Consider the following 243,793-nt stretch of genomic DNA (forward strand, 5'->3'; position numbering starts at 1 on the left):
TGGAGTAGAACCATCACCAAGAACTCGAGTCTCTTCTCTCTCCTGAAACGCTGCTAAATGGCCTCTACTCCAGGCTCTGTCGAGGTCCTCTGCACTTCAGTTTGCCTCCTCCAAGTCAGCAGCTCTAGAACTGGCTAGCACTGGTGGCGATTTTGTTTTCTTTGCCTCTGCCAAAATTCCATGGTGGTGTACTGGGGTTGTCACTCTTAAAAACTTTTTCTTGACTTTTTAAAAGATTGTCTACCTTTTCAAATCATAATCTTCTCTTCAAATTGCAGGCAGTGCCTGCAATCCTCTTCATGGATTGAAAATGACAGTACTCTCTGGAGGTTGGGTTGGTTCCCTCTTTGGAAGGAGTCACCCACGGGTTGATGGATGGAGTTTGATGGATAGTGAAGAGAGCTGCTGGCCCAGGAGCTGAGACTCAGCACAAGCTTGGGCACCTGGGATGCTCCTGGGTTTCCCAACCATTAAAGCTTTGAGTGGAGGTGGGAATGCCTGAGCCAATAATCTCCGCACTCCAGGAAACAGAATTCACTTCTACTCGGCTTCTAAATATTTTCTTCCTAGCTTTTGAGGGCATCTATGAGTTGACCCAATACTACAAACCTAAATTTACTCCCCACTATTTTCCAAAACAAGCCTTCCTTCCATGCCACAAATAAGCCAAACATATGCATCCCTTCTTGACTTTGCTTCCGTTCTACTTAGAAAGTTATTTCTTCAACTATCTGCCTTTGTAAATTATCCCTATTCCTATCTCCTCCGTGAAACCCTTTCCCAACTATTCTTGGTCTTATAATTCTCCCTGCTTTCTCAATTTCTGTAGCACTTGTCCTCGAACCATATAATTTAGCTGTTAATTACATACTGTGCCACACTATTTGCTCTTCCGCTAATGTCTTTACTTTTTTATTCTCCAACTAAATTATAAGTGTCATGAGACGTTTCCTATCTCTTACTTTACAAATGTAGAAGCCTGTTTAAAGTATACAGAAGAAGTTAGAGTCACAGATTTAGACCTGATTTTATCACTTAAACCTAGGCCTCTCTCACAATCACTCTCCTGTTTGGTTCCATCCCTTTGAGTGCTCTGATTCTAGAATATTTTCTCCAAGTCTTTCATTTTACTTTTTCTGTGAACCTTCTCTCTCTCTCTCTGTCTGTCTCTCTGTCTCTCTCGGATGTTGATAAATGTTCATTTCACTGGATGAATACTTTAGCTATATGTACAGAGCCCCAAATGTTTTCATTAAAAAGATATGGATGAGGACAGGATTATCTTGACCTTGTGGCATTTCACAAATGAGTTATTATAACATTGTGGCAAAATCTGATGAATTGAAGCTGTTAATGAACAGAGACTCCCACATTCATGAGGATTTTTATGATAAATCTTAGAAACTCAGCTCTGCTTTTATTATTTAAAATGTCATCCTCTTCTCCTACTTCTACTCCTAAATGCCATTCCTTTATTTATGGAAAAGTCTACTAACTCGTTACTTTAAATGTTGCATAATATCTGCCTTAGTATTTTTAGACGTACGTCTGAAAAAAAATGTAGTTCTGCACTGCATTTTAGGCACCTTTTCTCAATTAAAAAAGAAGCTAGTATATTAATTGTCTTTATCTTTAAACACACATTTAACTCATCTATGCATCCCAGGGACTATCTATCCATCTCACTTGGGGGTTGGGCTCTACTTCACCTAGCACAAGTCTAAGTATGGTGCTTTAACTCAATAAGGAAATATTTTTCTCGCATAATGGGAAGTGAGAAGTCCTTGAAAGTCCTTGAAAGGACTGCTTACTTTCAAGTAAGTAAGCAGTACACCTAGAGTTGGGTAGCCCAGGGACCCTGGGGCACCTTACCTGGGCCATCATCGCCCCAGGCTCCTTTTTCTACTCTGCAGTGCTTCACATGTGCGTTTACTTTCCTGGTGGTCCCATGGTTACAGCATGGCTGTCTCACCTTTTGTTTTCCACCCAGGTTTTAGGTAGGAAGCAGCCAAAACAACAAACAAAACACAACAAAAACAGCAAGGAAGAACCGGAGGAGCCCGTATCAGGAAAGCAAAACTTTTGATCTCAAGCAGACTTGAGCTTCTATCTCCAGGACAGAACTGTGTCGTACGCTCATCTTGGCTGCAAGAGAGGTAAGGAAATGGTTTTTTTTTAGCTGGGTACACTGTGACCTAATCACAATTGGGGTTTTTATTTGTAGGCAAAAAAGTGAAAAGGATATCCGAGAGACAACTAGCAGGGTCTATCCCATGGAACAGCCAGAGGCAGTTCCTCTGAATGATGAAGACCTACTTTCAGAGCTTGAAGATATGGCAAGATTATGCATGTGTGGTTGGCTGAGACATTTCAGGCAAGACTGAAAGCTGTGAGCAGAATTTCAAGCACTCAGATACTGATTCACCATTCTTTTATATTTCACAATTAAAGTACTCCTTATTAGTTAAACCCGCACAAATGCTTCCAGCGTTTCTTACGTTGAACATAGGTGACCTGGGGAAAAATGTGAATTCCATTCTAAAGAGGCAAAATTTAACTCAGTAAAAAACTGCTATGGTTTTGCCAAACATTGAGTCTAGTTCATGAATATTTGCTGCCACCTGCAGTTTAAACTTGATATTCACTCTGGTCACCACCTCTGACTGAAGCGTGGCCCAGCAAATGAAAAGGAAGGTTGCGATGAGTATCCTCGTTATTGCTGCAGCCTTATGCTTACTGAAAATTGAAGTTTCTATTTGTACATCCCTGTTCACAGCAACATTATTTATAATAGTCAAAGTGTGGAAGCAACCCAAGTGTCCCTCGATGGTAAATGGATAAACAAAATATGTTATATACAAACAATATAATATTATTCAGCCTCAGAAAGGAAGTTTTGACACATGTTATCACATAGATGAGCCTTGAAGACTTGACTGCAATAAGCTGATTACAAAAAGATAACTAATATATTATTTCACTATATGAGATTCTCAGAGCACTTAAATTCTCAGAAGCAGCAAGTAGAATGGTGGTTGACAGGGGGTAGGGAGGAGGAGGGAATGGAGAGTCAGAGTTTAATGGGTACAGAGTTTCAGTTGGAGAAGATGAAAAAGGACTGGAGGTGGATGGAGGTGATGGTTGCACAATAATATGAATGTTCTCAGTGCCTAGAATCGTACACTCGAAAATGGCTAAAATGGCAAAAGAGAATTTTTTAAAATGTTGTATTTCCAGGGAAATGAGGAAGCTGATTCCAGAGACTACGGAAACTGGGCGTATTCCAGCTTATGTTACCATGTAATAATAAGTTGGCACTAAGTCTGTTGGGTTTTCCCATTCCCGAAAGAGAAGGTGCCTTGTCTGTTGATGAACAGATTGTCATGTTCTAGTCACAGTGCAAATTATTTTGGCGGTGTCGGGAATGCAGCAGTTTAATGTACTACAAAAAAAGCATGTAGTCGATTTAGCTGCAGGGAAGGAGGCAAGTTAGGGTAATTTGGGCACCTCATATTTCTCTATAAAATCCATTTCTTGGCATATAGACTGAATGTTTTCATTAAAGAAATAGTTTTTGGACTGTTTAGTAGCCCTAGAGAAATTTAAAAAATTTTTTTATGGTCTTTCGGTAGTTTCAGAACATAGCAAAATAACAAGGCCATGTACTGCATATTATTCTAACTATTAAAACTATGTAATCCCTGATTGTATTTATTCTGGAAAGAAAGCAGGTGAGGACCTCCTATGTCCATGAAATGTGTTATTATTATACATAAGGTGTCTGAATGATCATATTTCTTTTTTCTTTCTTTCTTTCTTTATTTTTTCAGATGTAGTTTCACTCTTGTTGCCCAGGCTAGAGTGCAATGGCACAATCTCGGCTCATCGCAACCTGTGCCTCCCAGGTTCAAGCAAATCTCCTGCCTCAGCCTCCCAAGTAGCTGGGATTACAGGCACGTGACACCATGCCTGGCTAATTTTGTATTTTTAGTAGAGATGGGGTTTCTCCATGTTGGTCAGGCTGGTCTCGAACTCCCGACCTCAGGTGATCCTCCCACCTCTCAAAGTGCTGGGATTACAGGTGAGACCCACCGTACCCAGCCTTGAATGATCATATTTCAAATTGAATGTGTCATAACTTCCATCCGTGTTAGGTTTAAACCATTTAGAAAACTCTTGAGATAACATTTTTAGTTTTCCGGCCATTGAAAGTTGAATGGGTTTTAGAGTACAGCAGTCTCCTTTATCCTTTCCACTTTCAGCTTAATTGATTTCCACCCTGACACTTGCAATTCAGATCGTCAGGAGCTATTACCTGTAATACCCTGAAGAGTGGCCCACAGGACAGACATCACTCTACAGAGAAACTGAATTTTATTCTTTTGGAAAATGGATTGCAATCCTGTCTCATAACTTGAGATAGTCATACTAGTTTTTAAAGGAAATGTGTGGAAAAGATAAAAATGAAACTGAGAAAGGTAGTTAAAATATGAGGAGAGTTGAAAAAGGATAGAGGTGGAATCCAAGGCATCTATGGAAAACTTGTTTGTGTGGGATAAAGGATGCCTTCTGCGAAGAAACGCAGCAAAATGACCAACTGCCATAAAAGGGCATTTGCAGTACAGTTTTCCTTACACCAAATGCTAAGTGGAGCTGGAGAAGGGAGGGGAAGGTTTTACTTCCTGTTTCTGGTGGCAGAGGGGAGCGTAGTTGGCTACCAGCCCCCTTGCTGTTCTCTGGGTCCACACTGCCCCAGGATGGCTGCAGCCACTGACTGAGCATGATGGGGTACTACTGCCAGCTCAGTTCTGTGGCATGGGCACTGTGCTCATGGGCAAGTTTCCTGATCACCATTATCAGATTATTTGACTCAACCCTTAAAAAAAATGCTCTCATTGTGTTCTCGAAACATTAGAACTGTGGCCAAGAAACTCTCTTGCATGCTCAACCCGCCCCCTAATTTTCCCAGATCCCCCTGGACTCTCAATGTCCTTCCGTTTCACTGTTTAAATGAGGCCTGGCTGTGTCCTGAGTTACGGGTTCTCCTGCAGCTTTCTAAAGTCCCCATTACGACTTGGTGCCTGGATGTGGAGACTTGCTTCCCAATGATGCTTCTGAAACCAGTTTTCTTCCCTTTTTTTCCACCCCACCAACCCTCATCATGCTTCTTTGAAGCTCATACGATACAACTATAGTTCTCAGTCCCCCCTTATCTGTGGTTTTGCTTTCCAAGGTTTCAGTTGCTTGAAGTCAACTGTGGTCTGAAAATAGGTGAGTACAGTACAATAATATATATATAGAGAGAGAGAGAGAGAGAAAGAAAGAGAGAGACAGAGAGAGACCACATTCACATAACATGTATTATATGACTGTAATCCCAGCACTTTTGGAGGCTGAGGTGAGTGGATCACTTGAGGTCAGGAGTTCGAGCCAGCCTGTCCAACATGGTGAGACCCCCTGTCTCTACTAAAAATACAAAAATTAGCGGAGCATGGTGGCGCATGACTGTAATCCTAGCTACTCGGAAGGCTGAGGCGTGAGAACTGCTTGAACCCAGGAGGTGGAGGTTGCAGTGAACTGAGATCATGCCACTGCACTTCAGCCTGAGCAACAGGGAAACTATGTCTCAAAATAAATGAACAAATAAATAAATAACATTTATTACAGTATATTCTTATAATTTTTCTATTTTATTGTTATTGTTGTTCATCTCTTATGGTGCCTAGTTTATAAATTAAACTTTATCATAGGTATGTATGTGTAGGAAAAAAGCATAGCATATATAAGGTTCGGTATGATCTGTGGTCTCCGGCAACCACTGGGGGTCTTGGAACTTATCTGCCATGAATAAGGGTGACTGCACTAGCCCATATTGCTATTATCTCTCATTCACAGAATAGCTTCCAGGGCAGTGTTTCTCTCCACCTGGGTTGTCAGATTTGGCAAATAAAAATACAAAACGCCCAGTTAAATTTGATTTTCAGACAAACAGCAAGTAGTGTTTTATTTGGCAACCCCCTATAGTCCCTGATTCCTCCCATGAATTTCAGTGTTTCAGTGTCCACAGGGATGATCCCACTAACACCATATCTGTGTCACTAGCTTCCTAACCTTCCATGACCGTATAAAGGAATGGACTTTCCCACCCTCTGAGGTCACCACTTCATAGATTCTTCTCTCTTGTCAATGCTCCTCCAGATATTGCCCCATTTATCTGTTATTTATTTTTTGTTTTATCTTATTCATTTATTTTGAGACAAGATCTTGCTTTGTCACCCAGGCTGCAGTGCAGTGGCATGATAACTACTCACTGCAACCGCCACCTCCTGGGCTCAAGTGATCCTCCTGCCTCAGCCTCTAGAGTAGCTGGGACTACAGGTGTACGCCACCGTGCCTGGCTAATTGTTGTATTTTATGTAGATATGGGGTTTCACCATGTTGGCCAGGCTGGTCTTGAATGCCTGGGATCAAGTGATTTGCCTGCCTTGGCCTCCTAAAATGCTAGGATGACATGAGTGAGCTACTGTGCCTAGCCTTCATTTTGTATTTTGAGACAAGGTCTCACTCTGTCTCCCAGGCTGGAGTGCAGTGCCACAATCATAGCTTACTGCAGCCTCAACCTCTTGGGCTCAAGCAATCCTCCCACCGCAGCCTTCTGCATAGCTGGGAGCATTTTTTCAGGTGCTTATTGACCATTTGTATATATTCTTTGGAGAAATATCTATTCAAATCCTTTGCCAATTTTTCAATTTTTAGATAAATATTTACTTAATGTTCCAAATGATTTATAAATTTGTCTTTTTCCAAAATATTTCTGATGGTCTTCATTTTTCCATCAACCATATTTAAACTGGTCACAAAGAAACTGTTTATTCCACAGCTCAGATAAAATTGAATTTTCATATTCCAACAATATTTAAATATAGTTCATTCAATAACCATTTATTAATTATTTTATTATAGGCACTGAGGAAAGGGAAATTAATAAGATATGGCTCATATGCCTAATAATTCTGTTCTGATCACCCTGCAGAAGTAGGATAGACCCCCATCTGAAATTTGATTCAGATGTCGAGAATGATGATGCGACTGGGCGAGGTAGCTCATGCCTGTAATCCTGGCACCTTGGGAGGCCAAGGCAGGAGGATCGCTTGAGACCAGGAGCTCGAGACCACCGTGGGCAAAATAGTGAGACCCTGTCAAAAGACTGATGATGCCACACATACATCGAGAAGTTATGAAAGGTTTGTTACTTACATAATGAGACTTTCTGAGTACAGCAGGTCAACTTTCCCAAGCTGGTTCGAATGGCTTAAGAGAGCAGGGTATATGGCAGGGTGTGGTGGCTCACGCCTGTAATCTCAGTAGTTTGGGAGGCTGAGGCAGGTGGATCACCTGAGGTCAGTTCGAGACCAGCCTGACCAACATGGTGAAACCCCATCTCTACTAAAAAAATTAGCCTGGCGTGGTGGCACACGCTTGTAGTCCCAGCTAGTCAGGAGCCTAAGGCAGGAGAATCGCTTGAATCCAGGAGGTGGAGGTTGCAGTGAGCCATGATGGCACCACTGCACTCCAGCCTGGGTGACAGAGTGAGACTTGGTCTCAAAAAAACAAAAAACAAACAAACAAAACACACACACACACACACACACACACACACACACACACACACACACAGAGAAAGAGAGAGAGCAGGGACTAGAGACTGTCTTGGGGCTTTATGGTGGTTAGGAGATGAGGCCACAGCGAGGGCTTCCCTGTTCAGGGTTTGAATTTCCTATCAGCTCCAAAGGAGAAAGAGCATGGCTTTTTGTAATGGCTTGCTCAGAGGTGGGGGCAGAACGGGAAAAGGGAGTGGTGGGCTTGAAAACTGCCAGTAGTCCATTATCCTAAGTGACTTAACGCAAAGGCAAAAAATCAGATACCACATGTCCTCACTTACAAGTGAAGTTAAACACTAAGTACACATGATCATAAAGACGGGAACAATAGCCACTGGGGATCACCAGATGAGGGAGGGAGGGGGCATGAGCTAAAGGACCCCATGTTGGATACTATGCCTATGGCCTGAACGACAGGATTGTTGGGACCTCAAGCCTCGGTGTCACACAGTTTACCTATATAACAAATCTGTATGTATACCCTTAATCTACAATAAGTTGAAATCTTTCTTTAAAAAAGAAAACTTTCAGTAGTCAGATATAAAAAATAGAGTCAGGCTCTTTATTACAAATCCCAGTCTAGTGAAGGAGAAAAGCAGGTGAATCAATAAAAACATTACAAGGCGATAAATGTCCACAGTGCTGTGCAAGTCCAGAGAAATGAGTGTCCAGCTGCCTGTGGAAGACTTCATAAAATTGGCATGACTGGATCTTGAAGGGAAGAAGACTGTCTCAAAGCAGAGGAGGATTAAGGAGGACAGGAGGAATTTTCAGGCTTAGGGAACAGTATTTGGAAAATCACAGATCTATGAAAGTGCATGGTATATGCTGAAAACAATCCACAGTCCCTTTGTAAAGAGTAAGGGGCATTTGGAGAGGGAGCAGAGGCCGGAAGAGGACGCTGGGGAGGAAGTGTGTGTGTGTGAGATGAGCTCTGTATGGCATTCTAACATTCTGACTTTATCCTTTGGAAAACAGGAAAGCCTCCCAGACAGGACTGTATCTGCGTTTTAGAAATATGATTCAGGTCTTAGGAGAATTGGTGAGTGACCAAGTAGAACTACCAGATGTGACCAGCAGGGGACACTATTGCAATCATCAAGGTGGGAGGCTAGGAGGATGTTAACCAGACCAGGGGGTTGGGAGTAGGCGGAGATTTGGGAGGCAAGTCTGTGGATCATTTTGTATGTAAGGGTGAGAGAGAGTGAGAAACAAACTCTTGGGATTTTAACTTGGTCTACCGGGAATCAGGAATGATCAACAGATTTCCGATTTTGGTGACCGTGTACATAGTGGTGCCCTTAACTAAGCTGGGAAACAGGGAAGAGGGAAGAAGAAATAATGAGATCCATGCAGAGAATGTTCAATTAGCAATGCCCTGGCAGGGCTTCCTGGCTAGTCCTTTGCGTACAGGAAGTTGTCAGTAGGCCATACTGCCATACAATATATTTGAGTACAGCAGTGTATAATCGGACCCTAACCCAGGTGGCCTCTATATCAGTTCTGTTGCTGCTGTCAGAGGCCCCAGTGCTTTGAAACATGCCTGCGACTCAAACATAAGACCTGCTTCTTACCTACCTTCACAGTTTATGAAGTACTTTATCTTAGGTGAACCTCAAAACAACCCTTTGAAGTATACAGTAGGATTATCATTTTCTACAGATAACGAAACAGACTCAATGAGGTTGCTTCTGTAGTTTCACCTGGTTAGAAATGGAGGACTTGAACCCTCCTTTTTAGTAATTAATTTAATTGGTTGAGGATTTCTAGGACCTGAAAGTTTAGCTAGCTGTGTGGAGTCTGCCTCTTAGTGCAAGTTTAACCAGCAAAGGGTTGAGAGAAACAGGCAGGGGTGGGGGTCTCCCAGAAGCAGGACCAGTCAGGGACTCGGTTACAGGAGAGAAGCAGTCAGGGACCAGAGAGCTGGAGGCAGGTTGTAAATTCTGGATCACCCAGAGGGTCAAGAAGAGATGAAGTGACACCAAAGATCACTCAGATCCTAAGGCAGAAACTTTGCTTTCTGGATTGTTGTATATGGCCGTTGGGGCATGGGAAGCTCTGACCTGCAGTTATTAATTAAGCCAGGACCTTTCCATAGATGCAGAGGTTTGGTCTTCCAAAATCAAGGATAATTCTTATTTTTTATACTAATGAAAAACTGGAGTGAATGTAAAACAGTACACTGACTCCACCATTCACTAGCTATAAAATTAATTTAATATTCATTTCTTCCTATGTAAAATGTGAGCATAAAAATCACCTATGTTTTTGTCAGTATTAAATAAAATAATACATATAAAGGGCTTAGAATAATACTTAGCTCACGTTAAGCACTCAATAATCGTTACCTTTATTATTGTGGGAAATGATCTCACAGCGTTTATACAGCCATTAAGATTCTGTTTCTGATGAGTCTGTAATAAGATGGCATACTTTAAAAATTGTTAGTATATGAACACAAAATAACCACAACAGTAAAATTAAGGAAAAAATAGACTGCAAAAAACTTCTCCAACATGTCATCGGTTTTTGCTTTTTTTAAAAAAAGTAATAGCTATATTGAGGCCAGATGTGGTGGCTCTTGCCTGTAAACCCAGCACTTTGGGAGACAGAGGCAGGAGGATTACTTGAGTCCAGGAGTTCAAGACTGGCCTGAGCAACGTAGTGAGATTCCGTCTCTACAAAATACAAAAAAAAAAAAAAAAAAAAAAAAAAAAAAAAAAAAAAAATGGGGCATGGTGGTGCATGCCTGTAGTCCCAGCAGGCTGAGTTGAGAGGACTGCTTGAGCCCAGGAGGTCGAGACTGCAGTGAGCCATGATTGTGCCACTGCAACACAGCATGGGTGACACAGCAAGACCCTGTCTGAAATGATAATAATAATAGTCTTATTGAGACATAATGCACATACCCTAAAATTCACTCTTCTAAAATATACAGTTCACACTCAGTTGTTTTTAGCATATTCACAGACTTGTGCAAGCATCACCAGCATCTAATTTTAGAAGGCTGCATCACTGCAAAAAGAAACCCTGTACCCATTTGCTGTTACTCATAGTCCGCTTGTTCTTCCCAGCCCCTGGCAACCACTAATCTACTTCTCTACGGATTTGCCTGTTGTGGACATTTGATAGAAGTGACATCATACGATATATGGTATTCTGTATCTTTCAGGAAACACAATGTTTTCAAGGTTTATCCATGTTTTAGTACGTATCAATATTCATTCCTCTTTATTGCCAAATAATACTCTATTGTATAAACACACTACATATTGTATAGACACTCTCCTTCAGTTGATGGACATTTGGGTTATTTCTACTTTGGGGCTATTATGCTGCTATCAATATCGGTGTTCAAATGTGTGGACAAATGTTTTCAGTTCTCTTGAGTATACACATAGAGGTGGAGTTGCTGCGTCATATGGTAACTCTGTGTTTCACATTTTAAGGAACTCCCAACTGTTTTCTAAAGTGACTGGACTAGTTTACAATCCCACTAACAATGTATGAGGGTTCAAATTTCTCCATATCCTCGTCAACACTTACTATTGTCTGTCTTATTAAATATAGCCATCCTAATGGGTGTGAAATAGGATCTAGTGGCAGAGCTCTTTCTATTTGAGTGGAGAAATGTATTACTTTTTATTTTTTTCACTCAATTTTGTGGACTAAAAGAAAGTGATGGTTTTTCTTTCTTTCTTTTTTTTGTTTAAAAGATAGGGTCTTGTTCTGTCACCCAGGCTGGAGTGCAGTGGCACGATCAGCCTGCCTCAAACTCCTGTGTAGCTAGGACTGTACGCCGGCACCACCACACCTGAAAAACTTTTTTTTTTTGTAGAGATGAGGTCTTGCTATGATGCCCAGACTACTTTTGAACTCCTGGCCTCCAGTAATCCTCCCACTTTGGCCTCCCAAAGTAGTGGGATTATAGGCGTGAGCCACCATACCTAGCCCTGTATTATATTTTTAATAGAAAAGTTTTTTGTTTGTTTGTTTTGAGACAAGGTCTCACTCTGTCACTCAGGCTGGAGTGCAGAGGGAAGATCACGGCTCACTTTAGCCTCAACCTCCTGGGCTCAAGAGATCCTCCCACCTCAGCCGTCCAAGTAGCTGGGCCTACAGGTGCATGTCATCATACCTGGCTAATTTTTGTATTTTTTTGTAGAATAAAGATAGGATTTTGCCATGTTGCCCAGGCTGGTCTCAAACTCTTGAGCTCAAGCAGTCAGTCCACCTGGGCCTCACGAAGTGTTGGGATTATAGGCATGAGACACCACGCCTGGCCTTTTTAAATTCTTTTTAAAGGAAAATAAGATCCACCAGCCGTATGAGAGTTTTAGTTTGAGTGCCATTTCCATTAGTTTTAAATAGTCCCTGAAATTGCACAATCCAGAAATTAACAAAACTTAATGATGTCAGCAAATTTGAAGTGGCAACTTTACTTATTTATAAATATTTTAGCAGCACTGACATTCTAATGAGGACATCTAAGATATTTGCTATCAGTTGAGTGATTATTTGGTATTTAAGTGTAAATTAACCCATCAGCTATATCACTTATATCCAGATTCATGCTAAATAGTTTAGAAGGCTAAGTGGTTTGAGAATAAGGCAAAGTGATTTCTCAAAAAGGCATGAAGATCTGAACTGTCAGTTAAACAGAACCGTATTGAATTCTGCTTTGCCAAGATAAGTGACGCAGTACTTAACATAATTTGGCCCTATTTATTATCCTTTCTATGTAAACTCTTAGTAACTTTTTGTTTTATGTATTTACTTGTTTGTTTCTTTACTTATTTATTTTTATAGAGATGCAGTTGTTGGCCAAGGTGGTCTTGAACTCCTGGCCTCAAGCAGTCCTCCCACCTCGGTCTCCCAAAGTGCTGGGATTACAGGCAGGAGCCACCATGACGAGCTTGGAACTTTTTAGTGCAACTCTTTTCTATCAGAGTGAATTAATTAATCCATCTCTTAGGAGTGCTACTGCTCTTTCTCTGTGGGGATGTAGATCTTTCTAGAAGCACTGGAGAGACAGCCCTCTCCATTCTGGACCTCCAGCCTTAGTGGTCAGGGAGAAGTGGGAAAAGGCCTCTGAAGGGAATGTCTTGGATTAGTAGGGCTTCTAGAGGAATTCAGATATTGTTGGTCTAACAAGAGCAAGCTCCTTTTTATGCCTCTGCTGTGTTAACTTAAAAAAATACAATTTATAAATTTAGAAGAGTAGAAGAGGAGACTTTATTTCTTACAAAGGTTTGTAGCCAGCAAGGTGCCCTTTCTGACCGTCTGGGAAGCATAGCCTGCGGCCAGAAGCCAGAAACAGATACTTCAGAGGAGGGCAAAGGGAACAGGAATGTATGCCAAGTAGAGTGGCCACAGATACATACCCAATAAGCTGTAAAAGGAGTCATGAATATTCATGAAAGGAGAAACGTATACATGCACAACTGAGCTTCCTGCTGCTTCTCCATGTTCAAAAAATGGCATTGGGCAGGGCGCGGTGGCTCCTGTCTGTAATCCCAGCACTTTGGAAGGCTGAAGGGGGCGGATTGCTTGAGTTCAGGAGTTCAACACCGACCTGGGCAACATGACAAAACCCTGGCTCTACAAAAAATACAAAAATTAGCTGGGCGTGGTGGTGTGCATCTATCGTCCCAGCTGCTTGGGAGGCTGAGGCGGGAGGACTGCTTGAACCTGGGAGGTGGAGGTTGCAGTGAGCCGAGATCATGCCACTGCACTCCAGCCTGGGCAATGGAGCAAGACCGTGTCTGAGAGAAAAAAAAAAAAAAAAAAAAAGGCAGTGATCTGAGGGTGGAGTTTTTAGTCCTCTGATGTCAAAAAGTGAAGCAGAGGACGTGAAAACCCTCACCGTGCATTCTCCATGGACTGGCCAGAACCACTCCATGGTCTGTGGTCTCAGGCAAAACAGTAAGGCAGGCTGGGCAGTGGCTCACACCGGTAATCCCAGCACTTTGGAAGGTGGAGGCGGGCAGATCACTTGAGGTCAGAAACTTAAGACCAGCCTGGCCAACATGGTGAAACCCCATCTCCACTAAAAATATAAAAATTAGCCGGGCCTGGTGGTGTAGGCCTGTAATCCCAGTTACTAGGGAGGCTGAGGCAGGAGAATCACTTGAAACTGGGAGACGGAGGTTGCAGTGAGCCGAGATCACGATACTGCACTCCAGCCTGGGCGACAGAGTGAGACTCCATCCCAAAAAACCCAAAAAAACAAACCAAAAACAAAAACAGTAGGGGCAGTGTCGGGTGGTTGGTTCATGTCAGTGGTAACATGATTTTAAACATGATTTAAATGTTTAAATCAAGTCAATAATGATTATAACTATTCCACTGGCTTTAACTTTTGAAAGGGCTGAGTTCTGTTAGGCCCTGAGGCAAGAAAGCCCAATCATGGTTGGCAAGAAAGGGAGTCTGACCCCGGCTCCCATCAGGGCCGAGAACTCTATTTTCAACGTTACTCAGGGTCCCCTTGGCAAAGAGATGATCCATTCAGTCCGTTGGAGGCTTGGAGTTTTATTTTTAGTTTACCGTTGTTTACGTGGACAAGTTGATTGCTGTTTATGTGCTGTTTACAGTATGTGCTGTTTACAGTATGTTTGGGTCACAGAATCTTAGGAAATAAATATGGAGAGTTATACACTGTAGAGAAATATATTCAGAAACATTTGTTTCTTCTCTACTCTATTTTAAATTAGAAGTTAGCCATTTGCTGATAGTGCCATTACATTACAGTTGTAAAATGCAAGTTTAGCTACATCCTCAGACACAAACGTTTACAAAGCACACTCCAAGATACAATTTTGCACACTCCCAAAACGTAGTGACTATTGCCATTTGTGGAACCCTATGTTCCTGGTAATAATATCCACTGTGAAAATTCTCATTTTATTCTTTTTTCAAATTTAAAATATTCTCAGTTACTCATAGTCTTAGCCAATCAGTGTTTATGCAGTTACAGACAACAGCTAAAGAAATAGTTTAGTTCAAAGGATGTTTATCTTTTGTTTCATTTGATTTAATTATCTGGCCTGGAACAACTTAAATTCTGGCAGAGTTGCTCTTACTCTAGTTCTTAGCCTTGAAAACTTCTTATATATGTCAACTATGTAAATAGCTTTACAGTATCAACATTCTTCTTGTAAGTTCAACAACTTTTATTGACTGGCAATGTTTTAGGTAAATTGTAGAGTTATCTTGAAACTTATAAGGTATCTCTTAAATGTTTAAATCAAGGCAATAATGATTATAACTATCTCATTGGCTTTAACTTTCTGTCAGTAATTATAATTATAATTTTAAAAACCTGCATTTATTTATAAAATTTTACCTGGGGGTGTAAAAGCCTTCTCATACTCTATTAAAAAGACCATTAGATGCTGTTAAAATGAATGCGGCTGAAATCATTGCTTACAAAGGGTTCATCTAAATGAGAATGGGTATAAAAAGGAAGTTACAACCTGGTAGTAGAGGTCTTTTTTTCCATCTGGCAAATCTAATAAAACGTGAAAAGACATTAAGTCATGAACAAACAGCCCAATTAGAAGATCAAATAAACCATGCCCCTAATGGTTTATTTTATTTTATATCTTTAAAGTACTTTTGGTAACAATTATTAATCTGTATATTCCAAGTAGATACAACCTTAGAAACTTTATAATACAACATTGGTTTTTAGCTTTCATGAGGTTATGTAGCTGAGGAGAGAGAGAAACATTTTGCCACAGGAAAATGCATATGTGCTTACTTGATTTTACATAAAAATCCCAGGGATCCGCAGTCCCCTAGAACTCCTGTTATATTGTATTATTTGTTGTAATTAAGCTAATTTTTACTAACGTTTTGAAAGTGCTTTGAAAGGTGTTATTTACAAATCATTCTTTATAAACATTGTTGTGGCTTGATATTCAGGCATTTTAATTCATATCCAGGCAGTTACATCTATTAATAGTTTTTTAGAATAAGCTTTCAGAAAATTTGTATATAAGTCTGGTCTATGACTTCAAACAGCTTTATCAATCAATCAACATATATATGGTTAATAATTACTGTCTGAATCTCCTTCAGCAAGTCCAATAACAAAATAATATTTCTTTTTTTTTTCTTTTTGAGATGGAGTCTCGTTCTGTTGCCCAGGCTAGAGTGCAATGGCGTGGTCTCAGCTCACTGCAACCTCTGCCTCCCAGGTTCAAGCGATGCTCCTGCCTCAGCCTCCCAAGTAGGTGGGACTACAGGTGCCTGCCACCACGCCTGGCTAGTTTTTGTATTTTTAGTAGACATGAGGTTTCACTGTGTTGGCCAGGCTGGTCTCGAACTCCTGACCTCGTGATCTGGCCACCTCAGCTTCCCAAAGTGCTGGGTATTATTTCTTTGTTTTAAAGCTCATTTCTTTACATTCATTGAAGAGTTGGTTATAAACCTAGATGGACACACCAATTTGCCTACCATTGTTGGATAGTATGAGTCTTCTGGCATATATATCTATCTAAACTTTGCAGCCACAACTGGCAGACTACTTTTACATTCCCAGAATAGTTTATCTAATTATACAGTGGATCAATAGGTCAACTTTCTGTGAGGACTTTCTAGAGTCTTGCTCATCATATGTGCCCAGGGAAGTTGTTGGAAGCAACTAGCAAGCCAGTAAGTGGAGGACTTCCTGGTAGCACTGTAGCCACTCAGAGTTGTAAAATTTCCCTTAATCTGATCTGTTGTAGTTTCAGTGTAGATGGTCTATTCATTTTCTATTACTGCATAACTAATTACCATAAATTTAATGGCTTTAAACAACAGCTTATTAGCACACAGTTCTACAGGTTAGAAGTCCAGACATGACACAGCTAGGTTCCTTGTTTAGGGTCTCACAAGAGTAAAATTAAGGTGTCAGCCAGGGCTGTGATTCTAATCTGAGGCTTCGGGTCATCCAAAGTTATTCAGGTTGTTGGCAGGATCTTGTTCCCTGTGGTTGTAGGACTGTGATTGCCACCTTCTTGCTCGCAGAGTTGCTCTCAGCTTCTATGGGCTGCCCACTGTTCCCTACCATGTGGCACCTCCATCATCAAAAGTCAGCAACGGAGAATCTCCTTTGCATCAAATCTCCCTCATGCTTCGAATTTCTCTTTCCAGGAAGAGCCCAGTCACTTTAAGGACTCATCTGATTAGGTCAGGCCCACCAAAGATGATCTCCCTGAAACAGGACATTTTGCCTTACCTTTTGTAGCGGGTAGGAACTGGACTATGGGCACTGGAGCTAGCCAGCTGCTTTGGCTGGCTTCACTTGCTTGGATCCACTGCATTCCAGCCCTGGTGGGATGGGGAGTGCAGCTGAGTGGGTGCAGGAGCCAGGGTGAGTGCTTCCGGGCACTGGCAAGAGCAAAACTCTGCGCAGGCCCTATGGCAGCATCTAGAGGGGGAGTACCTGTGACTCCCGAAGCCCTAGAAGGAGTGTTACAGTCAGTTCTCTTTTAGTTTTGTTGTCTGTGGACGGCTTATGTGTTTAACAGCTCAGTGAAGCCTCTGCCTTTTTGTGAGGGCAGAGGGTCAGTGTGATAGCTTTCTGTACCCTGAGCTCTTGTCTGGCATTCAGGAAAAATCAGGTCTCACAAATGAATTTAAGGGTAGTACATGTGGGGGATTTTATTGCCAATGGAAGTGGCTCTCAGCAGGAAGGGGAGCTGGAAAGGGGATGGAGTGGAAAAATACTCTTCCCCTGAAATCTGGCTGTCTCTGGCCAGACTCTTCTCTGAAGTCCGACCATCAAGCCATCTGAAGTCAAGCTGCTTCTTCCCAATGTGCAGCTGTTTCTTCTCCTCTCAATGTTCAGCTGTTTCCTTTTCTCTGCCGGCTGGGTCAGGGGTTTTTGTGAGTGCAGGATGTTGGTTGGGCAGGCCATGGGTGGTTTTGGAAAAGGCAGCATTCAAGTGGGAAAACGGGAATGCATGTTCTCACTTTGGGCTGTGGTTCCAGGCGTGAGGGTGGGACCCTTGCCGGGAACCCCACCCTTTTGTGCCTAGAATTTCTCTGCCCCCTGTCCCTATCATCCTTATCTTAAGGTCAACTAATTTGGGCCTCAAATTTCACCTGCAAATCCCTTCACAGTGGCACGTTAGTGTTCGACTGAAAAACTGAGAAAAGGTGTGTGCACACTAGTGGTGGTGAGGTATCTTGGAGGACACCTTAGAATTCTACCTACTACAGTGGAAGGGCAGGACCTAGGATCTGACAGGGGAAACAAGTAGCTAGGACTGTTTTCTACTCTTTAGAAAAAACATCTAAGCACACGCAGATTGTGAGAGGACATGTCCTGGGTATCTGTCAATGCTGGTAAACCTCATAGAAAGATACTTTGCCCAAGACTTGGGAAACAAGCCCCTGCCATTACGTAATTATGTGATCTCAGTCAAATGATTTAACTTCTCTGGGTTTGGAGCCGAGAGGATTGAATGGATCAGGAATTCCCTACCAGGCAGGAAAGCAGGAGGGAAGCAGCTACCCCGAAGTCAGCTGGGGAGCTTTTTCAAAGTGAGCATTTCTCCTTCCTTCCCAAGATGTCATAACAGTGTTGGGAGTAGGGAGAGAAAGGTTGAGAAGGGAGGCATGAGTATGTGCAGTGTGCAATTGTTCCTCAGGTCATTCCCTCATTCATTCATTCATTCATTCATTCGTTCAACACACATTCATTGACCATCTACTTTGTGTCAAACACTGTCTTAGGCACTGGGAATGTTAGAGTTGTAAATCAAAAATAAAATTCTAAGCCCCTCAACCAACTAAATGGACCCCCTGCTTGGCCCAGGAGATCCCAAAGAAACCTGAAACACTAGTTCAGGCCATGACTGGAAGGTGCAGGTAGAGTAACCAGTCATGCCTCCTTATAACCTCCTCCCTTTGGAGTTTAGGCACAACTGACTAGCATTAACATTAAAACAGAGATCTTAAGACTGATAAAAAGATCTTTGTAGCAGTAATGTAAGCAAACCCAGGTTCAGCTGCTCACTCCTGGAAAACCAGACACGAGAGACAAGAATTGGTGGGAAGAAAAGCAGGCTTCTTTGGAAAGCCGGCAAAACTGAGAAGATGGTGAACTAGTCACAAAGACCATCTCAAATTTTAAAATTTTATCATAGGGTTTTTAAAGGGAAACTTGATATGGGAGACATGCGGGACTAGTGCAGGGTGAAGGGTCTGTGTGTGTGTTCTGATGGCTATCTTGGGTAATTGCCTATCTGGAAGTATGGTTGGCATTATCTTGTCTTGGGCCAGATGGTAGTGGACTAATTGAGACTCCTCCTAAGCAGGAGGATTCAGCAGGGGCTCTATGCCTTGTTTGTTTCAAGATTAGCTTCTGAAATTTCTTAAGCAAGAACATAATTAGATAAACATGAATTACTTGGAGGGTAATGTCTAGAGAGGGAAGGAATAAAAGGGTGAGTGGAGAGGGAAGGAAGAAAAAGAAAATGTGTGAATAAAAATATTTTTGAAACTGAGGTCCCCAGTTACAATAAAATACCAATTTTTATTTACAATAAAAATACTGACTCTGGTATAGCATCACATGGCAGATAGCAGGCCCAGAACGAAATCAAGGTATTTTGCCCCCAAATATATTCTTTGACATATTTTGAAATGGTCCTGCAAAGCTGTCTCTTGTGGATGGGACAGGGGGCCTGGACTTTGCATTCTGTAGAGAATGCAAATCTCTATTGAAAGAGTTGGTGGAATGCCTGCCTTTGGCAAAAATCTACTTAATTATATAAACTTTAAGCCCACCAGGGGCAGGGACACACTGCAAGTTCCTAGCATCCACAGCAAGATGTAAAAACAGAGGCTCGCAAGGATTTAAAGGCTCCCCTTCCCTTACTAGTTTTTTTCTGGAGAGCCTGACACCTTTTAAGGTCCAATAAAAAACACTGTCTATTCTCTCTGAAGCCTGTTACCTGGAGGCTTCATCTACAAGAACCTTAGCTTCACAATCTCTCTTATCTTAACTCAACCATTTCTTTATGCTGACTTTAAACTCTTCAGGCAAAGCTCAACTCTTTCAACCAATTACCAGTCAGGAAGTCTTTGAATCTACCTATTACCTGGAAGTCCCTCTCCCCCAGATGTCACACCTTTCCAGGTTGAACCAATGTGTACCTTACCTGTATCGATTTATGTCTTCACCTGTAACTTCTGTCTCCCTAAAATGTAAGAAAACCAAGCTGTAACCCAACCACTTTGACCACATGTTCTCAGGACCTCCTGAGGATCTGTGGCTGGGCAGAGACACCTAAATGTGATCTGCAGAGGATTGCATAGAGAAAGCTCTGCCTGTGGTTGACATACTGAGAGCTAACCTGGGCGCCTCCCAGCAAAACCAGCCATGAAGCAGATATGGTGGGGCTTTGGTAATCTTTTAGGGCCCAGATGTATTTCACTGAGATGCATGTTGCCTTTTTCTGAAAGTGTCTCATAATTAGTCTTTACGTGTGTTTCAATCTGGTTTCACACTCACAATTGCTTGAATTGTAGAAAGCGCATTTTATTTTAGTCCAGTAGAGGGAACCAGAGGGATTAGGCATTGGCGCTAACAAGACTTTAACTGGTTTTTTTGTTTGTTTGTTTTTGTTTTTTGAGACGGAATCTCGGAATCTCGCTCTGTCGCCCAGGCTGGAGTGCAGTGGCGCGATCTCGGCTCACTGCAAGCTCCGCCTCGCGGGTTCACGCCATTCTCCTGCCTCAGCCTCCGGAGTAGCTGGGACTACAGGCGCCCGTCACCACGCCTGGCTATTTTTTTGTATTTTTAGTAGAGATGGGGTTTCACTGTGTTAGCCAGGATGGTCTCGATCTCCTGACCTCGTGATCCGCCCGGCTGGCCTCCCAAAGTGCTGGGATTACAGGCGTGAGTGTATTTTTTTAGTAGAGACAGGGTTTCACCATGTTAGCCAGGATGCTCTCGATCTTCTGACCTCGTGATCCGCCCACCTCCGCCTCTCAAAGTGCTGGGAATACAGGTGTGAGCCACCGCGCCCGGCCTTAACATTCCTAATGTTGTAATTAGAGAAATTCCTAGGGGTTCTCAAAGTGAACTGACTTTGAGAGAGCTGACAAGGGGAGTGTTTTTTGGTTTCATTTTTGTGTTTTGTGTGTGTGTGTGTGTGGGGGGGGGGGGGGTTTGTTGTTATTGTTGTTTTCTTTTTAACTTACTTGCATAAAAATACTATTTTTTAGAGCAATTTTAGGTTCACAGCAACATTGAACAGAAGGGGAGTTTTAAAATATGTAGATTTCCAGCCCCTGCCCCCCATCCACAAAATCAGAAGCTTTGGGAATGTTGCCCGGAAATCCCTATTGAAAGGGTTGGTGGAATGCCTGCCTTTTGCAAAAATCTACTTAATTATATAACCTTTAAGCCCACCAGGGGCAGGGACACACTGCAAGTTCCTAGCATCCACAGCAAGATGTAAAAACAGAGGCTCGCAAGGATTTAAACATATGTTTTTAAAAGATAGAGGTGAAATACTTGGAGATTGTCAATATTTGGAGTATGAGTCATATATTTTTCCATGTCAATATTTGGAATATGAGTCATATATTTTACCAATTAAATAACTTCAACTGTTAAACAGAATCCACATAATTTACTTAGAGCCAGAGGAAAATCTGAAAACCACCATTTGAGGAAGACTTCCGGCTCCAGAAATGAGATTTTAGGGAGCCCCCCAATCAGAAAACAGTATGTTGTTTCTGAAATAAGCATTTAGTGAAAGACTGACAGGTTCCTGTAGATCTTATCCAGACTCGGGGAATAGCAATAAATGCCCTAGATTCAATTGCCATGAGACACAGATGTTTCTATAGTATCAAATACATCTGGCACACTGGCCAACAGACACAAGTTGGAGTCAGAGGGAGAAGACAGGCCATAGAGATTGTCACGGGGGAGGATTTAATAAATTCTACTTCATAAAAAGCAGTTTAGTATAAAATGAAGATACTCATTGATTTATAGGGGAGTATGTTAGGTAGCCCAAGTGATATGAAAAAATTAGCAATCTAGTTTAAGAAACACAGAACTGCCTACCCTGATGGACCCTGCTGCACTGTGGAAATTTACAAAGGAATTTGTTTAAACAAACGTCAAGTCACCGGAAATCATATGATAAGATCCAGTCTTGGTAACAGGTCTCTGAAACTCTGGTTTGAATATCAAATAAAAATTCAGAGCAATGCTCTGCCTTTCCCAAGGTCCACCCGAATTGGGTATTTGACATAGTGTCCTGCTCAGAATTGTATTTCTCTCTCTCTCTCTCTCTTTTTTTTTTTTTTTTTCTGAGATGGAGTCTTGCTCTGCACCCAGGCTAGAGTGCAATGGTGTGATCTTGGCTTACTGCAACCTCCGCCTCCCGGGTTCAACAATTCTCCCCGCCTTACCCTCCTGAGTAGCTGGAATTACAGGTGCCTGACACCTCGCTCGGCTAATTTTTGTATTTTTAGTAGAGATGGGGTTTCGCCATATTGGGCAGGCTGTTCTTGGACTCCTGACCTCAGGTGATCCACCCTCCTCTGCCTCCCAAAGTGTTGGGATTACAGGGGTGAGCCACCATGCCCAGCCAGAACTGTATTTCTTGATGCCAGTGAATTTCCTGAGTCAAAGGGAAGGGAATGGCCCTTTACTTCCTCCATCTAAAGACATAAAGATTCTCAGCTAGTCAGACTTGAAACATTTCTCCTAAAATATTGTTATGGATTAATTAAATAAAACAATAATGTAAAAATACTACAAGGCTCAGTGATAAGTTTGGAATAAGTGTGGAAACAAGATTCCTCTCTTAAACTTCTGCCTGAGGCATCTGGGTAGACTGGTGGCAATCTTAGACTTCTTCATTATTCTTTTGTTTCAAAGGTTTGTTTGCCATGTATGGAGGGCACTCATACACTTTTATTTATTTATTTACTTTTTGGAGAGGGTCTCGCTCTGTTGCCCAGGCTGGATTGAAGTGGTGTGATCATGGCTCACTGCAGCTTCAACCTCCTGGGCTCAAATGATCCTCCTACCTCAGCCTCCTGACTAGCTGGGCACACAGGTATGTGCCACTATGCTAGGCTAATTTAAATTTTTTTTTGTGGATACTGGGTTATTGCCCAGGCTAATCTCAAATTTCTGGACTCAAGCCATCCCTCGGCCCACCCACCAAAGTAGTGGGATTACAGGCATGAGCCACTGTGCCCAGTCTTATGCACTTTTATAACCTAACCTACTATATCACAAAATAAAATCCTGTATTGTGTTTTATGCTATAGATACATTTTAATACAAGAAGACAGTGGAGTATTGGAAGATGTGGTAAGGAGAGCTATAGGGATAAAGCTATTTTTTTTTTTTTTTTTTTTTGAGACGGAGTCTCGCTCTGTCGCCCAGCCCAGGCTGGAGTGCAGTGGCGCGATCTCGGCTCACTGCAAGCTCCGCCTCCCGGGTTCACGCCATTCTCCTGCCTCAGCCTCCCGAGTAGCTGGGACTACAGGCGCCCACAACCGCGCCCGGCTAATTTTTTTTGTATTTTTAGTAGAGACGGGGTTTCACCGTGGTCTCAATCTCCTGACCTTGTGATCCGCCCGCCTCGGCCTCCCAAAGTGCTGGGATTACAGGCGTGAGCCACCGCGCCCGGCCATTAAAACTATTTTTTAATTTATTCTCAAACTAACTTTTGGAAGAAAGGTTATATGAGAGAGAACAGTACAGTTTTTAATACTCAGATCTTCCAAGTAAAGCTTGTAAATGAAAAAATTCCATTTCTAGCTAACTTGGTTATATTTCCTTTCTTGCATAATCATGCCTCATTTTAAGAGTAAAATTTAAAAACCTTTGCTCCCCCATAAAAAACTTTCCTTTGTTGATTTCTGTTATGAAATAACAAATGCCAAATTCTGTGTAAGTTTTAATGCTATTGAGTGTCAGAATATATATCATTTCTCTTATAATAAAGAATCAATGTACACTGCTAGCCATCCTCTAATCACTGCAGAATCAGTTTTAGTCTCTTACCTGCCCCTTTCTGCTGAGAGTTTTTCTTCTATCAGCCTATGGTTGCAAATGCAATGTAATTTGCAGTAAGCTGGTTGGCAGCAAACCCTGGTAAATCCTAGTAGCTGGCTTGGCTAGAGGACAAGAGCTCTTGTTTGAGGTTCTGATACAGCTCCAGCCACAGGAGATCATTAAAATTTTCATCTGGTGCTACAACAGCTGCCTGCATCCCAGTCTCTATAATTCATGCACTCCAAATCCACATTTTTGAAGAGAAAGGTAATTACAATTGTAAAGGCCACTTTTCATTCATTTGCAAATTTTTTTAAAAAACATACTCAATTTTCCCACACATTAGCCACCCCTTACTTCTGCCCTGCCTAGTCTACCTCTGAGAGACATTTCTAACGGACTACAGCTCTCTTTTCTTTTGAATGGGGATGTAGCTCTCTCATCTTCTGCAACACAGTGACCCAAGTTGTTGCTGCAAATTGTTGGAAGTTGGCACTTGAGGTGAAATCTACTTATTACATTGGCTTTAAGCTGCACCTTTCAGGAATATTAGATTTCAATTAACTTTTCCCTTGATAGTGAGGAACTTAGAAGATGGGTTGACTGGGATCCAGATGTTCATATGAGGCCCCATCACTTTAATCAACTCTGAGAGTTGAAATACCAGGGGACAAAGTGAAATCAGGCTAAGAGCAAAATCAGATAGGATTTGTTCATAAATACTACTGGTTTGAGACTTCTCAGTGAGTTGAAGAACTGGGCTGTAGTAAATCTTATTTGATTCTGCTTGTTTATACTCAATTGTGGATATTTTGTGGGGTCAATGAGATAAACTCATCAGAGGTCTGAGAATTAGCAAAGTCTTAGGAGGAAGCATGTGTTCAGAAGAGAAAGCTTGGCAAAGCGTTTGGCACATGAGTTCTACTAATTGGTTGTTGCCAACTGCATTTTACAGCTCAGTTTCTATGTAGGCTTTTTTTTTTGGCCTGAGTTTGATTTATTCCGAATTGTTTTACTAGTTTATTATAAATTATCTTAATTAAGGATTGCTTAAAGTAATTGTCACAGCTTAGGATCCCTAGGAAGACTCTGAGATGGAGATTAACATGCAGGAGGATTATTAGGGAGTGTTCTTGTTGTTAGCACCTATGGAAGGGAAAGGAAGGAAGTAGGACTGGGCAGAAGTAAGAGAAGTGGGGGGCTGCAGTAGAGCCTAGGGAAAGCCTCAGCCTGCCCTACAGAGAGCTCTGAAAATAGACCAGCTCTTTGGAGTTGGCCTGACTTGGGGTGAGTAAGCTGGGCCTTTGTACCTCACGTTAACCAGCTACCTGAGGTAGGCTGCCCCAAGAAATGGGCGTGATGTGGGCAGAGTGACTTTGTTCAGCTGAAGACGGTTGACAGTTGAGGGCTGTCCGCCAGCAGCGCTCTCAGCTGCTGGGAGAATTACTTCGCCTCAGAAGGGGGTCCTCCGAGTCACATCACAGTGTCTCTTACAAGCACACAGGTGCATACCACCACACCTGGCTAATTAAAAAATTTTTTTTCTTTTTTGGTAGAGACAAGGTCTCATTATGTTGTCCAGGCTTGTCTCAAACTCCTGGGCTCAAGTGATCTTCCTGGTTTGGCCTCCCAAAGTGTTGGGATTACCGGTGTGAGCCCTCGTGCACAGCCAGTAAGCGTTTCTTGAAGAAGACACAAAAGTGCAAAATATGCAGGAAAAGATTAATACACTCAGTTACATTAAGACTAAAAATCAGTTCATCAAAAGACATAATAATGAGAATAAAAAAGATAAACTAAAAATTGGGAGAAGGTATTTGCCACTCAAACTATTGACAAAAGATTAGTATCTAGAATATAAAACGTTGAAGAATCAATATAGAAAAGACAAACTAATAAAAAATGGGGAAAACACAGGAACTCTTAAAAAGGGGGAATACAAATAGTCTATAATCTTAGGAAAATGTCAACCTCATTGGTTATCAGGGAAATGCAAACTGAAACTAAACTGTGCGGTATCAGTTTTCAGTTATCTTTTGCCCCCAAAGATATTATTGCACATCTAATAGATTGACACAAGTCTATTGGGGGGGCCAAGATGGGAGGATTGCTTGAGTCCACAAGTTTGAGACCAGCCTGAGTAATGTAGGGAGACCCTGCCTCTCCAAAAAAATGAAAGTAAATTAGCTGGGCATGGTGGTGTACACATGTAGTCCCAGCTACTCAGGAGGCTGAAGCAGGAAGATCACTTGAGCCCAGGAGGTCGAGGCTGTAGTGAGCCATGATCGTGCTACTGCACTTTAGTCTAGGTGACAGATGAGACCCTGTCTCAAAAAAAAAAAAAAAAAAAAAAAAAAAAAAAAAGTGTATCACTCCTTATCATAAAAAGACACAGTTATACTCACTGAGATCACATGGGAAAAGCTCACAGGCAGAAGAGTTAACAGAATGTGAGTCCTCCATCCTCTTGACGTCTTTTCTTTCTGGGGAGAGAGAGAGGTTCCAGGGGCATTAAATCATGTTGGCGCTCCTCAATCCAAGGGTGTGGAGCAATGGAAACACTATCCCCTGCTTGTGGGAATATAAACTTGTATAACCATGTCCAGAAATTTTTGCAATATTGCATTTTGCATATTGGAGAGTTGAACCTGTGCCTAACTTTTGATCCAGCAATTCCCTCCTAGTATGTTCCTTAAAAATACTTTCGTACATATGCACTAGAAAACATGTTTGCGGAAGCCTTACTCTTAAGAACAAAAAGTAATAAATAATCCATAAATGGACAAACTAATTATGGTATACTTATAAAGTGAAATACTACTGAATAATGCAAAACGAATGAACTACAGGTACATGTATCAACCTTAGGTAATCTAGAAAACAATATTAAACAAAAGACTCAAGTTGCAAAGGAATATGCACAATATATTTTTTAGAGAGCCATATATATGACATAAAACTATACAGAAAAGAGGATGGTCGATACCCCATACAGAATGGTAGTTACAGCTGTGGGAGAGGGATCAGGAAGTAATTGGAGAGGAACATACAAAAGGCTCTAAAGTACTGGTAATGCTGTTTCTCAAAGACCATGAGAGCTTATTATTATTCTTTAAACTCTGCAGCTACATTTTAGACAATCTTTTTGTAAAAATGATATGCTTCACAATAAAAAAATTAAAGTATTCCTTAAAAAAGACATAATTTAAAATGGAAAGAGCTATTTCAGTGAGTGAATGAATGTTCTTAAATATTCATCACAACACATCAAGCATCTCCCTATCTTCCATTTCTCCCTATCAGAATAGAAAAGTATAGATGGACTGAGCCTGGAAAAGAGAGTTGAGTTTCCACAGTTCACAAATGTTACTAGAAAAGTCTTGGTAATTTGCTTTCAGAGTTCCCTCAGAGAATAGCTAACCTAGAATAATAAGCTGAAATCCATACTTCATGCAAAAGAAGATTAGAATTTGGTTGAAATTGATTCACCAGGTGAATTCTACTGTTTTTTAGGTCTGTAACATATTAGTATTAAAATATATATTACACTCTTTATTCTCCTAAATGTTCAAATGTTTCAGAATAGAAATCTTATCAACTCTGTTGTTACCCAGATGGCCCTAAATATTAGGGTTTTCCTGCTGAAAAAAAAAGCAGAAAGAACATTTCTGAAAATATAGCACATTTCTAATGTGTATACTAATCACTAAACTTTTTAAAAGTAAAATTCTTGCCCAATTATAGATAGCTTTCAATATGTATATGCGTTTTAGTTGCATAATGATATCAAGATAATTTATTGGCATTAGAAAAATTGGCAGCACAGATTTGATAGACCCATGTGTCACTGACAGTTCTTTGGGTGCAAGCAACCAAATCCAAATTCAAACTAGAAAAGGTTTTTTTGGAAGGATATGGACTGTTTCATCAAAGTGAAGAAGCAACTGACCAACCAGGCTTTGGAAAGGGGTAGGAATTAGGGTAGCTCCAGGAATCTAGATAATGGGACTTGTCGGGCACCATTTGTTCCTAGATACTATCATGAAAATAAACTAGCTTCAGTATTTTTTCAATTCTTGTGTCACTGCGCTCAACTTTCAAATTCCTGCTACAGTCTAGCCTGGTTTGGGCCATATGCCCATTTCTTGGCAAGAGAAAATATGGCATAATTGACAGTTCCACTAAGACTGCTACAGTGATAGGGTTGACACGGTGCTGGGAGAAGTCTGGGATTGTCCAAAGGAAAGCCAAGGTGCTGTTACTAAAAAAATGGGGGCATTGATGCTGGACTGGCAAAATCGCAGATAGCTACTATAACCCCTTTAGTAGAAATTAATTTTGCTGTAATCTTCTTATCCAGAACGATTGTACAATTTATATTAATGCTACAAACATCTGGGCACTGTCCCGGTCTGTTCAGCTGCCATCAGAAAACACTATAGACTAGGTGACAGACTGTTTAAAGTAGACATTTATTTTCTCACAGTTCTGGAGGCTGAAAGTCTGGGATCAGGGTGCCAGCATAGTCTGGTTCTGGTGAGGGCTCTCTTCTTGGCTTGCAGAGATCTGCCTTCTCACTGTGACCTCACATGGCCTTTCGTGTGTGTGTGTGTGTGTGTGTGTGTGTGTGCGCGCGTGCGCCAGAGAGAGACAAAGAGAGAGAGAAGGGAGATAAGAGAGAGGAAGAGCTCTTTCTCCCTTTTGTTGTAAAACCAGTCCTATCAGATTAGGACCCCATCCATATGACCTCTTTCAACCTTAATTATCTCCTAAAAGCCCGCTCTGCAAATATAGCCACAACTGGACCTCATTTAATCTTAATTACCTTCCTAAAGGTCTTATTTCCAAATACAGTCACATTGGGGGTTAGAACTTCAATATAAGAATTTTCAGAGGACACAATTCAGTCCACAGTAGGCACCTACTATGGGACTCAGAATTTGCTAACTCATTTTTGATAATCTTCTCATTCTTATGCACAAATGTGATAGCAAAGTCCAGTGAGTGAGCACCAGCCATTTCCTGAGTCATCTGTCAGGGGTTTGTCAGGCTCTATGGGGTTTATTGCTGTTGGCAGTCCTGTTTCTCCTCCTCCTAGACCAAGAAACCCTGTCCTCAGAGCCAAGGCCCTGTCTCCGATGTCCATGTGCCAGGCTGGCTTGGTTGAGTCTATGACTATTCTGTAGTTCGGCTCCACGCAGTCACTGCTCCAGCCTTTGTAGTGGTTCCTCTTCTGTTTTGCAGATACCCCAACCGAAATTCTTAGCAAGGCCAGGTGGAATAGCAGACAGATGTGGAAGTCAGAACAGCTGTGTTCTATCCTGAGCTCCAGCACTTAGACAAGCTATATGAATTTAGGGAAATCACTTAACTTTCAGTAAGGTCTTTTATGCCGTAAGTGTGCATTGCTTTCTTCCAAGTTTTGTGCTAGGTATTGAGAAGTCAGTGATACATACTATGAAGGAAACATATAGAATGTTATGAGAGCATGAGGGTTGGGGGGAGGTATCAGCGAATCTGGTGGTGTGGACTGCAGAAGGTTTTCCTGAGGAAGCGACTCCTGTTAAGAAAAGTGAAGGATGAGCAAGAACCTGTGAGAAATGGTGGGAGCAGGTGGGGAAGGAAATGCATCCAAGACAGAGGAATAGCATGTGCACAGGCCCTGAGGTAGGAGGGACTTGGCACATTGAGCTTCTGGTTGGATTCATAACAGGTATGGGAAGAGTGATGTGAGATGAAGTTGGGCAGAAAGGCATGGGCAAGAGCATGCAGCCATAGGGTCTTTGCAAAGATTTCGTTCTGTGTCCCAGGACCTGTGGTGGGAGTAATGGGGAGACATGATCCAATCTGTGTTTTTAAGAGGCTACTCAGACTAAAACATGGAGGAATTACTGGAGAAGACCAGAGGTGGCTGTGGCTAGACAGTGGTGTGGCTGGAAGGATGGTGGTTTGGAATAGGATGGGGAAAATAGAGATAAATAAACATGTTAGTCATTCCTAACAAAGGTTACTGTGCCTGCGGATTGTATTGTATCTACCTGACTGGGCCAGAGTGGTGTGTACTGACTAATGCACGCAACTGAACAGTTACGATGTGCCAGATATTTTTCTAGGTGCTGAGGATATAGCTGTGAACAAAACGAAGACTCTGCCCTCAAGAAGTTTACTTTCTGGTAAAATGGTTTACATTCGAGTGTAGTTGTTGTAGGATCAAATGAGATATGTGAGCTACCCAAATGCAAGTGGCTACTTTGGGATCTGGAGTTCATTGATTTCTATAATAGATAGTACTGTTTTTCAGTTTCCTTGCTCTTAGTTTCGTGTTGCTGCTGTAACAAATTACCGCAAACTTGGCTTAAAACAGCACCCATGTATTATCTTAAAGTTCTGGGGGTCAGAAGTCCAAAATGTGTCTCACTGGGCTAAAATGAAGACATCTGCAAGGCTGATCGTGCAAGCTCTTGGGGAGAATTCATTTCCTCACCTTTTCCAGCTTCTAGAAGCGACCTGCATTGTTGGTTCATGGCTGCCTTCCATCCTCAAAGCCAGCAATGGCCAGTCAAGTCTTTCTCACATTTCACCACTCTGACGCACTCTCTCCTTCCTCGCTCTTTCACTTATTATTATTGTTATTATTTTTTGAGATGGAGTTTGGCTCTTGTTGCCCAGGCTGGAGTGCAATGGGGCGATCTCGGCTCACTGCAACCTCCGCCTCCGGGGTTCAAGCAATTCTCCTGACTCAGCCTCCCGAGTAGCTGGGATTACAGGCATGCGCCACCACGCCTGGCTAATTTTGTATTTTTAGTAGAGACGGGGTTTCTCCATGTTGGTCAGGCTGGTCTCGAACTCCTGCCCTCAGGTGATCCGCTCTCCTCGGCCTCCCAAAGTGCTGGGATTACAGGCATGAGCCACCGTGCCCAGCCCCTTTCACTTATAGGGATTCTTGTGGTTCTATCAGGCCCACTGGAATAATCCAAAAAACCTCCCCATCTCAAGATCCTTCACTGAATCCCATCTGCAGAGGCCCCTTTGCCATGCGCGGTAGCACATTCACAGGTTCTGGGGGCCAGGACGTGGACCTCTCTGGGGGTGGGGCTTGGTCCTGCCCACTCCTCTCCCCATGCAGCTCCAATCATGAAACAGAAGCGAGCTTTCCTTTTAGTTTTGTTCTCAGTGGATAACTGAGCAGTAAAGTGACTGAAACACAGGGACAACCAAAGCGAAATCAGCCTCTTTCTCTGGTGCCTGAGGAGTTTCAGAAGAAGCTCGGAGAGCTTGCTCTTTATCAGCAAGTCAAGTGTCAAAACCACAGGCCTCTCTGGAGCAGCTGGGGAGAAGGGCCCAGCAGGTCGTTGCTGGTTATCACACTCAGAATATTCCAGCCAGTGTCTGGAAATCTTTAACCGTGAGTGCTCTGTCGAGCAAGATTTCCTACCTACAGGGATACTCGTGGGGAGAAAAAATAGGCACTTTAAAGAAAATCTCTGACACGTTTTACAGCAGAGACAGGAAAAACATTCAAGTGAATAAGAAAAGATATGGAATTTGTTTTCTTATGGGAGACAAGATTCTAAGCAATTTCTTAAAGTATTACACTTTCTCCTAATGTTGTATATTTAAAGTAAAAAACAAAACAAAACAAACAAACAAAAAAAACCACTGGGGATATTTGGTGAGCCGTTTAAAACTAATTAATTGGCATTTCATTGTCAGGGTCCAGGCTGTAGTTTTACGAATCTCTCTCTCTGGCCCTTTTAGAAAAGCGGCTTTGAAAAACAAACAGAGGGTTGTCTTCAAGTCCTCTTTTCTCCTTCCAGCAAATGACGAGGGTTTCTTGATTCCAGGTAAGAAACTGCCAATTCAATCACAGCAAGTGAAAGATTAACCCTTCCATATGCACAATTGTGTGAGACGCGAGTGAATTCTGCAGCTGCTGCAAACGTCTGCGCTCACTCCCCAGCTTTGAACAGTGGTGCCTTGCTGCGGCTGCCCAGGGTGGCTCGGACCTCAGGCCCCTGAGTGAGAGGGCTTAAGGACTGGCAGTGGGGAGTCGTTAAAAATGTGTGGGTCTTCACCTGTAAAATGGATTAGTAAAAAAATGTGTGGGTGAAAGTGAGCTTAAGAGGCAGCTTGGGTACTAGAATGTTCAAGAAGGCGAGGTCATCCAGGAGGAAAATGGTGCAGTCTGCCCTCATGAGTTGCCTTGGGTGTGATAGGGAGAGGACATTGAGGATGTAAGGGAGTACCAGCAAAGGGGAGCAGAAGAATGCATTTTCTGGCCACGTGTCTTTATTGTTTGCCATTTCCCATGCTAGTGGGTTGTCTGATCAGATTTGCTTCTTCAGTGAAAATGATTCTCCACTGTCCCTGGCCTCATGAGAGAGCCCCTGGGAGAAGCAGTGAAACTGACTCTAGACAGGATGGGCCTCATCTTTGAAGGACAAATGCACGGCAGGTACCTAATATGCAATATCCACTTTCCCGAACTCACAGGGCGTTTCTTTCTTCCTTTCTCAGCCATTTTCAGAACCATGCTCTCCGCTTTCCTTCAGTCCTTGTAATCAGCATCATCTCATCCGCACCTTTCAGCCACTGGCAACACAATGCCTGCAATCTGGTTCCCTCGCCTTCTTTCTCTGCTGTTGCAGTTTGAAGTCTCAAGGGCACCAGCAGAACAGAGGCTGCTTCTGCCAGAAATTGAGAGTCTCCTTTCCCACACTCCAGGCAGGAAAACCGGTGAAAGGGAGGCGAGGGAGGGTCTCTCTTTCCCTTTTGGAATCCTGGCATGAGAACCCTGCTAGGATTTACACGCAGCACTTTATTTTGCATCGTGGTCTACAGCCACTGTCTTTTCTATTAATGCTAGAATTGATTCACTTGGTAATAAATGGAGGAATCCTCCCCAGGCTTTCCAGCAAAATTACTTATGCTATTAGTAGCATTAAGCAGGCATTTACAACTGGAGATAAGCCACCTGATGTTCTGTCTGCTGGGATATGTGGAAGCCAAGGCTACTTTATATGACCAGGAGTAGGTGATAGGGACAAAGGAGAATGTAACCATTTGCATCTCAAGTCCTTTTCTAAGGTTTGGTTGTATTAGGAATTGCTCTTCAATTCTTTTACTAGAGAGCCACAGCTCATTAAAACTAACTAGACCCAGAGAGCATAAAATAACAACACTTTAAAACTCAGACTTTGCCTTAGGGTTTAGCAGCCTGCCTGGTCGAATTGCCCTGGTGTTGATCTTACAGCAAAGCTGCCTCTGTAAATAAATCACCAGGTGGCCCTGTTCAAGCCTCTGAGAAGTCTGTGTCACTGAGTTTGTCACTTCTTCTTTCCGGCTGGTTGCAGCTCAACAGTCAAGTGCAGCGTTGGCACCAACCGGAGGTTCCTGGATGCAGGGCTGCTGCCTGCTGCATGGCGGGTGGGGGTCCAGGGAATCCTTTGCCTGAACTCCTTTATTTTATTTTATGTTTTTGAGACAGAGTCTGGTTCTGTTGCCCAGGCAGTGGCGTGATCTTGGCTTACTGCAATCTCTGCCTCCCAGGTTCAAGCGATTCTCCTGCCTCAGCCTCCCGAGTAGCTGGGACTACAGGTGTGTGCCACCATGCCTGGTTAATTTTTGTATTTTTAGAAGAGATGGGGTTGCACCATGTTGACCAGGCTGGTCTCGAACTTCTGACCTCAAGTGATTCACCTACCTTGGCCTCCCAAAGTGCTGGGATTACAGGCATGAGCCACTGTGCCTGGCGCCTGCACTCCTTAAAAAAAAAAAGTCCATCTTGGGGCCCCAGAGCTGCATGTTGTGGAAAGAAGCTGTGTGATAAATATTCAGTAGCACCTATTCCAATAGAGGAGCTCAGAGAAATTTGAAGTAAAAATACATTATTGTTTTATTACATCATCTCCTTAAAGGAATCACACAACAAATCCTGTCTAAGCCCAAATAATCACCCCTTAATTTTATCTCTTCTGGAAATGCTGATTTTCATATGTTGGAGAATGGTTATTCCTCTAGAGTGCAGGGCATCTGGGTACGTCAGCCATTTAGTAGCAATATAGTTAAAGTGCTGCGAGTTAATCATTTCTATCCTTGCTCCCAGCAAATCTATTTTGTATGCCCCAGCTTGGAGAATGTTATGTAGGACACGGACGAACATCTGAAGACAATATATCAGCTAGGCAGCCCAAGCCTCTCTGGGGTGTGGTATTTATGGATGTGATGACTACTGAATGGGCCGGGAAAGGACGTAATGACCTCGAAGCCCTGATGGTGTCACTTCCCGAGATCATCCCAGGCACACTGTTTCTTCTAGGACAAGGAGGACAACGCAATGCAGCAGAGGGCATATTCTTCAGAGACCAAAGGCCACAAAAGTTAGAAAGTTTCTAAAGCCGGGCTTTATCTACTGAAGTCCACACTTAACATTCTTCATCCTCCCAGGGATGAAAACAACATTGAACATTTAACAACTCACAGTGAATGCAGACCCGGTTGGTACTAGAGTAGAACTCAAAAAAACAAGAATGGATTTAACATTGTGAGACAAGGCAGCATAGGGAGAAGGAAGTTCTTGCATTCAGAAGACAAACGAGCTCAATGTTAGTTTAGCCATGTCCATGACTCCTCTCCAGTATGAAGCCTCAGCATCTACAAAATGGACTGAAAATTCTCATAGACCTCCTGGAGGGGGAGTGTTGTGGTTGAATTGTGTCTCCCCGAAAGATATGTTGAAGTCCTAACCTCAGCAGCTGTGAATGTGAGCTTATTTCCAAATGGGTCTTCGTAGATATAATCAAGTTAAGATGACGTCATACTGGATTAGGATAGCCCCTAATCCAGTTATTGCTGACCCGATAAAAAGAGAGAAATTTAGAAACACACAGAAAAAGCATGCCAAGTGAGAACACAGACACTCAAAGGGAAGATGGCAAACAATGGCGCTGTATAGCTACCAGCTGAGGGCACCAGGGATTTCTGGCAATCACCAGAAACTAGGAGAGAGGTATGGGGCAGATTCTCCCTAAGGACTCCTAGGAAGGAACCAATCCTGCTGGTACCTTGATTTTCAGCTTTTAGTGTTCAGAACTGTGAAAGAATACATTTCTCTTGTTTTAAGGTACCCTGGTTTTGGTACTTTGTTAAGGCATCCCTAGGAAGCTAATACTGTGATTATTCCTTTAGTAGGAGAAAAACACAGGTTTCAGAGATGTTAAAGAAATTGCCTAAGATTGCATAGCTGGTAAATGATTAACATAGAGGATTAAAATCTAGGGTTGTGACTTCAAATCCTAGATCCTTCCCCCAACATGAACTTGCTTTATGGGATGCAGAGAAGCCCACATTGTCCTGTTCAGAAAATCAACTAATCTATATCTCTGAAAACAGTTGGCATGGAGGTGAGTGAAACAAAAGATGTGTAGCAATTCCACATCTGGGTATAGGCTCAAAAAGAATCAAAAGCAGGGTCTTGAAGAGATATTTGTACACTCATGTACATAGCATTATTCACAATAGCCAAGAGGTGGAAACAGCCGAAGTATCCCACAGCAGATAAATGGATAAACGAAATGTGACCTCTACATGAATAGAATATTATCCAGCCTTAAGAAAGAATGAAATTCTGACACATGCTACAATATGAATGAACCTTTAGGACATGATGCTAAGTGAAATAAGCCAGTCACAAAAGGACACGCGCTGTACGATCCCACTTGGATGAGAGGCATCTACAGTAGGCTAATCCAAGATGAGAATGAGGAATTGTCTAATGGGTTTAGAGTTTCAGTTTTGTAAGGAGAAATAGTACTGGAGATTGGTTTTACAACAGTGCCAGTGTAGTTAACAACACTGAACTGTATACTTAAACATGATTAAGATGGTAAATTTTATATGTGTGTTGTACATTTAAAAAGAGAGAGAGAGAGAGAGACGTGCATGGGGCTTTTTCTGATAACAGCATTATTAGCTTGGCCTAGATGTGAGAAGGCAGTCTGATAGAACAGGCTGGTTTCCTCATTCAAGAAAATATTGTTTCTGCCTGACTGGGACTTGCGTCCTATGGAAGGATTCACAGAAGGGGGGCTGCCTACCTTACTCCAGTGGGGCCTGGAAGCCCACAGCTCTGACCGGTGCTGGCTTTGCCCTTCAACCAGCACACACTCTGCCACTGTTAGTCCAAACTGCTGTTAGAGTCAGCGTGGCTCAGGTGTTTAGCATCTGCTCCTGAGACTGACAGTGCTGGGTTCCTTTCTCAAAAGACTTGGGGAACAAACTCTTTCTGTGCTAGTAGGTGCGTGATTTCGATTGCATTGCTTCTTTATTTTGCTAGCTTGTGGTGAGGGTAAAAGTCATGAGAGTCTTTTCTGTGGACTGTACCTGCCTCCAAAAGCATGCTGCTTAGTAGCAGAGCTCTGGCTAAGAAATGGGAGCCAGTGCTGAGCTTCCGCCAGCTCCCATGAAGTGTCTCCTGGCATAGGGGGTGGTAGATGGGTGGTATATGTGTCTATTTTATTTGCACTCCCACTTGTCTTTGTGTCACTGACATACACATTCACAGTCTGAATTACTTAACGTCTAAGTAAATTCTACTGAGAACTCTCATTCTACTGAGAGTTCACAGAGTGCAAAAGGGCATCATAGATCTAGCAACATCATCGTGTTATGTGATAAATGTGTTGGTCCTTCTCTGTCTGACCCTCCAGCTCCACTCTCCAACCTTCTCTGCTGACCTCTAAGCATGGCATGTCCAGTGCTTCCCTTGTGCTGTAGCTGCAGCTGGTTTGTTTCTGAGCGGCACTGGCCAGAGATTGGCAGGCAGGAGGAGAATCCATCCATGGCAGGTATTCTCTCTGCTCCCTCCCTGCTGGTCCCTACCAACGTGGAGACCCCTGAGGAGCGTTGGGTGGAGTGGTCTGTCATGGCTGCAGCTCTCCCCAGGTTGCAGCAATAGCTTCCTCCCATTGTCTGTTAGGCTGTAGGGGTATAAGAGCTTCCTGTTGTTGCTAGGCCCTGGGAGATAACCATCTTTTGTTGGCTTCTTTTTTTTTTTTTTTTTTTCTTTTTTTTTTGAGACGGAGTCTCAACTCTGTTGCCCAGGCTGGAGTGCAGGGTACAATCTTGGCTCACTGCAAGCTCCGCCTCCCGGATTCACACCATTCTCCTGCCTCAGCCTCCCCAGTAGCTGGGACTACAGGTGCCTGTCACCACGCCTGGCTAATTTTTTGTATTTTTAGTAGAGACGGGTTTCACCGTGTTAGCCAGGATGGTCTTGATCTCCTGACCTCATGATCCGCCCGCCTTGGCCTCCCAAAGTGCTAGGATTACAGCCACTGCGCCCAGTCAGCTTCTTTAGCTCCTACCCACACTTCTGCAAATACACCCTTCTGTCATTAAACCCTTCAATCACTCCTTTGGGTGTGATCTGATTCCTGCTGGGACTCTGACTGATTCAGTGAGTGCCAGGAAAAAAATACCACAGAGAACCAAGGGACTAGGAAACAAGTCATATCAAAAATAAAAGTGAAAAGTAGGTTGATACACTTAGGTTCACTGCCTCACTGGCTGGCGTTTTTAACATGAAAGGCCCTTTGGCTTGGTTTCTTATTTTCGGTAGTCTGCAAATCTTTTAAGACATCCATCCTCTGTGTATTTCAACCACATTCCTCTCCACAGATAAGGCGTGAGTGTTTTGAGGGCCAACTATTAGGAAGAGCTATGCACCAGTGACCCAATTCAAAAGGATAATAGTAATCATACTAATAATAGTGACCGCTAATATTAATATTTATTATTTATCATATGCCAGGCATCATGCTAAATCTTTTATGTATCATCTCACTGAATCTTCGCATCAGCTCCATTAAGCAAAAACATGATTTTACAGGGAAGGAAATCAGACTTAGAGAGGCTAAATATTTGCACATGATTTTACAGCTAGAAGTCGAACCTAGGCAATCTGACACCAGAGCTAGAGCTCTTAACTAGTATTGCACAAGTATTTCGCCAAATGTGGCCCTAGTACCAGTAGTGGCATAGGAGACCATTTGGGGACAGTCTATGGGTGAAGAGTTTGATTTGTTTAGTTATGTATTTATAGTTAGGATTACTTTCTATTTATGACAGGTAATATTGACTTTTTATTTTCAATAATGATATAATTTCCCTTTCAAAATAAATGTAATTAAAAACAAATAAATTAATTTAAAGAAAAACATTGAGGAACTCTGTAGGCTGAGTATAGATATGGCCAAAATTATGACTGAAATTTGGGAACTCTGTACACTCCACACTGGCCCGCAGTACGCTCCACATGTTCACACAGAACAAGACTGCTAGAAATGAGAACAATTATACACCGTCTGCTCTCCAGTGCCTTTCCCGATTCACTTACCTCTGTGTGTGTGTGTGTGTGTGTGTGTGTGTGTGTGTGTGTGTGTGTATTTGGAGACAGAGACTCCCTATGTTACCCAGGCTGGAGTGCAGTGATGTGATCATAGCTCACTGCAGCCTTGAACTGCTGGGCTCAAGCGATCCTCCTGCCTCAGCCTTCCAAGTAGCAGAGACTATGAGTATAAGCCACCATGCCTAGTTTAAATCACCCATGTTTTCCCATTTCCAGATACTGTTCATAATACAGTCAGTTTTGCTATAACTAGGGTTTCTGTGTCACCAATTGACTCTTATGAATTTGACAAATAAGGAATAATGTCAGTATATATGGGGGTGGTTGGTCGACTTTTCCCAGCTGAGAGATGCTGTAAAAATGGGAGTAGAGTTAAAATCACCAGCAGGAAAGGAAAAGTCGCCCTCTCTGCTGGTGCACAGACTGGAGCTCTTCCAACTCTCCTTGAATTAAAAAGGAGTGCCTGTACCCAGGTTTTCCTCCCAGAGATGTGCACCTCCAGGCTTGCATTTATAGCTCTTGCCCTTTCCACATGATAGTCACTACATTCCAGAAAAAATCAAATGTAGTTTACTAGCCGGATAGAGCCAGGGCCCCAAACCCTAGTTAGAGGCACTAAGACATCCAGCAGGGGCAGTGCCAGGCTCTGTGTTTTTTTTTTTTTTTTTTTTGTCTCCCAGATGCCTACAAAATGTGCCAGCCTAACATCAATACCACCAACACAAGCACCACTTCCTCCTCTTTCTCCTGAGGCTGAAGTCTCTTCCAAGTTCCTCATCCAGTCATGACTAAGGCAGCAAATAGTCAAGTTGCTTCAGCTACATACTAGTGGCTGGGAGAGGGTTTAGCATGGGTGCATCCGAGCTGTGGGTCTGAGCGATGATACAACCTGGTATGAATCACCGGGCTTCCAACCGGTCCTGTCCCCTTGAAGACCTGATTCTGACCGGGGATAGGGTGGGTGGGGCCTTTTGCTAATTCCAACTCCTCGCTGTTTGCTGACATAAGATGAGGGCTCCCAACACTGACTACCTCTTTCCAGGCTGATCCTTGCTTGAGTCATAGCCCCTCAATGTTGGTAGACTGAATATAGAAACAGACCAGACCACATGTAAAAATAGACCTTTGACCCACTCTCTGTACCAGAGAAGAAAACCAACCCCCTTATGTACAATAAACAACGCGGGAAGTCAGCCTGCTAGAACTCAGACTTGTAGGAAGCCAGGCTGCTATCTCCAGTGACAATCCAGGAAGCTGAACAATGACTTCTGTAACAATCAGCCAAAAATGGCCAGGACCTGATTAATAACTGACAGCTTCCCTAACTTTCGTCACCATTTTTAACTTAGGAACAACCAGAGAAAGCCAAATCTGCACCTACCCCTAACCAATCACACAGTGTGCCCTGCTTCCAGTTAGCCCACCTGCAGCTTCCCCAGGCGAACAACCTCCCATCAGGGCACACCTGAAGACTTTTTTCCACTCTAAAGCTTTCCCAGTGCTTTGCCTGTGATGGGGTCTCTGACAAAATGCAAGTAATGGTGGCCAACTTCCTTGCTATAGCAAGCTCAGAATAAACAGCCTTTGCTTTTCTCATTTGGTTGGCCTTTGTCTATTTCCACGGAACCTATAACCTGCTTACTGTCTACCCACCCACCCTAGTTCCCTGCCTAGCAATGAAGCTCCATACCTCAACTTCTCCTATGTGGACAACATTTCTTCCTTTGCTGGAAAGAAGAGCGTGACCAGGAGAGTGTCAGCAGAAGCACTTTCCTGGGAAAGAGCCCAGGCAGGGCTTGGCTGGACTTCTGGTGGTCTCCTGAGTGAGGTGCATGGAATGCCTGTCTTCTTCTAAGAGCCAGTGACCAGGGAAGACTGTAACTGGGTTTTAGCTCCAGTTGCTATTTTATTTCCCAGTCCCACCTACCCCACGAGGTTGGAGCCTAGCCTTATTCTTGCCAATTCCTCCTTCTCAGTGATGAAAGTGTTGCGTATGAACCCAAGCCCACTAGTATGGCCCTAATCCCAGGGGGTAAATGTCCTCTCTGCCAGCTGCCTGTCCCCATGGCCAAGTCCAACTGTCTGGATTCTCTTTGTCCCGCCCTGCTCTGCCTGCAGGGAGCCTCTCAGCTCTGTCTTTCTTAACTCCTTCCCCAGCACACTGTTGCTGCCTGTATCAGATGTGGGACTAGCCAGCACTGTTCTGCAAGCCTCCCAACACCATGAAACTGGAATCATTCAGTCACCCTGCCAGGCTTGGATCCAGCAGAATTTTTGAACAGATTGCGAAGTGGCCACATGATGGCACTATAAATCTAGCAATGCCCTCAGAAAGTTGGCAAACTGCAAAGCCCCAGGGAGTCAGGATCTGTTTTTTGTTTTGTTTTGTTTTGTGTTGTTTTTTAATGAATGTCAGAAAAGTGAAAACTGGTAATGGTCAACAGCCCCTGGAAAATCTTGATCTTATTTTGCTAAGGATTCTTCCTGATCAGTGGCCATTTGTTTTTGACACTTGCCAAACATTAGCTATCCCTCTTCAGCACGCATCCCACCACCCAACACTGCCTTCGCTTTGTACTCAATGCAGGCACATTTCTGTTCTAGTCTGCCGGTTGCTATGAACACAAAAATAGACACACAAAGATTTAAGAAAGATGGAAATGTCTTACCTAAGCATGAGTAAAATGATTTCTGCTTTTGTTTTGGTCCATTGTTATGCTACATAAACGGAAGCCTTTTCCCTCTTCATATACAGAACTGAGCCAATCACAGGCACAAATGAAAATTGCCTATCTCTAGAAACAAATCCCTTGGCCACCCTGGTTGATTAGTCATTACACATTTACATAGCACAGAAAAGGTTGCCCAGGTAATCATACAAACATTTGATATTTTCCCATGCCTTCTCTTGGCTGATCCAAATTCTTTGGAATTGAGATTTGTTTTGTGTACCCTTTTAAAAATGAGTACTGTGAGATTTACTCGGACCTCTTATTTTTTCATGTGAGTGAATCATAGCCTGGTGTGCTCTGAGCTTTGCATGAAAGGCAGCACAGCACAGTGGAGAAAATACATCTTCAGGCTCAAGTGGTGGTAGGTAGTGGCCGGGGCAACCTGAATCCTGGCTCAACTCTTTCTTGCTTTCTTGGCCAGCTGTTCTCTACTTCTTTGACTTTGAATTTGCTTATCAGTGAACTGGGATAAAGAGTACTGAACTTCTAAATTTGCTTGGGAGACTAAATGAGATAATGTAATATATATATAATAGGTGTTCAACCAAGCGTAGCTAGCATTCTTCTGAGTAGAGTGGATGACTACAGTATGTAACCTATGGCCAAGCAGCCAAAAGGTGGAGAAAGTTCTTCATGCTCTTTTGGAAATTTCATGTGGTGATTAAGAGCGTGGTTTTTTGCATCAAACTGTCTGCATCCGTACCCTAGTTCTACTATTTGTGTAGTAGATGCAAAAGAAAAGTGTAAGCAAAACTGTCTAGGTCTCATTGTCTCATTTTGTAATGTCAGTAATCATAGCCCCTGCCTCATGATGCTGGTGTGAGCATTGAAAGAGACAATGCATGTGTTAGGGGTTGGATTGTGTCCCACAAAACGTGTTGAAGTCCTAATACCCAGTACCTGTGCGGGTGACCTTATTTAGAAATAGAGTCTTTGCAGATGATCAAGTTAACATGAAGTCGTTAGAGTGAGCCCTAGTCCAGTGCAACTAATGTGCTTATAGAAACAGGAAATTTGGACACAGAGGTACCCACGCAGGGAGAACACTGTGAAGATGAAGGCAGAGATCAGGATGATGCATCTGTAAGCTAACAAATGCCCAAAATTGCCAAGAAACGATAAGATGCTAGGAGAGAGGTATGGAACAGATTCTCTCCGACAGCCCTCAAAAGGAACCAGCCCTACTGACACACTGATCTTGGACTTCTAGCCTCCAGAACCATGAGACAATACATTTCTGTTGTTTAAGCTCCCAGTTGGTGGTGCTTTGTTATGGCAGCCCTAGCAAACTAATACAGCATGGATGTATGTGACCCAGGGCATGCCTCCTAGTAAGCATCCAGTAAATGTTTGACACTATTGCTGTTGATGTGGCTAGTGAGATCTCCACTTTTTCTTATTTATTTATTTATTTATTTTGAGATGGAGTCTTGCTCTGTCGCCATGCTGAAGTATGGTGGCATGATCTTGGCTCACTGCAACTTCTGCCTCCCAGGTTCAAGCGATTCTTCTGCCTCAGCCTCCCGAGTAGCTGGGACTATAGGCGCACATCACCATGCCCAGCTAATTTTTGTATTTTTAGTAGAGACGGGGTTTCACCATGTTGGCCAGGATGGTCTCAATCTCTTGACCTTGTGATACGTCCACCTCAGCCTCCCAGAGTGCTGGGATTACAAGCGTGAGCTACTGTGCCCGGCCACTACTTTTTCTAATCAATAGCTTCACACAGCAATATCCCCAGCTGGTTTCTCCTACCTGTTACTAGAACCTGCTTTTCACTGTGATGCTTAAACATGTGCAGAAAAGAAAAGAATATCCAAAAGCAGATTTCAATCAAGCTGTTTAGATTTTTGGACGATTTAAACACCTTGAGCAGAGATTATTAGATAGAAAGTCCAGCGTATAAAGAATGGTTTTATACAAGGTGAGGGTAGAACCAGACAACACCCTTGATTACACTGCGAGGTGTTTTGGCAGATGTCAGGTCCGTGGCTAACACAAGACAAACCAGCAGTGCTGAGTGTGGGGGATGCGGATTCCTGAGTTGCTGTTCACTCATCTCTAGGGAGGGGAAGTTCACCTCATGAAAGGCACATGATTCATAGCAGGGCTCCTTGGCAGCTGCTGTTTTTAAACACTTGTTCTGCAGCAGCACAATGGAAGCAGTTTTATTCTGTAATTTCTTGATATGAACTGTCTCACTGATGACAACTGTGCAGAAGTCTTGTAGAACCTATCTGGCTTGTAACTTGAGTTTGGATCTTGGCATCCTAACTGTCTGTAAGCCAGCAGAATCTCTAAACCCACCTACACAGCAGAGAAGCCTGTACAGCTCCAGACTCATAGAAGGGTTCAATAATAAATATTTGGTGTTAGAATAAATGCACTGTGGGCCAGGCGTGGTGGCTCACGCCTGTAGTCCCAGCACTTTGGGAGGCTGAGGTGGGTGGATTGACTGAGCTCAGGAGTTCGAGACCAGCCTGGACCATATGGTGAAACCCCATCTCTACTAAAATTAAAAAAAAAAAAAAAAAAGATTAGATGGGTGTGGTGGTGCATGCCTGTAATCCCAGCTACTTGGGAGGCTGAGGCAGGAGAATTGCTGGAACCCAGGAGGCAAAGGTTGCAGTGAGCTGAGATAGTGCCACTGCACTCCAGCCTGGGCAACAAGAGCGAGACTTCGTCTCAAAAAAAAAAAAAAAAGCTGCAAAAATAAATATGTAGTTTACTAATACTTGATTCTGGGATAGAAAGCTCATTAGCACAGCCTTATAGGAAAATATGCTTTTAAAGTTTGAGGTAGGAAGCCTTGGTGGTCTTTTTTTTCCGGAGAAATTAAAATTTCAAGCATTTCCTTCCTCTCATACATGCTGTGTACAAACTATCCCTAGAAATGAACTGTCTGGGGTATTTTATTTCTTAATTAATCCAGTTTTGCTCTTTGGTATAAATAGGATGATGTTCAGGCTGAATGAAAGAACAGGAAAGTTTAGGGGATACAATTCAAGGAGGAATTTCAACTCCCTCCACATCTGCTGCTCTATTTTGCTTTAAATTAGATTTTAAAATTAATTTAATTTTTCATTTGAAACTGCTGTGCTCTCCCCCACCTCTCTTTCTTTTCTTCCAGTAACTGGTCCTCCTCTCTGTGGCCCTGGTCCTTCCCTAGGAGACCGAACACTGCATCATCTGACAGTTCTTTTTCCATCATTTTTTTTTCATTAGTTAGCCAGGCAGGTAATTTTTTAGTAAGGAGAAGGTGGTATCAGCTGACAGGACTAGGCTTATGGGCATATGAGAAAGACAAAGATCTCCCTCACCAATTATAGAAATTCCAAGTTGTGATCCACTTCTTTCTAGTAAGCACCACCCTCTTTTAACATGCAAAGACTCAAAACACAACAGTACATAATTTGACACTTCACCTTAACTTCTGCATCTGGAAAACTGAGACACAGCATGGGCTACCTATTTCACGGAGCTATTGTTGGAAATCATATTTTCATGTATTTATTAATTCTCAGCTTCCCACCAAACAAAGTTTTGATCTTCTGACCACAGACATCATACAAGAAAAGAATGTAAGATAAAATAAAGGAATCGGGAACAACCAAATTACTCATAATAGCCGAGGCGGGCGGGTCCTGGCTAACATGGTGAAACCCCATCTCTACTAAAAATATGAAAAATTAGCCAGGCGTGGTGGTGGGTGCCTAAAGTCCCAGCTACTCGGGAGGCTGAGGCAGGAGAATGGCGTGAACCTGGGAGGTGGAGCTTGCAGTGAGCCGAGATCGTGCCACTGCACTCCAGCCTGGGCGACAGACCGAGACTTCGCCTCAAAAAAAAAAAAAAAGTCAAAACTAAGGGAATATATGTTCAGATATTGGAGAGGGGTGGGCTACATAGTTTTGGTAAATAAGCTTTAAATATGACTCTGAGATTCTTGAAAGTTCAACGTTGTTACAGTGATGTCTGTGGTCAGCAGATCAAAACTTTGGTGGAAAGCTGAGAATTAATAAATACTTGAAAACATGATTTTCAGTTTTGTGGTTTTCATGATCAGAGAGAAATGTAAGTCTTTTTTTTTTTTTTTTTCTTTTTTGGAGTTGGAGTTTCACTCTTGTTGACCAGGCTGGAGTGCAGTGGTGCGATCTTGACTCACTGCAACTTCCACCTCCTGGGTTCAAGTGATTCTCCTGCCTCAGCCTCCCGAATAGCTGAGATTACAGGCATGCACCACCACGCCCAGCTAATTTTTGTATTTTTAGTAGATACGGAGTTTCAACATGTTGGTCAGGCTGGTCTCGAACTCCTGACCTCAGGTGATTCACCCACCTCAGTTTCCCAAAGTGCTGGGACTACAAGTGTGAGCCACTGCACCTGGCCAAGAAGTATAGGTCTTCTAAGAAATGGTGTGTGGCACTTTAATGTCCTTAGCCCCACCAGCACGTGGGTACAATGAGGTGACATGTTCATTAAAAACAGTTTCTCCTGACTTTTGTCCCCTGCTTGTTGATTGCAGACTCTTCTCATTCCTTTACTGCTCTTCTCCATCTCCCTGCATCTATTTCTTGCAGCCACAATACAAACAAACAGTGACAATAACAGCAACCACAAAACAAGAACAATTTCCCACAGACATCAGTTTGTGCGAGCAGACCTGAGCAGGGAATGGTCACCAATCTCTCGTGAATTACATGAAACCAGACTCGAGATTCTGTTTAGGCTCTCTGGGACCCTACCCCTATAAGACTCGCCCATGCAAAGTGATACACAAGTGTAGGATTTTATCAGCGTGTCACTGAAGACATTTAAAAGCCATTTAGGAGGTGGAAAGGAAAGGGGGAGACTAAAGACAAATGCTGGCTCTTTCCCCAAGTTTCTTTGCCTTGTCTCTAGGCTTTCTTGTCATTGTTGTTGTTAAACCCGGATTTCCTTAGTATCCTTAAGAAATGGTGGTGGCCGAATCTTCTGCTTAGTAGTGGGGTAGGTATGAACAGGGAGAACTCAGATCTTTTTGGTTTTTAATTTAAAGTGGTCTCTAAGTTACCTATTTTGGACACAGTTGAAACCCCTTGGGTGGAGGGGATAATGAATTAGGGAATTAATAGAAGCCAAAAGAAAGAAATCAGGAGAAGTCTTCCTGTATTCTAACTGAGGACTAGGCTGCTGACCAACAGCCCCTGTCGGGCTCTCTTCCTTTTTTGCTTTGGAGATCTCTTCAGGTTACACTGTAATATACCCTAGCAGAGTATTAGCTCTGAAGCTGGGCAGCATCACTTTTTATTAACTTGTCTGTCTCTCCTTCTGGACTGTGACATTACTTGAGGGGAGAGTTTTGTCTTTTATCTCAGTATCACCATTTCCTAGCGGATTCTTGGCTCCAAGAGGGAAGAGAATTTATTTTATTATTTCCTGTACCTCTTACTCAGTCTCCAGTAAATATTTATTGTACGGATAAATAAGTGACCTGGCAAATTGTAGGCACTTAATAAATACTTGTTCAATTATTGAATTGTACATGGAAATTAAGTCATATTTTCATTCAGTCAGGAAGTTACCTATTTTGAGAAACATCTAATGTATCCTATGTAAAGTGACTTTCTTCTCCACTTAAAATTCCTAGTTTTCTTTTTAGTTTTAAATAATCTGGAAAATAATCTATGTTACAGAAAATCTGGAAACCACAGAAGAAAATAATAATGATGCAGAATCCATTCACGTCAAATTAAAAACTTGTATTGTGTATATAATTTTAAATCCTGCTTTTTACATAATCATGACTATTTTGTTACATCATTAACCTTTTTGGCTTAACGTCCTTTTTAGTGGCTATACAACATTCTGACTTATCAATGTGTCTTAATTTTAGCTATTTCTTTTGTTATTTACACTGTAGGTTGGTTTTAATTTTTCACTATTATAAATGACATTTAGCAATGAAAAGATTGAATATAAATTCCTGCTTGCTTTTCTGATTATGTGCTTAGAATCGGTTTTAAAAACTCTTCTTTTTCTCCTAAGGTGTTCAGTCAGGGCAGCGTATTCAAGTAAAGACTGGCAGTTTCTGCCTTTCATTAGTGATGCTGGGTAAAGGTAAACATGGTTACTAGCTGTTAGTTTGCTGATTGTCCTTTCTTAAAAGATAGTGACCCAATATTTTTGAATACTGTAGCCTTGTGGCCAGCTCCTGAACTGTATCTTTAACATAGCCAGGCTTATGACCCAACCCTCTATCTCCCACACCCTCTGCCCCCAAACCTGGGTGCTCTGGACATTCCCATGACAGCCAAAGAACGATTTTGAAAAAGCTGAGATTGATGTGGCCCATTCAGGCGTGCAGTCTTTAGGTGGAAGGGATAAAAGGTAAGTGCATTTTTATGATAGCTTTCAGTCATCCTGAACACCTATTGCCCTAACTGAACTCACCCCCTGAGTTTATGCCCCTGGTAACTCTGAAGAGTACACTGGGCTGTAATACAAACTCAAGGATATGCTGATTCTTTTTTTTTTTCTTTTCTGGGACAAAGTCTCGCTCTGTCCCCCAGGCTGAAGCGCAGTGATGTGATCTCGGCTCACTGCAACCTCCGCCTCCCGGGTTCAAGCGATTCTCCTGCCTTAGCCTCTTCAGTAGCTGGGATTACAGGCATGCGCCACAACACCTGGCTAATTTTTGTATTTTTAGTGGAGATGGGGTTTCACCATGTTGGCTAGGCTGGTCTCAAACTCTTGACCTCAGGTGATCTGCTTGCCTCAGCCTCCCAAAGTGCTGGGATTACAGGTGTGAGCCACGGCGCCCAGCCAAGGACACGCTGATTCTATAAAGACAGTGTGGGGCAGCAGATTATCCTTTCTTCTTGCTGTCTAAAATAGCCCATTAGAAGAGGAGACCAGGTGACGTGGCTCACTAGCACTTTGGGAGGCTGAAATGGGAGGATCCCTTGAGCTACGAGTTTGAGGACTTTGTAAAAAAACAAAAAGAAGAGGAGATAGGTATATTTTAGTCCAATACATTGTATAAGCAATGCCACAGCATGAGGAACAGCATATCTTTATATTTATTTAGAGACAGTCCATGCTCAGCTAAAAACCCAAGTGGCTATTGATTTTAACTGAACCGAGCAGAAATTGCCACAGGGTGAAAAATCCAGAACTGGTTATAGACATCAGCTCTGTACAGGAAGGCATCTGTGTAAATCCTTCCTGCCACTGGCTATGGTCTCCAGCAGCAACTGGGATAGAGGCTGAGTGACCTGCATGGTAAGACACAGCTGATGGTACAGGATGGAGCACAAGAAGGTCACATGGCTCAGAAGAGTATCAAGAGAGTCAGAATACCAAGCACCCACTTCTCCTTTTAGAAGTTGTGTGGGTTCCAGGGCCTGACGTGGGGTGGGGGGAGCGGGGAGGGATAGCATTAGGAGATATACCTAATGTAAATGACGAGTTAACAGGTGCAGCACACCAGCATGGCACATGTATACATATGTAACAAACCTTCATGTTGTGCACAGGTACCCTAGGACTTAAAGAATAATAATAATAATAATAAAGAAGTTGTGTGGGTTACTGTTCCCTGAGAGGTTGGTAGGTCCAGCAGAAAGAAGTTCTTTGAGGGACAGGGGAGTTGGGGAGTTGAGGTCATGTATTGGGGAGCTGTGTGCCCCAGGCCTGAGATGAGCACAGAGGCCTCCTCAGGCCTGAGATGAGCACAGAGGCGAGGACGGTCAACAGAATGGTGGAAGGAAGGCAGGTAACTGTCACCATAACCACCTTCACAGCCAGCTAGTTCATTCTGTTGCTCTGGCATTTTTTGTTTTAGAATAAAATAAACTTTTTGCCTGGAAAGAGATGATAGGCAGGATTAAAGCAGACATTTATTAATTAATAGCATGAACTTTAAATAAGTGATACACACACTTAGCTATAGCCCAAACAGTGTGTTTCTTGTTTTTTTTTTTTATAAATCACATGGCCAACAAACCTCACCAATATATTTTTACAAGGCTGTTAAATGCTGCCAACACTCTGTGACGTTGAGCCAAATTATTCTGGAATATCGTGGTTAAAAACACCATGTTTTTGTGAAAGACTAGAAATACCAGGGGAGCAATCCACAAAGCTCATAAATGTCTCAGTGTAAACCGGAATGTCTCAGTGTGAGCCAGCCCCTTGGGCCTGAGGGTCTCACCTCCTTACCTTTGATGGCTTGTGGGGGTAGAGTTAGGCTCAGTGGGGCTTCTCATTTGGAGGCAGGGGAGCCAAAACCTGGGTCTTTTAAAATCCTGAGACTGTATCTCATAACTAGAGTTGGGACTTTCACCTCAGTAAGTGCCAGTGATCTTTTCCAAGAGCCGATCTCAGAGCTGGTAGGAGCTCAGCTTGCAGGAGCCTGGAGCATGTCTCCTCGACGTCATTGATCTCAAGCAGGCCCAGCATCCAGCTTTCACCAAATGCTCACTGCATCCAGGGCCAGGCTGGCCTGCCGCCTACCTTACTAGGTGCCATCCTAGCCAGTGCTGCTTCCCACCACTCCCACTGGGACTTCCTTCCTGCCTTACTGCGGCCCCTCTTAATCCAGCCAGATTGCATAATTAGCAAACTGTGCTTCAGTCTGTACTTCAGTGCAAGGAGATTCAAAGGACTGGGAGTTTGGCAAAGATTTGAGTAGTAGACAAACCAGAGTACAGCTGAGAGGCTCTGGAGTGTACAGATGATTCACATCTGGTTTTCTGCAGAGGTTCTCAAAGAGCTGGCGTGATGCATGGTCTCCCACAGTGCTAAGGGAGATAGCACATGAGTGCTGGCTGAAGACATTGAAATTTACTGGGGTACAGCAAACACACAGGTCATCAGCATCAGCGTATAACACACGTCCTGGAGCAAAAAGTAAGTGTACCATAAATATTTACTAAAAGAGAAGGGTAATTCCAACCACAGATAACATTGTGAAGGACAGAAAGAAGTATTTTCATACTGGGAAGTGTGGATCATTAGTTCTTTTCCCAGTAGCAACGCCCCTCCCTACCCCAATCTACCTTCTGAAGGGAGAGTCCTCTGGATATGTAATGGGGCTACATTTACCTCTTCAATGTATCCCCGGCAGTTTTTCTGCCATTCAGATGAAGCCATGACCACTGAGTAGGAAAGAAAGAGGACTTGACTTAAGGAAGGTCTTACTGGGTGGAACAAGGAGAGGAGAGTGCTCCTTCCTTTGTGGATGGGCATGAACTTGAGAGGAGATGTAAAGTGGAGGCAGAGGTCAGCTCGAGTGCCTGGTGCCACCTGCAGCGGTTAGGTGAGGTGTCGGCAGCAGGGTAGGCTCTGCCTACCAGCAGTGGGCCCTGGAGCACATCCTTCTGTCCCTCTCCTCCTCCACCCAGTCCAGCCCTCTGTCATGAAGTGTTTCCCAGGCTACCGTGACTGGAACCTGCAAATGCAAAATAAAAGAACAAAAAACGGATGGGGCCAAAATAATGTGGTCTGTGCTTGCCATCTGTAAGTTTTCAGAGTGATTTTGCTTCCAGCCTCCCCTCCAGAGGCGCTGACATTACTTTCATATGCAGAGCTTCCCCTATCCTGGCAGCCTTCTTTGGCTGCCAGAAATAGAGTATCCAGGTTGAGAAGCCTCCCCAGAGATCTGATCCACTCAGGAAGAATGTTCTCTGTGGCTGTGACTCCGTGGGATCTGGACAGCATTTACTTCTGCTGATGCACTGAGTGTGTGCTGTGTGTCTGGACAGCCTTGTGCATCATGGGAAGGTGAAAGGGCTGTGCAGCAGCTCTTTCATCATCAACATCAGCCCAGCACATGGAACCTTCAATGACCCCATATTTCTCCATGGGTCATTTCTTAATGAATAATTCTAAGCCTTTCCTCTTTGCTTTCGACACTCTGCTCGGTCTGCCCCCATCCTGCTTATGCAAGTTGTTTTGTACTTGTCCTTAATATCCCTTCCTCTGTCTGGTCGCCCTATTGGCCTCATTATTAAATTTCTCATCTTCCATAGAATCTTCCAGGTCTCCTGGCTCTCCTCCCTTCTGATCCAGTGACACTTACTATACAGTTGGCGTTCATTGTGCACCGTCTTCAAAGCTCACTCTTGTCTTTTGTGTCAGTCTTGTCTCCCACTCAGCTCATTTAAAACACATGGAGGTCAGAGTTATGATCTAATTTTTCTCCCCAGGCCCCATTTTGGTAAACACAGACAAGAGCGGTGCTTTCCTTGGAGTTCAGGAATTCCTAGGCAGGAGATCCAGTGATTTTCAGCTGTGACCTGCTGTGGAACAGAGAGGGACAAGTCAGTTAGTTCTTAGAAGGGGAAAAGGAATGGGGCAGTTGCTGCCCGACAACAAGGAAAATTCCTCATCAATCCTTGGTTATTCTCAACTAATCACAAAGATACTGGAACACTATACCTATTATTTGGTGCATGAGCAGGAATAGTAGGCACTGCCCTGAGCCTCCTAATTCGAGTAGAGCTGGGCCAACCAGGAACTCTACAATGGGATGACCAGATTTATAATGTTAATGTTGCAACTCCTTCCTTTATGTACAAGCAGAACAGGCTCCAGGATGGCCAAGAGGGAGCCTGCTCCTTCCTGCTGTGCTGTTCCTCAGCTTCACTTTTCTCTCAAGGCATTGTGACCTAAAGTCAGGCCTGGAGAAGAAACTCTAGCCTCGGTTCCTGCTTGGAGGAAATCCACACCACTTCACCACGCTGGGCCCATCCTTGGGTGGGGAGGGTTTGTGGGAAGGAGAGAGGCATTTGCCACAAGAAATTGCGCGTTTGGCAGTCTGGCTGCCGCAGGCTCCCATCCAAGCACTTCTTCTGCAGCACGAAGAGGACTCTTCTCCCTCTTGGTTTCCTCTCATTGGTTATAAGGGAGAAGTGGGAGAAACCACAGCCAGAAAGGCTGCAACTCTCTCCCCCTACCCTAAGGAGGGTGGAAATGGAAGCCCCCAGGTCCCCTGGAGTGAGCATTCTGCTTCAAGGAAGACCTGCTGCCTGCCTGCTGTCCCCTCTCTCATATGCCCTCTTTGTTTTTAAGAACCTGCGGTCTATACCCACTTCCCTCCTCCAAGAAGTACTTGAGATGCTTTTTGTTGTGCCCAGTGGCAACAACCAGGAGGGCCCATGGTGACAGTCACTCGGCGGCAGGATAAGGCCCCACCCCACAGTTTAAGGCCCAGGCAAGCATGGGGGTGTTGGGGGAGAAAAGAGACAAGGGAAGGAAGGAGGAGCCCCTTGGGAACAAATGTTCCTCTATCTTGGACTCTCCGCATTGATGTTGAGTCTCTGGATCGTACAACTCCTACCCACTGCCAGGGGACTGAGGGAGTCTCAAGCTTGGATGCTGGCTGGAGGTGGGAGTCTAGGGCAGGGAAAACCTTCATATTTGTTGACAAAAACTTTAAACATCTTATTTAAAAATGTGTGCACTCCACTACTCTGTTGTAGAGCACAGCTCCCACTTCCCAGCCCTAATTTTGGGCTAATTTGTATGAGTTATGTCATCTGGGGCAAAAGAGGGAGAAGAAAAACCACAGACTTTTACGGACACTCCACTGTGTGCTATGCCAAGCCCTTCACACCTGTTATCGCCTTCTCACAGCCCCTTGCAGAGGTATTTTTCTATACATCGTATCAATGAGGAAGTGAGGGCAAGAGGAGGTGAGTTACCGCTGACAATGATCTTCACGTCACCCTCCTGCAACTCTGTCCTATCATTTATGCCCTTGTCCATTCCACTGCTGCTCACGGTGTCCTCGCTGTTCCTTGACCTGCCATGCTTCCTTGTACTGAAAGTCCTTTGCTGTAGCCAGGGCACCCTTGCAGCACTCTTCCCCTGGGAATCCCAAATAACTGCTTGGCTAATTCTTCATAGCTTTCATGCTTTTGCTCAAATCTCCTGTTCTCTACTGGCCCATTCTGACCGCTGGCTCTTAATACTACAACGTGTGCTGCATCCACACTCTGCATCCCTGAGCCTCCAGGTCATCTTACTCTGTTCCACTTTTAAACTTTGCAATAGCTCCTATCATCTCCTAACTCTTATATGATTGACTTACTTATGAAGTGTATTGTCTTCTGCTAGAATGTAAGCTGCATAACAGCAGGGAACTTGGCCTTTCTTGTCTACTGATGTTTGCCAAGCACTTGGAATGGTGACATGCATATGGTAGGCACTCAGTCCATAGCTAATGAATCAATTTTTATGAAACGTCACCCTAGCCTTGTTCTAGTAAGAGGCAGAGCTGGACTCAACTCAAAAGCTGGTCGTCTTGCCTTCCCACCAAAGAACCCACGGCCTGTCCAGGTAGAGAGCATATTGTTGGTTGCTCAAAAGATGCCTGTTTGTTAGATTTCACCATTAGACTGCTCCTTCATAGCAGAGATGCCAGACTGATGTCTGTGAACATAGGACCTTGCCTTGTCTTTCCTGAGTTACAGGTTTTCCCATGGGCCCACCTGTTGCTGGCATCCTGCTGTTTCAATGAGGTGGCACACTCCTGGTCACAGGGCACCAACCTCTATGGTCCTTGGGAGTGTCCCCAAAACAGCACAAGTTGTTGGATCCATGCTGGATGCTTAAGATACATGCTTGAGATCTCTCCAAGTCAGACACCTGTCAAATCCAGGGTTGGCTCTCAGCCTCTGCTTGAAGGATTTGCTTTCTAGGAAATGATGGAGGGAAACAGCTGGGGCTTGCTTGTAAGATGTCAGCTGGAAGTGCCAGGCCAGGACAGAGCCTGAGAGGGTGTGAGGAGAAGCCAGTAGAGAAGGGAAATCACGTTACCAGGGTGGCTGCTTTCTGGGCAGGAAAGCAGTTGAGTCTTAGGGCTGGGCTGCTGCAGTGGTTTTGTTCTGTGTTTTTTTTTTTTTGAGACGGAGTCTCACTCTGTCGCCCAGGCTGGAGTGCAGTGGCATGATCTCGGCTCACTGCAAGCTCCGCCTCCTGGGTTCACGCCATTCTCCTGCCTCAGCCTCCCGAGTAGCTGGGACTACAGGTGCCCACCACCATGCCTGGCTAATTTTTTGTATTTTTAGTAGAGACAGGGTTTCACCTTGCTAGCCAGATGGTCTCGATCTCCTGACTTCATGATCTGCCCGCCTCGGCCTCCCAAAGTGCTGGGATTACAGGCATGAGCTACTGCGCCCGGCCTCTGTTTTGTTTTTAATTAGAATTTGGGATGGAGGTGTTTACTGTAAAGAAACTCCATACCATGAAGGCACAGTTGGGCCAACTGGTGGGGTCCACCAGCTTTAGATTACAAACATGTAGCTGTTCATCTTTACCTCAGTTTCCTCAGTATAGATCCTCCTGTGAACTCCCATTCATCTGATCTTTTTACCTATTACGTGTGTGGTTCTGGTTTCTGTTTTGTTTTTCACATTTTTGTTCCTGTTATTGGCTGACCTTGTTTATGCTGGCATTAAGGGCAATTTTCATTGTAATCTCAATAGCTTGGTAATAAAAAGTTACACATTGTATGGATGTTGGGCAGAAGGGAACATTCATATTTATTCTCATACTCACTGGCTCACTATTAATGTTTCTACAATAGCCCAGGAATTAATGTTTTAATGAAAACTCCAACTGCTCAGGAATACCATCCTGGCACATATTAACCCAGTTAATGAGCAGCCAGTTAGATTGGCATTTGGTCAACAACAAGCATTTCTTTCTCACGAAAGAGAGTAATGGGATTCATTTAGCATTTCCTAGCTTGTGGCATCTATTTCAACATAAATCTCTATATGGAGATTGATTGCATATATAACTATAAAGCAGAGTATTTGGGGGAATAGTATGATGAAGAAAATCAGAACACAAGCACAGATCAGGCCTTGGCTGATAGCATGCAGGAAGCCAATGCATATTCTTGGGAACAGCACTTGGAAAATGGACTTAGTGAAAATAAATCACTTATATATAATTTCCTACTGCAAGAAGTTGATATCTGCAAATATTGTCAGTACTTGGAATGAACATGTCATTCCTTTTGTTAATTCTGGATGTTTTTCTTAGTTTTGCTCCCAAAAGAGATACATTTTCTCTTTATGGGCTGCTTTGTAATGAAAGATCTCAAAGCATGTCTCGGGATGCGGATTGTCACTTTTTGATCACCTAACAAATAAATGAAACAAATCTTTTAGAGAGCACCCGAGTGGCTTTGAGACAACATTCTCAACTCCCCAGAGTGTACTGGTTAGCAGCATGCAGTTTGTTCATGGCCCCTTGACAAACCCACCTGCTCTAGCAGAAACATACTGGGTATTACCCAGAAGCAGCTTCCTTTTCCACATGTGCATCTCTTCTTTGGTTTCTTCTTCTTCTTCCTCCTCCTCCTCTTCTTCTTCCTCTTCCTCTTCCTCTCCTTCTTTCTTCTTCTTTCTTTTCTTCTTTCTTCTTTCTTCTTCTTTCTTTTCTTCTTCTTTCTTCTTCCTCTTCCTCTTCCTCTTCTTCTTCTTCCCCCTTTCTTCTTCCTCCCTTCTTCTTCCTCCCTTCCTCTTCCTCCTCCTCCTCCTTCTGCTTCTGCTTCTTCTTCTGAGATGGAGTTTTGCTCTTGTTGCCCAGGCTGAAGTGCAATGGTGTGATCTCAGCTCACTGCAACCTCTGCCTCCTGGGTTCAAGCAAATCTCCAGCCTCTGCCCCCCAAGTAGCTGGGATTACAGGTGCGTGCCACCACACCCAGCAAATTTTTGTATTTTTAGTAGAGATGCAGTTTCACGATGTTGGTCAGGCTGGTCTCAAACTCCTGATCTCAGGTAATCTACCCACCTCGGCCTCCCAAAGTACTGGGATTACAGGTATGAGACACCATGACTGGCCTCTTCTTTGGTATTTCTAATTGAAATTCCTAAATAAATAAAAAAAACCATGTTTACTGTCTGTTACTGGGAGCATGGAAGAAAAGACGAGCAATTTTAGCAGAATTCTACAGATCCAAATAGATCCGTGTAACAAACCTGCATTTGGGGGGCTCCTGGTTAATGGAACCATTTGTATTTAATTGTTTACTGTAGCATCTGTCTGAAACAGTAGTTTCCAATCTTTTTCAGGTCACAGGCTCTCCTCCTCCTCATCTTTTGAGAGTCTGATTAAAGTTTTGTATCTTCATTTCTGAAAAATACACATATATGCACACCCCCTGAGACCCCAATCCTGGACCCCTGGGTCAATAATCACTCATCTGACACCATGCCAAAACTTTGTTGTGTTTATATGTTCTTTGGTGTGCACTCTAGAAATGTACCAGAATTATGCTGTTTATGTTAAAACATGTGCATATACTACCTATGTATGTGAATGACATTTTCTCTACTGAATGATTACATGAATGAATCTTCATACACGTATGAAGATATATCATAAAAAGTCAAAGGTGATAATGTCAGTATTGTTCCTCTTATTTGCACTGGCCATTTAAACATTCAACACTAAAGCTGCTGGGTGACATTGCAGCTGGTAAGTTATCTTATGGAAACTGCTCTTAAATATGATCTTTCCATTCTCATAATCCCAAATGCCTTTTTATTCTTGTTTCATTTGAATGATTTATGTAAACAATCACAGCCTTCCTACTCTCCAGTCTTTAGAGAACAGATACTTTTTGGGTGCATACTATGTATAAGGCCCTTTGCATTCTGTGAAAAAACAGAACAAAACAACACTTCTCCATAATATTCTGTCAAGCCTGCACATAACTGTAATTCCAAAAAAGGTCTTGCCAAAAGCAATTAAATTCTGACCTGAATTAGCAATTTTATTAATTACATTTCAAGCAAGCCAATTACTTGTTTGTTTAATGGATTTCTTATTATGAACTGATTATAGACCATTAATGTTCATTAACATACCAAACTAGATTTCATGTCTCCTGCACCATATACTGGAAATAACACCAGTCAACACTTTGCTAGCATCAGTTATAAAGGATACGTGTTGCAGTCACACTCTCAGTCAGGCTTGTGAAGTAGATAACTACTCAAGAACAACTTATGAGCTTGCTAACCCCTGTGCGTTTAGCTGTAATAGAAAACTTTGATATGGAAGGCCCTCAAGAGTGTTGTCCAAATGAAATTCCTGGATTTGAGGAGAAGGTAATTATGAAAGAGATAACTTTGTCCTGGCATATGGTTTATGTATAGTGAAACTTTTGCTTAAAATTCCAGGAGGAGGAGTAGGGGAATGAGAGGAATAGGAAATGCAAGAATCAGACTCTCTCTGAGAGAAGAGTAGGAAGAGAGACAATGTTTATTTTCCATTTTGAAAAATAGCATCTTAGCTCAGTAGAATCAAGTTCGAACTCACGTATTCATGCAAAATCTAGGGGCTTCAATAAAAAAAGACCTCTGGCCAGCCAGTATACACACAATTGTTGAATACCTGAAAGAATGGGTACCATCTATTGATATGGATTGTACCCAGTAGGAAAAAGGACAAAAGTTATATTCATAGTCATTTATTAGATACTTATTATGAATTATGAGCAACGTCAAAGATGAATAGGCATAAGTACAACATTTTTCTATAAAAGGGAAACCATAGCTTACATATTGTTTTCTAGCCAATCAACTTTAGACTTTAAAGTTTTTCCAATTTGTCTTCTGAACATGTGTTTCAAACAATCTTCTACATTGGATATTTTGGTTGTTTCAACTCTTACCTATTACAAATAACACAGAGTAGCAATGACTAGCTGAAAATAAATAAGGAACAAATGAGAAAAATGCCCAATCCCATTTCTTTAAAAGTGACAAAAAGTGTTTAAATTCTGGACCCATAAAGTGTTGAAAAACAACCCCATTGTACAACAGAATTATAACACTTGGCAAAAGGGACTGGAATATTCATTTTTGACCAATTTCTGGTACTGACCAATTTATATTTGTTCAATTTCTAAAGTTAAATTGCTTTTGACAAGTTGTTTTTGTCTAAATCACTAGTAGAAAGAGAGACTGGCAACAAATAATTGCAATATAATGTAGTAAGTACACCCGTTAAGGCTTATAGAAGACACTAACAGAACAAAACGGAAGGAGACAGGGAAAGCTTCAGAGGTGACATTTGAACTGGACTTGAAAGAGTAGGTATTGCCATCTAAGCTCAGTGAGAAATTCAGAACAAGATGTTCCAAAACATCTTTTCTCTAAGTAATTCTTTTAAAAAAAATCACAGGGTTCCAGGCGGATGAGTACTGTGCTATTAAGCTAATAGAGTCAGTGTCTTAAAAATAATCTAAGTTCTCTCTCTTACATGATCATTTAGCTTTCATCATTTTTATGCTCCACTTGGTAGAATATAAAATGAGGCTGGTATATTTGGGTTGGCAGATGAAGGCTTAGGAAAGTGTTACTGTCAGTCATACGAAAATTTGGAGTTAGGATCAGTTGTGATCCAAAGCAGGGTGGGCAAAGTTTAATCACTGACATCTAAAATGATCATTTTGACGGCCATGCCTTCTACAGGTTTTATTTTAGGCTTATCTGTCTTTCTAGTCTCTGAGAGCAAGTCCTTCATGAACTCAGATTTTCTTCTCTGAAATTGTTTCTTCGATGGAAACCACTTATTAAATATCATTTTTGAACTTTCATGGGTGTGCCATTTGTAGCTTCTCGCTGGCAAGTTCAGTACTGAAATACGAAGGAGCTCTTAAAGGCTCAAAAAAATACATCCATTATTTTTGCTGTGTGGGGTCAGGGAGGACACAGAGATCACAATCAAGCCTCGAAACCTGTCAGTGTCTAGTCGCTGGTGGTCTTGAGGTTTCTTTATTTCAATGAAGACCTCTCAAGCTAAGCAGAGGCTCCAAATGGTGAATCGTGATTAGGCTACAGTCACTTTTGCCAGTCATTTAACTGTTTTCTCTCATCTCTATTTCCCAAACTTTCTCAGCTTGGCCCTGCATCTCAGGGAACTCGATTTTTCAGACTCCCTTGTCCTGTTTTCCTGGTAGTCTTGACAAGTGGGAGGCACTGGCAAAAGACTGGAAGGAAGGAGACCCCAGGATATGTCTCCTATTCACTATGCTTCTAGTGATGTCTCTGGCAATTGCTACATCTCCTTCATATTCTGCCTCCTATTGGACTACTGCTTCTCTCTGTCATCTCACTTTCTGCTGGGAAGTCCTCCATTGCATATCTATTAATAGTTCATGCTCTGCTTCCTATTTCTGGTCTGTGGTGCCATCACTTCCACATTGTGTCTTTCCATCTCCTACCCCAGATAGAAGCATCCTGCTCTTGTTAATTGCAGTATTGTCATCAGAATTCATCATCCTCTGTGTGGCTTCTCAGCTCTCTCATCACAGGTGTAACCAATTCCCTGTGTTAAATTTCTTCTTTTTGAGATAGAGTATTTTCTGTTTTTCTGGCTGATAACACTACTTGTAATGACAAATATAATGATTATGAAAGAATCTGAGAGGCAAGACTAAACCAGGAAGAAGTTGAATCCCTGAATAGATCAATAACAAGTTCTGAAATTGAGGCAGTAATTAATAGCCTACCACCAAAAAATGCCCAGGACCAGATGAATTCATAGCTGAATTCTACAAGAGGTACAAATAAGAGCTGGTACCATTCTTTCTGAAAGTATTCCAAACAATTGAAAAGGAGGGACTCCTCCCTAATTCATTGTATGAGGCCAGCATCATCTCAATACCAAAACCTGGCAGAGACACAACAAAAAAGAAAACTTCAGGTCAATATGCCTAATGAACATGGATGTGAAATTCCTCGATAAAATAGTGGCAAACAGAATCCAGCAGCACATCAAAAAGCTTATCCACCATGATCAAGTCAGCTTCATCCCTGGGATGCAAGGCTGGTTCAACATACACAAATCAATAAATGTAATCCATCACATAAACAGAACCAACGACAAAAACCACATGATTATTTCCATAGATGCAGAAAAGACCTTTGATAAAATTCAACAACCCTTCATGTTAAAAACTCTCAATAAACTAGGTATTGATAGAACATACCTCAAAATAATAAGAGCTATTTATTATAAACCCATAGCCAATATCATATGGAATAGGCAAAAACTAGAAGCATTCCCTTTGAAAACAGGCACAAGACAAGGATGCCCTCTCTCACCACTCGTATTCAACGTAGTATTAGAAGTTTTGGCCAGAGCAATCAGGCTAGAGAAAGAAATAAAGGGTAGTCAAATAGCAAGAGAGGAAGTCAAGTTGTCTCTGTTTGCAGATGACATGATTGTATATTTAGAAAACCCCATCATCTCAGCCCAAAAGCTCCTTAAGCTGATAAACAACTTCAGCAAAGTCTCAGGATACAAAATCAATGTGCAAAAATTACAAGCATTCCTATACACCGATAATAGACAAGCAGAGAGCCAAATCATGAGTGAACTCCCATTCACAATTGCTACAAAGAGAATTAAATACCTAGGAATACAACTTACAAGGGATATGAAGGACCTCTACAAGGAGAACTACAAACCACTGCTCAAGGAAATAAGAGAGGACACAAACAAATGGAAGAACATTCTATCTTCATGGATAGGAAGAATCAGTGTTGTGAAAATGGCCATACTGCCCAAAGTAATGTATAGATTCAATGCTATTCCCAAACTACCATTGACATTCTTCACAGAATTAGAAAAAACTACTTTAAATTTCATATGGAACCAAAAAGGAGACCATACAGCCAAGGCAATCCTAAGCAAAAAGAACAAAGCAGGAGGCATCATGCTACCTGACTTCAAACTATACTACAAGGGTACAGTAACCATAACAGCATGGTACTGGTACCAAAACAGACATATAGACCAATGGAACAGAACAGAAGCCTCAGAAATAACACCATACATCTACAACCATGTGATCTTTAACTAACCTGACAAAAACAAGTAATGAGGAAAGAGTTCCCTATTTAATAAATGGTGTTGGGAAAACTGGCTAGCCATATGCAGAAAACTGAAGCTGGACCCCTTTCTTACACTTTATACAAAAATTAACTCAAGATGGATTAAAGACTCAAATGTAAAAACCAAAACCATAAAGACCCTAGAAGAAAACCTAGGCAATACCATTCAGGAGATAGGCATGGGCAAGGACTTCATGTCTAAAACACCAAAAGCAATGTCAACGAAAGCCAAAACTGACAAATGGGATCTAATTAAACCAAGGAGCTTCTTCACAGCAAAAGAAACTATCATCAGAGTGAACAGGCAACCTACAGAATGGGAAAAAAATTTTTGCAATCTACCCATCTGACAAAGGGCTAATATCCAGAATCTACAAGGAACTTAAACAAATTTACAGGGAAAAGAAAAAAAAAAAAAACAACAAAAAAAAACCAACCCCATCAAAAAGTGGGCAAAGGATATGAACAGACACTTCTCAAAAGAAGACATTTATGTGGACAACAAACATATGAAAAAAAGCTCAACATCACTGATCGTTAGAGAAATGGCAATCTAAACCACAATGAGATACCATCTCACACCAGTCAGAATGGCGATTATTAAAAAGTCAAGAAATTGGCTGGGCACAGTGGCTCATGCCTGTAATCCCACCACTTTGGGAGGCCAAGGTGGGTGGATCATCTGAGGTCAGGTGTTCAAGACCCACCTGGCCAACATTAAAAGTCTCTACTAAAAGTGCAAAAATTAGCTGGGCGTAGTGGCGGGTGCCTGTAATCCCAGCTGCCCAGGAGGCTGAGGGAGGAGAATTGCTTGAACCTGAGAGATGGAGATTGCAGTGAGCCAAGATTGTGCCACTGCACTCCAGCCTGGGTGACAAGAGCGAGACTCTGTCTCAAAAAACAAACAAGCAATAACAACAACAAAAATAAAAAAAACCCATCAAGAAACAGTAGATGCTGGCAAGGCTGTGGAGAAATAGGAACGCTTTTACACTGTTGGTGGAAACGTAAATTAGTTCAACCATTGTCGAAGACAGTGTAGCAATTCCTCAAGGATCTAGAACCAGAAATACCATTTGACCCAGCAGTTGTATTACTGGGAATATACCCAAAGGAATATAAATCATTCTACTATAAAGACACATGCACACATATGTTTATTGCAGCACTATTTACAATAGCAAAGACATGGAACCAATCCAAATGCCCATCAATGATAGACTGGATAAAGAAAATGTGGTATGTATACACCATGGAATACTATGCAGCCATAAAAAAGAATGAGATCATGTCCTTTGCAGGGACATGGATGGAGCTAGAAACCATCATCCTCAGCAAACTAACAGGAACAGAAAACCAAACACCACATGTTCTCACTCATAAGTAGGAGTTGAACAATGAGAACATATGGACACAGGGAGGGGAACAACACACACCAGGGCCTGTCAAGGGGTAGTGGGGTAAGAGGTGATGGGAAGGAGAGCACTAGGATAAATACCTAATGCATGTGGGGCTTAAAATCTAGATGACGGGTTGATAGGTGCAGCAAACCACCATGGCACATGTATACCTATATAACAAACCTGTATGTTCTACACATGTATCCTGAAACTTAAAGTTTTTTTTTTTTTAAAGTACACAGGAGGGATTCTCACCTTGATCTCTTCATTATATGCTGCCTGCTTCTCAGGGTTCTATCTAGGTGTATTGGTATATTCTTAGCCACCAGAATCACAGAAAAAGGAAGGGATTTTTCTGACCCCATTTGAGATGTGGAGTGCATCAATAGTTTAGCCAGTGGTCTCCAAGGGAGTTTCTCCTGTGTACTGGGGAGTCACCAAGTGACCTCTGCTCAGTGGAGTATTAATTCTTAGATATCTACTTGGAATTAGTTGGAGTAGCAATTCTTGGAGTAGGAGTTCTTGAATATCCATCTCAGGAGGAAAAATACAATTTCATTGCCGAATAGGGTCTTTTCCTACTTCCAACTTTTTATAGAAAAATTGCAGGCAAAAATGTAACATATATTTGTAGGATGGGAGAGGAGTAGCAATGTCTCGTTTTTCCCTTTACACCTTTTACCCTAATGTAGAATAAAACATTTATTTTAGAGAGTATTTAAGATTCATTTTAAGCAGAATATCCTCTACAGTTAATCAATAGATAAAGACTCTTTAGAAGTCTTTGATCCTGCCTGGACATGCTGAAACTTCTATTTAAAGAATGAGCTGTGTACGTGAGCCAAAAATGCTTTTTGGTTTGGCAGTCTTTATCTAATCTTTGGGAGAGGTTAAAAGCCCAGACATACAATGTGGAAATTTTGAAACTTCCCTTAATGTAATCATCATTGTATGAAGAAGACAAGAGGAAAGCAATCTATCCTCTATTTTTTAAAGCAGCAAAATAAATTCAAGAGTTTGTTAAAATTAATTATATTTATCTACTTTTTAATTGTGGTTTTGACATACTATATTTTTGTTTATCTAGTGTTTAAAGAAATCCTGTATGTTGATTTATAATGGTGACAAAAGTCACTTTCAGATTTTCAGGGACTGATTAATCTCTCTGAGATCCTTTGTTTTTCTCCCTCTCTGTTCTTTGATCATTTGTGTCAGCACCTCTTCTGGAGGTAGAGAAAAGAAGATAAGGTGGATGATGGCGAAATCGTAATCAATCATTTCATTTCCGTTAGAATGGTTGAAGAAAAGCCAGCTTGGAAGAACAGAGTGAACTTATTTGAAAAAATTTAGCAATAGAATTATTAATAGTTTCGCTTTAGCCCTAGAATCCTTGGTCCTATTACTAGAGAGGATTACAGAAAGGTTGCAGTCACTACAGAGAAGTTCTTTATTATTTACATCACTCACAGTGCTCTTCAAGTGTTCCATTGAACAGAAGAAGCCAGCCCTGGACGTGGGGGCATGCCAATTCAGGCATCGATAAGGGTTCAAACAAGCAAACAAACAAAGACATCCCCTGACTCCCCTACCCTCAAACCAAACACAAACAAGACAAACTCTAGCGGAATTGAGAGTATCTGATATGTCTGTTGATCTCAAGGATAGTGAATAGTTCACAAGCAATGACAATGAGAGAATATAGCTTGGACTCTTGTGGGTTTTCCCTAAGACAGTTGGTGTATTTTGAACATACTACAATATGAGAAAACCATTCTACTTTTGGTTAAGTTTGTTTTGAAATTATAGTGATGCAATTTTTCTAATGGCAGCTTATAATTAGGTATCTCACAGTTAAGGTAAACACCAGATTTTTCACTGAAAATAGAATCTGTATTCAACTTTGCAGATGGAAGTACCACTTTGAGTTAGTAGCGCTTAGCAGGGCTGTGTTGTGTTGCAGGCAAACTTAAGATGAAAATTATGTGTATGTTTTTGAACAGAAGTTTGAGACTCACTTTTTCTTCATTTCTTAACAATTTGTTCACTCTTCACCAAGTGTTCACTGAGTGCCTCCTATGTGAAGAATGGAGGGGTAAAATTGGGTTGAAAACAAATGTGTGCCAGATGCTATATCAAATCCAGTATTTATATTAGCAAATAAGCCATGACGCCCTCCTTTTTAAATTTTAAAAATTCTATTTTTTGCATATTTGCCTTTTTTCCTAGTCAAGACTTGCAAGAAGCAAGTCTAACTTGCTTACTACTAAATTCCCCAGGACCTATGACAGTATCTGAAATATTCTGGTTACTTAAGAAATATTAGTGGAATGAATGAATGAATGAAAACCAATAATGACAATATAGTGTGATACATGAATAGGAGTTTGCACGAAGTCCTTTGGAGTCCCAGAAGAAGCAAGAACAAATTGGAATGAGAGGCAGACTGGTCACAGACATACAAATTGAGACTTAAAAGGAGGAATAGATATTCTCCAAGAAGTGGAAGGAGGTAGACCAGGAAGGCCTTTTCAGGGATAATACAGAAAAGTGAAGGCCAGCAGGAGGGAGGTGTATTGGGGGAAGGAAGTGAACTATGGGTACTTTGTTCAACAGTGTTAGCCTCTCTTCAGAAGCTAACAGCCTTATTCTTGTGTGGGGAGTGCCAGAAGAAAAGGTAAATATTAGTTGCATATAATTTACATCTCCACTGCTATAGAAACCAAGAGTTTTTTTTTGTTGTTGTCGTTGGGCGGCTCGGGGGTGGTGGGGACTAGGTAAGTAGACTCTCAATAAAAATCACCTTATACATTTTTCTTTGAAAGTGATCAGTTTTAAGTCACTATAAGTAATTTTCAAACATACAAGCTGATTTTGGAAGCAATGCTGGTTCTTTCAGAAGAGTTATTTCAGTAAACCTTCCTAGTTCATAAAATTGATTTGGTTGGTTTCCAAAGCTACTCCGGGTTGAAAATAAAACTGCCCTTCAATCGAAAAGGAGTTCTTAGCTGTCGTAGACACTGTCTCATTTTCATTGGATTGTTTGAATACACAAATAACACAATTGATAATAGTTCAACAATCATGCAGTTTGATCCCTATTTCTTGTCTTCTACAAATGCTAAAAAAACCCCCACAAGCCAAAAAACAAAACTACTGCTCGCTAACAACAAAAAAAAAAAAGTGGAAAAATGTCCAATTAGTTCATGATGCAGGTGTGAAGAAGAAGAGCTGGCTACTTCTGTCTTCTCATGTCAGAAAAGAGCTGAACTTTGACCTTAGAAGATGAGTAATAACATGTGTTTGAAGCAGTCTGATTGAAGGAAGGCATCCAAAAAAGCCTAGGGTTATTGGAAACAGCAAGTAAAATAATAACAAATGTGTTGTCATAACAAAACAAGCTGGAGGCTTCCCAAGGTGGAGGAAAGATGATTCTTTTATAGGATGCAGAAGCTGAAAGAAGGGGCTGGAACTCATGGATTGAAGGCATGAGCTAAAACCTTTTACATATATGATTTTAATTCTCTGGAAAGTAGATATGATCCTTCCCATTTTATGGATGAGGACACTAAGGTTTTGATGTCTTGTAATTTGGGTGTGGTGGTCTCTATTCTATGCATGGAAATATTCTAGGCATGTGGACTGCTGTTTCTTGCTCGGGTATCCACAACAGATGTCATGCAACGCACAGCCTAGCTGTTAGGCCTGGGCTAATCACTCCTCTCATTTTACATATTAAGGAAAAGGAGATGTGAAGAGTAAGTTCTTGTTCCAAATCACACAGGGAGTTAATGACACCAGCTAAGGTTGGGAACCCTTGTCTGGATTCCTAGTGAGGTCAGCTTCCCACTGGCCCATTGCACCTACTTTCTACCCCTTCTGTATGCTGCATCGTATACAGAAGAGAGACTTAGGCTTAATGTATTTTAATGGGGCATTAAAAAAATATATTTTTGCAACTCCCTGCCAAGATTATGTACGTCACAAAGTTATCAAGTTGACAAAAGCAAGATGGAGAAGGAATGTGGATAGCTGAGAGAGGCACTTAGGGTTTATTTAACCAGTGAGGTTTATTTAACCAGTGAGGTGCAGTATTGAAAGGCAGAATGGTAAAGAGGTTTTGCACAGGAAGGAAGAGATTTAGTTTGCTTCTCCTTCAGTCACTTGTTAAATAGACAGCCTTGGGTCATAACAAACCAAAGCTGCCACATACATGAAAGGGAACCAATAGCATCATGCCTGCCTCAAGAAGTTGTTATGGAACCTCCCATCCTGGTTCTGCGAGGTGATTGTGTTTCTGTTTTCCACAAAGAATGCCAAGAGTTGGAAAGTGAGGAATAAAGTTCCCAAAGATTTTGTGAATGGGAATCATTCACTTGTTTCTCCTAGGAGAGTTAAACAAAACAAAACAAAACAAAACAAACAAAAACCTCTCAGGTGCCAGTCATTTTGGAAAATACTATTTGAAAGCAGTACACTTTATGGCCCTGTTTGCAGAATTGTGAATTAGTAAGCGCTTGTAGCCTAAGGCCAAAAATATCCCAGCATGTGTAAAAATTTTAAAAAACCATACATCTATCACTGTTTTCTAACATTTCATGGTAATTTGCCTTCACTGAGGAATTAAATGGATCTGTGATACACATTTAATTTATTCTGTAAGTAATGGCATGTTTTAAGGGGACTCAAAGTAATCATAATAATGGCAAGTCAACAAATCTTTGACAATTAGCATAACAATGAATGTAAAAACACGGGCGGGGGAAATGAAGGTATTTTTCAGAGGTTATTTCCAAGAACATTTTATACATTTACATGACATATAGCCAAACTAGAAATTCCGTGTGGTCTGTGCAAGTGACACTCGTGTTACAATAAACAAGAACAGTAGAAACAATTTGAAAAATGACTTAAAAATACAGTTATTGGGAAAAGAAAGCCAATGAAACAGTTGCTGAATAAAAAGAAGAATGATTGTAGTTAATACTTTTGAGATTCCCCTAATAAGAATTATGTTTAAGAATCTAGTGTAAATCTGTTTCTAAAAGATTTAGGTGTATGGCTTATTGCAGACGAATGCTTTTGTTGAAAAGGAAGAATCTGTTTTCGAAGTGACCAAAGTTACGTCAAGTTGTACTTAAACCTTGAGGTAGAGACAAAAATGCAGGAAAAGGTACACATTCTTGTCATGATTTGCTAATTAACTCATTAATTGTTCTGATAGTCTTGGGATTTCCTTCTACCTATAACTTAAAATTGTTTTCAACTTTAGTGTGTGTAGGAGTAACACAAAGGGCTAAACATGGGTATTCCAGGACCTCATCACAATTTTGATTTGGTAAAATTTGGGGGAAGGCCTTGAAATCTGCATTTTAACAAACCTTAGCTGAGATTCAGATTAGGTAAACTGTAGCCCACAGCTGGAGAAAGAAACACAGCAGTAGACCAATTTCTAAGGGTGAACCCTGAATGTGAATGTATACCTTTATTTTGGAGTGGTTGGTTGGAAATAACATACGCTCTCATACATGGCTGTTTTTTTTTTTTTTTTTTTTTTTTTTGAGGCGGAGTCTGGCTCTGTCACTCAGGTTGGAGTGCAGTAGTGCATTCTTGGCTCACTGCAACCTCTGCCTCCCGAGTTCAAGTGATTCTTTTGTCTCATCCTCCCAAGTAACTGGGATTACAGGCATGCACCACCATGCCTGGCTGTTTTTTTTTTGTATTTTTAGGATTAGCACGAAATCTTACCATATTCCTGTGTCTGGCAGCACAGAGGAAGGATAGAAAAACAGTTCCTGTTGCTGGGAAAAATCCCCATTTCCTCATATTTAAAATGAGAGTTGGACTAAATGCTGTCTACATTCCTCCGTAGTTCCAATACTTTAAATATGTATCTGACGCCTAGCAAATATTTCTTGAAAACTGTGACTCATGTATTGGCTAGTGTGGTGGATGGAATGAGCCTGGAAAAAATAGAAAGGAGGCTTCAGGCCATAAAATCAGTTAAGAAGTTTCCTAAGACTCCCCTCCCTGCCCTCACTCTTCAGTCACAAGGTAGGGACCCTTGCATGGCAACTAGATATATGAACTCCATGTTCAAATGAAAAAGATTTTATCTTACCTTTGAAAAGCTTTTTAAGCAACCGTCTACATATCATTATCAGTCATTAGACGTATTTGTTGCCAAGCTGCCATCTCTGTGTTGATGGCTGATTAGTATACATAAAAACCATGCTTAGAATAAATTTTAATAATTCTGTCACCAACAACATAAACACAACCAACATCATTTGTGTTACCAATAATTTAATTCAGAAGGTTCCCATTTGACTCTGTTAGGTAATCAGCTAATTTCTTTGCTTGGTGCTGTTATAATCATTTTTTGTTTTTTGTTTAACATATGAGGCAGGGACTGTGACATTAAGTCACATAAAACAATAATGGGCTGTTGAATACTGAAAACTCTATTGGAGGAGTCATGCCTTACTTTATTTTACATGATGTAAGTGGATTAAAAATAATGTTGATTGAGAGTTGATTCTAGTCACAAACATGTACTTTATTTTTAAAAAGTGTACTGCTTAGTAAAAGACATTTGCAAATAGTTGTAGCAAAGACTATGAATATAAGGCAGAGTTTCCTAATTCATGTACTTTCTCGATTGTGGAGCACATCAACTGCTAGATGTTGCTCTCAGCACTAGACAGAGAAATGGGGGGGGGGAAATGCCAGTTGAAGTTTCTATTCTCATGGGGTTTCATACCAAGGGGTTAGAAAGACATGAACAAATAAGGAAATAAATATATAATATAACAAATGCTAAGTAGAAAATAAAATAGGGTAGGGGACAAAAGATGGAGATAATTTTATACTGATTTGCCAAAGGAGTCATTCTAATAAGGTGACAATTGTGCAGAGACCTGATAAAGAATGAGCTATAAAAATATTAAGAAAAGTGAGTTCCAGGTAGTGGCAATGGCAACCAAAATATCTGAAACATTCTAAAAAGTACAGTATGAATTTGAAGAGCTGAGAACCCGGGCTTTTTGAACATTTTTGGAGGATCTCCTACAGCATAAGTTCTCCTTTTTCTATTAAGTCTCTCTGACCACTCAAATGCTATGGACCTCCTGTTCCCATGAACTTCTATAGAATTGTGGGCTTGTAATTTAACACAACTAAATGCTATTTTTGTCTTGTTTTGAGGGGTAGTGTGGGGTTAGTCTAATTTTCTTAGTTGCACTGCAAATTTATGAACAAAGAACATAGTTTGTGCCATTTCTGACACCGAAACTTCTAGCCTTTGTGTCCTGGTGTTGAACATATGTTAGATCCTTAATAAAAGTTATTTGATTACCCAAACACTGTATAAGCAAAATTATGTGCAATGTAAAGTTTCTTAATGGGAAATGTTTCCTTGTCAAGATTCTATAGGTGTGGTATGGAGTTGCTGTTAGGATCAAGTACTTTTATTTGCAACAGAATGCACTCACCCCTTAGATATACAAAAGCCAACTAAAAAGGAGAAAAATATAACAAATGAGGAGATATATTAAAAGACTTTATTCACAATAGAGAAATTTTACAAATATAATTTTTAAAAATTATGTGTCAATCTATTGTTTCCCATAACATTGGAGATTTATATATAAAGTTGAAAATGACAGAATGGATTTATGTAAAAATCAAAAACAATGTACACAATGTATAGCTCATGTGAAAATGTCATGACAAGTCACTGAGTTCTGTAAACCGCCATACAACTCACATGTGTAATATTAATTGCACAAAGTATATCAAGACATATTGAAGAAACACAAAATTAAGTGCTACTTTAACTGTTCATTTTTCAGTATGTGAATACATAAATTTAACTGCACAGTTTTGTTGAAAATAAGTTTCTACTTAAAGACTTCAGTTGTTAACCCAAAATATAACTTTAATTAAATTACATCACTATAATATTACTCTCTTATCTTGTTTACATTTTTGGTGTTTTGGGACTTTTGTTAAAAAAAATCCAAGTTCTAGAATTGCAAAAACTTCATTGTTGCCACTGAGAGAGCAACATATAGTACAGCTTCTTGTCTATTCACACCAGGACACCAAGGTACCTTACAGTGCAGTGTGTACACACAACCTGATTTTAATACTGTATCTGCTGCAGAAGTACTTATCAGCTTTGTGCTCTTTCAAATCAAACTGAAAAGAAAATGAGTTAATTTAAATGGCAAGTTCAAGGACATTTATACAAACATTATAATCTTAATACATACGGCCCAATTTTGGCAATAATTTTTAATATTTTGCCTTAAAGTCCTGGGAACAAAGGGCTCTTGCTATCCATTTATTTCATTAGGTGAACTGAAGACATGAGTGGGAGAAATTATTCTGGATCACAGAGACACATTACCATGGAAATGATGATGTATGGAAGAGTCTTTTGCATTTACTAATTTTACTAATTTATTCTCTGACATACACCAATGTATGATACTGAAAAACAGAAAGCAGGTCATAAAGGTGGTTCTGTCAGATAAAGGCAATCTTTTAAAACACTTTCAAATGCTAAAATAACTAAAACTATTAAGCCTATAGCTAAGAAAATAATTGTCTTCAGTAATATTAGGTGGAACCATATGAAACTGTGGACAGTTTTTAAACTACAAATGCAGCAATTTCATATGCTTCAGCCTAATCCATGGGGTTGTACTGATCTTTCTGACCATTCTCAGCTGAAAATTCACATGGTCAAAGTCTTTGCACTTTAGTATATGCATCATATTAGCCCTTTCATGGAAGTATCTCTATCCACATAAATATATATGCATATATAGCGAGCCAGTGTGAGCAAACACAAGGTATCACCAAATCTATTCTTGAGAAAACCATTCCTATTTCAAACTTAATGTTTAAAAGAATCAGATATTGATTTTTATCTACTCCAGGACTGTGGGGGATTGGGAGCGGCCATTTCTTTATATTTCTTCTAAGTTGTGATCTCTACGTTGAATATAACCATACTAAATATGCTATATTCTTATTTGGTCTAAAATTTATTAGATTTTCCTTGATTGATCATGAATAAGCAAAATTGGCAAAGCTTCCTTCAGAGCCAAATCCTGCTTTCACAAACTGAAAGGAAATAATTTACTACATTTGAGATAGAGCCTTTTTCAAATCTGAGAAATCTGAACCAAACAGAATGCTTTATTTTCCCAAGAAAAAAAATCAAGATGAAATACAAACAAATGGAACTAAAAGCCATATGAAATACCCTCTCTTGGCCGGGCGTGGTGGCTCAAGCCTGTAATCCCAGCACTTTGGGAGGCCGAGGTGGGTGGATCATGAGGTCAGGAGATCGAGACCATCCTGGCTAACACGGTGAAACCCCATCCCATCTCTACTAAAAACACAAAAAATTAGCCGGGCGTGGTGGTGGGCGCCTGTAGTCCCAGCTACTTGGGAGGCTGAGGCAGGAGAATGGCATGAACCCAGGGGGCGGAGGTTGCAGTGAGCCGAGATAGCGCCACTGCACTCCAGTCTGGGCGACAGAGCAGGACTCCGTCTCCAAAAAAAAAAGGAAACACCTTCTCTTTAGAGAGACCCAATTTCTTCATATATTCAGTTAAACACAAAAGCTAATCCATTAAATTATACTATTTTCTTTAGAAAAATGTAATTCAGTGATAGCAGAGCTCTGCAAAATTTGAGAGCTCACCTCTCTGTGTAGTAGGGAATGGAAGAAATTAACCAGTATATAATTCAGAATTGACACAGGGCAGTAAAGTAAAATTAAAGGACACATTTACAAAATAGAAAACACTAATATAATTAACCAACAAAAATACACTGCAGTTCCGATGAAATGAGGTCAACATGAGATGATCCTTTTGGAATGACTTTCTAATTTGAATTATAATGTGAGTGAAGTATTTTAGAAGACATTCTATCAAATAATGATAGACCTGCATAAAGAGGCTGTCACAGTTAGAAGATCTGTCTCTGGTGGACAGACAAACCAGATTAACATGAAATTGAAAAGGAAAAAGCTTTTTTATACTTATTATTATGGCTTTTTGCAACATGGCAAAACATTACAGCTTAAAGCAGACATTATCTCCTCTTAGAGGAGGAAAAAGTTTTGCAGTCAAATCAAATTGTAATTAAGAGGTCATTGCTATACCATTCTACTCAGTTTAATAAAAATGGTATTACACCTTCATGAACTCCAGAGATAATAGGTTACTTAAAAACAAACAAAAAACTGGTGGATACACTGGCTGAATAATAAAGGATACGATAAGGAATTTAGGTCCACCTATACTTATGATAATAAACATAAAAGACTGCAAAACAATTTAAGAACTTAATCACAGACCTACTAATCAAAGTTCATCATGTGCCTGATTACCAGGAAAGGAATTATTAAGGTATGCAGTGAAGGGAATGGAGCAGAGTAAAATATAAAATGTCTTTTTATTCCTCTCTGATTTCAACTTCCTTTTTTTCTTTACGGAGGATAGGGAGAAGATGTGCCTCGCTATTGAAGATCCAATGCTCCAGTGGAAGAAGATCATCGTCAGAAAATATTAGGTACAAATATCTGGTGAGAGAAACATAAGTATATGAGGCCCAAGGGCAGGCAGTGAAACCACAAACACACAGCAAAAACCACATCAATGTCTCCACTTCATCTTACCGAGAAACATGGACAAGAGTCAAATATATCAACAAAACCCTGAGGGGTTATACTCACTAACGTGGGGTAAAGAAGCTACTCAGTGCTTTGGTGTTGGCAGTATCAAGTCACTGAACCTAGTTATTGAGAATACGCCTGCAATTATAGCCATGCCTGATATTCTGAATCAGTCACACTTGATATTACTTCAATGTGTTCATGATAAAAGACATCTACAAAGATCTGTCCAGGTACCTTAGCCACATGGTTTTAGAATAATTTTTACCTACTTCAATGTCTCTGCCAGGAAGAAACTCTGCTGCACATCATCATAACTCTCATGAAGAAGGTAAACATCCCTTAGGCCTGAATAGCCTCCATTCACTCTGCAATGGTTTTCCAAGGCCTAAATTACAAAGAGGAGGGGAAAAAAATGGTCACATTTTAATAAGCTGATTGTCACTAATTTTTATTATTAGACTGTCAAGTTCAGATAAAACTTTTTATTTTTTATTTTTTTGAGACAGGGCCTCACTCTGTTGCCTGGGTGGAGTACAGTGGTACCATCGTGGCTCACTGAAGCCTCTACCTCTTGGGCTCAGGTGATTCTCCTGCCTCAGCTTCCCAAGTAGCTGGGACCACAGGCATGCATGCCTGGCTAATTTTTTGTAGAGATGGGGTTTTGCCATGTTGCCCAGGCTTGTCTCAAACTCCTGGGCTCAAACAATCTGCTTGCCTCAGCTTCCCAAAGAGTTGGGAAGTGGCATGAGCCACTGTGCCCAGCCAAAATTTATTTTTTACAAATTGGATTCAAATTAAATCAAAGTTTGTTAGAGTTTTAGGTAAAAAAAAATTAAAACCATAAACTAAATGTAAATCAAAAATGAAGTCACAGAACATATGGACAACATATCTTACCTAATTTGAAACACTTCTGCCTTTAGTTTTGGAAAAATTTTTCACTGATTTTTACCAATTCCTCCAATGGTCTAGAGCAGGGTTTAGCAAAGTATGAACTATAGGCTAAATCCAGTCCACTGTTTATTTTTGTAAATAAACTTTTATTAAACCACAGCCATGTTGTTTAAATATTGTCTGCGGCTGTTTTTATACTACAATGACAGAGCTAAGTAGATGCAAAAGAGACTGGCTGGCTGTCCCCCAAGCTTGATATTGTCTGGCCCTTAACAGAAAGAGTTTGCTGACCCCTAGTTTGGAGAGATTGCTAATGTCAACTGGGATCATAAACCACTGGTTGAGAAACTGTACTGGAACAAAATCAGCTGCTACTATAATTGGAAGATCTGAGTTTTTGAAAATCGATTGTAGGGTACTAATCAGTGATACTGGTAACAGAGCTAAAAGAAGAAAATGAAAGACAGTGAGAGACATGTGACTGGGATCTATTCCTAAAATACATTTTTTTTTTTTTAAGTCTAGTATGGAAGAAGATGGGATGACTCCACTGACAACTCTCTAGAGAGAAATGATCCTACATTTCTGTAGTTGTCTGAATTTAATGAATATTTGGAAAACAGATGGGTTGGGCAGTATGAGGATGAACATTTAGGTAACAACCTAAACCAACCTGCCTTCCACTTTGTTGGTTACCACTAAGATGGCTGCTGTTTGTGTTTTCTTTTCTCCTTCCAGAGCCCACTTTCTTTCGTTTGTTTCTATTTTTCTTTAACCTTTTTCCAGCTTTCCCAATGTATGACAAATACAAATAGTATACACTGGAAGGTGTACAATGTGATGTTTTGATATACACTTCTGTGGATATACACCATCTTCTGTGGTGGATATACATCTCTTCTGATGTGGATATACACCAAGAATTAGGATTGCTGGATCAGCACTATTTTTAATTTTTTGAGAAACCTCCATATTGTTTTCTACAATGGCTATATCAATTTTCACTGCCACCAACAGAGTACAAAGGTTCCCTTTACTCTGCATCCTCACCAAGACTGATTATCTCTTGAATTTTTGATAACAGCCATTTAAAAAGGTATGAGGTGATATCTCACTGTGGTTCTGATTTGCATTTCCCTGATGATTTGTGATGTTGAGCATCTTTTCATTACTGGCCATCCGTACGTCTTCTTTGGAAAAATGTCTCTTCAGGTCCTTTGCCTATTTTAAAATCAGGTTGTTTTTCTGCTATTGAATTGTAAGTTCCTTAATATTTGGGATAGTAACCCCTTATCAGATATATGGTTTGCACACATTTTTGTTGTGTTTCGTTTGGTTGATTGTTTTCCTTTGCTGTAAGGAAACGTTTTAGTTTGATGTAGTTTCATGTGTTTATGTTTGCTTTTGTTGCCTGTGTTTTTGGGTCAAATCCAAAAAATCATTGCCAAGCTCAGTGTCAAGGAGCTTTTCCCTCATTGTTTTCTCCTAGGAGTTTTATGGTTTTAGGTCTTATATTTAAGTCTTTAATTCATTTTGAGTTGTTTTTTTTTTGTGCTGTTTATATTTTGAAATTACATTTGCTGCTCTGCTAGTTACCAGGCATATTCATTTCTAGGGAAGTTATTTTCTGCTCATCACATCCTACTAATCCTATTAATTATATGGTCAAATAAAAATTTCCATTGTACAAAAATTGCCATCTGCAATCTGGTTCTAATTTATTGACTATAGACAAAAATAATAAAGTTTAAGACTAAAACCCTAATATATTTTATAGTGAAATAAAGAAAATATAAACAAGATATACTTACTCTTAGTTTCTCATGTCATTTTTCACTTTTTAGTTTTCCCCTGTGGATCATAGTTCTGTCCCTCTTTTTTTTTTTTTTACATGTACAATTGTACCCCATTTTCTCCCATTTAATCCAACTACCAAGAAGATGGAAAGCATAGACCTTGCCTTATTACTTGAGAAAAATCTTCTCTGGCTAGAAAGGATTTTGGAGGAAAATAAGGCTCTAAGAATGTAGAGCCCAGAAAAGAGGTGAGGGAAAGTGAATACCAGCCATGGATTCTCATGAGCAGAGATGCTGCACTGAGAGCTCAGCTCCCATCTGCAGATACTGATAATGAGGTTATTGATTTTTCACATCAGGGCTGGAGGACAGAAGGGAGAGAGCAGAGACTATGAGGAGAAGAATTTAATTACCTGGTTAAAGAAAATCTGACCAGAAGGCCACATGAATAAAGAAAATGCCTTATGATTTCACACTTTTAAAAAGCCCCCAAGAAAATAAGACCAATCAACTTAAAAACAGATGCTTCGATTAAATTCTAAGTTCCAGACAGTGCATCAAATGGAGGAGGAGTGTGAGGAAACTTTCAAGTCCTATTATTTTTTCTTTCCTCCTTTTTCTTTGACAAAAACTCAAATATCAGATACGTAGAGTAAGCCAAAAATTATTGGTTAAAAAAGGGAAAAAAAAAATCAGAATTTAGAAAAAATGGGCAAGCTTTTTATGGGAAACCCCATTTCCAGATATTTCTTTAAACAGATTTTAATCCCAAAACCTGTGTTCCCTTGAGGTTTTTTGGTGATGAGCTAATGATAGGGCCAGCCATGATAAATAGCCACTCCCCCTGCCCATGGAAACTGCTCTAAGCTCCTTCTTTTGTTAGAGGAGTTGCTTTTGGGGTGGACAATGCCTGATCACCTTTCTTTCTAGTTCACCCTCTCATTCTTGTTCCCCACAAGTCCTCCTGAGGTAAGCTATAGTATTCATGAACACAGTCAAAAATTTTGAGTGGTGGGCCAAGTTCCAGCTTGAGACTCCCCTTATCAGTGGCCCCAGAGGCTCCATGTCCCAGGCAGCGTCTTCCTTCTCAACATGCGGTTGTAAGTGAGAATGAAACAAAATGAAGAAATGCTTAGACAATAACAAGGGCTTCCAGAGGTTTAGAGAGGCCCAGCCACTTTCAGTTTTTAAAGCTTTTGGTAAATTAAAAAAAAAATTTTTTTTTTTTTTTTTAAGGAAAAGCATCAAAGAACCACCCCTCTCCCCTTACGCAAAAGTCTAGATTTTAAGACTTTAGGAATGTGAAGCCGGGGACAAGTAACTTTCCTGGGCCCTTACAACAGCCCTGATTCTATCAGCATCTCAACAGTGGAAGTTGTCCGTGTTTGTATGGCTAAGTCTAACCAGATCATCATTGTACTACAATCTGTTCTTGGGACTCTCAGCCTCGAGGCATAGGGACCACCTTGGTTTTGAGTAAATTATTAGTAGTTGTTAGTAATTATTATTAGTGATCCTATGTGACTGGGATGTGCTAATAGCAGAGAACAGGATATGAGAATGTTTATAGTGACTGGAGCTCTAAACAAGGGATGAAGGGTAAGAAAATAGCAAGCATCATGAGTTAAATCCTAAGTCAGAGGACAGAAGACTATTCTCTTGTCTACCAGATATATAAATGGCTGATCCATGGAGTAAGGCTGTCTGTGTGAGTGTGGTCTGAACTCAAGGGTAGAACACAGAGAATCAGGCACCTTGAACAAATCAAAGAGGGTCTGGAAACAGGATGAAGCCTGAGGAGGCAGGAGTAGGAAGGAAGAAGAGAAGTCACTTTCTGAGAGTCGAAATGACTGAGTGGAAAAAGTTAGGTTTAGAAGAGCAAAGAAAAATGTCTGTGCAAAAAACAAAGCCAAAAAACCTGAAATTACCAAAAAAACCCCCTGAAGCCAAAAAAATCACAAATCCCTATGTAAGGCTTTACCCTCTACTGTAGATCAGCTGAGATATTATATAATCTGTGAATATATACATATAATTAATATTCCGATAAAGCTCATGCTGTAAGTTATCAGATGTTTTACTGGAAGGAATTTGTCAGTTTCTCATGTGTTTTTTTTTTTTTTTTTTTTAATTTCGAGAGGGTCTTGCTCTGTTGCTCAGGCTGGGGTGCAGCGGTGCAATCTTAGCTCAAAATAACCTTGAACTCCTGGGCTCAAGTGGTCCTCCCTCCTCAGCCTCCTGAGTAGCTAGGGACTATAGGAGTGTGCCACCATGATGAGCTAATTTTTTTTTTTATGGGTATGAATTGGTATTTTATTGTGCTTTTGATTTGTATTTCCTTGATGACAAATGATATGAAGCATCCTTCCATGTACTTCTTGGCAATTATATGGCTTTTGAGTGAAAAGTTACTCAGATGCTGGGGTGGTGTGGGGGCTGGGGTGGCCGGAGAGATGTTGGTCAAAGGATATAAAATTGCACTTAAGAGCAGTAAGTTCAAGAGATCTATTGTACAATGTAGTGATGATAGTTACCAGTTAATAACAATATATGGTAATCTTAAAAAATGGGGCCATAGTCCAAAAAAAAAAAAAATGCTGAGAGAGGTCTGCTGGGTGGCTCATGTCTGTAATCCCAGTACTTTGGGAGGGCAAGGTGGGAGGATCACTTGAGCCCAGGAGTTCAAGACCAGCCTGGGCAACATAACGAGACCCCGTCTCTATTTAAAAAAAAAAAAATGTTAAGAGAGTAGATTTAAATGTTCTTACCACAAAAACTAAGCTATGTGAGGTAATGCATTTGTTAATTAGCTTGATTTAGCCATGCCACAACATATATATATTTCAAAACATTATGTTGTACACAATAAACATATACAGCTTATTTTGTCAATTATAAAAAGAATAAGAGAAATAAATAATTTTTGAAAAGCTGTTCATTTGGGTGGTATTTTCCTCCACAGGCATGAGTTTCGATGAGCTAATTTTTAAATTTTGTAGAGACAGGGTGACTTGTTGCCCAGGCTGACCGCAAATTCCCATCCTCGAGCCATCCTCCCACCTCGGCCTCCCACATGCTGGGATTACAGGCTTGAGCCACCACGCCTAGCCTTCCTGACATTTTTGACAAAAAGCAAAAGAAATATCAGTTAAATATTATTAATATAATTATATTATATATATTATATATAATAATTTAAAATTATATTTTATATAAAATAAATAAAATAAAATAAAATATTATATTTTATATATAATATAATAATATATTATAATTATAATATATTAATAATATTAAGTATTATTTCTGTCAGGCAGACTTGCAAGTGCTTGAACATCTGTGATTAATGGAGTGCTGTTAACCCACAAAAGAACTCCCTAGTGTTATAGTGCTGGATTATATACCTTTTCATATCTTATTTGACATTATTATTAGAAATTTAAGACACAGAAAGCAGGTTTCTCAAGTGTATCAGTGAAAGAAGGCTGGGAAGGGAGTGCTTTGTTAGAAGATAGGAAGACGGCTTACAATTTACAAACTGAAAGTATGGGTGAAAAAGTACAGGGCAAAGGAGATGTGACTCAACGGTAGCGAATGGAGAAGCTAACACTGACTATAATTTCAGTATAAGCCAGTTTTTTTTTTTTTTTTCCTTTGGAGATGACAGTCTTGCTCTGTCACTCAGGTTGGAGTGCAGTGGCATGATCTCGGCTCACTGCAAGCTCCGCCTCCCGGGTTCATGCCATTCTCCTGCCTCAGCCTCCAGAGTAGCTGGGACTACAGGCGCCCGCCACCACGCCTGGCTAATTTTTTTTTGTATTTTTAGTAGAGATGGGGTTTCACCATGTTAGCCAGGATGGTCTCGATCTCCTGACCTCGTGATCCGCCCACCTCAGCCTCCCAAAGTACTGGCAATTTTTTTTTTTTTTTAATATAAATCTACTAAAAGAACAAGTTGGACTATAAGCTGTGAAAAATCATACTGCTAAGAGAGGAAGAGAGGTTTTTGAGACACACTGCTCAGCCCTAAAAGACCACAGCTGGAAACCAGGTCAGGAGAAGAAAATCAAGGGAAATGATGGATGAGGAAAGGAAGAGATGGCAGAACGTGCTGTCTTCAGATAACTGGGGAGCTGAAATGTAGAAGGGAGATTTCTTTCCTCTGGTACCCCCAGAGCACAGAACATTGTAAATTGTGGCTTCAAAATAAGTAACTTTCTAACACCTTCAACCATTACCAATTGGAATGAGTTACTTTATTAGGTGATACATTCCCCTTTGCTGGGAAGTCCTTGGGTTGATGAGGAACAGCTATCTTGCAGAGATTTGGAAGGGAGTCTTGTCTTTAAGTAGAAAGCGGAATGAGGTGATTTTTAAGACCCCCTATGTTTCGGTTTGGGTTCCCTTAAAAATAAAGCATGAGACAAGGGTTGGACGCAGGATGCAGGAAGTCTGTCGGGGAGGTGACATCAGGAAGTGGGCAAGTGGGAAGAGCAAAACAGGGACGCAAGAGCCAATGAATTATACTAAGTTACAACTGTGTGCAACGAGGCTCACTCCTGCTAGAAACCCTCTGAAGAACCATGTAGCATGCATTCCAGAATGATTCTTGAGAGAAAGAAGACTGGCATAGTTATCCATCAACTCCAAAACCTCCTTGGTTGACAGCCATTAGCTCCCCAGCACTTCCCAGACCACAGCCAGCTGGCTAGGGAAAGCTTTTCCACCTTCTTTTCCTGACATGGTTTCCAGCTGTGGTCTCAAGTGTGCATCACAACAGCCAAGTGCTGGAGGTGCTGGGGGTGAGAGCTGCCAGCATATGCAGGTCTGCTGCTGAAACACAGGAGGCCACGGGGGCGGGGGAAATGTGTGGCCATGCCTTCAAAGTCCTAGTTTTTCTGGTTTAAAAAATGCAAGATCCTACAACACTCCTTGCTCACCACTATAGCTCAGGTTCTAGCAGAGGTTACTGGGGGCGTCCCCAAAATTGAGACCTCAGTGTTGTGACACAGGGAAATGATTTCATGTCATATATTATGTTAAAGGGTTGACAAGAAATAAAAATCATAACACATAAACCAACCTTATGATCCCATAAACAACCAACCTCCCGAAGAACAGAGCAAACCAAAGCACCCTGTCTACCTTGCAATACGAATTTGCTTACCTCCCATTTTTGATCCCTTCTCGGCCATACATTTTGCACATTCTAACATCTATAAAATGGATGTCATAATTTAATTGGCAGTGTTATTTTTCTTAGTGGTATATAAAACAATGATGCTTCTTACTAACTATGGTGTTTTAGATTTGATGGAATACATTATTCCTGATATTCTCAACTTAAACTGATATTCAATTCATTTGCTGGCCAATTGAAGATCAAAACATTTCCTATCATCAAAGTTTAGAAAAGCCTCAATTTTAACATTTTTTTCCAGAGGAAAAAAACAGAAATGTAAAGAAATTACAATGACTACTGATTAAATGTAATAAAACTGCCCCCTCAAAGAGGCCTAGAGAATTGCTGTTATTTAAAATGACTGATGATTAATAAGAAGACACATACTAAATGAAGAGGATAATCAGCAAGATTCACCGATGGCTTCCTAAGATATTAGTTAAATTTTACCAAAGGCAATATTCATTTTAGATTTCCTGAGAGAAGTCATTCCTCATGGACAGTTTTTAAAGATAGCTAACTTTCTAACAAAGAGTGCTAGAGAATGAGAGTGTAATTAAAGCATTTGCTTGTTCTTATCACCTGAATTCCCTTCCACTCCTTGCGGAATAATAACTCTTACAATTAGACAGACATTGTTAGATGCATATCCTGCAGGGTGTCTCCTCAGGCATTTGGCACACAAAGCATTCACTAGATTAGTTTAGGAAGGAGATATACCATCCTGGGCAGGAAGAGACCCAAGAGGTGACAGACAATGAAAATAACACCCTGGGCAGATGGAAAGCTTACAGATATTCCAAGAAACCTGAGGCTGGTAAAGGAATATCCTTATACAAAGTAATTCTTCTATAAGTGCTTTCTAAAAGTTAGACCTAAGTAGCTATTTACTCTAAGTAGAAGCATGTACTAGCATTTTAAAGCTCAAAGACAGAAAAAAACAGGAAGTGTTTATTGAAACAGACAGAGGTGAATATCCCCAAGCTGCCAGTAACCCTTAGGTGGAATTAAGAGATCATCATTTTTGTATTAATGGGAACTTAATTTTAGACTATGCCTTTCTAGTCATCTCCTTCAATATCTATCAGTAGGTATATCTATATCAATGTTATACAAAGCAAAGCTGAAGCTAGGGATATAAAACGACTTCAATGAAAATACACAGTCCTAGGTGGAAAAAATCCTGGTTGAAGCTTTAAAAATTATAGAAAAGTTGATAAGCCTGATTTATAGGTATCAACTGAACATTTTTTACTATGACATTTATCTATAAGAAACATGCAAATTAAAACATCACCTCTACAGCTTCCCAGGCCCATTTCCTGTACTTTGGATCATGAGTCAGTCTCCACATATACATGTAAGTCTCCATAACTTCTGGCCGTAAGATGTAGTATTTTTCATTTTGTCTTGTAGCAATGGCTTCAACACCACCATCAAATCTGAAAGCTTCTGGTCCCAGTTTCATAACTAAAGGACATGGAATGAATAAGGGTTATTGTTCTGGACAGTGCTTACAGTCAATAAGTTAAATGAAACTAGAAAGTACAGTCATCCCTCAGTATCAGTGGGGGATTGGTTCCAGGACCCTCCGAGGATAACAAAATCCATGGCTCCTTGAGTCCCTTATATAAAATGGCAAAGTATTTGCATACAACCTAGGTACATCCTCCCATATACTTTAAATCATCTGCAGTTTACTTATAATACTTAATACAGTGTAAATGTTATGTAACTAGGTGTTATACTGTATTGTTTAGGGAATAAAGATAAGAACAAAAACTCTATAAATGTTCAGTACAGAGAGAACCATCCATTTTTTGGGGAACATTTCTGATCTGCGGTTGTGGAACCCACGGATACGAAGGTCTGACTGTACTTTAACAACACTGAAGAGAGATGTCAAAGTGGTCAGTTTTAAAAAAGAATTATAAACATCATGTAATACATAAAACTCATATACTTAAAACATTTAGTCATCTAAAAGAGTCCATTTTAGAAAACAGTAACAATTTTTTTTTCATTTAACCCCCATTTACTGAGCACCCACCAGGCAAGTGCAAGACACCGTGGAATACCATTTGAGTTAGCCAGAAATTTAGTGGTTGACAATCCTAAGTAATTTTGCTACAAAGGGCCAGTTATTTGTACTTTGTGTTGCAAATTCCTATTTTATAAGAAGGGAGTGGGATTCATGATCTATTTCATGGGGGATGTGGAGAAGATTAACAATGGATAATACAATGCTAAGTTTCTCTTTGCAGGGAGATAGAGACCCTTGTCCGGTGTTATTAGCAAAAGCAGAAGTCAGTAAATTAGGCTGGCTTTAACTCTTTAGGGCCTGGATTTTTGTTTCTTGGCAAACTAAAGGTAGATATTTTCAGGTAGAAAATCATTGCCTTTTAAAATAAAAATATACATTCCTTTATGACATTAATCACGATCATCAAGTTTCATAGGCAGAGTGGACAGTCTTTTGATGGCAGCAATGACAAAACTGCATGAAATCAAAGCATGTGGGAATAGACTGTAAGTGAAGAATAACATGTACTCACATGTTCGATTATATGATTCATGACAGGTACGGGCAATTTCAGCCCCGAGTTCAAGGTAGTGTTGGGCCATGGCTTCGGGAGCTCCATCAGCCCCGAGTGCGAACATGCCTCCTGCAAAGCAGGTCAGGTGGCCCATCTTGTGCTCCAAGAGGCCCCCTTTCCACTCCGCGATGTAAGTTAGTCCGCTGCTAGACTTGCGGATCAAATGAGTCTCGATGGCCTGTAAAAAACACTTTTTTACTATTTTGTAATCTCTTCTCAAATTTATACTAAAAATATGCCCAACATTAATAAAAAAGAGAATAAAACACAACTCCCAATCAGAGTTTGGTGTTACAAATCCATTCAACCTGAAATTACACGCTATTGCTTTCTGTATTCCTCCGCTAGCTTAGGCCTTATTAGTTTGGTTAGTCAGAATTAACACTGCTGCGCCAGCACAGTTGGTTTTGCTTGGTTCCGCGACCAAACACTTGTATTCCTCACACTCAAAAAACTTTCCCCTTCCCAAAGACAGGCCACTGTGCAGCGGTAATAGTTGTTTTGGTACATTTTCATTTCCACAGGTGGTGAAATAACACAAAGCCCAGGCCCTAAGGTGGATGAAGAACACAGCATATTTGTGCATGAGATCCAGGATGGTGGCAAAACTCTTCCTTTCAATTCTGTAGGCCTGGAGGGATCACAAAATAGAGTGACAAAGAGGAGGTGTTCTGTGGCCAGAAGACTTGGCTTCAAATTCCAGCTCTGACACTCTCTCTAATTTGTGGAAGTGAACAATTTGCTTACTATATCCCTAAATCTCAGCATCCTAATCCATAAATGGGAACACCAGGATCTCCTGATAGGACTCTGCCACATTTTGTTTATAAAGCAGTCACTAATGCCAAGTGGCACGTGATAAAAGTCATTTATAATTATCATTCACATTTCCAATGTGGTGACACTTGAATCAAGTTCCTCCCTAATACTTCTATTAAAAAGCACACTATTATATAATGAATGAATATATATATTTTAAAAATCGGAATAAAAATCTTTAAATTTGGGAGAAATGATAATGTTTACAAAAATGATTTATAAAACATCTTTTATTTCTATCCCAGGTCTGTTGATATTCTCTTAAACTAGACAGACAAATAAAATATGCCTTATATTTTAAAAAGCAAAAATAATCTCCAATTCCTCTAATAGAAAATGCTCTCCCTGCTGCCCCACAATTACTCCATGGAAGGAAAAAGGCCATGACTGTGTCTACACCTGTACACTGCTATCAAGAGACAGGGATTTGTTAGGAGGCACATTTGGGAATAGACACAGAAAAAAACTTGTGATAGAGAAGAATGAATGAAAATGAATACACAGGAAGCTAAAACCTTTCCTACCTTTATTAGAAATAAACGAATGAAACCAAGATGGTAAGAAATAAATGAACATATTACTGTGCTCATTAACTGTGGTTAAGCTAATGTTATTGATGGTTTAGTTATTACATTAATATTTCATTCTTATTTTATGCAACTGAAGATCTTAGCTATTTATACTTCTCATAACAAAAATTGCAATAAAGTCCTTCAAGCAGATACTTGTTCATAACCCAAGAAATTATTCTTTCTACATGGCAAGAGTAATAGCTTTTGAGCATGAATTAGAGAAACATTATTACCCTGTTATGGATCCTAAATAAAGTACGACATTATTTCTGGCATGATTCGGACCAAGTTGCTACCTCTTAATAAAAGCTACAAGGAAATTCCAAGACCTTCAAAGCAGTAATTTTGTGTGGCCATGGGAAAATGCAAATAAATACAAAGAAGGATAGTTTTTAGTAGATCTACTGTGTCAAGGCTACAGATAATTGATTAGAAAAAAGGGTACTATATATTTTGTGATTTAATCCTTCTATAATTGCTTTAAAAAATTGGTTTGATGAAGGCTTCAGAATCTTAAGTGTCTGATAAGTCATCTGCCCAGGTATCATTTACCATTGTGAGTTCCTAGTGTAATCTCCAGATAGGGCCATGATAGCCAGTTGAAAGCTCAAAATATTTTGTTACTAAAATAATCAAATAAAACATACCACTCTGGGATTAAATGCTTCCCAAAATCTACTTGAAGCTACAACAGAGTAACCGTATCTTCAGTAATCAACTGTCCAGAACAATAGTGTGCAGCATCCTCCCCTTGGTTACAATAATCTTCTGAAGTACAACTTAACAGAAAGAAACTTTGCTGTATAAGACGCTGCTACTTCTCAAAACAGAAATTTAGTTGTTCTAGCTTTGCTTTCTACGTTGAAAATATACAATGCAATGAATATTAGCTTTTACTAGGAAGAGAAGCAGGAAACACTTTGACTTCATTTGTTCTTAATGGATTTTCCTGTCAATGATCTGTCTGATTACAATATACTAAAAGTTGTGTAGGTATGGTTTTAGGAACTAGGAAGAAAATATTTCAAATAATATTTTAAAGTTGTCTTTTTTTGAACATCAAGATCTCAGAGGGCCAATTTAGGATTAGAATAATTAAAATGTCTGCCAGTATGGTGATTAGAGGATGACAGAATGGAAACTATAAAATATGGAGAACTCCCTAGATTAAAATCTGAAACATCATAGCAGTGAGGAAAAATAAACCTAAAAGAGGCCATGTGGATCATATCCTAGTTTGCTTTTGATGTTAATCACATGCCTTTATAAAGGCTGTGCCAAATGTAGGCCAATGTTCTCACTAAGGCGCTTCTGGTTCCTGCATGGGAAGTAGTGAAGACTCGTAAAGGAAACCAACGTCATACTCAGTGCCAGAACAAAGCAAGCTGCATTTATATTTAAATAAACAAGTATGCCTATGTCAAAATAACCCAGACCTCTTGTTAGAAAGACCAATTTTATAATGGCTACATCTTTGGGATTAAAAATTTCCAGTTTTTTCTATGAATTAACACTTTACTAAAAAATTTCTAAGCTGTCAAGACAAAGAAAATTTTTCTGAGGACTGAGCCACTATTTTACAACACTACTTGAGAAGCCTTGATAATAATATTAAAAGAATATATGTGTTACCACATTAAATAATCACAAAAACACCTGATTCCACTAAAAAATTTTGTTCCTGAAGAGTATAAATATTTTAGATAAAATAATTTTCTTCCTGACTTGATTTACTTTCTAACTTTATTTTCGGTTTTGATTGAGGCTTAACTGGAGGTGTTTCTTAGTTTACTTTTATACTGGCCTATAGACTTTAAGTAGTTTCTAACTTACCTTACTAACTTACTGCTTGCAAATTAGTAAATGAAGATTTAAATGTAGAATGGAAATTCTTACAAATAAATCCACAGTGAATGAGTTAAAAGGAACAGGTGTTGATACAGACAAACTTTAATCTTAATTTTGGTTTGACATGTAATTTCTCTGAGGTACAGCAACTTTATCTGTAAAACTGGGTGAGTAATAGCTCAAGTACTGTGAGAGAGAAAAAAAACAACACAACTCCACCATTTCATTTAAAGGAGCTACCCTAACACACTGCTTAGCACATGGTAGGCAATTCAACACACAACTGTTGCCTCTTACTTCTCCACTGTAAAGAATCTTTGATACTATTAATGATCTTCCCTTAAATATGAGTTTATTCAGATTTTTATGTGTGGATTTCCTTAGAGTACTGTCCACATATCTCTGGGGACAAGTTTACTTCACATGGAGCTAGCCATTGGGACTCTCTGTCTTCTTGGGCAATTTTAACTTAGGCAATTGTCAGAATACAAATTCAGGATTTCCCCCCACATAATATAAATTGTGGTCCTAAGGAGATAATTCATATTTATGAAAGAATACGACTTTTTTAGATATGTGACTCTTAACTGAGGTTTAAACCATGCGAAAACTTTAGCTGCCCAATTAGAAATAAACATCAAATATGATTACAATTATTATGATATTAGCAGATATCGAACTCTACCTAACTGGAAGTATTTTGTAACTCATTCATGTAGTACATCACTTATTCATTAAAACTTGATTAATATAAAAGTTATAAATTAGGGCTGAGTGGCAAAGAAGATTTAAATATTAGGTTACCTGAACAGCATCAAAATACATCTTCTTAGCTTCCAGATCTGTCTTGTCAGACATTAACCAGGCCTTCAGCAAATATTCATAGAAGCTGTCTCCAAGACCTCCAACTGATACATGATCTAGAAAGAGAGGGAAATGAATTTTAGAGTGATTCAGGTTTTAATTCAGATAAAGGAGCAAAATCACATTAGCAACTAGGATGCAACCTTATGTCAACTGCAAGTCACTGTTACATTTAAATTCCAACAAATCTTTTATTTTCAGAAAGATATTCTGAAATGAGCAGATGGGCTATTAACTAATGTAACATACTCTAAATAATTACCAGAGTAGTTTTGTAAACATGGAAGATAAAAGATACGTAATCACCCCTAATTCTAAAAATCTGGTTCCCTAGTGAAAAATACCCAACTAAAATGTTCACAGTATATATTTAAATACATTTTTATTTGCTTTAGTTCTGAATAATATAAAATTCTGGCCATGCTATGAATATTAACAAATCTTTTTTAACAAGTGGTTTGTAATAAATTAAACAAGAAGCTCCTCAGGTTCATTGCCATTATTATTATTTCTAATCTCACTCTGTCACCCAGGCTGGAGTGCAGAGGCACGATGATAGCTCACTATAACCTCAAACTCCTGAGCTCAAGCGATCCTCCTGCCTCAGCCTCCCAAGTGGCTGGGACTGCAGGCATGCATCACCATGCCAGGCTCATTTTTAAATTTTTGGTAGAGACGGCATCTCGCTATGTTGCCTCAGCTGATCTACAACTCCTGGCCTCAAGCGATCCTTCCACCTGGGCCTCTCAAGGAAGAGGGATTATAAGCATGAACCACTGTGCTCAGCCTATTATTGTTTGATAAATTTTCTAGTGCTATGAATCTGAAGGGTCAAATACCTATGGGACAGGGGCAGTCAGAAAGAATATGGGGCAGAAGAAGTTTTTCCTCCTAATACTCCGTTCCTACAGTCCACCTTCACTGCCATTTATCATGCCGGACCCACTACATGTATTATCAACAATCTCACAACTATAGGATAGGTATCCTCATTTTTTTTTCTTTTTTTTTGAGACAGAGTCTTGCTCTGTCACCAGGCTGGAGTGCAATGGCACGATCTCAGCTCACAGCAACCTCTGCTTCCCAGGATCAAGTGATTGTCCTGCCTCAGCCTCCCGAGTAGTTGGGATTACAGGCACCCACCACCACGCCTGGCTAATTTTTGTATTTTTAGTAGAGACGGGGTTTCACCATGTTGACCAGGCTGGTTTCAAACTCCTGACCTCATGATCCGCTCGCCTCAGCCTTCCAAAAGTGCTGGGATTACAGACATGAGCCACCACACCCGGCCCAGAGTTCTAATGACAGTGCTCCTTCAATCTGTTCCCCACATTAATGTCAGAGTAGCCCTCTTAATACGTGAATGTGATTACCCTTTACTCGAAGCCCAATTCTGTGTGTTTGGTGCCATGCAAAATCTCAATCTTCTCTATGCCATTCAGTCTGGCTCCACTTGCTTTCTGCTCACTTGCTATACAGCCCTTCTTTTGGTTCCTCAAAATCATCAGGCTCCATCTCATCTCAGGCAGGGCTTCTATAGGCCTTGTTCTCTGCATGAAATGGACCCTAGGACCCCCTTCCCCTTCTTTCGTAGTTCTTACTCTTACTTCATACCTGGGATCAAATGGCACTTCGTCAAAGGAGTGTTCTCTGACAATCCCACTAGGTTCCCTTGTCACACCCTTTTTGATCGCACACATTTATCACTTGCAATTTCATAATGTGGTAACATTTTCTTCTGTCTCCTCCACGAGATCATGAACCAAGAGGGCAGAGACCAGACCTATTATGTTTCCCAGTCCACCCCAGCCCCTGGAAAGTGTCTTGCCCATGGTAGGTACTCAACAAATAATTGATGAACAAAGCAAAATTCTTCTATGTCAACCTTAATAAAGGGCTGTAACTATCCAAGCTAAAGAGCCATGTTTTAAAGTAGTTAAGTACGTGATTTTCTTGTTGCAGAAAGTGTAGAATTATAGTTTAAATTTTAGTGTAAAAATATATTTTAAAAATTCTAAGTCTGATTCTTGAAGTGACATTTACAGTTTCCTAAATTAACACAGAAACCTCTGACATTTACAAACTAAATAGACTAAGTACGAACTCATCAATAATAAACCCTGTTGTTATCAACATCATTGTAGGAGACAAATGCAAGTGATGCGTGGAAAAGCAAATCCCGGGCTGGCATTGTCAAAACAACACTGACTCCATGAAGTGATAGGAAACGATGGCCAGGATCCAGACATGTCCTTTGGAGTTAAAGCGATGAGAGCTGAAAACCAACGGCCAGAAGGAGCTTGATGTTTTCCTCCCCTTGGGTTATGATTTTCTAATAGATGGAAGAAGCAAGTTTGGGCATTTGGGGATTTTTTTAAAATAAGAAAAAAGTGTTACATAAGAAAACATTTGTTTTAATTAATTTTGGTATTTGCTAGTTTTCTATTTTTAAAATTTCCTGCCTATAAAAATTTCAGACAAAGAAACGTAAAGGAGAAACAGGTCTTCTCATTAATTTAGCATATCACTCACTAAGCTTCCTTCAGGCCTGGATGGCTGTTTGTTAATACAGTCCTGTGTAAACATCTTAGCGGATGTGGGGGAGAGTAGGCCTGATTTTATCAGTAGGAAAGGATCAACCTACTTCTAGAAAGAACATAATATGGTATTTTTATGTCCAACTGCTCTAAAGGTGAGGTGTACTGTAGTCAGTCAGATATTACGCTCTTCTCTGAAGGAGTAATTTATTCTTTTCTTCATAAGAATAGGTCCCATAAAAGGATTTCTAATATCTAAAAAAGAGAAAAAGCAAGTAGCAAAAGAATCCAGACAAAGAAGAATTAAAATACTCAATATCTCCCTTTTAAAATTTTTGTTGACTTCATCTGAATTTCTCTCTCTGAAACAATCCCCCAATGATGCTAGTGACACTACACATAGCTAGCTAGATTAGATACAGATAGATGGATGGCTGTTACAGAAATCAAAGGATGATAAATGCTCTGTGTACAGACATGAAACCCTGCCATCTGGCCTCAACAGTAACAAGATCAGTTCATATTATCAGTGACCAGGACCGGATACTGCCTTTCAGCCACAACTGAGGAGCAGGGGCAACTGCTAAAAGAGAACAAGCAGAACAACCATTAAAAGCAGAGGCAGGCCCAGCGTGGTGTCTCATGCCTATAATCCCAGCACTTTGGGAGGCCGGGGAGGGCGGATCACCTGAGGTCAGGAGTTCAAGACCAGCCTGGCTAACATGGTGAAACCCTCATCTCTACTAAAAAAACAAAAATTTGCTGGGTGTGGTGGTACGCGCCTGTAGTCCCAGCTACTCGGGAGGCTGAGGCAGGAGAATTGCTTGAGCATGAGACAGGGAGGTTGCAATGAGCTCACATCATGCCACTGCACTCCAGCCTGGGTGACAGAGCGAGACTCCATCTCAAACAACAACAATAACAACAACAACAACAACAACAACAACAACAACAACAATGGAAATATACACAAGTTGTTTTATCCCCAGTCCTCTAGTGGCCCTCAAACTGTTGAGTCTCAGCACCCTTTTGTAATCTTCAAAAGAAATGGGCACCCCAAATAATTTATGTAAGTAATTTACTACATTGGAAAATTAAAATTTTCCAATTTACTACATTGGAAAATTAAAATAATTTAAAAATACTTTTCTTATTTCATTTAAAATAATAATTACATGCCCATTAACATATACAATTTTTCAAAAAAGTTATATTTTACAAAACAAAACAAAAAATTAGTGAGAAGACTGACACAATTTCACATTTTTGCATATCTCTTTCTTGTTTTCCTTGATAGGAGACAGTTGGATACTCATGCCTGCCCTACTTTCAATCCTTTGCTATATGTTGTTTTGGCTATAATACATCAAGAAAAGTCAGCCTCACACAGTAATACAGTCAGAAAAAGAAAGGATATTTTAACAGACTTTTCACACAATTGTGGATATTTTTCTTTGATACTATAATAGTCAACAGGTGGTTTCTTTTTTAAAGGTTAATTGCATTGTAAAATTAGAAATTACATCAATGAATTTTTGTATTGTTACATTAAAATCCATTGGTCTATCTTGTACTTTAGATTGTTTTCCATGTATGATCTTATAATGTCATGCTTTGGTCATTTGGAAAATACTGGCTCACTGAATTATGCAGATCTTTCAAATATTGACATGTTCCATTATACAATGTCAGAAAACCACATTTGTTAATATCATCATCAATCTAATAGGAAAAGTATTTGTGTCAAGTTCATGGTAGCATGTACAAGTTTTCCAAAATTCTATTTTTTTTTTTTTTTTTTTTTTTTTTTGAGACGGAGTCTGGCTCTGTCGCCCAGGCTGGAGTGCAGTGGCCAGATCTCAGCTCACTGCAAGCTCCGCCTCCCGGGTTCACGCCATTCTCCTGCCTCAGGCTCCCGAGTAGCTGGGACTACAGGCGCCCGCCACCTCGCCCGGCTAGTTTTTTGTATTTTTTAGTAGAGACGGGGTTTCACCGTGTTAGCCAGGATGGTCTCGATCTCCTGATCTCGTGATCCACCCGTCTCGGCCTCCCAAAGTGCTGGGATTACAGGCTTGAGCCACTGCGCCCGGCCCCAAAATTCTATTTTTTATTTAGAAACTTGGATTATAATCATTGGCATAAATACTGTGACTTTTCCTTGAAGTGACAAGCTCATTTTCAAGAATATAGCTCCCAATTACCTAGCCTAAATAACCATTTTTTAAGTTGTTCTTTCAAGTAAAAATGTTGAATCCATGAAACAGTAAGTGGCTAGTTCAGCTTGCAACTCAAACACCCAAGAGCTTTTCCTTGACGCAACTACCATTTTTCATAATTCAGCAGGAGTGATTTATGAGTGCTTTCCATTTCATCTTATAGAACATGACAAAGGTGTGTACTCAAGGGTTGATATTTACTAGAATCACTAATTTTTTTTTTTTTTTTACTGTTTCATTAAGCACATTCATAAGTGAAACTGATATCCTTTTTTTAAATGCTACTAAGAATACAATGGGGGCTGGTGTGGTGGCTCATGCCTGTAATCCCAGCTTTGGGAGACCAAGGGAAAAGGATCGCTCAAGCCTAAAACTTTGAGGCCAGTCTGGGAAATATAATGAGACCTTGTCTCTACCAAAAAAAAAAAAAAAAAAAAAAAAAATTGAAAATTGGCTGAGCATGGCAGTGTGCACCTGTAGTCCCAGCTACTCAGAGGGGCCGAGGTGGGAAGATCGCTTGAACCCAGCATGAGCCCAGGAGGCAGAGGTTGCAATGATCTGAGATCATGCCACTGTACTCCAGCCTGAGTGACACAGTGAGACCCTGCCCCACAAAAAAGAAAAAAAAAAAAGAAAGAATATGAGTATTAGTACTATTTGGTGTTTGTTTGCCTTTGTTCTCAGTGAGGCTTCAGCAGTTTCACCTAACACTGTAGGTGTAAATATCAACATTTTAGAAAAGGAAGAAAGTCTTTTAAAGTACCACTATTAAACAGCAGAGGCAGAGAGAGAGATGAGATATAGAGTACATATGTATTCACAAAATTTAAGTACGTAAACACCCACTAAGTGCAAGACATGGTGTACTGGCTTAGTAAATATGACTAAGACATGTATTACATGTCTTAATATATTATATTATTATAATAAAAATAGTTTTGACCTTGTGGGCCTCTTCAGAGGTCTCAAGGACTTCCAGTGATCTGTTGACCACACTTAGGTAAGTGGTAACCTTGATTATAGCCCTAAGGTTTCAACGGCTAGGCTTCCAGAGCTATAGACACATTTTAGCATATGGATTTTAGCATATTCTTTCCTATTATTCTTTAAGAAAAGTACTTCTAAAGTAACAGTGAGGTATCTAAGAACATGACATAAAAATATAAAGAAAAAACCCAAATTAGAGTAAAATCTTAAGGCAATGTACTCTTGCCACAGCTGGGCATCTCAATATTCTTCACTTGTTTTCAGTTGCTATTTAATCTACTACTGTTTTTCCAAATCAGCTTGAGAACATTTCTTTCAACTACTCTGAATCTTTATGCCCCTTCTCAAAATCATCTGAAGAGTCTTAAGTGCAGGCTTCTAGGATCAAAAGTCCTTGTGCAATACTTTCTCCCATCCTAAAGGTAATTCTACTGGCAAGAAACCTTTATCTGGCAGCTTAAAATTAAGTAGAGAAAAACAGGCTGTTTGCTCTTCCAATTTCCCAACTCTTAAAAATTCAGGCTCCCTCTTATTGTATAGTCACGAAGAAATAGAGAATGTTGGGAAGCAGAATGGTCTACCTACTCTCTATAAAACCCTCATAGTCATTAATACAAAAGATTGAATTTCCTTTCTGTTCACATGACCAGCTTGTTACAGGTTATCATCCCCACACTACTCTGGCCAGATCTTCCCTTTCTTATTAATAGCTTTAAATGTGCTTATATGTCATCACACTTGGAGTTACATATGAAAAATACACAATCCAGTTTCCTGGTAACACAATCTTGATGACAGAAGCCTGTTTATCAAAGGAGCCATGCCCTTTTCTCCTTTTCTAAACATTTCTCAACAAAATCTGTGCTGCTTTTGTGCTTCCTCTCTCTCGACGAGTACAGTACCATAAAGAGCTATAATAATGCGAATCTTCTGACTTACGTTGACCCCACTGTCCACTACTGGGATTCAGATAGTTAGGATAAAGGCCTTGTGGTTTTTCCAGTTTGTTCAGTACTGTTCGAATATTCATTACCTATAACAGAAAATAAAATGTTACTGTGAAAATCTGAAAAACAATTTTCATGCCATTCTTCTTCTTCTTGAACATATTTTTCCATTTTAGAAAAAATAAGTTGACTTAAATGATGCAGAGTTAGAACAAAGATAATTGCTGTTAGCTTATTATTACAAACATAATAGCAGTAAGTGAATATAGTCACACTGATTAGTTATCTACCATTAGCCAGATGTCATCCTAGGAACAAGGGGCCAGTGGATAAACAAAGTCACCGTACTCTTAGAATTGTGCATCCTAGTGGGATGGGACAGACAATAAATAAATAAATAGATAAATAAATACGTAAGTATAGTCATGTGTCACTTAATGACAGGGATACATGCTGGGAAACACAGGCATTTTCACTGTTGTACAAACATCATAGAGTACACTGTCACAAATGTAGTTGGCACAGCCTACTGTTTGTAGGCTACAAACCTGTGTAGTGTATGTTACTCTACTGAAGTATTTGTGTATCTAAACATAGAAAAGTACACTATAAAAGATGAAAAACGATACCTTTCTATAGGGTTATACATTTTATAACCCTATATATAAATACAGGGCACTTTGTATAGAACACTTTTCATGAATGAAACTCGCAGGACTAGAAGTTGTAGTGGATGAGTTAGTAAGTGAGTAATGAGTGAATGTGAAGGCCTGGGACGTTACTGTGTACTACTGTAAACTTTATAAACACGGTATACTTAGCCATTATCAATACATTTGTAAAAGTATTTTTCTTTCTTCAATAATAAATTAACCTTAGATTACTGTAATTTTACTTTATAAGCTTTTAAATTTTAAAAAAATTTTGACTCTTTTGTAATAACTGTTAGCTTAAAACACACTCTGTATAGTTGTACCAAAATATTTTCTTTTTTTATATTCTTATCTATAAGCCTTTTTCTATTTAAAATTTCTTTTTAAAGTTGTTTAACTTTTTAAACTTTTTGTTAAAAACTAAGACATGTATACACACGAACTTTGGACTACACAGAGCAGGACCATCAATATCACTGCCTTCCACCTCTACATCTTATCCCACTGGAAGGTCTTTCAGGGGCAGTAGCATGCATGGAGCTGTCAACTCCTGTGATAACAATGCCTTCAAGAGGAATACCTTTGCTTCTACAGGTAACTTAAAAAAAAACTGGTACATTCTAAAATAACAATACAAATGATAGTACATAAATCAGTAATGCAGTCATTTACTTTATCAAATATTATGTACTGTACATAATTATATGTGCTATACTTTTATACGACTGGCAAAAACTGGTACATTCTAAAATAACAATACAAATGATAGTACATAAATCAGTAATGCAGTCATTTACTTTATCAAATATTATATACTGTACATAATTATATGTGCTATACTTTTATATGACTGGCAGTAGAGTACGTTTATGCCATCACCACCACAAACACGTAAGTAATGCATTGCACTATGACATTATGACGACCACGATGTCACGAGGCTGTAGGAATGTTTTCAACTCCATTATAAACTTACACTGTCATATATGTGGTCCATTGTTGACTGAAACACTGTTAAGTAACATCTAACTGTATAGTATATCAGGAGATGGTAAATACTGTGGAAAAAAATAAGAGGGTGCTACGGATTGAACTGCATACCCCTAAATTCATATGCTGAAACCCTACTTCCCAGTGTGATTGTATTTGGAGATTTATTTGGCGATGGCAATTAGGTTATGATGGTAGAGCATTATATGGGAATGGGTAAGTGACTTTAGCACTGTGGTGCTCACTGGTCACTGCGACAGGTGTGGCTGGGGGAAAAGTCCTACTGAAGCAGGTTCAAGTGCCCTCATAAGAGACACAAGAGCTCTCTCTCTGTGATTCCTTCTCTCCCTCAGAGCACAAAGATGACGTCATGTGAACAAACACTGGGACAGTGCTCATTGTCTAAAAGTCCAGGGAAGAGGCTCAGAATGAAACCTACCTCACTGGTAGTTTGATCTTGGATTTCCCAGCCTCCAGAACTGTAAGAAAGAAATTTCTGTTGTTTCTGGCTGCATTTTTGTTACGGTAGTCGGAGCTGATTGAGAGTAATGGGACAGGGTGATGTGGAGAGGCTATCCCATGTTAGTCAGAGTGGCCCGGCAAGGCAGAGGTGTTTGAGCAGAATATTGAAGAAGTGAGGGAGCAGGCCACGTGGAAATGTGGAGGAAGCGCACTTGGAACAGAGAGGGGAGCAAGTACAAAGGCCCCGAGGAAACAGCAGGTTTGCAAGGTCACTGAGGCCAGAGGTGAGGAGGCAAAGGGGAGAATGTCAGCAGGCAGAGGAGAGGAGAGGAGAGCCAGGGCCCAGGCCACCCAGGCCCCACAGGTCACAGTAAGGGCCTATTTCACTCTTGAGTGTCATGGGAAGGCTGAGGGGGCAAGACAAGAAGTGGTGGTCAGGTGGCTACTGTATAGTCCAGGTGACATGATGGATCCCAGATCAGGACAGCAGTAGAGGCAGCGAGACACCCAAAGGATTTCTTAGTGGATCTGGGCCTGGGGTTTACCAAAAAGAAGAACCAGGAGGATCTCAAGATCTTTGGGCTGACCACTGGGTACAGTGAGATGCCATTTACCAAGATAGCAAAGACTGGAGGAGAAGCAGGTCTAGGCGTTGAGCCTGAGGCATTTTAAGTGGGACTTGTCTATCAGACCTCTTAGTGGAGATGTTTAATAAACAGATATAGAGTCTGGAGTTCAGGAACGGGTTGGGACTGAAATAATAAACTTGGAGTCCAGAGTATAGAGATGGTATGCCAAGCCCAGAGACTGGATGTAACAATGTAGGGAGTGAATATAAAAAAGAAGAGGCACAGGATTGAGTGCTAGGGCTTTCCAATATTTAGAGGTTGGGGTGTTGAGGACACAAAAAGGAAGACAGAAGGAGCATCCAGCAAAAAGGGAGACAAACTGGGAGCATATTACATGCCATGCGTAAAGTGTATCTCAGGAATGAAGAACTGACTGACTGTGTCGAATGCTGAGAGCGCAAGGAAGATGAAGGGGAGAATGGGTAAGTGGCTTTAGCACTGTGGTGCTCACTGGTCACTGCGACAGGTGTGGCTGGGGGAAAAGTCCTACTGAAGCAGGTTCAAGAGAAAAGCAGACAACAGAGACGACTCTTTCAAGGAATTTTACTGTAAAGGGAAGCCAAAAAGCAGGTTGAAAATAAAGGTAGAGTGATGGGGGGAACATGAATTTATCCAAATATCGATGGGTTTGCTTTCGGAAAATGAGGGACCAATTCAGGTGCAACATCACATTTGTATAACACTTTCAGTCTGTATTTCACATAGTTGGCTCATGCAGTGCATTTAGTACCAAATATTTTTAGATAAGGACACAAACTTCAGACGAGTTAAGCAACTAACTTAAGGTAGAGGGAACCAGAGGTGGAAGCCATGTCCTCACATCCTGAGCTAGAGTGGCGCACTGGAAAGGCTGTAGGTTTACAGTTTGGCTAATTGAAATGCTGCATGTTGCAAAACTTCAGAAAGAGCTATAACAAATTTGGTTGTTATTTCCACCTCAAAAATTCCTAAACCTTCTCAGAGAGGATACTGTTTCTCATAAGTGTTGCTTTGCAGGCCAAGGCACATTGAAGAATCTCACCTTTTCAGCAAAGATGGGGTTTCCTGATAAGTGGCTCAAGTGCATAAACTCCAAATGCAGGGTTCCAAATTCTGCCAGAATACTGCTGCCTCCAGAGGCCCAGGGCCAGTTCCTTCCAATACCGCTAAAGAAGAGATGACATCGAAGAGTTATGGGTCAGACTAATTTCGTTTTTCACTACCTAAATAGTAGACATGAAATAGACGGCTTTTAAAACAAGGCATCCTACCCTAACAGTCCCCTCTAGATACTGTAAAACCAAGCACTGTTTTCTTTGGCTACCAGTTTTAGGGTTTGACTCCTGTCTCCAAATTGAAAATTACTGTTGACTTAATTTAGAAAAAAGCTGCTGAGTACTTGCTGTTGATGAACAGGCAAATCTTTTGGAAAGTACAGATGCTATATAGATGTATAACCATTCCACGCAGAATATAAAACAAAACCTGACCAAAACAGTCCCACCATGCCCAAATACCACATAAAGCTCTTCAACATTTTAATTAGTTTCAGCCTGAGAGTCCAAGGAATTTCGGATATTATGTACAAAATTTTATTCGGATAAAAGATGAATTTCCAAGATTCATTAATTATACACTCACTTCAACCCTCTCCAAATCTTCCCGCATTTACCAGACTTTCTTTCTTCCATGTGTCTTCACTCTATTTTATTTTTTTCTAAGCATATTACCTAAGGTGCTAACTCATTCCCTACTCTATACAACCTGTGATCAAGAATTCCAACAAAATTAGGTTATAAAATCTGGAAAGGTCAGAGGCATGAGCTTCAGAACTTACTGCTCCATGGCCTTTCTTGGAGAAATGCTTTTTTAAAAAACTAGGCCTTTTAAAACAGTTATAAACATACACACATCCAAATACACATAAAGTGACTCCTGAGACATGGCAGTACTCTTGGGTACAGTTTATTTCTGGAGAGCCACTTAACACTTCAAAAAAAGATGTGGTAATTCAAAAGAATAAAGTTCGTTATTCTTCTAATACATTCCCTTTCTGATAGCTAAAATCCCACACTTTTAGTTTAGAATGCACATTTAGTGCATGCCTACTATCTGCCAGGACTATACATGGCATTGGGTTACAAGCATGGTTATGATAATCAATCACTTTTTCTCAAAGACCTAATAGTGTAATGACAGAAAAAGAACTAAGCATAAATAGTTCCAATCACAGACGGTGAATGCTGAGATACATGTGTGAAGAGTTCTCTGAGCATCTAAAGCTGGGACACACAGTCCAGCGTGGTGGGGATGGATCACAGAAGAACTTCTTCAAGGAAGAGACTCCTGAGTTGATTCTTGAAGGGTAAGTATGAGTTGGTGAGGAAAAAATGATGAGAATCTGGGCAAGGAGAGAACACACGAGCAGAGGGGCTGGCCAGGAACCAGAAGCAGCTCTTACGCTGCAGAATGGAGGGAATGGAGGTTGGTGGGAGAGAAGGCTGGAAGGATAGGCTGTAGCCAGGTCTTAACAGCTTGTGGAATTCTCTCTTTCTAAGGTAGACCCCATCAAAATGCTGCTCTTGGTGTTCACCCCCACTTTGTTTTTGCCATATATCAGTCACAGCTCTGGGTAAACCCTTTCAGTCCTGTCCTGGCGTCTGCCGCCAGGCTGCTGAGGAATGCTGAGGAAGAGAGAAACCATGAGGATGACTGGCGCTTACAGTCCTGGGCTCGCCTCACTCTCACTTCTTGCTCCTTTCTACAGCAAAACCTAGAGTTTCCTCCAAAACACTGACATACAGTACATCTAAGAAAAGTAAAGAGAAATAAGACACAGAGATCTGAAAACGATATATTCATTTATTTTACAAAATGCCCTAAATTTATTAGGTTCTGGGAATGTGAGTCAGTTTTTATTTTCATAGTTGGCTTATAAAAAAGAATTTTCAATCATCCAAATAGGATGAATAGCTACTTTCAAAGTTTATTAACATATGGCAAATGCACATGGTAATTGGTCATTAACTAGTTGTCACGACATGTCAATGTTTTTTTTTTTTTTTTTGCAACAGAGTCTTGCTCTGTCGCCCAGGCTGGAGTGCAGTGGCGTGATCTTGGCTCACTGCAAGCTCCGCCTCCCAGGTTCATGCCATTCTCTTGCCTCAGTCTCCCGAGTAGCTGGGACCACAGGGCCCGCCACCACACCTGGCTAATTCTCTGTATTTTTTTTAGTAGAGACAGGGTTTCACAGTGCTGGCCAGGATGGTCTCGATCTCCTGACCTCGTGATCCGCCCGCCTCGGCCTCCCAAAGTGCTGGAATTACAGGCGTGAGCCACCGTACCTGGCCAACATATCAATGTTTTATTCCAATCACTCCATCACTGACCAATGCCAATAAGCCTATTTAGCAAAACTACAAATTTCTGTGGTCTGGAGAAATATTTAAAAACAAAGCTGCAACATAAGGCAATATCAGGGTAAGAGGAGATGACTTTATCCTGGAAAAGAAAGAGAACACAGTGCTGACGAAGCCCAGCCCGCCTTCCAGATCTTAGGGACTGGTTAAGTTCGGGGATTAGAGCATGTGGTAGCACACTCAGATGAGAAAGTTAAGCAATATATATATACTAAACTAAACCTCATATTACTTTATATCCATGTATTTGTTCTCTGCCATTAATGTGGTGAATCAAGAGAAAACCAAAGATATACTGGAAAAGCATTCAGTATGTTTAGAAACATTTCTTAACATTTAATTTAAAGAGTTAAATGTATCCTTCCTCCCTCTTTGTACACATTCATACCAGAAGGAAAACGGTACTCTTTTCTGTCACCACCCTCCCAACCCCCAACCATGGAAGCAAGAACATTAAAATCACTAGCAGAGGAAATGTTATGCTAATAGAAAGAAAACTGGATTTAGAATATAAAGCATGTTTATATGAAAGGACAGCTTTGGTTACCATTCATTCAGTCTGCAGAATTAATGTATTTCAGTAAGATTACTTATGTGATCAACGGTTGTACTGGCTCTTAAATATAGGTCAGGGAAGGGGTTCAATAAATTAGAGATAGTACAACTATAGACATTAGATGAGGACATGGGGCACACATCTATCTACCACAGGCCGCCACAGTTGAAATGTGTGTGTGTCTCAGAGAAATGGCTGCTTCCTCTCTTGCATAGCAAGCATGTAAGCTTTGGTCACTCATAGATTGAGGGAGATGAACAGAATGATTTCTAAAGTTATTTTTGTCTTTAAATTCTATAAATCTACTGAGGAATCTATGTATTTGTAAGGCTTTAATCTTTAAAACGATGTATGGACACAGGCATTTGACACAAAATGGGGGGTTGGTGACAAAAGGAAATGAGGTCAGAGAGAGTTTAGCTCCCTTGGTCTGGTGCGGCGGTCCCAGTGTCTCAGGCGTCCCCGGTTATGAAAGGTGAGGCATTCTAGACTGCTGGGCCAAAAATGAATTTTATCTATGGCAGTGGGAGATTTAAAATGTCTCTAACTTCAGTTCCACTATGACATTATTTTAAACACAGCTATGGTGTTATCTGGCCTATTTTACAAAAACTAATCATATTTAGAAAAATATTTCAAAGATAAAATAATAGTTTGTGTTCAGAAACCATTAGTTCCATAAGACAGGCATGAAAGGAAAGAATATTTAAATATTACCAATCTTGTTACAATGACTACATTTTAAGCCAAGATGATGAGTCGGCCAGTGCAAATGTATACACAAAAAGGCAATTAATGTGATCTGGGGAGCTGCCAAGTGTTTGGTTCAAAGGATTCTGCAGCAGAACTTCAACTTCTACATCATTCTAATTATTTATGTTTCTTCCAATTCCTACGTCTTCCATTTTAAATTGGAGTATTACTTAATGTATATGCTTCAATTTTAAAATTTTCAGTATTCTATAAAGGTAATAAATATTTAAAAAGAATATATCACAACTAAAATAATTGATTTTGGCAACTATAAATAGAAACGTCTCTTTAAAGGAATTGAGTCACTATGATCTTTTCAAAGTGTGGAATGCTTTTGTTGCTTTGGAGGCTGTAATTTGAATGTAGTTTATTAACTGTGGTAATATACTTCATTCTACTTTACTCAAAAATAAGAAGGCATAATTATTTACAGACCTCAGAGCCCTGAGAGCAATGGGCTTTATGTGCTTTTCCTCCTGTCTCCTGGGAATGGTTAATAGAGTCAGAGGAAGGAACTGCAGTACTAATGGTGCTAATCTATTCATATCTGGATCCTATGGGAGAGATGCTAACTCTTTTCCTAGAGCCTGTAATGATTCAACTAGTTGGAGGATTGTTCTGGATTGATGGTGTATTCTTTCAAAATAATCTTAAATTAAGGTAACTCAAGGTACAGGTTGCTGTGTGCGATGTATCATTCTGGTAATCCCAGCACTCTGGGAAGCTGAGGCAGCCAGATCACTTGTGTGCAGGAGTTCGAGACCATCCTGGGCAACATGGTGAGACCCTATCTCTACAAAAAATACAAAAATTAGATGGGCATGGTGATGTGCACCTGTAGTCCCAGCTACTTGGGAAGTGGTAGCAGGAGTGGATCACTTGAGCCTGGCAGGTGGAGGTTGCAGTGAGCTGTGATTGCCACTGCACTCCAGTCATGGTGGTAGAGTAAGACCCTGTCTCAAAAAAAAAAGGTATAGGTTACAGTGACTGTCCCAATACAATTTGGATCATTAACACATATATTTGGCTACCTATTATCATCAAATGTACCAGATAATTTATAGAACTGAAGCAATTCTAAAAATTGCCAGATGAATATATAAACAAAGCATTAAATAGTTATAAAGTCTTGATTAGCTATGACTTTCGATTTATTCTTCCTTACTGCTTGCTATTTGATGCAAAATGGGAAATGAACCAAAATTATTTTTCTTGAGAATTCTGGTTTGAATAATTTCTGAGCCGTAAGCGAACTTCATTCAAGTTCATAGTCCAGAATACAGTTGACTCCTTGGGGTTATACGGTTATCAATTTTTGGAAGAAAAAGATTCCCTCACATCCCATACAACTATTGCAAAGCCTCAGTCATGTACGCAAATAGAATGGCACACAGGGATATTTAATTCAAAAGAGCAGATAATCCAATATTATTCCTTTTGGACTTTAGCACAGATTGGGAAAGAATAATCAAAAATGTCACGAATGACTGTGTCATTTAGCTGTATTCTCAAAGTGAACTGATGTTTAGATAAAGCAATTTCGGCTTCACTTACAAATGCGTCCTTCCTGAAAAGGTTTGCACAGTGCCGATCTTTCAAGTTTACATTCTTAAGACCTCACTAAAAGCTGGAATAACAATTCCAGGGGACTGGCATTCTAAGACTAGCCACAATTCTATTGCAGCTTGCAGAAACTCTGACTGTGGAGGACTACTTCCCAATGACTATCCCTCTGGGGAAAGGTGGCTAATAGAGGGCAGCTATTTACTGAATTAATCCATAAACCCCAGCTTCCTGCTTCCAAACAGCAGCAGGGTAAATCTCCACAGAATTTCCACACAACTTTTTAACTAAGGGTCAAAATAATGTTTAAAATTAAGTCATATCTTGCTCCATCTCATAACGGGTAGTTGTTTTAGACAGAGCTGCAACTGAACATGGAACAATTTAGTTTACTCTGACTCTCAGTACTGCTGTTCTTACATCTGACTATCTTGGGCTGTGGGGGAAGATGGGGATTATGAAGACAAAGATGGCGAAAGGTGCTCTCTGATTCCACAAATAACCTGCTCCTGAGGTTCAAAGATGCCATAATTCTCGTTCTCATCTATCTTTTGGGTAAGATCTCCTTGCTAACGTCTATCAACAAATTGTAGATAAGTAGAGTGCAGTAATTGCAGATAAGTTGAGTGCAGTTTCTGTCCAGTTACTGGGCAAGTTGGGATATTCTATCACTAGCTTCAGAGACATCACCAAAAAGGCGAGCAGAACTGATGAAAAAGCAGTTTGGTGTATTTAGTTGGCATGCATATACACCACTTAAAAAAAAATCAGTCCTACATGTTGCTTTAAATATACACTGCATTTTTCACAAACATTTTCCATGCCAATCAATGTACATCATTATTGCTGTTGAGTGCATACTATCTGACTAAATAGATGTATTATTTTAAAACATTTTCAAAGGACATATTCCGATGTATTTAAACTCACTGTAGCACTGGACACTGAAGCTAATTTATTTGTATCTTTTTGCCACTATAAACAATTCAGTGGTGTGTCTGGTTTCGTTTTTTTTCCATTCCTGTCATGTTTATGAATCATTTCTTTTTAAAGCTAACTTATTTTCAGACAAAAATGTCTACAAAGATTCCAGCTGGAAGATGTTGGTTTAATTATCTAAACTGATAATAAGGAAGGACTTGGGAATGTGTATTAGAGACATAAACATCTAATACTTACACAGCTATTTCTCTTTACAGTGTGGGCCAATAATATCCCACCTCATTTGGTAGCCTCCGTAGCCTTTGGGATACTGCACATCCATCCACCTGTTGTAAATCATCATACTGACTTCTTTTAAAACCGGGGAGGGGGAATCTACACACAATCATTTATATCAAGATATTTTTCTAATAGGCTTCAAGATGGAATAGAAGCATAGTATATTCCATCTTCGGAAATAATAATATATGAAATTAGTTTGCCCAACATCTCTTAAAATTCCCCCTTACTTTGATTTTAGATACAACTGTCCCATCATTGTAAGAGTTAAACACATAGCTTCATTTCAAGACAGTACTTAAGACACTAACACCATAGTGAAATTCGGCTATGTCTGTCCATCTCTGTCTTTCATTCTATGGGTCTGTGGATCATCTATGGCTCAAGCCACATGAAATTAGTACAGACTTCAGGCTTTTAGTAACTCTCCAAATTCTGTCGTATGGTCTCTTACGGTAAACAGTGTGGCCAGTATTACTTGCTTCTCCTAGTTTCTAAGATCATCAGCAACAGAGATCCCTGCATCATGCACATGTTTTATTCCAAAGTCTACAGCAGTGCCAAGAAACAGAGGTGCTCAATACGTGCTTAATTTAATAAAAACGAAAAGCAAAAACAAAGAGGTTGTGTCATTGGCTCTCACCCCAAACTTATATCTGGATAATCTAATCCCATATTTAGTGTCACCACATACATGCTCCTCTGATAGCCAATTTAAGGAAAACTTCCTCTTCCAGGCTGATCCCATGATTTACTATCACAAATTTGCAATGGTCTGAAGTGACTTCTAAGGGTCAAGAAAAGGTGAAATGAGGAAAATGACAGGGTGGCAACTTCTTATGAAGGCTTAAATTTTATTCAATTTAAATGATTGTCTTTTTTTCTGAATCTCTGTCTTTCCTATTTTTGTGATGTTAAGCTTATCTTTTTTTTTTAATGAAATAATAGTAGGTTTTTTTGTTTTTTTTGTTTTTTTTTGTTTTTGTTTTTGTTTTTTTGAGATGGAGTCTCACTCTGTTGCCCAGGCTGGAATGCAGTAGTGTGATCTTGGCTCACTGCAACCTCCACCTCCCGGGTTCAAGCAATTCTCCTGCCTTAGCCTCCTGAGTAGCTGGGATTACAGGTGCCCGCCACCGTGCCTGGCTAAGTTTTTGTATTTGTAGTAGTAGAGACGGGGTTTCACCATGTTACCCAGGATGGTCTCGATCTCCTGACCTCATGATCTGCCCGCCTCAGCTTCCCAAAGTGCTGGTATTACAGGTGTGAGCCACTGTGCCCGGCCAATAGTAGGGTTTTTTTTTTTTTTTTTTTTTGTATACTTTTTAAATGAAATAAAAACACTGGTAACCTAAGGCCAGTCTCTCAGTAATTAGGAAAATTTTACCTGGCCCATGAAAGCTACAAGTCTGGCACCATTAGTCTCAGGGCCCAGCTGAAGCACCAGAGCAATTACTATTGGAAAGAACAGTTCACTATCAATTATGCCAAAAGTAATGTTAGTTTTGGTCAGAAATTCTGAGGCATAAAGGACAATATTAAGTGATTCTGTTCAACAGGTTAAAAAGTAAGCACTTCGGGGATGCATCTTGCCAAACTCAGCAACTTACAACTGAGCCAGTCAGTCTGGCATAATTTACGGAGCGCTTACTCCATGCCTGTTACCGTGCCATCCAAACACCAAATGCCTTAGGAAATATGCTCAGGTTGTTTTTGATGACCAAGATGTCCTACCCTGAAATGTTGGAGGATTGGGGTCTCAATTGCAATTCAATTAAATTTTGTTCTGACAGCTGAGTAGAGGAAAAACAGTTTTTGGAAAACCATTTCTGTTCTTCCTCTGGGCATTACTTAGCCAAGATCAAGAGGCTCTAATTAAACTTCTGTAAAATAAATTGAACTTCATCTGACTGGTATATGAAATACACTGATATCTTATTACCCATTTCAGCAGATCCTTACTGTAGGTCTTTTCCAGATATTGAACTACTTAGGATTAAGTGGAAAGGATTCATTCCTTGAGGCCTAGTACATTCATCATCACTACACCTCAGAGTGAGTAATCAACTGTTTTAAGGCAGGATCAGTAAAATGGATGCTATTAAGGAACCCATAGGGAGAAAATGGTATTCAAATTCCCAAATGATGAATTAATATGAAGGGAGTTTAGGAAAACAGATGATGTCTAGGTAATCAGGATCAATAATTAGGGTGTAATTTTTAAGCTGCATGAGGTAAGTTTAGATATTTCTCTTCAAATTAAATGAATCTACCCAACCAAAAGAAACCAGACAGTTAGTTAAACCATCTCATAATTTAAAATGGTAGCTTTTCTTACCTTTTTTTTAATGAAAGAAGTAATGCACAAATAAAAATGTGCACATAGCTTGTGATAAAAACAAACAGATTCAGAGATTACTCTCAAACAGATGCTGAAGAATAAAGCTACCAAACTACTTCATTCTCATTTTCCTGCCTTCTGCCTGCAACTTATGGTTTGGAGGCTGTTGGATGCTGTGTTATGAAACACTTTGGCAACTAAAATTTTAAAAGCATAAAGATGAAAGAAAAAGACAAAATAATAAAAAGGACAATAAAGAATAAAAAATGAGGAAAACTCAGCAATAAAGATAATCTTTTCAATGGAACATAAACTACTACAACGAAATCAGTGTGTACCCTGTTTTCGTCCTTAGAAACACCTTTATATAAAATACAGTCATTGTTAAAGGACAATCTGCATCTAATCAGCTCTATGCTGCCTTGCGACATCTTCTGTGTTTAACTTCTCATGCAAATCTAAAGGCAGAAAAACAATTGTTTCTTTTACTAGCACCACCGCTCCCTCAAAAAGATAGTTACATAGTAGATGCCATTTTATAACTGCTGCATTTATAATAAGGCAGTGACAAATCCATTTCTAACATATCACAGTAATCCATTATATTTTCTATGAAATAGAAAACAAGGTTTATTACGCAAGAGTTAAAATATTTTCATGTGGTGATAGTTTCAATTTATGTTTACCTTTAATTTACATGTTTATACATTTTCAGTGATTAAGATTATATTATTGGATAAATACATTGCAAATGTAATGAAACTCCTAAAAACTTTTTTTTTTAAGATGAATTCTTGCTCTGTCGGCCAGGCTCAAGTGCAGTGGCATGATCTTGGCTCACTGCAACCTCCGCCTCCTGGGTTCAAGCAATTCTCCTGCCTCAGCCTCCTGAGTAGCTGGGATTATAGCCATGCACCACCACGCCTGGCTTAATTTTTGTATTTTTAGTAGAGATGGGGTTTCACCATGTTGGCTAGGCTGTTCTCGAACTCCCGACCTCGTGATCTGCCCGCCTTGGCCTCCTAAAGTGCTGGGATTCCAGGTATAAGCCACTGCGCCCAGCCCTAAAAACTTTTATAAAATAAGAATAATCAAAATGGAGCTACTTCTCATGCTCTGAACTTCTGGTAGCCTCCTAATAATGATCTTGATATTAAAAAATGTTTCAAAGAACAAAGTAACTGGCTGATAGTAAAACTGCATATTTTCTAGGAGAAATATTCAAAATATATCAGTGTTGACAGAAATAACTGCAGTTTATTAAAAAAAGTTTTAAAACTGTTTATAAAATGCAAAAAGTAAAAACATCACTATAGTATTTTGTATTTTTGTTTTGTTTTTTGAGACAGCGTCTCACTCTGTCACCCAAGTTGGAGTGCAGTGGCAGGATCTCAGCTCACTGCAGCCTCTGCTTCCTGGGTTCAAGCACTCTTCCCACCTCAGCCTCCCGAGTAGCTGGGACCACAGGCGCGTACCACCATGGCCGGCTAATGTTTTGTATTTTTGGTATAGATGGGGCTTCGCCATGTTACCCAGGCCGGTCTTGAACTTGTGAGCTCAAGTGATCTGCCTGCCTTGGCCTCCCAAAGTGCTGAGATTACAGGCATGAACCACCACACTTGGCCCACTATAGCATTTTGAAACAAATTACTGGCATTATTTTGCCTTTAAGGAAATACTCAGATAAATTAATGCTGACACAAGAAAACTAACTTTTGGAAACTGTACTTTTCAGAAAGCATTATAAAATGCAAAATAAAAATCTTAGAATAGCATTTTGAAATTAGAGATACTAATCATTCTCATTTTATCTTTAAGGAAAAGGAAGAAAGAAAAGAAAAACCTTTCTTCTTTATGTTCTGTTAATGGAATCTGGGCTTTACATGGCATCAAACATATAGTATGAGGTACATGGCAAAGGATACAGAAAAGTTTATGTAATAATTAGGCCCCAAACTCTCACTTCTAGGGAATCATTAGGGGTAGAGACTGGTAATGTGGTAAGAAGGGTCTCTAGCTGATAGATGAATCTGAAACAGCAGGAGAGAGGCTGAACTTCAGACTATTTATACTAGACTAATACTAGACTTTTCCAGATAGATCTGGTGTGAAATGAACTGTTGAGAAATAAAGCAATGAGCCAATGAGAAGATCCCACAATTTATGGATTGGGTCTACTCTTGGTACAAAGTATATCTTATGGTTGGGATGAGTTGCTTCTTTTTCCTTGAATGTCAATTTAAGGATAATAATATTTTTGGGCTACTTTTCTCTTTACTCAAAATGAAAATGTTTTCTTGGATCCTATGGGGGAAAGTAGATATTCTTAGAGCTTAAGATTACTTATTTCAGTTAACAGTGGAATGCCAATGTGAAAAATGGCTAAACTCTCTTGTAATGTGAAGTGCCAAATAGAAAATAAAACAGGTTGATGTGGTGGAGTCTGATGAGAAGCTTCTTTAGATTGGCTTGTTGTGAAGAACATGTAGAAGGCGAGATCTTCAAGCTGAGACCAGAAACGATCAAATGAACCTGCCAGTGAAGACTGGGAGTAGCTCTTACAAGTGTCCTAAGTTAGGCATGAGTCTGCAACGTGTGAAAACAGAAGGTTGGCTGGTGTAGCTGACAGTCAGTGAGAGGACTCCAGTGCCAGGGCCTCTGGAGAGCTGATAAAGGGGCAAATTACACAGGGCCATTAGGCCATATCAAGTGTTTCTTTGATCCTGTCTTCCCTCATCCCCAAATCCAGTTCTTCCTGACAACTCTTACCTCCCGAACATAGCTCCAGTTCCTCCATATCAGTCCATCTCTACTATCAGCACCCAGACCAGGCCACCAACCATCTGCCTCTTGCCTATATAATCATTTGCTTGCTTGGCTTCACTCTTCCTTTTATGTAACCTATTCTTCCCACAGTGTCCAGAGTGAACTTTAGAAATGTGAATCAGACTTTATCATCCCCTGTTTAAAAACCTGGAGTGATTTTCTTCCTAATTAGGTTCAGGAGAGAAAGTTATAGTAGTATATACAGTATGTAAAGTTTACTGTTTTAAACTATAAATATTTTTGTTTTTCACATCAGATAACATGTTGTATTAGGCTCACCTGTTCAATATCTTAGCTAATTACTGCTCTTGAATATTAAACCACCAAAGATCCTCAAATAAGGTCTTTTCATTCAATGTCCTTTACTTATAACATTGATAAGAAAAAAAAAAAAAACTTGATTCCGGACTGGGTCCACTGTCTGTATGGAGTTTGCATGTTGTCTCATGTCTGCCTGGGTTTTGAGTACTCCAGCTTTTCTCCCACATCTCAAAGCTGTGCATGTTAGGTGAACTGGCACGTCTACATGGTCCTAGTCTGAATGAATGAATGAATGTGTACGTATGAATGCACCCTGCTCTGAGATGGCGTCCTGGCAAGGGCTGGTTCACACCTGGCACTCTGAGCTGCCAAGATAGGCTCTGACAACCAGTGACCCTGAACTAGAAAAACTGGGTAAATAATTATCTGTTTTATTAATCTTTCTTAAATGTTAAGTATAGCTCACATTTACTTCAATGTTTAATATTAGAAGTGCTTTGATCTTTAGAAGTTTGGTGATGTTTTTGTGACCATGAATGTGCCGTAGAAACTTAACCCTTGTTTATAACAATTAGCCAAGGGTAAAATTGGTTTGGTTATATATCATTTTGCTTAAAGCTGCAGTTTCAAAGTAATACTTGCCTACCCCATCTTACAGAGTTTTAGTGGCATCAGATGGAATAATACACATGAAAATGCTTTGAAACTACAGGGATTAGTCCAGCAAAACATTTTTATCTTTTTGGATTAAGCAATTGACATTTAGCTAACCAAAAGAAATCTGTTTTTTTTTTTCCCTTCAATTTTAGACGTCTACTAAAAAAAAAAAAATTCACCAAATGTTCACTTGGAAATAGAATTGCAACACAAGTAGTAATGAAACAATGTAAGGTATTCCCAAATTTAAAAGTGTAACAAATTGCTACTGTTAACAGCCAACTTTCTCAAAGCAATTTAATTGCTACACAACTACCAAATATGCAACATTTTAAAGAAGCTCTTATATGTCATAAGTCTTCCAGAAAAAGGTAATAAAAATATTTCTAATAGTAAGAGACAGCGACAGACATCAATGACACATTATACAACTTAGTAAGAAAAGCTAGGAAAACCTTGTCTGGTGATTTTTTTTTTCCCTCAAAGGAATATCTTGCAGGTGGCTAAGTAATCAACTATGAGTTCTTACAGAATCATCATGTAAAAAATCCATACACTTTTGAATATCCACATGCACAGGAAATTAGTAAAAATTATTCTCTTTATCCCACCAGAAGAAGACTTTTACCACAATATTCATTTTAGAATGATTTTCAAAAGACTACCACAGAAATCTTTCTTCTGCCAAAACTTGTTCATTACGACAACTACTTTACTATGGACAATATATAAGGTTTGTAAAGGACATCATGATATTTGGAGTTGCTGATTCAGTCACCAGTGAACCCACTGGTCAAATGCAATACAAAATTTAAAGCTTAATTCCAAGAGGTAAAAATTTGATAACATAGGAATTTATTTTACTTGGCGAGTTTAAAGAGACATTGATTAAAATTTTAATTTAATTAAACATTATTTTCACGTAGTATCCTTTTGTATGTAAAATGGTTTAAATTTCCTTCTCTTTAGAATTAAATTTTAGAATTTGTTTTTGTAAACAAAGCAATGCATATAACCAATGTTAAACTGCTAGTCCTTCAGACTTATTGGTAATCCGCATTTAAAAAAAAAAAGGCACCTTCTTTAAATGAGGACACTACAAGTAAGAGTTGTTTATGTAATTCAATTAATCACCACAATAACCTTGTAGGTGGTAGGATATTACTGTTTAGCAAAAGAAACTGGGACTCTACAAGGTTAAGTGACTTGCTCCAGTTATTAAGTGTCAGGGGTGGGTGGGTTTCCACACCAGGTCTGACTGGTTTAACAATGTGTGCTCTGCTTTTTTCAGATACTACAGAATGTCATTTTTCATATGAATACTTCTATATAGGTTAGCAGTTGAATTAGCCAATTTCCTGAGCCGAGGAGAGCAAAGGAAATTTATTAGCACTGAAAATTGAGATATCACCAATCTATATTTATTTGAAACAACATGGCATTAAGGAAAAACAATATGTACAAAACTGACTCATAATATACTTTTTTCTTTAAGAGTCCCCAGTGAAAACATGTTATAAAAAGACAATAAAAGAAAAACAATGCTGACATGTTGTAACAAAGAAAAAGAAGTCCAATTTTTTAATACCCCCGAAGCAAATTCTAAATGTATTCAGCAGGTCAACAACAGTTACAAGCGCAGTGCTTTAGCATTATCTGAAAAAATTTTTGAGCATAAAATACATTTTTCTATTTTTTAGGCTCCAATCTTTAATGACAATATTCTCTTTCTCTTTCAATATATAATATTTATTAGATAATAAAATGTTTCAAAATATTAAAAAGCATAAAAATGTAACCACAAATTTTACTTCCAATTCCTGCCCATTCCACACTTTTCCTATTCCCTCTCCACAGATAATCACGTTGTTTCTTCAATCACATTTTAAAGATAATTTTTGCATATACTGACAAATATGAATAGATATCCTCCTCATGTTACCTAATACTAGCAAACTAAACATACCATTAAGATCATATTCTTGTTTTGTATCTAGAATATTCAGAGACCCATTTTCTTTTCTTTCTTTCTTTTTTTTTTTTTTGAGACAGAGTCTCACTTCTGTCACCCAGGCTGGAGTGCAGAGGCACAACATTGGCTCGCTGCAACCTCCGCCTCCTGGGTCCAAGCAATTCTCGTGCCTTAGCCTCCCCAGTACCTGGGATTACAGGTGATTTTTGTATTTTTAGTAGAGACAGGGTTTCACCAAGTTGGCCAGGCTGCTCTCAAACTCCTGACCTCAAGTAATCCACCCACCTTGGCCTCCCAAAGTGCTGGGATTATAGATGTGAGCCACTGAGCCCGGCCTCAGAGACCAACTTTCCAAAACGTTATTTTTAATGAAAAATGTCAAATACATAAAAAAGTAACAACAAGAGTGAAATAAACACTTAAATTTACTCATATACCCACCATTTAGATTTAACAAATATTAATAATTATTTTGTAGTGGCGTCACCTATCTATATATAAGCATAATATTCTTTTCCATATTAATATTCTTTTGGGAAATTATTTTGAAGAAGTCATAGATATCAATTCACTAAATATTTTAGTATGCATCTCCAAAAAGTAGGGAAATTCTCCTTTATGACCACAATACCATATGGCAACAAAGAACATTAACAATACTTTTCTCAAATGAAATAGTAGTACGTTGTCCATATTCAAACTTCCTCAACTTACTTAAAAATGTGAAGAACCATATTTTCCAGAGTTCATTTTTGCTACAGCACTGTTAGCATAAGATATATATTATATTTCTGGCTAATATAAAACGTATTACAGATAATAATACTTTTTAGCTAATAAACATCCTGAAGTGTTTTTTATTTTGGTTATTAGCTTATAGTATCTTTCATTTTTTTTTTTAAGGATTTTTTTTTTTTCCTTTTTTTTGGAGACAGGATCTCGTTTTGTTGCCCAGGCTGGATTGCAGTGGTGTGGCCATGGCTCACTGGAGCCTTGACCTCTTGGGCTCAAGCAATCCTCCTACTTCAGCCTCCAAAGTAGCTGAGACTACAGGCATATGCCACCATGCCTGACTAATTTTTTTAAGTTTTTGTAGAGACAAGGTCTTGCTATGTTGCCCAAGCTGGTCTCAAACTCCTGAGCTCAAGAGATCCTCCTGCCAAAGCCTCCCAAAGTGCTGGGATTACAGGCATGAGCCACTCTGCCCGGTCCACCTTTTATCTTTACAAAACAACAACAACACAAAATGATCTTGATTTCATTTTCACATTAGCATAGGGAAACTTCTTCACCATGACTGGTTTTCTATAGTTTAAAAATGCACAAAATTTCCTTTAAAATGTTATTTATATAATCACAGCTGAAATCCTGGGCAGAGTTTGGGAGTGAGGAGGAGAAAATCCAGCTTCTCTGGTGGCAGAATCTCTCTTCTCCTTACCCCATAAGCTCTCTCCTTCCTGACCTTGCCACTGGGATTCTATCTGTATTCCCATTTTGTCACTCAAAAGGGAAGGGAAATCTGTTGTGCTGATGGCTGCACAACTCTGTGAATATACTCAAAACTATTGAATTGTACCCTTTAAGTGGATGAATTATATGGTATGTGAATTACATCTCAAAGTGGCTTAAAAAGGGGGGAAGGGAAGAAATAAGAAATAGGAAATTTCTAAAATATTCTGTGAACAAAATTAGTTCCCTATAGTGGAATTTAAAAATTTTCTATGTTTTTGTATTTACTGAAATAACAGTCTACTAATTAAACTACATAAACTAAAGCTCCTACTCATTCTACTATTTTAGTTATATAACAGTATTACAAGTGATATTTTTCTTAATGTAAGCATAGCCTATGCAGTTTACAAAACAATCAGGAATAATTTTTTGCTTATAAAACAAATCAAATAATTCTTTTAGCAGAAACCAAACAACCAACTCTCGTAAGTTTAAAGTTATCTGACTTTAAAAAAAGTAAGTAATCTTACATTTCATAGATGGCACTGAAAACTGGCACGACCATTCTGCAGGGATGTTTGGAAAAATGTACCAAATGTATTAATATTCATACTTACTAACTGAATTCATTTCTAGAAATTTACCCTAAAAATTATAATTTTATCCCCAAGAATACTAATATTCCCAAGTAAAAATACGTGGTTTATACATTATGGTAGTATTTATACTATTACAAAACTGAAAAGAGTTTGGATATCTAAAAACAGGAGACAGGTTAAAAGTTATGGCCTATTTAGGAGATCTGATATTATGCAGCTACTAAAGGTCAAGCTGTAAGAGGATGTTTAATGACAGAAAATTCTTTAGGATATTTTAAAAATGGAGGGACTTCTGGCCTCTAGTAATGGTGAAGAAAATTGGTCAGCAAATACTCCAGTAATAGCAATTATAAAATCTGGGCATTTTATATATGTATCATAAAACTCAACTATTTAAAGGCATTAGAAAGTGACCAAAAGCAGGCGCAAACTAACAGAGCATTAACCATTGAAAGACAGCAACAGCAACAGCAATTAGTAAGAATTGGAGTTACAGACTTTTAAAAAAAAATCTGATTTCAAAAAATTGCATTTCATTTTAAGATGGCACAGGAAAGACTGAAAGGCTGGCAGCGTAGCTGAAAGCTCAGGGTGGAATCCTGGAAACAAGCCATAGAAGAGGTGGGATCAAAACTCTGGGTATAATCTCTGCTGAAATCCCAGGATGACCACTAAACAAGACATGCTATAAGGGAGACACTGGGGATCACCAAGAAATAGCTGAGAGAAACCAGACGGATAGCTACCTTTGAAAGACAGACTGCACTAGATGAGATTTCATGTTTGCTACTTTATAGACCGTGAGTACTCCTGAACCCATGATCTACGCAGGACGCAGGAAGCGAAATCCTTACTGAAGTGTCAGAAGACAGAGCTTAGCAATGTCTACAAAATTTGTCAAAATCCTTGACTGAATGCTAAATCGCACAGGTACAGAGAAGATCCCCAGGGTGCCAGGTTGAAAACCAACAGCTGGAAACGGAAAGAACTGAGCAGGATTCTCTTGAATCCAAGAGAGTTAACTGCTAGGTAAACAAGAACAAAATAATTCTCGGAAGAACATAATATATCAAAAGCTGCTAAACATATCTAAAATATCCAGTTTTTAACCCAAAGTTACTAGACATACAAAGAAACAGGAAAATGTGACCCATGCTCACGAAGAACAACAATGAATAGAAACGGACCGTGAGTGGGTCTAGATGCTGGATTTAGAAATGACTTTAAAGCAACTATTTAAATACAATCAAAGAATTCAAAGAAAATGTGCTAAATAAGTGGGCAGAAGAAACAGTAAACTTGAAGATATCACTAAAAATAATTGTATCTGGGGCAGGGCGCAGTGGCTCATGCCTGTAATCCCAGCACTCTGGGAGGCCGAGGTGGGCAGATCACAAGGTCTGGAGTTTGAGACCAGCCTGCCCAACATGGTGAAACCCTGTCTCTATAAAAATACAAAAATTAGCTGGGCATGGTGGTGCGTGCCTGTAATCCTAGCTATGCAGGAGGCCGAGGCAGGAGAACTGCTTGAATCCGGCAGGCAGAGGTTGCAGTGAGACGAGATTGCACCACTACACTCCAGCCTGGGCAACAGAAGGAGGCTCTGCCCAGGCAACAGAGCGAGACTCCATATCAAAAAAACAACAAAAAAAATTGTATCTGAAGAATATTGAGAAAAGATTAAATATAAATGAATAGAGCTTTGGAGACTTGTGAAATAACATTTAGGGGTCAAAGAAAAGTATAACTGGAGCCAGGTGTGGTGGCTCACACCTGTAGTCTCAGCTACTTGGGAGGCTGAGGCGGGAGGATCACTTGATCTTGGGAGTTTGAGGCTGAAGTGCCATTGAACTCCAGCCTGAGTGACAGAGTGAGACCTTGTCTCTTAGAGAGAGAGAGAAACAGAAGGAAGAGGAGGAGGAGGAGAAAAAATATCTGAAGAGGTACTGGCTAAAAACTCCAGATTTTGTGAAAGCCATGAATTTACCAATATTAAAAAGCCAGCAAACACAAGCAGGATAACTATAACAAGAACCACCCTAGCTATGGACATCAAACTCAAACTTCTGATAGCCAAAGATAATGAGAAAATCTTGAAAGTACCCAGAAAATAAATAACACATTACATACATGGAAAGATTAATGGCTGACTTCTCAGAAACAATGAATAGCCATAAGATGCAAGAATGGCATCTTCAAAATTTGATAAAAAATCTGAAAACCAATAACCCTTCTTTACATATTTTTTAAAGAACAATATATCTGATGAAACTTTTCTTCAAAAGTGAAAGGGAAGTATTTTCGGATTAGCAAAAAATGAGATAATTTGTTACTAGCAAACCTGCAGTAAAAGAAATACTAGAAGAACATATTTAGGCTGCAGGGAATAGCTATAGAGGAAAAAACTAAAGGCATTTAAAATGGCAAATTATGTAGGTACATCTGTCTGTCTATCCATCTATCTGAATTTTTTCCCAAAAGGTAAGATGGTTAAGATCTATACTTTTAAAGTTCCTATAATTTACTTGAAATACAATATTAACTCTAAGTAAGTTGTAATCCCTACAGCAGCCATGAGAAAAGAAAGTAATATGAAGAGAGACGGCTAACATGTCTAAAGAGGACTCAAAATGAATACTAAAAACATCTGATTACCATAACACACACACACAAAGCACAGGAAAGGAGTGAAAGGAACAGCAAGCAGCATGAGTTTCATCCACGCATCAGTGTCCCTTGCCTTTCATGTCACACAGGGGTGACGCATAGCCGCCTGGGTGGACGCTGCACATGCCACTGGCTTGTGTTACAGCTGAGGGAACCCTAATCTTTAAAAGGTGCTGCTAGGAAACACACCCAATCTTTGTTCCAGAAGGAAATGTTATTATTGTGGACAGCAAACAAACTAAAAACCAATGAAATCAAACAAAAAACTGCCCATTGTCCTAAAAGATAACATTTTAGACACATCTTCCCAGGTTGTTTAATAAACATCCTTGAAAAAGACAGTAGGGAATAAAAATTGATATGATCAATAATTCCACTCATAGGCATCTACCAAGAATAAATAAATATATAAAATGTTCATATAAAGACCTGGATATGAACTTTTTATTTTTATTTTTTAATTTGAGACAGAGTCTCACTCTGTTGCCCAGACTGGAGTGCAGTGGCGTAATCTTGGCTCACTGCAGCCTCTGCTTCCTGGGTTCAAGAGATTCTCGTGCCTCAGCTTCCTGAGTAGCTGGGATTACACGTGTGAGTCACCAAGCCTGGCTAATTTATATATTTTTAGTAGAGACAGAGTTTTGCCATATTGCCCAGCTGTCTTGAACTCCTGGCCTCAAGCAATCCTCCTGCGTTGGCCTCCCAGAGTGCTGGGATTAGAGGTGTGAACCATGTCTGGCCTGAACGTGAACTTTCATAAGCTGTTTTACTCATGATCACTGAAATGTGCAGATAACACACACATCCATAAACAGGAGAATAAACTATAGTATATTCATACAACGAAATCCCACTCAACAATACAAAGGATTTAACTACTATACACAGAATACTTACTAACGAACCTTGAACACCATGCTGTACCAAAAAAAGCTATATAGTAGAGTACATATTGCACATTTGCTTGTATAAAATTGTAGAAGGGACAAAACTAATGTATAATGACAGCAACATATCAGTGGTTGCCTGGGATCAGATGATGGCAAATGAATGGCTGCAAAGGATCACAAGGCAAGTTTTGTAATGAAAAGTTTTTATCTTGATTGTGGCAGTGTTTGCACAGACATATACATTTGACAAAATACATTGAAATTTACACTTAAAATGGGTGTATTCTGTAGGTAAATTATGCCTCCAAAAAGTGGATGCAAAGCAAAAGCAAACGGAACAAAAGTATACAATTTCATTGTTTTGTTTGTTTTTAAGACATGGTCTCAGTCTATTGCCCAAGCTAAGTGCAGTGGTGTGATAATGGATCATTGCAGCCTTGACCTCCTGGGCTCAAACAATTCTCCTGTCTCAGCCTCTCCAGTAGCTGAGACCACAGGCATACACCACCATGAGCAGCTATTTTTCAATGTTTTGTAGAGATGAGGTGTCACTACGTAGCCCAGGCGAGTCCTGAACTCCTAGACACTCAAGCTATCTTCCTGCCTTGGCCTCCTGATGTGCTGTGATTACAGGCACGTGTCATTGCACCTGGCCTGTTATTTTAAAAATGAGAATTGAGTGATGCATATGTTAACATTGGATTGCAATTTTGAGTGATTTCTTTTTTCCCATGAACATTTTTCTATAATCAGAAAAAAGAAACTATGTTTTATAAAAAAGTGAATTTAACAAAAAGTTTTATTCACTAAAATTTTAAGACAATGCACTATATATAGAGAAATACACCTGCAATGTTTCATTGCTCTATTCATGTAAATGCTTAGGAAACCAAAACTTTTTTAAAAATATGAAAGTATTGGAGAGAAAAAAAGAAACAAAACATTTTATATCATAGTTCTTAATTTAACATACTCAACTAAAAGTTAATGCTGAAATTTATTAGACTTGTGAAAGGGATATGGTTCAGAGAGACCCTTGTAATACAGTTTTGTAGTAATTACATATTGATTGTTCACCAGCATATTTATTCCTCAATAACTTAACTGAAGAAAGTTTTACCTTTAGTTTAAGAGCAAAGAATATGATTAACTTCATTCCAACCCTAACGGTATTTCATGTATTTATAATGAATCCAAAGCTTTGGGTAACACAAATGATCATAACGCAAGTATCATGACATTGTGGAATTGACTTAGGGTCTTCTTTAATAATATATAGTGATAATTTTCAAAAATCTTAATTCTTTCACTAAATTTTTCACTGAGAAATTCAACTATCTAGACTTGCCATTCAAATATACATCATGATGGCTTCCCTGGTGGTCTAGTGGTTAGGATTCGGCGCTCTCTCAAATATACATCATGGAATACATGTTATTAGACCGCAAAAGACCCTTGTAATTCAGAAAAAGAATTCTATGACTATACATCTTAAATTTGTATCACAAAATTAAATAGCTCAGACTCTTAGAAAACTATCTTTTTTAAAGAAAAACCCCCAATTTCTTAGTCATAAGGATATGAAATTCAGAATAAATCTGAAGAACTTAAAAAAATTCTGGAAGGAAAGGTTAGAATTTTTCTAAATATACAAATTATGTACCTATCCATAAATGAAAATAGTTATAATTATAGTATATCTTATACTTTTTAAAAAATGACAAAACATAGGCATAAAAAGTGTGGGCCCTTATAGTGGCCCATTGCAAAACTTCACATGTGTAACTACGTGTGACTCTACCTTGTCCCCACTACTTGGCCTCCTAGTGTTCAATTCTCTCACTGAGGGCAAACAAGGCTGCTTTTTTATTTTTATTTTTTATTGAAAAGAAGCATAAACAGAGCAATAATGCTAATTTTCTGCAGTAGGTACTTTTAAAGATTTCGTATTATAAATCACAAAGTATTCTCATTAGTAACTAGTATACATGTGTAATAAATGACTTACCTCAAATTATTTTAAAATATTTTTAAGGCAAGAACTTTATTACTAGGGTAATGATATTAAGATGACTATTTTGAAGGACATATAACAACATTTATCAGAATCAGTGACTATCAAACTGTGTTCTGGCGACAAAAAACAACAACAACAACAAAAAAAAACCCCAAAAAACGCAGATCAGAAATACTAGTAATTGTTTTGGATAAAAGAGGTTCTATGGCGAAAGAAGTCTGGGAAGCAGTGTTATAATAAAGCTCCATCCCAGAGATGAGCAATGTACATTGCACATTAGCCAGTTAATAGTTCTGAGAAGTTTACAGTAATGAAACCTTTTAAATCCAGTGTTGACAAACTTATTTGTCTATGGAGCTGTTTTCTTTTCATAGATCATCTATTAATATTTCATGGACATAATATTCTGGGTAATGCAATTTGGGAAATATTACTTATCCATAAATTGTTATGTTAGCTTAAATATGTAGGTACACATTTCATAAATGCAGTGGAGTTGCAACCACTTTTGACTGCAAATCAATGGCACCCACTTACGTCCTCTGAATGGAAATACTTTAACAATACTAGCACAGAACGCTCATTTTTCATGAACCTTTCTTTTGGTCTCCTAGGGTGCTAATTCCTCCGTCATGTTTTCAATTCAGGCAATCCCCTCTTCTCTGTTTTAAAAATAAAGAAACAGATAAAGATATGTACATATATCTGCACGTTCTGACTTTAGTTTTTTGGTGACTGGACTCATTCTAAGTTGTAGCAATTGTGAACCTGAATCCATTGCACATGACATTCTCTTCTTCAAATTAAATGATTCTTTTTTTAAAGTTATTTTTGACTATCTGAAACAAGTTAACAGAACTAAAAAATACAAACTTGCTAGCTGTGTCAAATACATGCTCTTTCCCACAAGTGAGGCCTTTCTTTTGGTAGCAGTCTCTAGTGAAACAATCTGATGACAGATAATCTCAAATGAAATCTTTACTGTTTGATGGTGAACCAATTCCAGGAGACCAACCAGAGTTTAATACTATACCCAACATTTCAAGGGCCTATCCAGCTAGGAACTTGCGTTGGCAGGCTTGTGTTTTTGGGAAAAGGTAAACAAATATCAAAGAGGTAAAACATGACAACCTAAAACGATCGCTCCTGACAGCTGGCATGATTTGGTCATAATGCCTCATGGCTCTTGAGACAGGGAGAAGCAGTGAACCTGAATCAACTAAACACAAACACAACGATGTCCTTCTCAGGACCTTGAGTGCTTCCCACTGATGCCAAGACAAATCTGAGACCCTGCCACAGAGTCTGCCTGTGTTTGCTCTCCAGCCTGCTGCTCGCTGCCCCACGCAGCTTTGCCATCCTTCAGCCTCATGGCCTTGTCCTGCTCCTTTTCAATACAGAGATCTGACACTCCACGTGCTCTGCTGCCTGGACCATCCACTCTCTTCTCTTGTCCTAGCTCTTGTCTACACATCCCCTTGATCTCAGCTCAAAAATGACTTCTTCACGTCCTGCAATTCGAAATGCTTTTGTGATTAACTAATGTCTGTCTCTCCCCTAGACTATAAACTCTGTGAGAGTCACCCAGAAAATGTTTACCAGTTATCCCCTGCACCTGGGTCCAAGATATAGGAGAAGGGTGTTCACCTGGTATTTCCTGAATAATGAACTTTTTTTTTGTTTTAGGGGAAAAAACCCCCAAATGAACATATTACTTTTTAATTCTCCCAAGAGCTTTCATTTTCATGCCTTCAACACAGTTATGTACTAACAGAACTTTGTGGAGTCCCTCAACTCCATGGTATAGCTTATACTGACAATGGGAAACCAAGTGTTAGAAGGAGGAGGTGGTGATTACTTTTCCAAGGTGGAGAAGGGACAAAGATGAGAGAAAGAGATGATGACATCTTTTACAGATGAGATGACACAACTGAACCTTTAAAAATAGCAGGGTTTTGTTTGAGGTGAAGTCCTTCAAAGGGGCTACATGTGGATGAACATGGGGTTACAGAGTGCAGTGCCTACTTAAATGCCCATGGCCGGGTGTGGTGGCTCAAGCCTGTAATCCCAGCACTTTGGGAGGCCGAGACGGGTGGATCACGAGGTCAGGAGATCGAGACCATCCTGGCTAACATGGTGAAACCCCGTCTCTACTAAAAAATACAAAAAAACTAGCCGGGCGCGGTGGCGGGCGCCTGTAGTCCCAGCTACTCGGGAGGCTAAGGCAGGAGAATGGCGTAAACCCGGGAGGCGGAGTTTGCAGTGAGCTGAGATCCAGCCACTATACTCCAGCCTGGGCGACAGAGCAAGACTCCATCTCAAAAAAAAAAAAATAAATAAAAATAAAAAAAGAAAAGCCCTGAAGCTTTTGGAAAACTATTAAAGATTCTTGATTAAAGGGAAAAAGTATGAAGAGCAGAGTGCTAATATGTTTTGAGACAATGAATCTTGAATTACAATCCCCATAATCCCCACATCTCAAGGGTGGGTCCAGGTGGAGGTCACTGGATCACGGGGCAGTTTCCCCCATGCTGTTCTCGTGATAGTGAGTGAGTCTCATGAGATCTGATGGTTTTATAAGCATCTGGCATTTCCCCTGCTGCCACTCACTCCGTCCTGCCACCCTGTGAAGAAGGAGCCTGTTACTCCTTTGCCTTCCACCATGATGGTAAGTTTCCTGAGGCCTCCCCAGCAATGCAGAACTGTGAGTCAATTAAATCTCTTTCCTTTATAAATTCCTCAGTCTTGGGTTTTTCTTCATAGCAGTGTGAGAACAGACTAGTACAATTACTGAGGAGCTTTCATCTACAGAAGCCTCCCCAGGGCTGGAGGCTTGAGGAGTCAGGATAAGGTGGAGGGAAGACCAAAGGTCTCATTCCCTGAGGGCCTGGCCAAGGCACTGAAGGAAGGATGAAGCCCCTGGACTGGAGGGAAATGCTTTCACTCTCACCACTGAGGCTCTCACTGAATATAGTTTCACATTCGATCACATGATCACAAAGATGGGGAGAAGACAGAAGAGTAGTGGAGTCAAAAAGATGGCATAAAGGAAGGAAAATCAGTTCTAACAAAAGATGTTTAAAAGAATCCAGGTTCTATAATCCTAGCTTTCACATCCAGGTAAGAAAGGTGCTATGTACATAGTTGCCACTTTTAACTCTTTAGAGAAAGATTTTGAACTTTACATTTATTTTTTATCTTTAAACAGTGAGAATAAGCTTAATGAAAGGTGGCTGTATATCTCAAACCCTAGGATTACTGGTGAAATATAGTTCTGCTAGGTATGTAGAATCAACCTGACCCATGGAAAACTTTTTAAAATAATATTGGAACTACTTAATGATCAATATACTACAAATAGACAAATAGAGTGATAGCCTACAATGCTAACAAGTGATAGCTTACAATGCCAATAAAATACTAAGATAATTTTATCTTCCCTGCCTTTGCCCTGAGTATTGGGAAGTTTAAATTATTTCTTTCATTTCCAATAGTTCCAAACTATTTCAAAAGGAAATTCAAATTTTAAAATTGTATATTCATGCTTGTACCAGATTAGATCAAATTAATGAGACTTTATACATACACGTGTGTGTGTGTGTGTGTGTGTGTGTGTGTGTGTATTTGGAAATCTGTTATAGACTACAGAAAATTACAGAAGCATAAGGCACTACTATTAGCTTATCTGGCTGCCTATAGCTTGTAAATTCATAATTTTCCTGACTCCCACCTCTTCTCCTTTACTCTCTTTTCCTTTAGAATTAACATAATACTGTATATTGTAACATCTTTAGTTTGAAAAGGGACCTATTTTCCCTTCTTTAGAAAAACTTGAAAAGCAAATTTATAATTCTTAAGGATTATTCTATGTAGTGCTTATGCTTACACTACAAATTCTATTTTCTGAAATTTCTTTATCAAACATAAATATGAAATTATCACTTTCCTGCTCATAAAACTCAGAAACTCAGATTAGTGAATTCTATAATTTGAATCCTTTTGAATCTAGCAAAAATTTTGGATACTAGCACCAAGTATGTTGTTCATTTATCACTCTTTTAGTACAGACTGACACCCTCCACCATGTTATTGCTTACCCAACCAATATTAGAGAGTAATGTGTTTAAGTACTTTCCAAGTGATTTCACATGAAAACCACCTAAGACAAGCTCTTTATCTAATCAATAACCAATCTGGGCACAAGAACACAGTTTGGCCTACTTTAAAGTGGAGAAAATTAATACAAATAAAAGAGTGCGCCACAAATTTAGTCTTGTAATAGTTACATCTAGTTAAAAATAATTTAGAACTTTCCTTTAAGCCAATTTGAAAAATATTCTCAAGAGTAATCTGAAGAGGATCAAAGTCCACTTAATGTAATGAGACAACATGCCCATTATAAACTGTCAGATGATAAGGAATTGGTCTGGGCTTAAAGGTAAATGACATTTAGATAGTTATTGTTTATGGCAGCAGCCTTTGAAGCCAAATGCAAGACTCTTAATTAGAGTGCAATAAGCATAGGGTACAAGAGGAAACTATCAAAGCTGCTAACTCTTAAATCTAAAAGCAAGAAAAAAGGCTTTCATAAATCTTCAGACATATACTGCTCCCATTCCTTGGTGCTTCTGTGAAAGGTGACATACAAGAGATACCAGAGATTCTTGTAGAGACTCCACAATCAGAAGTTGGCAATGGGACCCTCACTGTTCTACAGCTTTCAGAGGCTTTTGATGGATTGTGGATTATGAGGGCCACCAATGCAATTAATTTTAAAATCCAAAACCTTTGCACAGTAGAATTATTACATTATCACAATACTTTGTAAAGAGCTGGACAGTGACCACAATAATATCTGTACCAAACAGATTTTTGGATTGTCTTGAGGCAAAGTATTTAATCAAAAGTTGCCATTTCACAAAATAGAAAGGTGTCCCCACATTTGCTGATGGTTTCTTCTGTGACAAGTGGTTGTCAGCAAGTATGCTTCCTACCAGATAATTTGAAAAGAAGAAAACAACACACTTGATCTCCCACTTCAAGATAAAGGAGGTGACAATTTAACAAGAATAGAACAAATCTGCATTTTGAAAGAAACCCATTCTAAGAAAAGATTACTTTGAAACTAAATTAATGAAAATATTTGTGAAAGTGGTTCACCTTTAAAATTCATCTTTGTATTTAACTTAAAAATTGAGTTTTTCTACCTTGTCTTAAAATCTTCCAGAAGAAAAGTTTCAGGCGTTTCTGAACTCATTTTTAAAAATTGTTTTTGTATATGTGTGTGTGTGTATGTATATAAAATAAACAATAATTTTTTTTTTTTTTTTGAGAGACAGGGTCTCACTCTGTCACTTAGGCTGGAGTGCAGTGTTACAATCATGACTCACTGCAGCCTCGACCTCCTGGACTCAAGCAATCCTCCCACCTCAGCCTCCCGAGTAGCTGAGGCTACAGGCATGTGCCACCATGCCCGGCTAATTTTTTAAATTTTTTGTAGAGACAAGGTCTTGCTTTGTTGCCAAGGCTGCTGTTGACCTCCCAGGCTCAAGCAATCCTTTTGCCTCGGCCTCACAAAGTACTGAGATGACAGGTATGAGTCACCGCACCCAGCCACATAATTCTATATATTAAAAACTATACATTTAAAAAGTTTATATACAGGGATATCTCATTGCACTTCGCTTTACTGCACTTCACAGATATTGTTTTTTTTACACATTGAAGGTCTGTGGCAACCCTGTGTCAAGTCTATTGGTGCCATTTTTCTAATAGCCTATGCTCACATTGTGTCTCTGTCAAGTTCTGGGAATTCTTGCAATATTATAGACTTTGTCATTATTATGATACCTGTTATGGTGATTTGTGATCATATGGTACAATTCTAAGTGTATTTTAGGGTGCCATCAACCCATATAAAATGATGAACTTAATTTATAAGCATGTGTGTTCTGAGTTGCTCCACTGACCAGCTGTTTCTCATTTCTCTCCCTCTCCTCAAGACCTTCCATTCCTTGAGAAACTACAATATTGGAATCAGGCCAATAACCCAACAATGGACTCCAAGTGTTCACAAGAAAGTGAGAATCGCATGCCTCTCACCTTGAATCAAAAGCCTAGAAATGATTAAGTTTAGTGAAGAAGGCATATCAAAAGTGAAAACAGAACAAAAGCTATGCCTCTTGTACCAAACAGTTAAAGGAGATTAAAAGTTCCAGTGAAACCATGAATCATAAGAAAGCAAAACAGCCTTATGGCTATATGGAAGAAAGTTTTAGGTGGCGTGGATAGAAGATCACACCGGCCACAACATTCTCTTAAGCCAAAACCTACTCCAGAGTAAGGCCCTAACTCTCTTTAATTCTATGAAGACTGACAGAAGTGAAGAATCTGAACAGAAGTTTGAAGCTAGCAGAGGTTTGTTCATGAGGGTGAAGAGAAGACGCTGTCTCTGTAACATAAAAGGGCAAAGTGAAGCAGCAGGTGCTAGAAGTGCAGCAGACTTGGCTAAGATTATTGATGAAGGTAGTGGCCACACTAACAGATTTTCAATGTAGATGAAACAGCCTTCCATTGGAAGAAGATGCCATCTAGGAATCTCACAGTTAGAGAGGAGAAATCACTGCCTGGCTTCAAAGCTTCAAAGGACAGGCTGACTTTCCTGCTAGGGGCTAAATGCAGCTGGTGACTCTATGATTCCAGAAATCCTAGGGCCCTTAGGAATTATACTAAATCTGGCTGGGTGTAATGGCTCACGCCTGTAATTTCACCACTTTGGGAGGCTGAGGTTGGCAGATCACTTGAGGTCAGGAGTTTGAGACCACCCTGGCCAACATGGCAAAACCCCGTCTCTACTAAAAATACAAAAAATTAACCGACTGTGGTGGCGTGTTCCTGTAATCCCAGCTACTCAGGAGGCTGAGTTACGAGAATTGCTTGAACCAGGGAGGTGGAGGTTGCAGTAAGCTGAGGTTGCACCACTGCACTCCAGCCTGGCTGACAGAGCAAGACTCCATCTCAAAAACAACAAAAAAAAAGAATTATGCTAAATCTATTCTGCCTGCGCTCTACACATGGAAAAAAAAAAGCCTGCTTGACAGCACATCTGTTTATAACATGGCTTACTGAATATTTAAAGCCCACTGTTGAGACCTACTGCTCAGACAAAAAGATTCTTTTCAAAATAATACTGCTCATTGACAATGCACCTGGTCACCCAAAAGCTCTGATGGAGACGTACAAGGAGATCAATGTTTTCATGCCTGCTAACATAATGTCCGTTCTGCAACTCATGGATCAAGGAGTAATTTTGAGATGGGTGTGGTGGCTCACGCCTATAATCCCGGCACTTAGGGAGGCTGAGGCAGGTGGATCACTTGCTGGTCTCGAACTCCTGACCTCCTGGCAAACATGGTGAAACCCCGTCTCTATTAAAAACACAGAAATTAGCCAGCAGGGTTGTGGGGGCCTATAATCCCAGCTACTCGAGAGGTTGAGGCAGGAGAATGGCTTACACCTGAGAGGCAGAGGCTGCAGTGAGCCAAGAGGTTTATACCTGAGAGGCGGAGGTTGCAGTGAGCCAAGATGGTGCCACTGAACTCCAGCCTGGGCGACAAAGCGAGACTTTGTCTCAAAAGAAAAAAAAAAAGTAATTTTGACTTTCAAGTGTTATTTAAAAAGTACATTTCATAAGGCTATGACTGTGATTCCTCTGATGGATCTAGGCAAACCAAATTGAAAGCCTTCTGGAAAAGATTTGCCATTATAAATGCTATTAAGAACATTTGTAAATTATGGGAGGAAGTAAAAAAATCAACATTAACAGTAGTTTGGAAGAAGTTGATTCTAACCCTCCTGGATGACTTTGAGGGGTTCAAGACTTCAGTGGAAGAAGTAACTGCAGATGTGGTAAAATAGCAAGAGAACTAGAATTAGAAGTGGGGCCTGAAGACATGACTGAATTGCTACCATCTCATCATAAAACTTTCATGGATGAGGAGTTGCTTCTTATAGATGAGTAAAGAAAATGGTTTATTGAGATGGGATCTGGTGAAGATGCTGTGCACACTGTTGAAATGACAACAAAGGATTAAGAATATTACATAAACACAGTGATAAAGCAGTAGCAGGGTTTGAGAGGACTGACTCCAAACTGGAAAGAAGTTTTACCGTGGGGAAAATGCCATCAAAGAGTATCACATGTTAAAGAAATCTTTCATGAAGGGAAGAATTAAAGCAGTAAACTTCACTGTTGGCTAGGTGTGGTGGTGGCTCACACCTGTAATCCCTGAACTTTGGGAGGCTGAGATGGGAGGACCGCTTGAACCCAGGAGTTTGTGACCAGCCTGGGCAACATAGTGAGATCCCATTTCTACTTTTTTTTTTTTTTAAATTAGCCAGGCATAGTGGCACGTGCTGATATCCCAGCTTCTTTGGAGGCTGAGGTAGGAGGATTGCTTGAGCCTGGGAGGTTGAGGCTGCAGTGAGCCATGACTGTGCCACTGCACTTCAGCCTGGACAACAGAGTGAGATTTTGTCTCAAAAACCACAACAAAATAAACTTTGCGGTTGTCTTATTCAAAGAAATTGCCACAGTCATCCCAACCTTCAGCAACCACTACCCTTATCATTGCCAGGATTACAGGCGTGAGCCACCACATCCAGCTCGAAATTACTCCTCGATCCATGAGTTGCAGAATGGACATTATGTTAGCAGGCATGAAAACATTAATCTCCTTGTACGTCTCCATCTGAGCTTTTGGGTGACCAGGTGCATTGTCAATGAGCGGCCATCAGCATCGAGGCAAGACCCTCCACCAACAAAAAGATTACTATTTGCTGAAGGCTCAGATGATTGTTAGCATTTTTTTAGCAATAACATATTTTTAAATGAAAGTATATTCATTGTTTTTCTTAGACATAATGCTATTGTACACTTAATGAATTACAGCATAGTGGAAACATAACTTCTATTTGCACTGGGAAACCAAAACATTTGTGTGACTCGCTTTTATTGCCACAGTTGCTTTACTGTGGTGGTCTGGAAACAAATACACAATACCTCCCAGGTATGCCTGTATTTATATATTAAAATTACATACTCACAACACCTATTTTTCTATTAATTTGTAAGAATGTATGATGATATCAGGAAAGACATTTGCTAGCAGAATTTTAAGAAGATTCTTTGCATAGCTAGAAGATGGGATTTGAAATAAACATGTTTTAGGAATGTCAGCCAATACCATACTTCTTTCATCAGCACCACTTTGTGTCTTTTCATCATGTGGGACAGATGTTAAAACCAAGTTTTGAAATAAGCAACACAGACTTCTGAATCACTCACTATACCACAAGTGTTAAACTGGAATTTTAAGAATGAATGTATTCACTAAAAATATCAGTATCTCACACTGCTCTCACTAAAACTTTTCATCCATTCTCAGTAATTTATAAAGACTTTATTTCTTCATCTATATATTATCATTTTACAATTTTACTTTTTGAATGCATCAAAGTGAACATGACATATTAGTACAGTGGTACATGTACATATAATTTATAAATAAAAATACATGTTTTGAGGTGAATGCACAAAAATATTTTAATGATGAGAGAGCAATCAAAACAGTTTGAAGACCCCTGGTTTATGGTCCTGATATATTTGTGGGATGCAATTCCTACACCATCATGCAACTAGATATAGTAATTCATATGTAAATAAATCGATAAAAGGACTGCATTTATTATAGTGTGACATTAACTTTTTGGTGTTAAATTTAAGGTCCTCATAATATTTCATAATTAAGGAAATCGCCACAACTTTAGTCCTTATTCTAGTTTCATTTTAGGGTATTGCAGTAATTGAAAAATAATCATTCTTCAGCTGGGTAGTTTCATTGTATACTTCTCTTTGTTGTCCCAGATGATGACAATTACCATTAGGATTCTATAATGCTTCCTTGTTTGCAGAAGACTGTGCATTATAAAATGAATACATGGAGGATTGTTAGAACTACAGATGTGTGTATACATTTCACACACACACACACACACACACACACACACACACACACACGCACATACATGCAATTCTTTACTTCAAAATCCATTCTTCCTTGCTAAGGTCTAAATCAAACATAGTACGGATGGCCCCTTAATGATTTCAGGAAATCTGGATGGGCATTATGCTGGCAGCAACCTATATGAGGTCCTGGAATTCCATAATGATCCATTCCTTTGGGCGTAAAATATTGCTCTGCTCCTCAAATTTCTAGGTCCTGTCATAAATGTGATCTTTGTAAAAATGATATTACTTATTAGTCCTACTTTAACAAATAAGAAAACCAATGCTTAAACAAGGTACGTTGACTAATGGCTAGGTAGCATGCTACATTTTTTTTAATTAAAAAAGATACGTGATCGCACTTAAAAAGATAGAGTAATACTCAATAAAGCACAGCACTTTAAATACACACAGTTAGATGGACCTAGGCAAATATATATAACTGTCACATTATTCTTAAAGTGATGGAAGCAAGACTTACATCCCTGCTCTTCCTACTGCCTTTTCTTTTCTGCTGATTTTTCTTAAACACAGTCAGCACAGTTACAGGAATTGGCACTGTCAGATATTTAAGTTATGGCAAATCTGTAATTCATAATTTATTCATTTTTCAATGTCCACTGCAGAATGTCTACCAGGTATAAAAAGGCACTATGCTGACTTTGTCCCCAAAAAGCTTTTGGGGACAAAGAAAGAGCAAGACAAGATATTCTATAGCTCTCAGTGGAGAGAGAGCACCAAGGACATAGCACATAAAAAAGTAGAGATGAGAGAACACATAAGAACATGTAATTGTTTTGTCCATGGCATATGGAAGACCGCTTGTAAAATTATATGCTCTAAGGGCTTAGCAAGTAGACTAATTGACCTTTGAAATAAACAAATGTAATCATATTTAAAAAGAAAGAAACACATACAAATTTAAACTACATGTATAATGTACTTGAACACAGCTATTTGAAATGACACCCACCTTAAAATGGCATATATCATTTTTATTGTACTTTGGGGGGGGGGGGCAGAATAGATTTATGCTTAAATTTTGAAAACCTGTTCACTGATAAAGCCATTATAGTAATTGCACAGGGTCTGTTTATTAATTTGTCACCATTAAGAATAAGAGCTTTACTAATGTCCTATTACTTGATTAGTTTTGAAAGTGATTATCTTAAGAACTTGACTTAATTGGAAGCCTCTCAATTTACAAGGTACATTAAACTCTCAGTAGCATCTTAAGATTATTCAATATATGCAGGTCAATTACCAGTAATCACTGTTTTGTACAAGTGTTCCATAAAAACTATAGCATGACATGACAAAGAGGGAAAGCAAGATTTAATTAATAATGTTAAACTCCAACTCACACTTTCAGGATAAAAGGGCAACATGAGCATTCACATAAAGTCTTCCTGAAACTGGGTCTATTATTAAAAGATGAATAAAGGAATCCTAACAACTCTCTACCTTATAGATGAAGATAATTTGTCATGATTGCTAAATCACCAAATTGCACTGCCTGTACTTACGCCCAGCTGCACATTAATTTCCAGATTTGTAAATTGCAATTAATTCTCAGTATTGCTCCATCACTTTTTTCTCTAGTTAATAAAAAGAACTGCAATTAATTATTGTTCATCCCATTTTTCAGAACAGATCAACTATAACTATTACTGCACAAGCAGGAAACATGGAGTAGTTAATGTATCCATTGAGACTGTGAGGCCTTTAAAACTATTGGCTGTAGCCTAAATATTTTACATTGACCTTCCAATTCCCAAAGATTCAATGTAGTTAGCTGAATATTTACAATGATTAACAATTATGAGGGCTGATAAAGTGCCTTGATACCTGGGCTGATTTTCAACCATGTATTCAAACAATTTCATAAATTTTTAAATGAAACTTTATTAATTAGATATTTGAAAGGTTTGTCCCACAATAACAACATAAGCCCAGTCTTGAGATTAATCACAGGAAAATTGATTGCTGGGTCATTGAAAACCTGAGGAAGTCAATTCCTTGAAAAGATTATTCCATTGCTAGCTTGTGAGGGAGGTATATGAATTTACGCGTTCTGACTTGTTCCTGATCTAAGTTCTGTACACAGCATAAATTTCAAATTGCTGAGGCTGATTCGCAACCAATTGTGTGAACAGAGTGAACAAAGCTGAATCTGTAAAACACTAGTTCTGTGCATTTGAAAAACTTGAGATGAAAGCCACTTTGAAATTGTTGCATTAAAATAACTATAATTGTCCTTACATGAAATTTTCCTGGTGAGTTAACTGCTTAAACTGTGGTAGATGCTATGGGAAAAGTCGTGGTCATATTTAACAATCCAGTCCCATCTGCTTTGAACCAAGGTTCTATTTGCCGAAAATTGAAGGGTGAGGAAGCCCTCTTAACAGACTTCCCACATATCACAAGTCATTTAAAAAGAGATTTAAGCAACTCTCTGGATAAACTGCCTCTAAATTCTCTTACATATCACCTTTGATAAATTTCTGCACTTTAATTATTCATATGCTACAATTTACCCTTAAAATGTAGAACCTTCTGAAAGTTTCGAAAAATATTTTAAAATATCTAATTTATTGTTGAGTAAAACATGAATCTGGTCATTCCATTCATGTCAATTTTCTGCTCTTGCCCTATCAGAAACACACAGCAGGAGCCTGAGCAGATGGAAATTCATGGAAAAGGAGGGAGGGTGGGGAGCAGAAGAAATGAGGACCGCGACAGCCTGTGTTCAGAGGCAGATATGGTCTGCCCCTTCCTTCAGAGAATAAAAGACACTTAAAAAACCCATTTACCTGAGTGCTAACTTCAATTATGACCAGAGAGGTGGGAAGAAAGGTAACCTTTCAGGCATCCTGAGGTTCTTCAAATTCCTACTGCCTCACAATGCATGACTAACAACATCGAAGCATCCTTTGCTCAGACTTGCTTGTCCCTAATGTCTCCAAAAAGGGGGCTATACACAAAGTACATTTAAATTAAGTATCGCTATCCTTAACTGTCCACTTGCAATAAATAAATGTCCTTAGTTTGGTCAAGGTACTGAGTGCCTGGCAGAGCTGTAGTGATCCAAAGTTCGGTGAGAGGATTAAATGATCACAGAAGAGACCTCTATTCCCTCCTGTTCATCTGGTGGGAGGGTAATCCCTGATTCTGCTTCATTCTTGCCAATACCCTTAGGTACCGGGCCAGGTTACCAGTTGTTTATAGTAAGGCCACTTTGCCTGAAGCTACAAGTGTGACTTTATGGAAACAGCTTTACTTTTAAACAGTAACCCAGAAGTTTCTAATTAAAAATGCCTGTTTTTTTCTCCTCTATGCTAAAAACGCCGGTTTGTTTTCCAGTCTCACCGGATTGAAAAAAAAAAAAAAAGTACAAGGGGAAAAAGGACACGCAAACTCTGGGTAATTACTGCTTGGAATTGGCTGCTTTCCAGAAGAAGCAACAAACTGCTTAGAGTTAAGTGGAAACTTTGTGTAACTATTAAGAAAGTAAACTAATGATAGAAACAGAACACAGGCCCCACTCCCGCTTCCCCAACAGTGGACCTGGCTGCCTCACTGAACAGCTCTGAGATTTAACTACATGCCTCTGATGGCTCAGTCATTTCTTATTACAATGGTTCTCAAAGTGTGGTCCTGGGGTGAGCAGCAGCAGCAGCACCAGCAGTAGCTTCCCCCATCAGCTGGAATCTGGTTAGAAACGCAAATTATCAAACCTTACTAAACACCTACAGAATCAGACTCTCTGTTTATGATCCAGCAATATATGTTTTCATGATCTCTCCTGGCAATTCTTATATATTCTAAAGTTTGAGAAGCACTGTTCTATTAAAGCTGGGTATTTTCAAAGTAATTTTCTAGGATTTTAAAATTTCAATAATTAAACTGACCATCAGTGAATAGGGAAACGTTTTCAACCCAATGTTTTCAAATGCAACTGAGATGAGAAATAAAGCTATCCTCAGCATATAAATCCTGGATTCCTGACCCTAGCTGAGTATTAGAAGGTCCTGGGAGGTTTTTAAAAAAATGCCAGGATTTTATCCCCAAATCAACTGAAACAGACTGGGGGAAGGGGAAAGATGAAGGCAGCAATTAAATGTATGTATGTATGTATGTATATGTGAGTTTGTGTGTATGTGTGTGTACATGTGTGTGTGTGTGTGTGTGTGTGTGTGTGTTAGAATCCCAGTTATTCTAAGGCATGGGAAAGTTGAGAATCACTGATATAAAGCAACCAGAACGGTTAGACCCTTAGCAGAACAGTCCAAGAACTAGGAAACAGGGCTATGTGGCTATCTATAGCAGACACACACCACACACACCACACACACACACACACACACACACACAGACAGACACACACTTTCATAGACTGGGTTTGCACCACATTAATTAGGCACTAGCTAGCATGTAAGACTTGGGATAAGCACAGAACCCTGTACTGCCTCACATCCTTTTAAAATCTAACTGGCTGAACAGTTCCAGTTTCTAGTACATAGTTCACGAATAAATGTAAGTTTAGGAAGCAAATGTAGTTTTGATGCTAGAGGCTGGATCCCAAATAATTTAAAAAATAATAAAAGCTTGAGCATGGAGCCACCACTATCCTACATAAACCACATTGAGACATTCTCTCCACACATCCAATTGGTTCTACCATCTCTTTTCTGTCAGAGAAAAATACAACTCGAGCTTGAACAGGTCAGGAGCACTGATGGCTTAAAAATGAAATCCTACCATAAAAGGACATCAGAACCAAGTTAGTCAGTTCTAGAAATGTACTATTTTATCATATACCATATTCATATATACTCTTTCATAATGAAATATTGAGAACAGAACCATAAATTAAGAAAAAATTCAATGTCCATCTATTTCGCAGCACTCTGCAAGGTTTAACCTCCTTCTGCACATTAACTAAACAGATTTCCATAAAAGCCCTTACGAGGTCAAGACAGGTATTATTATTGCTATTATTTTAGTTTTACTTATGAAAAGATAAACCCAGATAGTTAAGTGAATTTTCCAGGGACAGACTGCTAATAGCAGCTTTAACTATGGTAATAATATTCTAATGTTTGACATCAATAACTGTACATACCACTATTAAAATCTTAAAGTATTGTTGATTACTATTTCCAGAAGACTACAAATGGCCAAATGAATTAAAATAGATAAAAGAGGGAAGTGGGAAACCCAATATTTTAAAAAACTCCAACTGGGGGAAGAATAGAAACCATAAAAAAGATTAACTTAAAATACTTGGAATGACTGTAACTTCTTTTAAAAAAACTTTTCTCCAGTTGCTAAACTTGTCTCTCAATTCTTAACAGATCCATAAAGCATATAAATAAAGCATAAAGTGTAAGATGGAGCTCTGATTTTATACTCAGGCTTGTATCACTGCTACAAAATATTCTTAGGATAATTAAGCAATATTTTTGCCTCATAGAATACTAGCACCATTAAATCAATTTGATCTGCTTATGTTCAGAAAATTTGTTTACTGATATTTTCATATTATTCCTATTACATGAAAGTATGGAATTGTATTCTGCTTCATTTGAAAATATAATACACTTCTTTCAAATCTGAAACCAGGAACTTTAAAAAACTGTTAGCAAATTTAATAATGCAGAAATTTATGCTTTAACTGTCGAGTAAAAACATAGGGAGATACAGGAAAATACTTTAACAATATTTAACCTATTAGACCATCTTTCATAGTTTGTGTTTATTAAAATTAACCAACTATAATGTAATATTTAAACATTTTATACCACCAAAGTATTAATAAACCCAACAAGGGTCTATCACCTTTTCTTAAAATATACACGTTACATGCTTCCCTAGGATAATCTTTCACTATTAGAAGACAGGCAGCTATGTACTATTCTTAATTAAAGCCCTATTTCAGTTAAAGTAGAGCAATCTGCAATTTAATTATAATATAAACTGTAATGTAACTAATGACATTGTATGTATTTTCATCAGATAATTAGAACAGTCAGTAAATAAAGCTTTACGAAGCAGGAAATAAAACAGGTGAGGGGTTGTGCCTCATTTCTCACCTCACTGCTAATGAGAGTCTGAATGAAGATCAGTCATCTCCTACCTATGCCTTGACGGTGTGCAATAAAAGCACACACTGTAGACAGCTCTACTAACTTAATGTAACACCAAGCAGGCGTCAGAAAAATCCACACAGAGAAGTGATAAAATAGTGTACAGCTAAAACTAACTCATTTATCAAGAAAGACAGAATAATTATGAGGAATGCCCAGACTGTAGGCCCTGTGATAGAAATGAATAATGGGAACATTAACTACATTATTTTAAGAACACACTTAAAAAACCCCCAAATCTAAGTCTACTCTACCTAGACTTGAATTACCTTTGGAAATACAGTAATGGTGAAATGCCTGATTTTACAATCACAGAGGTAATTTTTCTGCTTCAGGTTGGAGGAAAAAAAGCATAGGCTTCTTGCTAATAGTAATAACAAGAACAGACACCAAACTTTGACATTTTCACATTAGAGAAATTGAGTTCTACCAAAACCTAATACTAGAAAGGCAATGATTTTCTTTTAGCGGAGGTATGTAACTTATGCATCCTCATTCTATGATCGTATTGGTGAAGGAAACATGTTAGTCTAGTGAGGGACTGTGTATAGCATTTAGGTCATCAAATGAGTACTTTCTATTAAATCACAATTTCAGAATTTATTGAATTAAGAATTCTTATCGAATTAAGAATTTATAATAGATGTGGAAGAAAAGACAATTTAAAAATATTTTTTTTCTGAACCGCTTTTGGAATAGAGTTCCTAATGTAGTATATGAGTGAATTATTTAGTTTCTCTGCATATATTCAGCTTGCACAAATACTGAAATACAACTTGACTTACTGATGTTTTGTCTCCAAATACATAAACCTCCCCAATTCAAAATGCTGCTTGCTTTAAATTCAACCTGGTGAGTACTTATTATCTCTCCTTGGCCCATCTTAAGTTTGTCAATCACATGTGTGAGTGTATAACACAGAAAAAATATATTCTGCTTTACCAACCAGGCTGTGAGTCCCCTGAGGGAAAGAACATGCCTGTTATCTTCTTGAATAAAGTGAAGAGAAGTAGAAACTCTTCCCAGGACTTAGTAAGAAATCTTTATCACAGCAGAGACTCAAATAAATGCTTAGTTTTGACAAAGAAAAGGTAAAGAAACCAATTATCTTTAGGCAATAACCAGAATACCAGAGGAATGTGAACAGATAATACCAATAAGTTTACACTGCTGTTAACATATAGATGTTGACAAAGAGACACATTCAAAAGGATTTTCAAAATTGAGAGGGAAGAGCAGAATTACGATATTACAGCCAGCACATTCAGTGTCTCTCCAGTGGTAATTCTTGCCAAGAGTTTCAAAGTCAGTCAACAATGACTAACACAGCTAGTCTAAAAAGCATCTTTAAACCCCCCTTTTTTCTTCTCCTGGGTAGCTTTCTACATTCTCTTATTCTGAGAAGGTAATTAAAAAATATGATTTTGCCACATATATGTTTCCCCCCTCTTTTGAAACTTTTGCTGGTGACAGCCTTCCAAAACTAAGAAAGCAGCTTTAGGCCAGCTGTCCCCTATACCTTGGCCCATACTGTGAAATAAAGTGATTCGCAGAACAGTATATATGTACAAGTGACACCAAAAGCACATCTTGAAAAGTAATATTGTAGATAAATACGAAATGTCACTTCTTCCCCTACAGGAAAACTTTTAAGATGATAAATCATCCTCACACCTTGAAGTATAGCTGATTCAAGGAGTGTACTTGATCAGGCAAAGGAATGGGGAATTTTAGTGAACTGATACTATTAATTTTGCCAGTGCTTATTGTGCAAATTTGGGTAAGTCACTCGTATTTAGTAAATGGGATTGAGAGTGGATACAATTTATAATTAAAAATTCATGCATGTTGCCAAGAAGAAATTATTTTTATCAGCTGCAAAATGGTTGCTCAATTTCATTCAGTTTAACTTCAAAACATCAGAGAACACCAGAAAGTCTGTTCAGCCTGGGGGTATGTATGTCTGTGTGTGTGTGTTTTCCAATTGGGACCACGTTCTCAAGAACTTGGCATATTAGGGTTCTCCACCAAAGAAGATGAGAAGGTTGGATTGATCTGAGTGAGTGCATCAGCTGCCTTCCCTTCTTACAACTGGGGGCTGGGTAACCGCAGGTGCTCCCAGTCTCCATTATACCAGCTCCTTTTATGGGGGATCTGATTAGGCCAAATATTGTATCTCTGCCATACTTCTAACCAGTAGCTCAACTGAAATAAAGGTTCTTAGGAATTTGCTTCTTTGGAAGTGAAATGCTTTGATGACAACTTTAAAGATAATGGGATTTTTTTGGTATTTATGGAGAGAGACAGTATCATTGATGCAATGTCACTATGAAACAGTGAAAACCTCCAATCCTGTCTGGCCTGAATGACTCTGTTGAGGTCATGCCATCCCACAGTGGGGACACACCTGAGGCTATGGAACACTGGAAAGCTAATAGCTGCCAATGAAAAGACAGATCTCAAGACTCCCAGTGGAGTCTGTTAGTCACCAGCATCATACAAGTAATTATCTATCTCATGTATACTTTATTAAGCAACAATCTTGAATATTTAAACTTAAAACATGTTGTTGAAAATGAAGAGTTTTACCTTTTCATATTCAGCAATGCCCAAGGTATTCCAGAGGGAGTATGAAATGCAGGTAGTAATTTTACCCCAAGTTCCACTGCTTTCTTTCGAAAAATCTGAAAAGTTAAACAGTTAACTGTAAGCTACTGTTGCAAGCAAAACAAGAGGCACTACACTATTATCTAACAGTTACCACTTTTCTACTTTAATATTTTCTACCTTAATATCTGACAAAAAGTTTACCAAATTAACAGAATTACCCAGTAAAGCAACAATGGTCCAGGGGCCATCACACTGGGGGATATTTATTCCCAATCTTGGTTGCTCATTAGAATCATGTGGGGAGATTTGGATGCTACTGATGTGAACGTCTTACTCTTGAGATTCTAATTTCTTTGGTTGTAAGTTTCTGGATCAGGATTTTAAAAGCATCACAGGCGATGCCAGGTGATTTCAACGTGCAAGCCAGTGGGGGAACCACTGTTGTTGGAGGATAAGACTGAGAACCAGGAGGTCTGGTCTATCCCACCTTCAGCACTATTATTCACTAGAGCACAGAGGAAGGAGAAGTTTTAAAAAGACATTATCACAGGTCTATGTGTCTTCTCAGCCCTTGTAGCTTTAACTTTCTCTGATGTTAAGTGTAAGTGATATAAAAAATACTAAGTTAAATTAGGTACAGATTCTGCCCAGAGTTTAGTAGGGAAGATAATTATATGCACATAAATATCTAGAACACAGATAAAATGAGAGCTGGAGATAAAATACTAGGTGAGTTCAGTGAGGCTGTATGCTGGAGACAGCATTTAGATGAGAACTGCATGCAGCATTGAACTGGGGCCGATAATACCACAGACCGGAGTGAAGATTGGAAAGTAAAGAGGGACTCCCTGAGGGATCAGCCTCCTCCCCACAGAAGAAGGCAAATGGGGCCCTACAGAATAAACAGGGAATTGGGCAGCCGGCCTGAAAAAAGGGGATACTGGTAAATGAGGTCAGGCATCCACAGCTCAGGCCAAAACATGGAGGGCCACAAATGTAAGGCTACAACTTTTATCCTGGTTAGAATGGAAAAATAATGAAAGTTTTTGAGCTGCCAATTCTACTGTGCAGAACTGTGTTTTAGGAAGATTAATTAGATGAGATCTATCCTCAGTTTTAGGTCCAAAGAAAAGCACTAGCTTATTTACTGAAGAAAGGCCTGCTACAGTTGTAGCACCAAGCAGGTGCCTAGTCCCGTCCTTTAAGCTGTATGACTCAGCATGGCGGACTGGAAGTGTACCATTTCCTCCTCAAACAAGGAAGAAGTGAGAGAGGCTGGAGGAGCCCTGAAGAGCATGGAAAATAGAAGCAACGTTCTCTGTCGGCCACTGGGGAAGCATTCACTAAAGCAATCAACAAAGAAGTCGTGTGTGGCTTCTCCCCAGAGGGAAGGGCTTCAGTGTCTAACTCCTGCCCTAAGTTCTGAGCCTCTCCACTAAGACATCCAGGCACCTGGGCTCCCAGATGGAAGGTAATCCAGTAATACCAATGTTGACGCTACTTCCCAAACCCTATCTTTTGGGATCTTAAAAAAAATTATTTTTTAATTTAAAATTTTCCTTATGCATACCATAGATCTTTTGGAATCTAAGTCTCATTTAGTAGTGGAAGTCAAGAAAGAAATGACTTTGGTTGACAGTCAATTTAGATAAACTGATATTCCTTGTATACAAATAAGCACATTTGTAGTATATAGAAAATGCTAAAAAATAGAGGTGCCATTTTCTCCACAAATTATTGTAACTCTTGTCAAAGAGGGTAATTTCCTGTATCAATAACTTGTAGCGTATGGAGAGGAGAAAAAAAAGCAGAGCAAAGGGTATATTCTTCTTTCCCTTTCTCTGCCTTACCCTAGAGAAATTTCATGTTGTCTTCTGCTATAAGGATTTATCCAATCACTGCCCAGCCATCTGTTGATTTTCTGGTTTCTGCCCAACTTTTTAAAACTGTTAATTAACTCCTTTTCAAGAAACTTACATAAGATCAAAGTCAAACCATGTAATTAAAACATGAAGTTGGGTATAACCATATGGCACAGGAGTTGAGAGCTCAGGCTTCGAAGCACAATGCCTGTGCTTGAATCTCAGCTCCACTTCTCCAAACTGGGCAATCTTGTACAACTTGCCTAATTTCTCTGTCCTAAGCTTCCTCATCTGTACAATGCAGATAACAACAGCATTTACTCTTTAAAGGCTGTGGAAAGAAATAATAAGTTATTATATTTAAAGACTTTAAGACACATAGTAATCACTAACAGGTAGTTGTAGTTTTTATGGTGATAATGATAATGGTATTTCCTCAAGAAGCTGGCTTTTATCCAACCATTGCTTTGGTACCTTCTACTTATTCAGACTCCTCTCTCATTCTCTCTCTCTCTGTGCGTGTATGTGTGTTAGTTACTCCCCACCTGTCTCCTTGCCTCCTCCCCAACATACACACACTCTTAATCATGTGCATGCATTCTCAAGAGCTAAGGCCTCAGTTCTCATCACCTATTTGCATTCTCAAATTCAACTTTCTATTTTAGCTCTAGTTCAGTACTTCTACCTGTGTACACCCATCACAATTTGGGTGTCTTGTTATCTTCTGAAACTTAACATGTCCAACATGGAATTAATCTTTTAATATCCTGGGCAAACTTCCCCAGCTCTATCACTGATATTACTTTCTGGTCAGTCCCTTGGACTCAAGTGAGCAGGCATTTTTGATTTACTGCCCGCTTCAGTCACCAAGTATCATTGTTAACTCATCTGAAATGTCTTGTATGCAGTTCATTCTCTGATAGGAGCATAGGCCATGTTCTCATTGCCAGGTACAATGAAATGTATGATTTAAAAAAAGAAGGTCCTCCTATCTAGTCTGCTTGTTCCCTTATTTTCATTAATAATTTTTCCTCATTTCTATTAATCTGTATTTATATTACCAACTTTCTCTTTTTACTATAAATTTTCTTGTTCAAGAAATGATCATGACTTCCTCTCTTGTCTAACATCAAGTCAAATCTGCTCTACTGACCATTCAACCACCTTTATGAATCAGACCCTTCAATTATTTTCCATCCGTCTGGCTCTGGCTCCAGCTCCAGCTTTTGAGTCTTCATGGTCTTAAGTACTCATTCATATTCAGTCCATCTTAGCAACTTTATTTATACATTCTCTCATTTTAAATCACTCTCTTCCGCCTCCTTTTGGCTGGTCCAAATTTACTTATTTTTTAAGGGCAAAGTCAAGTCCAGGCCAAGACTCCAGGCCAAGATCTTTGCCTTCTGTGAATTCCCACACTGACAACTAGTACCATACAATATGGTCTTTGATACAGATCCCTAAATGAAGATACAGAAGGCAAGAGAGAGATCTCTGAACATTTTCTTGTGTGTTTTCTCTCATATACCCCAATAATTTTTTCTTCCTAGAAGTAGAGAAAAAGACCCCAATTTCTCCTTCACTGCCTATTATACAGATCTAACCCAGATTAAGTCATTTTGTATTTAAATTTACGGATATCGCCACAGGGCTCCTATGAGTAGTAGGCAGGAAGAACTAATATTCTCAGTTAACAGACAGGAACAGTGGCCCCTTCCCGTATCGGGGTTTTTACACTTGCAGTTTCCTCTGCCTGCAATGCTCTTTCCTGAGCTCTCTCCATGCTTCGCTCATTCTTACCTTCAGGAATCTGCGTAAATGTCCCCTCGAGAGGTCTTTTCCTAACCACCCCACACAAAGTTGGCCATCCCTATTTATTATATCACCTTGTTTCTTTTCCACTATTTATCATGTCTTAAATTATTTTATTTGCTTGTTTATTGTTTGATAACTCCACTAGATACGATCTCAATGAGGGCATGGAAGCAGCTGGCACTCAATAAATGTTCACTTAATAAATAAATGAATCAATCTAAGATTAATTATTAGGTGAGTACAAAGGTAATTGTGGTTTTTGCACTGTTGGAATTTGCTGTTTGATACTGGAATACATTCTTAAATGTGGTTATGTTACATATAATTTTAATGGGTATTTCTCGCTTTCTTAATTTTTTTCCTAATGAATTATTACTTGCTGTTTATTTTATGTTGATTTTAGACTATGGAAATGATGTTAGACAGAAAGCAAATTCGAGTGATTTTCTTATTTGAGTTCAAAATGGGTGGTAAAGTAGCGGAGACAAACTACAACCTCAACAACACATTTGGCCCAGGAACTGCTAACAAACATACAGTGCAGTAGTGATTCAAGAAATCTTGCAGCAAGGCGCAGGGGCTCACGCCTGTAATCCCAGCACTTTGGGGGGCAGAGGTGGGTGGATCATGAGGTCAAGAGATCAAGACTATTCTGGCCAACATGGTAAAACCCCGTCTCTACCAAAAATACAAAAATTAGCTGGGCGTAGTGGCGCATGGCTGTAGTCCCAGCTACTCAGGAGACTGAGGCAGGAGAATCCCTTGAACCTGGGATGCGGAGGTTGCAGTGAGCCAAGATCATGTCACAGCTCTCCAGCCTGGTGACAAAGTGAGACTCTTGTCTTAAAAAAAAATAGAAAGAATAAGTTTTGCAAAGGAGACGAGAGCCTTAAACATGAGGAGCATAGTGGCCAGCCTTGGCAAGTTGATAACGACCAATTGAGACCAATCATTGACACTGATCCTCTTACAACTACATCAGAAGTTGCCACAGAACTCGACGTTGATCATTCTATGGTCATTTTACATTTGAAGCAAGTTGAAAAGGTGAAAAAACTGGCTAAGTGGGTGCCTCGTGAGCTGAGTGAACATCAAAAAAATCGTCATTTTGAAATGTCTTCCTCTCTTATTCTACACAATAATATGAACCATTTCTCGGATTGTGATGTGTGACAAAAAGTGGCTTTTATATGACAACAAGCGATGACCAGCTCAGTGGATGGACTGAGAAGAACCTCCAAAGCACTTCCCAAAGTCAAATTTGCACCAAAAAAAAGGGCAATGGTCACTGTTTGGTGGTCTGCTGCCAGTGAGATCCACTACAGCTTTCTGAACCCTGGTGAAACATTGTATCTGAGAAGTATGCTCAGCAAATCGATAAGATGCATGGAAAACTGCAATGCCTGCAGCTGGCATTAGTCAACAGAAGGGGCCCAATTCTCCATGACAATGCCTGACGGCATGTTGCAAAACCACTTCAAAAGTTGAACAAATTGGGCTATGAAGTTTTGTCTCATCCACCACATTCACCTGACCTCTCGCCAACCCATTACCACTTATTCAAGCATCTCGACAACTTTTCACAGGGAAAACATTTCCACAACCAGAAGGATGCGGAAAATGCTTTCCAAGAGTTTATCAAATCCCAAAGCATGGATTTTTACACTACAGGAATAAACAAACTTATTTCTTGTCAGCAAAAATGTGTTGATTGTAATGGTTCCTATTTTGATTAATAAAGATGTGTTTGAGCCTAGTTATAACGATTTAAAATTCATGGTCCAGGCCGGGCGCGGTGGCTCAAGCCTGTAATCCCAGCACTTTGGGAGGCTGAGAGGGGCGGATCACGAGGTCAGGAGACCGAGACCATCCTGGCTAACCCGGTGAAACCCCGTCTCTACTGAAAAAATACAAAAAACTAGCCGGGTGAGGTGGCGGGTGCCTGTAGTCCCAGCTACTGGGGAGGCTGAGGCAGGAGAATGGCGGGAACCCGGGAGGTGGAGCTTGCAGTGAGCTGAGATCCGGCCACTGCACTCCAGCCTGGGCGACAGAGCGAGACTCCATCTCAAAAAAAAAAAAAATAAAAATAAAATAAAATTCATGGTCCAAAACCACAAGTACTTTTGCATAAACCTAATAACATACCTGGGGCATTGTAATAAGAAACCATTGATATTATATTGTTTGCAAAGTGCTCCATCCCATTCCACTAGTTGCTACTGTCTGAAAATAATTATCTCCAGTATTCTAGAGTCTCAACCTTGGGCACAATTAGGGCACAATTACAAAATATTTTTAGATAAAAATATTAATTAGCTCATTGATGCTTTAATCAAATCATACATGAGACTAAATCAACTTCAATTCTCAATGTTTGATTTGTTATCTCCTCCTGAGCTCTGATGAAGTTGCTGGAGGAAGAACACAGATTCTAAAAGAGAACATCCGTCTACCTAAACTGGTGAGCTTCAAATAAAACTAGCTTGTAAAATTAAAATTGTTGAGAGAATGAAGGAGGCATATCACAAATCATTCTAAAGGGCAATTAAGTTTTAAGTAGCACATCTTAGATGATGTGCTAAAAAGCAAATTATTACAAAAAGTACACTAAATGGTACTTTAGTGCTACTTCAAATGGGGATACGCATGATGGAGATACCCCCGGACCCAGGTCCTTGGACTGGCTGCACTACTGTTTCCATGTGAGGCCTGGGCTGGTCAGTTAACTCTTCTGGTTCTCAATATCCCCAGAAAAAAAAAGGGAGAGTAGGGCTGATCATTTCTATTTTTGATTTATCACTAGAAAAATAAGTACTCAGAAGCCACAAAACTAGTACTAAAATGTGACTGGGAAAAAAGCAAGACAAATATCATTTTTTGAAGATAGGAAATGTTAATTTGCCAATAAATTCTTCACCAATCTTGGTTTCCGGGGTTTGCTGGTACCTCTATTTGGTAGGGAGGATTTTATAAAGAGAGCCAGGTGAAAAATTACAGTTCATAAAATGTAATCCCTGCTAATAGAAGATATTTTTTAATGTCCACTAAAAATATGGTTTTTGTACAACTAGCAATCAGTTTGGGATGGGCAGACATCTTATGATCCAACAAGAATTTTCTAAAATATTTTGCATTCTAGGGATTCTGATCACATTCATAGCAAAAGTCAAAACAATGTAACTTGCTGAAAGAAGGGTGGTAAAATATGATGAAACAGTTCTTTTGAGCATGTAACTAACAAATAACTTTAAATAAAAACTTTTATAGCCTAAAGTTAAGAATTTCAAAATAACTACATGAAAATTGTATCTTTTCCTTACACTTAAGTAACAACATCACAGTCTTATTGCTGTTTTTGATCAATGTTTTAAAAACTTCAAAATTTAAAATCTATTAAATAAACACATTTATCTTTTTACTTTACCCTGACAGATAGCATTAGACAAGGCTGTAAACAAGACATATGGTTTTCTTTGCCTTTCTAGTTTGCAGTTCCCTAAAGAACTATATAGGAATATATACATGCCAGAGCAAAGAATAAGGGAAAAAGAAATGAATAAGAACAGATGGATTTGGAAGGAAATATTTTCAGTTCAGACATGCTTCAGTTTGAAATGCGCAATCAATATCAAAGCCTTTCTTCAAATGCTCATGTTGAAAACTTCACCATTAAAAGATCAAACACCAATTCACCATTAGGATAAGTAGAGTTTACCTATTACTCATTTTCACTACATAAAGCTTTCAGCACAAGATGCCATAGACACGATAAATACCTTTGGCTGCAAATAACTAAAATAACCCATGCACTGTTAGTTGACTTGATCAACTTGCATATAATACGGGCCAAAATCAATCATTAAACCAGTAAGTACTTATTAAGCTATTCTGGCTTTTTAGAGTAGACACGTGAAAGATTTAAATATCAGAATAAAGATATGTAAAAATAATTAATCCAGCAGAAACTTAGAGCTGGAAGGGACATCAAAGGTTATCTAGTTCTATCATCTGATATACAGATGAGGAAACTGAAGTTCAGAGAGGGCCTATTCTCCTAGTTAAATGCTCTGATGTGGGATGGTTTACTGCCAGCTACACCCAAGTGAATACCAGCTTCCTGTCATCTCAGAGACGCGTGATCCTTTTGATTCAGAGGGACTCTTCACTGTGCGCACACCACTGTCTCTTTCTTTCTTCTCATTCTGTTTCTGTAATTGATCAAAACCTAAAACTGAAGTTTTAAATTAAAAAAAATTACGTGTTGTATTCGTCAAATTTCATTACAAACTTCATTTTTTTAAAAACAATGTATTTAATTAGATGACTGCTTTTGTTAATTACTTTTTCTCCCGTGATTCAATACAATTCAATTTTTAGCCTTCAGGCAATTAGATAAAAAGAGTGTTGCTGGCCGGGCGCGGTGGCTCAAGCCTGTAATCCCAGCACTTTGCGAGGCCGAGACGGGCGGATCACTAGGTCAGGAGATCGAGACCATCCTGGCTAACACGGTGAAACCCCGTCTCTACTAAAAAATACAAAAAACTAGCCGGGCGAGGTGGCGGGCGCCTGTAGTCCCAGCTACTCAGGAGGCTGAGACAGGAGAATGGCCCGAACCCGGGAGGCGGAGCTTGCAGTGAGCTGAGATCCGGCCACTGCACTCCAGCCTGGGCGACAGAGCGAGACTCCGTCTCAAAAAAAAAAAAAAAAAAAAAAAAAGAGTGTTGCTTATTTTCCTGAAATATTAAAGCACAGAGATCTTCCCAACTTGTTTCTTTCAAAATAAAAAGGCTACAATGCTATCCTGCCAATAACCATCGATTATAACCAAGAAGAATCAATGTAGCTGTCCTTTAGTCTTGAGTTCATTAACACATAAAAGCATAAAATGTAAAAAAAGGAAAACACTTCTAATTGTAAGCCTAGTTTAAAAATCTAAATGTAGAATGTTCTAGTGAATAGGCACTTTAGATTTATCTAGCTTTTTAAAGATATTTATTCTCATGAAAAAAAGAGGTAGTGAAGAGAAGTGGCTTTTATGCTATCTCCTAGTCAAAATGAGTAACTGTTGATACATGAATGAATAAAATTACATCCCGTTATTGATTTTTTTTTTTTTTCCCTGAAAGAGGACTCTCATTCATTCCCTAGTTTCTGAATAGGGAGGGTTTTATAAAGTTAAGAAGGCAAGATGAAAAAATGGGGGAATGCTGGGGAGAACTTCAGGCTGTTGTTCAGGGCAGGGATATCACCGCTGTCCATGTGAGCAGCAGTGAATGCCATGTTCTTGTGGCAGTGTTTCCCTCAGCATCAGCGTGGTCAAGGCTGCCTGGGAACAGGCACACTGAACTAAGAGTCAGGAGCCTTAGGTTCTAGTTCAGGGCTTGCTACTCACCAGTTACGCCACAAAGAAATGGGTCACATCACTGCTCTAATTTTCTCTTTGTAAAATGGGAACACTAGATAAGACACTCTCTGAGGAACATTTCTGCTCCACAGGACAGGCTTATTTTAAGACTTAATAAGCACTTACTACACATTAACCAATGTGGTAAGGACTGTAAGAGAGATACATGAGAAAAAATTAAATCCCTGATCTCAAGAAGCTTACCACCAGGAAGGTAAGTCAGCCATTTAAAGCCATATAAGCATAAGATATACAATATAAAACAATATAAACCATAGGTAGAGAATACATTAAGTGATACATGCTGTAACTGTGGGAATTTTTTTAAAAAGTGAGTTAGGTCTAGGGTGAGAGGTAAGGTTGAGGAAGTGGCACTTATATAGATACAGGTGTGTACTTATTTTGGAGTAGGTATGTACATGTTTGTGTACATGCTCTGGGTTAATGTGGAGGAGGACAAGAGATCAAAAGGGAAGACAAAGGGCTTTTCATGATAGAGAGCAGGTGGAGAGCTAGATTACTAGGGTCTAGAAAATAGAGACAGAGGTCGGGCGCGGTGGCTCAAGCCTGTAATCCCAGCACTTGGGAGGCCGAGACGGGCGGATCATGAGGTCAGGAGATCGAGACCATCCTGGCTAACACGGTGAAACCCCGTCTCTACTAAAAATACAAAAAATTAGCCGGGCGAGGTGGCGGCGCCTGTAGTCCCAGCTACTCGGGAGGCTGAGGCAGGAGAATGGCGTAAACCCGGGAGGCGGAGCTTGCAGTGAGCCGAGATCCGGCCACTGCACTCCAGCCTGGGTGACAGAGCGAGACTCCGTCTCAAAAAAAAACAAAAACAAAAACAAAAACAAAAGAAAATAGAGACAGATAAAATAAGACAAGCTCATGGCCTTAAATGCCAGGAAGAGAAGTTAAAAAGATGGTTAAAAGAGCACATTAGATGTCTTAAGGAAGTCCTAACACTGTTAGTGCCTCCCGTTTATGATAAGTGGAGGGATTTCTGGGTCATCCGGGTTATGAGAAATAGGGAAGGAAGAAAGACAGTAGTTCTCACTGGTTATGGGACTTTTCTGAGTTGTAAGAGGCAAACATATATGAATGACAACATCAAAAAAACACTGTATTGGTTACCTGATACCTGATGAAGGAAAATAAATCTTAAGAAATAATTAGAGTCCTTTAACAAATTTTTTCTCAAGAAGAAAGTACATGCTATTGTACACATAAATGAGCAGTGGGCTGGGAGCAAGGAAATAGTATGATAAAAGTTACATGTCCTTCTAATATGCATTCAATATGGAAGTTAAAAAAGGAGAGGAAACCCAATGGCTATACAGCTCTAGTGCTTCAAACTATTCTTAAGCGTACCACATGTGTTATTGTAGGCATTCTAATTACTAAAATACCTGCCCAAGAATGATAAATAATAATAAATTACAGCAAGAACACCACAATAATTCAAGTCATTATACGGTGCCTAAAGCTGCTCATTGTATCTCAATTTTAGGTTTAAAAAATGGGCAAATCGCCAACATGACATTTAGAAAAATATGCAGTATATAGTGAATAATGTTTACACTAAATATGACAAGTAATTTCTGAAAATACATTTCACATCAAAAGGAAAACATCTTTATTTAAAAAAGTATAATGTCTACTAAAGGGAAGGGAATTATGAAAGCACATACTCTATCTGGCTATGATTTCTAACTGAATTTGTGGAAACCACTTCATAGATGTTAATATGCGACATCCATCATAGGGTTAAAATTGGGGCTATTCTATTTACTACTGCTTTTGCAAGCAGACATCAGAAATCATTAAAATATACACAATCCAAGCTTGGTAATATTTGTTCAAGAAAAAGACAAAAGAAAAAATTATAGCCTCGACTATGCAAGTACAGTTGGACCTTTGTATCTGTGGGTTCCACATCTGTGGTATCAACCAGTTGCAGATCAAAAATACTTGAAAAACAATATATGGCTGCATCCGTACTGAACATCTATAGACTTGTCATTATTCCTAAACTACACAGTACAACAACTATTTACATAGCACTGACATTATATTATGTATTATAAGTAATCTAGAGATGATTTTAAGAATATGGGAGGATGTATTCAGGTTATATGCAAATACTGTACCATTTTATATAAAGAACTTGAGCATCTGTGGATTTTGGTATCCTCAGGGGGTCCTGAAACCTACCCCCACAGATACCTAGGCATGACTGTATGTCATAATTCCCTGACATGTTTTAGTTACGAAGCATTCTACACTAGTGAATTTTTTCCTGTTAACTGAACCTCATCTCTGAAGAGCATTAAAACATTTATAGTTTAATAATTTACATAAGTTTTAAAGACATGTTTATCTGTTTTTTAATGAGTCGGTGAAAAGTAGAGTGATCCTGCCTTTACTCAACATCACCATCATATGCATACAGAGTTGGGACTAGGCGATGGAGTTTTCCATTATTACCTCAACGGTCTGTACGACCTTGAACACTCACTCAACCGCCTTTCTGTGCCTCAGTTTCCAAATATGTGAATAGAGAATAATCCTCCCAAATCACAAGATGGTTATAATTAAAGGAACAAGTGCTTTTTAAAGAGCAATAATAGTTATCATTCTTGGCTATAAGATAGTAGTTTCCTCAGGAATAATAGAAGGATATTAGGCCTTTTGTCCACACACTAAATGGTCCAAAAGCTGCTGAGCTATCATGTCTGCTTTCTATAGTCCTACTGCTTCTTTGAGTTATTAGCCATCAGTTCATTAAAATGAGATTTCTCACTGTTGTATTCATTCTCCTTCTGAGTTGCTTATTTTGTAAATAGTTATCTGCACAAGGATCTGATAAGTCAAATGTCTTTCCTCTTACAGTGAAGGGCACAAGCTTCAGGACATGGTCCCTTTCTGTGTCACATGCCTGAATTTGAACAATTAAACTCTATAGGTATGAAAGAGCAATGAATTACCATACTATGTAGCAGTAACAGTTTGCAAATTTACAAAGTCAACTGAATATCTGTGTGCACAGGTTTTGTTTCTTTTAAAAAATGTAAAATGTAAGCTACTAATTTTTCATTCTATTTAAGCAAATGTAAACCTATCCAGTACACACTTAATACCATTAGACAGGCAGTTTGTGATTTCTGCATAATCCTCCTTTATCATATATTATACACTGATACCTTTAAATTGCCTTTGGGTACAGAGTCTATAGTTTTATTTCAGCTGACAGATGAGCATTTTAAATTATCAAATGGTGACACTGCTGGACAGAAAATTTGGCAGCTATGCAATTTTTGTCTTATGTTTGTATCCCTCCAGGGAAGTTAATTAAACTCTTAGTCTCAGTTTCCTCATCTACAAAATGGAAAAACATATTTGTGTACCTTGAAACTGAGAGAAGTTCTCTTTTTTCTCCATGCCAATATTAAATTTTTATTTTCTTAAACAATGAATACATTCTCATTATTGAAAAATCACAAAATTAGACATAAATTATAGAATCTTATTAATCCTGTCTACCCAGAAATAACTATTAACATCTTAAGTGTCTAAATGATATTGATTGCATTAAAAAAAAAAAAAGTATTGGTCCATATATACTATTTTGTAATGTTTTAAACCCATCCCCACCAATTTAATCTCCATTGTATACAACATTCTGTATCAGAGGTCAGCAAACATTTTCTATAGAGGGTTAGATAGTAAATATTTTAAGCTTTACTAGTCACATACTCTGTCTCATGTTTACTTTTAACAATCCTTAAAAATTTAACAACCCACTCATAGCTCTGGTAGTATAAAAACAGGTATTGAGCCGATTTGGCCAAAGGGCTGTAGTTTGCTGACCCTTGTTCCCTAACGCTAGATACATTTCTGTAACATCTTTTTAAAAATAGCTATATCATACACTAGTTCTGGTATAATAAGGATACACCAGAACTTACTTAGCCAGTCTTCTATAAGTCAACATTTAGGTTTCCCTTGTTTTGATATTACAAACAGCTGTGGAATGACCGTCCCTGTACATACTTATTTGTATATATAACTATTTCCTCAGGTTAAATGTTTGAAAGTGCAATTTCTGGTCAGCAGTCATTCATTCAATTTATTCACTCACTCACTCACTAGAGCTGTAGGGTCAAAGCAGCCATAGACAAAATGTGAATGAATGTGCTTGCTATACTTTGCTAACCCCTGAATTTTGTTAATTTACTTGAAAGCATCTAAATTTTTTTTTTCATTTAAGAGGCTTTAACATATTTTCATATATCCCATTTCAGGACAACATTGCATCTGTTTTTAATAGATCAGTGTTAAATTCTTACAGTACTATAAACAACTCAATGAAACAACGCCCTGCCTTAATAACGATCATCATCAGAATATCAAAATGTCACATAACTCAGTATCTTTTTTATTAGAAGAGTTTTGAATATATCAGACTGAAATAATTTGGCAGGCATTTCCTCTTTAGAATACAAACAGAAATAATAACAAGAAACATAATTTATGTTGTCCATTGTAGCTACTCATGCACTATCAGAATGTTTTTTTTACTGCTTTTTAAAGATATTGCACACACACACATATTTCAACATAATTGAAACTTTCTAAATTACAAACTTTCAAAAAGGAACTGCTTGTATAATTGACCTTTTAAAAATGTCAATCCATTTATTCAACAAATATTTATTTAATGCCTATGTACTTACATACCAAGCTGCACAAGCACTTGGAATATGAAAGTAAACAAGACAGCTGTGGTCAATGACTCATAATAACACTTGTTTTTGAAGTGCAACACTGGAAAAATGTGATAGATAGGAAAGGATCAAGTAATAACTTCGATTCCTCCTCAAAAAGAAAATGAAGACAAATACTGTGAATACTACACAAGGTAATCAGATAAATTCTCACCATCAATCTTACCACATACAACTGGCAAATTTAGAAAGAGAATAGCACAAAACTGCAAAGAAAGGTCATTTAAGTGTTTTTGAAGATCTTAAATTCAGTTTTAGATAAAACTGACTTTACCGAATATGATTTATGTACATTATATGTATATGTTTTCTTCTGAGACTGGCCAACATCCTGAAGGTTATTGCTGAGACAGGAATCATCCGAAGTAGCGAAGTAACTGATCTATTAGATTTGTTCAAAAGGACTAGTTCTAAAAGAAATAGTACCATAGCAGCATGTGCATTTAAAAAAGACCCAAAGCTCTAAGTGGAAAAAACATAGGTAGGCAAGGGTTAAAAGGGAAATAACAGAAATGATGGTGGATGGCAAGGCAAGGGTAAAAGGGAGTAACAGAAGTGATGGCAGATGAGTGGCAGTGCAGTGTCCCGTCCCGGGGCTGGGCAGCAAACACCGGCTGTCTATAAAACCCACAGAATCGAGGTGCAAAAGAAATGGAGTCCAGCTGTTTCAGCACTAAACAAATAGCAACACAGTGGTTAAAAACTTAATATCAATGCTGAACATTTCATCTACTACAAAATAGAATAAAAGTGAGTTACTGTTACTCTGGCTCTAATTTTAGCCAGTCCAAATCAGTACCATTGAGGGCAAATGGCTGATAACCATGGGAAAAAGAAACTATCTTATTTTAGGGGGTAATAAAACAAACAATTCTGGTAAAGGCCAACACGGATCTTGGGCTTTAAGGAAATAAGATTTCAAAAGCCTTTTTAAAAAATTTCATTATATGGCTATTATTAAAAAGTAAAAAAAAAAAAAAAACAAAAAAACAAAAAACAGAAGCTGGTGAAGTTGTGGAGAAAAAGGAATACTCATTCATTGCTAGTGGGAATGTAAATTTAGTTCAGCCATTGTGGAAAGTAGTTTGGTGATTTCTCATGAATTTAAAACAGAATTACCATTCAACCCAGCAATCCCAGTATTGGGTATATACCCAAAGGAATATAAATTGTTCTACCATAAGGACACACGTATGCATCTATTGTGCACTGTTCATAATAGCAAAGATACAGAATCAACCTAAATGCTCATCAGCAGTAGACTAGATAAAGTAAAGGTGGTACACATACACCACGGAATACTACACAGCTACAGAAAATGAGACCGAGTCTGTGAAGGTTAATACTGAGTGTCAACTTGATTGGATTGAGGGATACAAAGTATAAATGCTGGGTGTGTCTGTGAGAGTGTTGCCAAAAGAGATTAACATTTGAGTCAGTGGGCTGGGGAAGGCAGATTCACCCTTACTCTGACGGGCACAATCTAATCAGCTTCCAGTGAATATAAAGTAGGCAGAAAAATGTGAAAAGGAGAGACAGGCCTAGCCTCCCAGCCTATGTCTTTTTCCCATGCTGGATGCTTCCTGCCCTCAAACATCGGACTTTAAGTTCTTCAGTTTGGGGACTTGGACTGGTTCTCCTTGCTCCTCATCTTGCAGACAGTTTATTGTGGGACCCTGTGATTGTGTTAGTTTTATCTATAAAAGAGGAGTTTATTAAGTATTAACTTAATACTTACAGTTTATTAAATATTAATACTTATAGTTTATTAAGTATTAATTTAATACTTATAGGATATATGTAGATCCATAGATACAGATAGATAGTTCTGTCCACTCTAAGAGCACCCTGATTAATACAACGTCCTTGCATCAACATGAATAAAGGTGGAGGCCATTATCCTAAGCAAACTAACACAGGAATAGGAAACCAAACACCGCATGTTCTCACTTGTAAGTGGGAGCTAAACACTGAGTACACATGGACACAAAGAAAGGAACCACAGACACTGGGGCCTTCTTGAGAGTGGAGGGTGGGAGAAGGATGAGGACTGAAAAGTTACCTATTGGATACTATCCTTATTACCTGGGTGACAAAATAATCTGTATACCTAACTTTCGTGACATGCCATGGACCCATATACCAAACCTGCACATGTATCTCTGAACCTAAAGTTAAAAATAAAGGTAACTCAATTAAATATGCAGCCAGGGAGATTAAGCAAAGTATAACACAGGAGAAAATGACAACAAACAAAACAATACCAGAAAAACTTCATTAAATATTAATGATAGAAATTGGTGTCATATATTCCTCAGGGATTTTAAGAGGGCTCTTCTATCTGCTTTATTTAACTGGAGTTTTCCCAAATATAAATGAAACCTCGAATAGTTTAACACTCCGTTTGATAAATACAACGTTTGTAAGATTTCAAGAAGCAGCTTTACTATGATATCCTATAGAAGAAACGTTTCCTTCAGTTCTTGACCCAGTAAATTAGAACATGGTTTCCTAAAGAGTAGTGACAGCCAAATCATGAGGCCTACTTTTTGTTTTTAGCTAACTTTTTAAAAAAGAATTCTGTTCATTGTAGAGAGAAAGGTTTCATGGTAATAGGTCGGTGGTTCCCCAAATGTGGTCCTCCAGAGACGCAGCATCAGCATTATGGAGAAACTTAGAAATTCCAATGATCAGGCCCAACCCAGATCTACTGAATCAGAAGCTCTGAGAGCAGGGCTTATAAATTTGTATTTTAACAAGCTCTTTGGGATCCTGATGTACACTACATTTGAGAACCACTGAACTAGGTTAACTCAGGTAATTCGACAGGAATGGGAAACAAACTGATTGGAAACAATACTTTAATCAAAATATTTGTATAATATAAGTACTGCATTGTTCCCGCAGCGAACAAAGCAAAACATGTTAATAATCTTTAGTCTGGCAAATAACACATAAGATATTAAAACATGAGATCCTGAATGTGCAGTTTAACAATCAACTCTCCATTTGCTGTTATATTTAAGAGTAAATAGGACAGCCAATTCCTGAACAAATGGCATGCCATCACTGCATAATTTCGGTTTTTATGTGCTTGCGGTTGTTGTTTAGGAGCTTATTTTACTGTTAAGTCATGTCTCTAAGTCATTTAAGAGCATTAGAATGAAAAGATATGGTCAAATTTATGAGGCCAAGAATGAACCTCCTGTGAGTACTTCACACCACATTGAGAATCTAATTATTGGTCTATAACACAGCATTTATTAGTATTTTCTCTTTTCATATAGACTATGTTGCAAATTGGCATACAACAGTATCCAGTTTTAAAGGGCCATTTATATGTAAAGTAGCTATTTTATCTATTTGTGGTAGTTCATAGGTAAAATACCCTGTTTTAGCACAAGACTGGTGATAGGAGGTTAAAAACATTTTTAAGAAATGAAACAGTTTTCAACAGTGAAAGCTATTCCAATACTGTAGATTTGGAATACCATAATTGAGAAACATCTGTAAAATGAGGCCTGTCTTATAGTAATAGTGTGAAGATTTATGTACAACTTTCCTGAGATGCATTTTGGACTTCTTTTAAGTGCCTTTTTTAAAAAAAAATTTTTTTATGACAAGGTCTCACTCTGTCACCCAGGCTAAAGTGCAGTGACACAATCATAGCTCACTGTAGCTTTGAAAGCCTAGGCTCCAGGGACCCTCCTACCTCAGCCTCTCAGGTAGCTGGGACTACAGGCATGCACCAATACAACCAGCTAATTTTTAATTTTTTTTTTTTAGAGACAGGGTCTTGTTTTGTTACCCAGGCTGGTTGCAAACTCCTGGGCCCAAGTGATCCTCCTGCCTTGGCCTCCAAAAGTGCTGGGATTATAGGCATGAACCACTGAGCCTGGCTTCATTAAAATTCTTAATAGAGAAATCAACAGGATGGAAATATAAACTAGAGATGTATGTAAATATTTCTTGATGTCTAAATACTTCAGGAAACTTGAACATTTTCAATAAATAAACATTTTAAAAAATTTCCTAAGGTCTTTCCAAACTCTTCACACAGCCTAAACTTCTTCTACTAATGATTAATTAGAATCTAGAAGGAAGGGGAAAATAAACATATTGGTTTTGCGCTGGTTGAGCTTTTACATTTGAAAAATCGTAATACGGTGAGAAACTAGAAGATTTCCCACTAACATCAAGAATAAGGCAGGGATGTCCCCTCTTACCACTGCTTTTCAATACTGTACTAGATGTCCTAGCTAACACAATAAGAAAAAGTGAAAAAGGAAATAAAAGGTATACTGATAGGAAAGAAGAAAAATAAAATTTTGTCTGCAGATGACATATTTTCTATGCAGAATATCTGAATCAACAAAAGAAATCTGAAACTAATAAGTGAGTATTGCAAGTGAGTATAAAAGACTAATATAGAAAATCAATGCTTTCCTATATATCAGCAATGGACAAGTGGAATTTGAAATTAAAAACACAATACCACTTAGATTACATTGTGAGCACCACCCCCAAAAATGAAATATTTAGGTATAAATTTAACAAAATATGTACAAGATCCATATGAAGAAAACTACAACATTTTGATGAAAAAAATCAAAGAACAAATGGAGATACTCCATGTTTATAGACAGAAGATTGAATATCAAGATGTCAGTTCTTCCCAACTTAGTTAACAGATTACTGCAATCCCAGTCAAAATTCTAGCAAGTTATTTTGTAGATACAAACTGATTCTGAAGTTTATGTAGAGAAGCAAAAGGTCCAAAATAGCCAGTTTCTGACAAAGATTGACACTACCCAACTTACAGACTTTCTATAGAGATACAGAAATCAAGACAATCTTGTCTTGATTTGTGGTACTGGTGAAGAATAAATCAATAGGAACAGAACAGAGAGCCTAGAAATTGATCCACTTTTGTCAGTTGATCTTTGACAAAGGATCAAAGACAATTAAATAAAGAAAAGATAGTCTTTTCAACAAATGGTGCTAGAAAAACTAGATATCCATATACACATACAAAAAAACAAAATGAATGTAGACACAGACCTCATACCTTTCACAAAAACTAACTCAAAATGGATCATAGACCTAAATGCAATACTATAAAACTCCTAGAAGATAACATAGGATAAAATCTAGATGACTCTGGGTTTGGAGACGACTTTTGAGATATGACACTAAAAGCACGATCCATGAAAGAAAAAACTGACAAGCTGAGCTTCATTAAAATGAAAAACTGCTCTGAAAAAGACACTGTCAAGAGAATGAGAAGACAAGCCAAGGCCTAAGAGAAAACATTTGCAAAACACATACCTAATAAAGAACTGTTTATGAAAATATACAAAGAACTCTTGAAACTCAATAACGAGAAAGCAAAGATTCCAATTTTAAAAATGGGACAAATATCTTAATAGACACCTCACTAAAGAAGATAGACAGATGGTAAATAAATATATGGAAAGGTGTTCCACAACACAAATCATCAGGTAAATGCAAATGAAAACAACAATACCTACTGATTAGAATGGTCAAAATACAGAACACTAACACCACCAAATGTTGGTGAGGGTGTGAAACAACAGGAACTCTCATTCATTGCAGGTGGAAATGCAAAATAGTACAGAGTTTGGAAGACAGTTTGGCAGTTACAAAACTAAACATACTCTTACCATATGATACAGCAATAGCACTCCTTAGTATTTAAACAAAGGAACTGAAAACTTATGACTATACAAAAAATTGGACAGATATTTACAGCAGCATTTTCAGAGATGTATTATAGAATATTTACATGTACATATTTGAATTATGCTTGTTTTATGTTGAAATATAATCTGCAGCTTACATATATGAAGATAACTCAGTACATTAAGTATTATTTTACAAAGAGAGATCCAAAATACATCTCAAGATCTAAGGCAGATTCCACTAAGCTTGATTTTCTAAATAACCTTTTAAAAATTATGTAGTTATTTCAAAACTTTTTTAATTAAAAAGACACACACAGATATGAACTCTCCAACACAAACATACAGCTGTATAGCCTAGTGTAACATTATAAGACACACGCCATAGTACGCAGCATCCAGATCAAGAAACAGGACTTTGCCAGCCATCCCAGAAACCCTACGTGGGCCTTGTCCCAATCATACTTCCTTTTCTCTCTCCCAAAGCAACCACATCCTGGCATTTACTATCTTATATGGTTTCAGCAACCAAATCTACACCATTTGACACTACAGACAGCCATCATTATTTTAAAAAAGGATGATTTTGAAGCCTCTTATTTTAAATCATAGGTGTCTCAGTTTTTCTTTTCTTTTCCTTATAATTTATGTGGACAAATTTGGGTTATTTGAACTGTTGGAGACTTATTCTATGGGTTCCTGACTGCATACGTGTGGTGGAGTTTGGCACGTTCTTTTTTCTGTATTTATGACAAATTGGAAGCTGGATGTGGAGACTTGATGCCTTTGGCAAGACTGTAGGTGATATGTTATCAGGAGGCATGTATGTGGTTTGCTCTCCTTTTGAGAAGTGAGCAGCTGTTGGTGACCACGGCCCAGATCCATTAATTCATCAGGGGTTGTAAAAATGGGTGATTTTCTAGTTTTATCATTTCACTTTCATTTGTAAGCAGGTATAATTTTAAGAGAAACTTTGCTTATCTACTATTTAGTTACCGGTGATATAGTTCATACAGGAGAGGCAAGATAAATACCTGATTCTTTTCCTTTATTTACCAGACTTTTTTCTTTAAAAGTAATTTATTTGATTCTGACCACAAAATACAGGCAAGGAGCAAGGGCTACTCTGTAATGCCCTGGTCACACATCTTCCCAGTGTATGCTTCTATACATACTCTTTGTAAAACAGCAAGCTCATACAGTCCCCAAGTGTTTCCCGCCCCCCCCCCCCATATTCTCACAGCTGCAGAGTATATAAGGTGGGAAGTTGAAAACAGATAGCCCATTCAGAAGGTAGGGTTCCCTGCATTCATGTTCCAGCTCCCTTTTGCTAATCTTGAAACCAAGGTAACTGGCTCTTCTTACTATTGTTTTACTTTTTTTTTTTTTTGAGACAGGGTCTCACTCTATCACCCAGGTTGAAGTGTAGTGGTGCAATCTTGGCTCACTGCAGCCTCGACCTCCCGGTCTTGGGTGACCCTCCCACCTCAGCCTCCCAAGTAGCTGGGACTACAGGCATGTGCCACCATGCCTAGCTAATTTCTGCATTTTTGTTAGAGATGGGGTTTCATAATGTTGCCCAGGATGGTCTCGAATTCCTGGACTCAAGCGATCTCTTGGCTTCTCAGAGTGCTCGGATTATAGGTGTGAGCCAATGCGCCTGGCCCTCATTTTTCTAAAACAACTCTCTCATGAACGAGTAGGCCATAGACAAATTACGCCTGAACAATTCTTAGAGTTGTTTAAAGTAACAATACAGATGGGCAACTGACTAATGCCCTTTCCCGCCACAGCTTCCTAAGTCCCAGGCTGTCTGTGGCACCTGGATCGCCACCCTTGGGTCCTCTACACCCTACAGCAGCAACGGTGGAAGGCCAGGCCGGGCCAGTCATAGGGAACAAACAGTCTTTACTGGGCTCAAACCAGGAGTCCATAGGGCTTGAGGACCTCTGTGTAATTGTTTTCTCCTCCACATTCTTTTCGGCCTGTTTACATAGTGTCATAAGCTGTTTTTCCTTCCAATAGTGGATACTGGCCTTCTCCTTCCTCTTCTCCTGGGTGGCTGTCACTTCCAGCCAACCTCGTGAACCAGGCACCCCAGGCAGGCAAACTTTCTCACAGGCTTCGGACGCACAACCTTGGGAGCAGCAGGAAGCATCATCCACTTTTTCTTGTCATAGGGCAGTGGGATCCCATTAAACACCTTGGGGTGGTCAGGGACGGCCTGGTCTCACTCGGTCTCGCAGGGCACCATGCCTCAAGCAGTCTGCCAAAAGATGCAGGTGGGGGGCCTCAGAAAGGGTTGGTGTTCATCTGCTTGTGAAGGAAGGCCAGGTATTCCAACTTGTTTCTGTGGAGAGTGCCAAAAATGTTGATGCCTTTGCAGTGCACGACCACCACCTTCTGGCCCAGCAGTACCTGCCTATCCATGACGGTGGTCAGGCAGCCCAGAAGGGGGCCTCGGCCAGTGAGCATCGGGACCTGCCCCTCCATCTTTGGCAGCTGCCTGGGAAAATACCAGCTTTCAAGATAACTGCTTTCCTGTCATTCTTTGAAGGTGACCAATTATTTTTGCTTTTCATTATGATGAACTTACCCATTTGATTTTTATTTTTAATTAGAGACAGGGTCTCGCTATGCTGTCCAGAATGGTTTTGAACTCATGGGTTCAGGCTATCCTCCTGCCTCAGTCTCTCAAGTAGCTGTGATTATATGCATGCTTCACTGCCCGTGGCTTGAACTTACCAATTTAAACATACTTAGTGGATTTTAATCTATTAGACAGTTCTTATTTTTACTGAAACTCAAAATTATCATTTTTGGCCAGTGGAAGCCTCTTCAAGTTGGCTCCCAAGTCCTTTGACCTTACTCTAGTAGTCTTTGTTAGCTTCTTTGTTACCTGGTTTGATATTTCAGACTAATCCTGTACATTTCCAATTTCAGTCTTTTCTCCAAGAAGCCCTGGTTAGTGGAAAATATTAATTCAAGCCTGCACTCTGTGTGTTAGAGATGCTCATAGCCACTGGTTTCATTACTGTTTCTAGGCCTTTTCAGGGGACACACACATATATGCATATTTATATATATTTAAAATACAATATATCATATGCTCATATTAATATTTTCAATTAAAACTCAGAACTATAGTGTTTTTCTTTTTAAGACCTTTATCATACAATTCATCCATTTAAAGTATACACTTTAGTGGCTTTAGTATACTCACACTAAGTTGATTCACAATTTTAGAACATTATCATCATCTCAAAAAAGAAGTGCTGTGCCCATCAGCAGTTACTCCCCATTTCCCTTCAATCCCCTGTCCTAGGCAACCAGTAATCTACTTTCTGTCTCTATGAATATGCCTATTTTGGACATCATACAGTATGTGTTTGGTTGTCTGAAGCTTGTTCCCAGGTAGTTTCATCAATTCATCAGGAAAGCTCCTGGAAACAATATTCCCAAGTTCTTGCAAGCTGATAATAGCCTGCTTGTGTCATTTATATCTGAAAGTCAGTTTTTCTGGGTATAAAAATCTTTGTTTCTCATTCTCACCATGGCTGCCAGAATTTCCCTTGAGTTGGTCATTAAAATGAGAGATTTATTTATAATATAATAGAACGCAATCTGCAAATTTGGGGTAAGAAATGAGTTAAATCTGTGGTCATCCCATAGGAATTAGTACATATTCCCAACTGTTTCTGTGAATACTGCAGTTTATTGTTTTCCTTGAACGACTTCTCTACTTTTTAGCATCTTCCTTCTGCTATCCACCAACTACTTTCTCTTCCATAGAACACAGTATTTTTCCAGGGGAAAAAGATGCCCAACTTTTCTACTTCTTTTTCATTCCCATGTATACATATCTGGACTACCTAAGCATTGTACGGGAAGAAACACAACTCTACATTTCACTGGAAGGAGTCATTGGGTTTAGATAAAAAAAAAAAAATGGGTTAAGAAGTTTTCACTTATGGGAAAGAAATTTATCCCACTATACCCCTCCCCTAATTTATAATATTCTATGAACTTGAATGTTAGTATATCATAGTTCTAGAAAACTGGATTTGAAGGAATGCTTAAAAGACACTTATTTCATATTCCATTACTTAAATCAATTTTAAAAAAAACAACAATGTGATAAAGGGTTTGCTCTAGGTAATACCCAATAACCAAACAGAGCCTGAGAAACCAGGATTCTAGATTCTAAAGGTAATGTTCTTTCCACCCTATAAGAGCTACTTCTTAAGTTCACTAGCTGGATGTCTCCAATACAATGACTATTTCAAGTAGCCCTGTCTTTACTTTTATTTACTTATTTTTTTCTTTTTGAGGCGGAGTCTCACTCTGTTGCCCAGACTGGAGTGCAGTGGCATGATCTCGGCTCACTGCAACCTCTGCCTCCCGCGTTCAAGCAATTCTCCTGCCTCAGCCTCTTGAGTAGCTGGGGGTAGAGGCGTGCACCATCACGTCCAGCCAATTTTTTGTATTTTTAGTAGAGATGGGGTCTCATCATGTTTGCCAGGCTGGTCTCGAACTCCTGACCTCAGGTGATCTGCCTGCCTTGGCCTCCCAAAGTGCTGGGATTACAGGTGTGAGTCACCCTGCCCGGCCAATCCTGTTTACCAATGGTTTACCTATAGGCTCAAAATTTGGTGATTTCCCTCAGAAAGAAAGAGAACTAGTAAGGGCCTCAGATCACTACATAAAAGTCTACTCCAATTACATGTTCTCAGACAAGCAGCTCGTATCCTATTACTGGAAGGAAAGGCACAGCCTTAGGGTGACAAGGAAGTAAAGTGAAAGAATACATTATTAGCTTTTTGTCACATCTACAGATCCCATGAAACAGTTTTTAAAAATGAAGTATTTCAAATTTACACACAGCTTTAATATCTGTGTAGTCCTAACCAAACTATCAATTCCTATCATTAACAGTCTTAGATTTGCTTTGGATAATTAAAAATAAAGTAAAATATTACAAAATTTTAAACATATACTTTCTAATTATCTTGGGTTTCCATGGTGAAGCGAGTCTAGATTTTGATTTGTGAAGCCTCACGAGTTTCTGGTAGACTGTGTCCTTCCCTTTTAATAGTCACCTCTTTTATCTCTCAGACCAGGTTTTCTTTTTTCTCCGGCTCATTACTGAACAGCTTTTCTCTTACTCCCTTTTTCCTCAAGCAAGCATTCATTCTTTTTGAAGTTTCTTAAGGGCCATTTACTGCTTGTAACAACAGAAAAGAGCTCTTTGCTATGCCTTTCCTAACACCTTTCAATTAGATCCTGTAGGAAAAGACAAAGTCACTGATTGTGCCAGGTATCTCAGTAGCCCAAAATTTCCATGTATGTTAGTAATAAACTTTATTATATTCTTATCTATAGTAATAATATATTAATACAGTGTATATACTTATCACAAATAATTCAACTTTTGACTTCTAAGTGGTTAAGGAAAATGCAAAGAGATTAGAAATGTTCATTTTTTTAAAAGAATATGAAAGACATACTATTGTGTACCACACTTTCAACTGATTTATCAATGCGTGTGTGTTTTCAATGGAGAAATCTTGTTACTATCAGCAGCCTTTGTCTTTTTGAACTGCTTTTGATAATATAAGGACAAAGTAGTTGGATCTGAGACTGTGCAAGGATTTATGACCAATCTTTATTTAAGCTTTATATCACCTCCATTTCCATGTGAATGGAGAATAATATTAACAGCTAATAGATATTGTTGTAAATAAACAACCTTCTAAGATGGAAATCTATAAATTGACTATAAAGAAGGAAATCCAGTCACCATTAAGTAAAGCCATTTTCTTTATGAAACAGATGTGAGAAAGGGAAAAAGATGACTTTTAAGACTCTATAAGCTGAATTCTAGTATGAAAAGTTAAAAAAATTTAAACCTTAAGAGGTTAGAATAACTGAATCCTGAGTAAGAATGGGGAAGAAATTTAGTTAATGATTTTTTTTTCCAAATCTGTTGTGATTTTCCCTTAATATTTTTCTGATCATAAGAATACTACAAGTTCAATATGGAAATTCAGATGAGTACAGAAAAACAGGCAGGGGGAAGGATCACGTACCAACCAGAAGCAAATATTTAGGAATATTAAGTTTATAGGTTTCTATTTAGAAATAGCTCCATATGCATTTTTCTCTATATTTTCCATAGCTGAAATCATGTTATGCATGAAAGTACCCTGCATTATTTATCATATCCATACCTGCCCATGCCCTTAAATAAACAAGCATACATTTTAATGGCTGCATATCATTCTGTTATGTGAGCATTCCATGATGTGCTGCGCTCCCTTACTGCTGAATATTTGAGATGTTTCTTCTTATTTACTAAATATATAAAATATTTCCAAGACCTGCTTTTGGCATAATATAATTACATTTTTGGATTATTTCCTTTGGATAGATTCCTCAATGCAGGATAAGAGTAACTGGAGCTAAAAGGATCTACTCATATATATGGCACTTTTTTTTTTCTTTTCCAGAACACTTTTATCATATTGCATTCCCAACAGCAATGTCTGAAAGTAAATTTTTGCCCCACTCTTACCAAACTAGGTATTAACATGGTTTTCTGTCTTTGTTAATTTGATAGGAAAAAAAAGGGTGGGGGGAGAGGAGTCTAAGTGTTGGTATTTTATTTTGAGTATTCATAAAGTGGGTAAATGCTGATTCAGCATTTATCTGGACATAGGGGAAAGCAATGAATGGATAAGGAAAAGTAGCGGGAATTGCAATACCAAGTAGTGGGGTTGAGTGGGATTGAGAACATCTGTCAACGTGGAAAACTGTTCATTTATGAGTAATAATTAAACTGCATTATTTGAGGGGATCTCCTGAGATTTCACTATGGGTTGGACCCCTATGAAAAACTCCTGACAGATGCCAGGTCACTGGATCTAATCTTAGTTTAACCTTAGAAGCACTGGTTTTGAGTGTTCTCATTTGCGAACAATTAACATAATTAAGGGGAAACATACTATATAATGTTCACTGCAAATCTTTAACTATAATAAGTAGATATTTTAATCATATTTTTCCAGTTACTTTTATGATATATGACAATAAATCTGAGCGATCCTGTCTCACTTTTTCTAAGTGAATAAAATATAAAGAGCACTGGAGTCCAAATTTTTATTCATAGTCTGGAGAAATTCATTAAAGTGCTGTCAACATATGGTAGATTTATGAGCTATTCCTAAGTGCTTTTTGGAGTTCTCTAATTACATAAAAGCATACCAATTGTATTGGTAAACCTTCACAATTTATGTCTGTTGATAAAGCCAAAATATTTTAGTTTCATTTGAAATGACAAGGTTTTACCTTTTCCCTTCATATTTTATATCAGGTATGATTTGAAAATTGAAAATACTTTTTTTTTCTAAATCGTGAACATCTACCTCATTCAGTGTCTCAACTACTACCATCTTCAATATGCCTGAGAAAAGGCTGAATGTATACCTTAACTGTCACGATGTCACACCAAAACATATTCATTTTACCAACATTTTGAAGTGTATCTGACACTAGTTCAGAATAAAAAGAGGGATTAAAGCTGAAATCACATGGCTGTCCTTATACATATATTAAAAGTTTTTGTTACATGTACTTACTGGACAATGAAAACCATTTTACTCTACTGAAGAGAGAGACTGAGGAATAAAAACATGGAGAAAGAAAATAATTTTTTCAATTTAATGAACTATATGAAAAATTCAAGGAGAGCTTTGTGTTTTGAGACAGCCTTAAGTGCAATGAATAATTTCAAATACAACTTGTGCAAAAATCTGTTATTAACTCATAAGCATTATGAGTGTGATTACGGCTTAGTTTTCATAAGTTAATTATTCTTTGTTGCTCAAGAAGTGGAAGATTTCCTGGGCTAGAAGGTTGCTGCTAGTTCCTTTTTTTTCTTTTTGAGACAGAGTCTCACTCTGTTGCCCAGGTTGGAATGCAGTGGCACGATCCTGGCTCACTGCAACCTCCGCCTCCCAGGTTCAAGCAATTCTCCTACCTCAGCCTCCTGAGTAGCTGGGATTGTGGGCGTGCATCACCATACCTGGCTAATTTTTTTATTTTTAGTAGAGATGGGGTTTCACCATATTGGCCAGGTTGGTCTCGAACTCTTGACCTCAGGTGATTTGCTCGCCTCGGCCTCCCCAAGTGCTGGGATTACAGGCGTGAGCCACTGTGCCCTCCAACTGCCAGTTCATTTTTATGAGATTTAGGTATTTAACTGATGAGCAAGTAAACAGAAGAGGAAGAAAAGTTGTGGTACCAACCCTGGCAACACTGTTTTTGGGAATAATATGTGGACAGGTTCATGTGTTTTGCTCCAGACAGCAGAGTCTAATCCCGTTTCTGTCATCTCCTATATGGCTAAGGATTAGCTTCTCAGAGCTTCAGTGTATCTACAATATGGAGATTATGTAATTACCCCAGTACTGATACTGTACTTGGCACACAATAAACCATAAAAAAAGTTTTATCACCACTGCTGCCTTCCTTCTCCTCTTCCTCATTCCAAAAGAAAGAAAGAAATAAACCATCAATACAGAACTCTTCAGTTCCTCTGTTTAGAATGTTATTTTCTCCAAATCTTCCATGGTTGACCCTTCTATGTCATTCAGACTGTGGCTCCGATTTGGCTTAAAGTAGTCCTCATCATCTCCCTTTCCCACCCTCTGTCACTTTATCCCATGGCTATATTTTCTTCAGAGCTCTTATTGCCATCTAAAATTATCCTGTGAACTTGTTGAACATTTTACCCCCTTACCATGTAAATTTCATGAAAGCAGAAACTTTGTCTAATTTGTTCACTGCTGAATCCTCCAGAGACTGGAACATGGCATGGAACATAATAGATGCTTAACACATTTGCTGAATAGAGGAGTGAATCATAAGGGACTAGACATGTCAAAAATTGGAAGCCTGGGCAACAGTGTGAGACTCTGTCTCAAAAAAAAAAAAAAAATTGGAAGCCTGACCAGATGATAGAGAGAAGTCTACTATAACTAGTTATTCAGGGCTCAATTCTAAGTTAGTATTATTCTAAGTCTAGTTATAAAGCATTCGATGGCAGAAACTCATAAATGCTGGCGTTGTTATTTGACTTAACAATTAAGCCTAAACTGTATTACACAGTGTTCTTTCTACCTGACTAGAGTAAGTACATGAGAGAAAACGAAAGAAGTCACTATTTAATAATCATAATACTAAGTTAGATCTAAGAACTGAAACACAAAAGTTAGCAGTAATTTATAAATTAGATCAACTGTGGGTATTGTTTTGTCAACTAAAAACAACAAAATATGATTACACAAGTAAATGCATCAACCTACTAAATGGTATTTATAAAACTAAGATGAAAATCTCTTCTGCATATCTTTTCTAACTCTAGCCTTCTACCTAATGGCAAGAATGAAAAACAAAAGTGTTTAGAACAAAGAGCCATGAAAAAAATTCTTCTGTTCTATGCCTATCCTATTAAAGCTCCTGAATTTCCTTGTTTTTGAAGGACCCTAGAATCTCTATCTGTACTACTTCAGAGGAATCGGATACTTCAAATTATTGTAAAATAAAGATCAATTGTTAAGTTAAAAACAAACATTGCTCTCAAGGCTTATGTTTATTTTAATATCAATTTAAATGAATTTTCAGCTAAATTATAAGACTGGAGCTGTTTGCTTTCAAATGCAAACGAATCGTGGCATACTCAGATATATAACCTCTCTTGGGAAAATATTTCATCATGTAGCAGAAGTGGACTCAGTTACTAAAATGGTTAACCCTATGATCTGTCAATGAACTATTTTCTAAAATGTTTTAAAGAAAAAAACTTTAAAAAGTACATAAACTATAAATCTACATCATAAAGTGATAACACAAGAAAGTTTGACAAATGAAATCTTTAGAAGACATCCTTTAGAAGGCACCTCATTCCCAGACCATAAAAATTTTTAACAAAAACAAATTTTTATGAATCAAATGATAGTTTCATACATTAAGGTAAGACTTAATTTACACAAGAAATCCAGGCCAGTGGCAGTGGCTCACGCCTATAGTCCTAGCACTTTGGGAGGCAGAGGCAGGAGGGTCACTTTAGGCCAGGAGTTCAAGACCAGTCTGGACAAAATGGTGACGACTTAAGTAATTAGCCAGGCATGGTGGTGTGCATATGTAGTCCCAGCTATCCAGAGAGCTGAGGCAGAAGGATTCCTTGAGCCCAGGAGTTCAAGGATGCAGGGAGCTATGATCATGCCACTGTGCTCCAGCCTGAGTGATAGAGAGACCCTCATTTCAGGAAAAAAAACAAAAACAAAAACAAAAAAACCCCAAAAAAACCCAATGACAAAAATCCAAAACAAATTCACAGCACCACAATCAAATTGTCTACATTTATCTATGCAGATAAAATTCCAGGAGTTATAGTTTAGAAGAAACAGCTCTGTACAGGTATAGTTGCATTAAAATCCAGCTAATTAGCTGATATGCATTTTGTTTACATTTCTACTGCCAACTCTAATCATCTGACTTACTTCTTAAGGCTCTAGAGTCATAATGTTTGTTCAACAATCACATATTTAAACTTCATTCTGCATGAATATTTCCCTCTGCTTTTTGTTTAAGCAGCAAGTTTTGTTCAGTACCTATTTTAGTATGGATTTATGAATTTTATAGAAAGCGTTTATATTTTAGCAGTATTAAAAATCAGTTCACTGGTGCTTAGATTTTTTAAAACAGCAATTTTTACATCTTATTATTTTTAAAATTGAAATACGTTGCATAGTCAGTGATAATAGATATCTGTCCCCTCCAAATCTCATCTTGAAATGTGCCCCCCTTCCCAGTGTTGGAGGTGAGGCCTAGTAGGTGATGTTTGGGTCATGGGGGCGGATCCCTCATGAATGTCTTGGTGCCCTCCCCTTGGTGATGAGTGAGTTCTTGCTCTGCGAGTTCACATGACATCTGGTTGTTTAGAGAGTATGACACCTCCCTTCTCTCTTGGTCCCTTCTCCCACCGTGTCACATGCCTGCTCCCCCACTGCCTTCTGCCATGAGTGGAAAGCTTCCTAAGGCTTCACGAGAAGCCAAGCAGATGCTGGAGCCATGCTTATACAGTCTGCAGAACCGTAAGTCAAATAAATCTCTCTTCTTTATAAATTACCCAGCCTCGGTATTCTTTTATAGCAATACAAAATGGATTGACACAGCCATGCAGAGAGACTGGCAAAATCCCCCCTTAACCACTCAATCTCATAATGTTATCTTAGATTATGACATCACTTAAAACTGCTCCATTACAAAAAAATTATAATTCATACATCCCACCATATAGCCTTAACTTTAAAAGCTTCCAATAACCTGTTATATTATGGCTACTACTCCTATTCTACTTCAGCTAAACCTCAAGCAATTCAACCAGTCCATTTTCTCTCTAACCACTACTTACCTGCCTTTTTCCTACTGCCTTATATTCACCTTGGACTGCATGGTCTATAAATTCAATAAATTTTGCCAGTACTTTAAAATCCATGCCTTTCTCTCTGTGTTACCTGGCTACCAAACCTCAACTAACACCAACTAACTGCCTTCTCCATGCTCGTACCTAAAGTGTTGATCACTGTTGGAAAAAGTATTATACACTTATGAGGATTGAGGCTACCATCGATTCATGGCTATCAGCCTAGATACTGTCCAGGACCTCTACCATGTTTCTGTAGTCAGCCCTTCAGAATGACAATTTTAAACTGTACACATTCACATCAAACATCTCTCCTCTCCCTGAGTCTCAGCAGAAATCCTTGTCTTGTACTTAACAGGATCCACCAGAGAATAATTATCTCATTTATTTGCCACCAAGTCTAACAAGTTACCTACTTATATTCCTACCTTCTCCCCCACTTTCTTATATTGCAAAGGATGCCTCCCCAAAGGCCATCTGTTTTCATGAATGCCACCTTCCCTAACTGCTTAAAGACCCTGAACGAATCTTAATTTCCTTACCATCTTCTCTTTTTCAATCAAAAACAATTTGGATTCTATCCTATTACTCTACCAGAAGAACCCTGCACAAAGTCATCCATGACCTCTATGTTGTAAGATGCTAAAGAGTCCGTATACAACTTCTAGCAGCAGTATTTGACACAATTGAACATCTCAGTTTTCAAAATACTATTTTCTCTTGGACTCTGTGATGTCAAATTCTACTAGTTTCCCTCCTACTTCTCAGACCATGACTTCTCAGTCTCCTTTTCTAGCTCTTTCTTCTTATTAATGCTTAAATATTAAGGCCTATTGCCCTGGACAACCTTATTCCTGTCCATTCCTTCAATTATCATTTAGTTGTTGATGACTCATAGGTTCAGGCCTATCGATACCTTATCTTCTGTGCTTGAGATCTCTAATGTCTAGCTGCTATTCAGTAGCCTGGAGCCAGAATGCCCAAGTTTGAAGCCTACCTCTGCTACTTTGCATGTTCTTGGGCAGAGAACACTCTGCCTCTGTTTCTTCCTCCATAAAATGAGAATAAAAACAGTTCCTACTCCTACTTTATAGGGTTGTTGTGAAATTAATATTAGAATTAACATTTGTCAATGGGGACTATGTTTCTCTTATTCACTTGTTTCTGTAGCACCAACTGCAGTGCCTCAAAGCAGGTATTCAATAAGCATCTGCTGATTCACTTAATGAATGAAATTACCAGATGGTAAATTATCACAATTCTCAGGCATTTTCTGCTAGCCCTATTAAATTTTAAATTCCTCGCTACAGCTATCTTACATACCCTTCTAAAGGAGATCACAATTTCAAAGAAAAATAATTTGCAAGAACATTCCTGGAAAAAACAACTTTTGTTGAAAAACATTCACTCATAGGCAAAAATCTGTGTTAGAAATCCATGTCAATATGACTCAGGCAATAAAAATGATTTGATGTACTGGTTTCAACAGTCATTATGAATTATAAAGTGATTCAACATAAATCAAAATATAACGTATTACCTCATCTCTTTCATTAGGCTTTTGAAAAATGAGAAGTGACTGACCTAGTGAGCACTTAAATCAAAGAAAAAGTGGTGGAAGGAAAAGCACCAGGTCTTCAACATCCAGGCAACACAGCAGGCCGCTGCCAAATAGCAACTGGCTCCCATCACAGACAACAGCAGTGGTGGTATAGAGGGCAGTATATGTCTGTCTGTCAACTTTACTGTTTCAAATCTGGAAGGCTGGGGAGAAGCCTACAAAGTAGAAGGTATTTCCAGGAGAGGGAAAACTTTGTAAACAAGTGCTTTTTACTTGAAAATTTAGTGAAGATGTGTATTAGTGAAGATTCGTATCCCAAATCATATTCGTCACCCTTACTACTTTGGTGCCACTTTATGGAAGGCGTTTTCCAGTGAGACTGGCTGGCTCCAGTGTGGGGACTCTTGAAAAAGTTATCTTCTCAGTAATTCTTATCTTCTGCTACTCTGGGCAGTCGAGAGGGCTACACAGTCTAACCCAAGCCAGCGGTTGCTGTGGTGGTCATGAATGCTGTTCATCACCTCCTCTTCACCCCTTTAAGTTACAGTGGCCCTATGACTTGCTCTGGCCAATGAAATGTAAGCTGAAGTAACATGGGTCTTTCAGACAGGTGCATTCAAAGCCAGTGTGGGATTTGCCAGAATCTCTTTTGTCACCACTCCCTCTTCCCCATGACAACTGGAAATGACCTAGATGGCAGCTGCCCCAGCAGGTTGGACTCTGAAGGAAAGATGATGAGAAGCAGAGTCAAGGTAGAACATACTGTCTTAATCCATTGAGATTTCAGGCTGTTGCTGAATGATAACACAGGTCTATTTCTCAATGATGTGAATTTGTAGTTTGCTGCTATGTGTAGGGAATTATGCTAAAGTACAAGGAATAAAAACATTCCATTAAAAAAACAACTGAATTTGGCCAGGCACGGTGGCTGATGCCTGTAATCCCAGCATTTTGGGAGGCCGAGGCGGTTGGATCATGAGGTCAAAGATCAAGACCAGCCTGACCAACACGGTAAAACCCTGTCTCTGCTAAAAATACAACAACAACAAAAAAATTAGCCAGGCATGGTGGCGGGAGCCTGTAATCCCAGCTACTCAGGAGGCTGAGGCAGGAGAATTGCTTGAACCTGAGAGGAGGAGGTTGCAGTGAAGTGAGCCAAGATCGCACCACTGCACTCCAGCCTGGGCGGCAGAGCAAGACTCCGTCTCAGAAAACAAACAAACAAAACAAAACAAAACAAACAAACAAAAACAACTGAATTTTCTGACTTTCCCTTTCCGTTAGGTTTCAAGCACTCACTTGGCAATGAGATCAAGGGGTAGGCCCGCTTCTACCATTTACGTATTAAGTATAAATAAGTTTTAGTGCTGGGATTACTAGTGAAATGTAGAAATGAGCTCATGAATTGTGGAGATAACATTTTTACAGCTTATAAAACTATGCTTTCAAAAACAATTATCAGTGCAAGATAGGGCTTATGCAGAGGGACAAATAGAACAAATCTGAGTTAAGGGGTAGGTATGATTTCTGTAATTCACTCTAGGACAAGAAAAAGTAGTAATTTCTTTTGACTAAAATATGTGTTGTTTTTGAATCAACTCTGTACTTTTAAAGTGCAAATTAAATTTACCAATCATAATGGAATAGTCAATGTGTAACAGCTATAACTCATTAACCATGGAAATTTAATTATAAACATAATAAGTAAAATTACAATTCTCTGTTTTACTGAATTAAACTTTTAAATGAAAATATTAGCTATTCAGTATTTTACATTCCTTTCTTATAAAAATTTCAATAATGCCAAATAGTAAATTAATATTTAAAATATATGTAAGGCTAAATCTAAACCTCTAAGAAATTATAGGGCCAAACACATTAATATACAATAATTACATAATTATATAATTACATTAATATAACAATCAGTATCACCTGATAATTAAAATTGTTCCTTTCTAGGAAATTGGCATAAATGTGTCATTAAGTTTTAGTTAGATAGTTTCCTCAAATTAAGGACCATATATATATACCTTGTAGAATCACTTTCACATTTACTTTTTATAGTTTCTCCTTAGGTTTATAATTTCAGAATGCTCTATCTCAAATCTACTTTAAATGTCTACATTTACATAAAGTACATAAGGTACATTTAAATACAGTAGCTCATTTATGACTAAATGAGTCATAAATACAGTAGCTCATTTATGATTCAACTCATTTATGAGCTACTGTATTTAGTAATGATATAATTTAGAAATAATTATATCATTATTTATTTGTAATATAATTTACAAAATACTATTTGTAATATAATTTACAAATAGTTTCCAGCTGATTTTGAAAACTTTCTTTTTCAGAGAATCAGCATGTACAGAACAGATAAAAAGGAAGATGTTTTGCTAGCTGGGGTGGTTGGAGGTGGAGCCACAGAGGCTGTATGTGGTTAGAGATCATGCATATTGTCAATCACCTTACTACATCACATTTTCTCCTTCCAATCTCTTACCCCAAGCCTTCCAGGCCAGTTGCTTATTTATATTATCCATGTACAGATTTTACTTTAAAAGTCACTGGAAGAATTTTCTGTTGGGGTTTTAAAAAGTGAAGGTCACAGAAAACCTGTTGAAGAGTTTTAGTCAGTGAACATTTACTAAATGTTTTCTAGTGCCAGGCATACAGTGCTAAGCACGAGGATATGAAAACAGCAGAAATGTCATTTTTATTTTTGAGTTGTACAAATCCTACTGGGGAAAAGGAAGTGAGGAGGTGAGAAGGTTCACAGAGCCATAAACAATGAACTATAATAGCAGTGTATGCAGAGAATGCAGGAAAGGAAGAGAAGGGGGAGGGGTGGGGTGTCTTAGTGTTGTGCAACCAGGGAGGGCCTCAGAAGGGCTGTATCTATCTTGAAAGGTGGAAGAAGCAGGGTGAAAGCCATTCCAGGTAGAGGGAATGCAGATATAAGAAGTACTCAGATGTGCTTGGTGTGTTTTTTGGAAGAAAAAGGGTCTGTTATACAGTGGAAGATGCATGAGGATGGTTATGAAGGAAACCAAAAAAGGTAGGCTGAGGCTGAATTACAAAGGCTTTGTAGGCTGAATCAAAACAATTCACCTTTTAAGGCCACATGGACCAGTGGTGGTTTGCAAGAAGACTGTGTGGAGTGATGACGACTTTCCTTAGTGCTACAGTGGGGGAGAGACTAAAGAGGGGAGATGTTGGCAGTATGAAGGTCAGTTGGATGAACATCACTGTCAGTTTTCTCCCTGTGTGCTCGCCTGTCATTCCAACAACAAAACTGACCAACCAGAACATCAACTTTTTTCTTACAGGTCTCATCAAGTTTTCCAGTTTTGGTTTACGAGCTACATTTAATCAGTAAAATGTAAGCTCCACAAAGCCAGGGACTGGGGGCTATTTTATCTTAGGCATATCTCGAGGCCATGGGTAGTGTCTGACACGTAGTTGACACTCATCCAATACCTGCTGAAGAGATACATGATTTCTTCCAAATAGTGATTGTGATCTGCAGCATATCTCTCACGGCTTTATCCCAATCACTACCCAATCTGATAAGCACCATTTCCATGAGCTGCTCTGTACAGGTGAGGACACTATACAAAAACATGCCTAGAAGAGTCTTCCTGCTGAGGGGGCCACTCAAACTCACGGTCATCAAAACTTTCTGTCTCTTAATAAGTGAACAACATGGTTCTTACTGCTCTCAAGGTTTTTCCCAGAAGACTGTCTCAATAAGGATGCTGTTGAGAAGGGGCAGAGAAAACTTTATCAGCTTCTCTTTCATTTTGCAATCTATTTATATTCTTATTTTTGTTATATATTTCTGCTTTTTTTCCCTAAATTAATGAAATATAGACTTAACCACATATTTACCTTTTCTTAATGCAGACCTTTGGAGATACGTATTTTTTTTAAGTATAACTCTGGCTGCTTTCCACCAAATTTAATGTGATGCTTATACTGTAGTTGTTAAGTAGTCTAATATTATATACTCATTCCTTGATCTAGTTATTTGAGAGATTTTTAAATTTTCAAGTAGGCATACCATTTTAAATATGTGTACATTTCTAATGTTATATTTTGATTGGAGGTATGATGTACATATTTTCCTAAAATTTTCATTGTCTATAGCATATGAAAAATATTGTAAATAATTTAAGTACTGCATTAGTCTGTTTTGTGTTGCTATAAAGGAATACCCAAGGCTGGGTGATGTATAAAGAAAAGAGGTTTATTTTGGCTCATGGTTCTGCAGATGGTATAAGCAGCACAATATCAGCATCTGCTTCTGGTGGGGCCCTCAGGAAACCTACAATCATGGCAGAAGGTGAAGGGGGAGCAGGTGTCACACATGGCCAGAGGGGCAGCAAGAGAGACAGGGGAAAGGGAAAGAAGGTAGCAGACTTTTTTTTTTTTTTTGTTAAAGTAGAGACTGAGTCTGGCTTTTGTTGCCTGGGCTTCTCTCAAATTCCTGAGGCTCAAGTGATCCCCCTGCCTCAGTCTCCCCAAGTGTTGGGATTACAGGCATGAGCCACCGTGTCCAGCCAGATTCTTTTTAACAACCAGACCTTGCGGTAACAGAGTGAGAACTCACTCATTACCCTGGAGGAAGGCACCAAGCCATTCATAAGGGACCTGGCCCCATGACCCAAACATCTCTCATGAGACCCCATCTTTAACACTGGGGATCACACTTCAGTATGAGATTTGGAGGGGACATACATCCAAACTGTATCAATTACCTACTTTTCAATTTCACTGTACCACTATTTCAATTCTTCCTTTTAACTGTATTGCACAGCTCTGTTATTTCTTCATTGTATGGGATTAACATTTATTTTTATTTTAAGGTATTATGACCACTGTTTTCAATTCCGGCCTTTTTATTTTTTTCCCCAGTTAGGCCTTTTGTTGATATCTCTGCTTTCTGGATTTACATCTACCGAATTAGAGATCATAATTAAAATTCTTTCCATATATAAGAGAGCAGGATAAATCTAAACTCAATTTTCATAATTTAGAATTTAGGCAGGATTTGGGAAGGTGCTAATGTATTTCTGGTGGATCCAAATGTATTGCCGGATTTTTCTTGTTTATACCACGTATTTCTGCCTTTTATGGAAAATTCAACATAGCAATATATGTGGGTTATTTTATGATATCAAATTTTTTGTATTCATAAGGCAAAACCAGATTGCTGTTAATTCTCTTCCCTTCTTTGCTCTGATCACTAGGAAACCTGAAGATACATTTCCGTACAAAGCCCAGATGATTTACAAACTGGCAAAATGCACTGCTATGTGCTAACCTTACCTGAAACTTTAATACGCCCTAACTTTATTCTCTGTTTTTCCACAGCTCTGATTGAATCATACCTATTTTCCGGCACACTGATTTTTTTGCAGAATGAGGCAGGAAACAGTCTGGGAGATTACTCACTTTCTAATGAATTGTGGCAGACATTGAGTTTGAAAGGTAACCAATCATATATCCTAATTTTCTTTTCTCTTTTTTTTTTTTTTTGAGATGGAGTCTCGCTCTGTCCCCAGGCTGGAGTGCAGTGGCGCAATATCGGCTCACTGCAAGCTCCGCCTCCCGGGTTTACGCCATTCTCCTGCCTCAGCCTCCTGAGTAGCTGGGACTACAGGCGCGTGCCACTACGCCAGGCTAATTTTTTGTATTTTTAGTAGAGACGGGGTTGCTCCGTGTTAGCCAGGATGGTCTCCATCTCCTGATCTTGTGATCCACCCGCCTCGGCCTCCCAAAGTGCTGGGATTACAGGTGTGAGCCACCGCGCCCGGCCCATATATCCTTATTTTCCAGAGAATTTCTAAACATTTTTATGATTATCCATAAAACAAACTCTAAAAAATCGATTTCTAACTCCCAAATACTCCAAATATCTTAACCCTATTATGAAAAAGCAAATACATCTTCCCACCAGTAAACATTCTCAATCTTATCTCTCTCCTCTCTACTCCACAATCCTACTCCCCTCCGTGTTTCCTCCTTGTTAGTCTTAAAATTTGGCAGTATTATACTTATTGAGTAAATATCTCTCAGCAATATTTTGTACTGGTGTTTGCAGCAGTGGATAACTTTTAGGGGGAATCTGAAGAAAAATCCTTTTGCTGCCTTCAAAATGAAAGGTTATCATAGTAAACTCATCTACTGTAAAAATCCATTCTGTCTCTTTTACCATTCTTGGATACGATGTCTCCCTCACCTTTTTTCTTTGAAAGCTAGTTCTTAATCATTTTGGCTTCCAGGAGTTGGCTATTGTTTTTCTATTTTACACACTTAAGTTGTACTGGCAGAATGTTTTCTTTGAGGATTAAATACTCTGGTCTATTCTAAATGTCGTCTCTTAGCTTACAAAACAGTTTTGCAAATCAGATTACATTTTTTCAGATATCTTATTAACTTGTCAGTTTCCATGTGGCTTGTCTATTTCCTCTGCCATATTTATATTCACCACAGTGGGTGAAATCTTATTGTTGGCTCCTACCCATCCTACCTCCCTACCCTTCTCACAGGGCCTCAATTTCCTGTTCAGGAATTATCTATACTTCCTTATATTACTCAGTCTTCACGGGATATGAATCCCGTGAACTTTGCACAAGACTTCTATCATATCCCTTTTCATTCTCCAAGATCCCCAAAGAGGCTGAATGTAACTGAAACTTTCACAATTAGTTTCTTTCTCCAGGGACTTTGTGTCTTGAGTAGACTAACAGAAGGGTGGAAGAAACAGTCACGTTACTAATTGCAGGGTGTCCCAGGGTGATAATACAGCTATAGAGATCCCCTATGCCAACTTGACACTTTTTGTTCCAAGTTGCTCTTCAGCCCTCTCTCTGATTCTGTAACATCTCTATGTCCTATTACATTTGCTTTCTGCTCAATATAGCTATTGGTTTCCGTTGTAAAAGAATGTTATGTGGTATATTCACATAGTTCTTTTCTACATGTGTCACCTTCTCTTGCAATGTCATATTTTACATGTTTTTGCACTTGTCAATGTCAATATCATCTTTGCTTTACTCTTATTCTGTAGTAGCATTTCCAAAAATTGTTCTGAAAAATAATTATAATTTACCGTTAGCAGATGTCACTTCATTTTTTTTTTTTTTAAATAAAGGAAGGCTATTGTTAAGTAAGTGTGGAAAATGCAAGGATAAATAAAAGTTAATTCGCTTTTTTTGTGCATTCTAAATTTCCAAGAAAGAATACAGGATGTAGCTCTTCCCAAACATATTTTTAGTATCTACACAGATACAGATTTATCCTGCCATATCAAAAGAAACTAGTGGTCTTTAGAACATATTTTGGGTAATCATATTCTAGATCCTGCTATATTTACCATCTCCAGTGAGAATTTTAGTTCCCTTCCAGCTTATAATAGAGCAGTGCTACCTTTTAAATTTATTTTTAATACTGATCCTTCCTATTTAATATTCATCTTATCTCCATCCTATCTGTTTGTAATTCTCGTGGTTGAGTTTCTTACATAACATTTGAAAATACTGAGGATTGACTTTTTTATGGTGCTACAAAATATTTTAACTGAGCTAGGAGGTTTCAAATTTTTGAATATGCGCCTGTAATCAAAGTTTACTACAGGTACTTCATGTTTCTATTAGTTTTTCGATAGCTTAGACTTCTGCTGGGATTCTTAACTATTGTTCAGTGTTTCTAACTGTAACTTTCCTGAAACACGTGTCACAAATCAGTGGTACTTCTTCTCCTGCTTTTGCAATATAAATTTAAGAATCTTGAGCTGATATCAATGTGGGGTCTATCTACTTCTGATGGTGATTTGTTCTTAAAATACTCCTGAGCCTCAGTGATGAAATCAGAATGTCAAATTATGGTGGTTTAAAAGTCTTCCTACGAGATACACAGAAAGATGAATTGTCCTAGACACCTTAGTAAATTGTCTGATCTACATAAAAAGTGTGTCGTATAAAACTTTGTCAACTATTTAAAACCAACTTATTCATAATTTGCTATGTTGGTGTTTTATTACATGAATGCTCATTTAAAAACATTTTGATAAGAATACAAATAGCTCAAGAACAGACCTGGGGTAAAATAAATTTTCTGGATCACATTCCTAATGGCCAATTCCCCTGAATGCATTCATCAAATGAAAATCAATTGTCAGGGACTAAGTAATTGGGAGAAATAGGTAAGTGATGATGTTAAAACAATCCAGTATTAATCACTTCTCACCTGCCAACACCACTTCAGAGAATAAATATTTATTGATTATAGCAATATTATTCAAAATAAAAAGATACTGAAAATAATCTAATTGTCCAACGTTTAGAAACTATAAGAAAAAACATGCTAAGAATATGGGTCCCTATAACTAAAGCACTCTACAGATACAAAAATGAAAGAAGAAAATCTTAAATTTTTATCATAAAAATAAAAATACAAAAAACCTACATGTAATAAAAACATGTTTGTATAGTGATGAGGACAAAGCAGACTGAAAGAATAGTTATTTGCAATGGAAGTGTTCTTTGTAGCCATTTGTTTACTAAAGTTCACTGTACAGAATTAAAAAATATCCTTACAAAGTTTTAGGCAAATTATTTTATCTATAGGCAAACTATAATATGTGGGTATTATAATTATATATATATACACATCAAGTATACACATATATAGAAACACATTTATATATGTAAACTTAAAACACTGAGTGAAAAAGTATCCTAATCAAATATGATGTATATTTAGAATAAATACGTATGTGTTTTTCTTTGTATGCTCTATTATCCTAATTGAGCCCAGACACAAAAGGATGCAATCCTTGTTTCCTCCAAATTGTCTCACCTCCACAAAAATCATGGAAGAAGTTAAAACCAAGGTCATCTTAGTATATCATATCCAAAGCAATGAGAACATCCTGGCATTGGATACTCAAGGACAAGTATTCTAAAAGCAGAAACCTGTTAACTAAAATAACATTAGTTAATTTTAAACATAAGTTTTTAAAAATATAGTGTTCTGGGGTATTTTGGTTTGGGCTTAATCCTTAGTATACCCTAAACTGAACTGAACAAATGAAGTTATTTGGTAGTGGAAAAATCGAAAAAAGGGAGGAAGAGGCATAATGCACCAGGGGATCACATTACCCTGGCTGAGAAGGTAACAGAGTCCACAATGAACAACATTTAACACTAAAACAGGAGAGATACAGAGGATTACAGAAGTCATCTATTTACTTTGGAAAGATCTAAGGTAGAATAAAATCTAAACAGAAAGGAAATGTAAGATTGTGAGGGTTGTATGTTGTGGTTAAGAAAGTGCTTGAGACACACAAACAAAGTCAAGCAGCTTTTCTCATTAAACATTTATTGCTCTGCTTAAATCTGTTTGAAGGAGCATAGCAATACATGAAATACTGCATTGGGTAAGATCTACTCTTTCCCCAGTTGGAATGCTGAGGCTAACTCAAATCTGATTGACGTGCAACTGAAGTATGTGACAGTTTTTCCATAATGTCAGCATTTAACACTGTCAACATTAAAGATGAGGCCCATTCCAACAACCCTTAGTGGACACTTACGATATTCATAAAGTTGTCCAAAACCTTTCAAGAAAATAGCATCAGCGGCCTTTAAGAGGATACAAAAATCCTTTCTTAATCTATCAATAAAAGGCAGTTAAATTTAAAATTCCTGCCTTGCTCCAAGCAGTGGATAATTAATGAAGCCTTGACTCAGGAAGAGCTCCAAAGCACTTGATACAGGGATGCTGGCCTTTAGGACTGTTTACTTGGTAGCTAAGTGTCTCACCCCCTCAATTACATAAAAACTATAATTTTTATATCTTACTTGCCAGGCTTTATTCATTTAAAAAAGTTTTTATTTGTATTAACATTGAAATAATTCTTAAAGAAAAAAATTCATCCACAAGCCTGCCACTACACTAAACTTCTTTAATTTGTCCATAGGCACATATAATTTGTAGCTATAATCACACCATACATAACACAATAGAGCCAGTTTTTAAAGGCGTTAACATTTGCTGACAATATGTTCTGCCAAACTTTCCCAGCTTGCTCATTTAATTAGTACATATTATAAGAAACTCAGTGTAAGCTACAGCTTCATTGAAATATAAAAATTCCATAGATTCCTTCTAAATATATGTCACAAATGGCATATTTTACCAAAAACGTAGTTTAAGACGCTTTATAATTCACATTTATATACCACTTTTCATCTTACCTCTTCTCCAGACAGATAGTAGGCTGAGAGTAGTCCACCAACAAAGCGTATATTTACTTCAAAGACAGAAATTTCAGCATTCTATGGAAAAAAAAAATCAAACATAGTACACATTTCAGAAAACCATAATTGTGATAAATTATACTAAATACTTAAATTTTGTTCAAATCTTAGCTTACCCAGAGAAATTTACATACAGGGGGAAACGCTCTCCCTTTTAAAATTAAAGTATTAAATATCACTGTGCATTACATATATCAAAACATCACTAATGGACCCCCAAAATCGTACAATCATTATACAACAATTTTTTAAAATAAAGAAAAAACATACTTAAGATAAAAGATATGGTGTGTCTCTGTGTCCCCACCAAAATCTCATCTTGTAGCTCCCATTATTCATACATGTTGTGGGATGGACCACATGGGAGATAACTGAATCATGGTGGGCGGGGGTCTTTGCCGTGCTGTTCTTGTGATAGTGAATAAGTCTCATGGGATCTGATGGTTTTAAAAAGGGAGTTTCCCTGCACAAGCTCTTTCTCTCTTTGACTGCGGCCATCCATGTAAGATGTCACTTGCTCCTTGCCTTCCGCCATGATTGTTAGGCCTCCCCAGCCATGTAAAACTGTAAGTCCATTAAACCTCTTTTTCTTCCCAGTCTCAGGTATGTTTTTATCAGCAGTGTGAAAATGGACTAATACAATAGATAAAAATAATTTTGACTCCTAAACAAAATTATAAAAATATTTGCAAAATAAAGTTCTTTCCTCTCTCTTCAACAGCAGATACAATACTTGATATTCCCTATTTGTGTAAATGCAATGGGGCCAGGGTATTTTTTTTTTCTGATCTGCATTCTCCTTTATTTTATTCATTTGTCTGCTTCTTATTCCTGAAAGGCCATTCAGCCTACATTAGTCTAGGAATCTAGTAGTTCAACATTAGTCTAGGAATCTTTTCATTATGATGCACAGCTGGACTGCAAATAGGATTTGAAGTCCGAGGACTTGGGTCCTAGTGCTGGTTTCCAACTTTTTGCCTGTGGCTTGGGATTGTTCTTCTCATCTCTGAGAAGATAATTCATCTTTGCATAAAGGACATGATAATAATCATGTATGCTATACCATGGTGAAACAGTCCTTATTTACATCAATAATAGCTTGCTTTTATTATTTACAACGTACCAGGTGCTGTGCTAATGTCTTTATATAGGCTATCTCTTTTAGTCCTCACAATGACCTTATGAATTAATTACTATTCGTATGTCCATTTTAAAATGATAAAGCCGAGACTTATAGTGGTTAATGTTACTTTTTGAAGTTCAGACAACTAAACTTAGAAGCAGGATTTGAACTTGAGTACTGTGACTCCTGATTCAGGGCTCTGCTAGTCTGACTTCTATACACCTCACATGATAATGCCCCCAAGTCTCTTTATTCATGGTCATATAATTAGTAATTACTGCCAATATTTTATACTCGATTAGTAAATAGATCCGTCTTACATTCTGTTACTAGATAAGTTAGAATAGTTAACCTACTATTTAGATTATAAAGTACATTTCAAGCTTTAGTTACCTTCTTTTCATGTTCATTGGGCCTACTGAGTAGTTGTTCACTTTTGCCTAACATCAAACCACTCACTAATAATCATGGGACTCACAGAAATTTAAAATATATGGAGTCAATATCTGGCAGATAAACTTACTCCAAATCATGAGATATTATTTCCTTTAACAAGCATTTATTAAGCAACTACTATGTGCCAGATCCTGTCCTAGGTTATAGGGAAATGGCAATAAAGACTGATAAGGTCCTCAAGGTCACTTGAGTCTACATTTTAGTGGGATAAAACATTTCCACAAAAAAAGGTGATAAGTATTCATTTTATCCTTACATGCTCTCTGTAAAAAGGTTTAAGGATCTAACAATTAAAGCCAAATAATTGCTTAAGTTAAAAAAATTCAAAAAAATTCCTATAAAAGGACAATTATGAAAACAAGTTAGGAGACAGAATTATTAGGTCAAAGTTAGGCAAAAACATCACAAAATAAGACTGGTGTGTTTAACTGTATTTTATAATTTGTAATGTGCACCTGATACAATCTGATTAAAAGTACTCTATATAGGTGTAATTTAACTTTGAGGTCTATCACTCTGAATGAGTTTTACATAAATACTGGCAAAGGCTTTAATGTTCTACAAAATTACTGATAAGGAAAAGGGAAGATAATCCATACATTTAGTTTGGTTCACGTGACTATGTTTCCTATGTTTAAGAGTAATAACATCTAACAATAAAATGGAATAAGCTTAAACCCTCAAATCACATTCCTCTCAATTAGTACTTGTGTTTTTCAGTTTTTAAACCTGGAAACAGTTTCCCACATTGCTGCCTATTGAAGACTTATAAGATGATCTTATATTCTTATTCTGGCTATAGATTCTTTACATAATGCATTTTCTCTTCCCCCTGTGAAAATCTGGATAATCAGGACCTTTATATAGACATCTGATAAAAATTATTGCAACATGGAGGTCTGAGTTATGTCAAACACCGCCAGAAATATATCTTCAGCTAGACATCAATCAACTGTTGGATGCGGTTATTCAACCAGTTATTGATTCAATTACATAGTCTAAAACCTAAATTTTATTTATCTTGTACTGTACAATATTGAGAAATGACCCTGCAAGGTGCCATACTCAAGGAAACTTGCTATAGCTCTGGATTTCATGGATCTAACAGTCTGTCCAGTGAGCCTGTTTAAGAAGCAAATCTGGCTTGTTAGTTAATCCATGAAGGATCCCAGTGACTGCTATGTCCTTGTCTTTAATAAATCTTGCTCTGGAACATCACACCAGCACCATCACTAGTTCTCAGGTCACCATCTTCTCTGTTTGAAAACCAGAACCACATTCAAATTTCCAACATATAATTCTTTCTCTCTCCTTTTCAAAGTTAAGTTTAAGGAATATAGAAACCTTACTTTGAGGTTGCTTTCAATATTCTAGGTTGTATTATGTTTTTAGGCCAAAAGATTGAAATTTAGACCCTTTAGTTCACTCTTTACAGATCCGTAGATGAAAAAGACTAAGAAGATAAAAATCCTCTCACCACACCAAACTGGTTGGCTATCCTGGAGCAGCAGACTATAAACTGAGGAAATCAGAAAGACCTGGGATTGAAGGCTGATTTGGAAGCCATCTGAGTTTGAGGTCCCAGGTAACCAATTTATTCCGAGTCTTGGTTTCATCATATGTAGAAAGGGACAAAGCATTCCTCCACGACATAAAGCAATGTACATAATAGCTGGCCCAAGTAACGCACTCAATAGACAGTTGTTGCTGCTACCACTGTGCAGCTCAGCCTAAATGAACTACAACCTACCTTCCCAGGGTCACTGGAAAATCAGAAACTCTAGAGTCATAAATACTCACCTTCTTTGGCCTATTTGAAGTCTTATTTCTCAAGGGCTTAAATATCCTCTTTTGAAATACAGAAGTTGACCAACTTCCTTTGGGACTTGATATATTTTATATGAAATCTGAATTTTCAAAAGTGAATTTCTACAATTGAGGGTCTCAGGCCATTTCTATAAACTTCTGATTCTAATTCCTATTAAAATATTAAATTTAAATGAATATATTCTTATTAATAATCATGATGTTCTAAAAGTTTTCTACTGACTTACCCTGATGACAGAGGGGGTATTTGGAGCCGGGGGAGGACAGCAGGTAGACAAAGCAGCCTGTAACACTAAATCTTACGAGATTTATCCTAACAATGTGAATTTTGCAGTCTACCTGAGTTTATTTTAAAATAAACTTAACTTCCCCTTTAAATCTTTAAGATTGCATTCCGGTATGCCCCATGTATTCAGTGGCTTCTAGTATACAGTCTTACGTGAGTGGCAGTTTAAGAAGTAGATCCCATCTTTTATTTAAATTCCATGTACCTATTAGTTAGTCAACCAATAAACAAGAGAAGGTTGGAAATTTTTGGTTAAGACCTACCAATAAAAAAATAAGAATTGGAGAAACTGTTCTTTCATTTTGATTTACTTATATCAATGACCACTGAATCAAAGAACTGACTAAACCAGATTCATCTATAAACTGAATATATGGTATGCCTAAATTTACACCTAAAATCAAGAGGCGAGTATTACAAATCATGAAAAAATTATGTCTCAGTACTAATCTCTATCATTATCTTGGGTATTTTAGATTGATAACTTCCACCTTAAATGTATCCCTTTTCTGTATATTTTTGTCTACTCATTTACTACACATATATGTAAATGTATGAGATAAAGTGATAAAGACTGCTAACATGAAAAAAAAAAAGTCCAATTTATAAATTATTTTGTATGCTTCCCTCCTCCAATCCTAACATCATGCTCTATCTCTCTGCAAAGAAAGGCTTCTTCCAAATCAACGTATCATGAGATCATGGACAGGAAGTATATGACCCCATCTAGGCAACAGAATGAACACTTCAAAACCTGTTTTCAAATAAGTATCTGAAAGACCAACCTCTTCACACTAGACAAGACAGCACTTTAAACAATTCTGAAATTTGATATTTTTATAGGCAACTTATTCACCAAAATTAGCTACATGATAATGTATTTTAATAGATTTCAGTAAGTGAAATAACAGGCTTGACAATGAAAATAACAAATTTAAGTTTTGGTGCAGATTCAGCCAGTTTCCTTTTGCTTGAGGAGTTACATAAAAATGCAAGCTTTTCCCGAGGAACACATAAATTGTTTCTTTGGACCTTCAAGCCTTATGATGTTTATTTTGAGTCACATTTGTATTAGAATTCTCCTTAATTATTAACTTATGATTCCATACAGCATGACAGATCTGATTGATTGCATTAAATGGAAAAATATTTCTTGGAAAAGAACTTTTCAGAAATATTTAAATTCTATTCTGAGTGCTTGATTTTCAGAGTGAACTCAAAAGTGTCATAGTTTTCGTTTTTAAAAGGACAATTCTCCAATCCCTAAAATCAGTGGCTACTCTTTTGCTAGCTATTCCTCCAAACTCTGTATCAGCTTTCTACTTAGTGAATTATGAGCCTGGATACGGGGCTGTAATCACACATGAGAATCAAGCAAGCTTTAATAACTGCCCACTACACACCAATGCAATATTTCTGTTTAATATCAACTGTTTCACTACAATCCAATGTAAATAACTAACAACTGCTCCATTACTAACACATGATAACGATGCTTTATCTTTAATCAATGGCTTTGTCAGAAGCAACACTATGTTGAATAGGAGTGGTGAGAGAGGGCATCCCTGTCTTGTGCCAGTTTTCAAAGGGAATTTTTCCAGTTTTTGCCCATTTAGTATGATATTGGCTGTGGGTTTGTCATAAATAGCTCTTATTATTTTGTGGTACGTTCCATCAATACCGAATTTATTGAGCGTTTTTAGCATGAAGGGCTGTTGAATTTTGTCCCTGTTTGCAGATGACATGATTGTATATTTAGAAAACCCCATTGTCTCAGCCCAAAATCTCCTTAAGCTGATAAGCAACTTCAGCAAAGTCTCAGGATAGAAAATTAATGTGCAAAAATCACAAGCATTCTTATACATCAGTAACAGACAAACAGAGAGCCAAATCAGGAATGAACTTCCATGGATAGGAAGAATCAATATCGTGAAAATGGCCATACTGCCCAAGGTAATTTATAGATTCAATGCCATCCCCATCAAGCTACCAATGAGTTTCTTCACAGAATTGGAAAAAACTGCTTTAAAGTTCATATGGAACCAAAAAAGAGCCCGCATCTCCAAGACAATCCTAAGTCAAAAGAACAAAGCTGGAGGCATCACACTACCTGACTTCAAACTATACTACAAGGCTACAGTAACCAAAACAGCATGGTACTGGTACCAAAACAGAGATATAGACCAATGGAACAGAACAGAGTCCTCAGAAATAATACCACACATCTACAGCCATCTGATCTTTGACAAACCTGAGAGAAACAAGAAATGGGGAAAGGATTCCCTATTTAATAAATGGTGCTGGGAAAATTGGCTAGCCATAAGTAGAAAGCTGAAACTGGATCCTTTCCTTACTCCTTATACGAAAATTAATTCAAGATGGATTAGAGACTTAAATGTTAGACCTAATACCATAAAAATCCTAGAGGAAAACCTAGGTAGTACCATTCAGGACATAGGCATGGGCAAAGACTTCATGTCTAAAACACCAAAAGCAACGGCAGCAAAAGCCAAAATTGACAAATGGGATCTCATTAAACTAAAGAGCTTCTGCACAGCAAAAGAAACTACCATCAGAGTGAACAGGCAACCTACAGAATGGGAGAAAATTGTTGCAATCTACTCATCTGACAAAGGGCTAATATCCAGAACCTACAAAGAACTCAAACAAATTTACAAGAAAAAAACAAACAACCCCATCAAAAAGTGGGCAAAGGATATGAACAGACATTTCTCAAAAGAAGACATTCATACAGCCAACAGACACATGAAAAAATGCTCATCATCACTGGCCATCAGAGAAATGCAAATCAAAACCACAATGAGATACCATCTCACACCAGTTAGAATGGCGATCATTAAAAAGTCAGGAAACAACAGGTGCTGGAGAGGATGTGGAGAAATAGGAACACTTTTACACTGTTGGTGGGATTGTAAACTAGTTCAACCATTATGGAAAACAGTATGGCGATTTCTCAAGGATCTAGAACTAGATGTACCATATGACCCAGCCATCCCATTACTGGGTATATACCCAAAGGATTATAAATTATGCTGCTATAAAGACACATGCACACGTATGTTTATTGCGGCACTATTCACAATAGCAAAGACTTGGAATCAACCCAAATGTCCATCAGTGACAGATTGGATTAAGAAAATGTGGCACATATACACCATGGAATACTATGCAGCCATCAAAAAGGATGAGTTTGCGTCCTTTGTAGGGACATGGATGCAGCTGGAAACCATCATTCTTAGCAAACTATCACAAGAACAGAAAACCAAACACCGCATGTTCTCACTCATAGGTGGGAACTGAACAATGAGATCACTTGGACTCAGGAAGGGGAACATCACACACCGGGGCCTATCATGGGGAGGGGGGAGGGGGGAGGGATGGCATTGGGAGTTATACCTGATGTAAATGATGAGTTGATGGGTGCAGCACACCAACATGGCACAAGTATACATATGTAACAAACCTGCACGTTATGCACATGTACCCTACAACTTAAAGTATAATAATAATAAATAAATTAAAACAAACAAACAAACAAACAAAAAAAAACACAAGGTCACTGAGTTAGGCAGACTGTGTTCATCAAACCTGAGATCTTGCTGCATAATTTGGGACAGACTAATTAACCACCTATTCATCTATAAGTATAGGGAAAAATATCAGTTACTACTCTGTATGCTTGTCACAAGATTAAACAAGATACACCCATGAAAAAAATCACATATTATAATACTTGGTATGTATCACAAACTACTAATTTTTTTTTTTTTTTGAGACAAGAGTCTCACTCTGTTGCCCAGGCTGGAGTTTTTTTTTTTTTTTTTTTTAATAGATATGGGGTGGGAAAGGTCTTACTATGTTGCCCAGGCTGGTCTTGAACTCCTGGGCTCAAGAAATTCACCAGCCTGGGCCTCCCAAAGTGTTGGGATTACACGTGTGAGCCACCACGCCTGGCCAAATAGTAGTTTCCTCTTTCATTTCTTTCCTACCGAGATAGCCTGGTACTAGCTAGGGTTCTCTGACTACTTTTCCTGCTAGACTAAATGCCCATAAGAGTAAATACTTGATCCTTAGAAGATACTTAGTAAATAATACATGAGTGAATGAAGAGTGACCAACCAAGAATCAGTTTTAGATTCTTTGTCCTAAGATTACTTTGAGCTAAAATTAGAAAACTTATTCATGGAGTCAATACTTAGGATTTTCTCCCAATATCTATGTGCTTCTACAGATACTTGAACTGAATACAAGCTCCTTCTGTGAAGTCCTTGCTCCTTACTCCCCAGAACATATTATCCCAGTGACTTATTTTAAGCCAGCTATTAAAGTCATTTGAACTTTGTGCTACCAAGTATGCAAAATGAATCAACTTCCTATGCCCTAATGAAAAGAAAATGAGTTTTAGTTAATTACAGTATAAAACAATAGAAAACTTTACACTTTTCAGTGATATAAATTGGATATTTCACATTAACAAATTTATTCTTGAGTATAAAATTTGTTTATACTTAGGAGCACCACAGGATAAGCCAACTCTCAACAATAGTGTTTGTTTTGCTTTTATTTTCCCTTTGCAATGAATTTAGATGCATTAACTTTTCTTTTTTTTTTTTTTTGAGTCTGAGTTTCTGTGTCGCCCAGGCTGGAGTGCAGTGGTGCAATCTCGGCTCACTGCAACCCCTGCCTCCCAGGTTCAAGCTATTCTCCTGCCTCAGCCTCCCGAGTAGGTGGGATTGTAGGCACGTGTCACCATGCCTGGGAAATTTTTTGTATTTTCAGTAGAGATGGGGTTTCACTGTGTTAGCCAGGAAGGTCTCAATCTCCTGATCTCCTCGTGATCCGCCCGTCTTGGCCTTCCAAAGGGCTGGGATTACAGACGTGTGTCACTACGCCTGGCCAACTTTTTAAATAATACCCTTACACTGTCAAATAGAATACCTTATCAGGAAAAAGTTTTAACTAAAATGTAAGTAACAATATTTATAAGCTAGAATTATACTACATGTTATTTAGTATAATTTTTCTTTTTTTTGGTAAAGCTTTTTCAATTTCTCCTTTCTCCATATAAATGAGAAAAATTTCTCAATTTTTTTGAAGAAAAATCCTGTAATTTTAAAAATAATCATTTGGATTTCTGGATAGAATGGGTGAATATAAGACAAATTCTTATGTGAAATATTAAAACCAACTAGAATACAGTAAGCTGAAAAACTTCACAACACAATGATTAGAAAAGTAAATCAATATACCTCTCCTGAATTTATATGTTACTATTTTTAATATGGGAAACATTGTTTGTTGTTGACAACATATTTTTTAAAAGGAAAACATGGTAATACCCAAAGAGAGACCTGCAACAAATATTTTTCAAGACCTCTTATATTAAGAAAATAGTGTAATACATACATTTGAGAAATGTGGCTGTAATTTTTTGAAATATATTTAATTTTTATAAATACATAATAGTTGTACATATTTTAAAATTATATCTTGAAAGGTATAACCCAAAACTATCATTAACAGGCCTAAAATATATATGCAAAAGTCTGCATACTAATTGAGTGAAATTTTATTAAAAAATAAAATAAAAATTTAAATAAACAAAGAAAACTTCAAAGTTCAGTATCTTAGCAATAACTCAGTGTTAGTCGAATCCCTTCATCTTACAAGTAAGGAAGCCCAGTAAATTCTTCTTCTCTTCTACACAGTCTGATATCCCCTATTAAATTCATCTTTCCTTCTCCCAGGTCCCCAGGACCCATGGAACACATTGAAGACATCCTGTGGTGGTCTGAGGGCAGCCAACTGCCTTCTGTTATAGTAACATCTCATCTGTTACCTTTGTACTTACTCATTTTAAATAGAACTGCTCCTCATCCTCCACCAACCCCAACCCCTGGCCCCAAGTCCAGAGCTCCTCAGACTACCACAGGTCGCACAGGTTGTGAAAAGAAAAAAACTGCTATGATATTTGAGGAGGTTTGGGGCAACAATGCTACAATTATCAGATGGACAAGTCCAACATTCAGTAAGAAACTTGGACACTATTCATAAGTCAAGTGTTATTAAAGTTTGCTTTCCAGTTTTCCATCATTAGTGTTTTAGAGGAATGTAGTTATTATTCCCTTACCCTTTCTTGAAAAGAGAGATATCAATAGGTCTCATATATATCTAAAGATAAGCCTACAGGTTTTTGAAGGTAGGTAGCTGATTTTAATAAGAAGGTAGAACCAAAGAAATTTTTTTTTTTTTTTTTGGAGATGGCGTTTTGCTCTACTGCCCAGGCTGCAGTGCAATGGTGCAATCACGGCTCACTGCAACATCTGCCTCCTGAGTTCAAGTGATCCTCCTGCCTCAGCCTCCTGAGTAGCTGGGATTACAGGCACACACCACCATGCCCGGCTAATTTTTCTATTTTTAGTAGAGATGGGGTTTCACCATGTTGGCCAGACTGGTCTCAAACTCCTGACCTCGTGATCTGCCTGCCTTGGCCTCCCAAAGTACTGGGATTACAGGTGTGAGCCACCACGCCTGGCCCACAGAAGTATTATTAAGAAAGCAAGCCTCCAAAATGAAACAGTTTTTTTCCAGTGCTTTAATTTTTCATATTTAGCTCTATCAATATCAGCACTACCACAGGTCACTCTAATCAAATAGCTCCATAACCTTGAGCAAATCACTAGCTCCTCATGCCTGTTCTCTCATGTTTAAAATAGAAGGGTTTAACACATTGATCCCCAAGGTTCCTTAATATTGATTGGAATACGGTCTCCTTTATATTCTAGATTCAATTATTAGGCAAATTAAACACAAACTCATCTGCCTGTCTTTAAGGTGCCCCAAATGAGGTATATATAGCAATTAATTAGGGGAGTAGAAACAAAATATTAAACTTTTAATTTATATAAGTTTTTAATTGAAACAGATGGGGGAAATACTTAGCTTTACTGATCCTTAATATTCTGCCTAACACTGGTGTCCTCATTTGGTCTCTGAGAGCAAGAGTGCCACAAAGCAGAGGCAACAGCGAGAAATTCTCTTTGTCCACTTTCAACATACAGAATGTTACTTGTGCATGGTGACTGGGATTTACAGATACTATCAAATGCTTACCCAACAGACAAGAGACTTACGAGAATTTCTGCAAAGTGGTCTCAGATTAGAAATACCGATAATGCACACTTAAGTGAATGACTAAAAAATTCCATGGCCTACATGTTTTCTTTTCTTAGAATAAGTTGTCAATATCATTATAAAGTAAAACAACGACTATCAAATCAGAGCTGATAAGATGTAGTCCTCCCCATCTGAAATTATCAAAAAGTATTAGAAGTATTCACTATCCTTAATTCTGACTCTTTCCCTCAGTATACAATGGGCCTTGAAATATTTGCTGAGAACGATGGCACACAAAATTTAAGAACATATATCACATATATAATCAATTTGTTTTTACTGAGAGGTGTATAAGATCCACAAAATTTGAAGCTTTCTTTACAGGAAAATGAACGCTGCTGCTGCTGCTGGAGACACCATGTCACCGTGTAAAAGCATAAGCACTGGAGCCCCACGGACCTACATCAGAATCATAGCTCTTGACACACAACCAGCTGTGCAGTCTGGAGTAAGCCTCTGAGGTGCAGATGTTTAATATACAAAGGTGTGAAATTAATGTCCATCTCATAGCATTGTGGTGGGACTGAACAAGAATACTAGGCACATGTAGGTCTCAATAAATACTAATTTATTTTCTCTTACCCTTACTTTGCCAAAAAACAAGACACAAATTTGTGTAGTAAGTGAGGACAATTTAAGAACACAGTATAAGATAATAATATTTGTACTATCTAAAGTTGCATTATTTTTGTTAGAGTACATTACAATACAATAATAGGGCCCACTACAGAATTTATCCATGTTAATTGAAATTTAAGGACTGAATTAGCAACTCTTATTTAACTTACCACATTAAAATCTAAATTTTCTTCAACCCATGATTTTGCTTCTTCAAATTCATTTTTCATTTCCATAATAAAAAGTGTATCCAGGGCATCTACTATAGTTGCTCCTTTGATATTACCTGAAAATAGCAGAAAAATATTTGATAAAATACTTTGGCTAGATAAAATATATGTAAATTGACCACACCTAAGACAGGGAGAGGGTAATACTGGACTTATTAATAAGCAATAATATTAAACATAGTCTAAAATTCTTTCAATGAAAGTATAAAACGGCACCAAACCAAAAATTATCACAGGCTATTGACTGATATACTAATCTTTAAAGTTTCTTCTGAGTTATAAAAAATAAATGTCTCAGAAATTTCTCTTAGAAATTTCATTTGTGATTGCATTCTCTCTCTTTTCTTTCCTTTTTTTTTTTTTTGGAGATGGAGTCTCACTGTGTTGCCCAGGCTGGAGTGCAGCGGCACAATCTCAGCTCACTGCAACCTTCATCTCCCGGGATCAAGTGATTCTCCTACCTTAGCCTCCTGAGTAGCTGGAATTACAGGCGCATGCTACCATGACGGGCTAATTTTTGTGTTTTTAGTAGAGACAGGGTTTCACCATGTTGGCCAGGATGGTCTCAATCTCTCGACCTCGTGATCCACCCGCCTAGGCCTCCCAAAGTGCTGGGATTACAGGCGTGAGCCACTGCACCCGGCCTGTGATTGCATTCTCTAGCAAGAAAAGAACAGGCCTAAAACCAAGGAGCAACAGACTTATTAAGACTAATGTAATCAAAGTGCACCTGTGCAAAACTCTAAATATAATTAGATCTAAAATTGTTTAGTGATAGTTCTAAGAAGACATTACTCTAAAATGAAATTTCACCCCCGTATGAACTCTGACTGATGCTAACTGCCCTCCATCCTCTACAAGTCCTGACCTCTGTGGTTTACTTCCTCTGAATTCCAATGACATGGAGACTTCATGTTGCCCTGGCATTCATCACCTTCTATCCTGTATTAAAACTACACATGTGCATCTTTTAGTCTATAAACTTTTTTCTTCTTTTGAGACAGGGTCTTGCTCTGTCCCCCAGGGTGGAGTACAGTGGCGCAATCACAGCTCATTGCAGCCCCAGACTTCTAGGCTCAAGTGATTCTCCTGCCTCAGCCTCCTGAGTAGCTGGGATTATACGTGTGTGCCACCATACCTGGCTAATTAAAAAAAATTTTTTGTAGAGATGAGTCTTGGTATGTTGCTCAGGCTGGTCTCAAACTCCTGGCCTCAAGCAATCCTCCCACCTTGGCCTTCCAAAGTACTGGAATTAGAGGCATGAGGGATGCACTCAGCCTATAAACTTAGAACAAACAAGTCACGTCTTACTTATCTCCAGATTCCTTATGGTGTCCTGTGAAATTGTGACAATGATGCCCAATTGTAATTGAGTAGTTCAGCTTCAAAACGCATTTTAAAAAGTTTTTCTTCATCCTTTCTTCCAGTCTCAAGATGTAACCTTGAAGCAAACTGTAGAAACCTTTTTCCTTAGTCTTAAAATATGCCCCTGAAACATGCTTTGAAACTTCACTCCCTTCCCTTTCCCACTATGCACTCTTTTACCCCATGAACATTTACGTAATTGTATACTTGGATCTAATTATGTGCTTACTTAGAAGTTCCAGAGGCTAATCTTGTGACAGATCAAGGATGGAGACCCAGTTGCAAAATTTCAGAGATTACCTCAAGGCAGTTAGTCAGCAACCCAGCCATTGTTGATACAACATCAGCCTGCACTCCAGGTGGACTATAGCTAGAGGAAGCCACCAGAACAAGACACGCAGACCTTACACTCAGGCACCCTTCCCATATGCCTCCCAGTCCAAGTTCCATTTTTAAGATCCTCTTCCCAGCCTCAAGTTTGAAGCAGTTTCTAGAGAAGTAAGCCAGCCACCTCTAGTTTTGGAAATAAAAGTCATTTTCCTTTCACTGAACTTCATCCTTGTTATTGGCTGTGCAAGTGGCAGGCAGCCGATCCTACACTCAGGTGCACAATGAATGACTGCTGAAAGACTGGGCACTACACTTCCTATATATAATTAACATTCTGGACGATCCAAGACCGAATCTATAAATATAAATGAAAATTATTTCACTGGCACATGCCTTTCAAATGCCAAGTTAAGAAGTTATTAGAAAACTATAAATAACAGGATATTGAAACACTTGATTTTCAAAAAGATAAAAATTGTAAACTTTATCTAATGATAAGGAGAAAGAAACCTGAAGTCACTTGCATTTTGTGACATGTTTTACTGTAATCCAATTTCCTTTAACTTTTTCGAAGCTAGAACTATGGATTCAGAGAGACACTGGAGGGAATATTTTAAAGTGGGCGTTTTGAAATATGATATCAGCTTCATATTTTCATTGACATTTCATTTCTAGGTTATTAACAGCCTTACGTTAATATTTTTATTTCTTGTATTGTAGCTTTACATGAGAATAATTGGTCGGGCACAAAATACCTCTCTTTGAGGTGCAGTTTTACTTGAAATCTTTTTACCACTGAAATATTGAAATAAATAGTTCTAGTTTCCTGTTTAAGATGGAATTGGGAGATCACGAATATTTAAGATGCTTTTTTATATTCATTAAAGTTGTTTAGGAAGGAACCAGTCTTTGTCTATGAAAAAGATGGAAGGTTCAACATAACTGGTGAGAAACAACCATGAGAAGGAAGCAGACCTGAAGAGCTCCCCAATGTCTCAGAACTGGGAAAAGATTCATAATGCCTAATACTTTCTCCAAAAAGGTTGTTTTTAGGGTTAAAACTCAAAATCACTTATCTCAAACAAAACACTATTTCCTAAGAAGCCAGGTGGTAAAGAACTCACATTTTCCTAACTTCTGCCTGGTTTGCTGAGTGAATATACGGTACTACATATTACACAGATAAGAAATCTGACTGAGAAGCGGGCTAAAGAAGTCAGTTAAAAGTTTTTCTCATCTGTAAAAATGAAAACTTTGTATGCCTTTGTAACAAGTTCCCCTATATTGGTATTTCTATAATAAGAAAATCATTATGCATCTTATTTTAATTTGAAGATGGAATGAGATTAAATACCATTTGAATTATTAATATTTCATTTCCTTATGCTAATACCTGTAGCTCTTTTTCTAAGAGCAAGTTCTTATCTTGATTATGAAAAGTGTTTTTTTACTGAAAAAGCCAATGAAAACCAAAAAACAAAAGTCAGGCCTAAGAGACCTAGCATATTTTTAATGTTCAATAACAAATTTTAAAATCGTAAATGTTTTAACAGAAAACCAAACAATCCCTCTGACAAAGATTATGGCAATTTAACACATTAACTGATTTCTTAAGGGTACGAACGACTCTTATACAGATAAAAGCAAAATGGAGTTATAATTTTTTCAAAAAATGTTATAATAAACAATGAAAAAATAAAGACCTCTGGCTCTGCATGAAGTTTCAGAGTTTCTCTCTTCAATTCATACCTCTCCCTTACCCATGATAACTGGTAGCTGGATCCTAAAACACTACTTTAGAAGTGTCTGGAATTACTTCTACTGCCTCTACTTCAGGTACAGGCTCTATTCATCTCAAAACTGTGTCACTCTGATAGACCAACAGTCTCTTTTCTTCTACTTTTCCCAGCTCTTTCTACCTGTTCTTGCAAACCCTGCAATGCCCTTCTCCCAACCTGAGGTCCTACTGCTTCCTCAGAACTTCATGGAAGTATATATTGAACCACCTGGTGCATTGATAATTCACTATTTACATTTTATATGTTGTGTACTAGGCAAATACTTGTGTAAAGACCTGTGCAAAGACTTGTATTATTTTCATTATCACCAGTGCTACAAGTAAAGCCAAACACATGGAAGGTTCTAAATAAATGGAAAAGCAACATGTCAGAATTAGGAGCATGGACTCTAATGTTAGCCACCCCAGGGTTCAAGTCCCAGCTCTGCCAGTTAGTAGGTGGCTATCTCTGGGAAAACTAATCTCTGGGCCTCATTTTTCTCACCTATAAAATTATATTTTAATGAGGCTAAATGAGATAATGCAGGAATGGCACTTGGCACACCGTAAGTGCTCAATAAATGTGAGCTGAAACTATTATGTGAATTGCTATTATTTAACATTTTCAGTTAAAGTATAGAAAGTGTTCTATTATTGAATTCAGAAGTTCCTGAGTAACACTGTATTCCCTTCATCCTGTTACTTACAGACAAATTTTTAAGGATTAGAAAGAAATCAAGTGCAGTAGGAGGATACTGGGCAGCTCTGTGACCCAAAGAATCCATGAAACCCTTGTGTTACTTAGCTTTCTTACTTCCACAATGGAATGTTATTAACACCCACAGTACCAGTCACAGAGAGCTGCTACAGGAACCAAATACAATAAAGCGTGCAAAAGTGGATAAACGGAAGTTCAATTAACCTAATCCATCCTCACTTTCTCTTCCATGGTACAAACAGGAGAAACCTACAGCCAAAATTGAGATACACTGAAGATCACCATGGCTGGCAGCCTTGCTCAGCTTATGTATAAAGGCACAGCTTTTACCTAACAGGAAGCAGTTAGTGCAGCCCACCAAGTGCTGCTATGGTGGGAATCACCCCAGAGGCCAAAAATCCTGATACTGCATCCTATAAACATTAAGTGAGAATCTTTATAAGTATGCTCCAGGAATCAGTACTCTTTAAAGTTACGCAGGTTATTCGAATACGCAGCCACTACTCTAACCGAAGGACACACTATGCACAATCCTTACCTAATTCCATCAGGTGTGCAAGTTTCCTAACCAAATGGCCTGGGCCATATTACACAGACTTCTTCACCATCCATAAGCTGAAGCAACTGGGGAGAAGTTACTAAGTTACTGAGAAGTTACTACGTCACTAAGAAACCAAAGCACATCTACTCACCAAATAAACTGCTTGAATGGCCTCCTTTTGATATAGGTTTCAGTTCATTTAATCCCCAGGCATAACCTTTATAATTATTCCAAGCATGTTTCATCATCTGAGAAATAAAATAAAAACAGGATTATAATTTGAATGGAGATGTTTTTCCTACAAAATAGGTAATATATGGAAGAGCAAAGGCTGAAACATTAAAATTCATTAGTTAAAAGGATGACTAAGTAAAAGGGTTATGATTATATAAACCAGAAGACACATGCTCATATAAACATGCTCGTACACATACACACTACCCTTTTATGTTTACAAATGGAAAGTTTTCTTTTTGAGTTCGTTTAATCCCATTTAATACAAATACCATTTTCAAAAGTCAGTTCCCAACAACAGGAATTTAGCTTATCTTAAAAGTATGAACCATGTCTACATTTATCTAGTTCATTTTCATAACAGATTAATTCTGCAAAGACTATCTTTAAAATTCATATTTTTGCACAAAGTTCTTCTTACTTTGTTGACCTCACAGCTTACAGATAAATATTCAGGTTATCCCTTTAAATCACTTTGATGTTTCTTGACCAAGACTATATGGAGAAGTATTTTAAAATATTTACAAGAAATAAAAAATAAAACTGTGATCATGCCTAGATTTTGGAAAAGCTTGTTTATTTTAACGTGATCAATCTTTAATTGGATACATATGTGTGTATATGTATGTAACTGAAGATTGATCCAGTATATTCCTAATTGAGGGTCCATGTACCAATAATGGTTTTAAAAGCCAAACCCCTCTGCCATAAATTAGTTGTATAAATTTTTTTCAATGACTCAAAGAACACATAATTATTTTTGTACACATATTTTTTAAACGGGTTGGGATGCTTCAACTGTCTAGAACTTATTCATTATTCATGCCACCACCCCCAATTTATTATCAACAGTAATCAAAATATGGACATAATTGGAAAATGTTCCAATCTGGCTCCATATTTCAGAGTATCTTAAAGCATCACATAAAGTTATAGATATTATTTATGGGCCATTTACCACTCAAAATCTTCATTGAGATCAATATCATTTTATTAATAACAAAGTTTTCATACGTTCCTGAACAAAACAATCAGCATCTTTAACCAATTTGTAAATTACCTTCCTAACTCACCACTATTATTACCAACAGTTACCAAGAATCAGTATTCTCTGCTGAGTACTCTGCTAAATACTGTGACTTTAGTATTGTAACCAATTCCTGCTACAACCCTATGAAATATGTTTTATTACCATTGTTAGGGAAATGAAGAAACTGAGGCTTGGAAGTTAAAAAAACAACTTTAGTCAAAGTCATCACATTTTCCCATAGACAAGGTGCCAGGGTTCATCTCCAAGCTGACCTGACTCCAAAGCCCACGGCATTAACCAACACATTGCATCACCTTCCTTTAACGAGTCAGCAACAAAATCTTCCTTTACTGAATCAGATTATTGATCTTCCAACAATCAAAAGAATGTGTATATGATAGTATTTTTAGGATTTTTTTCTTATAAATTAATTTTGTTGAGAAGTAAAATAGATTTGAGGGTCACATGACTTGATTTATAATCCCTACAATGCCACTGATTAGTCACAAACTTAAGGATGAGTCATAGCTTTTGTGATTCTTATCTGAAAATTTGGGATAATTTCTTACAGGATGTATCTAAGGAATACATGAGCATGGTGTGTGTTTTTGCACCTTGCATATTGCTTGACAGATGGCAGGTAATCACATGTTTATTAAATTTTAAATCTACATTAAAACTAATTAAATTCACATCACAGAAAAATAGAAACCAATGAGCCTCTGAAAGACTAGGTATATAAAAAAATCTATAGAACACCTAGAGATTATATTTGAGTTTTATTTGGTTTTCCCATTAAATGTACTACATTTAGTAAATTCTTCATTCTTGTAAATTTCCAAAGACACTTTATAAATTCAAAAACTTTTGGAATATACTGAACATCAAAACAGAAAAAAAAAGTTATGATGATTTGTTTCAGCTTTGTCAAAAATGATCATTTATACAATGTACCACTAGTAGAGGATCTCCTAAAGTAACCTCTGTAGCATATATTAACTTTTCCTATTTTATTCCCTCAAGGGAAAAGCTGACACTAATTGGTTAGTTTCCTACATTTCAAAAGTTGCTGACATATTTCTCAAAATGGGTTCCTGATCCCATGGGATTTCTATGAGTTACAGTTAGAAAAGAAGAAAATGATGTGGTCAAAATGCCCTGAATCGGAGGGGTTTATCCAGCAATTGTAAAGAGGAACAGTCATATTGTTAACCAATTCCACCAGCTGATCACCTCTGGAAATGATTTAGCGCATTAAAGTTAACTATAAGACATTGTGTGCATGTGCGTGTATGCATACATAGACTAACTATGAGCTTCAATTTAAAAGTCACAAATAAAATCAACTTGTTAACTTAGATTTACGACTTACACAAATATTAGAAAACATCAAAAGGCTACCAGCTTTTAATTTTGTAGTATTAAGGCATTACCCAGCTGAGTGGCGATGGGGATGAAGTAATTTAAGTTCTCTAGACCCAGTTCTCATGAGCTGGTAGGACAAGGAAGTCACTTCTAAAATTTAACTACTAACAAGGATAGAATTGATCCCCCCTCTTCACAGGCTCCTTAGGTTTCTTTTGTAGTCTTTCATCAACTTAATTAGGGTTCTACAGCCTGACATTCCATGTAGAAGTAAAATGGGTCCAAATTTCAAATGCAGTAGTGAAACCCTCACAAAAAAAGATAAACCGAAAGCAAGCCAAAGATGTTTTTTTCCTGCATACGTCTATTTGCTCCGGTGAAAGGTACGGCTGACACACTGTGTGAAAGGAAAGAAAGGACCCAAAATTTCACAATTGCCACCCATTATTTTAACCCAGAAAATATTAAATTGGGTATAAGGCATTAAAGAAATAGTATTACTTCCCCTTGACTCCATGCTTATAAGAAAAGATTCTTTGATTTGTACTTTCTTCTCAATTGGCATCGGGGCTGATTAATTAGGCCAGGTCATTTATTGAGTATCTGCCACACTATGAAAAGTTAAGATTCTAAAGGATTGAAAGGGAAGTATATAGGACTGTGTCTCACTTATAATCTCATTGATAATGTATGGAAACAGAAGATACTGCCTGCTTACATACTCACTAAATGTTTATGAAACAGAAGACTAGGAAAACTAATTGAATGTTGTATACAACTCTATTGTTGTTTCTAACAATTTAAGTTTAATGTCCTGATCTAATCAAGCACACTGAAGAAGTATGTTGGAATTTCCCTAGTATGCACAGATTTCATATCCTGCATATTTATTGCTAGAACTACTTTTAGCAAATACTTCTATTTGCTAAAGTTTTAAACATATAATCTTTAAATTTTCATATTAGACACATTAAAAGTATTTGAAAATTACATGATTTTGCCAGACAGATCTTAGGAAAACTTTGGGCTTTCATTGCCCTATTTCATTGAAGCCTACAAGTTCAAGTCCCACTTATGGCCTCCTTCTATGGGATCTTACATAAAATTTCCATAGTTTATAGGATGTGATGCTGGCCCAGCTGAATGAACCAGGGCCTGGAGCCCAATTCAAAGGCAGAGAGCTGTGAGCCAGCCATGAGCCTCCAAGGCGAGGCGCCCTGGTGTGCAATTCTCACTAATGCATTGGGCGAGACAACCCAACCATCCACTCTACCTAGGGAAGTGTAACTGGGAGACATTCAGAGAGAACCTAGAGGCCAGAGAGCGACATAGAAACAGAGAAGTACAAACACACAGGAGAAAGGGCCATGAAGCAGTAGAAGCCATGAGAAAAAAGAGGAGAAAGGAAGGCGAAAAAAGTTAAGAGGCGGCTGAGGCAGAGATGATGTTACCACTTGGATGGTTCCCCAGTGGAACTGTGTTAGGCCTATACAGCTGCTATAGAACGATCAACGATGCTGCTGAGTCCTGAATGTTGATGAATCATCTTCCCTTTTCCTCTTTGCCTGCTGAGACTGTTTGCTTACTTCTCCATGTGTACTTGTAGAAAAGTTTCTCATTTACTGAGGAGTAATGGTAAGAGCGGATCACAGGTGCACACATCTGAGAAACTGGGTTCATATCTGAGCTCTGCGATCGTCAGTGTGACTCTAAGTGAGGCAATTAATCTCTCTGAGCCCACTTTCTGCATGTGAATAAAAACACCTCATTGGTTGTGGTGATGATTACATAAAACAATGCATGTAAAGAGCTTAGCACGTTGCCCGACACACAGTAAGTGCTCAATGCATTTTAGGCATTATAGTTACTTTTATTAAAAACCTAAGAATGTCTGTGATCTTTGCAATCTAAAAGAGCTTCATAATTTTTCCTAGTATAACACATAAATACAAGGGACAAATATATGTGAAACCAGGCAAATCTATATCATACACAAGCTCTTTATCAATATATACATTTAAAAAATATACAGAACTATTTGGTATCCAAAAGATGGAGGAAGAAAGGCAGAGTAGAAGGGTCCACTCCAGGGGTAAGGCAATGTGGGGTGATCTTTATGTTCATACACTGGCTTTCATAAAATCTTAGTTGTGCCAAGGTACTACTGTGTAGGGGGTGTTTGTTCAAGGGATTTGAGGTTGATCTGGGAAAAAGACAGGACCACAGAGGCAGTTAACACACAACAAGCTTTAATGAGTAGTGCTTTGTACAGGGTTGCATGCGAGGGCATCCAGAGGCATACGGTGAGTAGGTCGCCATGCAGAAGGGGAGGAGGGCGAAGGAACTCCCAAGAGAGAGATGCATTAGAATGAGGGCTTAGGACTAAGTGATGTCACTTCACAGCATGGTGGAGTATCTCTATGTCAGAGAACTTTGAAGGGCAGTAGCAGCTCAGTGTCTTAAAACCACAAAGCTCTATCTTATCAACGGCCAACAGATGCTAGGTAAGGTTTCACAGAATGTGTAAGGCAGGCTCTAAATAGCTAAAAATCTGCTTGTTTGGGCTATTTTAAAAATAATTCGATGTATAAAAATTAGTTTGGTGTTGGTGGGCTCTTGAGTTAATGAATCTCAGCCTGCAGTGAGGAAATAACCTAGAGACCAACAGACAGAGGCCATCTTTGACTCATTTATATAACAGTCTGCTGTCATGAAAGGGAAGAAGCTCTGTGGTCCAGTGACAATCATGTCCCTGCTGTTCTTGGGGACACAAGGGGCTGTGCCTGGTTTAGGCAAGCTCTGAGGTGGAAGAGCACTCTAACTCACTGATTGTTAAACCTGAAAGTGATGTGCCATTTCTCTTAAAACTACACTTAGCATTGATGCTTTGAAAAACAGTGACTTTAAAAGCCTGACAGCAATTTCCATCAAACTTTGCTTAAAATTACTTGGCTGTCATATAAAAGTAACTTCTAGAACTTTCAGATAATATATTTTTAGGGTCACTGAATCAACCTTATTTCTTTCAATCTTTGGTGGAATTGGAAAACAGAAAGGAGGGACATAGACAAAAAGCAACTTGGAGGAAATTAATTCACAATTTCTCTAAACCTTTACTTATCCATTGGAAGAGAATTTCTCCATGGATGAACAAAAGACAGCAATCTAACCACCCCTTCCTCTGCTTATCTAATGCTATCCCCACCACTGACATTTCCTTATGAGAATGAAGATCTGGAGGGCCAGAAGGACCACTGGGCAGCGAAAGACCAGATACTGAGGCAGGTCACAGGCACATGGCAGAGCAGGTCACAGTGGATAAGCCTGAAGCCGGGTGCCTCAGGGTCCGCCCTTCTACCCCTTAGTTCTCTCATCTTTAAAAAAGAATAACCCATTTTAACAAATGCACCAGTGTGGGCTGAGGTGCTGAAATTACGAGGTTGTGCCGGTGTGGGGACAGGGGGTATATGGGAACTTTCTATACTTTCTGCTTAATTTTGCTATGAGCCTAAAACTGCTCAGAAAATAAAGCTTATTAAAAAAATAAATATTATCTCCCTTACAGCACAGTGAGGAGATCAGGTGTGACAGGGCACCTGACTAGAAGACACTCAATGAACCTGGCTGACTTTTATCCACACACGCCACCTCCTCAGAGTCCTCCTAGGCTTCAGGTGGTTAAACAGAGATACGGGAGAACTTAGGAAGGAAGTTCTCCTTCCTTTGATGCTTTGAACTTTAGCTGAACTCAGAGTGGGCAGAGCAATTCCGGGATAGGAAAGAAAAGAGGCCAATGTCACCAAGAGGTGACAGTGCAGAGCCTGATGTGACTCCGCCTTCACAAAGACTGCCTGCCTGGAGTCTACCACAATTACATCTGAAAGTACTTAGCATCCTCTCACGTAACAGGTATCAAGATGCCACCCAAGACAGTCTTAGGAATGACCCTTGTCCTCACATGATTCTTCAGTGAGCGAGGGCCACCTCCAGTCACCTTCTAGCTGTCATCACCCAGTACGTGAAAAAAATAAAAGCCCTCTAGCCGTGATAGTTTCCAATTTTACCCCATATCAAATTCAAACACTCATTCACATGCTATTTCAAATGCTGAAATAAATGTATCCCCTCTCTCTGTCCCAAAGGCTGCTGAGGTGTTCTATTTTCAAGATTCTTTACCTCAATGTTACAATGATAATTACTACTTAGTACCTACAGTTGCGAGGATGAGAATTATAAGTGGGAATAAAGCAGTATTGCCAGATTTAGGAAATGGAAATATTACACAGAACCCGCTTACACACACACACACACACACACACACACACAAGTTGTTTATCTGAAATTCAAATTTAACTGAAAGTGCTATATTTCACCTGGCAACCCTAGGACAAAGGGATAGGATACATTCAGTTCCTGGTTCTGAGTCCACCGTCTGCTCTCTGGTTTGTGCCCCTGCTCTGCGGTGGGCTCAAAAAAGGGGTCAGAACATTTGAAGGGCCAGACAGGAACAGAACCACCAGGTCTACGGCAACTAGAAGTGAATAAACGAGAGTCAAGCCCCCGACTAAAGCTATTTAAAAAAAAAAAAAAACTACACTGGCTAAGGGTTGAAAAAAAAAAAAATCTCTGAGCCACAGTTAGCCCACAGCCCAGCAGTTTGCACTGCAACCCCTACTTTACAGGCACACGTCTAGAACTAACCACTCTGTTTTTAGGTCTTTGGGCATGCGGCTTCCCACTAGCCCTGGTTCCCATAGCTCAGCGAGGAGCTTCTATTTCACTTTTAGCATAGGCTGCCCTTCAGAGCCAGCTTCCTGGACTGCTCTGGTAGCACCATATGTGCTTTCTCTTTGCCACAAATTAGCAAGTCTTTGAGATCTGAGGTATATAAAGCATTATGTGTAAGCTTCTTAATTCTTTCACTGGATGAGTAGTAGTTTCACATTTTAGAAAGTATTATTTTGTTCTACAAATGAAACTGTAGGAGCTGTCGTCATCATGGGTTATGGAGTCTGAGGCTGTAAAGGAGGAAGTGAATTAACTTCGTCAAACAGCTACCACATTGCACTGTGAAGGGAATTCGATATAATTTAACACATCCAAATCCTTAGGACACCCTCTCTGGGGTATTATTATCCCTGTTTTACAGATGAAGCTAAGGCCCAAGGTAGTGTACAGAAGAGCAAGGCTGGGAACTCTCTCATTCTGATTTTCTCCACTATACACTGAACAGAGCCCTCACTTTTTGCTGCTTGCAAACCTCAGACAGTCATCTGAGGCCCCTGAGCCCTCCTGCTGCTCCACGCACAGAGGGCAGCCCTCACTGGGGTCTAAGCAGCTGTGGCCAGGTGTGGCACCAAATGACACACCGAATCAGGCTTGGGAGCTGGCTCAACTGAAGACCCTCACAGTACCACCTTTCCTTGCCTGCCCTACATCCTTCAACCCTCCGAGCCTTCCTCCTCCTCCACTTTGGCTCTTGATTCCAGCTCTGTACCTAACTTTTCTCCTCCTGCCCTGTATGCTACTTGGGCAGACAAGATGGTGTTGCCCTACCCGACCTGACCTGTCACTAGATTTATGGAAAACCATGGATTCCTCTCCTCATGCCAAGCTGCTGTCTACAGATCTGATATTTTCTGAGGTTTACTACCACCACGGGAGCTAATGTAGACCAGCTTCTCTTTCCTCTTTCTATATTATTCAACTTTTCTTGTTGCTATGTGTGCAATTTGTTTGTTGCCAGGTACTCAAGGTTGCCTCTTATCCGCTGAGTGGAGAATATATATATATGGATGCGGATTTTCTTCAGATTGAGGTGTCCTGAATTCTCCTACAGCCAATTTTAATGTACTTCTAAGTTGGCAAGAGATATATAAAGAAACAGTAATTATTTAATGCTATTGCATGAATTCTAATGTGCCACTGAGCATTAATTCCCCAGTGAAATGAAAGCGTGGTTAGCAACAGCAATTTCTTTAGAAAAAGAGTCAGAATGCCTGATAAAGCCTGTTTTAAAAAATGAGAATTCTAGTAATCACTACTTGTAGAGGACAGATTGTTCTGTTTCTAAGAAGTATCTTGTTCTCCTAAGGAAAAGCCAGTGTTTCTAGCTCTAGCTCAAAAAATTGGATCATATGCATTTAATGGTTCTCTTTTTTTATGGCCAAATTTTGACATTATTTTATAAAACTCTTGTGCTGTTACCAAATGGAAGAGGGTACAGGGAAAACAAAAAAAGAGAAATACTTGACCAAAATGTAAGTCCATTTCTCTAAAACATTCTAAGGGATAATAATTTAGCAACTCAAAAGTTAGAGGTCAGAAAAGGGCTTATTCATATGTGAATATCTAGTCCATTCCTTTTTGGAAAGAAGCACTATTGCTGAGAACACTTCCCTTACATAGAATAGTTTGGCATCAGCTAAGGGTCTACCATTTGCAGTTATTTCCTCATCGGAAATATCTGTCTTGTGGTTAATGACTATGGTCTCCAGGCAGAAGCTGTCATTGAGTTCAGAAGTTGTCACTTTGCGTTTAAAGGTTTAACCTCAGGTTTTTGGTCTGTTTATTTGGCTGATTTTTAATTAACACAGAAACTCTGAATTCATTAGATTAGCCTTGCTAAGACCTCTGTGGTCAATGTGAGGCCAGCAAGTGACCCCTTGCAGGCCTGTGGTGACAGGTGATCTTCCTCACTTGGTTCCCAGGCCAAGATCTTATAGGGCTTTCCCAACACGGGAAGCATCAGCAACTATAGATCTTTAGTGATTAAGAGAAAAAGGTATTCGTTTTGTGTGTGTGTGTGTGTGTGTGTGTGTGTGTGTGTGTGTGTGTTTTGAGATGGAGTTTCACTCTGGTCACCCAGGCTGGAATGCAGTGGCGCGATCTTGGCTCACTGCAATCTCCCCCTCCTGGGTTCAAGCGATTCTCCTGCCTCAGCCTACTGAGTAGCTGGAATTACAGGTGTCTGGCTAATTTTTGTATTTTTAATAGAGAAGTGGTTTCGCCATGTTAGCCAGGCTGGTCTCAACCTCCTGAGCTCAGGTGATCTGCCCGCTTTCGCCTCCCAAAGTGCTGGGATTACAGGAGTGAGCCACCGTGCCCAGCCAAAACAGGTATTCTTTGCTGGGATATCACAGATGCTCCCTTAATATCCTAAAGAGAGCTAAAAAAGTATTCCATAGAAAACAAATACTATTTTCATGTAGTGTCTAATCTCAAAAGGTTTTTTTTCAATACTTGTAATAAAAAGGTAAGCCCAAACATTCTCACACATTTATCATTCTACAACTTCAAATTTTCACATTTTAATTTTTGCAGTAGTGACAAAATGCTTTTACAAATTGAAATATGCTATCTTTAAAAGATTTGTTTACAGATTAGTCAACCTTACAAAGACTAAACTTTTTTTTTCCTTTAGATTCCTTTTTAAAACTTTACAAATACTATGAGGCTATCACTAGTATTACTAGTGGTTAATAAAGTTACTAATTATTTAGTGATCGATAAAAATGAATTAGCTTGAATTTCATTAAAATGAGCAAAGTCAGATATAGTTACCTTTTTAAATTACATTCTTTTATTCTTCTTCTTTTTTTTTTTTTTTGGAAACAAGCTATTCCCAGAGAGTCAAGCCCCATTCTTCAGTTGTCAAGAGGAGAATTGCAGGGCACAAGTATTTCCCCTTTTTCCTTTCTTTTGTGTGTGTATGTTTTCTAAAACAGACTTTTTTTTTAAAACAGAAGTTTTAGATGCACAGCAAAACTGAGTGGAAAGTACAAAGCTCCCATATATCCTCTGTCCCCCAAAGGCACAGCCTCCTCACTATCAACATTATGCACCAGAATCGTGCATTTATTACAACTGATGGACCTACACTGACACATCATTAGTACCCAAAGTCCATGACTTACATTAAGGCTCACTCTCAGTGTTGTATATTTCAGTGGTTTTGACAATGTATAATGGCATGTATTTACCACCATAGTATAATACAGAGTATTTTCACTGCCACGAAAATCCTCTATGTTACCTATTCATCCCTAACTCTCCCCAATCCCCAGTAATTTACTATCTGCATAGTTTTGTTTCATCCAAAATATCATATAATTGGAATCATAAAATATGTAGCCTTACATTGTAGCCATGTTACTTCTTTCACTTAGTAACATGTATTTAAGGTACCTCCATGCCCTTTTATTGCTTGATTGCTCATTTCTTTTTAGTGTTGAATAATACTTCTTTTCAGTGCTGAATAATACTCCATTGTCTGGATATAGTGCAGTTTAATTATCCATTTACCTACTGAGGAACATCTTGGTTGCTTCCAAGTTTTGGCAATTATGAATAAAGCTGTTAAAGAAGAGAGTTGCACAGTATAAGCATTTCCTTTTCAAATTAAGGCCAGAAATCACTATTTTCTTAAAGGATTATGAATTGTAATTCTCTAAGTTATTATTATTTGAAGGTAGAATTCATAAAAAATAGATTGGCCATAAAATGCCACATATAATAGGAAAATTTGTTTTTCCTAAAAACAAAACAAAACAAAACCTTCTGAAGTAACTGTCCTTAAAACTGTCCATTATTAATAAGTGGAATATCCATTGTCATCTAGAATCCATGATCTCGTAAATTCTGAAAGTAATCCTTTCATACTGCTGATAACAGTTTTACAAATTATTATCTGGGCGTAACAATAATAAAAATGTATAAAAGGACTTTACTTACGAAATGTAATACTACCAGAAATGCTGGTTCTTAAGGATAATCTTGGAGTAGCAACTAGTGATTCTATAAGACTTAAAATCCATAATTGGTATGTCCCAAAAAGGTATTTTCTTATCATCATCCTTGTCATAGAAATAGCATTTATTGAACATTTACACATCAGGAAGTATGTAAAGCATTTCTCCGCTCATCCCTTACCACAACTCTGCAAGGAAGGTAGTCTCACCAGTGAGAGTTCCACTGCACAGATGAAGAAATCAAGAGGTTAAGTAATTTTCCCAACATCAGATCTTAGCGATGGAGGTTGGCTACGAACTCACACTGAGTATGAAGCCTAAGATATATTACCTTGTACACTGTCCTGAGCCAAATGTGTGACCCATGCAATCTGGGGGAAACTTGCCTTCCAAATAAAGTGTTACTCATGTGCTGTTGATATACATCTTTGCATGTTTCTGTTAGCTATCTCATTATTCTGGAAAAATTTACATTATGTTTAAGAGTGAGGCTTTCAGAAACATGACATGCAAAACCAACTTCCCATATTTCTTTTTTTGAAAACCTTGCAGATGCAGGGAAAGCATTAAATGTACTGCTATGTTAAGAAAGTGAAAATATGAATATCTCTTACTTCTGGTACCCTGTAGGGAAAAAGTTACCTGACATATACTGAAACAGAACTTTGCTTTACATACATTTTAATAGCTAAAGTTCCTTGCTTTGAAAGATTTCTGTTCACCTCTACTTGGGCATCCTACACGGTTCTTTCATCACCATGAGTCTTGGTTTCATCGAGGACTGTATTTCATCACCAAAAGAACACTCTAATAATTTCATTTTATGTTACTGAAAAGACACACATTGCTCAATATACTAGCTTGAATGTCAGTAATACTCTAAACATTGCCCCTAAATGGCAGTATCAGATTTCTTATTAAACACATGCAGAGAAAAAGTACTGAGATACAGATTATTTTTCAAAGCTCTCTTCTATGGTTTCATCTAGACTTCTGTGTTACTAAGATTTCACTAAAAATGGCAAATAATTATTTTAGACTATATGTGATACAGCACCATCTTTAAGGCAAGCACTAACATCTGATATGCCTGTATCATTACCACCCTAAAATCATATTTTCTATGGACTGAAGATCATCTGAGGTATTTTGTAAGTGACGGCAAATACTTCCTGGGCCTGCAAACGCATTACTCTAACACTTCTGGTAGGGCTTTAAAATCTGATAGAACTTGATTTTTTTCTCCAAAATGGTTAAAAAAAAAAATCATCTTCATCATCATCATTCATTCTATTGTTGCTGGATGGCAAGTGGCCAGCAATAAATATATGCCCGATTCGGCAACCTGTTAAAATAGACTGCATTACTTAATATGAGCTTTGAATGCAATGACTTCCAATTTTCTTCAGCTATTTTATGGCTTAAAAATCGGGCAAAGACCTCCATAAATTTAAGAAGTAAAAGGAATGTCAAGTTTGTCAGCAGAGGTGAAATTGTTTTATTATTCCAAATGACTACACAAAGCTGCAAAACAGTAAAAATGTGAGTATCTATTAGACCTACTGCAGATAATATAGATATATTTACCCCACGACCAAACCTCTTCCTCCTTTGCTTCTTGCTGAAACTGACAGCTGTAAAAGCCTAATGTTCTTTCTCAGATTCTTCACAGCTAGAAGTGGCTACTGGTCAAAGTTCCAGCCAATGGGACATTTGTCAAGGTCAATGGGTATCTTTGCTTTCCCTCTTCCTTCTGCCTTGAACAAAGGTGTGGCACGTGCACATATGCTGTCGCAGTGGTTTTTCTGCCAGGAAAACTGCGGTGGTATCTTTTTTTTTTTTTTTTTTAAGAGACAGAGTCTTGCTGTGTTCCCCAGGGTGGAGTGCAGTGGCGCAATTTTGGCTTACTGCAACCTCCGTCTCCTGGGTTCAAGCGATTCTCCTGCTTCAGCCTCCCAAGTAGCTGGGACTACAGTTGCTTGCCATCACGCCTGGCTAATTTTTTGTAGTTTTAGTAGAGACGAGGTTTCACTCTGTTGGCCAGGCTGGTCTCAAACTCCTTACCTCGTGATCCACCCGCCTTGGCCTCCCAAAGTGCTGGGATTACAGGCATGAGCCACTGCGCCCAGCCAGTATCTTCTCTTAAGGAGGGGTCAGCCAGTTATGTTTAAAGTTCAAACTAAAGTTTGAGCTACCACCAATCACTAAGGCATTTAGCATTTAAGTAGTTATCCTTTGGCTGCTTGTTTAAAACTAGAGTGATCAGCTCAAAACTGGGCTATGTACCATTGCTCCAATTTGAGAAAATAGAAGTTTTTCTCTGCAGTATTTTTCGTATTATTTGGTAGCTGAAACTTCTCTAAAGGTTTGACAGTGACAATTGTGTAATAATAAATAGTATGATTTACCAAAAAAATTACAGTAGCCAAGTCCTCTGATTAAGTTTTAAAGACTCATGTGGGCTTGGGGGAAGGCACAAATGGTTAAAAACAAAAAAACAGAGGTATGTGGTCAGGGTTCTGGGATTCAGTCAGAAAATAGCAACATCATAGAATAATTTGAGGAGTTTTTCTCCATCTTGTTTGAAAAAAGTAAAATATGTGATCAAAATCAAATACATTATTCAAGTAAATATTGTTATCAAAGAAGGCTATATTATATACTTTGGTATAAAGCTCAAATATTAAAGTATCTTCTGTAATACAATTTATTCATAGTGCTAGTAAAAACTGAATTACCCCAATAATTACATACCACTCTGTTAATAACATTAAACAGCTTTAGTTTTATGAAAAGGGGCTCTTGTTAAAAAATATTTTATAATAGTATTTGTATTAAATACTATGCTTCTAGTCAGTAAAACTGATAATACTATTTGAAATGTTTAATTTTTTACCTAATTTTACAGGGTATCATAGCTGAATTACAATTTTTCTTTCTCAAATGTAAAATTTCTGACCCTCAAATATGTATACATGAAAGAATACAACTTTCTCCCCAAAGTTTTACTGTAACTACATGAAATCTTATTTAAAATAGGTCAGTATACTTGTGATCTTCTCCTGTCGATTTCCATATAAACTGACTCTCACACTGTTTTCTTTTCAATGTTGGAATAATATTAGAATTCCACATCCTTCATTTCTGGAAACAAGACTGTTGTTCCAAACAGAGAAGTATGACCTTCTACTGTTGACAGAAAATACCTTCCCAGTACTGAATATAAAATGCTGTCCTTGGCTTAGGACTCTCTAACTTGATTTAAAATATCCTTGTTTAAAATGCTCCTCCAAACCAGAAGGATATTTTACCTTCTACAGGATGCTCTGTCAGGATTTATGAAGGATCTGTCCCTCCTGACTGCTTCCTTGGTCCTGTCTCAGAAGGTCACCCTCCCAACAACTAACTACTCACCTTTGAATTTTACTGACAAAGAACCAAGGTCGTGAAATCTAGTGGATTGAATACATGGCCTGCATTTTTTTTTTTCTTTTGAGACTGGATCTTGCTCTGTCTCCCAGGCTGGAGTACAGTGGCACGATCTCAGCTCACCACAGCCTCAACCTCCTGGGCTCAAGTGATTCTTCTGCCTCAGTCTCCCTAGTAGGTGGGACTACAGGCACGTACCACCATGCCTCGCTAATTTTTAGTAGAGACGGGATTTTGCCATGTTGGCCAGGCTGGTCTTGAACGCCTAACCTCCAGGGATCTGCCCACCTCAGTCTCCCAAAGTGCTGGGATTACAGGCATGAGCCACCGCCCCTGACCCTGCAAATGTTTACTTTGAGCAATGGTAAAAATGTTCCAGGGGCCGCAGCCCTCCCTAACAGTGGCCTACTCCTGTAGAGCTCACAGAGAAGGAAGCAGCTCACACCTTCCTCAGCCAGGCACAAAGCAAATTCCCCGAGAGATTCAATGGGGCAGCAGGGTGGAAGCTGTCCTAGTACTGGACTCTCCAGACCAAAAGCCATTCCGGTGTTCCTTTGTGCCAGGCAGAACCATTCCTTCCTTCCACAATCATCTTGAGCACCTACAGCTATATGGCCTACACTGCATTCAATTCCTGTCCACAAGGAGCTCACTGGTGTACAGCTGTATATCTGTGATGATCTTATCCACATTACGAAGTGTTGTCATTCTGGTTCCATTTCGGCTTTTTTTCTTCTCCCAGGCTTGACTCTCTGGGTACCGGGCCCTGCTCAGCTTAGACTAATCACTACTATGATATGCCTTGCCAGTATTCTTTGGAATCCAGACTCAGATCTCAACTCTATTCTCAGAACTAATGGTAACCATCTTTTGTAAAGGACTTGTCTTCCTAGGATGATCTCAAGTCTTTGGGACCCTCTACTCACTGGTCCAGACTACCACAATAAAATGTCACTATGTACACCGAAACGAGGCAAGAAACATGGTCCTGTGTGTGCTATTTGCTACTCAGTCAGGTCTGCTTACAGAAATTCTATATATACGTAGACACTGATTCACTGTAATCTAAGTCTCTCTTCCCCAGATCAACTAATTATTGATGAAAACACTTAAGTATTTCCCCATATTTCACTGATAAAGCTGCTGAGTTTTTTCCAAAAATGTCTTCAGCATAAGGCTCTGAATTAGGAAGTAGCAAACCAAGGTTTGGGTAACAATCATTTCAAAGTAGAAGGAAGGCTTTAACTAGTTTTCAACTGCTATGTAGCTGGGTCTTTGATGTGGTGCTCAAGCAGGCAACTGAGCCCACAGCAAGGTGGTGGCTGACAGAAGAGGTTCTCTGTTCTAATACCCTGACATCACAGGACACTGGCTGGACTTTGCCCAAACCCTTGAAAGATGCCAATTATATTTAAGGCTCATCTCTCTCAATCACAAAATCTGTGAAGAAGTAGTTATCACTGTTACACCACTTTAGAGAGTGTCAGAAAAACAAACTAGTCAAACTGAACAAAAGATCGCATTATAAAATGTAGTTCTGCTGTAAACTGCTTTTCCCAGGTTCTAGCCCTAATTTAAAAATATGGCAGATATGATCTGAATCAAAAAGGTTTTGTTTCTTCCTTTTAAATAAGGAGTCAGGGTGTTTCTCTTTATGCCTATAGATTCAAAGTTGTAATACAATGATCCAAAAAGGATAGAGTGGTTACCATCCTCGCTGCAGTTAACACCTTCCTTTTGTCATAATGATGTAAGCCACAAATTTGTTAAATACCATGAGAGAAATGTATTTCTAATATGATCACAATCTCATATATTTTTACCAATACTTAGCAATTGTATCATGTAATCAATGATCAAGTATTTTTAGCACTTAGTTGATGCCTAACATGTCAGTATTCTGCTTAATCTTAATGATGAACTGCAGGTTATTTTTGTTTGTGTCTTGTGATTCTCAGTTTCTCCAAGTAGGTTAACAGAGTGGAAGGTATGGGAATGTGCCCAGGTTCTTTCCTACATGATCCAGGATGTCAGTCTAATCAGCTTCTGCACTCTGTGGTCATGCAAGTGTTGGTGATTAAGTGACCTATCATCAAAAGGACAAATTCTGTAACCACGAAAATGAATAGAGTCTCAGATAGTCCTACAGAATCTTGTACAGACAAATCAAATAGCTGAAATTGATAGGAGAGGTGGTGGAGAAATAAGTAGTTGAAGAATACCCTAAATTCTAAATTATTCAATATTCCTAGGGGATGAGAAGGAGTGAAGAGAGCAAACACGTAAGCCTTGTATCATATTCAGAAATAAAAATAACAGTGGCAAAAACATTTGGGGCCTTGCAAAATTTACCACTACTACAATATAGGTAAATTCCACATAAGCAACTGTAATGCATATTTATCTTAACTCTCACTGTATTCTAACATACACAGTAACAGCAAGTTTCCAAATCCAAGTACAGCTGACCCTTGAACAACATGGGTTTGAACTTGGGAGTCTGCTTACACTCGGATTTTCTTCCACGTCTGCCTGAGGCAGCATGAACGCCTCTCTTCCTCCTTCTCAGCCTACTCAACACGAAGACAACAAGGAATGAAGACCTTTATGATGACTCGCTTCCACCTGATGAATAAATATATTTTCTCATGTTTTTCAAAATAACATTTTCCTTTCTATAGCTTACTTTGTCATAACAATACAGTATATCATACACATAACATACAAAATACATGTTAACTGACTGTTTATGTTTAGTGAGTAAGGCTTCCAGTCAGCAGTAGGCTATTGGTAGTTAAGTTTTGGGGGGGAAACTGAAAGTCATACGCAGGTTTTCAACTGCATGAGCGGTTGGTGCCCCAATCCCTGCATTGTTCAAGGGTCACCTGTAATTTCATTCCTTATCATCTCCAGAAGAACCTCACTGGAAAATTAGAAAATGAGAACTCCCATTCAATGATTCACAAGACCAGAGTATTTCTTACCCTTAATTATATATTCTAGAAGTTAAGGACACTCTTTTCCTGTGATACCTGTTTTTATAATCACCAGAAGAATTATTTTCTACTTTTCACTTTACTGTAGAACTCAGAGCCAGCCCTATGGCTGTCAGTCATGAATTTCCTCACTGTTAAAAGTCACTCATGATACATGAATATTTTATTTGTAAATGAAGTTGTTACTAAAAACATAAAAGCCCCAACAGGGGCTTTTAATCTTGACACTACTGACATTCGGGATGGATAACTGTGTGTTTGGGGGTTGGGAGGGCAGCCCTGTGCATTTTTGGACTCAGAGTGGTATCCCTGGCCTGTACACACTAGATGTCTGTATTTCACCCTGTCAGATGTGAAAACCCTTATCTCCAGACACTGGCAAATGTACCCTGGGGAGCAAAACAGCCTTAGTTGAGAACCAATGGTTAAAGCACATTGTTCAATTAGAATAATAATCCCAGGACTCACACAGCACTATGTACTAGTTACAATTCCAGACACTTTACATATATCAACACATTTAATTTAATCCTCGGTAATAACTCCACAAAGTTAGGCCTATATTTACCTTCATTTAACAGGTGACAAAACTGAAGTACAGGGAGGTTAAGTAACTTGCCCAAGGTCACTGGACACATGAAAGAGAGAGAAATCAAAATCAGGGAGTTTGGCTCTAGAGTTTTTGCTCCTAACTTCTACACTATACCTGCTAAGATGCAGGGTGAATAAACAAAAATTAGAATTATTTTTCATTCAAGATTTTCAGTCGTCTGGCCAGACATGGTGGCTCACAGCTGTAATCCCAGCACTTTGGGAGGCCGAGGTGGGTGGATCACTTGAGGTCAGATGTTTGAGACCAGCCTGGCTAACATGGTGAAGCCCCGTCTCTAGTAAAAATACAAAAATTAGCCAGGTGTGGTGGCATGTACCTGTAATCGCAGCTACTCAGGAGGCGGAGGCAGGAGAATCACTTGAATCCAGGAGGCGGTTACAGTGAGTTGAGATTGCACCACTGCACTCCAACCTGGGTGACAGAGCAAGACTCTGTCTCCGGGGGTGGGGGTGTGTGAATTTTCAGTAGTCTTACAACACTGGGTACTTTAAGCACCCCTATTGAGCCCAGAATATGAACAATAATGGAATGGAAATAAGATAGCTTGTCAAAGGCTTCAACAAACGTCCTAAGCAAAAAATGGAATATTCTTCCTATTTATCAGTACTCCTTACATGTGGACCTGGCATGTTTGCTTGCCTTCTCTGTTTATTTGCATGTACTAAAAGTTGCTATACAAAGGAACTACTGTACAACTACCAACCGAGCTTCTTTTGATTTGCATTACTCCTACCAGCAACCTGAGGCACAAAATATCTCTTGGGTAACAGTTTATGTTTGTTGAACATAAATCACAGCAAAGTCAGAGACCCAGCTGAAGAGGACTCCATGTGATGTTGCTGGTTTGAAAAAGGAGGGAGTGTTCAGTTCTTGCTTTGGCAACTTGTATGAACACTGGAACAACACAGAGAAGATGAGCATGGCCCCTCTGCAAGGATCATGTGCAAATTTATGAAGCACTTCGTATTTTTTTTTTCCTTTTTGAGACAGGGTCTTGCTCTGTCGCTCAGGCTGGAGTGCAGTGGCTCGATCTTGGCTCACTGCAATCTCCGCCTCCCAGGTTCAGGTGATTCTCCTGCTTCAGCCTCTCAAGGAGCTGGATGACAGGTGTGCACCACCATGTCTGGCTAGTTTTTGTAATTTTTAATAGAGATGGGGTTTCGCCATGTTGGCTGGGCTACATTCCATATTTTTAAGATGGTAGTACAACATGGTGACTATAGCTAAGAACACTGTATTGTACACTTGAAAACTGCTAAGAAACTACATTTTAAGTGCTCCCGCCAAAAGAAATGGTAAGAATGCGAGGTAACAGATATGGTGATTAGCTGAATTTAGCCATTCCACAATGGATACATATTTCAAAATGTGTACACCATAAATATATACAGTTTTTGTCTAAATGAATGAATGAATGAAAAGAAAAAGGAGGGAGCAAAGTGATGAAGAAAGCAGTTGGCCTTCAGAAACTGAGAGTCCCCTGGCTGACAGCAAGGAAATGGGGACCTTAGTCCCACAGTTGGCAAGGAACCGAATTTTGCCAACAACCTGAATGAGCTTGTAAAACAGATTCTCCCGTGAGCCAGATAAGAGCCTGGGCCAGCTGACAGCTCATTTTTGGCCTTATGAGACTCAGTGCAGAGAAACCAAACAAGCCCACTCTGACACTGACCTACAGAACTGTAAGATATTAATTCGGATTGTTTTAAGTCACTCTGTTTGTGATGGTTTGTCACAGGAATGAAAGAAAACACACCACACAACATGCCCAAGGAAGAACAGTAAGTCACCCACTGCCATACCATGAATTACCAAGTGGCAGAGAGGGATTCAGAAACCTGGTCTTCAAACCCCAAAACTATTTCCTTAAGTCATCAGTATCTGCATAGGTTTCCTAGCATGCAAGTAGTTTTGCATCCGTTCACCTGCTGGCTCCTCACATCCAGGAAAGGTAGGCATCATCATCACTCTCACAGATAAGAGATAAAGCTCAAATGCACTGTATACCTTCACAGGGTTGGATTGTTAATAAGCGGCAAAGCTACAAGCTCTTTCATCTCAGTGCCTTCGTGTGTGCTGCCTTTAACACTAAGATAGTAAGTAGGTTAAAACAAAGTGAGCCATAAAAACAGAGAAAAATAATTTTCTGCTGTTCAGGGGATAAGAACAGGCAAGAATTTATGGAATGAAGAAGATTTAAATTGGGTCTTGATAGGTAGGATTTCAAAAGGAGACTTGATTATTTTGTAAATTTGGAATCAAATTCTGGATTTGATGTGTGCAGGTATGCGTTTTAACTGGTCACCATTAAAGGGTTCACACTTCATCGCATAATGAAGCAGCAATGTGAGAGGCTGTGAAACGGTTACTATCTCAGGGAAAGTAAGTTTTGTTCATGAACTGATATTTTGCAGGCATGTTTGTATCACAGTTAATGGAACAACATAAAATGCTAAAGCTGGGGAACTGTCATTTCAATAAGGTAAAACCTTCCATAATGAATATATAGCAGAACCCTGGACAACTTGCCTCTGACAAGTAGGCCCACAACAGAGAAATATCCAATAAGGTAAACACAGCAAAGCAGATGTCTGGATGCAGCAGAGATGCCAGAAAACCTCTGCGCAGCCAGGCAATCCTCTCCTTCCTGTCACTTAGGAGGCTCTCTGCCATGCCTACATTTGCACTAAAAATCAATACTCCACCCCCTGGCCATAGACGATTAGACACTTAACTAAAGCTGGGTCAGATTCTCCACTCTGGGAATTTGGAATTGAGCCTCTGAGGTGCTTATTATAAAGTCCATTAGTGTTTAAACTTATTGGCCATGTAAACTTGAGGACTGATTCATAAGACAGCCTGTCTGCAGGGGAAAGAATAAAGCAAGTATGACTGGAGGAAAGAATAAAGCAGGTATGACTGGAGGAAAGAATAAAGCAGGTATGACTGGAGGAAAGAATAAAGCAGCTATGACTGGAGGAAAGAATAAAGCAGCTATGACTGAAGATAAAAGACTAGCTATCCCAGAATAAGAAATGAGGAATAGCGGTCTTGGTTCCCGGGACCTTCACATTTGTAATTCCAGGCTCTGTGAGGTCTTCACCTAAATCCATGAGAGATCCCTTTTTGTAATAAATATCCTCTCCACCCACCGATCCCAAATTGAGTGGATTTACATTCTTACTAACAAATGATCTCTTGTATCAGATTCTCAAAAAAGTACTTGGGAACTTGTATCTTCCTTGATAGGTCAATCTACTTGTCTGCCTTGTCCAAATATGGCAGAGTGGTTGAATCCCACTAAGGAAAAATCAAACTAGTGAGTAGAGGGGGCCAGCTGCCGGCTGTGACTGCGTGCTCAGCAGTGCCCAGCAAGTATTCTGTTTCTTTACTCAGCCTTCTCATTGCCCCCTGTCATCCTGCAGCTACCTACTCTCTGGCCTCATTCACAGTGACCTTCTTGAAAGAACTGTCTGTGCCCTCCCTTAGCTCCACCAATACTGTGCCCTTCCAATACAGGTGCCACCCTGAATACTGCACTGAATTGGCCCCAGTAAGGGTCATCTTCTACCTGCTTCTTACCAAATCCACAGAACAATTCTTAGTTCTTGACTCTCAGCAGCGTTTGAGACTGCTGAGACTCACTCCTTCAAATACTGAATATCTAAAAATGCTTGAGTGCCACACTCTGCCAGTTTTCTTTCTGCATCTCTCTGATTGCTCTTTCTCTGTTGCTGCTTACTCTGCATATCCTGTAAATGTTGATGTTCCTTGGGCTTCTAGGCCCTTGACTCTTTTTACAGGACACATCATCCCTAAGGGATCTTATTTATTTCCATAGTTTTATGGCCTCAAGATGGGCATCTCTAGCCTAGACCTCTCTTTGCAGTGCTTATTGTATACATCTAACTGCTCACAAGAGACCTCCACTTGGACATCTTTCTCCTCCAATGCCACATATCCTAAACCACATCCATTATCCCTCTCCACTCCTCTCTTTTTCCTGACGATTCCAACCATGAGAAAACCCGTGACCCAATCAGGAACCCAAGAACCTCTTTATCTCCATTTCCTCTCTCACTCTCCATTTTTAAGTGCTCACAAAGTTCTATAAATTCCGTTTTTAAGTATCTCAAGGATCTGTTCACTTTCTTTATCTTCACTACCCCTTTATGCATTTAGGTCATCCTCACCTCTCATCTGGATCACTGCCGAGCCTTCTAACACATGTCCTAGACTCTAGTCTTATCCAAAAATGCAGAATTGATATTATTTCTGCAACTTAAAACCCTCCCATGGTTCCTGATGATCTCAGGATAAAGTCTAAACATCTGGTCAGACCCCTTCTCTGCTTCATTTCTGTGGCCCACTTCCTCTTCTCAGCACTACTACTCTGGCTCAGTCCTTTGGCTGCCCTGGGGACCTTCATATAATCCATTCCTATCCTGCAGCCCTCTTCATCTTGCCTGCAACTGGCTAATTCCTACTCATCCTCAGGTCTAATACTTTACTTCATTTAGAAAGTGTTCCTGAACCCCTCAATCTGCCAGAGTTATGTTCTATCCCAGGCTCCCATAGTACCTCTAGGCTCCTCCCAGGGTACTTGTCCCAGGGCCTCCTTACTCTCTATCCCTTTGGGTTCCATGTGGGCAGTGGTGATACTGGTCTTGTTTACTGTCATCTCTCCAGTGCCTTGCACAGGGTGACACTTCTAAATATTTGTGGGAGAGTTGTTGGAAATGATTCTTAACTGATTTATTAAAGGAATATAATATTAAAATTAAAAAAAAAACCTATTCGGGTTTGAATGGACACTGTGTTTCCCCATTTGCAGAAAGAGTTATACTGTCCGGATCTCTTAGGATCAATTAAACAGAGACTTTGTTGTCACTTCTATATAAAAACTTCAGTGTCAAGTCAGTAATAATGTATTATTTGGACTCATAGAATTCTTTTTGGTGATAAACGCTCACTGTGAATTTAAAATTCAAACTGCATTTTTGTTAATGTGGTCATACTTTATAGAATCTCTTGCTTAAACATTAAATAATTGTAACATTATGTATCCTAAACTTTAGGAGTCATAGTTGCCACAAGATGAGGGAGAAAAAAGGAAGCAAATTTAGATTTGTTTCTTCCAGTGACTATTATCTTTCTCTTGATTTAAACAACTTTCCAGAACCCCCAATAACTTTCATTAATGCTTAAGACATTATTTTAGATAATTATATACACACACATAACCATGTACATATTATGCATATATATATATATAATCTCATCAAGGTGATATATACATACATGAACACATACTAGTAAACACAGTGCTTAAGTTGAGTACAATATTACCCTTGAGAGGCTTTTCCAAACAAACTGAGCATTGGTGCTGCTTTCAGAATTAAAGCATGTTGTCTGCCACAAGCGGGGGTAGAAATCGTGCCAGCCCTCACCTCATTTCCCTTTACTTCCTTCTCAGGTAGAGGAGTGACTGCAACAGGAGTCCTGATTCTTTATTCAAGGTGGGTAAGATCTGAGACTGCCAAGGCACCAGGGGGTGTGGGGAACCCAGCAGAAATGAGTGCACAAGAAGAGGGTGGGGGCAGGGACCAGACAGACCTGGGTTCCAACCTCGAAGGAGCTGCTCGACCCTGGGCAATTTGCTTGCCCCTTCCTGGCCTCAATTTCCTATGTATAAAATGAGGAGAATAAGGGCAAATACCAGTATTCTGAGAAAAACCAAATACTTGTTCTGAGAATTCAATGAGAATATGTACATAAAGTGGTGAGCATAGTATCTAACAGGAAGTGAACACTCAACAAATGCTATCTTGTAGTTACCGGCATACTTTTCACCAGTCTAGAATTAAAACTGCAGATAGCTGGGCACAGTGGCTCACGCCTGTAATCCCAGCACTTTGGGAGGCCGAGGCGGGTAGATCATGAGGTCAGGAGATTGAGACCATCCTGGCTAATACAGTGACACCCCATCTCTACTAAAAATACAAAAAATTAGCTGGGCATAGTGGCGGGCGCCTGTAGTCCCAGCTACTCGGGAGACTGAAGCAGGAGAATGGCATAAACTCGAGAGGCGGAGCTTGCAGTGAGCCGAGATCACACCACTGCACTCCAGCCTGGGCCACAGAGCAAGACTCCATCTCAAAAAACAATTAAAAAAACAAACAACAAACAAAAACTGCAGATAAAGGAAACAAAAATCTATGCCAAGATGAGATGTTAAAAATCTCACTATTAATTGCCTTAATTATATATAATAATACTAACTGATGGTATAAAATCAATTAAGGAGCCACTCTCAGAACAGGAAGAATAACAAACACATTCTATTAGGAGAAAAAGGGAATACATGATGGAATACAACTGAGAAGCCGCACTTTTTATTAAAAGTATAGTTTTAACTGTTGCCTCTGTTTTAAACCTAGAGAAAAAGAGAAAATTATCATTGTTATTGTTGCTGCTGTTATTCATAAACCAAATATACTTGCAAATTAATAGCTGAGGTTTAAAAGTCAACTGGTCGGGCATGGTGGCTCCCGCCTGTAATCCCAGCACTTTGGGAGGCCAAGGTAGGAGGATCACCTGTTGAGATCATGCCACTGCACTCCAGCCTGGGCGACAAGAGCAAAACTCCGTCTCAAAAAAAAAGAAAAAAAAAAGCCAACTGAGGAAGATAATTTTTATTTTAAATATGAAGACAAAATTCTGTTTAAAAGAGAAATGTCTAACTTGGGGACTTGGTATATACCAGTGGAAGACTCTGGGCTGCATAACACACAACAGACACTCTTATGGCTACTAATGTGTTGTGTGTCCCCTGGATTTGTGAAGACAGGGCACTCCAGAGTAAAGTAACACTGAGGTGAAGGAAGAACCTTCCCTCCCTGCCAGTTTGGCTTATTACTTTCAAATCAGCCCCTGAAAGTGCTGTCTGCAAAAATCCCCCAGTGTTTTGGAAAACACTGGCAACACGGCTGATGCATGAGATTTCAAATCAACCAAAGGCATTACTTTCTAAGACAGCTTTTGAGCAACTCTACTGAAAGCTAAAGGTCCACAAATGTGCTAACTAATCATGTAACTAGACACCTTCCTCTATCAGGAATTCTAAAAGGTTAGGGGCGAGTGCCCACAGGTCAGAAAAAGGTGATCCTTCTGAACACCAGCGGTAATGTATGGAATTCACCTCTCAAGGTTCCAGGAAGCGAGAGGGCTGCTCATTCCCTGTTGCCAATCATAGTCAATTACTTAGTATTAAGGTGACTAGTCTTCTGACGTGTGTAAAATATATAGTACCACTCTGCAACTCTCCTGCTGTCTGCCTTTGCACCATTAGCACCGCATCTCACCAGCAGAACACACTCAAGGATGGAAGATCATTAAGAGCATGGGTAAAAAGTACGACAGAAAAAGAGAGCTAATACTAAATTAAGCTAATTATTAAGCTAGAACTAACACCTGATTACCTGCAGCATATCTGGCTAAAAAATCCTCAACCTCTATTACCACATCCATCAAAAGTGGAGAATTTCTGTCAAAACTTGTATTTATCAAGAATACATAAATTCAGACTAGTTTTCTAATAAATAAACTACCACTGGTTAACTCAGACCAATACCTGGTATTATACTTTGCCAAACTTCTTCCTAGTTTTCAAAGAAGTCCCTTCTAAATGTCTACATTGTAGAGCCTTTACCTTATAAAAACCTAGGGTGTAATTCTTCAGATCACAGGTGGGTGGAGAACTACAACCACAGAAGCAAATAGTGACACTGACTTCCCAGACTCTCAGGTATATTCTAATAGGATGGTAGTTAAAGCTTTAAGCAAGAAGCAGATGGACAGCATCACCATCTCCCACTCTCCCAAAGACAACTTCCTATTTCAGCTTATCCTACTAGGCTATATCTTAGAATATGACTCTTTTTTCAATTTATAAAATTACAATGGTTTGTTTTCAATCAATTTTAGAAACATTTGACAAGGTACAGGAAGTAAACAGAAATAACCTTTGATTTTAATTTTCCTATTTTCTTTACCATCAACAGCAAGCAGATTTAAAATTCTAAGATTGAAAAATATAGACCTAGGGGGATTTTAAAAAGCTTGGGAAAAGAGACCCAAATATCCTCGTGCCCAATGAAGAATATCTTTCCTTCTATTAGTTGGTTTTTATTAAACAATTCCTGCCTTGAAGTCTAACATGAAATACTTTAAAAGTTAAAATTAATATCATAGATTAAAAGCTTTCTATTATTTTAGGTTGAATCATAAGAACTTAAGTGTACCTCGTATTTAAGACTAAAACAGCCAAAATGTTCTTCAGAAAATCTCTGAGTATAATGTTCCAATAAAAGGAAATAAACTTTTAGAACATTAGTTGGTGTTCTGTTTCCAAATCTAATCCTCCAGGCATAAACTACAAAGTTAATAAGGAGCAGATTAAAACCACCCAAGAACAAATTATTAATTCAGTTTTCCATTTCACTCTTGAATTCTTGTCTTAAATGCACTAGGAATCTCTGCTGGCAACGTAGTTAAAGCTGCAGCAGCTCTAATAATCAACGGATATTATCACAAAGGGTGGATACATCCTAAAATGAAAGCACCATATGCCTAATTATTGAGCTAAATTTACACACGTAGCTATCTCTGAAATATTTTCAGCTTTTCAGCTCACAAAAATTATTTCTTTCTATGCCCTGAAGGTATTTCTCCAGATTTCTTTTTCCCCTGGTTTTCTTTCTTCCCCACATATCTGAGTGTTGTGTGACACCAGGCCCAGAAGTCAGAGGTAACTGGACACTGATGAATGAATGAGGAACCACTCCATTCAACACCCTCTCTATGGTTTTCCTGAGGATGAGCATCCCTTCTGTGTAATAACAATTCTAACAAGGCAAAATAATGCTTACTTTCCTGCCACAGGAAGTGACAATTTTGGCAACAACAACTAAAAAGGGAGGCAACAATAGAAAATACAAGCTATTGGTCAATACAGCAACACTGCAGCCAAAACATACTTTCCTTTCCTGGAAATGACTTTCTGAATCCAATTTACTTATCAACCCCTGTCCTTAGCAGAAGTCCAAGCTTATTACTCCCACCAATTCCTTGCTGCTAGTAAGTACATACTATGTATTGAACAACGAATGCTATATGCCAGGCATTGCGCTCAGAGATTCACATACATTTTCTATTCTAACTCCTACAACAACTCTGAAAAAGAGGAATTATTAGCTCCCTTTCAAAGGTGTGGAAAAGGAGGCCAGAAGTGTTTCTACTCTGCCATACTGCCTCATATTTGTAAAACATTTTGTTGATATACTTAATCTGGGTTACATTCAAGATGAATTGCTTTTTATTGTCAAATTCTGGGCCATGGACCTATGAGATAAAAAAGGTGTCCCCACTTTTACGGTGTCTGAAATCTACTTGAAAGATAACATATGTGCACATGAAATCAGTGACACACAGGCCAAAGACAGAAATAATAAATAACATGGGAATTTGCAGAAGGGAGGGATCAGTAAAGGTTGAGCATGTAAAGAAGGCTTCATGAGGACATGAATTTTGAGCACGTGATAAGACTCTCCTTTTGAGAATCACAAAGTAAACAAGGTAAAATCCAAAACTACATGTGTTCTGGAGATAGTAACCATGTAAGTTTTGTGGAAGCACAGAGTCCTTCCTGGTAAGTAACAGAGATACAACTCAAGAAGTAAACTGAGGCAGATTTATGGACGACTACGGATACCATGTTAAACATTTGTGACTTCATTGTGACTTCATTCTAGAGCAGTGTTTTTCTAGCTGAAGTCACTGGACCAGAAGCATCAGTATCACCTAGCAACATGTTAACAATGAAAATTCTGGGGCCCATCCAGGCCTACTGAATCAAACTCCAGGCTTTTAAAATTTTATTATTATTATTTTTGAGACAGAGTCTCACTCTGTCACCCATGCTGGAGTACAGTGGCACAATCTCAGTTCACTGCAACCTTCGCCTCCTGGGTTCAAGTGATTCTTCGGCCTCAGCCTCCCGAATAGCTGGGACTACAGGCTCACACCACCACACCCAGCTAGTTTTTGTATTTTTAGTAGAGACAGGGTTTTACCATGTTGGCCAGGCTGGTCTCGAGTTCCTGGCCTCAAGTGATCCTCCCCTCTGCCTCCCAAAGTGCTGGGATTACACGTGTGAGTCACTGCGCCCCGCACCAGCAATCTAGTTTAACATGCCCTGCAGGTGATTCTGATGCATGTTGAAGTCTGACTCATTACTTTATAGGAAATGGAGGACCATTAAAACCTGAGTTGGGCAATATGGGAGAAGTGACATTTTAGGAAGATTAAGAGTCATCCGCAGAATAAACTGGAAAAGGGACCATTGACAAATGCATAAAATTCATTGAGCCTCTACCATGCAATTATTTATATGAGACAGCACTTTTCAAGAGAAACAACATGAAACTGGGAAATAGAAAACCAAGCTTCTTTCTCTTTCTCAAAATATCACACCTTCTTAGGGAGGAAAATATTTATGTAATTCTGATTTCTCTAGTGGAAAATAACAGCTAACCTATGACTTTTCATTTTAGTGTGGTACTGTAAGCATTACTCATTAAGACACCTTTATCTCTCAAAAATTTTTGCCAAAATGGAAGCAAAACAAAACCAACTCTAGGTATATCCTGTATAAAACTGAAATACAAGAAAAACGGCATCCCTTATTAAATAGTGTCCAGTATTCTAGGTAATAAAGAAATGAAGACACTACCTACTTTAAAAATAACATATCTTAAAAAAATGGCTGCAGATATAAACACTTTTCAATAAAACAACAGAATCTTTATATATTCGAGTGTTGGCCTTTAAAGGAATCTCACAATCATCTACATTTATTTCACCAGCGTTATATTTGGTCAAAAGTTTTTTTTTTTTTTTTTTTTTGCACCACTTTCACCAGTTTACAGTCATATAAGAAAATGAATGCAGTTTTCATTTTATAAATCATTCTGGAAAACAACCTGAAAACTGGAAAAGGCATTTCCTACATTCATTAGTCTCTTTATTCACTAGGTCTGATTCTAAATGACTTCTGACTGTTGTACAAAAAAAAAAAAAATCAAAAAGACAAAGGCTTGTAGCCATTGAGTATATACATTAGAAAGGACTTCAAAGATGAGTGGACACCACTTCAGGAATACCAGATTACTTAGCACGGAATCATACTTAACGTGAGTAACACCTGCAGGCATGTTTATTTCAAAGAGCATATTCATTCAACACATATGTACTGGGCCCTATTATGGGCAGGGCCCAGAGCTAACTGATCTGTTGGACACATGGATGAATAGGGGAAGCTCTTTCTCCTGCCCTCAATATGATAGCTCTGGAAGGGACGAATGACTGCAAAGAGCCAATGTCACAGAAACTCTGTATTCTTTAGAGTTAGGGAAAATAGAAGTACTTCCAACCCTATACTGTGGCTTTATCTTATTACTGATGGAATACTTAATAAATCATCATTTTTATTCACCCTAACTGCTAAGGCAGCTTTCAACAGTAGTTAATAAATCATCTTCATTTTCTATGCTCCTCATCCACCCCCCTTTAAAGCTACTGAGTTCTTCATTACACATTCTATGTTAAGTAACCACAGGAGGATTAAATAATGAAGACTAACCAAAGTGCTTAATATGAGTGAATGTATACAATGTATTAGATACATGCCAATTATAAAATACGTTTTTTACTACATAAAGTTCATTTTATACCTCCTAATAAGAATGCCTCATAAAATTGCTGACTTGGGCTAATAACTCCTTAAATCACAATACGGACTTCTCAGGCATTTCTAATTATGAGCTGAAAACCTGTAGTTGGCTAGATAAAACATTCAACACTGCTAGTTGACTAAAAGAAAGTCTCCAAAAATAGTGTTGTAAATATTCTAAAATTACTATCACGTCTAACTACAATTTATAAAAAAATAGTACATTTATGTCAATCATTATTCATCATGTTAACACAGTGTTATAGCCAAATTTAAATAGTTCTGGCGTTTGGCAGACTTTTATGAACCAAGGTCAGAATATAAATACATTTTGAAATATGCAGCTCTTCACTATCTTAAAAAACATGACTAAAAACATTTGAAGGATTTAGTGTGGAAAAAAAAAAGCACAAACTTCACACACAAAAAATCATGCTTTTCTTTAAAAATATCTTTGATAAAATGCATATTTATCCTATTAAAACACTGAAGACCTCTCACACACAAAAGATTAGCCTGCCTCTTCACACATAAGAACAAATATTTCTATGAAATCTCACAATTTCCTTTTGGTTAAATTTTCTTCCTTAAGAATTCAGCTTTGTAAGACTTGCCATTTTCTGGCATCATTAAAATCACTTCTCAAATTCTATTTGGACTACTTTTGATCTTCAACTATTAGAAAAGCATCCTGATTCACTCCAAAAGGAGAAAGATCCTTCCGCAGATCTCCAGAGAGGTCAATACCTTCCTCAAATATCTGAGGCAAAATCCCAACTATCACTTAACAATGAAGATGCGCTGCTCAAGCTGGCTAGGTCGTAATTGAGGGATGTGGGCTGTCCCAAGAGCCTGGTAAGAGCTCCTATCAATAAAGGATATTTTATCCTAAGTGTGCAATCTAGGGGAAAAATTTTTTTTCTTGCAACTTTGCTTTATAAAATTCTAACTCTTGCCTTGGGGACTTTGCCTCCCACAGGAGTCCATGTTCCATTCAGCCACCCTGCCAGATCCATCTCCTCTGGTGGATCTCACTCCTTAGGCCTCCAAGCTGTGCCATCTTTGCCATCTTCCCAATCTTCCTCCTTTTAAAATTTCCTTGTTCTATCTATACAACTCACAAGGAAGAAATGCAAATGACCAACACAGGAGAAAGTGTTGATCAAAGAAAAGCAAATTGAAAATGCCATATACTGCTTCATCACCTATGAAATTCACAAAGAATCAATAGACTTCATTCACTATATGATACATGGGAGTATAAATGGTTTCTGGAAAGTTATCCCTCAAAACGTACTATCTGTTGGCCAATTTATTTCCCCTCTTAAGAATTTAAGAGAAAATCCCACTTACCAGGGTGTGCGCAATAAAAAGTGAGACAGAAATTTACTAGACAAAGGTGTCTGTCTCAGCATTTTAAATAAAAACAAAAAAGTGGAAATAATCTAAATGTTCAGGTACAAAGGACTGGTTAAATAAAGTATGATGCTTTGACATGGATATATTATGCTAACATAAAATGACACTTGCAAAGCAAATGGAAAAAAAAGTATATATAGTGTGGTTATAACCATAGGGGAAAAATGAACTTAAATATTAGGGTTAGGAAGGAGCATTATTGACACTACTTAGTTACTGATAAAACCATGAAGGATTTTTTTTTTCTTACTCTAGTGTGCTTTCAAATTTTTCTTTCCCAAGCAGACATGAGTTTATAAAATGAAATAACACAATGGACGACACTTGCTTCAACAAACCTATTCTATCCCTTGCTAAGACAAGTATATTAATAACTCTGCTGAGCAACTTCATTCATCTACGTTTAAAGCAAGCCTTTAAGAATCAATAAATGGACAGGTACAGTGGCTCATGCCTGTAATCCCAGCACTTTGGGAGGCCAACGTGGATGCATCACTTGAGATCAGGAGTTTTAGACTAGCCTGGCCAATGTGGAGAAACCTTGTCTCTACTAAAAATACAAAAATTAGCCAAGCATGGTGGCAGGTGTCTGTAATCCCAGCTACTCAGAAGGCTGAGGCAGGAGAATTGCCTGAACCTAGGAGGCGGAGGTTAGAGCAAGACAAGATTGCACCACTGCACTCCAGTCTTGGCAACAGAGCAAGACTCCATCTCAAAAACAAAAAAACAAAACAAAAACAGTAAAAAGGAAACACTGGTGGTCAATTTCAGGCAGCTGGGAATCAGATTTTGAGACGGGGTACATACCCCTGACTTCCCTAATTATTCCACAGGTCTGTTCTCTTGTCTTATGCCCCGATAGAGAGAGATATAGTGAGGAAACACACTTCTCTTTTTAGTACGTAGCTCCAGCATGTATTCCCGTGAAAGAGGAACTAGGGACAGACAATCACGACCTAAACATCAGCTCAGGAAGCTGGACATGCCACCCCCAGCACAGGCTAGGATCCCCGGCCTCCTGTACTATTTCTGAGATCATCCCGTCATTTAGAAGAACTGAGGGTTCTGAAGGGACCTTGAGGAGATCATTTAATGAGGAAGGATTTGGCAGAAACGGAGACACTAGCAATAGCTTGAAGTCTGTGGATGGCCTGAGTTCACATCTTGGCCATAGTCATTCACAGGCCTTCGGACACCAATTACTTTCACCCCCTTTCTCATAAACTCCTAGCACAGACAAACAGGCACCAGTAACAAAGACTGTTTCAGAGGGTGGCAATGCTGTGTTATTAAACCACCCTTTCAGAACTTGGTGTCCTTCATCAGGTTTTTATCCCCTCATCTCCACGCCCTCTCTCATACTAAGTTGCTCATACTAAACACTCCCACACAAGACAGGATGATCTAATTAGCGACCCACATAAAAATATGAAAAATGCAAATGAAGTTAATATAATATGTTCTGAGTGTCACCTGAATGAAGGATGTAGAGCAAGAGTGATGAGAAAGCAGCAGAGCCAATCAGGGACTGGGCTTTCGATAAACTTAACAGCCAGGGAGATGAGTGGACTGAGAAACGTGAGAAAGAAGGAGTCATTCTAGTCACAAAAGTCGAGTAAACACAAAGGATACGTGTGCTTTTCAATTTTATTATCTCTGTTCTGGATTATCTGCAGGACTGCTCGGCTCTGAAGTACGGAAAGCAACTACCAGAGTATTCATGACAGAAATGAGGGCTGTGACTTTTAAATGCTCTTAAGCCTTAATCTCATTTGTTTTCTTTCAAGTACCTAATGATCACAGACATCTTTAGCAGAACTCAGTGGGGGTGGGGCACTGCTGCCACATTCCTGGGAGCAAAGGAATTAGCCCGTATTGCTTTCTTAGGCAACCCCCTACCCAGCAAAGATGTCCCACCTCCCTCTACGATGGTCTCAGTGGGGCTTCTGGCAGCTGGCCCGTCATTTGGGGCTGAGGAGGGAAGGCCTGGTCAGCCAGTCACCAAAGCACACGTTCTCATTAGAGTCAAGATTATCCCAGGTGGAGTGAGGCCTGGTTCTCAGTACTTCTCAACACCTGAGAAGCAATTCTCAGCTATTGTTTGTACACTGGGGGCATCTCAGGAAGTCACAGCTCACTGGCCTTATTTCTCATGTGTAAAATGAATAGTGGCTCTGGGATCCTAATAAATCTAAATTCAATGTGAAGCTCTCAGAAAGACCAAAGTCTCTGAGCTACAAAATAAAACTGATTTATGCGCACTTCGACTATCAGGTGATGGACGGAGCTCTGATTATAGAATTTATCATAATTACGTAATTTTTGCCAAGCCTAAAATAATAATTCTCACTTCTTAAAAACATTCCTCCAAGACGAAACAGACTGAAATTCACTTTACTTGATCTCTTTATGTAGAAGAATAACTTCAATACTTAAGACGAGTAACTCAGCCAGGCATGGTGGCTCACACCTGTAATCCCAACACTTTGGGAGGCCGAGGTGGGAGGACTGATTCAGCTCAGGAGTTTGAAACCAGCTCGGGAAATATAGTGAGACCCGATCTGTATTGTGTAAATAAAAAAATTCTTTATTAGAAAAAAGAGAAATTAAAATAACTCGACTGTGATTACTCTGAGAAAGATGGTATCTGCAGGAACAGGCATATTTGACTGTGAGAAAGAGACAAATTAATTCTTTAACACATATTCTGAAGAAGCTGAAGATGTATATGCAGTAAGTATATCATTCTAAAGATACTTAAGTTTTTTTGGAATTTGGCAGAAATCAAAGAAAATCAGTGTTGACCGTAGCGCAATAAAATTACAGCTATATGGAAAGGTCTTTTTGATGAACTGGAAATGTATCCCTTTAAGCACTAAAACTCAATTTTAACTATTTTTGATGCCCTTTTGAAACTCCATTATCCACTTTCCTGAGTTACTAAACAGTATATGGATCAATGCAATCTTGGCTTGATGGCTTTTGGTGGTGACCAGTAACAGCAACAATCACAAGCAGCTTTTACTGTGTGCCCACTTCATGTCTGATACCATTCTAAGTGCTTTACTATCACATTTAAGCCTTGGGATCCAACAAAGTGGGTACTATTAACCTCGTTTTACAAATGAGGAAACTAAAGTTCTGAGAGATTAAATCATTTGCAGAAGGTCGCAAAGCTAGAGAATGGTAGAGAACAGATTCAGACCCAGGTTATGTGAGTCCAGAACCATCCTTCTAACCACGACATTGCTCCAAACGGATGGAGCAGAGACAGGTAAGTGCACCCAAAAAGAGAATCACCAGAACCTACTTGGGTGGAAAGAATTGCCCATAGATTGATGTGATTTTTACATGTATGTCTACTTTTAAAACAATCATCCTTTAGGTTAGCTGCCATTCTTCTGTTATCCATGGTGCAGTATCAGAGGAGCACACACATTTATAATTTTAAAGCAGCACTTCTAGTCACCACATGTCCCTTCCCTGGGTGCTCCCCTTTCACCCTTTGTATAGACAGTAACTCACTCTCTTCTGCTCTCCCTTCCTTCTTTTCCCCACTTTTCTTCATAAAGATTGTTTAACTGAATGATTACAAATGCCTGTGCTTCTTGGAGAGCTCTTTATAAAGAGAACAAGATGTCCTATCAAGCTTTCCCTGGGTGTCTTTACAAAGAAGAAGGCTTCTAAACCACGCCATTGGTAAGATTTTTAAAAATTACCACAATTGACTTAAAAATTACTTTGATCCATGGTTGGCTGAAAAAAAAAAAAGAAAAAACCACCAAGCTAGTATAAGGTCAAATTTATAATAATGCAGAATTGTATATTTTTTTACTCTCTATTAGGGCCTGCAAATAATAAACACGGATAATTTATACAATTCTTTGGAGTTTTATTTAGGAGACAAGCCATGTGGGGGACAGTGAGCAACACTCACAGAAGACTGGGGCTTCCCTCTGCAACTCAACTCTGCCACTAGCTGGTGATGTGATTTCCAGAAAGATCTTTGTGTCTTGGTTGCCTTTACTGTAAAATGAATGAGCCATCTCTCAGATCTCATTCAGATGCAATACGTTATGACTTAGAGCGTACATTTAGTTTTAAAATCTGAGATTTAAAGTTATCATGCCATAATTTGCAGAGTTTGTGTAAAGGGCCTTTTAACAGATTGAGAGGTGGTGGGTGGGGATAAGATACAGCTCAATCACTGAACATCAAGCAAGGAACTAGGCTAAGAATACTGAGGGAAAAGTCAAGACTCATTTCCTCAAAGAGGGAATCTCTTCCCTAAACCACCAAACAGGTATCTCGTTTACTATTTTCATCTACTTGGGGGACAGGCTGTTTTGCCACTCGTTTCACAGTATCTCTGGAGCCCATCATGGCTGTTCCTATTTTTACTAATCAAACTCTTCTTTGACCAACATACACACAATTATAAAGAAAGACATTTAAAAGACCACAGGTGCTCGACTGGGTTAGGGGGTATAACCAGGTTCCAGCGCAATTCTGATCTACCCTGTGTATTCAGCCCTCACCCCTCACACGGATCTGCAGGTATTCCTTCCCTCTGACCTTCGGACACATGCTTAAAATTCTCTTCAATAAAAAATTTGCATCACTAGAGCTTATGAAATAATCTGATTCAAATATGTAAGTTCTTCAGCGAATTCCAACCAATTCAGATCTCATACAAATGCATCTTGTGTAATACTAAGATACATTTTTCAAGATGGTTTAGTTCATTAGCTCATCTAAGAAGTGTAGATAGCTGCATTTGTTTGAAAATACATTTTTTAAAACCTCTTTTCACACTTTTAACTAGGTTGTAAGTCCCATATACATAAGCAGCTCCTTTATATGAATCCTAGTTAAGAGGAAGACAGAATACTCTTCTCGGAGAAACTATCAACAGCTTACAGAAAATGAAGCTGAACGTAATTAACTACCCATTAATGTATATATGTATTTTTTTGCTTTTGTATATTAGCAGTCAGCACCTACTCCAGTACTTACACTGTTGAATACTTATCTACTTGCTAAGGAGAGAAAAACCTTCGCAAACACCCCATGTCCTCCCTGCTCTGGGGAAGGGCCCCTGGGTGCAGCAATTCCACAGTGACCTATGTTCAGTAGGGAATGTGTCCAGCACAGTGGCACAGGCAAGCAACCTAAGGATGTTGAAGCTTCTTGGGTCGGGTCTCCAAATCATGGCTTTTATTATTTTGTAAATATTATTTTCCACCCCAGAACTACCCATAAAAATAAACTAGAAAGTTAAGTGTCAAAATAAAAGTGTTTTGCTTTAACCTGTCAAGGCAGATTATTCTCACATCTGATCTTTAACAAAAGGGTAAACTGTCGATAGTTAACATAAATTATAGGCTATAGGACCCCACAGGTGCAGGGTCACCTTACACGACAAATCTAAGGCTGCCAGTCTGCACATACTCCCAATCCCCACTTAGGTTGGTGAGGATTCCAGCCTGAGAAGAAAGGAGTCCCCTCTGACAATCTGACAGTCTTTAGCCCCAGCCCCTATTACTCAGGACCCCCCTTAATTCCAGAAAACGAAAAAAAAAAAATCTTCCTCCAAATTGGATTAAGACTCTAAATCCTAAAGGACAGCACAGGCTCATTGTGCAAGTGGGAGAGGTTGCAGGGCAGGGGAGAAGGGAAGCTAAAAACGATTTCTGATTTAAAAAAAAAAAAAAGTAAATGGACTATTTTTCTAAAACTTGCATGCTGCTATTTTAACTTCTGTGCTTCATTATTGTAACACTGCTTTTTAAAGCAAAGGACAACCTGAGTACAATTTTAAGATCAAACTCATGAAAATAAATATACACTATGTATGTATCTTAAATCTCAGCGAAATCCCAGAGTTAATTTACAAAGTTTTAACAGGGGTTAAGGAAGGAAGATCTTAATTCTATTTTGAAGTTTTACATCAAAGATTTACCATCCATCAAATTAGTAGTGGAAAGCATTTAACATTTTTTGTGAAGCATTCTGTACAATGACCTATTTGAAATTAACAGAGTATCTCCCCTAAGACACAAAGTTGCTAAAAATCTACTGCAGTACTAGTAACATAATTGTGCTGTAGATATAAAAAATAGTATTGACTGACTTTGAACCAAGTACAAAATAACAGGTTGACTCAAATTACAATCCAAGCTTCCAACATGTTAGATTTGAGTGCACTTTCTAAATTTTAACTATAAGTGTTAGTACATTCAGGTGTGATAGAGAACCTAAGTATAAAGAGAATTAGAAAATACAGGAACAGATCAGGCATGGTGGCTCACACCTGTAATCCCAGGACTTTGAGAGGCCAGGTGGGTCCATAACTTGAGGTCAAGTTCGTGACCAGCCTGGCCAACTTGGTGAAATCCAGACTCTACTAAAAATACAAAAATTAGTTGGGTGTTGTGGCACACGCCTGTAATCCCAGCTATTTGGGAGGCTGAGGCAGAAGAATCGCTTGAACCCAGGAGGCAGAGGTTGGATGCCGAGATGCCGAGATCGTGCCACTGCACTCCAGCCTGGGCAACAGAACAAGGCTCTGTCTCAAAAAAAAAAAAAAAAAAGAAAAGAAAAAGAAAACACAAGAATGGTAAAGAATAAAACTAAGGCAAAGATTTTGTTTATAACAAAAAGTCCACAGTGGTGCCTGAAACTGAATCCAAATATGTAAAGTCCAGTGCCCTATTTATAATGGGCAACCACTCTTGCCTCTCTAAAGCCAAATATTTACAGCACAGTTTTTAGAACAGCATCATAATTTTTTTTTCCTTTTGGTTTCCAAAGGAATACATCTGCCTGAACTAATCTGATGGAAAATCATAATCCATTTCTTCCCATTAGCCTTTGACTAAACGCTGAAGCTAATTATGCTGGCTCTTTTGGGTTCTCACAGCAACAAGGAATTTTAAAGAACACATTTAGTTCCACTAGTTTATGCAAGACTGAGCGGTTTCAAAACATCTAGGTGCTAAGATGTTAGACAGAGGCTACATAAATCTCGTTTACATGGTTAATTAAGACCTTGTGATTTAGGGACACAGACAACATGGATCTACCAGGGATGGATATGTACACTGTTAATATGCTGTCCTGAGTCTGAGACTGCTACTGTCTCACTGGTTCTGCTCTGAATGCACTTGTAATCACTGTTGGTCAGTACCAACAGCTTAACATCTATGTATCTTTAGTATTAAAATCTTTTCCTTGGACAACTGTGACTTTGTACTAGCTAACTGGCAGCTTGTATGGCTTTGGATGCATGACATGTATGAATTACACTGTTCAAATTTAACAGAAACACATGCAGATACAGATCATTTGGGGTTAATTTCCTATGGTTTTGGTTGGATATTATTAAAGAGTCTGGGAGGATTTGGTAAGAGGTAGAGCTTTGTTCCACCTTCCTGATTTGGTAGCACAGGCAGGATTTCATGGAGAAAGGAAACTGCTAAGAGAGTTGTTTTGGAGAGTAGAATCCATTCCCCCAAGTATGGGAGGGTTCTGTCCCTGAGGAGGGGTCTCAAAAAAGCAGATATGCCCATGGACTGTGGAAATAAGCTGCCTGCACAGGAGGGATGAAGGCATTCTTATCAAACTGAAAGGGATCCAAGTCCACTTTAACTTGCTCAATTACAGCTTAACCAAACTCAGCTGGTCATATATTACAAAGTCACAAATCCTAGCGTAAGTGGCTGCCTTCATTCTGCAGCCACTTACGCTAAATACCTCTCAACCACCTTAAAAAATCTGTTTACTCTATGAAAATGGGATCAGGGACTTCCTCTCCTGATTACCTACCCAATATGAAAACACAATATTTACTTTCACAGAGATTATATTATTTTTTAAATGGCAAAAATATTACCTCCATTCATATTTTAGAAAATGGAACCAAGATTTGGAATGACATGCTTTTAATGTGGTTCCTACAGCTTTTCTATGTAAAACCCAGGCTGGCACCGTTTCACACAGGGAAGTAGCTCAGAGAGGAGGCATGTCGACAGACAACGTGGTGACAGGTGACTGGTGGAAGTTCGGACCTCAGGCTTCAAGTCCTGACTCATCACTAACGGGTTCTGGAGCTCTGGGCCCTTCGATTTTCATCTTGAAAACGACAGCCTGAAAGGACTTTTTACGGCCCCCTTCAGCTTTAAGCTGGTCCTGACCTAATCACATGTTACAAGTTCTAACTGAAAATTACGAGAAGGAAATTAGGAAAGACGTATCAAAGTCCATGTTTATCCTGGATTAAGTTTGTCACCATTGTGCTGCTGTGGAGGCAAACCTGTTGCATCACATGGAATACCTTATTTCTGGCTGTGCATTAGAAATACAAGAGGCAGAAGACTTTTTATATTTTCATTTTTTAAAAAAGTAAACAATAGTATCCCTCGATGATGGGAAGTTCTCAAGTTTCATCTTTATAGTCTGGAAGTACACACAGAATTCCACCTGGCAGACAAGGGCCACATGGCTGAACCCGGGGTATGCCGGCTCCATTTACCACGCGTGAAGCCTCACTTTAAAGCCACGTCCCCAGTCCTTACCAGGGGGCTGATCAGTGCGGTCGCTGTTACTGGTGGGATGATTAACCGTGTAGCGGCCAGAGAAAGAGGTTTGTATATTACCTGCCCATGAATTTATACCTACTTCGTGTGGCTTGTGCTCACCAGAGCAAGAGCACGCAAGTTAAAAGCAATGAGATTTGACCTTAGAACTTACTGGACACATCTACTACCATATTGAAAACAGGAAACGAAACAGCTTTTGACACAGCACCTGGTGGAGGGAGCACACCTCCATCTCCCCATACACTGCATTGTTGCAGTCTTCAGAGTTTCAGAGGCTTGACGTTTTTCCCTGAAAAACACGGCCCGTCGGGAGGCATTTCTGGCGCGGCCCACTCACCTCTTTGATCTTTGCCCTTTTCTCGCGGATGGCGGCGTCGGCGGGCTCCCGGCTCTCCACGCCGATGGGAGGCACGAAGTCCACCGGGGGCAGGCCTCTGAACGGCGCCTTGTCACGCAGCTGATCCTGGGCCACCTTCTTCTTCTCCAGTAGGATGTCTCTTTGGATCTCCTCGGGCAGCTTCTGCAGGGTCTCCTTGGCTTCCCTGAGAGCCCGCTCGTGGTTTTCGCGGATCCTGGCCAAGTTGTCCTCCAGGGCGGCCTCCGGGTCCCCGGGTGCCCCCTCCTCGCGGCGCCGGGCTCGCCCCTCGGCCGCGTCCTCGGCGCGCGCCCCGGGCCCGGGCTTGTGGTCGGCGGCCGGCTGCAAAGCGGGGCTGGAGTGGAACAGGACCCCGCTGAGCAGCTTGGAGGAGTCTGGCAGGAAGAAGATCGCCCCGAAGCAGAGCGTGATGAAGGCGCTGAATACCAGCAGCAGCACGAACTTCTCTGTCAGGCGGAGGGCGGCGGGGCCCGACACCTTCCTGCCGCCGCCGCCGCCGCCAAGCCCCCCGCCCAGGCCGCCGCCCGCAGGGCTGCTGAAGAGCGGCAACAGGCCCCCCACGGGCATCGCTCCCGCTGTCCAGTGGCCCAGCGCCGCGCTGCTCAGCAGCCAAACTTCGCCGCCGCTGGGCGTCCGCGGCTGCGGGGCTGGGTCTTGCGTATCCAGGCCGCCCGACCCCCTCGGCTGGGCTGCGGATCTCCCCTGGGGGAACAACTCCGCGCCGGGTCTTCTCCCCGGGGCGGCTCCTCGGGCACACAGGCACGCGCGACAGACCGCTGGCTGCAGCCCCTGCGGGGAGAGAAACAGTAAAACGTAGTAATTACGGCGATGATAAAGTTTCCAGCGGGTCTCCGCCCTCCGACTCCTGGCGAGTCGCCAGGACCGCTCCCCTTGAGCAGACTCCTGTCCAGCTCCGGGCACCGCCCTCGCAACCCACTCTTCAGACTTGGGGTGAAGTTTTCGGGTCCCGTGGGTAGGGGCGGGCTGTCCCGCGCAGGCGGGGGGCAGGGCAGCGCGCTAGCACCTCGTGGAGGGGCAGCGCACCTCTGGGCAGGAGGGGCGCAGCGTGGGCGGGGGACTCGTCAACTTCGCCAGCTCCCCATCTCCGCGCTGAGACTGCTGCCTCTTTCCTAGGCTGGGCTGAGCACGCTGGCCCGTGGCTCCGCAGCCCCGGCGCGACTCAGGTGGGCGAGCGCGCGGACCTGCGGGCGAGTGGCAGCGAATAGAGCAGCACGATACCCTCCGCCGCGGCCCCGCTAGCACTAATCTCACTGCCGGTCTCGGGGCTGTAGGAAACGAGGGAGGCGACGCGGCCGGAGAGTGACGGCGCGGCCGGGCCAATCACGCGCTGCCCAGGGTCCCGCGGGGGCGGGGCCGAGGCAAGGAGGGGGCTGCGCGGGGCGGGGAGTTTACGGGAAGCGCAGCCTCGCGGGGGCCCGGCCGGCGGCGGGGAGGTCGCCGGGCAGGGAGGCGCGAGGTAGGCGGGAGCCGCGGTGAGGAGGGCGGTGGAACCGGTGGCTGAGGCCCAGCCCCGAGAAGCAGCAGGCGGAGTTCGGGGTCGGGGAGTTTATCCTGCGCCGGCCTCGGCCGGGGTCCCCGGGGTGGTTGATCCCCGACTGACCCGGGAGGCGCCTGGACCGGCGCGGGACCTCCCTGCCTCCTCCTCCGACCCCCGCGGGGCGGTCGGGGGCGCTCCCGTGGAAGTCCCGGGAAAGACAGGGACTCGCAGGGGATCCCGGGCACTGGGTCGTTCTGAAGCACGACTTTACTCCAGTTACCCTCTTTTTATCCAAGGCCAGGGTTCCCCAGATGCCAGGTGGCAGTGAAACCCCAGTTCCCTCGGTTAGGGGAGCCGTGACCCTGGGAGCTTTTGAGCCCTCTGGTATAACATCCTTTTACATCTTAAGAGACAGTTCTGATTGCTTAGGACTTTTTTCGTATGCGCCCTCTCTTCCCCCCAAAAACCGAAAAAACTTGTATGCCTCTCCCGCCCACCCCTACTTTTCGTATTCATTTACCTCATAGAAGTTGGTCAAATTTTCCATTCGAAGACGAGTTTTATGCTGCGGTAGCTTCAAGCAATAAGTCGAACATTGTGTTGAAATTAAGTCTTGGATCCGACTACTTCCAGCGAAGTGAGGAGTTGGTCCAATAGAAATTATTTTCCAAAATGTGTTGTAATTCCCCTGTTGCTGCACAAATAAAGGGTTATCAGAGAGGAAAACGTTGACTGACTTCCCATTTCTGAAAGCTGATTTGTAGTCGCCTTATTTCATCCTCACCCTTCTCTGGAAATGTGACGTTAGTTCTGTTTGTGCTTAAGACAAAGGAAACAGCTAACACCTTTCAGGAAGGTGGTTCCAATACAGTTGTTTCCAGGTGTTAAGCTGTATGAGAAAGTAGAAAAGTAATCAGAAATCCTTACTAGTTTTCTTTTAATTATTTAAATATTAATTTTAACCATCATTATTTGTCGTCTACTTGTTTTGTGTAAAATGAGTCATACACTCAGAGTTCTTGTTAATAGGAAATTATTGTTTGATAAAGCTGGCTTTATGGCTTGGTAATTTTGATACCTGCTATGAAATTCTATGCCCAGAAGAGTGCAGCATATCCAAGCAGGGTAATAAGTTCAGAAAGACCTGAAAAAGAAAACAAGGATGATTTTTTTTTTTTTAATGATGGAAAGGCAATTTTTATCTCAAACGATTATGCATTTGTAGGTTGTGCATAGGCTGAAAGGTTTGAATCACTGTGGAATAATGTTTCTAACAACATCCTTAAAACTGAGTTACCTCTTGAACGGATAGATAAATAGGAACTGGGTTAATTACCCCAAACGCTAATCTTTTTATGATCATCCTTTTTTGGAATGATTTATTTTAAAAATTATGTTTTAAGACTGGCATTATAGCCCCAGAAATATTTAGAAGCTTTATTTCAAATTAATGTTATTAAGTATTCCAGCAAAACAATAAATTCCACTTTTAAGTGTATGTTAAAATGGTGATGAAGGAGAGTTATAACTTAATTCTATTACTGACACTTTAATTTTGATACCAAATCAGTTTGGGCATTTAACTTCTGTAGTGGAAATATTCAAAATTTAGTACGTGGGTTTAAGGATTTTTTTTTCCCCTAAAAACTTTAAATTTATCTATGTTGTTTCTAAATCTTTTAAAGTAACTACTCTTTTTAAGTTCATCATGAAGCTTATTTTAAGATGATTTTTCTTATTTTCTGTATTTCTTATATGACAGGGTTATACTTGCAGCCTGGCTTTAATAATATGTTAAACAAGAAGTTAACATGGGTGGTTGATTACAGGTACATATTAAAGGGTGTCTGTGTGCTTTAGGTGGGATAAGAACTATATGGGAACACCGATATTTGGGCCAGAGCAAATTTGAAAAATTCACAAAGAAGGTATCTGAAGAGGCATAGCAATCAAAGTATGCATCCTCTTTAAAATAACCACATAAAGCCCTGTGTGCTCATGGTAAGGGAGGAGTAGAAAGAGTCAACAAGTAAAAATGTGCATTTTGTAGAAGCAAAATCTGACACTTTCCTCTGATTTCAATACTACAAAGCACTTGACATTCTACCATTGAAAAAAGTACTTTGTACCCTGAGATAAAAATAAAGGTGATTGGTTCTTGTCCTTCAAGTAATGAAACCTTGACTTTGTCCCCTAAGACTCCTTAGCCACATCTTCCTGAAGGTAATGTCACCGTCTTTATGAATGCAATGATAGTGCTGAAATTGCTGTTTTCTCATTATGGATGGTCTAGTGTAAACCTAGGAGCCTTAGTAATTTTGTGGGATTTTTTTTTTTGAATACTTGCTGTGTTTTTTTATTTGGCCAGCCAGTCCTTTTGAAGTATGACTCTCTTGTAATTTTTGCAGGTTTGCTTGCAAACTTAATTCTTACATTTTCCTTTTTCAATACTTAATGTCTTTTTGTATTTCTTTGATAATTTGTAAATTTTTGTGTTTCAAGATTATATCTTTAGAATCAAGTTATTTTTTAAAAATCTGATCATTGGTGATACCCCAAAACACTACAAAGAAATCCCCAAACAAATGTTGTTGCTTAGATTTTTCTGCTTTCAAAAAAAATTACCGAAAGGTAGATTTAATTTTTACATTAGCATGCCTAAAATGAAATAAAGTAATAATTATGAGCAGAGTTACAGGGGAAAAATTGGCAATATTTTTATAACACTGGTAAATTTATATTTTTATAAAATTATAAGTTCTCAAAAATTAAAGTGCAAAAACTTTTCTTGGGAAGTTTCTAGGCACTACTGGTTAGAAGTTTATGGAAGAATCCTTTTGAGGATTTTTGTTCTCTTACTTTAAATAAAACAATCTAATAAAAGAAATGAATTTAATCTACATGTATAGTAAATAATGACTGAAATTCTCCAACAAGTTAGATTTCTGATAAAATCTTTTAATAGGAGATTTTCTAATTATCTTCAAATTCTAGGTCACAATAGGTCTTTGCTCTTATTTAAAAAACCAAATGTAATATGTAAAAAATTATTTATTGTGAATATTAATCTTGAAGTTTCAATACTTCAATGGGCACTCTCATTTTACATGAAATATATTAAGTTGGAAATTAACCAGAGTTTTAAAGGAAACTATCAGTGTTATTTGTATGCAAATTGAAATCTACTGTTATATTTCTGATTCCATGTTTTTGCTCTTCCTCGATTTACTTTGAAACGCCTGAGTGGCAGATTATTTTTATAGAATTCCAATCACGTTTTTTTGAGGGGGCGTGGGTGCCAGGGGCAGTGAGGGCAGGAGCCCTCTGTTCCTGCAGGCTTCTGCTGAAATACACTGTTTTGTTTTAAACACATTTCATAAGTATTAACTGTCCCCAACTTAAAAACATTGTGTCCTGCAAGTATTTGTGTGCATTGGCTCTTTGGAA

The 243,793-nt window shown here is 39.1% G+C and overlaps 1 protein-coding gene and 1 non-coding gene across 2 annotated transcripts; one reads left to right on the forward strand and one right to left on the reverse strand.

Moving 5' to 3' along the window:
- Positions 1–69,682: 69,682 nt before the first annotated feature.
- On the reverse strand, positions 69,683–241,068 carry LOC105465511 (mannosidase alpha class 1A member 1). The gene is made up of 13 exons (XM_011713962.3): positions 240,867–241,068; positions 238,810–239,637; positions 198,397–198,493; positions 193,455–193,570; positions 181,715–181,795; positions 138,804–138,898; positions 97,851–97,974; positions 94,088–94,181; positions 87,349–87,464; positions 83,264–83,483; positions 82,006–82,178; positions 73,106–73,221; positions 69,683–72,740 (listed from the first exon to the last, which is right to left on the reverse strand). Exons 1-13 carry the CDS (start codon positions 240,891–240,893, stop codon positions 72,614–72,616), a joined length of 2,214 nt encoding a protein of 737 aa, XP_011712264.2. The 5' UTR covers positions 240,894–241,068; the 3' UTR covers positions 69,683–72,613.
- On the forward strand, positions 217,532–217,633 carry LOC112423854 (U6 spliceosomal RNA). Its single transcript, XR_003014424.1, has one exon. It is a non-coding gene; the product is annotated as a U6 spliceosomal RNA (small nuclear RNA).
- Positions 241,069–243,793: the final 2,725 nt, after the last annotated feature.

The sequence above is a fragment of the Macaca nemestrina genome, chromosome 5 (assembly GCF_043159975.1).
Source record: "Macaca nemestrina isolate mMacNem1 chromosome 5, mMacNem.hap1, whole genome shotgun sequence".
Classification (NCBI taxonomy): domain Eukaryota; kingdom Metazoa; phylum Chordata; class Mammalia; order Primates; family Cercopithecidae; genus Macaca; species Macaca nemestrina.

Excerpts from the sequence above, each read along its gene's own strand:
- LOC105465511 (XM_011713962.3), bottom strand. The coding sequence starts at position 240,893 with ATGGAAAATTTGACCAACTTCTATGAG. Across the intron at positions 73,222-82,005 it reads GGGCCTGGGAAGCTGTAGAG|GCCTTGGAAAACCATTGCAG; the intron begins GTGATGTTTTAA and ends TTTGTAATTTAG. Across the intron at positions 72,741-73,105 it reads TTCCTGGCAGAGACATTGAA|ATATTTGTACCTAATATTTT; the intron begins GTAGGTAAAAAT and ends TTCTCTCACCAG.